The 288,358-nt window shown below is 39.0% G+C and overlaps 7 protein-coding genes and 2 long non-coding RNA genes across 15 annotated transcripts; 4 read left to right on the top strand and 5 right to left on the bottom strand.

The window, feature by feature from the left end:
• Window positions 1-11,190: 11,190 nt before the first annotated feature.
• Window positions 11,191-17,546, top strand: LOC116721393 (proenkephalin-A). Its single transcript, XM_032565091.1, has 3 exons — window positions 11,191-11,438; window positions 11,797-11,943; window positions 16,843-17,546. Exons 2-3 carry the CDS (start codon window positions 11,800-11,802, stop codon window positions 17,461-17,463), a joined length of 765 nt encoding a protein of 254 aa, XP_032420982.1. The 5' UTR covers window positions 11,191-11,438; window positions 11,797-11,799; the 3' UTR covers window positions 17,464-17,546.
• A 10,641-nt stretch (window positions 17,547-28,187) lies between these two features.
• LOC116721391 (epidermal retinol dehydrogenase 2) lies at window positions 28,188-63,152 on the top strand. 2 transcript variants are annotated; one of them, XM_032565085.1, is made up of 7 exons: window positions 28,188-28,319; window positions 36,587-36,914; window positions 37,528-37,659; window positions 40,921-41,020; window positions 43,635-43,779; window positions 52,612-52,737; window positions 62,191-63,152. In XM_032565085.1, exons 2-7 carry the CDS (start codon window positions 36,594-36,596, stop codon window positions 62,285-62,287), a joined length of 921 nt encoding a protein of 306 aa, XP_032420976.1. In that variant the 5' UTR covers window positions 28,188-28,319; window positions 36,587-36,593; the 3' UTR covers window positions 62,288-63,152. The 2 variants fall into 2 exon arrangements, with proteins under 2 accessions (XP_032420976.1, XP_032420975.1); XM_032565084.1 differs by lacking the exon at window positions 28,188-28,319 and adding an exon at window positions 28,355-28,482.
• A 16,552-nt stretch (window positions 63,153-79,704) lies between these two features.
• LOC116721255 (potassium voltage-gated channel subfamily B member 2-like) lies at window positions 79,705-98,659 on the bottom strand. Its single transcript, XM_032564872.1, has 3 exons — window positions 98,482-98,659; window positions 95,962-96,713; window positions 79,705-82,583 (listed from the first exon to the last, which is right to left on the bottom strand). The coding sequence occupies exons 2-3, from the start codon at window positions 96,544-96,546 to the stop codon at window positions 80,637-80,639; spliced, it is 2,532 nt and encodes an 843-aa protein (XP_032420763.1). The 5' UTR covers window positions 96,547-96,713; window positions 98,482-98,659; the 3' UTR covers window positions 79,705-80,636.
• A 5,289-nt stretch (window positions 98,660-103,948) lies between these two features.
• Window positions 103,949-129,690, bottom strand: exoc3 (exocyst complex component 3). 3 transcript variants are annotated; one of them, XM_032565852.1, is made up of 16 exons: window positions 129,552-129,688; window positions 128,968-129,126; window positions 123,142-123,361; window positions 122,884-123,056; window positions 120,671-120,883; window positions 119,905-120,083; window positions 119,608-119,724; window positions 115,288-115,405; window positions 113,092-113,217; window positions 109,116-109,216; window positions 108,913-109,023; window positions 108,090-108,231; window positions 107,724-107,846; window positions 107,412-107,573; window positions 105,284-105,405; window positions 103,949-104,361 (listed from the first exon to the last, which is right to left on the bottom strand). In XM_032565852.1, exons 2-16 carry the CDS (start codon window positions 129,109-129,111, stop codon window positions 104,160-104,162), a joined length of 2,253 nt encoding a protein of 750 aa, XP_032421743.1. In that variant the 5' UTR covers window positions 129,112-129,126; window positions 129,552-129,688; the 3' UTR covers window positions 103,949-104,159. The 3 variants fall into 3 exon arrangements, with proteins under 3 accessions (XP_032421743.1, XP_032421744.1, XP_032421745.1); XM_032565853.1 differs by having other exon boundaries at window positions 129,621-129,684; XM_032565854.1 differs by lacking the exon at window positions 103,949-104,361 and adding an exon at window positions 106,174-106,267 and having other exon boundaries at window positions 105,296-105,405; window positions 129,552-129,690.
• Window positions 129,691-134,019: 4,329 nt separating this feature from the next.
• On the bottom strand, window positions 134,020-137,848 carry LOC116721260 (uncharacterized). The gene is made up of 7 exons (XM_032564883.1): window positions 137,770-137,848; window positions 137,277-137,308; window positions 136,916-137,181; window positions 134,881-136,746; window positions 134,720-134,794; window positions 134,278-134,337; window positions 134,020-134,176 (listed from the first exon to the last, which is right to left on the bottom strand). Exons 3-7 carry the CDS (start codon window positions 137,172-137,174, stop codon window positions 134,154-134,156), a joined length of 2,283 nt encoding a protein of 760 aa, XP_032420774.1. The 5' UTR covers window positions 137,175-137,181; window positions 137,277-137,308; window positions 137,770-137,848; the 3' UTR covers window positions 134,020-134,153.
• Window positions 137,849-145,762: 7,914 nt separating this feature from the next.
• On the bottom strand, window positions 145,763-157,195 carry cahz (carbonic anhydrase). Of its 3 annotated transcripts, XM_032565844.1 has the most exons (8): window positions 157,067-157,167; window positions 156,488-156,602; window positions 155,806-156,003; window positions 154,474-154,592; window positions 152,221-152,313; window positions 152,043-152,105; window positions 151,772-151,927; window positions 145,763-148,087 (listed from the first exon to the last, which is right to left on the bottom strand). In XM_032565844.1, the coding sequence occupies exons 2-8, from the start codon at window positions 156,525-156,527 to the stop codon at window positions 147,968-147,970; spliced, it is 789 nt and encodes a 262-aa protein (XP_032421735.1). In that variant the 5' UTR covers window positions 156,528-156,602; window positions 157,067-157,167; the 3' UTR covers window positions 145,763-147,967. The 3 variants fall into 3 exon arrangements, with proteins under 3 accessions (XP_032421735.1, XP_032421736.1, XP_032421737.1); XM_032565845.1 differs by lacking the exon at window positions 156,488-156,602 and having other exon boundaries at window positions 157,067-157,195; XM_032565846.1 differs by lacking the exons at window positions 156,488-156,602; window positions 157,067-157,167 and adding an exon at window positions 154,778-155,531 and having other exon boundaries at window positions 155,806-155,915.
• LOC116721847 (uncharacterized) lies at window positions 148,893-149,855 on the top strand. Its single transcript, XR_004339685.1, has 2 exons — window positions 148,893-149,686; window positions 149,758-149,855. It is a non-coding gene; the product is annotated as an uncharacterized LOC116721847 (long non-coding RNA).
• A 14,169-nt stretch (window positions 157,196-171,364) lies between the features above and the next one.
• On the top strand, window positions 171,365-270,426 carry dlgap1a (discs, large (Drosophila) homolog-associated protein 1a). 2 transcript variants are annotated; one of them, XM_032565345.1, is made up of 16 exons: window positions 171,365-171,652; window positions 190,042-190,130; window positions 213,280-214,795; window positions 223,734-223,948; window positions 226,016-226,211; window positions 227,996-228,278; window positions 230,725-230,849; window positions 231,653-231,778; window positions 235,015-235,173; window positions 235,302-235,384; window positions 240,654-240,699; window positions 241,946-242,227; window positions 242,997-243,129; window positions 247,933-248,024; window positions 249,678-249,830; window positions 261,167-270,426. In XM_032565345.1, the coding sequence occupies exons 3-16, from the start codon at window positions 213,386-213,388 to the stop codon at window positions 261,392-261,394; spliced, it is 3,531 nt and encodes a 1,176-aa protein (XP_032421236.1). In that variant the 5' UTR covers window positions 171,365-171,652; window positions 190,042-190,130; window positions 213,280-213,385; the 3' UTR covers window positions 261,395-270,426. The 2 variants fall into 2 exon arrangements, with proteins under 2 accessions (XP_032421236.1, XP_032421237.1); XM_032565346.1 differs by having other exon boundaries at window positions 171,366-171,652; window positions 213,280-214,648.
• On the bottom strand, window positions 265,696-274,157 carry LOC116721553 (uncharacterized). Its single transcript, XR_004339625.1, has 2 exons — window positions 273,018-274,157; window positions 265,696-272,148 (listed from the first exon to the last, which is right to left on the bottom strand). It is a non-coding gene; the product is annotated as an uncharacterized LOC116721553 (long non-coding RNA).
• Window positions 274,158-288,358: the final 14,201 nt, after the last annotated feature.

The raw sequence follows: 288,358 nt of genomic DNA, 5'->3' as shown, positions 1-288,358 counted from the left end.
AACATAAGTAAAATTGGCAATGAAATGTCATCGCTTGGCCACCGGAGCGCACACAGAAACACAAGTGTGCCTATAATTACATAATAAACAAATAATAATGTATTGCTAAATATATACTGCTCAAAAAAATAAAGGGAACACTTTAAGTGTTAAACACCTGTTTAAGTGTTCCCTTTATTTTTTTGAGCAGTGTATATAACTTAGTATTTTCAAGCAGTCTCAGACAGTTTTAGTGATGGAATTGTTGAGCAATCTGATGGCCAGTGGGAGACAGCTTTTTCTGAGTCTGGCTGTTTAACAGCGGATGCCACTGCCACTGAATCTTCTGCTAGATGCCAACTGGATGAACAGACCATGGAGAGCATGGGTGGAATCAGAGAGGATCTGGTTTGCTCTGGCTAAGCAGCATCTGTGTTCAATGGTATGGATAGATAGAGACCTAATGATCCTCTCTGCTGTCTTCACAACTCTTTGCAGAGACCTTGCAGTCTGAGGCCTTGCAGCTTCCAGACCAGATGGAGATACTGCTGGTGAGCAGGCTCTCAATGGTTATTCTGTAGAAGGTGGTGAGGATGGGAGGTGGGAGGGTAGCCCTTCTCATTTGTCTTAGAATGTGCAGGCACTGCTGTGCCTTTTTCACCAGGGAAGTGATGTGAGTTGTCCAACCTCTGTAATGTTCAACATTACCTCTGTAATGTTGAACATTACAGAGGTTGTCTGCAATGGGAACTCCCAGGAACTTAGTGCTGCTGACGATCTCCACTACTTTGTCGTTAATGAGGAGTGGTGTGTGGTTCGATCGGGACCTTCTGAAGTCGGCAATAATTTGTTTGTCTTGTCGATGTTCAGGAGCAGGTTGTTTATTCTGCACCAGTCCACAAGATGTTGTACATCTTTTCTGTAGTTCACTTCATTGTTGTCCTGAATTAATCCCACAGTTGTTGTCTGGATATTTCATGATGTGGTTGGTGTTAAACCTAGGACGACAGTCGTGGGAGACAAACAGGAGGGGGCTCAAAACACAGCCCTGGGGGGAACCAGTGTTCAAAGAAATGACATTGGAGGTGTTATTACCCACACAGAGAGACTGAGTTCTTTCAGTGAGGAAGTCCAGCAGCCAGTTGCAGAGTGGAGTGTTGAAGCCCAGGGAGACCAGTTTGCATACCAGATCCTGGGGAATGATCGTATTAAATGCTGAACTGAAGTCCAAAAACAGCATCCATACGTGGGTGTTTCTTTTCTCCAGATGTACCAGGCTCAGATGAAGAGCAGTGGAGATGGCATCCTCAGTCAAGCGGTTAGGTTTGTATGCAAACTGGAATGGGTCAAATGATGGAGGCAGTACAGTGAACCCTCGTTTTTCGCAGGGGTTGCGTTCCAGAAAGAACCCGTGATAGGCGAAATCCATGACGTTGTTACCTTTATTATTTACAATTATTATACAACAAAATTAAATACTCTACATTGAAACCAAAGAACACAACCTGTTTTCAGGACCAAGCATTTTTTTAACAAATAGAACGCTTTCTTACAAATAACTACAGTAAAATAATCATTGTAATCATCAATACGAAGTACAGTAGGACAAATTGTGACTCGCGTATTTCACTGTTCCTCTGACTGTGATGCTGCGGCCTGACTCCGCTCTCTAGTGTCTTTTTCTTCTGAAGCCTGTGGTGCAGGTGTGTTTTTTTGAGAGAAGAACATAGTTATTGATAGTTGTTGTTGCTCTTTTTCCTTCTGGGCAAAAATATTTGCCAAAATTTGCCAAGCTGTATTACGTATATTTAAATACCATAACGTTCATTTGATTCAGGTGTACTGGTGCAGGAAAACATCTAAAATGTGAAGCATAGTGGATCCTGAGGACCAGGACTAAAACTACTGTTTTTGAGCCATTGTCATTTGACAAAGTCAAGTTATTGTTTATGTATTTCTCAAGCTTTTCATGCTGCAGTAATGTTTCCCCAAACCATACCACTTCCTGGTCTTTGTCTAAATTCTTTCTGCCAAACCTGTGATCATGACCATTTCAATTGGAATGACCTATAGGGGTGCAATAATTCATTCTTCAATAGAAATTAAATTTTTAATAGGTTTTATCAAACATTTATGAATTTTTAAAATAGTTTGTCATTTTATACTTCTGTTACTTTAACTGTAGCATTTTTTAAAACTGACATTAAATACCCCAATGTCAAATTGTATTAGACAAATATACAAACTATCATAAAGTTGATTTTTTTTTTTGCATTAGTGTATAACTCAAGTCTCCAGATCAGTGATATATTAGTTGTATGTGTGTCAAATAAGCCTGGCTATCTGCAATGGTTCATAGTCCATCTCAGGAGTGATTGCATCAGCTAAAATGACAATTCTCTCTTTTGGCTGTAAATTGAAAATTGTATCAATTAGTATTTTATATATGTACAAATTTCTTTTATTTTTGTTAAAGCATTTTATTTTACCTGTACACTGTTTCAGCTGTGTCTATATATTTGTATGAGTCTCTGTGTACACACAAAGAAACATTATGACCACCAATTTCTCCAGAATAAGAAATATTACAACTAATCAGTCTTATGTTTTGACGCATTTTCATAAATGACTTCCTTGTCCTATTTCTTGACTGTAACATTATTCCTTACATAACTAATTTGTTTTTGATATCTGCTATCATTCTAAGGTCTCGCCACCTCATCTATGTCCTTTATTGTCTTTACCTTATCTCATCTCCAAAACCTCTAATAGAGGAAAATAGCACGTAATTTTCTAATTTCCACTATTTCCACTGCCCTTTGGCACTGCCACCCACCTGAATGTTCTCATCTCCCCAGTCACGCTGTCCAGCACATCTCTCTAATCATTATCTATTTTTTTGCTTTTTTTTGCTTTGCTTTTTGGTCCAAAATGTTTTATCAAACAACCTGTTTCAAACAAAAATGTTTAATCATTCTTTTTGGTATTCTGTAATATATATATATATATATATATATATATATATATATATATATATATATATATATATATATATAGGAATAAAAACCCACTTTATGCATTATATGAATTGAAATACTCTTAGGAATTCAAACATGATAGGCAGTCTCTTGACTTTCTCAACTTGAGGACTCAAAGGTTTTACCACCATTTTCAAAGATGCTCTGCTTCTACATGTTTCCAAATATGCACATAAAAAATGTTCTGCAATCTGTGAAGGCACATGCGCCTGGGATGCATGCGCCTTCTCCATTCTAGCGTTACTGTTCGCTGAAGAAGCATATACACACAGACAAATATACACCCCTCCACTCACACACACAAAGAATGTCTTTCTATCTTTACAAGCACTATGAATTAAATTGCATTCAATTCACACCTTAGTTCTAAACCTAAACCTTGGGCCTCAGAAGGACCAGCTGATCTCCACAATGTAGTATGTGTTAGGAAAGTGACAATGTTTCAAATGCAAGCACACAGACACACACGTCTACACGCCATGCAAACACACAAACTAGAGAGATGACAGACTTCATAAGGCAAATCTTTATTGAGGCCAGTGATAATAAAAGCTGAAATAAGCCAAACACCTTAGTGATGTTAGCAGAACACCTTTTCCTAATTAAAAAACATGTTTGTTATACTTGTGCTGATAATGACTTCAGTTGGACAATGAAGCTAAGGTAAAGAGTTGTATAATGTTTCAGCTGTGTCAAGCAGTCAGAAATCTGGCAGTATCTTGTAATTCCAGAGGTTTAAGTTTTAATAATAAAATGTTTAATCATTTAAATTTTGTATTCTGTAATAAACTTTTAAAATAAGTAATACTATAAAAATGTGATATTATGAATCACTTGATTGTATTTAGGTATTGGTGAACTTATCATTTATATACACCGTGTTCCAAATTATTATACAAATTGGATTTAAGTGTCATAAAGATTAAGTTTTTTGTTGTGCTATTAAATGTATAGATGGTATTGTGTGTCAGGGCTCTTTGAATCACAATAATTAATTTCAGAGAGCTGGTTGATAAGTTTGTCTGGTGAGCTCAATTAAAGGAAATCTACTTAAGTAGGATGTTCCACATTATTAAGCAGGCCACAGGTTTCAAGCAATATGGGAAAGAGAAAGGATCTCTATGCTGATGAAAATCATCAGATAGTGTAGTGCCGTATGACAAGGTATGAAAACATTAGATATTTAACGAAAACTGAAGCGTTATCGTACTGTGAAGAGATTTGTGGCTGATTCAGAACAAAGATGAGTTTGTACAGATAAAGGCACAATGAGGAAGATTTCTGTTAGACAAATTCATCAGATTAAGAGAGCAGCTGTTAAAATGCCTTTACAAAGCAGCAAACAGTTATTTGTGTCAGGATTCAGGTTGGAGTGAGGGTTCTTTTCAGAGACGAGCTACGCGGAGGAGTTTGACAGCCTGACGCACCTGCAGCGGATTCCGGTAACCGGCGGCAGGCTTCTTAAGAAGCGGTGGAACCACCAGTCATCGCTCGATGGTTACCACTTGTTGGTCAGACTCAGCCTTAAGATTTGTCATAGTCAATGTCAAGTATTGTCCAGTCATTTTGTCATTTTCTCTCTGTTACCTCACAGACCTTGATCACGTTTCCCGGAGCCAAGCCTGGAACTTCGCTGTTCGGGCGCGTCTCGCTGGTTGGTCCTACCAAGCCGTTCCGATCCGCTGCTGTCCCGGACCACCCGAACCTACCTGGACTCTCGTTCCCCTTCTGACGTCCTCTCTTCTCGATTCCTGAACAATCGTTAAACTGGTTAAAGACAAACCCTCTTAACAGTAAAGTCTGTTCTTCTGTGCGCACCTGCATGTGGGCAAGGAAACTAAAATCCAACATGACAATTTGAAGCTGCTGGTGCCTCTGGAACCTCAAGGTGAAGGATCCTCCAGAGGCTTGCGGTGCAAGAACCTACTATAAACGATGTTGTGTTTCTGTGCTGTTTTAGATTTTTAGTCTGGCCATGGTTGTAGTTTTGCAATGACAGCAGAGGAAGTGAATGAAGCAATTCGGTCCATGTTGGCCACGCTTCCAACTAATTAAAGCTGAAGAGGAATGCTAAAGTCATTTTAGTGCTGAAAAAAAATGTCTCGGCACTTGTCCCTTTGTAGTGGGGTAATGTTGCTTACAGCACAAGCAATTTCCGGTAAGCTTCATAGCATAGCTTCCTTCATTCTCAGGGTGGCGAATTACATACATCACAGCTAAACATTTGCAATTGGGTAAATCCAATCAGATCCAATCATTTCAAACCATTGCTTGCTAAAGTCCAGGCCTTTAGCAAGCAATGGTTTCTCAACAGCCGAGGGTCCAGACCCTTTGAGCAAAACAAAGCGTAGCACAAGGGACTGGTTTTACCAGGTTATGAAAAGTAACCCAGCATGAGCCTTTTACTATCATGTTTGTTAAGGGCTGAAACCCTAATGCAGTCATCCATAACAGACACCAAGAGATAATTAGAAACATTTATCAACCTGCTGATGCATTTTTGTTGTTGTTGTTGCTGTATTCGTGTTCTGTGAGCATGGGTTTTTTCTGTAGCAGACGGAATTATCTCAAAACAGATAAACCACCTAAATCCAAGCACAGTTAAAGTTTTTATTTTTAAGCAATAAATAATGAATGTAATTTTGTCTCTACTGACATAGCTTGTTTAGAGAAACAAACCAAACACAACTCTCTCCCCCATTTGTTTCCAGTTTTCTTTTTGATTCAGACATTGTTTTATATAAACAGATAAAAACTATAATCAGAATTTAGGTATCAGAATCACAAACATTTACTTTTTTATTCATTGTAGGGCTATTATGTCGTTTTCATATTACCCATTTTATATATATGTATAGTCCACTTGACGTTGCAGTAGAGTAAATGAAGCACCACATCGGCACAAGTCAAACAATTGGATGGAATGCCTCAGTGTTTGATGAAGCTTAATTTCGCCATCACAATAAACTGTATATATGTGCCTCATATATACAGTTTAGTAGAACAATTTCACACTGATTTTTAGTTAATGGGGCACATGACATGGAAGCTACTGAAGAAAACATATTATTTAATATTGAAATGATTTAAACTAGTGAATATGACTTAAAATTTTAATAGAGGATAGTGTGTCTCATGTAAAAGCATGACTTACTAATTTTTGTGTATCAGTTAACCCCCCTGTTATGTTGCAGGTCAAATTGACCCGTTTTAAAGTTTAAAAAATTTAAAGAATGAGGAACTGAAACATCAACCCCAGACAAAGAAAAGTTGGCTCGCTTTTGCTGGAGTGGTCCATGATGTAATGTCGACAAGAAAAGAAATACCAGCCTGCAAGCATGCACAAGAAACAGAGAAAAGTATCATCAGCTGACGATGGATGAGGAAGTACAGCGACTACAGCCTCTACTGCAGCCATCGAGAAGACATCCGGCAACAGAGGAACAAACACCAGCAGCTGACATCATCACACAGACCCGAGAGAAGCAGCTTGAGAGCGCAAGAGGGAAACAAGTAGCTCATCACAACTTATGGAAGAAGAAAGCAGAACTGAGGCTCCGCCTGAAACTCGAGGTGCAGCGACAAGGCGCACACCTGAGAAGAAGCCCTATGGAGGGGCAAAGATGACGATCTTTCGTGCCACCAAGAAAGAGAGTCTCTGCCGGGGTTGAGGTGGGACAGAACACCTAAGGACAGGTGGTCCTAGAGAAGTACGGGGAGGGGGTAGTACGGTGCGTGCATAAGGCACTCGGCTATGCAGGCGTGCTACACACCCGTGAAGAACTGAGCAAGCAGGACTGCTGGATGTCCCTTCAGCCCATCCGATGCAGCTGTGTGACTGTGAGGTATGTGGTCAATACGCAGGGCACCCAGGGCAGCGGATGGAAGGTTTGTTCATCAAGAGCACAGCCCCATGGGGTTCAGTCTGCATGGATGTAGCAGAGCCAATGGGGACAACAGGAAAGAGAGGTGAGAAGTACCTCTTGGTGCTGATGGACACAGTGACAACTGCTAGAAGAGCAGGTCTTCCCCTGCAGAGGAACACCGTTCACGTCACAGAAAGCAGGGAGGCGAAGACACTTCTCCTTTTTGCTCAGAGAAGGAAAAGGGAAGTTGCAGCTCAAAGTGTCATTGAAAACAGGGCAGAGAGTTTGGATTAAATCTCAAGATCGGCCTGCAGTTACCGTGATCAAGCTGAGATTCAACGCCCAAGATTTTGTAAAGTGAGTACTGAACTGCAACACAGTACTACTGATGAAGAAAGGGGTCCATGAGGAAGCAGTGCTCAAGCCAGTTCTTAGCTAAAGCGAACCAGAACATTACGAGAAGATGGCCAGAGAATCAAGCACCATGCCATCCTACATTAGACTGGCCACTATTACAGGGTGGTTGCCGTTCAAAGAACAACTTCAAGGCTGTGGACTGGGAGGGCCTTGAAGAAATTGGACTATGCTAAAGAAGAACTCCTGTCACAAACTGATGGATCAAACTGGAAAAGAGGCTGAAGTCGTGAGGAAGAAGCGGCGTCATAGAAAATCACCAAGATCCATCCTGTAACAAAGCATTGAAGTCAGACCCAACACCTGGAGGGTATGGATGGAAATTTGTTTTTTAAAGAAAAGGAGATGCCATTTGTACACTGTGAAACATTTGAAGGTGGTTTAATTTGAAAATGAGAGTCCACCTGCTGCCTTGAAAATGTAGTTCAAGTCCACAAGATTGTTTTGGTTTTATCTCAGAATTTAGTTTATGAAGTTGATTTAATAACAAGAGACAAGTTATCTAGACAAGTTCCTGTTGTTCTTTTTTTTGTCTTGAATTATTCGTTTAACTTAATGCCTTAAATTGAAACAAAATAGTTATCTAGAAACTTCTTTCTAGATAACTATCTACAAGAGACAAGTTATCTAGAAACAAGTTATCTAGAAACTTCTTTTTTTTGTCTTGAATTCTTCGTTTAACTTAATGCCTTAAATTGAAACAAAATAGTTATTTCACAATAGGAGGGAGAAAACTGCCGTCTCCTAGTAAAAGAGCAGACATTTCTCTGTTAGTTTCATTCACAATATTGAGTTAAAGTAAATGCCTATTTTACTTTAGAATAATTTAGATTTTTGTTTCAAATTGCATCAATGAAATTTCTGATCTGATAATGATTTTTTTTTTTACATCACAATGAATTCTGCTCAGGAACATCTAGTATGAACAGGGTTGTTTTTTTAGTGATGACCTAGGAGCTCTAGTTTATTCGACTCTTACAGGGTTGCAAAATCAATAAATACTTAAAACAACTTCTGATTAAAATTATCTTTAATGGACTCACACATTTAGGTTTAAAATCTACAATTTGCTGAATCTGTTTGATTTAATGAATAGAAAATAGTAGAAACAACTGAAGACGGCTCAAATGTTTTACAGTGTATGTGTGTTATCAAACCAAACGCAAGCTGAATTTACCCCTCAATGCATGGCATCAGAAACTTATTTTACAAGCCTACAAGCAACCTGAGGACTTAACTGCGTCCCACACGATGAATTGCATCCAAAGAAAGAGCTGGGGGGTTTTTTCCACCTTCATCACACTTCAACCTGGCTAAGTTTTGATGAAGGGGTCCAAAGACTGCAGTTTTTGGATTGGACAATTCCTCAAGACTAATGAACCTGAAAAAGTTCAAAGTGATGTCTCCGACAACTCCAGTACCCCTTAACGACCCCAGCTATGGAAAAGGATCATGATTACGGATAAAGCGTCATGATGCTTATGCTTTTTGCTTTGCTATGCTGAACAGCCAGAATTTGTTTTTTTTAGGCCTTCTGCCTCAGCCCATCTTCCCTTCCCTAAAGAACCTTCCCACATCCTGAAGGACTGACTGTTCATCCAGCGAAGGTTCCTGTAGAAGAATCAGAGCGATCCAAGTTTTCTTCGACATTCATCACCTCATGGGGGAAATCAAAACTCCAAGGAGGGGGTGTCAAGAGAAGTGGAGTTTTGATGACTACACTGAGCCCTTTGTGACAACTGAGGATGAGGAATCTGCATCTTCACATCCCAGACGAACCTCTTCTCTTTCCAGGGGATGAGGACGGCGAACTGCAGGAGGGTGATGGACTCCCAGCATGTGAAAGGTCTGACCTCGTGGAGGGGGTGTCAAGAAAACCCGAGCTCATCCCACTTCCCCATGCTGGAGATTTAAGTCTAACAGTAATAATAAATAAAGTTATCTTTAAAATGAATCACTCAAGTGACATCTAGGTCCAACAGTAGACTTAAATGTCAATAAAATCCATCTGGTTGTGTGTGTTTTGTTTTTGTCTCCTGCAAACTTTGCTTTAATTCTACTTCTTTTTTCTATCTAATCATAAGAAATCATAGTCAGACAGAGAGAGTCATGAAACAGGAAGAGCAGGTTTCATGAAAAAAGAGGAAGTAAGTTTCCAGCCTGCAGATTTATAAAAATAGTTTAGACTATTCCTTATTTTAAAGCATGAAAGTTTTAAAGAATGAAATCTAAACATTTTGAGTAATTGGATAAGATTCAAAGTAAAATACTTATATTAATATTGGTTTACTTATAATAATACTTAAACTTACACTTGTGGGTACACTTACAAGAAAAACAAGTAACTGTAACTTTGGTATCAAATAATAAGAATCATGGATTATTCTTGGTTTCTTTTCAGAAAACATCTGTAATAACTCACATTAAGATTATAATAAGAGTAATTAATAAGTTATGGTTATAAAATTATAAATGAATGCTAAATCAGAGAAGCTAAAGAAGTTATAAATGTGATTTTGACATTGAACTTCAAATGGTGTAAAAAGGTGTAACTGCAATTAAAGATCACTGATATGTTGAAGGTAGATGGTAGGTGAAAGGTGAAAGGTTAGGGGAAATAGGGGAACTGACAGGAGAGCAGAGATGACCAACGCCTTATTTGGAAGCAGGTTGTTGAACAACATAAACGTTTCAGAGAAAGGGTTGTGCAGGCAATGGACATAGGAGGTTGAGCAACCCTGAGACATTAGCACCAGCCAATGAAACAAGCACAACATCAGGGCTAGCCAATGCAAACGCACCAAAAGGGTGGATAAACCCTATAAAAGGTGGGTGCAAAAGAGGAACCTTTCGTTGGATCCTCCGGGCAGCTTCGAGCCAAGATCGAGATGGACAAAGAACTCTGCAGCTGAAGAAGAGCCGGGGCCACAGAGCCGAAGACTGTCCTGTGCATGGGGACCAACCGATCAGCCCCGCAACCTGTGGCTTCAAATCGCACTTCTCTCACCATCTGGGTTCAGACCCCAACTTTGTCTGAAGATAATTGCCTTTATCTTCAGACAAAGATGAAGATAAAGGCTAAGGCAAAGACAAAGACCAAGACAAAGAAGAAGAACTGGTGCCTTCCTTCCTGGCAGCACCCAAGTCCTGTGTGACCTCACCATCCATGTGGAGAAGAAGCTCATCAGACCTACAGAGATCCCGGCCTTCATCGATCAACTTCCTCCTACTGCTGCAACACCTTCTTCATCATCAGGCCAGATCTGGGGTTCGAAACGCCAAACTCCGTCCGTCTCTCTCAAAGGTTCCCTTTTTAGTTCTCAGTGTCAGCATTAGGGAAAGAGACTAGATGACTGATTTTACTTATTTGATTATTTCTGCTACTGAATTAAGCTGTACTGACCCTTGCAAAACTGCCTTACTAATAAAATATTTAGCATAAAGAAAATCTAAAAGATGTTGTGGACATTCAATTAATGAGTCACCTCAAAGTTTTTTGATGGTCTTAAAATAGCTAATATCAGCCACTAGGGCTGAAGTGGAACCGATTTTTTTTCCCTTTTTTTCCAGTAATGATTTGTGATAATATTGCTTAATTACCGACTGAATTGCGAAGCGACCGCCTGGTTTGCTAGTACCTTGTGTTTTTCATCATGTAAGTAATTGTTACTTCATAAATATAAGTCATTAGTGCATTTTGCTGGTAGCTTAGTAAGATTAACTTATTTTTGTAAGTCATGGTTAAAAGGATTAAAGAGCATGTGTGACAGAAAAGAGGACACTGTCGTGTTGCGGTGAGCTCCGGGGTTTCTGGGGTGGAAGTGAGTGGGCTGCAACGTCACGGACTTATCTCCTCCCTGCAGTTTTATATTCGGTGACGTAAGGCCCAGAACGTAGTTTAAAAAGCTGGCGAACACCCCGCTGCAACACTGCATCAGGTTCAGCTCACTGGCTGCCCGTTGAGGTTGAGTTCGTCGGAGATTAGTTGGACCTCTCTGTTCGTGGATCAGCTCGTGTAGAAACACCTGCGGAGAGACCGTTTCATGCACAAATTTATCAAACACAGACGCAAGTCTCCCGCCTTCTTTTCATCCCTGGTTTCAGAGAAATTGTAGAAAAACTTGTTTTCACTCCATCAGAGGTAAGACGCAAATATATTTCCTTATTTACAGTCACAATTGTTAGCTACAAGAACTTAGTGGGGGTTTTTTTTACATACAATATCAACAAATGAGACACTGTGACTTTTATTCACATCATATAGGCAAATATCACTTTAGTCTAATAAATAATTTAGACTACAAATTATGCAGAGAGCTTGTGATTGCCTTGAAAATAGATAAATAATAATAATAGCATAGGAAGTTGATAGTTGTTAAATCAGTTTGAAGTTAATGTATATCAGGTTCGTGCTTTACTTGAGCTGTTTTATGAAATTCATAGCAGAACACTCAGTCAGAGCAGTAATGAAAATAACTGCTGTGATTTCCCGTCCCTAGCCGATGGCTGTAATCGCTCAGTGCAGCTGCCTGTGGATGTTGCTTGCGGGAACATGCGTGTTGCTGGTGGCTGGAACAGACTGCGGGACGGAGTGCGCACGTTGTGTGTACAGTCTGCAAGGACAAGTATCTGCTTTCTCAACTCAGGTACTGTAGTAATACATTAATTTGATCTTCTAGGGAGATAGAGAGCGAGAGAGACAATTTGATCACTTAATCACTTCAAACATGACATACACAAGAATGTTTTCATACCTAAGTACAAAGCAATTAATGACTACATTTTATACTGGTTATAGATAGATAGATAGATAGATAGATAGATAGATAGATAGATAGATAGATAGATAGATAGATAGATAGATAGATAGATAGATAGATAGATAGATAGATAGATAGATAGATAGATAGATAGATAGATAGATAGATAGATAGATAGATAGATACTATATTACTCAAAGAAAATTCTGTGGCGGTTCATGTTCAAGTTTTATGGTTATGGTTTCAAAAAAGCAGTTCAGTTTGTTGTTTTTTCAACTATCCTTATTTCCTCATTCTTTCATTCCTTTGTGGCTTATTCTTAAAAATAATTTTTCAACTACGTTATTATTATATAATGTCTGTTGTATGTTTGTGGTAGCAATGTACAATATATTAAACTAATGATACCAGTGAGAAAGTTAAGTTTATTTGTATGAACATTTTAGCAATGAGACAGTTCATAGCATTTCACATAATAAAAACATAATACAATAACTAATCATAAACACCAGACATTACATATTTTCAAATGCCATCGTCAAAATCATCAAGGATAATCATTATAAAATATATTAAATAATATCATAAAAAATTAGTATGTTAATTTTTTCTAAGCTACATTTAGAAAAGACAAAAAAAAATTAGGCACACAAAACTCTATGACATTGTTCTGATACGGAGGCAGGTTTTCGTCTTAGTGGTTTCTCTCTTTTATACTTGAACACTCATCTTTTCTTCTTCTCTTTCTCTTTGCACTTTAGTGCATTGTTTTCATTATTCTCTTCGAAGTTAAAATCTCAGTAAAATACTGAGACGATTTAAAATAAATATCTTCATGAATGAAAAGGAACATTGAGTGTTCACCGTGTCTGTGAGAGGGAGTGAATTACAAACACGGAGTAAAGCTCTCTGCACAATACACAGTAGGTGAGGTTAAAAGGGGATGTTTATATGGAAAAGATTTAGCATTTACATTTTACTCAGTGGGTTGATGATTAAAACAATAAATTAGTGTGCATACTCATTAATTCTAAACACTGGTGAGTGATCTTCCCTTCTGGTGCCTGCTTTTATGTTAGGCATTTCTTTATAAAAAAAACCCCCATTATACTCGCATTTTTAAAGTAAATCAAACCTTTACTTAAAACATGTATTTGTGAATATCCCATATGTCATTGTGTAATCCATTCTGATCATTCTTCATTTGGTTTTGCCCTCCAGATACCTTACCACCCAATCATGTAAGCATGTAGTGTTTTATTTGGAGAATAATTATTTTATATATAATCACATGAATAATGTATGACTTCACTGAACATAGTAGAAATGTCATAAAAAAGTCAGAATCTTTTTACCACCTTGTCCAGGCAGGCTCATTTACCACAGGAAACTCCCACCCACAATTTATTTAGTTATCCTGGATTTACTGCTCTTTTAGTATTCCTTGTATTTTCTATGTGTTTGCCAGCAGAGGGCACTAATTCATTCTCCCTGGATCTCAGGTAGTAGTGATGAGAAATCTGAAGCCAGGCTTTGAGGCGTGTACCTAGTAAAAAGGGAGCGTGTCAGATGAAGCCACACTTTGATGCTTGTCTTGCTAAAAACCACGTGACTGGAAATAAACGGCGCCTCACATTGCATGGGTCACTTGACTGCTTTATTTTTCGTGTCGGTTTTCAAAATAAAAGCTTGGAAAACCTTGCTGCTTCATGGGTTATTGTATTTGGCCGCACATCAGAGGAGAGTATTTGTCTTTAGCAGTGGCTGAAATAACATTGACCAACATATTTGATCTGTATTAAGGATTTTGATGATGGCACTCATCAAAATGTAATGTTTGTTACTGGTTTTCTCAATTGTTGATTGTGATGTATTTTATGACTTTATATTTTAGTATTTTTATTATGTTAATCACTTTGAACTGCTTTGTTGCTGAAATGTTCTACACAAATAAACTTGATTGAAATGGAGCCAGCAAGAAGAAAATCTCTGACATCTGGGAATACTTTGATATGATCATTCACAAGATTCTTAAATAAAAATAATGAACCCCTTCACCTCCAAAATGTTCACCTTGTGGAAATTCCCATCATTATTTTGATCAGTAACGACATATCAGTCTTGCACAACAGAAACAGATTAAAGCTGTTGGAAGAGTAAAATCCTGTCCTGGTGAGTAAAAATGTAAGGGATAAGATCAGAGAGAAAAGTAGAAATCCAAGAAAAAGAGAAGTTTTGAAGAATTTCAGTTTTTCAGGAGGCAAATCACAACTCAAAGAAAACAGCCACTGACAGTCAACATATTCCAGGATTAGTTTGGCTACAAATCATTTTAATAACTAAACAAGATTACAGTTAAAGAGGATTTAATTGACTCTCCTGCTACTGAACAAGAGTTTGACAAAAACTGTGACAATATTGCATTTACTATTTTTTTGAAGAATGTAGATCTGAGTGACAAAACTGCCCTGCAATGCATAAGGAGAGCATTGACTGACTTGCTTTGCAAGTGTGCCCACAGTTTCAGCAGCAGATGTTATGAACCATCGAGTAATGAACCTTTAGGCAAAGCAATGGGCTGGAAGCTTCATTGCTTCACGAGGCTTCATTTGGCCGTCATTATCAGGTAGTATTATGTCCTCATTCAGTTCAATTTTCCTGTTCATTAATTTGGTCTTCATATGCCTACAGCTATGAAAGCTCAGTACGAATCCTGTCAGGGCAATCAAAGCAATTTCTCTGTTGACAGTTTTAAGTCAAATCCAGTCGTACTCTGAGATTTGCTGTCTTGACAAAGTGCAGCAGCTGGGATTTAGTGGTTACAGTTAATGCTCTGGTTGTAACATGGCGTGTCATCGTTACTATGTGGTGTTTGGTTGTAACCTCATGCAAACAACGTTTTTCAGGAAAAATGGCATTATTACTGAATAATGTTTTTAAGGAGCTCTTGGCGTGGCAGTTTGAATGGTAATTGTGCTATCCAGCTGTTGTCTTTGTCCTTTGTTAGTCCTTCTTCCATTATCATTAAGAAGACATTGTCCTGAATGGAAAGTGAGATGTAATTGTAATGCCTGGTTTGTGTTCAAACACATTACATCCTAAGTGGTCTGGTTCACAAGCATTGTCCACAAGCTGGGTGCTGAAGTTGAATGGGACATGGATCTCACAATGTCTCTCTTTTATATTGAAAACATTGGGGCATGGCTCAAAGCCTACAGCTCAAAGCCTATGTCCCTTCCTTTTCCAGTGGAAAAGGGGCATAAATCTATGTGGAAACACTGTTATTGGTGCTGATGTTGTGCACCAATTTTATTTAGTGCTGGAGGGCTCCAGCATTAAATAAATTTTCTACTCTTTTCATACAACGTTGGAGCGGCCCTACATGATGAACTAAATGCACTGCATTCTGCATCTCTCTGATGGATGCAGAAACACAAACGTGGAGATTTAATTTATGTGGCTTTAGTAGCTCTTCCATTTCGTGTCTATTGAGGCTTTAATAAGCGCCACAGAGAATGTTTTGGCTTTCCAGATTTACAGGGCAAGTTTTCGCAGCAACTCTGCCTGACTGTAAGTAAACACAGCATTTGATATGCTGCAGTTTGATGCATTGTGTTGCCGCAAAAAACCAAACCAAAACAAAAAATTGGTGTTTAGCATGACATATGAGGCGAGCACAAAATCTCCTCCAAGGGCTAAACCACTGGCACACTAATGCACCGTCCCACCGAGGAATACGGACATAAACCTTTCTCAAACTGCGATGCAGACACAGAGTCACGAGCTGAGCAGCATGTTTGATATGTAATCCTTTGTTCTCAAAGATATATGATTCTCATTGCATGCTCAACACACACCTCTGAAATCCTGACTGTATGTTATATTTGCGGTTTAAACGCTGTTACTTTTAAACTTGATGCCTACCTTGATTAAGAATTCTCCAAAGAAACACGAGTCCTCACTGGGTGTTTAAAGAAATGCCCATATAGGTGAGAATGTGTGCAGTTTTAGTGAAAGTAGGTGCGCAGAGGCACAAGCAGTGTAATTAGGTTACGCTCCTGGCTTCGTGCCCTGTGCAATGCATCAACTATAAATCCATCTTTCAGGAATTATTCTGCTGTGCCAGTGAAATGCTGAGTGCAGAAAAGATGGTTTTCTGTCCAGCTTATTAAAAAAAAAAATATATATATATATATATATATGTATATATATATATATATATATATATATATATACAGTACAGACCAAAAGTTTGGACACACTTTTTAATTCAATGAGTTTCCTTTATTTTCATGACTATTGACATTGTAGATTCACACTGAAGGCATCAAAACTATGAATAACACATGTGGAAATAAGGAACTAAACAAAAAAGTGTAAAACAACTGAAAATACCCCTTATATTCTAGTTTCTTCAAAGTAGCAACCTTTTGCTGTGATTACTGCTTTGCACACACTCTGCATTTTCTTGATGAGCTTCAAGAGGTAGTCACCTGAAATGGTTTTCACTAGGTGTGCCCTGTCAGGTTAATAAGTGGGATTTCTTGCCTTATAAATAGTCATGAAAATAAAGAAAACCCATTGAATTAGAAGGTGTGTCCAAACTTTTGGTCTGTACTGTATATATATATAAGCGACATTTTTTCTTATTTTTAAATCAAAACAAAAACAAGCAACACTTTGCCCGGCGGGTTGGGCAAGTAAAGCCTTGCAGTCCGCCAGGCTTCTAATATGCTGGGAAAAACCCTGGTGAAAGTTCTAACAGTGTGTTTTCTTTTCTTCCAGACATGCTCTCTTGAGTGTGAAGGTGTGATGGACACCCAGAGACTTCGCATGTGCCAGGACTTTTTAACTGAGAGTGATGACAGTGTTTCTGTGGATGCTGACCCCCTTCAACAGCCAAGCCAGGAAGATGTGGCTTGGCCACATCTTCCTGATGACTGGAAGATGACGACTGAGGAGGCTGTCCGTTCACCTAAACATCAAATTGATAAAAAGTATGGTGGTTTCATGAAACGTTATGGAGGTTTCATGTCTCGTCGTTCATCATCTGCCCAGAGGGCACTGAATAACCTGGAGAACCACAATGAGGAAGAGGACACTCGGCTGGGAATCTTAAAGATCATTGGTACTACAAAAGATCATGACATGGAGGAAAGTAGGGATGAAATGGAGGAGGTGAAGAGGTATGGAGGCTTCAACCACCATATTAAAGGGGATGTGATAAAAGGCAATCTTCTTGAGGCACTTTTGGGTCATGCTCTTAAAAAGCGCTACGGAGGGTTCATGAGGCGGGTGGGAAGGCCTGAATGGCTTGTGGACAATAGCAAGAATGGTAGAGCTCAAAAAACATCTGGGGAAAATGGAAGTGGGCGAAAAAAGAGGTATGGGGGCTTCATGGATTAGGAGCTAAAGTGGTAACCTCTCGTTATGGAAATTTCTTCTATCTTAAGATGAAGACACTGAATCAATAAAGTGACAGAAATGCACATCTTGTCTTTGTGTAGTTTATTGTCACCTCTTCCTACACAGCACTGGTATACAAAAACATTTTGCAACTGCCTACTTTCATATCCTCTTGTATTTACACTGCAGGCACAATTCATACATAGTTCAAAAAATAACCCTCAATCTTTTGTTCTTCAGTAAGTGAGTCAACACTCTCAGAGCACAAAGTTCTTAAAGTTTAAAGTGTGACACCACAACCCCTTCCCCCCCCCCCCTTTTGATTCCACAAGAAATCAGCCTAAAAGAATGGAAAACCTTAAATAAAATCAATAGCAAAATTAAGTAAAACAATATATGTAGATCAAATGTAACAAAAACATGTTTGATTTAGAGGTCATCACAGGCAATTTTTTTGCGAGGAGTTTTCCTCTGGTTGTAGCAAACCATATTCAAGCAAAACTTATGTAAAACATAGGTATGGCAATTGAGCATACAAAAATCATTAACCTGAGACAAATAAATCAACAATTAAACATTTCTGCTCATTGGTGTCTTCAACTCATGTACGTTGCATACAGTAGAAAGTCACTCACCCTGGAGAGGTTCAAGAACATACAAAGTGGGGTAGTATGGAATCCTCAAATTGCTGGTGAAAACTATTTAAGACACAAATAAAACAGGTTTCTTAAAAAAACAATGCACACATTTTAGTAGTCAGCAGATCCAACCACTGACAATGCTGCAACACTGGTGCAAAAGTGTTGAGATCTCTACTGAAAAAGCTTTATCAGTCTCCAGGAAGATGTTCAGAAAAAACATAAGTTCATAACTCACTGTGGTGTGGACATAATTTCCCACATCAGGCACTACTGCCTAAGTTGCAATCAGACCAATCCAAGTACTGTGCTCCAAATGCAGAAATCATTTGGAAGCTGAACATTTGGTATGACTGCGATGAAGATAATCTCCCAGTCACTTCTTGAAAACACATTGTCTGATTTGTCAGGACACACAAAATTCCTGATCTGGAAGCATCAAAAGCATCAACCAGGAAAGACTCACAAAGAGAGAGAGTGGTATTAGAAAGTTTAATTGACAAATGAAAGTCTTTGGCGCTCGGACCCAGGAGGAAGACGTTGCGCTGGTAACTGCTGTCAGAGAGAATGATCCGCTGTGTATGAAGATTAGAAACATCTTCCCTCCTTGGGCCCGGACACTGGTGGTGGAGAGGATGCTGCAGACTGAATGGATATTGAAGAAGTCTTGAGTTGAAGGCGGAGAAGGGGTGGAGGAAGGTTGAAGCTCAGCCAACGAGCGGAAGCAGATGAACAGCTGGACCTTATCAAGGGAGCGATGCTTGATGATTGGAGGAGTAGAATATCACCGATAGGTTGGAATCAAGACGTGTGACGACATCTTTTTTTGAGCAGGTGAGATGAATAGTCTTCCAGTTTGAATTTACGCCTAGGCTTCATGTGTCAGATCATGAGGAAATGAAAATCCCTCTTGTGATTCTAAAAGTCTAATATAATTATGATAATTCAATGTCATTTAAGTTTAAGCAGAAACTCTAAATGTTTTTACCTAAGATCAAAGGAAGCAATTCAGTCACTACTGCAAAAACAGGTTATTAAAATAAAATCCTTTGTGATTTTTCTTTTCTTGACATTGTAACCCTGAGTGGGTTACAATGTCCCACTTAGGGTTGGTAATCAAAGGAACCATTAAAGACAGCACAGACTCACTGTCATTCATATGGCAATGGGGCACAGCATTGTAGCAATTATTGTCACCGTGCTCATTAAAAGAGCATCCCCTTTTGTAAACAGTCCTTCCTGCATCTCCAAATGGCTACCATTACAAGAAAGCTACTTTTACAATCTGAGGTGTATATCTGCAATTTTACAGCTTTGCCATGGTCAGCAGTTACTTCCTTTACTGAAATGTTTTATATATAATCAACCGCATCCATTTCTCCCTCTGAGATAAATTTAATTGTAGAATTACCCAATGCTTCTTCCAATACCCTTTAAAAAACCCCAGTTTTTATTGTTCTAAAATCTTTCAATCAGCCCTAAACTTTGAAGGATGGTATGAACAATAACTCTTCACATCTATTTTCAACATTGATCAACAATTTTAATAGTATTGTTCACAAAATGTGTTCACGTATCACTATAAAATCTATAAAGAATAATTTTACAATCATAAGTGTCAGGATTAATTACTGAAAATATTTTATCTATTTTGAAAATGCTTCAACAATCACAGACATAATTTTTTTTTTTTTTTTACCTTAATAGTTATTTAACTCAATAAAATCTACATGTAAACTTTGAAATTGCTTGCAGTTCAGGGAATTGTCCTCTTTTTTTTTGCTTTTTTGTAGCAGAATATATTTGTTTTTTTGTCATTTATCAACATCATCTTTGTGAGTGGATCCTTCAGAGATCCAGAAATCTTCTTCTGCATGGGGAGCAAAGGTCTACGTCTTTCAGGGTTATTCCTTGATGACTAATACAAATATCTACTTTACTTTGTATTACTTCATTTGGTGTGCAGAACAGATCCCTAAGCATTTTGGAAAATATATTGCATCAAGAGGTTTTAGGAGTAAATTTACATTTTGCACTAGTAAACACAGATATCTACAAATATAGATCCCTGCAAACTTTTTTTTTTTGCGCATTAATAAGTTGTATGGCAGTCTTTATCAAATGCAGCGCAGTCAAAACGTGTCCACTGGACTGCATAGGTCACTGTGCACCAGAAATGATAGAATATACACTTTATATCCTATCATTTAATACATTATTATTACACCACAGACATACACAGCCTCAATCCCACACAGTGATGTCAGTAACACTTTTGACACTTTTGGTGTGGTCGGACCACTTTTTCCAGTAACGAGTAATCTAACGCGTTGCTATTTCAAATCCAGTAGTCAGACTACAGTTACTTATCGAAATCACTTTGCGTTACTGTGCGTTACTATTTTCTTTTGCTATTTAATCGTATTTTCTCTACGCATCTTGTCGAGTGACCGACGTCTCTATGCGACAGAAATGTAAACAATGGAGGGAGATGCGCATTTTGTTGGTGGAAAAACTGGAACTATTTTGAGTTTCTGTCGCCAAGTCCGATTAATATAAGCGGCTTTCGGCGTTTTTTGTTTTTTTTAAGTCGCTTGCAAATTTAATGAGTGGCGGGTTGCGCCTTTTTGGGCTCGTTTTTGCTCATTTGGGCTTGGAAATAAGCAGAGACTCATACTAAATCCCAGAATTTGTCCGTCACTAAGGTAGTTTTAGTCAGGCTCTCCCTGTCCATCATTTCCCGGAAGATCCGTCCCGCTGTGTCTTTGTTAATGTCAAGTTAATATATTACCTCTGAATGACGTCGAGCTTCGCGTTGCGCTCCAGAAAACTGCAAACTGCAATTGAGACTAATTTGAACAGCGCAATAAACGTGAAAACAGCCACGAATAAACGTGTCCGTAGTTGCCAATAATTATAATGGCAACTTAACGCCATTATATTCATTAATATTAAGATAAGCGTCACAAATCTGTGCAGCCATGTGAGTCGTGGAGCTGCAGGAGGAGCTCTGCGCTGCGCTTTGACACCAAACGCAGGGCCGTAACGCAGAACCTGGAGGCTGGGGGGATGTATGGGGGCTTTAAAATCCTTCTTTGAGTTTTTCAGACAACCAGGGCCGTGCAGAGAGCTTTGGAGGGGCAGGGGCTCAAAGTTAAAAAGGGCACATTGAACAATATCTTAAAACACTCTACAACAACATAGCAACAACCCATATTAATCAAGAATTGAATTGGATCCTACTATATCATTGCCATCATGTGGGGACAATGCAAAGCAAATATAGTCCATATTTTCCCCAACAGGTATAAAGTTTCTGTTTCTGCTGCTAACAGTCCTGGAGATCTGAGCTGATCTGAGATTGTAGTTGTTAAACAGAGGAGAGAAGGTCTCTGGTTATGAAGTTATGAAACAAACAAATTTGCCGCCATTTTACTAATTAAGCCCTAATAATATCTATTTAACCTCTAGAACAACTTGGCTGCAGACTGCTTTATACTGTAGATCAAAAAAGCTCAAAGGGGTTAACTCTATATAACTGTTTGATGTTAAACCTCTAAGACCTAGAATTATAAGACTTATCATCTTATGAAGGCAAAGAAAACTCAGTAGCTACTGGTAGGGGCCTCCAGACATTCAGGGGCCCCTAGAAATGGTTTAATTGTACCACAGACCATAGATCTAAACCTGTAGCATCATTTATAGAGAATGACAATGTTATTACATTTTATTTAATGCATTCAACTGAGAAAAAAGCAAACTGTACATTTAGAATTTAATTAGGAAGTTTACTTTGTAAAAGTTTAAAGAATCATCTTGATAGTTTGATTGTTGTGTTACCATGGCTACAATATGGTGTAATCTTTGTGTTTGAGTTGGGTTTGTTCACAAATACATCACAGCAAATAACCAATAATCAGTGATTGATTTTAAACTCATGACAAAGGGTTTCAGGGGGGCGGGAGGTTCTGTCTAAGGCCCCATATTACCTTGGGCCGGCTCTGCATGAACAGCCGCTGCGATGAGCATCTCTGGAATCTACCTGGAATTTATCTGGAATCCCTATTAAATTGTGGCATGTTTGCTTTTTGCTGCGGTTCTAATTATTGCTGCAGTATTTTCTGAACTCTAAATGGGCCGAATCTTCCTTTAACACTTGAAGTTCTGTAATAACTTCTATTTACAGCCGTGAACCTCCAGCCCAGATCCTGTTAGCATCGGCTTTAACCCGCCTGGTAGAAACGTTAAATAGAAGCAGAGCGAACAGTCAGCAGGTGGTACCAGGTGGTACCGGGGCTTTGAGGTGCGTCGCGACTCGTGGTGACAGTCGCAGTACCGTGTCTTATATCAGGATGTCTGATATAAAGACAGATATTCTTTCTATCTGTCGGTGGACCGACTCAGACTGCCTGTAGCGAACCGGGCTTTTAGCAGAATGATTAAGTTAAAGTCAGAAGTTTTCTCTGCAGCCGAAACATTTCTGTGTTTAGAGGCGAGGCGGGTTTTGTCCCGCTATTGCGAGGACAATTATGAAAATATAAATAGAAACAGTTTTTCTTATCTCAACATCAGACCTACTTTTTTATTCACAAACCAGTGTATGAAAAATATTCTTGCCCATAATTTGATAGTTAGAGGACACAGATCCCCCTCCTCCTCACCATGGACCCGGAGTCTGAACAACATGGAGGCTCTGAGAGTCATTATTATACTGAGGGCAGCCAGACTAGTTTATTTTTACTAAATTATTATATTTAGCTAAATATTATTGCTGAGAGGCACAAACAGGCCTTCTGACACACAGATTAAAAAATTTAAAATAAAAAATTGAAAAAAAACAAAACTCAAAAGGGCACTAGGGGCATCAAGGATAAAAGAGGCAGGGGCTCAAGCCCCCTTCCCGCCCCCTCCCCCCTCTGAACGTGCCTGCAGACAACAGTGGAAAACACAAATTAATCACGTTTTTTATTTGTACTGTTGTAACCATTAAACAATCTCCTCTTCAGTTCAACCTTATAAATGGAGACACATTGTTGATGTTACCATTATAAAATAGCTTACAATTAAGTATTGGCAAAGATCAATGTAATTTTCACAGGAGGCGGAGCGTTGTTAGCAGCTGCTGAAAGTAACTAAAAAAGTTACTTTCAATGTAACTTAGTTACTTTAAAAATCAAGTAGTCACTTGATTTATTTGATTGTAGTTACTTTTTCAAGGAGTAATCAGTAATCCGATTAAAGTTACTTTTTCAAAGTAACTATGCCATCACTGAGCCCACATAATATTGCTACTAACATACTTTATTTAGCACAGATTAATAAAAAGAGTGTTATTAAACTGAAATATTTTGAAGTATAGGGACTGTGGTTGGGAAATTGTTATAAATTAACATCTGCTGATCATGTTATATTAAATACTTGTGAACTCTCACCAAAAGAACCTGAAAGGCTTTGGGGGAATTTTTCTGCCATAATCCAAGCACACATGTTCAGTCTGAAAGCAGGACTTCATGTCTTTCTTCTCAAAATGTGTAATGATTGCACTCAAAACTTCTCCTCGTGCTCACACTTCTGCTCGGAGCTGTGTGGACTTGTTTCAACCATTTAACAATACAAACTGGATTCATTGGAAAGAATGAAAGAAAATAAAAACATAATTTTTACGAGCAGAATTACTTGACTTTGCAGGCAGAGAAATATTTCCTATTTAGCTAAATTGGCCTGAAGTAACCACTGATTGTTATTTTCTTAGCCTAGTTAACGTTTTCATACTGTGTTTTCTAATGAGAGAGAGAGCTGAGGAGAAACCGCTGTTAGAGGGGAAGTTCATTAAAGACCAGGGGATTTTGTGAGGAAAGGTCAGTCAGGATCAGAGCTGGAGCTGCTGCTCTTCAGTCTCTATTTCTCTGTTTGCCCCGTCCATCCATCCATCTATCCATTTTCTTATATCCTTGTCCCTAGTGGGGTCAGGAGGTGCTGGTGCCTATCTCCAGCTAACGTTCCGGGCGAGAGGCAGGGTACACCATGACAGGTTGCCAGTCTGTCGCAGGGCAACACAGAAACAGACAGGACACACAACCATACACAAACACACTCACACCTAGGGAGAATTTAGAAAGACCAATTAAGACAGTCATGTTTTTTGGACTGTGGGAGGAAGCCGGGCTACCTTGAGATAACCCACCATGCACAGAGAGAACATGCAAACTCCGTGCAGAAAGACCCCGGGCTGGGAATCGAACCCAGGACCTTCTTGCTGCAAGGAAACAGTGCTACCAACTGCCCCACTGTGCAGCCCTAGGTTTTTAGGTTTTAGAATTGCAATTAAAAGCTTATTCAATTCACACTTTTTACGTATTTCTGTAACATTTTCTTTTAGGCCACATCTTGCCCAGCTTGCAGAAGAAGCTTGCATAAGAAGGAGCAACTGTGAACAAAGCAATACATGGTTTGGCCAATAGAACAGAAATATAAAATGATGAAACAGTTTTCTAGAACATTCATCAGAAGTCCCTTTGGGTCAACACTAAGTCATTGAAAAACATCTCATTCAAATTAAGAAGTTTTACTGAGTGTTGCTTCCTGTAACAAGAAATCAGACAGTGAAACATTAGAGGTATGAGTGGCATAAAGAATGTATATTTTCCTTTACTGTAGTACGATGCACTGCACATATGATGATGGTGCACTGGACATGATTTTATAACCTTTAGTTACTGTTAGATTATTGGTGGAATAGATTTCTTGGGTATCTACTAACACTAACCTCACTGCAGGAAGAAAACTACAAAGCAAACTACGGTATGTGTACAGTGTTTTATCAAGTCTAGAGGACCCCAAAGGACTTTATACTACATTCAGTCAGTCACAGATTCACACACTGATGGTTGTGAGCTACATTGCAGGCAGAGCTTCCCTGGGGCAGTCTGATGTCATGCATTGCCGGCCTTCTGACCACTAGCAGCAGGCAAGGCGGGTCACTGTGTCATTGCCCAAGGACACAATGACAAAGACAGTCAAAGACGGGGTTCAAACTGACAACCCACAAGACAAACTCCTACCTGATGAGCAGTGACGTCAGACCACTTTTTTCAGTAATGAGTAATCTAACGCATTTCTATTTCAAATCCAGTAGTCAGACTACAGTTACTTATCGATACCACTTTACGTTACTATTTTCTTTTGTAATTTTTCTATTGTATCAAATTGATATAGGAATAACAGAAAGTTGGCCATTCTAAGGTTTTTACCTTCCAAACAGCTTCCAGTCCGGGGGTGGGTGGGCACAGCTGAATCTGTGGCCGGGCAATGCCCCCCAATGCCCACCCATGCCACCGGGCCTGAGTTAATATATTTGCTGTGAGTGACTTTGAGCTCTGCGTTGTGCTCCAGAAAACCGCAAACATCGAGACTCATATGAACAGCGCAATGAACGTGAAAACAGCCACGAATGAACGTGTCCCTAAAGTTGTGCGACTAAACGCCATTATAATTATTAATATTAAGATAAATGTCACAAATCTGTGCAGCGGGACAAGCTACTTTTTCAAGGAGAAATCAGTAATCCGATTAAAGTTACTTTTTCAAAGTAACTATGCCATCACTGCTCCTGAGCCACTGTTGCCCAATCAATTTTCTCTCACTTTCATACAGCATATACTGACTTGAGTAGATGGTCATAAATGAACATTTATGGGTCTCTGCAGCATTGATGCTGTGTAGTTTTTATTTTTATTTTTTACAGTATTCCTCAATTGTAGTTATGAAGAAGAGGTCAATGTGGTCCTATTTTAGATTTTCCAATCAGTGAGGAAATTGCTAAACATTATGAAAAATGCCTTTGATATAATTACAAATTTAGTTTTTTTAAAAAGTGTTTTTTGTTCTTGCAAAGAATCTGCAATGTTCTATTAATTATGTGGCTGTTCCAAAACTGGGGAAAATGGAAATAATCAGCACTCACATTACACAGATGTGTAATGTGGGCAAAAAAAGGACATGTTTTGGCTTCATGTCTTCGTCAGATTGTTACAGACAAGCAATGTGTCAACAGAGAAATTAAAGGGCATCTAAGGACATGTTTTGGCTGTCCTTGGGTCTGATTGCCCAGCTAATCAGAAAACATTTGTGATAAATGAGCATAACCAGTGACATGCAACATTAATTGAATAAATACATACAATCACAAAAGTCAAAGAAAACAATTCAACATGAATTCTTACTGTCTCTAAATAGTGGATCAAAGGTGCTTCCCTGTGTAGCAAAACTTTATCTCTTAGTCTGATAATTTTATTAATTAAATTAAATTAAATTAAATTAAATTAAATTAAATTTGATTAATTTTATTTGAAATGGAAAACTTTTCACCTGTATGAAAATGTAAGAACACATTGCCTTTAATCATCGCACTACACTGAGCACAACTATAACGAGAAATTACCACCAGGTATTTGAGACAAAAAGTGAGGAGAAGGGGTATAACAGTCTGGTCTAACTACAAAGTCCCCCAGATTCTTGGCCCACTTATTAGCAAAACACATATGGTCGCATACCACACCTCTGAACGGTGGAGAACGGTGCTTTTTTCCAGTTATTTTGGGGACACCAGAGTAGCAAACCTTTTTCTGATTTTCTCAGATTTTCTGTCTCAAACTAAATTCATGACATGGTGAAAGTTTAAACAAACAAAAGACATTTGTTTGTTTTTTTTTGGTTGTTTTTAAAAAAAAACACTAGATATGGTATGGTCACTAGACAAAACGTGCCAAAGATAAACCTTAGAAGGAGGTTTAGGTACTAAAACTACATCTCTGTTCAGACTTTTAACTTCTTCATTACATTTTTTCATATCTGGCCCCCATAACCTCTATCCCTAAATCTGTAGCTCTTTAGCTTGTATGTTAAAAGCTTCCTTTGTATTACAAAACCCTCTGACTCCCAGAAGCTGACTGAAAGGAAGACATTTCTTAAGACTAGATAAATAACTACTGTAATGTAAACATATAGACAACAGTCTTAAGTATATCTGATTTATTAAGAAGTGCATCTAGAAAGGAAACTGATTCTGTGCTGCAATGTAATAAAAATTTAAGGGTAGGCTCTGAAGATGGAATTTTTGTATCAAAAACAGTTCTTGTTCAACACTAATTTGGTCAAATTTAACAGGAAACCTGTGGAGGGTATAGAGGTTTCTTTCTTGTTCAGATAATATACCAGCGCTTCTTAACCCTCTTTTTGGGGGATGTTTGTGTATAAGTTGACAATATCCATAATGCAGAGTGAATCAGTTTCAGAAAGTTTGCCGATAGATGAAATTTGTGTGAAATATGAACTGTATCTTTAACATAAAAAGGAAGCTGCTGTACAATATGGGAGTTGACATATAGTAAGAAGTTTTGTTAGAGACTGATTACCTGCAACTATAGGACAACCAGGAACAGGTTCTACCTTAGATTTGTGCATTTTAGGCAATGTGTCAAAAACAGGCCTCACAGGGTGTTGTTGCTAAAGAAAATCATATTATCTTTTTGTGACATGGCTATCCTCAGTAGCTTTATCTAGGAAACTCCCTATTTCTTGTCCAAAAGCCAATGTAGGGTTATAACTCAATGGTCTATAGCTATCTCAAAATCTCCACTCCATGAGCATCTTTGTTTTGAATTACAGTGGCACCAACTTTGTCAGCTCTATTGTCATAAAGGTAGTTCTCATTTTGCATGGTAGCACACTACTTTCATCCTCTTGTACAAAAGCTGGACCCTGTTTAGCAAGTGTTCCAAAACAATCAGCAAACCTTGTTTTCTGATCACAGTTTACCATATTTTGTTTTACTATTTTTGTACCTACTTAATATTGTGAAAGACCATGTCAGTCACTTAAAAAAATTATATGTCATAATTACAAGACTCAGTCATATGAGAGTAAAAGTACCTTGAGTCTTATTTTACAGAAAATCTCAGCAATCATATTTCACAATTGTGATTTAGAACGAAAGAACGAAAGAAAGACAGAACGAAAGAGAGGAAAAACGAAAGAAAGAAAGAGGGACTCTTTATGAACTCAATGTACCACCATGCTTTGCGTGCATCCGGCCCCTCCTCTCTGGTTTAGCTGAAGTGGTGACAGTTACTGTTTTTACGCCCCAGGCTGCAGAAAACGCCTGGTTTGTACCGTGACAGAACCCAGAACTGAACCAAGTGGACCTGCTGCTGCACCGCGGTATGTAAGAGCCTGCTTATTTCATCAGCCAGGTTTTTATGAGATCAGAGTCCGTTTAATAATCTTAGAACATGTCGAGAGTAAAGGTCGAGTTTCTAGCTGATTTATTATTTGCATTTGAAGAACTGACAGCAGGATTTGTTGAACTTTCTCTGTTCCGAAGGTAAGTTCCGTCATTGATTTATTCCAGCTGCAGGATCAAGTTGAACTCTTGCCAGAAATCCATTTATTTAAATCAACTAATTATTCATAGCAACTGAAAAACTCTCAACGCGACGTTGTGCGGTTCTGTTTACTGTATTTGTTCCTTTGTTCGGAAGTTATAGAAGCAACCAGAAACCAAGAGTACTGATGTTCAGACAGCGCTACTTAGAAAACAACCGCACAACCCAATAGAGGAAATCAGACAAAATGGTTTTTTTTTGTTTTTTTTTTACCACTTTTCTAAGCGCGTTTAATATTAAATCTATATTAAAATCCACAATTCTTTAGTAGTATTCCACCTGTATTTGAACCAATCTAAATCATGTGTATGAACTTGTATGTAATGAGTATTTAAATGTGTCCTTCTAAAGTCATTACAACTACTAATGTAGAAATTCTAGCTGGAAGCCCATCAACTCCCTGTGTCTGTATGACCTGATCAAAGTCTGAGAGCTGCTGACTCAGTCTGCTGAGTTGGAGCTGGGCCTGTGCTATATTTCACTCTCCATGATAACACTGTCAGAATTATCATGTCTGTATTTCACTGTGATAACATCACAACACACTTACATCATCCAAAGCGGCCATTTTTCCTCCAGTTGGTTCAGTAATGGATCTTTCATCTGCTTTTAAAACTTACCAGCAGGATAAGAGACTCATGCATGTTGACCCACATGGTAGCACACTTAGTGAACAGCTGAGTTTATCATTTCAAGCACCACAGATCTCCTGCTTGATTTCAGCAACATGTCTGGCTCCAGTGAAGGAAGGCTCTGAAAGTGGACATGTTGTCGGACATTCTCATTATTCAGAATGGAGCGGCATGTGTTTTCGGACTCCGTCAGAAAACACACAGATGGGTTCCAGCCTTGTAAACTGAGGATGTGTTTGCCTTTAGAGTCTTAGATGTGTTTAGTTTTCAATTTTAAAGCATTTCATGACAGAGCTTTAAAATTTACTGTGGCCCAAAGTTATGTAAAACCAGGGCCGTGCAGAGATCTTTGGAGGGGCAGGGGCTCAAAGTTAAAAAAAGGCACATTGAACAAGATCTTAAAACTCCGTACAACAACATAGCAACAACCCATATTAATTAATAATCTACTTGGATCCTACTATATCATTGCCATCATGTGGGGACAATGCGAAGCAAATGTAGTCTATTTTCCCCAACAGGTAAAGTTGCTGTTTCTGCTGCTAACAGTCCTGGAGGGCTGAGCTAATCTGAGATTGTAGCTGTTAAACAGAGGAGAGAAGGTCTCTGGTTATGAAGTTATGAAACAAGCAAATTTGCTGCCATTTTACTAATTAAGCCCTAATAATATCTATTTAACCTCTACAACAACTTGGCTACAGGCTGATTTATAGATCAAAAAAGCTCAAAGGGGTTAACTCTATATAATAGTTTGATGTTAACACCTCTGAGATCTAGAATTATAAGCCTGGGATATCAAGGCAAAGAAAACTCAGTAGCTGCTGGCAGGGGCCTCCAGACATTCAGGGGCCCTAGAAATGGTTTAATTGTAACACAGACCATAGATCTAAACCTGTAGAATTCATCGTTTATAGAGAATGACAATGTTATTACATTTTATTTAATGCATTCAGCTGAGAAAAAAAAAGTACATTTAGGATTTAATTAGAAAGTTTACTTTGTAAAAGTTTAAAGAATCATCTTGATAGTTTGATTGTTGTGTTACCATGGCTACAGTATGGTGTAATCTTTGTGTTTGAGTTGGGTTTGTTCACAAATACATCACAGCAAATAACCAATAATCAGTGATTGATTTTAAACTTGGCCAATAAATCTGGTCTCCCTCTCACAGATTCACCTTATCTATATTTAAACATGTTAGTGATGCTGAGGTTCTTAGTAGGACGGGTTTCGGGGGGGTTCTGCCTAAGGCCCCATATTACCTTGGCACGGCCCTGCATGAAGAGCCACTGCGATGCGCATCTCTGGAATCTACCTGGAATCTACCTGGAATCCCCCGGTGGCCCCTATGCCAGTCCGCTGATGCTTTGGGGACATTTTGATTCATTTCATTTTGGCATGTTTGGCTTTATGCTGCGGTTCTAATTATTGCTACAGTATTTTCGCTGATATTTATTTTGTGAACTCCAATTGCTATGGGCCAAATCTTCCTTTAACACTTTAGGTTCTGCAATAACTTCTATTTACAGCTGCTCACCTCCAGCCCAGATCCCGTCAGCAGCGGCTTTAACCAGCCTGATAGAAACGTAAAGGAGAAGCAGAGCGAATAGTCCGCAGGTGGTACCAGGTGGTACCGGGGCTTTGAGGTGCGTCGCGACTCGTGGTGACAGTCGCAGTACCGTGTCTTATATCAGGATGTCTGATATAAAGACAGATATTCTTTCTATCTGTCGGTGGACCGACTCAGACTGCCTGTAGCGAACCGGGCTTTTAGCAGAATGATTAAGTTAAAGTCAGAAGTTTTCTCTGCAGCCGAAACATTTCTGTGTTTAGAGGCGAGGCGGGTTTTGTCCCGCTATTGCGAGGACAATTATGAAAATATAAATAGAAACAGTTTTTCTTATCTCAACATCAGACCTACTTTTTTATTCACAAACCAGTGTATGAAAAATATTCTTGCCCATAATTTGATAGTTAGAGGACACAGATCCGCCTCCTCCTCACCATGGACCCGGAGTCTGAACAACATGGAGTCATTTTTAGACTGAGGGCAGCCAGACTAGTATATTTTGCTAAATTTTTATATTTAGCAAAATATTATTGCTTAGGGGCACAAGCAGGCCTTCTGACATACAGATGAAAAAAAATAAAAAATTGGGCACTATTGGCATCAAAGAAAAATGGGGCAGGGGCTCAAGCCCCCATTGCACCACTCCCCTCTGCACGTGCCTGTGTAAAACTATAGCTTCACTTAGCTAAAGCTATTTGAGTTACTTATATTTATTGGTAACTGGAGTAATAGTTATTGTAAAATGTTGGAGATGATCATACCTTATGAGTACAAATACTGATCAACAGGCCGAGGTCTGGGACGTGTCTGCAAGATGCATATTATGAGCCCTTCTGTTGTAAAGCAGGGCTAAATTGTAAAGTTAACACTGATTAAACAAAAATGATTAAAGTAAACAAAGGAAAACATGTTGCAATGGAAATATCAGCAACTACTGTACATTTCCAATGCAAATGAGCACAATATTTTTACTTTTTTTTTTTTTTTTCTAATGTCAAAAACACTACTTCACAATTGCGGTGTTTCCATTAAATAATAAATACAATTAAAATCCCACGTAAATAAGTTTGTTTACATGATAAGTCATTAAAAATCATTGTGGTGACTGAAGTAAACGCTTCCAGGAGATTTATTCATATTACAGCCATGGCTCTAGAACTTCTCATCACCCATCAGAGGAGAGGTCAGCATCTTATTAAGGCTTTGTGCATTGTAGGCCAGGGCTTACAAGCTCTTTGCTGCTATATACAAACTGGAATCATCCACTCAAATTATGACATACCATGTTTTTGCAAAATGCACCAATTCTGACACTGCTAAAAAAACCCACCTCTTTCTAGCATAAAAATTTTTTGTCCAAAATGTGAGTTGTTTTCAAGATTGATGTTTCCATTAAATACATTTATTTTCACAATGTATATAGTGTTGTTGTGATCTTGGGGAAGACACTTCACCCACACTGCCTGCTGGTGCTCAGTGAAATTTTTTCAATTGGTTATAATTTGACGCTGATGTGTTAAAAGATTAAATGCCAAAGTATAACTTTACAAGATGGCCAGCCTTCTTTATTTTATTTTATTTTTATCACAATTTCCTTGGAGGAATCATCATAAAATGTTGACTTTTTTTTCCTCCTAACATGTGTTTTTCTTGTGTCATTAGGTCTGTATTCTGGTAATATATCCAGGGGTGGAAATTAAAATTTTTCTCCGCCATCCACAGTGGCTGGTAGAGAATTTTTTTATCAGCCACTCAGACATTTCACCAGCCACTGTTTGTTTTTTTCTGATACAAACCCCACCAGTACAAGCACATTTTTAAATGGTATCAGTAGCTGTTTTCTAACTCTTCTATTTGTTTTCCCTTACTTATTACATTTTCTATTGAAATTCACAGTTATTCTTATTACTAAAACATCTCATGTTCATTATTAATTCATCGGGCCATCATCATTCCTGTGTTATCCCAGTGTTTTTCTGACTGACCGCTAGCTTAGTGTTGGATTCCCCCTCCTGGACTCAGACACACACTTGGCCTCCTCCCTGCATGAAATATTCTTCCTTCATGAACATTTCCACTCCTTCTTACAGGGCAGCAGCAGCTAACCTGAACTCTTCCTCAAGCTGTCCCTGGTCACGTCTCTCATCATAATCCTCTGACGATAATGAATCCTGCAGTCATTAATTCCCCCTCCATCTCTGCTACTGAATCTGCTCCAGTGGTCAAAATTTGGGTGGTAAACATATAGGTTAGATTGACACATTTTTCTGAATGGGCTTATGTGCTTTTTAGCTTTTGTTGTAGTTTTTCTGACCAGTCTCGTCTCGTATCCGCTCACTTTTCTCAGTGAATGCAGCTTTTTTTTGTTGTTGTTCAAATTGTCAACCCGCCACAGTGGCGTGTGCGCTGCTCCAATTTACATGACACTTCATACTTTTACCCATTTTTGGCCAGTGGCGGGAGCTAATTTCCACCCCTGAATATATCACTTAATTCTCACATTATTCTGACTTCTTTCTCTTACTATTCTAACTTGATGGATGTACAAATTTTTCTCTTAATATTTTGACTTTTTTCTCAAAATGGAAAAAAACAAAAAATAAAACAGTTCTTTGATTAACCCAGCCCTAATACTCATGCTAATACTAATACTCATGCCTGAAGCCTGTAGCCCCTGGTAGGGGCCAGTCTCTGGGAGATGGATTGGCCAAGCAGCAGTGGACCTCCCTACCTACTGCTACTCCCCTTCGCCCCACCCCTCCCCTGTTACCTGACCCTGGATAGGTGGAAGAAAATCAATGGATATTTGTTGAAACTGTCACCATGTCATTTTTTCACAGATAATCTGTGGGGAAAAAAATCTGTGAAACAAGGCTTCTGCCTTGTTTCAGTGCTCCCAGTGCTAACTAGACACAAACAGTCAGAGCCAGGAGGAGGGTTTTAGTGCTGTCAATCACACTCTGTAACTCTGCTAATTACCTCTGCCCCTTGCTCTCTGCTAGGGTGCAGCTAGCAGATCCTGTTGTGAGTGCATAGCCGGTTAGCATAGCCACCGATGGCGGCAGATAAATGATTTTCCTGTAACGATAAGTTATTTCTCTGCCTTTTGCACATTGAGCAGCATTGATTGACAGCATTAAGTGCCTCCTTCTGGCTCTAATTGGTTGTTTTTGGTTGGGAGCGGTGCATTTCTTCAGAAGGCAATAGTAGCATAGGGAGAAGGTGGAGGAAATCGATCTTTTCGCAGATTATCTTTCTCATAACATGGTGACAGTTTTAACAAATAAGTAAAAAAATCATTCTTTATAAAAGTTACATAGTGCAGCTTTAAACATGTGGTCCCCAACCAGCACTAGAAGTATGTTTTGTGAGCATGAATCTATGTTTTCCGACAAAACTCAAGAAAAAATGCCTTTTTTTGTTGTTTTTACATTAAATCTTTAAAAACCTCAGGCAATCCGTGTATTCATGCAAAAAGTATTAGAATTTCTTTGCCTGTGCACTCACTGCATGTCACCTGATTCAACAGAGGCGCAGACTGAGAGCCGCTAGCAGCAATCACACTTTTAACAGGAGGCAATGTGACAGGAGCCAGAAGACGAATTCTGTTTAGAAAAACAACTTTGAAAAGAAAAGTGTTTTGAACTGCAGATTTTCCAGGAGTGTGGCAAGTTACGGAATCACAGGGCTTGAAGATACCCAGAGTGGTTTTCATGGCTGTTCTACTAGAGCAACTAGCGTGCTGTTAATGGAAATAATAATGGACGCCACCATCTATGGATTGATTTTAAAGTTCACTCAGTAATAGGAGCCGACAGTATCCTCACACGATCATAAAAGAACAAAGGGAGAACAGAGTTGAAAAACAATTGTATTTTATATTTGCCAAGCACCGTTCCTTTAATTTCACACCAATGGAAAGCAGCATTGGGAAACATCTTTATGTTTTCTTCTCAAAATTGAGTCAATATGTTCACACAAACAGACTATTAAAACACAGATGATTCTTCTAATGATATTCCACATATTTTTATTGTTACTGTCACCAGTTGATCTGGGTTTGTTTCCTGAAGCACCAACAGCTGTCTTTGGCTGAGGGGGAACTACAGCTAGGGAGAGCAGACTGCAGATGTCGACGGTGGTCCAATATGTGTTGTGGAGCAAGTAAATCGTGACATGCATGCAGGCCTTGGACTGAAGCCTGGTTTCAGCTCATTCTGAAGAAAAAAAATAAAAATATATATATATATATATATAAACACACATGATTCCCAGATATTCAAAAGAGGTCAAATTACCTTAAAAGAGTTCATTAGATAAATCTTAAATATGGAGGCCACACCCCCTCCTTCCTCTTTAATGTTTTCTATTCTGATTCAGTCAGTACAGGCGATTCAGTATTGTCATCCAGCCATGTTTCTGTCAGAAACATAACATCAATAATATGCTCAGTGATGAAGTCATTTACTAATTGACCTTTTGCTGATAATGATATTTTATTTAGCAGAGCCAGTATAAGCTTTAGACAGAAGATGAGTGTGAGGTTTGATTTCAGACTGTTGGATTGTGTATTTCGCTTATTTGTAAATTTTCTTTTAATGATCCAGACAGGTTCTGGCCTGTTTTGTAGTGTTGGGGGGCCAGACACATTCTGGGGGAAGACGGGTGTAAAGCTACTTTCTGGAACCCAGTCTCAGATCTCTGAAATGCAGAGTGGTGGATTCTCTGGGGAGGCAGAGCCAAGATGGCTTAGATGAAGTAAAGTCTGCTTTGTGAGCACTAAGAAGAGAAGTACAGAGGACAACTTGTTCATTCCATCTGTAAATTTAACTCTGTCACACTGTTGCATATCAGTATTTTGTTTTATGGTTGTTGGAAAACATGGTCCTGTAGGAAAATCACACTCTCATGTTACCTTTCTACTACAGCATTGTAATATAACAGCTGGCCAAATATTGCTCAGGGTAGCTTGATGATCTGAGCAATCCTCTTCTACAAAAAGCAAGCTATGTTACGAGTTAGCATAGCGACTAAGCAAATCTCATTGCCTTTCACTTTTATTCTGGGGAAGAGTTCAGTGAATCGAGGACAGACCCATTCAATAAACTAGATTATTATATTAATTTCAGGAACACACAGATGGTTGTTAGAAAACCTTTACTCTGCTAATGATTTTTGACATATAGTTAATAAAAACATGACATTTAAAATTAGAATATTAGATCAGATCAATAAACTATTTTTAAAAACAGAAATGTGGGCTTAATGAAAAGCATGTTTACTACCTGCTTAAAGGTTATTTTCAAAAGGTTCTTTTAATCTGAAAAATTTGGTACTGTAGTTGTCTTGCAATCCAAACATTGTGGGGTTGATTCTAGCCTCCTCCTGCCACTGGTCCATGTCCCCCTAAGGCCAGGCACTTGACCCCAAGTTGCCCACTGATCTGTGTATTGGTGTAAGAATGCATACACTTTCATGAGTGCAGCTTGGTGAATATAGCTCTTTAAAGTACTTTGAGTAGGCAGTGTGACAAGAGAAGTAAAATTCAAAATCAGTCTATTCTGGGTTTTACATCCAGATTCACCAAAATTGATTTATATAGTGCTTAACAACAACCCAACTAAGGTCACCAAAACATTTTAATGGATTGCTTTGTGAGATCATCTGAAAAACAGTGAACAGGTAAGGCCAGGTAATGAACATCTACAGTATGTAACAAATAAGAAGCACTTAGATAAAACTGAATATAATTGTAACAAAATATCAGACATAAGAAATCAAATCAATACCTTATTATGCTTATTTTTAATATGTTTTTTTTTCTTCTTTTTTTTCCTACAGACTCATCATGAATTTCTTTCTGGAATCAATCCAGGTCCTTTTTCTCTCTTTATGGTACAACATAGAATCTCTCATTCACCTCTTGGTTCCGAGGAAGAAAAAGAACATAGCTGGGGAGGTTGTTCTGATCACAGGCGCCGGCAGTGGAATCGGTCGCCTGATGGCTCAGGAGTTTGCGGCTCATGGTACCGTGCTGGTTCTGTGGGACATTAACCAGGAGGGCATAAAAGAAACCGCAAGATTGGCCAAAAATGGTGGAGCCAGCAGAGTCCACTGCTTCGTCTGTGATTGCAGCAACAAGAATGAAGTTTACAGAGTGGCTGATCAGGTAAGTCTTAGTTTTTACACGTTTAACTGAGTAGTGTTTACATATGGACTGACCTTGGGGTAAAATGGCCTCAATTGCTTCACGAAAAAGCTGCTTTCTTAGATGTTTGTAATTAGGGAAAATTCTTTCTCACAGTAAAGTAGAATGGTGGAGCTTAGACTGTTTGGAGGCAGTAACAGTTACTGATCATCGCTGATTTCTTTCCATGATGGCATTGTGTTAAAACGCTTGCATGCCAACTGGCAAAACTCCTGTTTTATTGAAATGTTCACACCTCCTGATAATCAACCAATCAATTCCTTGATAGTAAACCCTAAACACTACTTGAATCTGCAATGCTGTTAATTCTTTATTTGATAAAAACTTTTAATTTTGTAGAATATGTTGTGGGATTGTGTATACTTGGAATTGAATTAAATAAGTTTTAATTTTGAAAAGATCAGGAGGTAAAACCCTACAATAGAAATGGAGTGTATCTGCTGTATGCCTGTAAGTGGCTTGGATGTGTGCTAAATTCCAGTCCGCTTGGCCCAGTCATTCTTTAGGTTCTGGGGCCACTAAGTTTGTACAAGTAAGTGTATTTTTTCTTGAAATACTTCTTTTCTCCTTGCAGGTTAAGAGAGAAGTGGGTGATGTCAGCATCTTGGTGAACAATGCCGGAATTGTGACAGGGAAGAAATTCATGGATGCTCCAGACTCTCTGATTGAGAAGACCATGGAGGTCAACGCTATGGCTCACTTCTGGGTTAGTCAAAACACTGATTTGCAGCATTATTAAAGGGATCCATGATTAGTTGAAACAATAAACTTTATTTGAGAAATATTTATTTCACATGTAAAACAATGCAGAGAAAGTGTAGGCTGTTTTATAAATTTAAATAAAATGTCACTCTGCAATGCATTCTGGGTAAAATACGTTTGCTAGGTCCAACTACGCAAGCTCTGTCCAGCCACAAAGGCATTGAATAACGGCGTTAGGCCTTTTCAGTTTGAACTGGACTGCGTTGAAATTGATGGGAATGTAGAAATCACAAGAGATAATGAAGATGAGGAGGACCAAATGGAGGAAGAGAAAGAGTTGGCAGAAGAAGCTGGTGTTTGCTGCTGCTGCCACCTTCAGCTTCATAAACGAAACAATGAAAGACATGTACCGCTGGTTGGATGGTGTGATCCGGTAAATAGCTGACATTTATTGGGTAATAAAAAGTGGCAAACTGATGGAGTGAAAAATAAAATCATACGTTACACGAATCTTCTGTACTCCGATCAGTGCAGCTGGGGGGAAATTTATTTAGTCTGCATACACATTACTAATTCAACAGCTGCAACAGACCTCCGAAGAGCTCACAAAATATCCCAAATCTCCCCAAATCACCCACTTTCAATGGTTGCTGAACCTCTTAAAGGATTTCTTATCTATTGGTGTGTATTTGGACGTGTCGATCAACGGATATCTTTCCTTCGACATAGGCAGTTTACTTGGCTCATTTCTTAGTCTATGGATTAAGAACTGTGGATTCTTCCAGTCCACAGTTGAACTGTTTCAAACAGCCCATGTGACTACTTACAGCACTTTGAGTTATTTCCTTATCTATCCAGACACAAACTCCCTTCTGATATTTGGATCCAAATGACCTTTATTGAATCATGCAGACATCCTTTTCAGGTCAAAGTGACCTAGAACTCTACCGTAACACATTTCCTGACTAAAACTGCACAAACTAGAGATGTGCCCATCGATTGGCCACCAATCATAATCGGCCGATATCCGTGAAAAAGTATGTGATCGGGCGTGCTGTGGTGGCCTAGGGGATAGCGCGACCCACGTTTGGAGGCCTTGAGTTCTCGACGCAGCCGCCGCGGGTTCGATTCACGGACCCGGCGATATTTGCCGCATATCTTCCCCCTTTGCCTTCCCCCTTTCCTGTCAGCCTACTTTCATATAAGGGACACTAGAGCCCACAAAAGACCCCATGGAGGGGAGAAAAAAAAAAGTATATGATCGCCAATCACTGGCTCTTGTTGCCAATCACCAAAAACGATCACATGTATCTCACTTTGTGTGCAGCTGATCTCCTCTTTCCTTCACACATGACGCAACAAATCCTAAGCAAATAGTGTGGACATTCAACTCTGAGCGTGAATGGGGACGTTTACATATTGCAATGGAAAAATACCTCTGGGGTGAAGCACTTCAAAATGCATGAACAGAATGAATCTAATGGCACTTAAAAAACAAGCACTTGAGGGAATATGGTTATATCAGAAAAAATAAAAACACATCCGGAGCAGCCAGACAGCAGGTAGAGCAGTGCACAAGTACTAACATTCACTCGTATTAGCATCACGGTCAGAAAGCTAAGCAAATAACCTGAAAAATAATTTCAGTCTTCGAGGTGGATGACCAGTGGTGTAAGATCTTGGATTCTATTCCCACTGTTGGACCATCGCTACTCGAGATTGGTAGTAATATTTCACAGATGTAGCGCCGCTCAACCTCCACCTGGCAGTGAACTCTCACACCGAACATCTGCTTAAGCTGCAGTATGTAACTAAAGCAAACAAAAACAGATTTTACATGTGTATTAAAACTTTCGCTATGTCCAAACATAAGACAGATAATCTCTGGGGAAAATAATCTCCTCTGCCTCCTCCCTATGTTCTGCAGAATTACTCAGCTCAGTCAGAAACAGAAATATTTGATGCAACCTGCATTTGACTTTGAATGAATGTTTCCTCTTTTTCTTGACACTATTTGTTATAGGCAGTGTTATTTGACTCATGAATAATTTAGGATACTGAGAATCTTACTGTTAAATATTATTCTACTGATTGCAGGTTTTTCAGTTGACTTTTGACTAAATAGCTGCTCTATTGTGCCTGCAAGTATTTTGCATGTTTTATGTCTAAATTAAGTGAATTTATTGCCAGATCATTTTTCCATTTTGGTAGATCACATAGTATCATTTATACCTAAAGCGAAAAATTAACGTCCAATCCAGGTGATTGGCAGTGATCGGCCCTCATGGGTGACTGGAATCGGAATCAGCAGTGAAAAACCTGATCGGGCATCCCTAGCACAAACAACATAATTATTCACCTACACATGCTCTGTGTCTGTTCCAGTCTTCGGTCCGGTAACTCCTGTTTTGGGTCTGGTCTCGGGTCCGTGGTTTCACATTTAGTACCGGCACCAGTAGCAATATCTTCATCATCATTTAAAAAAGCTTCCAGCGCTGCCTGTCTCTGATGTTTCTCCCAGCATCTTTTGATCTCTAGTTGGCGGCAGGGCTTAGGTGCGTTATGGATGAAAACTGTCATCACGGCATTTGGTTATTGCCTGCAGGGTAACGACCTGTTAGATCCTTCATCAGTTTTGCTTGTGCAAATGACTCAAATGAAGTTATGTTCTTCCAAAAGGTTTTTCCCATTGCTCTCTTCTTTATTTTCTTCATTTGGGAGATGATGAAGACTCACCTCACTGTTTCTGTTTTTATTTTTTGTTTTTTATTTGAAATTACAGCCAACAGTGATGCCATTATCTAAATTTACACTAGTCAAATGCAATAAGATAAAAACAACTCTTGTAAAGTTAGCCTCCCTGTGTTTACTTACGGACCAAAGACCAGACGCTAAACAGGTGTTGCCGGACCATACCGCATTATTAACCCAGCATGCATTGCACAAGTATCAAAATAGCAACATCCAAGAGTGAAAAATATAATGAAAGATATGAAATTTTGAAATAATTGAGTTATTAAATATCACAAACAGAAATTTTAAGTTGATAGGAAAATTACATTTCTGTCTGTCTGTCTGAATGTTATAAAAGATAATTGTTATTCTTAGGATTAGTCTGATCATCTAACACTAAATCTTTTGTGAAATGTGGTAGATAATTTTTTACTTTGTAGTTTGTACATTCCCATTTTTCATGTATTTTTTTTTACTAATAACAGTTGTGCATTTTATTTTTATTTTTTCTTATTTGTTTTCCTTCTCTCAGACCTACAAGGCCTTTCTACCTGCCATGATCGCCAATAACCATGGCCATCTGGTCAGCATTGCCAGCTCTGCTGGACTCATTGGCGTAAATGGATTAGCAGGTGTGTCCTCTTTCGGTCATACAATTGACGTGATAAAGCGGGGCTGGTCCTAGGATCCCTAGGATCCGACATGTGCTTGCGCACCATGAAGCATGCAAGACTTGCTCTTTGTCACAACTGTAGGCCTGCCATGTCAGAAAGGCCCAACTTGCTCAAATATCATCCGTTCCAACACTGATTCTAGCATATCCACCCTCCATATTCCCTGGTGTGCATTCCCTTGTTAATGAGATAGCACAGCAGGGATCTGACTTCTTATTTCCTCAAACTTGAGTTTGACTTGAAGAGAATAAATCAAAGGTGAAATATTGTAAACTGAGAATCTGAATTAAGGTTCTGTCCAAAGTATTAAAAGACAACATTGTGTTGATGCTGTAGGTGTTGATTGTGGTGGTGGGGTAGAGGTAGAGGAGCACTTGACCAGCAAGTACAAAGTACCTTTGTTCCTCCAAGGACAGTAGTTGTCATTGGCCAACGCCTTCTCTGAAATACTTGGGCTAAAATTGTCCATAGAGTTCTTTTTTGATAAAATGTATGACCAAAAATCTATGAATTGGGTGAATCTTGATTTAATAAAACACTACATTCACATATATACCCACTTTGCTTATTTGAAAAAGATGATAGTCAGACAAATCAATAAAAAAGCCTATTAAATAAAAATCAGTGAAAGTCAAAGATTATAGTGAGCAATAATGAAATAATTAATGATTATGAGTGATTCACCTCATACTTAACCTCTTATCTGAGTAAAGTACAATCTTGTTTTAGAATAATTCATGCCAGATTAGTAGAGCGGCTACAACTTGCCAACGAACACAATGACTGGCCTAAACAAAAATTGTGTAATATTTTGTGGACTAAAGTCCTGAAAAGACTGAATTCAAGCCACAGTACACTGTGAAGATGGTGAAGCATGGTGGTTCAAGCATCATGATATGGGAATGATCCTTATACTACAGTGTCCTATTTTTCACATATCAGGGATCATGGATAGGTTTGAGAACACAAGAATACTGGAGGAAGTCATTTTGCCCTGGAAGGACATGCCCTTCAAATGGGTGTTTCAACAAGACAATGACCCCAAACACACCAGCAAGCGAACAAAATCAAGGTTCCAGAAAAACAAAATTCAAGTAATGTGGTCAGCACAATCCTTGGATCTTAATCCCATACAAAACGCTGACATAAAAATGCTATTCATGAGCAAAACCAAAAAATGCTGAATAATTGTGGAATATATTATAATTGTCCTGGGCTGCAATACCTGTTGACCGGTGCCAGAAGTTGGTTGACTACATGTACTGATGTGAAGCAGTTATCAGAATCTGTGATTATGCAACAACAAAACATTAGCTTATGATTCTCAGGAAAGTTGAATCTTTAAGTATTTCTTAGTTTATACATTTTTGAGTTTGTGAAGAAAGATGTCAATAATTCTGTTTTTTTAACATATTTCTTGACTTTCTGTGAAATGTTATCCTATCCAATTACATTTTCCGATTTTCTTGCTTTGAAATAGAATGTGCAGTGTCGCCAATGCATTTGTGTTCACTAAAATACAATTTATTTGAGGTTTACTTACCTTTTTAAACACACTATTACTGTGAACATAACTGTAACTACAAAACTACAAAACACTTTTATCGGTTATTATAAACAATGATTCAGTGGTGATGTTTATGGGTCTCCTCAGGGTCTGATTCTGCACCAGCTGCAGCGCTACAGATATTCCAAGGAGCATATCAAAATAAACCCACCAATTGATTCAAGTCACGGACTTTACAGCAATCCCTCATACCAAGCTTTCATGTAGCAACAGTGGAGAGAAAAACTCCCCTTTAACACGAAGAAACTTCCAGCAGAGCCAGAAGCTGACTGGGGGCAGACAGAATATACAGTCTACTTCTATTTTATTTACCTGGGCATCCAACTGAATGTAAACCTAATCTCTTTGCTAACCTAATCTAAAACTAACTAGATTAAACCCCTAAAATCAAAATTTGTTGAACTGGTATCCATTGGTATCCACAATACATTTCAAACCAGTATGCTTTATAAAGACTTTTTATTTTTCTAACTATATGGCATATTATGTGTTTAATAATTTTCTGATTTTGGTAAATTAGAATGAAGAGAAATCTAAATGCTAGAACAATGTGTGATAGTGTTTGCTAAACTTTCTCATTAACTTCTTCAAATTAAGAAGTTTAAATACCCTAAAGTAACTGTCTTCAAATAATTTGAGAATATCCAGCCAACATACCATTCACTAATCAGATCCCTTCTGTGCCCCATAGATAAATGTAGTAGTTTTGTTGTAAAATGTTGATGTCAATCCCAAAACAAATGCAAAAACCCTTGTGAAAACAATACCTGAACAAGCTAATAAAAGGCTATTGAAAGGTGTTGATCTGTATCTTTTCACATAACTGCATTCAGACTGTGATCTGAATACAGTGATAAAAGAAATCGTTCATTTATATGTATCATAAACTTTACCACTATCTGTTTTTGAGTCATTGATACAATGAATAGCACGTCCTTAAATATTTGATGAAACTAGACTGTACTTTTGTTGACTTTTTGTGTGTGTTGATTCTTCTCTCTACAGACTATTGTGCCAGTAAGTTTGCAGCTGTAGGTTTTGCTGAGTCGGTAGGCCTGGAGCTTCTAGCAACAGGGAAAGATGGGATCAAAACCACCATTGTGTGCCCCTACTTTATCAACACTGGGATGTTTGATGGATGTCACACCAAGTAGGTCCTTCTGCTTTAAAATCAGTTTGAATTAAAATCTTTGCAGGTGTTTTATATGTGAACAGTTTGGGGCTTGGGACAAAATCCTCTGAGCACACACACTTAAAAGTTCAATTTTCCAGATATTAAATCTTTCAAGGACCTGCTCATGGAGTTTAACAGAAATAATTCATAATAACACATATTTCTATATGAAATGTGCTGTCTTGCAGAAAACTGCAAAACAACTAAAATGCAGAGTACCTTTAAATCTAGACTGAAAACCCACCTGCTTAGAGATGCTTTTGAAACCAGTGACGTGCGGTCAGGGGAGGCAAGTGAGGCAGAGCCTCACCTGTCATAATGGAAAAATATAATGATAAAATAATTTATATCGCTATTTTCACCCTGTGGTTTGTACTGTAAAGTATTTATTTTTTATTTAGCTTAACCAATTTTGATTATTTTTTTCTTCAAAATCGCTGTATTTTTGAATTTTCCCATTCAAATCCTTGGAAGCGCAGCTGGTGAGGCAGCAGCGAGGTGAGGCAGCAGCGAGGTGAGGCAGCAGCGAGGTGAGCCTCACTTGGGATTGCGCAACCTCTCGCTAACTGCCATTCTATGAGAGCATGTTCCTCCTGTCTGTATAATAAAATGGTTAAACATTTAATATATGAACTGATTTTCCATAATTTAGCTTATGTATATAATGTACAGTGTTATTTTTTTTGTCACCAACTGTGTGTGTCACGTGTTTTGTGTCCTGAGGAGCGATCATAAACGGCAGAGAACAGATTCGAGGTGAGGCAGGCAGTTCTCTTGCCTCATGGCAGGGGGCGCTCATAATCATAGACATTGTGACTCCACATCTGCAGAGTAAAATACAGTAACAGCGAACTAGCCATACAGTAAAAGTGCAGCGATATATTTATAGTTTTCTCCTTGTACCACAGCAATCACTTATTAAAAATTGCAAAATAAACATTAAACCTAAAACCATACTACTGCAACAGACTAAATGTTCTGCTCTTTGTGTGGAAACTATTTCAGTGTTGTTTTTTTTAGGGGCGTTGTTGTCAGTTGCTATAGCAACGAGTCTGTGTGTAGCCTGGCCAATGCAGAGAGCGAGAAAAACATGGTTTTGAGTTGCACTTTTCGTGCTTTGCTGTGGAGCATAGCACGAAATTAATAGTGCCTAATTTTCCATGTTTCATTGAGTTAACGGAATTATTCTACCGTGGCAGCGTGGCTATGGATGGTATGTAAAAGAATTGTCTTTTTGCCCTCCAGCGTTGTCCACATTTGTGAAATTTCCCCATGTAAACAACAACATGCAGGTGGTCTATATTTGTATATCTGATTATGATTAAGTCAGTGCCTCACCAGCTTTGCACCTCACTGCACGTCACTGTTTGAAACATAATCAACAATCTGATGTTTAACAATGGCACTTGACAAAATGTAATGTTTCAATTGTTGCCTATGTGTTCTATGACTTTGTATTTTTATGACTTACAGCACCTTGAAATAGGGCTGTTGTAAAAGAATACTGTAGTAATCGAGTACTAGTACTTATTATTGTTAAGATTAATCGAGTAATCAGAAAAACCCTGCAGTGTTCTATTTATCCACTCACCTGGATAAATACACCAGAAGCGCTATTCCCAGCATTTGCTTTGAAACGGTTACCACGCAGTTCCGGGAGGAGAAAGGCTGTTTGCTAGTCAATTCAAGAATGCTTATTTGTCCACAAAAAATGATAAAAACACAATGTTATGTTATGTTCCAGGTTTTAGATTTATGTGGGTTATCCAACTCTTCTCTGGACAAAAACAGCTTGTTTTCTGTTATAAAAGACGTATTAAACCAAAAGTAGAACGGAACATCTTCATATCCTTTAGGAAGACACCCACTTGATTCAAACATAATCTTATCCTGTTATCACTTAATATCACTTAATATCACTTTATTCATGGATGACCAAAAGATTTGTGGTGTTTTTCAGGAGCAGACTTTGGGTATTTCATGCAAAAAAGAGCCAAACATTTTCCCTCAAGGGAAGCTAATGGTTGCTGTGTGTGTGTATGCCCCTCACCTTGCTCTAAATTTGATTATAAGGCCTTTAATATGATAATTTAAAATATTGAATTAAATTGTAAATTTTAGGTCAACACTCATGCCTAAGTATCAAAAATGAATAGATTAAACCAAGTTTCTTTGAACTGTGATTTTGTTGCTGATTGGTGATATTAGGCAGAGATGTGCTAAGGAAGCCTTTTACATTTTCTATGTTAAGTAGACAAAATTGGACATGTCTTTAATTTACATGGTTCATGATTTTGTCAGCTAATGCTGACAAAAGAATCAGGATTTTATTTTAGAGGAAAATTTGTTTTAACTGCCTTATGACCAAAATGTAAACATCAGCCAAAAGGGTTTATTTTGTTTCTATGACTGTAGAAAGCTTGAAAAATGTGCAGTGAATGAGGCAGCTATTCATCCATACTGTTTGTTTTTTTATGTGCTGTAGCAGGTTAAAAGGCAAAACAAACAGCAAACAACTTACAGGACAGTATTAAGAATTTATTAAAAAGTGAATGCAGTTACAAACATAATCTAAATGGACCAAAGCTTTCAGACATATTTTCCAAGCAAATGACAAACATTACAATACAAATCTTGTAAATGAAATCCTTGAACTCAATGACACAACCTGTCTCATTAAATGTGAATTAGAAAAAAAAGAATGAGTGCAGCTTTTTAAAAACAGTTTATGTGAGCAAGAGACAGCAGAAGAAAAAGAAATTAGGGTAGGTTAAAAATACTGGGTGACATAATCAATATGCTCATTGACAAAAGACGTCAGGACCTTCATGAAATTGTTGTGTTTTCTTAATTTCTAGTTGTAGAGCAATGTGTTTTTCAATTTATATCATAGATCAGTATTGCAAAGTATATACTATAAATTTTTACCCATGTTCGTTGAAAGATACAAAGCATTGGTGTCATAATCCAGTCTTCAAGGAGTGCTTTAAATGCCCCCTGTTTCATCTCAGCTGTTGATTAATTATGTTGCCTCTGCAGAACTTGATGACATACTGAGGAAGAAATTAAATCTTTTGATCCAACTGTGTTGGATGAAGGATATGTTTAAACATTCAGGACACCCTAAAGACTTTATCTTCTTGAAAAGACCCAGATAGCAAAATATGAGTGAAGCAACATTGAAACAACATTAGGCAGAAACATTGAATCCATGTTGAAGCTTGACATTGAAATAATATTGAAAGTGGTCGGTGAATCAACGTTAGGATTTTCCAGGGGTCTCAAACTCCAGTCCTCGAGGGCCGCAGTCCTACAGTTTTTAGATGTGCCACAGCTACAAAACACTGGAATGAAATGGCTTCATTACCTCCTCCTTGTGTAGCTCAGTTCTCCAGAGCCTTAATGACCTAATTATTCTATTCAGGTGTGGTGCAGCAGAGGCACATCTAAAAGTTGCAGGACTGCGGCCCTCGAGGACTGGAGTTTGAGACCCTTGATTTTAACCATAACTGACAATATATCAAAAATGATTCAACCAATTCAACCAACTGCAACCAATGTGGAACTATATGTATGTTTATGTTGATTTTACATTGAATCAAAGTTAAGGAATCAATATTGATTCATGTATATTTTTTGGTCTGATAGTTCTACATCATAACATACCATTAAAAGTTTCTTCAGTGGTGTTAAACACACAGTTTTGTTGGCAGTTGATGGGTATTATGTTGTTTAAAATTGTCTTACTTGCATATTTGGAAAAACAAACTTAATAATGTCAGCAAGCATTAATAATAGATTTTATCTAGGAAAACAGATATAGATCTGTGAACATTTTTGACTCCTTTTTGACTGTCAGAACAACAGTCTATTGTCCATGGAAGAACAGAGTCCATGAGGTTAAGCCTTGTACTGTAGGAACCAGGGAAACGGTATGTGTTGGGGTAACCCACGTTTGACTCTGGTTGGTGTGTCTTTGGTTCCTTGATGCCTTCCTCCCCCTCTGAAGCGTAATTAAGCCACTTCTTGACAGCTTCACTGCAGTTCTTGTCAGTCAGCTTTGAGTCAAACTGCTGAGCAGCAGCTGAAAAACACCAAAACAAAAGTGAGGAAGGCGCCAGTTAGAAAGATGATAAACAACATTTGAAATTAAATAATTAAATAGGGTGCTGGTTATAGATGTGAGAACAAACAGAAACTGTATGGCTCCACTTGTACACTCCCAGCTAAATTAATAAGGACACGCTAATGAATATTCATGAATAATTTATCCTAATATTAGTTGGCATACACAATCACATTTACCTATCAAGCTGCAGCATAGGCACAAAACAATGCAGTTATTTTTCAATAAACACAGTTAAGATAAAAGTAATATCACCAAACACAATCTTGCAGTGATTCTAATATTTGTGTAGATTCTTAGGCGTATGTATGTAGGGGTGTATGTGCTTGCGTCCATGTATGTATGTATGTAAATTATTATTTTTACCTATATAATAACCTTAATTAAGTAGCTTTCAAGACCAAATTAGTTAAACATTTAATATATCAATTGGGGGAAATTACTATAATCTACAGCATTCAATGCTTGACATTCATCACATATTAGAGCTAATTTTATTGACTTGTGAACCTGTTGCTTTATTTTGTTCTTGGTAAAGGGAAATGTCTTTGAGGTAGGAGCAGGCAGAGGTGGGGGGAGAGGGGCAATGGGGGCTTGAGCCCCTGCCCTTTTTATCCTTGATGCCCCTAGTGCCCTTTTTGAGATTTTTTTTTCTTTTTCAAAAGATTTTTTTATCTGTATGTCAGATGGCCTGTTTGTGCCCCTCAGCAATATTATTTAGCTGACTATAATAATTTAGCAAAATAAACTAGTCTGGCATACAGCAATAATGACTCCATGTTGTTCAGACACCGGGTCCATGGTGAGTAGGAGGGGGCAGATCTGTGTCTAACTATCAAATTATTTCCTATATTTATGTGACTGAAGGCTTTGATAAGAAGTTTAAAGATATCTTAAAAGCTTAGCTAGTCATGGGACTGCAAACAAACACTATGAATAACAGGTCATGATTAAAGAGTTTAAAAGATAGTGCAGATTTTACTGCAGTGGTGTTTCAAACCAAGTGATGCATCGTGTTAGAGCCACATGCTTCTACGTCTGCTCTCTGTTTTCCCAGAAGACCAGAGCTAGCTGTTAATGCCCTAAAGCCACTTTAGTAGTATCATGTTGACTAGCAGTCTGCTAATGCAACCAGTAAGATTGGAAAATGACTGCATTTCTCAATAATTTTCTATGATTGAGAAATGGTCATGGACTTAGGGACTCTTATGAAATATATTAATTAATTTCTTACAGTGTCTTGAAAGAGGATGGTTACATTTCACTAAGGTTACAGAGATGATGTTTAAGCAAAGGTTTGGCAGCCCATTTTAACATAGGAATGACTGGCATTTTTGTCAAGTTTATTTGTATAGCACATTTCAGCAGCAAGGCATTTCAAGTTCTTTACATCATAAAAACACAAAACGTGAAAGTCATAGAACACACAGTCAACAATGGAAATATTACATTTTGTCAAGTACTATTTTTACTCATCAGAATGTCTAATGTTTCATTTATAATGTTTCAAAAGCAACTCTAAACAGGTGGGTTTTTAGTCTAGATTTAAAGGAACTCGGTGTTCTAGCTGTTTCACAGTTTTCTAGAAGTTTGTTCTAGATTTGTGGTGGAGAGAAGCTGAATGCTGCTTCTCCACGTTTGGTTCTGGGGATGCAGAGCAGACTTCTGAGACCTGAGAGCTCTGGAAGGTTGATACAACAACAGCAGATCTTAAATGTATTGTGGTGCTAATCGGCCCAGTGATTATTAACTAAAATTCAGCTCGATTTAAAGCAGATTTCACAATTTCATCAAGGGGGTTCTTTCTCAGGTATCAGGTAAATATGTTACACAAATTTATTTAATAAGAACATATATATTCAACCACTTGATATGGAATTTGTTGATTTTTAACAATGGTGTTTTTTCAAAAAAACATAGTACTAAGAAATAATAGTTATTCTGATAAATAGCAGATCAGTAACCAAAATCCCTCAAAAATAATATAAGGTTATATTTAAATCACTCAGACGATGTCAGCTCAAAAAAATAAATAAATGTCCCAAAATTTCAGTTGGTGTTAATCAGAATAATGTCCACAATAGAGTCCCATATATTAAAAAAAAATAAAGTCATGAAAATTTTACCCAATTTCAATCCAAAGTCCCAGTCCAAAATTAAAAATCCTAAACGACAAAATCCCCCCCCAAAAAAGATGAGAAAAAATAATGGTACTACCAAAGGTCCGTACAAAAAAAAATAAATTCCAGATCTCACCTGGAGTGTCTTTTTTCCCCCTCGGTGGCGTTCTCTTGCACCGAATATATGCACCGGGCGACGTTTCCCGTCGCCCGGTGCATATATTCGTCCCAGCAGAGTTCGCTGGGACGAACTCTGCTGTTTGTCTTTTCTTTCATTTTTTACTTGTTTTAAATATCCATAACAATCCTCGCGCTGTACAGACGTGATGGTACAGTCCCTCTCTGACTGCGCCGCTGCACGCCCACACACCTTTTTATTTGGTTATCACAGCCACACCTACAACCAGGATGATGCTGTCCAAAAATCTGTTTTAAATAGTGGAAACTTAGGAAAATTCAACAGTCGAATGACTAAAACAGTCTTAAAAACAGTATGATAGACTTACTTTTTAATAAAAAAAAAAAAAATGGTGGTTATGTTACAAAAAGTATCTTAAAGTCTATTCTCTGAGCTACAGGGAGCCAGTGGAAGGACTTTAGAATTGGGGTGATGTGCTCTATCTTCCTGGTTTTAGTCAGAACGCCAGCAGCAACGTGAGAGAGCCAACAAATTCAATTTGTTCTGGAACTAGACAATCTCTAACATGTGGCAGATTTAAAATGACAGAGCAACAACATTTTTTTTTTTTTATCCCTCCAGGGGGTCTTTTGTGGGCTCTAGTGTCCGGGAGTCGAACCCGCGACGGTCGCGTCGAGGACTCAAGGCCTCCAAATATGGGTCACGCTAACCACTACGCCACCACGGCACGCCCCACAGAGCAACAACATAAGAATAACAGCATATAATAAACAAAATATTAAGCAAGCATGCAACAGAAAGGGAATTTATAATTAGTTTAAAACACCTAATTCAACCCAGATAATGGAACGATCTCTCTTTGAGTCGATTGTCAGTTGGGTCAAAGCAATGTCCAAAAATCCAAAAATTGATGGAAAATGGAGAAAAAAAACTTGTTCTTTTAAGGCAGGCGTGAGGAAGCTGGTGTCCCAGCTGGAGATTCTCAGAAGAACCTCTGGAAGACTGAGGGAAGTATTTTTCTCATTGAGGTGTTGAGAGACAGGTCAAGAGACTTGTCACATCTCTATGGGAACGCAGAAATGCGGGGTTCACAGACCACTTTCTAGAAGTTCCCTTTTGAACAATTCAGAGGTTTTGTAATAAATGTTTTTCCTGGCCAGCAGGTTAGAAGGAAACGGTTCAGTGTCTAAGTTGGTGTTTGACTCTAACGATGAGACTTGGAGCAAAGGGCTTTCCTTGATCATTCATAGTCATTCATTCATTCATATTTAGAAATGTGAGCTATGGATGTTAATGTTGAGGACGTTTGTGCTGCTTCAGCATGTTTAGCATTGTGAGGTTGTTTTAGGTTTGAATGTCTTCAGTGATAGGTCAAGTAATTTGAGCACAACTTGAAGAGAACAATATAGTCTTTTCCAGCATCCTATCAGATTTTTAAAGCAAAATTGAACCCCCAGTGGGTTAAGAGAAGTGGCTTTGTCATCCATGGCTGTTGTCTTTGGAGGTCGCTTGTGTGGCAGATTTACAGGTGTACTAGAAATGAACAAACATGTAAAAAGTAAATTATAAATTAAATTTAAAATGTGATTAATTGCATTAGTTTAATTATTCATTTTTTAACGCAGTAACACATTTGATTAATCAAATTTAATGCATTAAAGTCCCAGCCCTAATGGTAGTAGAATTCTCCAAAAGGTTTTGCAATAAATTCATTGATATCACCATGCTAAGTAATTCTCTGCAGTGACTTTTTCCAGCCAATCCAAAATAGTCAAATTTAATGTTTTCCTAGTCTTTTTTTAAGTTGTAGTTAATGGCTGTTAGATGGTTGTAGTGCAAATTTTGTGTGAATCTGGCATCTTTTCTATAGCCTGTTAAGAAGTGGAGAAGCTTCCAGCATACTAGGCATCACCCTTTCTTTGAAATACACACAACTGGGACATTTGAATCTTGAACACAAAAGGAATCAGAGATAGAAACCTGTATGTCCCAGCTTGGATTGGCTGAGGATGATTCTGAGGCTGTCTTGGAAGCTGTGTTGCAGTAATGGTGCTGATGGTGAATGGAGAGAGGTGTCATTGAGTAGAAGAACATGATGTGCATTTTGGCTTCGGCAGTCAGCTAAATTTCTCACTTGAGTAGTACTTGTTCTAACTGAATAAGTACTACTTGTTCAAAATATTGAATAAGTAGTTCAAAACATTGTTTGTTGTTTTAAACTACTTGTTTAATACATTGCAAAAAATTTATGCAACATTTTGTAATGTTTCATAACAAAACTAAAGTTCAGTCTTCAGGAAAGACTACCACTGCTTTAATTTGAGAAAGTGTTACATAAAATGTTACATAGTAGCAATATTTTTTGCTTGAATTAGACTGTGGTTGTCATCTCATTTTTCTCTTACTTTTTTTGTTGTCAACAGGTGGCCAAGACTCCTGCCAATCCTAAATGCAGAGAAGGTAGCCAAGAAGATTATTCATGCTGTCCTCACAGACCAAGTCTACCTTCTACTGCCTAAAAGCATGTATTTCATCACTGCTCTGAAGAAGTGAGTTTACGCTGTTTCCTCTTACACTAGAAGCAAACATTCTGCTCTAATTAGTCCTACAAAGTCTAAGAAAAAACAGATCTAGAAAAATAAAGCTACAAGCAGCATTTCCTTGCAGCTTAGTGCCACTCCGGCCTAGCAGAGATCGCAGGAGCTACCGCACCTCTACCCTGTAAGCATCGTTGACACTCTCGCGCCATTGCGGCACCTGTCCATTAGATGGTACACAACAATGTGTTCAGCAGTACTCCCTGGTGATGCACAAAAAATCTCATGCAGATCGGATGATGTACAGTATTAGGGAGATATAGCTTCTGGAATAATCTAGGCGGCACAGTGAAGTCAGTTTCTTATTTAATCCTATATATCTCTCTGGCAAAGAGCAGCCATGTCAAATTTGATGCAAATCAGATGATGCATGTGTTAGAACCAACCATATGCAAACGGCGAGGGATTGAAATTTGCCATTTAGCCACGCCCACATTGTTCAGCCAGCAGCGAACCAAGTGAGAGAAGGATTTACCATCATTTTGTTCTGTCATTAAACACAGGTTTAAATTGTTCTGAATTGTAGACCAAAAGCAAGAGAGCCAGCAGTAGACCAACAATTGGTCTACAATTGTTCTGAATTGTAGACCAAACGCAAGAGAACCAGCAGGAAAACAGATGACTTCTTGTTGAAAGGGGCCGGGGCTAATGTGATGTCACCAGTTGACCATGTCAATGTGATCAGTGCTGGTTGGTTATGACAGACATAAAGTCTCAGGCAGCTGGGAGCTGATGTGTGGAAGTTATTTCAACTTGACATTTTATGGCAAATGCTCAGATTTGAGGTTTGGCCATGCCCACATGCTTTAATGTAGGAAAACAATTTTTATAAGTATTGACCTTCAATGCCTCAGCACTGTGCTTAGTGATTTTGGAGTCAGTATGTCAAAAGCTGTGGGAGAAGTTCACTCGGGTACAAAGCAGTTAAAGACAAAATGGCAACTTTGATCCAAAATGGCCGACTTCTTGTTGGTTTTGGAGTATAGATCCGAGAGACTTTTTTTAAAAGTCCTGTCAAGATACATATGTGTAATGAATTTTAAGATTGCTGGACAAAGTATTGCTTTGGGGCTGTTTAATTTTTTCTTTAAAAATTTCTAGGGGGCGCTGTGGAGGAATTAGACCATGCCCCCCAAATATTGGAATACATTCCTGTTGGGGTTTGGACTAGGATCAATCATAGTGATTTTGGTGCGGCTCGAGTGAAATATGTGGAATTTAAAGCCAAATGTATGTCAACGGCATTATCTCTGACTTTGACATGGCCACGCCCCCCAGCAAAAACTCTTTGCACTTCAAAAGAAGTCAGACCAGTGGTCGTCTTAGAGGTGTGTTTGGGGTCGTTATCATGCTGGAACACTGTCCTGTGATCCAGTTTCCAGAGGGAGGGGATTATGCTCTGCTTCAGTAGTTCACAGTACATATTGGAGTTCATGAAATGTTACTCCCCAACACTTGCTGCACTTCTGCAGCCCCAGACCATGGCATTCCCACCACCATGCTTGACTGTAGGCATCACACACTTATCTTTGTACTCCTCACCTGATGGCCGTCACACATGCTTGAGACCATTTGAACCAAACTAATTAATCTTGGTCTCATCAGGCCACAGGACATGATTCCAGTAATCCATGTCCTTTGTTGACATGTCTTCAGCAAACTGTTTGCGGGCTTTCTTGTGTGCAAACTTCAGAAGAGGCTTCCTTCTGGGGTGACAGTCATGCAGACCTGTCTGATGTAATGTGCAGCATATGGTCTGAGCACTGACATGCTGACCTTCCATCTCTTCAATCTCTACAGCAATGCTAACAGAACCCCTGCACCTGTCTTTCAAAGACAGCATTTGGATGTGATGCTGAACACATGCAGTCAGCTTCTTTGGATGACCAACGGAGGTTTGTTCTGAGTGGATCCAATTAAAAATGCTGGATAATCTTGGCCACAGTGCTGCGGCTCAGTTCTAGGGTCACCAGTCCATCGTTGGGCAATGCAGAGACAAACAGGACAAACAACGAGTCTAGTATGACATTTAAAAAACAAACACTTGACAGAGAATGGCTATATCGAGGTTCACAGCAGGGAAAAAAAATGCATCTGGAGCAGCCAGACAGCAGATGGAACAACGCACAGCTACCAAAGCTTAGCTTTCTAACCGTCAGAAAGCTAAGTAAATAAACTGAAAAATAATTAAAGTCTTTGGGCTAGTGGTGGGAAAAATGCTGGTTCTACTCTCGCTGTTGGACCGCTGCTACGCGCGACCGGTAGTAATATTTCACAGACGTAGCGCCGCTCGACCTCCACCCATCAGTGAGCTCTCACACCAAACTTCTGCTTAATTAAAGCTGCAGCATGTAACTAAAACAAACAAAAAAGAGTTTACATATGTATTAAAACTTTTGCTGTCCTAACATAAGACAATAAGACAGATAATCTCTGAAAAATAATCGATCTTCTCTGCCTCCTCCTGGCATTCTGTAGAATTAATCAGCTCAGTCAGAACAACCAATCAGAGCCAGCACAAAACAGCCATGCTGTCATGAAGTTTTGATTCAGTAACTCATGATTGTTTATTTTGATGCAACCGGCATTTGACTTTGAATGAATGTTTGCTTTTTTACTTAACATTATTTGATATAGGCAGTGTTATTAGATTTATTTGACTAATATATAATTTAGACTGTCAAGAGCTTTACTGTTAAATATTATTTAACTGATTGCAGGTTTTTCAGTTGTCCTTTTGACTGAGTAGCTGCTGTATTGTGCCTGCAAGTATTTTGCATGTTTTATGTCTAAATTAGGTGAATATATTGCCAGATCATTTTTCCATTTTGCCAGATAACACGGTAGGATTTATACCTAAAGCAAAAATTTAACAGTCAATCCAGGTGATCTCAGTGATCGGCCCTCATGGGTGATTGAAATCGGATTCATCAGCAAAAAACCTGATTGGAGCATCCCTAATTGAAGTAAAAGTAATTGTAATTACTTCAATTAGTAATTGAAGATATCCACAGTTAATATTGTTGATTTTACTAGCTTATATAAGTACCAAGAAATCTGTTTGTGAGCTATTTCTGTCCCTAAGAGGTACCTTGTGTGCATATAGCTCCCTCTCAAGCTGGATTCATGGCTGACACATTAAACTGCACAGGAACCGTTACACTGCTTGCCCGGTTTTCGCAAAGAATGCCGATGACAAAATCTGGATGAGAACACGGTTCCACTCTCGGTTACCAACACACGTTGAGTCAGATACACTGGCATGTGGGTAAACACACTCCTTCCAGCAGACAGAGCACACAGACAAATGGCTGCAAAACCCTACAAACCAGGCAAAGGTATCTGTGTATTTTAAACATGCCGACTTTTATTTTTATGGCAGTACTTGCTCCCCTGCTAGTAGAAGTAGTAGAAGTAACAATGGTGTCCAGCCACTGAAGTTTGGGTCATTTTTCTCATTATTTATCCACTCACATGTAAAACGTTTGGGTCGTTAAGACTTACGCAATTCACTAATGTCAATTTTCTAACAACGTCGCTGGCTTTGCAGATTAGTCTGTTCAGTCTGTTGGCATCCCCAACAGGGATGAGACAAAAGGGGTGACTTTGGCCCTCCCTATGTACAGCATTGGTGTTTTTGACCAAGTCCAGTTTATTGTCAATGTGGAGTCCCAGTTATTTATAGTTCTCCACAATGACCACACTGACCCCCTGGATGGTAACAGGGGTCACCAGCATCCTGGTCCTCCTCCTCAGAGCCACCACCTGTTCTTTGGGCTGTCACATTGAGCTGCAGGTGGTTCAGCCCACACCATGTGACAAAGTTGCCTGTACGCAACCTCATCACCCTCACTGATGCAACCAACAACAGCTGAGTCATCTGAGAATTTCTGGAGATGACAGGTCTCAGTGCAATAGCTGAAGTCAGTTGTATAGAGGGTGAAGAGGAAGGGAGAGAAGACAGTCCCTTGTGGAGCTCCTGTGCTGCTGACAACACTGTCTGATACATAGTGTCACAGGTGCACAAACTATTTTCTGCCAGTTAGATAGTCCACAATCCAGGACACAAGGGGAGATCCAACTGCATTGCCATCAGTTTCTCACCTAGTAGAGACGGATGGATGGTGCTGAATGCACTCGAGAAGTCAAAGAACATAAATCTCACAGTGCTTGCTGACTGGTGCAGATGACTGTATACATGGTTAAGCAGGAAGATGATGGTGTCCTCAAGTCCAAGTCTGGGCTGTTAGGCAAACTGTAAGGGATCCAAGTGTGGTTGGACCAGAGGCCACAGATGCTAAAGGACGAGTCTCTCCAGGGTCTTCATCAAAACAAATCAAATTTTATTTGTATAGCACATTTCAGCAGCAAGGCATTTCAAAGTGCTTTACATCATATCAAACACAGAAACACAATGCAACATAAATCATAACATGACATTAAGTAAAGTTCCATCATTAAATTTGTAATTGATTACGTTTCAAATACAATCCTAAACAAGTGGGTTTTTAGTTGAGATTTAAAGGAAGTCAGTGTTTCAGCTGTTTTACAGTTTTCTGGAAGTTTGTTCCAAATTTGTGGTGCATAGATGCTGAAAGCTGCTTCTCCTCGTTTGGTTCTGGTTCTGGGGATGCAGAGCAGACCAGAACCAGAAGACCTGAGAGGTCTGGAAGGTCTTCTGGCAGATCTTTGATGTATTGTGGTGCTAAGCCGTTCAGTGATTTATAAACTAACAACAGTATTTTAAAGTCTGTTCTTTGAGCTACAGGGAGCCAGTGGAGGGACTTTAAAACTGGTATTATGTGCTCTATCTTTCTGGTTTTAGTGAGAACGCGAGCAGCAGCGTTCTGGATCAGCTGCAGCTGTTTAATTGATTTGTTGGACAGACCTGTGAAGACACTGTTGCAATAATCAATATGACTGAAGATGAACGCATGGATGAGTTTCTCTAGATCTTGCTGAGACATTAGTCCCTTAATCCTGGAAATGTTCTTCAGGTGATAGAAGGCCAACTTTGTAACAGTCTTTATGTGGCTCTGGAGGTTCAGGTCAGAGTCCATCACTACTCCTAGGTTTCGGGCCTGATCGCTGGTTTTTAGTTGTAATAACTGAAGTTGTTAGTTTAGTCTTCTCCTTGTATGTATGGGTTTCTACATATTGTCAATCTGTTTCCTCAACTTACATGTCCTTAGGTTGTGGTAGATTCAAAATTATTCATCTGTGTTTGTGTGTAATAATCCTATATCTGTCTTTGGCAGTAGGACTAACAGGCAACCTCTCTAAGTTACCCTTCTTCTGTTTTTTACTAATGGTTAGAAGCACCAACATACTTGTCAAAGTACTTTGTTAAAAGTCAAGTGAAAGTCTAAGATTTTCCCAGCTTCACACAAATAAAATTTCTGGCTAATATTATTAAAGAAAAAGATGGCTGCCAGACTGTCCATGTCCAAACAAACAAAAACAGTGAAGAGGCTCTGCCAAATGCTGGTTATGAAATTTCTCGGTTAGAAAGTTGACTTCCCCACTCATGGTAATGTTACCGGGATAGCACTTCAAAGCCACAGGCAACTTCCCTCTTGTTTCCTCATTTCTATGAAGAGTGACTATTTCTTATTGTAAAGATTTGTGTCTCTTGAAAACACTTTGCCTGTCATATTTTTTCTTTTACATGGAAGCTATTGTATTTAGGCTTCTAACAATGTTTTGTATTCTCTTGCCTTTGTTTTCTCCCTCTTTGAATACAGTCATTGTTGTTGAGGTTTATTAGTCATTCTAAAGCTGCTAACAAGCATTGATTTGGGAAGGAACAAACATAATTCTGACACAACAAATAATTGACGACAAATATTATTTGTAGAACCTTTTTCACATAAAAATAGCTTGTGTAAATCCTGATAAACTACCAATTGGTTTTCGCCCTGTAACATCAGATTGGACATGTGGTGTGTCTGTCTGTGTATGTACAAAAAGATAAGATAAGATTTATTTGTCATTGTCATCAACAGATTACAACGAGATTGAGATTTGCTTGACTCGAGTTAAAATGCAGGTTATGTGTATATACATAATATACAATATACATATACATACATACACAAAAAAGATAAAGAAATAAATAGTACAAAATGAGAAATAAATAGACATCAGAAGATGGTTGCAGCGCCTGGAGGTGTAGCAACAGAATTTACATTTTTTAACAAAGTGGTGTCGAGAGCAGAAGTTCTTATGCCTTTGAATTTAGTGCCATGATTGCCATCAGGTAAAAACTGTTTTTTAGGCGATTTGTCCTGGTTTTTATTGCTCTGTATCTCTTGCCTGATGGCAGCAGCTGGAAGAGACCATGGCCAGGGTGTACACCCTAATCATAACCTAGTACAAACCTAGTACAAACTATGTTTTCACATTAGCCACTAAAAAAACTAGAGTTAAATGGTTCAACTTCGCTGTAGTTTGGGACATTCAAATCTGTTTTCATTTTTACAACATGCCTGTTTTTGAGATCAGAAGGTTTACTGTTTTGTTTTTTTTTTGAATAACTGCTGCTCTCTGATGTGGTTACATACATATTAACCTCAGGTTAATCTGGAGCTACTTGCTGCAATCCTTTTATGGAGGATATATAAATGTGTTTATAAAGATCCTTCTTCTGGTTTATTTAGTAACTTGTTTGTCTACATACACATCTTCTAAAGAATGTCACTTTTGTTTAGTCAATACACAAAATACTTTCCTAAATGGCTTGAGGGTCATTAAGATATTTATTGGTAATTGTGAGACTGGTCTTTGTGTTTTTTTGGAGGTCGGTCACCATTGGTTTTGCAACTTTCCCATACATAATATTTTTGCCAATCTTTTTCCCATTGTCAAAGCAAGAATATCATATCTATGAAGTAGTGAGGCCTGCAGAGTTTTTGATGCTGTCTTGGGTTATGTAGGGTGCATTTACTCTAAATAAAGTGTTTAGTCCACTTTAATCAAACTCCACTTTGTTTTCCTTAGACATCCGGTTCACTTGGGGAGGTGTGAATGTGCATTCAAAATCTGATGTGAGATCTTTATTCTTTAAAGACCATGAGAAATCCTTCTACCGCTAAAATATCATGCCACTTCGCTTTTTTCATGAACAAGGTAGTTGCACTCAATGTTTTCTTCAGTGGTTCTTTGTGTGTGGATGTGCCATAACTTTCTCCTACTGAACTAAACTGAAGTCATCTTTGCACCTAAAGAGGAACAATCTAGACATGACTCACAGCTTTAGATATTCCAGCTGGAAAAAAAGAGATCAGGCCTGTAATCTGGATGTAGTGATGAACTCTGACCTGAACCTTAAGAATCACATATAGACAGTTATAAAGTCGGCCTTCTATCAGTTGAAGAACATTTCCAGGATTAGAGGACTAATGTCCTAGTAGGATCTAGAGAAACTCATCCATGCGTTTATCTTTAGTTGCATTGATCACTGCAACAGTGTCTTCACTGCCAGGTATTCATAACAAATCAATTAGACAGCTGCAGTTGATCCAGAATGCTGCTGCTGGGGTTCTGACTAAAACCAGGAAGATAGAGCATGTCACACCAGTGAGCACATCACACTGGTGATAGAGCACCAGTGTGATAGACTGATGCTCTATCACCAGTCCCTCCACTGGCTCCTTGTAGCTCAAAGAATAGACTTTAAAATACTGTTGTTAGTTTATAAATCACTGAACGGCTTAGCACCACAATACATTAAAGATCTGTGGCTTCATGTTTAAAACTGTGCGCAGCTTTCAGACAAAAAATTGGTGTACGGACAAATTTAGAAAAGTGCGGTGCACAAAACAATTAAATGTACAAAGCCATGTGTACGCACATACCTGTGCACTTTTCCTTTATAAGTCCCAATTTGCAGGAAACGGAGCACAGCTGCTGGTCCGCCCTGTCACCATCCATAACTAGATATGCAAATTAGTATAAATACCCGGAAGGCTGCCACCGTGTCCCAGTAACCATGGAAACAGCTCTTGATTGCAGCATTATTAGTATTTATGATAATAACTACATATTTTATTTAAAAGGTGCTTTCAGGGTACATAAGGTCACCTCACCAAAAATAAAAGTTATACATTTCAAAGACAAAATTCCAAACAGACAAAAAAGAAAATAAAGAGATCCAAGTGGAAATGCCTGTTTCTACAGCAGAGCGTTTAAAGAAAGACAGCATCCCAGAGAGTGAGGAGTGTGGACGTTTATTCTAAATAAAGAAATTTCATGCCATGTTCATTTTTATACATTCTGACTTGTGCGTAAAATATGCCGATTACATTTTTTGTGCATATGTACGCTTATACATGAGGCCCCTGCTGTTGTTGTATCAACCTGCATCCCCAGAACCAGAACCAAACGTGGAGAAGCAGCATTCAGTCTCTATAAAGCCTCAAATCTGGAACAAACTTCCAGAAAACTGCAAAACAGGTGTTTTGTTGTGTTTGAATGCCTTTAATCTAGACAAAAAGCCCACCTGTTTAGAGTTGCTTTTGAAACATTATCAATGAAACATTAAACATTCTGATCTGTAACGATGGTACTTGACAAATTGTAATGTCTTAATTGTTATACTTTGTATTTTTGTGTTTTTAGGAAATAAAGCACTTTGGACTGCATTGTCTCTGAAATGTGCTACTCGAACGATTTGGTTTATTTAACGCAGTGGAGCAAGAATGCAAACTGCACAAGCAGAAAATGTAACAAATGTTGCAATTTTGGTCCCCAGTTGAACTGAGTCTACCAGACTATCAGCTGTGAAAACACACTTAGTTATCTCCTGGATGAGTCCTCGATCAGGGACTGGGAGGTCAGTTCACTGGATAGGTTCTCGTACTAATTGCTTTCATTGACTTAATTTCTTAAGTTTTTAACATTTCTGTTGGTGGGATGTTCTGATTTTTAAGATTTTTTTAGGCTTCTTTGATTTGATTTGCAGGTTTTGTTTAACAAATTCCTGGTTCTACAGATTTGCTATTAACTGGAGTTCAGTATGACTTTTGACTTTAAATCAAAAATTTAATTAATCACTAGTATATTCACAATGTAATTAACAGTGGCAGTTATATTTTCACAGAGCACCAAGCTGGTTTGGATAGCTTTTTTCATCTAAAACAAAAAAAAGCAATCATCAACTGAAAACGATCTTTCGATTTACTCAGGATATATTTCTGATATTGAAATTTATTTGGCCATTTGAAGCATTTCAAATGCTTCACATTTCAAATGTTCGCATTTGTAACCAAAAGGTAAAATTTGAAGAAATCTGTAAGGGATAAAGTACTTTTTCTTGACTCTGTGTATTGGGGGGAAATGAATCCAGTGCTTTAACATTCACAATCTTTCAGCACTCTAATCATTTCTTTGTATTTCTTTTAACAGCATCCTGCCCATGAAGCAGGGCATTCTGCTGGGTCAGTACCTGGGAGCCTTCAATCTTATGGACACATTTAGGGGACGCTCCAAAAAGCAAGAGTGAGAGAGCTGTCAATTAGAAGAGGATTTACATGAAGGAGATATTAAAGCATTGAAGATATTAAAACATTGAAACTATGTGAAGTTTCTTCATAATTAATCTGAAAACATTTAATTGTTTAATTGTACATAAAAAATGGATACCAGTTGTGTAAAGGACTGCCTTTTAAATAAATTAATGTTCATTATTTAGCTTAATGTTTTGAGTTCCCTGAACAAAATGTCTGTTGTTACTAAAGTTATATTTCTGATTTGTTTCTGATTAAGCACAATATTTTATATAATAATCTTGTTCTTACTGACAGTATATTATGGTTAATTTAGTTCCTTATTCTACATCTTAATATTTTTATCTTTGTGTGAACCTGCATACCCTGATCTCTTGTCACTTTGCTGCCTTTACACCTGACAAAACCTGTTGCTTCTCTGCAAGTGAAAATGCAGAGAATGGATTTATTTCTTGGAAAAGGTTATTTGTGATGAGTGCAAACAACCTTTTTGCACTCATCAAAAAGGTTGTTTGCACAACCTTCTTGTGCAAACAACCTTTTGAACAACAAAAGGTTGTTTGCACTCATCACAAAACCCAACTACCAAAGTTTTGCTGCTGTGTTGAGAAAAAGAAAGATCAAAAAGATCTGATTTTGCATTTTAATGAGAGAAATATCAATGTATTTCAGTCCTAGTTGATAGGGAAACTGACATATGTGTTGTCATGTGGTCATGGAATGACATGCCAATAGACAAACGTCAAACGACAATAATCTTAATGATCTATTATGATCTAATTTTAGGAGTGCAGAAGATGAAACTGAAGTGTGTAAGTGCCGATTGCAGAACGTTAATGTTAATAAAAGTGAGAAGAGATAGTCCCTCAGGATTATATATGCCATATGAAGACATGCAAATGAAAGAAAATCTTTTAAAACATAAGGAAAAAGAGACACTATATGTTTTGATTTAGGGTGGAAGTAATGTACCTAAACTTTTCCATCATCTTAAAGGTCGCAATGCTAAAGATTCACTCTGACTCAGAAAAGGTGAACATGACTTTTATTCTATTAATGTGAAGAACGAGTTGTTGGGAGTCAGAGAGTTTATGCTGTGGAATAATCTCTGAACATAACCTCCTAGCCAGGGCCGTGCAGAGACGTTTGGAGGGGCAGGGGCTCAAAGTTTAAAAAGGGCACATTGAACAAGATCTTAAAACACTGTACAACAACATAGCACCAGCCCATATTAATCAACAATCTAATTGGATCCTACTGTATCTGAGATTGTAGCTGTTAAACAGAGGAGAGAAGGTCTCTGGTTATGAAGCTATGAAACAAGCAAATTTGCTGCCATTTTGCTAATTAAGCCCTAATAATATCTATTTAACCTCTACAACAACTTGGCTACAGGCTGATTTATAGATCAAAAAAGCTCAAAGGGGTTAACTCTATATAACTGTTTGATGTTAACACCTCTGAGATCTAGAATTATAAGCCTGGGATATCAAGGCAAAGAAAACTCAGTAGCTGCTGGCAGGGGCCTCCCGACATTCAGGGGCCCTAGAAATGGTTTAATTGTAACACAGACCACAGATCCAGACCTGTAGCATTCATCTATAGAAAATGACAATGTTATTACATTTTATTTAATGCATTCAGCTGAGAAAAACATGTACATTTAGGATTTAATTAGGAAGTTTACTTTGTAAAAGTTTAAAGAATCATCTTGATAGTTTGATTGTTGTGTTACCATGGCTACAATATAGTGTAATCTTTGTGTTTGAGTTGGGTTTGTTCACAAATACATCACAGCAAATAACCAATAATCAGTGATTGATTTTAAACTCGGCCAATAAATCTGGTCTCCCTCTCACAGATTCACCTTATCTATATTTAAACATGTTAGTGATGCTGAGGTTCTTAGTAGGACGGGTTCCGGAGGGAGGGGGGTTCTGTCTAAGGCCCCATATTACCTTGGGCCGGCCCTGCATGAAGAGCCACTGCGATGCGCATCTCTGGAATCTACCTGGAATCTACCTGGAATCCCCCGGTGGCCCCTATGCCAGTCCGCTGATGCTTTGGGGACATTTTGATTCATTTCATTTTGGCATGTTTGGCTTTATGCTGCGGTTCTAATTATTGCTACAGTATTTTCGCTGATATTTATTTTGTGAACTCCAATTGCTATGGGCCAAATCTTCCTTTAACACTTTAGGTTCTGCAATAACTTGTATTTACAGCTGCTCACCTCCAGCCCAGATCCCGTCAGCAGCGGCTTTAACCCGCCTGGTAGAAACGTAAAGGAGAAGCAGAGCGAACAGTCAGCAGGTGGTACCGGGGCTTTGAGGTGCGTCGCGACTAGTGGTGACAGTCGGTACCGTGTCTTATATCAGGATGTCTGATATAAAGACAGATATTCTATCTGTCGGTGGACCGACTCAGACTGCCTGTAGTGAACCGGGCTTTTAGCAGAATGATTAAGTTAAAGTCAGAAGTTTTCTCTGCAGCCGAAGCATTTCTGTGTTTAGTGGTGTGATGGAAAAATTACATTAAGGTCACATCTGCTAGTCATGTTATATGAATGATTGTGAACTCTCACCAAAAGAACTATTTGTGTTACATGTAGAAGGTTGGAAGTTGTTTTCTACAGCTGCATCAGAACCAGACTGTCTCGCCCCTTGTTGTTAATTCTTTATCGTTGGTATAAAACTCATGTGTCGTCTCTGCCTGACAGAGCTTTTCATCCAGACCTGCTTCATTACTGATTGTCCTACAAGCTCTCTGTATTGTGCACAATATATGAATAAACCTGATTGAGTGATTTCACCTGAACAGTGCTTGGAAATATATTTTTTTTCCACGACTGGGGCGAGGCGGGTTTTGTCCCGCTATTGCGAGGACAATTATGAAAATGTAAATAGAAACAGTTTTTCTAACGTCAACATCAGACCTACATTTTAAGAAAAAATATTCATGCCCATAATTTTAGTTAGAGGGCACCGATCCGCCCCCCTCCTCCTCACCATGGATCCGGTGTCTGAACAACATGGAGGCAGAAACTGAGAGTTATTATTAGACTGAGGGCAGCAGACTAGTTTATTTTTGCTAAATTATTATATTTAGCTAAATGGATCCTAGGCGAAAATTCAAGCTGGGAGAAAACACACAGCTGATCCACATCATCCAGTCACCACGCCCCCGCTGCAGCCAATCAGGACAGGTGCGCCTCGCCACTCCAACCCTTCAAAAGGACATGCTACTGTGACCCGGCAGGGGGGTTCTTTTTAAAACAAGATGCACCGGAACACAGAATAGTTCACAATATTTTATTTAAACAATTTCATTTAAAACATTTCTTTTTAAAAACAAGGCTTCGGGCCCACTACTCTGTCCCTGGAAATGAAAAGGGATCATGTGAAATAAAAAGTGACAACTTGAAGTATTCCAAAAAAAAATAAATGAACAAACAAAACATGTAATGCCAAAGAAAACAAATTAGTAAATCAAAACAAAAAAGCAAACTCATTAGTAAGTTCAATAATAAGCAAACAAACTGTAAAAGGAAAAACACAAACACTTTAAACGGTGGAACAAATCGTTGTCCAATTTCAGTGCCCTTCAAATGGGCCAGAGGAGTCCTGCCCCGCTCGCTCAGCCTGTCCAATCAGCAACAGGTTGCCTTCAGAGCGGCCCAAACAAACAATAAGACAAGACAGCAGAGCGTCCAAGCGCTGCAACTCCAAACAATCCTAAACCAAAAAAACGCATTAGAAAACCCGTGGATTCAGGTAAAGTAAATTAAAATCTAAACAGGTAGCTTACCCAGCAGTAGTAGCACAGCCGACCCAGGGAGAGAGCGGATCAGCAAGCGAGGGCTAGATGGAAGCCGCACGCCGCAACAACCTCCAGCTGCAGCCGCTAACGCCAGCCGAGCAACGCTGCAGAAACGCACGGCAGGTATAGCACCAAAACCTAACCACAATCCCAGCCAGATGGTACAAAATGGCACTTACAATTCAGATGAGCGGATCAAACACACCAGCCACTTGGGCAGCCGTCATGTAGTAGAGGAAACAAAGACACACACCTCGCAGCGGCCTGCTCAGCTATAAAGCTATTTGCCCCGCCCACCAATCAACTGCACGCTACTTGATACACCTGGTGCACATAGTTGGGAGGGTGGAACACCATCCCACCACATTCTACCCCCTGGTGTTGCATCGTCGCCCCGACGATGAGCCTGTACACTTCAGCACCAAGGACGAAAAATGGCAAACTGTGCGTGGGAGACTGGCTGACTAGACCTTGCGGCCTGACCCACAGGTCGCGGAAGGTGATGGACATTCGAATGCTGGCCAGCCCTTGAACGGACAGTGCGACGCAAGGGTAGGGGAACTGTCTCAGAAGTTCGAGCAGGGTGACTATTTCCTGAAGTGGCCTGTAGGGGTAACCTTGGAGCTGCAGAGGTGGATGGTACTGAAGTATCAGGAACCCATAAGCACAAGTCATCCTCCAGAGAGTCATCCAACCCCCTTGAAGGCAAGGTAGGTTTTAACTGCAGGGGTACTGGTATGGGCTCTGGCCCAACCCGAGCCTTAAGCATGTCACGATGCACATTCCGAGTTCTCTGCAAATCACTTACAGGAGCCACAGTATAAACCGGCCCTCCAGCCGTCGGAGCTCTCACCACCTGATGGATAACTGGGCTGAAGAGGTCCTGGATTTTATGGCGACCCCTAGCACTATGATCGCGCAGATAAACCAACTGTCCCTCCTGCAATGGAGCCTCCCGTATGCCCTGATCATGATGCTCTTTTCTACGCCCTGCAGCTACCAGCAAGTGATCCTGAGCATGATGAAAAGCCATAGTTAACCTGGTCTTATGCTCAGCCACCCAGTCCACCACCTCGCCTGGTGCAGGGTCCCGAACACGACCCAACAAGAAATCTACTGGCAGCTGAGGTTCACGGCCAAACATAAGAAAAAAAGGAGACTCGCCAGTGCTCTGATGAGGGGTAGTGTTGTAACAGAAAAGTACTTGTGGGAGACAGGAAGCCCAATCCTGCTTCCTAGATATTGGTAAAGTGCGCAGCAGATTATGAAGTGTTCTATTAAAGCGCTCACACTGCCCATTTCCAGCAGGGTGGTAAGGGGTAGTGCGTGACTTTTTAACCCCATACAGGTTACAGAGCTGCTGAATTAACACACTCTCAAAACTCCGACCCTGGTCTGAATGAATGCGGCTTGGAACCCCAAATCTAAAGAACCATTCAGTCAGCAAAACCTGGGCGACAGTGACTGCTTTCTGATCCCGAGTTGGAACAGCAATGGTGTATTTACTAAATACATCAGTAATTACAAGAACATTCTCCAGACCATTTCGTGAAGGTTCCAACATGGTAAAATCCATGGCAACGATCTCGTTTGGCCGAGAAGCCAACAGATGACTCATGAAAGTGCCAGAGCTAGATGTTACATTTTTAGCAACCTGGCACCGTTGACACTCTTGTACCCACTGTTTAATGTCATTAGACATCCCAGGCCAGTAACAGCGCTGCCGTACCAACTCGGTGGTGCGCTCCACACCCTGGTGTCCGTGCTCTTGATGTAATTGAGTCAGAACATCCTGCTTAAGAACTGATGGCAAAACAAGTTGTAAAATCTCCTCACCACCATCTGACCGATGGACTTGACGGTACACCACACCATCTCTCTCCACAAGGCGACCCCACTGTCTCAAAAGAACCAAGGATAGTTTGGGAAAGCACCGTCTCTCCTCAAGAGTAGGATAAACCTGCCTCTTCCAAAAACCCAAAATGTCCTTCAGGAGAGGATCGGCTTCCTGCAAAGCACAAAGGTCAGACAGAGAATGAGATGGCAGAACAGTCACCACAGATTGGGTTACAGATACTGGAACAGGACATGAGGTACGCTGAAGAGCCTCTGGGACGGAGGTGCACGACAAGAGTTCTGCCAGGCTGGTACCTGATGTTGGCTGGCGGGAGAGTGCATCAGCATTGTTATTGCTGCGTCCAGAACGATACTTTATATCAAAATCAAAAGCAGCAAGTTGAGCAGCCCACCGGTGCTCCATGGCACCAAGCTTGGCCGACTGAAGATAACTCAAAGGGTTGTTATCTGTATAGACCATACACCGGTGGCCCAAGAGATATTCCCTAAACTTCTCAGTCATGGCCCATTTTAATGCCAGAAACTCCAGCTTCATAGAGCTATAATTAGCCATGTTACGCTCTGAAGGTTTAAGACCTCGACTGGCATATGCAATGGGCCTCACTCCATCCTCTGTTTCCTGTGACAACACTGCCCCAAGTCCACTGTGACTGGCATCTGTCTCAAGAATGAAAGGACGTGAAAAATCAGCATATGCCAACACTGGTGCAGATGTCAATTTGGCTTTTAGAGCCTCAAAGCTCTCCTCACACTCTGATGTCCAAGCAAATTGAAAAGCCTGGCCAGACCCCTTCCTGGACTTTGTGCCCACTTGTTGTGCCACCAGCCTATGGAGAGGGCCCGCTAGTCTAGCAAAACCCTCCACAAAACGCCTGTAATAGCTTGCAAAGCCCAAAAATGAGCGAAGCTCTGAAACATGTGTGGGACGTGGCCATTTAGCCACTGCTTCAGTCTTGGCAGGGTCTGTAGCTACACCTTTATCTGAGATAAGGTGCCCCAAGTATTTAACCTGTTGCTTGAAAAAGGAACATTTTTCAAGTTTTACCTTCAGACCTTCTCTCTGAAGCCGAGCAAGAACTGCTTCCAGACGCTCAATGTGCTGGGAGACTGAACCTGAAAACACAATGATGTCGTCCAAATACAAAAGAAGGGACTGGCACTGCTGGTCCCCAAACATCCTCTGCATAAGACGCTGGAAGGTACTAGGCGCATTACAAAGCCCGAAGGGCATACGGTTCCACTCAAAGAGCCCAAATGGCGTACAAAAAGCAGTTTTTGACTTGTCCTGTTCTGATACCGGAACCTGATTGTAACCACTGGCTAAATCTAGAGTGGAAAACCACTGGGCCCCAGAAAGCTGGTCCAGGCTTTCCTCAATGCGAGGCAATGGGAAAGCATCTTTTCTTGTCTTGCTGTTAAGCTGACGGTAATCCACACACATACGCAGGCTGCCGTCTTTCTTCCTAACAAGAACGATGGGAGAGGCATAAGGGCTACTGCTTTCCCTTATTACCTGGTTCTGTAGGAGCTGGTTAATGTGTGACTTGACAGCCTCGTACTCTGAGGGAGGGATACGCCTGTACCTCTGCCGGACCGGGACCTCATCCAACAGGGGAATGTCATGGGAAACCAGATTAGTGCACCCCAAGTCACCTTCATGAGCTGAAAAGACAGAGCTGTACTTCTGTAAAAGTGACTGAACTTGCCGTTGTTCAGTTTCTGTCAGTGAAGACAAATCAACAGATTCAAGCAAACTCTGTTCCGGACCAGAAGCAACCTGAGAAGAAACTGTAGCACAGGGCCTTATTTCTGTCACATCACGGGGCAGACTAACCACTTCCGTTCGACTCAATACACCCAGGTGAGTTCGGGGATAGAGTAAAACATCCGTAGTTCCGAAATTTAGGACAGGAACATAAGCAGTACCTTGCACAGCCTGAACGAGACATGGAGAGGCTAATAAGCCAGCTGGTAAGCCAGAGTCTGGGGGCTCAAACAATAAAACCTGACCAGCAAGTTGTTCAGGGCAGGTTGCAGCTACAAATTTCATAACCCCACCAGTTATCCTCACTGCTCGAGGGCCCCGGACCCTTACAGCACCAGTTAACAGTGCTGGGGACTTAGTTGCTACTCTATGACACTGCTGTAAGGCCTCCACAACTGGACCAGGAGACTGTGTTACTGAAGGTAAATCAAAGAACGAGCCACCATGTGCCCCAAAAAGTTCTTTGTAGACACGATTAATTATGTTCATTCCCAAAATACCAGGAACAGAAGAACCAACATTAGTGGGATCCTTCACAACCAGAATCCCACAATGTGGAAGCACTTTGTCACAAAGATTGACATCCAATTCTAAATAGCCAATGTATGGGATGGAAAGACCATTGGCTGCCCGAAGCTGTAACCAGTGACATGACTGAAGGCGATCATGCCCCAATGATGCAAAATGTTCGTTAAAACAGCTCTCAGTGATGGTCGACACCATGGAACCTGTATCTACTAAACAAGTAACAGAGACACTACCCATGACGACATCAATGAGTGGGCAGGATGCCAACAATTTTGACGAGGCTGCTGTTTGCGAGCCTGCTATTCCCCCACTTGAGTTGTGGCTCAGCAGCTCAGTGGGTGCTAGTTTTCCGCCTGGTTAACATTAACTGGCCTTGCCACAGAGTTAACCTTGGCACGAACCCGTTCACCATCACACTCTCTGGCAAAGTGACCCGGCTGTTGGCACCTGTGGCAGACCACCGAACCCGGATGAGGAGGTCGCACCTGTGGTACAGAAGTCTGCAGAGAAGCAATACACTGGGTGAGTTGATTAATCTGCTCTTGTTGCTGTTTTAGAAGTTCCCTTAACTCGCTAAACTCCGAGCGGGCAGCAGTAGGTGGAGTTAGCCGAGAGCTGCCATACACCCCGTACTGCAGCCCATATGTAGATGGGAGAGAATGACTACGCTCCCTAGTGCCACCTGGAAACCCCTGCCTCTCCCACTGAATTGCCTCCCCACGCACCTCCAGCAAGGTGGCAGTGGGATGTCCCCGAACATACTGCTTAAGCTCCCGGCGGAGGGCACTATCCAACACATGTTCTACGAACTGATCACGCAGCAGAATATCAGCATTCAACAACCCATCAGGAGCATTCTGTTTCACTGGTTCCATAAGGGCCATCAAAGCTAGAGAAAACTGCAACAGCGTTTCCTCCTCTTGCTGCTTCCTAGAAAAGAATGCATGCTGAAGAGTTATATATGACTCGGTGCAACCATACAACTCCCTCAAAATAGCCAAGATCTTAGCTGGATCATTCCTCTCTGCACTGGTGCGGTACTTTATTTCCTCCCTTGCTTCTCCCTCTAGATGATCAAAAAGGAAGAAAGCCTGGTCTGCCGCTGACAAATGGCGGGCCCGAATACATGATTGGGCCTCCTCAATCCACTCACCGATCCCAATGCCAGTCCCACCACCGAACATGGGACATCGTCGGTCCCTGGGCACAACCACCAACCGCTCAGCAACTACAGCGCCAGCAGGCATGACACCACCAGCCACAGCTGGGGAAGGAGCGGCACCCGGCGAACCTCCAGCTGTCACATTCTGCTGACCCACTCCATCCACCGGCCGCCACGCCACCTCCTCCATACCTGCAAGGGAAGACTACCAAAAGGAAACCCAAACCCCCCCCCCCCAAAAAAAAGTACAAGTAAATCCTGAACCCACAGGTAAGTCTTCCTTGGATAGCTACTGCTGTCTTGTCTTACAACACCATGAACAAAACACACAAAACACAGTTAAGACCCTAAACACACATACAAAAAAAAAGACAAATCTGTGTTCAATGGTGCACCCTGCTCGCAGCGCCAAATGTGACCCGGCAGGGGGGTTCTTTTTAAAACAAGATGCACCGGAACACAGAATAGTTCACAATATTTTATTTAAACAATTTCATTTAAAACATTTCTTTTTAAAAACAAGGCTTCGGGCCCACTACTCTGTCCCTGGAAATGAAAAGGGATCATGTGAAATAAAAAGTGACAACTTGAAGTATTCCAAAAAAAAATAAATGAACAAACAAAACATGTAATGCCAAAGAAAACAAATTAGTAAATCAAAACAAAAAAGCAAACTCATTAGTAAGTTCAATAATAAGCAAACAAACTGTAAAAGGAAAAACACAAACACTTTAAACGGTGGAACAAATCATCGTTGTCCAATTTCAGTGCCCTTCAAATGGGCCAGAGGAGTCCTGCCCCGCTCGCTCAGCCTGTCCAATCAGCAACAGGTTGCCTTCAGAGCGGCCCAAACAAACAATAAGACAAGACAGCAGAGCGTCCAAGCGCTGCAACTCCAAACAATCCTAAACCAAAAAAACGCATTAGAAAACCCGTGGATTCAGGTAAAGTAAATTAAAATCTAAACAGGTAGCTTACCCAGCAGTAGTAGCACAGCCGACCCAGGGAGAGAGCGGATCAGCAAGCGAGGGCTAGATGGAAGCCGCACGCCGCAACAACCTCCAGCTGCAGCCGCTAACGCCAGCCGAGCAACGCTGCAGAAACGCACGGCAGGTATAGCACCAAAACCTAACCACAATCCCAGCCAGATGGTACAAAATGGCACTTACAATTCAGATGAGCGGATCAAGCACACCAGCCACTTGGGCAGCCGTCATGTAGTAGAGGAAACAAAGACACACACCTCGCAGCGGCCTGCTCAGCTATAAAGCTATTTGCCCCGCCCACCAATCAACTGCACGCTACTTGATACACCTGGTGCACATAGTTGGGAGGGTGGAACACCATCCCACCACACTACTTTGGGTCTACCTGCTCATCAGCCGCGCTTCGATCCGCCTCCTCTCCATCTCCACCTTCATCCCCATCCCGACGGACACCTTCCTGGCTCCCTCTGCGCTCCTTCATCTCAAGGCTCCTCTCCACCACCAGTATTCGGACCGGGGGAAGACTACGCTGAGCTTCGCCCGAACCGATCACCTGCCCTTGGTGATCCTCAGCTCACAAGTCTTCTGCCGGGTTCAAGCGCCAAAGAACTTTGTACTATTAAATCTTCTAACTGCTATTTTTCTCTGAGTCTATCCAGATTGAAATATTGTTGCTGAGGGGCACAAGCAGGCCTTCTGACTTACAGATTAAAAAATAAAAAATTGAAAAAAGAAAATCTTTTGAAAAAGAAGAAAAAACTCAAAAAGGGCACTAAAGGCATCAAGGATAGAAGGGGCAGGGGCTCAAGTCCCCATCCCCCCCCCCCCCCCTCTGCACGTGCCTGCTCCTACCTCAAAGACATTGCCCTTTACCAAGAACAAAATAAAGCAACAGGTTCACAAGTACATAAAATTCAACACATTCTCACTCCCGCTCTAATATGCTAATATGTGATGAATGTCAAGCATTGCCTACTGTAGATCATAGTAATTTCCCCCAATTGATATATTAAAATTTTAACTAATTTGGTCTTGAAACCTACTTAATTAAGGTTATTATATAGGTGAAAAGAATAAGTATCAGTCTCTCTCTCTCTCTCTCTCTCTCTCTCTATATATATATATATATATATATATATATATATATATACTGTATATGATAGCCTAAGAATCTATACAAATATTAGAATCAGTGAGAGATTTTGAGAAAGACTTGGATGTCTTTAATTTTTTTAGTGCTGTCAAAATTAACGCGTTAATCATGCATTAATTCACATTCTTTAATCATTTTTAGCGATTAATTGAACAGATTTCCAAACTTTTTCTACATCATCAGTTTGTAATTTCTGTCCCTGTTTCAGCTGTTTCTACAGGGGCCAAGCTCCTTTTTCTTACAAAGTTTATCTCGCTCCTGTTCATCTTCTTTCTTCCTACTCTGTGCTTCTCTGGCGCTGCAGCACAGCAAGCACTCAGACCCCAGGAAGAATCTCAAAATCATTTTACTGTTGTTGACAACACAGCATAGAGAAACATTATTTTACATATGACTTCATGACTGAAGCAACACTCAGCTGCTGTAAACAAATAAAAACATGAGCAGTGATAAACACAAAAGCATCAAAGACATTAAAAACATCACCATGTTTTGCCTCGTACTGTTGAATCCTATTTTAATGACAGCCCAAATAAAAACATTTTAAACTCATTTATTAACTAATTTCATTTTTATTCATGACTAATTCACAGCAATCCTGTGATTAATCAGATGAAAATTTTTAATTGTTGGACAACCTTTTTTTGTTGTTCCTTCATTTCTTTACTATTGTTGTTATTTGTATTGTTTTGTTACAAGCCTTTTTTAAGCCTTGCTTTATGGGCTGTGGCCCAGAGCTCCACCCCAGACAGGATAGGTCACTTTTTAACCTGTAAAGAAAAGAAAAGAAAAGAAATGGGGATGTCAGCACAATAACGCACCTTCCGCTTTGCTCCACAGAGCCTACGGACAACAATTGAGCCCACCAAGTTCTACTGACAAATACACAATGCCCCCTCGTGGCATAAACTGGTTTCAATATATAATAATATATGGTTTATGGTTTGAAAAGTCAGGAAAAGTCAGGAAAAATAATTTCTGATACGCTCTAGGGGCATCATTTATAAAAGAGTGCGCAGTTTTCACACTAAAACTTGGCGTACGGACAAATTTAAATGCTGATGTCTACCCTGAAGCCACCACGTGAAGCAGCAACCATGGCAGCGTCCTTGTTTGTAGCAGTAAGAGTATTTATAATAATAATGATTATTATTATATATTTTATGTAAAATGTGCTTTCAGGGCACATAAGGTCACCTCACAAAAACAAAATAATACATTTTAAAGAAAAAAATCCAAATAAATAAATAAAGTGATCGTGCAGCAAAGCGTTCAGCCAGGATTTAAAGACAGACAGAGAGTCAGAGAGTCCTTTGAGTGGGAATGTGGATGTTTATTCTAAATAATAGAATCATGTGCAGAAGTTGTATATTTACAGAATAGAAATGTTTTCTGTCCATAAAGGTTCATTCACACAGCAGGCGGCTCGACTGAAAGATGACTGAAGTTCCACCGGTACCGGTACCACACGGCCCTTTCCTCAGAGCTCCAGGATGATCAGTTTGGGAAATCTAAAAATCAATAAACCATCATCAACATTTCCCAACAGATCAATATGATCTCTGAACACACGCTCCCTCTGAATCCTTCTATTGGCGTGTTTTGATCACCTTAAAAATAATCAAACCTGTTTGGAGTTAATCTACTGATTAATCTGCTGATTAACTCCAAACAGCTAATCAGCAGATCAGGAGATTTCAGGAGAGAATTAAATTACCCCAATGATGTATTCAGACCAATGCGTTACATTCTTATGAGACAAAATGTACTATTTACATTCAAGTGAAGTTTTTACATCCTTTTATTTTTATTTTCTTTATTTTGTGCGCCTCATTTTCATCGTTTATGTTTAAGCAATAAAATCTTAAAATAATTATTTTAAAAAACATCGGGTTAGATGCTTCTTGGTCTAAATAACTGAACATAGTCAGGCTTCAGTGTATTTAAGTTAGTTTTGACGTTTTGTAGTTTGATATTGTTCACAGAAAAAGTTTGCGTGGCTGCCTCACATTTTCACGTCAGGGCAAAAGTGTGCGTAGCAAACTTTGATGCAAAGTTAATTTATATACATGCCAACTTGTGCGTAAAATATGGCACCGCACATTTTTTGCTCTTACGCCGCTTTATACATGAGGACCTGATCTTTTCATTGTTTTTACTGAAAAAATGTCATATGAAGCACATCATGTAACAAAGCTTTCGCTGAAGTAAGTTTGGGAAAAAATTTGCCTCAAGACTACTATTTTTGTTTGTCTCCTTTGCTTAACCTGCATCCAGAGTTTTTGTCAGAAACTGCAATTGAAGTCCTACTTTCCTACTTTTTCAGAGGATAAAAAGGGGTGTGTTCACCATTTAAAGTTTGTGAGTGAAGAAATGAGTTTGGTTTTTTTCACTTTTTTCAGTGCTGCTGCAATAACAGATGAATTTATTTTAAGGTTAGTTTTGCATTTTTACCAGGGTGATGAGCCCATTGGGTGCTGCATCTCCAGTTCTAGAAGACGGAGGAGGTTGGGGCAGCCTTCAAGGAAGACACTTTGGGCCTCATGCATATAAGAGAGCGCAGTTTTCACACTAAAACTTGGCCTACGGAAAAATTTAGAAAAGTGCGGCACACAAAAACATTCGGATGTATAAAGCCATGCGCACGCACGTGGCTTTCCTTGCTGGTCCATCCTGTCACCACCCATAAATACATGCACACTTTTTCGCCAGCGAAAAAGTGTGCCAGCGAAAAAGTGTGCGTAAATTTACACAAACTTTGACACAAAGTTAAATTTTATACATGCCTAGTTGTGCGTAAAATGTGGCGCCGCACATTTTTTGTGCGCACGCACGCTTTATACGTGAAGACAAAAATTTGTCTAGTCTGTCCACAAACAGACTTTCTTGGAAATTGGTTTGAGTTTGAGATCTACCAATTTCATGTTATTTGGAGATCATTTAAAAATATTATTTTAGATGCTTAATTTAGGATGGCTGATATGTGATTCATTGCCTTATTGCTGATTTAATTTCCCTGTTCTTGAAGCGCAGCAAAAAATAGACATCCTACAAAAACATTGTTTGAATGAACACATTTATTTTTCTGTCATTTTGTAACAGAATCAAAAGTCATTATGAGCAACATTTACTTATTTACATAAACTAACTCACTGGCATCTTGTAGTCGTTTAAAAAGCAGATGGAAAAACAGTGGAATGATAAGAGTACAACAACAGAATTCAAGCAGTGAGGATAGTTCAAGGTTTTCAGTGCCTGGTTTTCTATTTGCCCTCGGGTGTCCTACTGTGCAAAGAATAACTCGTACAAACACAAACTGAGGAACAGAGTTTGTTCCCATGGTGGCTAATGTTCAGGAAAGACAAAAATAAGTTATCTTAGAGATTCTCACAAACCTCTTATGTGTGCTGAAGAAGAGTTTTATTTTCTCCATGTGTTTGATTCTCAAGTCAATAGCTTATAGGTCATCTAACCCTGGAGGACAAATCATTTTAGTTTTAGCAACCTAATTTTTACCATCTCTAAAATTAATCTAGGTACATTTTATGAATCTGGAGTTTATCTTTTGTGTACTACCATGCTACATTAAATTTTTCATCACTAAGAGACAAAAATAATCCAAGCTAAACTTTTTGACAAACTGAGCCCAAGTGAACATGTTCTCCAAAAAAAGAGGCAAACTACAAAATGAAATTGTGAATGACAGTACTTGGACCTCAGCTATGGTGGGCACTTTTTAGTTGACTGAATTATGTTGACAACAGAGCAGTAAAAGAATAAACAATGTTATTTGAGAAATTCTGTGAGAATACAAGTATGAAGTTAGAACTAATAAAAGGCAATCCTAACAAATCCTAAATTATATTTTTCACCTTCTCATAAATTCATTTATGAAAAGGCACCGATTATTCTAAACATACTTCACAGAGTATAATGTTTATTTTATAAAATTCAAACAAATTATTTTGAACAAAAAATGTAACTTACGTATATGAAGTGAATTTACATATTACCTTCTGACTGGTCCATTAAACTTAAACTGAATTACTAGAAGTGAAAAAACAGAATAAATTAGAATAGTTATCGTTTCTGCTTCTGTGGCTCCCACCACTTTGTGTACTGAAGAAAGCCTGTAGAGGGCACTGTTTTAACAAACCTCTAAATAGAAAAGTTTAAGTCGTATTATTCTTCAAATGATTCAGAATATTTTTCTAGGAATTTTCTCTGAAACTGATGGTTATTTATTTCTATTTGATCTTTTTTTGGAATCCAGGTTTTCAAATAACCCTGATCACATGCAACACTTTTGAAGCATAGTGCAGTTGTAACAGATCCTAAAAGTCAAATAAACCTAAAAAACCAGGCACATACAAACTCCCTCATAAGGACAAAAAGAAACAACCCAAAAGGCGTATTTTTGGACCGTGTGTGAAAGCAGGACTACCCACTGGAAACTTGTGCATGCACAGAAGAGACATGCAGAAAGACGCCAGATGGGATTTAAAACCACAATCTTCTTGCTGCAAGAGAAAAGTTCCAACAACAGCATCACCATGCAGCCCATTGCAAGACCAGAAGATTTGAAAACAATTCCATCAAAACCACTTTATATTGAAATACCAGGAAACAATTGATTATTGTACATTACAAGTTTGACAACTGCTGCTACAATATGCAAGAAAGATTCCACTTGAAGGTGAGGAGTGAAGCCAGTCTGCTTCGCCTTATCCCAGTTAGACAGCACAGTAAAAAGGGATGTTCGGTCTCTATGAAATGCTTATAAAAATGGGCATACTGAAAGCATTTGTATGTTTCATTTACACAAGGTCACTCAGCCCTGTATTATAAGGACATGTTTTGCAGCCTCAGAGAGTGAGAGACCATGTCATGCTTCTGTAAGAGTGAAAATTGGAGTAATGAAAATGTAAAATGTTTTGGAAATGTTTTATTTTGAAGGGTGAGGTTTTACTGTGAAAGGTCCCCCGTGATAACAGTTCATTGCTGTTCCATATAATAGTATGATTCTGGTTTATGAAAATGGCTGTTTTCTTGTTGTACTAAATCAGCCCATTTTGTTTGCTATGTTTGAAGCGGGGATGCTTCTTTTGCTGTAAGGGGGGAAATAGTGTAAGAATGAAAATTGAAGTAATGAAAATGTTAAATGTTTTGGAAATGTTTTACTTTGAAGGGTGATGTTTTACTGTGAAAGGTTCCCCCAGATGGGTAAAAAGGGTTGAGAAGAAGTTTTGGGGACAAACCTGTACCTGTTCAATGAAGCTTTAAGGAAATTAAATGTTCAACATTGAGAAAGAGTTCAATTGTGTCTGTGGATTATTCTACAAAGGAGAATCACAGTATCTGGACACCCTCAAGTCTTACACTTCATAATCTTTAGTTACAGGTGAAAAACCTCCAAGTAAGAACTTTTTGGGTATGACAGCGACTCAGAGAAGAGTTTTGTCAAAAAATAAATAATTTAAGTTGTTTTAAAGGAAGTAGAGGATGTCTATAATGAAACCACAGATAAGAACAGCTGAAGGTGGAATGCAGTATTCAAAAAGACACACAGAAGCCTGTATGTAAATGGAGTTATGCTTAACTCCATTTACATACAGGCTTCTGTGAACCTCTTCTGCAGGCAGAGGGAGGAATTTCTTTCATCCTACCTCCTTGTGTGGCAGCAGTAGGAAAAAAACTGGAACAGTAAAGCTTTAGTTCCACTGGTTGGACTGTTTCTTAAGATGCATGTCCAAATCTGAAGTTGGATGTGCATTCTGGGATTTTATTACAGACACGAATGAAATAACTAAAAGACAAGAGCCAAGGTTGATTACACAGTCCATACAACAATGACAGTATAAATCTTTCTCAATACAGTCATATTCAATAAATAAGAATTGTATTTACTTTAGTAACTCAGTTCACCAAGTGAAACACATTACACACTGTTTTCAAGCCTTTATTTATATTAATCAGGATGATTTTCTGCTTTCATGTAATGAAAACATGACATTTAAAATTAGAATATTACATTAGATCAATAAAAAACAATGCAGAATTTGGGCTTAATGAAAATATGTTTAATATCTGCTTAAAGGTTGTTATTTTCAAAAGATTCTTTTAATCTGACAAACGAGCCACATTGTAACACATATTCTGATTTATTGAAAATGACTGTAGATTTGTTGCATTTTTAATTTCCAGGGTTGCTTATTATTGATGTTGCCTGTCAGAAATATGATGCTGGATATTCCGTTTTCAAAAGTGTGCATACAGTGATGAATACAGGAGTGATTACAGCTCCTTTTGCTTATTTTATCATAAAGATTCAGTTCTCTGTCGGTACAGGATTATACAAAAAGAGAACGATAGAAAAAGTTAAAAAAATTTAAATAGTCATAAAACAGAACAAAGTCATCAACCCCACATGTACTGTATTTCTCAGATGCTTACGTCTTTAATTCACTCACCAACAGATGGGAAGACCAACCGTAGAGTATATTACGTGATGAATGATTTTCTACATTTGTTGAATTTATGTGTTAACGTTGCATTGACAAATTCAAAAGTTAAAATGTCATCCTGCTTTTACTGTTACCTGTTACCCATTCTAAGCAAAAACTGCAGAGTAGAAAACAAGAGTGAAATTCCACTCTCTTTTTCCAAACAGACAAAATTGCATTCAAACAAAAAAAATCATGACACTCACAAATATTTTCATTTACTCAAGGCGTTGTTTTGCTTTCCTCTGAGTCTTACAAAATTAGCAGTTCGTCATTGGTTGTTCTCAGTCATGTCATTGTACAGGTTTGTCTTCAAGCAATTAGAACACAAACAAAATTGGTGCTCATTAAAATTGACAGAACAGAAGTTTTTTTTCTTTCTTTAAATAACATCTATGTTTGTGCTTCCACAATTTGTGCGTTCAGTGTCCTTTTGAACATGGAGGAGGTCTCAATCAGGTAACCATCCATCACTCTTAACAAAGTCATGACCATGCATTCCACAAGCTTTTGTTTCTTTTTATTTATGTGTTTCTTCTATCTCTGCTTTCAATCTATCCTTATCATTGAGCTCACATACTTGTTTCACAGGGTGGTGTCAAACTTCCATCCAAAGCAATGTGATTTTCTTGTTTTTCCCCACCCTGTCCTTGTCCTTTACCCTCTGTGTCTCCTCCTCCATCTGCCTCTCTCATAGTCACTAGCTCATTTGTGCAGTTGAGTGGGCTTGCTTTAGCTGAGCTAGAGCCAGTAGCAGCCCTTTCCATGTGATTCTTCCCCTGCTGGCTTAAGCTTGTGTGCTGCCCTTCACCTTCTAAGCTCCTGATTATGGAACTCTCCCCAACAGGGCGGGCAGACTCCTGTGACAGGGATGGAGACTGTGGTATTGTTAGCACAGACACTGTGTCAGGTGTAGCAGAACTGGGAGAAGTAGAGAACATAGAAAACACATCTTCCGAAAGTAGTTGATCAACCTTGGGTGAGCTAGTGGAGTCTTTGGTTGCTAATGGTGTCATAATTGCTGTAAGAACATCACCTTCCGATCCAATGAAGTCCACATTTAAAGTTGTAATTGTTGGAGGACTGCTATAATCATTCACTCTCTGTGGTAACAATGGCTTTTCTTCAGTTGTTGATCTTTGGGGAGTGGACACAAATTCATACAAACCCTCTTTGATTATTGTCATTGGTTGGTCACTGTCCAGGCGTTGACATGCTTCCATTGTGCTGATTTGACTTAAATCTAAGGGAGGGGGGATAGAGTGCCTCAGACTACATTGACCTTCCACTACACTTGGTAACAAAGAGCTTTTTTTCTCTTTTTCACCTGAAGAATCAACCACACCAACAAGTTTCTCCCTATTGCCGACTTTAGGTGAAGCCGGTTGGGTTTGACTAGAGGTCAAAATATCCATGTTTATTGGCTCTTCTATACATTTGTCTTGCTGCTCCTGGGTGATTCCTGTCTTGTTGTAAGAACTTCCTGCAAGTTGCTTTGCAGGAAGGTGTCGAGGAGAAGTTTTATTCAACAGTGGTTTTCCTGCTCCAGGGGAAGCCCACTGCGTGACCTCTTGGTATGGCTGGGACTTTGCTGGGCTACTGACATCTGTATTGGAGTAATGTTTGTGGTAGCTCCAACGACTAGGGGACAGGTGGTTATCTACTGGACATTTGCTTTCCTCTTTTTTTTCTACCAGCACGTCTGTGAGTTCCATACTACGGGCAAACGCATCTTTCAAATTAATCGAAACAATGCTTCCACTTCTTTTGGCTCTTTCAAGGGCTTCTCTTCTCTTAATAGCCTTTTCTTGCCTCTTCTGTTCTCTGTAGAACTCTGAGAAGTTGTTGACAATTATGGGGATGGGAAGAGCAATGACTAGCACACCTGCTATACAGCAAAGCCCTCCTACAATTTTGCCAAGCAGGGTTTGTGGATAAATGTCGCCGTATCCAACAGTTGTCATTGTAATAGTGGCCCACCAAAAGGAGGCAGGGATGCTTGTGAATTTAGTTGCATCCTCATCCTTTTCAGCAAAGAATACTAAGCTAGAGAAGATCATAATGCCCATAGCCAAGAAAAGAATCAGCAAACCCAGCTCATTATAGCTTCTTCGCAATGTGAAACCCAAGGACTGGAGTCCTGTTGAATGCCTAGCAAGTTTAAGGATCCTCAAGATCCTCATAATACGGAAAATCTGGACAACACGGCGCACATTCTGGAACTGCAGGACACTCTTGTTAGACTCAGTTAGGCAGAGGGTCACATAATAAGGCAATATAGCCAGCAAATCTATGATATTCAGTGGTGCTTTGATGAAGTTCCATTTATTAGGTGCTGACAGCAGCCGAAGCAGGTACTCCATAGTGAACCAGGCAATGCACACTGCTTCTACATGGGCTAGATTGGGGTTATCATTGAACTGGCCGAACTCATCAACAACCTGAAGCTCTGGCAGAGTGTTGAGAGATAATGAGATGGTGGAGATGATAATAAACAGGATGGAGACCATGGCCAGGACCTGTAAGAGAAACACAGCAATGAAGAATATTAGATGGCTTTTTAACATACATCATTTTATAGTTACATTTATACAAAGCTGCAGATCTTTTTTATGTTTGAGCAAACCTGGTATTGTAATAATAGATGTGGCATTCCTTTTTGTGAACTAACTGCGATGGATGTCTATTGTCTTTCTTTCCTTAGTTGACTTCTAATGAAATACTATTATGTAATAAAACTTTTCAAGTATTTGAGTTCTGTTTTTTTAGTGTCAGTTTTCCTAGCATTCCAGTGTATGTACCTTATGAAACATCAAATTCATTTCAAGTTATATAATGTCATGGTTTTGGAAATATTTTTGACCCACACCAACAAATCAGTTTAAAATATTTATTACAAAATATGAAATGTTCAGTGTTGAAGTTCTTGGGTGATTGGACGAGGAACCAGGAAACCAGGACAGACAGCGCACTGTGAGGGCAGACAGTCAGAGGTAGTTTGGAGAATCGGAGATGAACCAGATACTGCAGATGAAGAGCATAATATCTGCCAGGAAGAGGTGAGTGGGATCGAGCGAGTGGTTGAAGATTAATCCTAATGTGATCATTGTATCTCTGAGGGCTGGATGATATCTTGACAGATGATTTGCTTGATTTGATGGTCAGGAGCGCAGAGGAAGACAGAACAGGTTTGAACTCGGTTCTGCACGAACAAGGCGATTAGAAATTCAAGGCTGCCAGCTTGATTAGATTTGTCCAGGGAACTGCTGGAGATCTGTGGGTCTGACTCCAGTAAGGTGAGTGATCTGAGATGGAGTCCGAATGTTCATCTGAGAAACCACGTTAGTTAACAGTCTGGCATTGGAGTGCTGGTAGATGTCTCCCCTTATGCCATGTAATAAGAGCAATAATTAGGGCACATTCCTATCCTCATCTATGGTCTGGGCAGTGACAGTACAAGATCACAGATACAAGCAGTCAAAATGAGCTTTCTCCACAGGGTGTCTGGGCTCTCCCTTAGTAATAAGGTGAGAAGCTCGGTCACCCAGTGAGGACTCAGAGTAGAGCCACTGCTGCTCCATGTCGAGAGGAGCCAGTTGAGGTGGCTCAGGCATTTGGTTAGGATGCCTCCCGGACGCCTCCCTGGTGAGGTGATCCAGGCACGTCCCACTGAGAGGAGACTCAGGAGAAGACACAGGACATGTTAGCCTGGCATTTTCCCTCCTACTCAATTTGTTCAGACTGACATTAAAGTATAGCAGACATATGCCAAATGAAATCATAATCTGTATTTCAGACACAGAATAATTCAAATTCAGATATCCTACCAACAGAATTAATATTGATGGGATGCATAAGTTTGACTGATTGTGATCCAAATTGTACCCAATGCATTGTACCAAAATAATGCTTTCTTTAAACTGAAAGTCAAGAACAATAATTTCTCGCCAGAATATTAATTTGTGTCTGTATTCATGCTGTCACTAAGAGATGTTATCTGCACCTTAGAAACAGTAGATGTTTCCTGTATCAAGTTTTTTTTTCTAAACAAGCATCATTGTTGTTTTTCTTTGGTGTTACTCATCATTTTCTATGTTAAATATACATGCCACCATCTAACTAGAAGCATGACTGTCCATGATGATGTGCATTCTGGTCTCCATGAGAACATCAACAAAGACCCTAAGTACACCCTAGTGGTTCTATGACAACTATAATGAAAGTTGTACTACACAGACTTCACAGGCAGTGGACAGTAGATCAGACTTTCAGGTATGAATTAGATCTCAAAGGCAGTTGAATTAATACACAAATAATGATCACAAATCAGATACTATGAATAACGTCAAACAGATTTAGTGTTTTGCTCTTATAAAGTAACTACAATTATTTTGATGACATTTCCATGATTTACTGCAGTCAAGATTCTATTTATTCAGAAATATTTGAGCCAAGACAAACAGATTCAGACTCACTGTCATGATCAATCGTGTTTTATGAGACTCAACTGTTCCAAACAACTAATGGTCAAAGAATGTAATGTAAAATTTTTATATTCACAATTTACAACAGTTGGGCATTTGTTCGACTAAGTATCTCCATAATAACATGAAAATACTTACAATGAAAAATTATTGGATACACATTGATTGAAGCACATGGGTACAGAATGTTTTGCTTACAGGATAAAAATAGCAAGGTGCAGATATTAAACTGAGGTTTCATTAAAGAACAGGTTCATGCATTAAACATTTATGGCAGGGCTGTCCAGATGTTTTGTCACATCGTCAAAATCGTCAAAAAGACTTGAGGGCCAAAAAAATATTGTTTTGCCTACTCAACAATAAACTCAACAAAAAGTGTGGTTATTTAAAGACAAATAACTGGTGTGGTTGCCAATATTTTCTATTGTAAAAAGATTTTTTTTTAAATTCTGTGATAATTTTATCCAAATAAAAATTTAATGTCTTCATCTACATCATCTACATCAATAGAGGGAAGGGAGAGAGGTTCTTGCTAAAATGGTCCAACAAAATGTAGTAATAAAATAAGATTATTTATCAATGCACATTACACCTAACATGTGCACACTGTACTGTACACACTGTACTGTACTGCGTCCTGTCTAGGCTCTAAAAATAGAAGTCTTTAATGATGTAACAGTGATTTGACCATGATTTCTAAATTAAACTGCTTTAAACTGAGGGTTTTCTTAGCAAAGTAAATTACATTTTGTCGCTGGAGGTATTGCAGAAAGCACAAACTGCGGAGAGACTGGCTGAATGGAATCACAGATAGCATTTCATTTTTTTTACCTTTTCCTAGTTGGTAAACACCACTGTTCATGTTCTTAAAAAGTAGCTTAACATAAAATTATTTTTTTTATGGTTCAACTATTAGAATAGTGTTCAAAGACGATCTACAATTATTTTATATACAACCTTTGTCATGTGTTAGTCAAGTGAGCTCCAAGTCTTTCCCCTACAGCCTTTGAGAGGACACTTCAAGATAATTGTAATAGGATTTAGCGGCTAACTATAGAAAAGATAGAGAGAGGTCAGAAGTGGTTTTCGCCCAGGACAGAAAGAATCAAGCTGTAAATGACCACACTAAGAAAAGGTAGGTATCAAATGAAGCTGCAGGTCTATCCCTATCTAGAGTAATGGACACTGCTGCCTTACAGTACCATGAAAAGGCAAAACTGACTTCTAAATGAAACTACATACATATGTAATATAAATAATATCTGATATGTGAATTAGTGTGTTTTAAAGTGTATGACGTATCAGATTTCCTAGAGGCCAGATTATTGGATGGTTATTGGAAGACTAAGAAGAAAAAGTTTTGAGTTGTTACACATTTGAACATAATCCATGTGTGATATCATGCTGGGAAAACAAATGTAGGGAAACATAGCTCTCTACAGGATGCCAGGCTGTGTGACAGAGAGACAGCTGAACATCACCAGCACTGTGTGGGGAAATCACAGGCCTTCAGGTGCCTGTGGAGCTGAATCAACATCTGGCCTGCTCAGTATCCTGCACAACCCACTGCAGCAGGATACCGTTCATTGTAATTTTCAGATTTTTTTTTCCACATTAATTTTGCACATCTAATAACAAATGGAGAAAGGATTCAGTAGGGAAAGGATTCATGTTTTATGACAAACATCTTCACATAGTAATTGCTGGCTCAGGACTCCTGTGAGCCATGCTAACGGACATGTTTGATACTAACTGGGATGTACTAAGATATATAAGTGGCGGCTCCAGGTGCTAAGGGAGGACTAGGCGTTTTATTGAGAGTGTTACGATGGATCATTTGTTCTAACTGTTCTCAACACAAACAGAGGTGCACTGAGAACCCAGACATCTGCAACAGTCACCAATAAAATGGCTAGAGAATATGTGACATTTTGATATTAATTAAAGCATATATTGGGGTCGACAATATGACTGAAATCAAGATATATGCATTTCATATCAATCGATATTGATTATAATTTGCTGGGTTTTTAAAAAAATAAGTTGTGTTTTGCTAGGATAATATCACAACAACCACATATTAAATTAGATGAAAAAGAAAATAATAATCTGATATTTTGTTGGGGAGTTATGACTCCTTCAGGGGGAACTAAACCACCCTCTAGCACTGCCACTGAGATTCATACATTGAACACAGCAATAATGACCAAATGTCTGTAATTTCTGAGTATGAAACCAATGAGGAAATATTTAGTTGTAGTACATTTATTCAGCATTTACTTTACTTAGAGTCATGAAGTCATGTGACTGATTGTATCAGCCAAACCTGTTCAAAGATTGCCTGGGCTTACAGGGTCATTCCAGGAAACACTTTGCTTTACAGTTCATACAGCAGAATGGACCACATTTAGGGGATTTTCAATAACTGTATCAAAGGGAACACATAGTCAAAAACAACTGCCAAGAGAAGGAGAGAAGAAAGATGTAGAAAAGAGAGATAAAGCAAAAACAAGTAAAGAGCAGGCATATCCAAGCTTGGCCACCTTGCAGCATCTTAATGGCTTAATGGCTGCCAAATGCTGTGACCTTGGCACCCAGGGCAGATTCTAAGAATTACTTGGAACATACAAGCTGCTTTAGAAGCTAGTCGGAGGAGGAAGAATTAAGGCGAAAGAACTCAAGCCTTAGATTTGGGATTCAGTATCCCTTCTCTGATGTCACCAAAAATGAAAAGATAGATAGATATTGCTTAACTCTAAAGTTAATCCCATTGGTTGACTTATTAGAAGTCATGTATGATCCAGAATAAGGAAACAAACAGTCGGAAAATGAGGTAAATAAAGTGGCTGGACAGAGAAACCCAAGTCCTAATCAATACCTAGAAGTATTTCTGGAAGAACAAGGATCCATAGGAAAGCTGCTGTTTCTGCAGATCTCGTTTTCTATTTATATACCTCGTTCTGATCCATTGTTACAGGGAGGTAATTCAGACATGAATCAATCCGATGACCTCCAAATGTTCAGCAACTGTTACACTGCGTGTTCACAGTTCTATTTAAACAATGCACAGTACCCCAAGTACCACTGGACACTGTACAATTTCACAATAGTTTTAATAAATGGGGAGGAAGTGGATATGATGGGAAATAAAATTGGAAGATGGGGAAAGGTGCACAGGTCCTGATTTTAAAGAGTCCTGACTGATATGTGGTTAGAGAACTTGAGAGACTTCTCTGTCCCTGTTTCCCCTATAAACAGCTAGGTTCAATATGATTCACAGTGCTGGCAGGCTTGGGCTGAATATAATCTTTTACTTTGACCAAAGTATTTCTTCTGACTGGAAGTATTATGAATGTTTTTCCACTGAGCCGCAGGTGCACTACGCTAGGGCTTGAGCAATTGTCTAGCAAATAGAAAATTGTGGGTTTGATTTCTGTTTCTTCCCCTTGGGTGAACAACTTAACCCCAAGCTTCGTGTTTGTGGCAGGGAGAGTCTGGTTTGAGTGTGAAAGTGGTTAGTATGACTAGAGAAAGATTCATTTTACATAGAAAGTACTCCTGGATCAGTGCTGCTATGTTGTATTGTGCTTTATCTTCTCTCTGTTGGTTGTGACAGATGGCAGCTCACATTGATTCAGGCTTGGCTTCTGCTAGAGATTTCTTCCTGTTAAAGGTGAACATTCCTTTCTGCTGTCACTAGATACATCAGTATGAGGGATTGCTGCAGTCTGCTGTTTTTTAAATCTGACCATTAAGACTCAAAGATCAAGAGGTATTAATATAGAATTAATTATTATTTAAAATAATAATTAATTAATTTATCTTATTTATTTATGTTGTTTTTGAATCGGAATTGAATTTGATGTTTAAGATCAAGAAATTAAGAATTTTATTTTTTAATTGCTGAAATATTACCAGCGATAATTATTTACTGTTTTTATTTTAACTCTCTAACATGGTTTGGGTTCTAAGCATCAAAGATTAGCTAAAATTAAAAATAAATAAATAACGAGTTAAACAGTTAAGCAAAAAAGGTAGCATGCATTCTGGAAACTCCTAAAGGTCTTAGAAGCTGCAGACAGAGCTGCCCTGTTTTCTCCACCTTGTTTATGATACATTTTCATGTTGATTGTTCTATAAACTGCAGAACAATCTCCCTTAGTTACAGAAGCTTGCCACTAGTCAGGGTACTCATCACTATAACACAACAGCCACAACTGAAAATATAGAAATCAAATAATGCGGATTACAATTTGGTGTTAGTTAAGATAAAGTTGAATACCAAAGATAAATAGGTCTTTGTAGACCTTTCACAGAATATTATACGTATGTCTGGGACTTGGATAAAAGTATGTTAAGGTGTTTGTATTTGAATTCCAGGGAAGGCAACATTATTATTCTCAGCTACTTAAAAAATAAGATCACACTTGTCTTTTCCACTGCATGAAAGCTCTTGCTATCATAATCTGGATGCCTTTAGTCCTACAATATTAACTGGGAACTGTGTCAACAAGCTGTCACAACTGTTGTGTTCCATTCATTGCCACTATGACAGATACCTCCAAAGGACGGAAATAAGAATAGAAAATGACAGTGAGCTGCTTTACATCTACAAGGCTCAAAATGACTATAACCAGGAGAGGAAAAGTGCTGTACCTGAATGATTAATACTCAAATTCAAAAATACTTTTGTAACCCCAAATGTTGTTGTAACTCATAAATTCAGATTCTTCAAAGAGTTATTGTAAATCTTGATGGCTGTTGGCAGGAAAGATCTCCTGTAGCAGTCTGTATTACAGCGAATCTGAAGAAACCTCTGACTGAAGATTCTCTGTTTTCTCAAGCCAGTCTCCTGAAGAGGATGGTCAGGGTTGTCCATAATTTTATTGATTTTATGAAGAATCCTTCTTTGAATCATCATCTCCAGAGGTTCCACAGTCATCCCCAGAACAGAACCAGAACTGAACCAGAACAGAACCAGCATTCTTTATCAGGTTGTTGATCCTTTTTAAATCCCTGGTTTCTCATGCTGCTGCCCCAACAGATGATGGCTGAAGAGATGACGCTCTCAACAACAGATAGGTATGAAAGGGCCATCTCTTGTCTACAAAGCAAATGTTTTCAACCCGGAGGGTGTCCCCTGTTCCAGCCTCCATTACACTAACACACTATACCTACAACCACAAACTATTCCAGCTCCTCAAAAAACATAAGAAAGATTTCAGCAAGTTCTAACTAGTTCTAACGTCCATATTAATAGTCAATAGGGAGAAAAGTTTAACACATGCTTTCTCAATTTGTTCAGGATCAACTCAATCTTCTTCTGAAAGCAGTACTGAAATGTGCTGACTGCCCTAAAAAAATGTGAACTTACCTAAAATGAAGCCATATTGAGGAGGTATTGACAAATTGTTGTTCATTAATTTTGTTCTGTGCTTAACACAGTTCAGCATTCGACTGTTCTCCAGTAATAACATGTGTTCCAGTTGCAAAGACTCTGCCAGCTCCTTTGCTGTGTAGCCTGTACACTGTTGACCTTGTTGTCAGAAGGACAAACCATCATCTCAAGTTTTCTGGTGATATATACATATTTATTCTGAGTATAATACATAACCAAACAATAACACAATATTCACGATGTTGACCATAGAATGAAAAATCATGGATTGTTGTTTATAGTATTGATATTTACAGTTGAAGTCCTTGATTTGTGGGAGTTTCTAATGAAAAATCTATTTCTGCATCTCTAACCGGTGAAGTCCTCTCTTGTCTTACCTTAAAACTTCACTTTTGAACAGATCAAACTAACATTTACTCTTCTAAAAAACTGTTCATGCAAATGTTTGAGATGCTCCAGTATGGTTCTTGTAAAACCTTTATCACTCCACACTCTTGCACATACATGTTGTCTTAGGACAGAGCAGAAAAAAAGTACTTAAACATATCTATAAGTTGTCTTGCTTTACCTTCTCCTTGTTTTGGTTTTCCAGCCCTTTAAGTTTTAGCTACTGTTCTTTAGCAATAGCTGAGTCATTAAAGTTTTTTTGTTACTGGCCTACTAGAAGATAACAATAGAATAAGGCAATTTGTGTACATAAAAGAAGTATTTACCTTGAATTGTGTGGGTGTGTGTCTGTGTCTTTGCATGTTTGTTGTAAACATTCAGTGAAGTGATCAGAGGAGGTTAGAGTAGTCAGAAATTATACTTAGGAAAGAGTAGTGCTACTTCAAAACAACATTACTCAAGTAAAAGAAAAACACTTAAATATTCTGTCTGAAGGACCACATAACTGTGTTGTGTTGGACAGCAACATGAACAATACATGTGGGATAGTTTCATCCTAGTCAAACAGCCGTGTTAGTAATGGTGTCAACTGTATTTCCACGGCAATTTCTGTTCCTGCTGACCTTTACTCTTTGGATTGACTTATACCAACTTCTTGTAGGAAGTAGGTACATGTGAGAGACACTGAATTTATTAGTTTATTTATTTATTGTACTGTTCATGTGTATTATAGTTCACAGGTACCCCACCCAATTTGTTTTGTTTATTATAATAAGTTCATTCATTTTTCATTGTAGCTTCATAACTTAGTAACTGATATTTCCTTTATGTCATTGAATGCGACTGTTTTTGATGTGTGTTCCTGGAAGGTTGGGGTGCACAGTGCTCGGTTTCCGTTCTTCTGGGGAGAGTTAGGCACCGAGTATGTCAAGCTGTATTTTTGTATAAAGGTAAATAAAACCTTTTTTTTTAATTCGCAAAGACAACTCCGGATGTCATCTGTGCCTGAGCCGAGCAACATACAGATGATGGACAATCATCTGTGCAAACATAACTTGGATTGGACAGGTTTTGATGCCTCACACACTATTCCATAACAGCCTTTTAGTGTTGCTCTGTAAGACATTTGAACTGCATTTAATTGTGTCTACTATCTTCTACTTTTTAGGTCAAATAAATGTAGCGAGATCTAGATTTTGAACCTAAATGTGCGAGTTTATGAAAGACAAATTTAGAGCAGTAAGTTGTTTTAACTTTTTATTAATTTTGTTAAACATTCAAGAGTTGGATAAACTAGAGTTTTTAGGTTAGCACTTAAAAAAACTGAAAGAAGAAAAAGACAGGAGTGGGAAATATTTCCCAGTGTGCTTAGCAGCGTGTTTTTGTCTCCTGTGTGGCACCGGGAATGAGATGGAAGTGTGTTACATCGATCTAACTCTTGTGTGTCATTAAAGCAAATGTTGGTTTTATTGCTACTAACAGATTGTAAAGCTTGAGAATTCACACTAAATGTTTTGGAGCAGAATTCATTGTGATGTTTAATAAAATGTATTTATCAGATCAGAAATTTTGTTCATGTAACTTGAAGCAAGAATTTATATTATTCTAAAGAAAAGGGCATAGTAATTTTAACTGGATATTGTGAGTAAAACTAATAGAGCACAATAGAGAACTGTGTGCTCTTTAACTACAGGAGGGAATTTTTTTTCTTGCATATTATGAAAAATTTATTTCGTTTAAATTGCAGCATTAAGTTAAAACTCACAAGTCAAATTTAATGAACTTAAAAAAACATGTTTAGACAACTTGTCCCTTGTTGTTAAATCAACTTCATGAATTTTAATTTCTGAGTTAAGACCAAAGCAATTTTCTTGTTGACTTTTTCAAGGCAGCAGGTGGACTTTCATTTTCAAGGTAATCCACCTTCAAATGTTTTATAGTGTGGAAAACACTATCCCTTAATAAAACAATGCTCCCACATCGTCTTACTAACACTGTAGAATGCAAACACTCTATAAATGAATAGCTGACAGATTTTTGGACATGATAAATGGCCTCTGGAGGTTTATCAAGTCTAGAGGACCACAAAGCACTTCACACTACATTCACACATTCACACAGTGGTGGTGGTGAGCAACTGGACAGTAGCCACAGGGGCAATCTGACAGAGGCAAGGCTGCCGTACACCAGCGCCACTGGTGCTGAAAAGTTCTGCTTTACAAAGACTTGAGAATAGCTGGGTCAACACCACTGCAAGTTAAATGTCACATCAGTGAGCCACAAACACTACATTACCTAAAACAGACACCAAGGGGAGATGAACTCTAAAACTGAAAGTGAAACTTTACACATAATTGTTTCCTGTTAGATTAATTTGTCTAATAATTATCAAATCTTCTATGGGGACTGATGGTCAGTCCTTTAATATGAAGAAATTGATAAAATGAGATGCTTATGTCAATGTAGTAACACAACAGCACACTTTGACTTTCACCACATTCATCTCCAGTGTAAACAGAAGTGCAACAGAAATACTTCAAAGGCATCACATGACTTGATTTTCCACCAAATGATCTTCATTTCTTCATGTTCAGAGCCAAAAAACAGGTGCTTTTTAAACACCAGTCTATATGATAAGACAGAAAACTGTGACAGCAGCTTCAAGTAACTCTTAAGTTTAGAATGAGGAACTACATTTGATCAACAATGGCTCCTCGCAAAGGTATTTTACAGAACTGTCATCCATGTATGTGCAGGCTGGTTGCATGGTGAACCCATCATGCCACAACCTGAATCATCCTAAGTCTCTGGAGAGACAAGGTAATGGTGACTTCACAATCTGTTTACAAGTAAAGAAAATGCTGTTCAACGTCACCCGAATTAGGTGTGTTTACTTCATTTTCATCCATAAAAATGGGAACTTCACCAATATTTAACAATTATACTGCACAGCTTATCTGAATGGATTTTAGAGATCACTCAGAGTGGCTAAAAAAATCCCAGCCACAGTTTTACAGCAACTTGAGCTGAACAATGGATTTGGCCTGCCAGTCACAGCATACAGTCTAATATGTTGCTTCTTAACAGGCAGGTGCATCGCTCTGCTGTGGAAGAGAGCAATGCACAGCATATGCATTTCCACTTCTGTGAAAGTATATATATATATATATATATATATATATATATATATATATATATATATATATATATATAGAGGCCCTCATCCTGGCCGCCCAGGAACAGGCCCTAAACACCAGAGCAATAGAGGCCCAGATATACCACACCAGACAAGACCCAAGGTGTAGGTTGTGCAAGGAGGCCCCTGAGACAGTCCAGCACATAACAGCAGGGTGCAAGATACTGGCAGGGAAAGCGTACATGGAACGACATAACCAAGTTGCAGGCATAGTGTACAGAAACATCTGTGCAGAATATGGACTGGAAACCCCGAGATCAAAGTGGGAAACACCCCCAAAGGTGGCGGAGAACGCCAGAGCTAAGATCCTGTGGGACTTCCAGATCCAGACAGACAAAATGGTAATGGCGAACCAACCAGACATTGTCGTAGTGGATAAACAACAGAGGAAAGCCGTTGTGATAGATGTAGCAATACCAAGCGACTGCAACATCAGGAAAAAGGAGCACGAGAAACTAGAGAAATACCAGGGCCTCAGGGAGGAACTGGAGAGGGCCTGGAAGGTGAAGACCACAGTGGTGCCTGTGGTCATCGGGGCCCTCGGGGCAGTCACCCCCAAACTGGACCAATGGCTACAACAGATCCCAGGAACAACATCAGACATCTCAGTCCAGAAATGTGCAGTCCTTGGCACAGCCAAGATACTGCGCAGAACCCTCAAGCTCCCAGGCCTCTGGTAGAGGACCCGAGCTCAGAGGATAAGAACCACCCGCGGTGGGTGAGAAGGGAATTTTTTTATATATATATATATATATATATATATACAGTATATATATAAGGATAAAAGGGTACAATTAAAGTATTTATTCAGTTTACAGTGTGGACATGCAGGTTTTAACAAACCCTTACAGAAGAAAGCACTGACATCTTGTCAAACAATCTAGTTTTATTGAGTAAATTTTCACTTGCTTGTAAGAGTAGAAATGTTAAATAGAACAAGAGCAAACAAAACAAAAGGAAACATCCAATCTGACTAGATAATAAGTAGTATATCCAGTTCATACAATCAACTAGACAATTGTATTAATACAAAACAATACTTCCAAGGAAAATAAATAAACAAGATTGTTTGTTTTCTGTTTCCATCTCCTATCTGTATGAAAATGCAATAGTTTATCACCAGAAACCCTGACACAAATATCTAAACGGCCCGAAATTATTCTTTCCCATTTGGAAAAGCTGTTATAAACTATATTATTTTCATTATCAATTTGACAAAACAACTATGAAAATGGGGCTGCACAGTGGCACTGTTTTCTTGCAGCAGGGAGGTTCTGGGTTTGATTCCTGGCCCGGGGTCTTTCTGCATGGAGTTTGGATGCTCTTCCTGTGCATCCGTAGGTTCTCTCCAGGTACTCTGGCTTCCTCCCACAGTCCAGAAACATGACTGTCAGGTTGATTGTTCTCTAAATTTGTGCATTATTGTCTGTCCTGTCTGTCTCTGTGCTGCCCTGCGATGGACCGGTGAAAAACCAGCCCTTTGTTCTACACTTTGCTTTACACAGAGAGCCTTGGCAGAGGGCTCTTGGCTATTAAAAATTGATTGCTTCCTGGAGTCTTGGAGTCTGTTGAAGTTCTAAATTTTACTGAGTCGCTAACGTTTGGCCGTGAAGTATGTAATGCACCAGGTTGACACTATGAAGTTGACCAGAAATTGCCTGCCTGCCAGAAACAACCGTCCTCCACTGTGAAAAGAGGACCAGATGGCTTTTATTGTTAATTGAAAATTTAGAAGCGTGGCCAACAAGGACTGAATAGCTTCCTTCACTTCCTCCGCTGTCTTTGCTAAAACTACAGGCAGGCTACAATTCTATAACAGCGCAGAAAATCAACATCATCATTCAAACTTCTCCTTCAGTTTGCTGATTGACCCGGTTGAAAATTCTAACAGAGAAAAACAAGTAAATGGGAGAAAGCCCGGACTGCCTGTGAGGAGAGATTTGAATCGGCCGGAAGAGTGTAAAAAGGCAACAGGCAGGCTAGCGTCAGACTAACTGTGCTTGAATATCACGTTGAACTTTACTCTTAGTCTATTGTCAACTGCATGAGTTAAAGAAACGTGTGGTAGGTAACCCTCCAATGGGCCTAAATCTGGGCCTGTGATATGAGATGTAAGATAAAGACTTCGTAAAGACAGTTATGTATTATCAGTCAGAATGGGACCAGTTATAACAAAACTGAGCTGGAGAGAACATGGCCGACTGTTATGAAAATAACTGATCTCAGTAAACTACAGCTGTGAGCTGTAAACACTATCCACATGCCAAAGCATCAGACAAACATCCTGGTGAAGAGATGAAATAATTATAGCTGATCATTTCAGTTTTCTTCACCAGCAGGGGGATTGCGTGTGTGTGCGCATGTGGGGGTGGGAGTGTGGGGTGTGGGGGGTGTGCGGGCGTGTGCAGGCGTGTGTGTGTGTGTACTGTTACCTTTGCAGCAACAGAGGAACTGGGTTTCTCCAGGAGATCCCAAAGCTTTTGTCTTTGGTCGGGACAACAGCCCTGCTCCTCAACGTCTCCATCCTTGTCTCTCAGCGTCTCAGCCTCCCTTCTTAGCTCTTCATTCATCTGCTCCTTCTTCTGGTGATACCGCGCCTGGCAACAGGACTCTAGGTAGATCTCATCAATTCCCCAGTAGTCTAGCTCCTGACCAAAGGACAAAGCGCACATCTCCTCCATCATGTGCAGCTTCCCTGTTCTGTAGAAGTTGAGGATGGAGGAGAAAGCCATTGGATGTCTGTCAAAGAAATATTCATTCTCATGGAGACTGTAGTCATCACAAATCTCCAGCAGTGACTCATGGGTGTTGCAGTCTCTTAATCGACCCAGACGGGTTCGAGGCAGGCGATCCAGTGTTCTCCACAGCACTTCATGACTGAGACCACCTACATTGAGGTGGACTCGCCGAGAGCGAGCTTTGGTGCGAATGATATCAATTGGCTCAGGTGGGAGCACAGGAGGCGCGGCCGGGCGGGGGGTGACTTTGGGAGCGTTGAAACTCACTCTGTCTGTCATGCTGAGACGGCTGGTTCTGTTCCTTCCTGTGAATCTGAGTCAACTCTATTGGAGCTTGTTTTGAGGCCTCACTGTTTCCAAGGGATGAGAGTGTTGGCTGGTTAGATAAGACCAACAGAGCTCACTTCTCCGTGTTCAGGCCGTTCCTCTCCTGATGAGATCCATTTCTGGAGAACAAAACAGCACATGTGACAGAAGCTGGACGAGACATTTTAAACTCATCTCAGTTAATAAAGAGACTGTGCTCTGTTGAATCTAAAGAAAAACATGAAGGTGATCAAACATTGCTTTTGATATCACCCAGTTCAGTATAGAGATACTGTGAACTCCAGCTGGTTGTTATTTTATTGTTTTTATTGTAACATATCTAAAAATATCATGAAATAATATCTACAAGGCAAGATATGTTACTAACTTTCAGCACTGTTCCATGTTTCCTTCATATATAGATATTTGATTCTGGCTTTGGAACCCGATAGATGTCAATGACTTATTTTATCATCTGTTCTTTTTTATCAATCAGGGCATGATATGTTACTTATTATGAAGAGTTAAAAGGGACTAAATTAAATGAATAAACATCATTAAATTATATATTAAATGAACCTTGAAAAAATAAATATCTAATTTAATGTTAAGTAATTTATTTAAAAGAAATAATGTTTTAAATATGTCATTAAATCATTAACATGCAAACTTATTCAAGTCAATGCAGGTAATTCATTAAATGTGCATTTGTTCATATAATGGTTCCTGTTCCTGCAGTGTCACCATGAAATAATTTTATCTGTCAAACTCGCCCATCAAAATGGAGGGGCGGGGCTATGGGCGGGGCTTGTACTGGATCTATTGAACTGCACTAACTTCTGCATTCAAACTGCACGTGGTCTAGATGACCATCCTCTGCTTTTGGACTGTGTGGTCTGTATAATCTTTCCAATTAGCTCACAGGACAGCTCATGAAAATCCTCCATGACATGGGCCGCCACTATTTTCAAAAATGATCCTGTTCAGCTATCGACATGCTCTATTATATTGCTGCCTTAATGCTGCAAGCCTGGCATTGATCAGGTCTGGATGAAGCTTGTAAAACAAAATTACATTTTTTTTTTATAATACAATTACAAATACATATGAATATGGAGTCTGCTTGGTTTGGGTAGGTTTTCCCTTAATATCATGATTTGAAAACTGAAGTTTATATTTATTCATACCATCTTTTTTGGCATTAACCTTTGTTTGACAACCTGAAAAATTTGGTCAAAATTCTAAATCATACGAATTCTAAGGGGTATGGTATGTACGATTTTATAGTGAGCATCAATATAACCCTCCGCAACCCTCTGGGAGAACCTGATTGTGTAACATTCCACTAATCCACGGAGAAACTTAGGCTGCAACTCCCATGGCTCAGGTCTGTCTTTGTTATTTATAGCCAGTCTATCTTCTCCTGGGACACTTTGCTACGTCATAAACTAAACTGCTACGTCACCATAAAAAAATCAGTTCCGACTTCTCCTATTCACAGACAAACTACTCCTGGAAAGAAACCTGATATTTGTCTTCTTTTGTAGTAAACAAAAACGCAAGAAACGGACATTCATTAAAGGTTGATAAAATAAAATGCTGTTCATTTTCCCTTTAAATAAATAAATAAATAAATAAATAAATAAATAAATAAAGAAAGAAAGAAAGAAAGAAAGAAAGAAAGAAAGAAAGAAAGAAAGAAAGAAAGAAAGAAAGAAAGAAAGAAAGAAAGAAAGAAAGAAAGAAAGAAAGAAAGAAAGAAAGAAAGAAAATAAATCAGTGAAAAATGAGAAACCATGAGTTAATAGCTGAAAGCAGCAAGACGGACCAGAGACATCCACGACGTTCTTCTAATCCCTAAAACATTTCACACTTTAAGACCAACCTCGGAGTGTGTGTTCAGCCTACCTCTGCTGAGTCTTCTGACAAGCCGAACTTTTTATTTCCCAGGACAGCCCAGCTTCCAGCCGCTCCGCTCCCCTCCGGCCGCTGACCTGGGATCTTTACGTCGGCCGCTGAAAATCCACATTTCGGTGCAACGAAGAGCAGAAAACAGGGTGAAAATATGCACAGCATACAAAGGAACCGCCTGGCCCGCAACTATCGTTCCTAAGAGGACAGGATGAAGGGACCATGAGGGCGGGGAGGGGAGGGAGCTAATTGGATTTAGCGGTTCAGCACCGAGAACAGCTCCAGATCAACAGCTTGTTTCAGCTGAACTCCAGCTCGCCTACTTACTTTACTTTCCTCTGCAAGCACTAACAGCACGGAAACACAATACAAGAAGTTCGAAGTCATCCTTTAATAAAGCTACTTTTACATAAATAGTTTAGTATATTTCAAATATACTTACATTTGTGTAAGCTACTTTTACACAAAGACTTTTACACAAACCCAAATATAATTCTCAATAAATTAGAAAAAACCATCCATTTAACTTTTAGTCAGTAATTTGGTTCGAAAAGTGAAACAAACATGCCACAGATTGATCTGTATGTTTATAATTTCATCTGTTTTATTTTTATGAATTCTGCTCTGTCTTAAACCTCAGCCGGTCGCTCAGAACAAGCCAGGTTCTAGTTCTGCTTCTTCCTGTTAAAACGGAGTTTTTCCTCTTTATCGTCACGCATGCTCAGTATGAGGGGAAGCTGTAAAGTCCACAACACAACGCAAACGATTGTCTGCTGTCGCTTCTGTGTTCGTCCAGGAGGAGTGAATTCTGCAAATCAATGACTCGATGCAATCTATCTAGATGGAAACATTTTAAAATACTTTTAGTAATAAACTTTGCGCTTAATGTACTGAAAGTGCCTTGAGATGACGTTTGTTGTGAAATAAACGGAATTGAAGTGATTAATTTCTCTCAGTTGCTTTGAAACAAGAAGGTTCTGGGTTTGAACCCCAGTCAGGTCTCTCTTTGCATGGAGACACATGACTTTTGCATGCAGCAGTCACTGGGAGTCATCAGTGTCTATCTGCACTGATGCTGCAGATAGACACCAGCTTCATCAAGTCAGCACATGGGCGTAGGTTTGGGTATGGACGGTCGTGACATGTCACGACCAATATTCAAGGGATATAAAATAGTCCCGACCAATTTTTGCCATATTAATTAAAAAAAAAAAAACATATGTATTTCTTAACAAAAACAAAATAAATAAACGAAAATCTACATTGATTAGTTTAGTAAGTTGTAAGGTCCCACCAAAACTTAGACCAAACCTACGCCCTTGAGTCAGCACAACTGAATGTGGGAAATGCCTGAAAACTCGGACATTTCTTTCCGAGGCTTCCTTCAAGTTTTATGGAAATCCTCCTTTATTCTCCCGTAGGACCTGGTACCGGCCCACACGCCAACTGCTTTAATGAGCATGGTGTCAGTGATGCACTAGTCAGAAAACTGGCCCTCAGAGAGCAGGCCGATGGGCAGAACATGAAAAATGATCAAGTCAAAATCAACAAAGACATGAGAAATGATCCCATGTTCAGCTTATTACATCTGCTCTGCTTCATTAATGATTTGAAGGTTCGCAGTGCTTTCTGTGGTTCTGTCCTTGACGAAACCACTGATGAAAGAAAACTTTTGAACCACTTTGAATAATAAACAAAACGTGACTACATCATCTGTTATCGGAGATCAAATTGAAATTTTTGCTTTTACAGCAAGAAGTTGTAAAAGCCTCTTTGAAGGCATCAAATGCTTTTATGTTTTTTAGGCTGGTATCCCTAATGAAAAAAATACTTTAGTATATTTCAAATATACTTACATTTGTGTAAGTACATTTTAAGTGTACTAAATACAGTATATACAAAGTATACTAAAAGTATGCTTGTACCTGTTTTGGCATTATAACTTTAAACACTCTTAAATATAATTGTACCAAAATACACTTTTAAGAAATATATGAAATAAAAGTAAGCTTTTATTTAATATAAAAGTATATATTTTCAAAATATGCATACACTTGCTCAAGTGTATATTTAAAAGATATTTAAAATATCTTTAAAATATCTGTCAAAGATATTTTGTGCATATTTTAAAATATATGCTCAAAACAGAATTTTTTAAAATTCACTTAACGTTTACTTTAAAATTTGAAAACCGCCATAAAAAGAAGAAAAGCCATGAATTTGCCATTTTTACTCGCATAATATTGCTTTAAAAGTAGAGAGGGCCTTGATAATAGTTAGTAGTTTTGGTAAATTGAAGCTGGTGACGTCCTAGTCCAAGTTAGACAGAAACACAACAGGACAAGAACCAGATGGAAATGAAATGTGGGTCACGAAAGGAACCGAAGAGACGAAGGCTGCTAACATGTTTCTAGCTGGTGGTAAGTTTGATTAAAATGATAAACAGTACAGTACAGATAAAAACAAACTTACGTTGGTTTTAGAAATAGTTATTTTACCAATTTTATTGTGACTTTCATTATTATTACTTTAACAATCATTCAGCTTCATGTTATAACTGCATGGAGGTTCTGTTTGTTGCGACTTAATATAGTTTTCTTCCTAAACTGGTTTTAATTAAGCTCAGTATCCCAAAGAGACTTTGATATTGTGAGGCTGTTGTTATAACTCGTTCATTGTTGTTTTTATCTTCAACATATTTTTGCTGTTTAAGCAAATTAAGATGAAAGAGGAAACCAGGGATCAGGAATTATAAAATCTAAAGACATCGTCTTCATGGTGGAAGGATTTTTATTTTTTTTACACTGAGCAGCTGGTCACATTTCTATCAACAGTAAAAACTGGTGTGTTTCCAACATTAACTGCTTAATAAACATGATTTCATTTAAAAATAATTGGACAGAATTTATTCCCCTTGTTAATCTACCATTTGTCTCTCATACATTTTATTCATTGTTAGCTTTCAAGGCTCTGTGATGGACTAGTGACCTGTCCAGGGTGAACTCCGCCTCTCATCTGATGACTGCTGGAGATGGGTTTTTAAGGTAGCTTTTAAGGTAGCTTTTCTCCCTTAAGTTCACACTTAAACCAACTTCATAGTTAATGCCAGCATCAACTGATTCTATGATATTACTGACTATTTTTTCTACTTCTAACATAAACAGGCAAATAAGTCACTCAGAAATGTTTTTTCACTCCAGGCATCCGGTCCCAATCATCATCAGTTCTGATGATGTCACATACATAGCGAGTCCACAACATCCTGAAATTGTAAGTTTGACTTTTTCCTTTGCCATTTTTCTGTACTCTGATTAATTGCTCTATTGTTTTATCCTTTTTTGTAGGTTTCTGTAAAGTGCAGTGAATGGAATGTTCTGTTATTGATCCTCACTGTTCATAGGAAGGAGAAATGTCAGTTTGTCTGCAGTAATACTGGAATACTGTGACATTGTATTAAAACAATATTCTGTCCTTGGTGAAACATTTTTCACATTTCATCTAAAGTGTATCTGTTGTTTTATTGTACTAATTTTCATAAGCATGTTGTCTGTAAACTTTGAATATATTGACAATTTGTACAATTCTGTGATAGTATATTGGCGAAGTACTCTTGATAAATGTGGGTAACACTTTATTTGACGGGGTGTGCATAGGACTAATATGATACTGTCATAAACATGACATAACACCTGTTAGGAACATACTAACAGGTGTCATGAAGTGTCATTCAGTAAATAATGACACTTTTAATGAGAAGTTGCTTTAAAAGTTGGACTAGAAGTCCATTAAAAGTGCCAATTTCGCATTATTTTGTAAATAATGTAAATAACAGTCATAGACATCCATAAAGACTCCTTCAAGTTTATGACAGTGTCATGTCAGTCTTATGCACACCCCATCAAATAAAGTGTTACCAAAAAGATAATATATTAAAAACACAATGTAATTAGTTTCACCTGGAAAGTGTGTTGTAATTGATCCTTCTGTGTTGTGGTAGCCTGAATGGGAAACAAACACTTTCTAACCAAAACACACCAGAGACAAAGTGAGACTTTTTTTTTTGGTACACAAGCTTTGTTGTTCTGCTTAACTCTTTGGAGATTAAGATGCAGTAAGCACATAAGCATATCATAATGTAGCTGAAAGTACATTATGCCGTTCTAACATACATACACACAAATATATCAGGTGCTTGCTGCAAGTATTGATTTTGTGAATTTTAAGTCAAATTATAATGTTATTTATATATTTTCCTTTCATTTTAGTCTTCAAAGTTCCAGAATTTGCACATAAAATTGTTTCTCCATCAGATGACTTTATCAGTAATGTTTTTAGATGACTATGTTTTACTTGAATAAAAATATATTAAAGTAGTGCTACTCTTACTTGAGAACCATTTCTGGATACTCTACGCACCACTGGTAAGGACAATGTTTAAAGGATGAATTTGCAGTTTTTTCACCACAATGTTTAATGGTCATAAAGCAGTATACAGTGCAGAGTATGTGTCAGATTAATGTGTGATTAACCACTAAAATAATTTATCTTCATAATAAATATCAAATTGCATGTCTTAGCCCTGGAGTGTTTAGTTCCTCTTCTTTTGGCTTTTCAGTCTGGGGTCACCACAGCAGATCACCTTCCTCTGGCTCATCCTGTCCTTTGCTTTTTCAGCTTAAGATCCTGCTTCAACGTTCTGTTTCCAATGTACCGGTACCCACTATTTTTTTTTCAGAACATGTACAAACTATCGCCACACAGCCCTGCCCTCCAGGACTAACAGCATGAGAGACAACAATGTACCCATTAGGTAAAATAAAGGTTCATTTTGCTTTGCATTGTCCGTACCTGATGACAATGTTATAACGTGATCCAATTCTGTATTGAATGAATATGGGTTTTCATTATTCAGCCTATTGTTGCTGTAAGGTGTTTTGAAATCTCCTATGGGGCCCAAAGGTCTCTGCACGGCTCTGCATGGACAACATTTTAATTTCCCGTTGGGATAACATTCTTCTGAACTGAACTAAAAAACAAGAGAGACACTGACTAAAGTGGTCAACAAAAACAATAGTTAATAACTGAATATTAGAAATTGAAACAAATGAAAGAATTAGAAAATACAGACAAAAAAAAAATTAATTTATACAAGGTCAAAAACCAAAGAGGTAGTAGATTCGTTATTCCTGAGTTTAGCTTCGCTATGAGACCAGCAGATTAGTCATATCTAATTTACTGAGGACTAACAATAAAATACAAAGAAAACAAATTACAATTTTGTAAAAACCGTTAACAGAAATGTTAAAGAGCTGCTTTCTTCACCTTCCAACATCTACCTTCTGTTGTATTTTTGAGTCAGTACATCAACAACAGAGAACCAACAGATGCAGAAGTACAAGTCTGTGGTTAAGCCGAATGCTAACATTAACAGTGTAACATGACATAAACTAGCAGGAACAGGGGAGCCTGTTAAAAGAATTTATTAAATAAGGACAGTCCAGTTTAGTAATCAGCGTTTATTGGTTTTTAAAAGGAAGCATGGGATGAGTTTGATAATAAAGCAAAACAGAAAGAGTAACAGGAGAAGCTGACGAAGCTTAAATCACACCGGATTTAGAAAAATAGGTTTCTTTGTGCTGCTGTGATTCAACGTGGTGGTGTCAGGCCGTCTGGCTTTATTTGAGCAGCTTTGCGGTTGCCATGGAAGTCATAGAGGTCATGGTTGTAGTGATGGTGGGCACAGTAATGTCTTTGAATATGGGCTGTGTGGTACCAGAGTAGGACACTTTGTTCTCACTGAGGGTCCCGATGATCATCTGCCTCATTTCTCTGCTGGCGTCCCCACGGACAGCCAGCAGTGCCTGGATGTGATCCTCCCTGCAGACACAAAATGGTTATATTCAGATGGTTCTTACCAGGACCGGTCTAAAGCTGGTCACTAACAGATGTAGACTGAAATGATTCCACTAGAAATGAAGGACTGGTTCCATTTTGTTCCACTCAACTGAAACAGCACTTGTTAATTTAAAATTATATTTTGATTCAGCCTGGCACAGGTAAACGTTCTACTGCTCATGCTGGACCTCACGTCAGCTTTTGACACAGTTGACCATGCTTTGCCCATGCCCAACTCCTCAGCCTATCCTGCTGGTGTTTCACGTTCTACTTTAAAATGGTAGTCCTCTTACTTGTCTGTTGGATCAACCTTCTTATACAGACTCCATTCCTGTCCTATTCATTTTGGCATTCCACAGGCCTGTGTTCTGGAGCCATTGTCATTTCTGCTCTATTTGCTCTCTCTTGGTCCAACACTTTAATCATTTAAGGATATTTTCTATCATTGTTATGCTGATGATATCCAGTTGTAAATGTCTTTTCTTCCAAATGGAGACCATGTGATTCCCTAGTAGGTGTATGGTTCAGTAAATGGAAACCAAGGTTTGAAGCTATCACTGTTTCCCAGCTGCTGAACTGACTAGTTCCATACTTGCTAAAAATAATTTTTTATTTATTTACAGTGTTTTAGATAGAAAAATTCAAAGATCAATAAACTAAACCTTGGATAGATGTGTGGTTGACCTATAACCTCTGTAACGGTGCTAAAATCTATCAAAACATAGATCGATGCCACAGAGATCCTTATTTTACCTGTAGTAGACGGGGCATCAGCTTGGTTTGGTGGCAGCAGTGGCAACTGTAGTTTTCTGTTTTAAACAGCAGTAACTATACGCTATATGTATAGTGCAGCTCTAAACATTGCAGATGGGAAACAGGAAGAATGTGCATGTGCTGTGCCTACCTGATATCAGGGTATTTGGAGACCAGAGTGGTGACTTCCAGGAAGAGCAGAGTGGGGTCAGTCAGCTTGAAGACTTCAGCGATGGCAGTGATGGAGCCACAGAGCCGGTCTGTGTCCTCACCCTGCAGGTAGAGAGCCTGTTTAATGCTTCCTGCAGAGAACCCTCCTCAGCCACGGTTAGTGTGTGAACAGCCTGGTAATCTGCTTTATTCAAAAAGTGTTTCTGGACACACACACACCCAATCAATAATCAAAGGTAATCTTAAAATTGCATCGAGGTTTACAAAAACCCAAGGCTCACTCACTGCACGTGAAACAATAATGGGAGACAGGAAGGTCATTTTCATATCAGGACATGAAAATGGAAAGCTATCATGAAATCCAAGGGGAAACATCGCAAACTTCACAAGTCATCTCGTTGGAGGCAGTTGGAGGTTATATATTTTGGACTAGTCCTTCAATAATAATTCTTATTGAAAAGAGGTGTCCGATGTTTAAGGAGCATTTTTTCAAACCGACGTTCCAATCCGACATTCTGCTGTTCTGGGACAAAGTAACGCACGAGGAACAATACTCGTTTCAGATGCTTCCATCCTTAGAACAGCTGTCAGGAAAGCCATTACCTATTCTATTATAGTAGATATACAGTACTCTATCAATATTCAGTATGGTTTTTTTTATTTATTTTTATTTCTCACTGTTGAATTTTTTTTTAATTTTACTTTATTGTATTTTACATTTCAAATGCTGTAATCTTTCTCAGGGAAAGAACATTTTTAACGGTTGTTTCACTTATGCACAGTACCACTTTGTTTCCGAACAGGTCACCAGCCCGTCACAGGGCAACACAGAGACAGACAGGACAAATATTCATGCACACACACACTCACACAATAAGGACAATTTAGAGAGGCCAATCAATCTGACGGTCATGTTTCTTTGACCGGAGTCTTTCTCCATGCAGAAAGATCCCGGACCTTTTAGCTGCAAGACAACGGTGCACATTAGGTTTAATGTGTCAAAGGAAATACAAAATAGATAAATAGAAATGTAAATTAATTCGGCTTACATTAAGCAGTCTAAAATCAACTACCAAATGGAAAAAAAAAAATACATAAACACAAATTAAACTGTTGTGGTTCAACAGAACATTAATTTTATAAGATGTTAAGATGTGCATTCTTAAACAAAAACATTAGGGGTAAACAAACATTATGTGCAAAACTAAGAATCTTGTTTTAATATAAAAGGAAATCTTCCTTTTAAAAATGCTCAACACCAAAATGTATGTCACATAAAATCCCTGTAAACAATAAAATCTTGTGCACGCTTCCTAATGACTTGGAACTTTGTCCTAAGCTTCCAGTTAACAGGTTCATTCAGTCTGTGTTGAGATGAGAGGTGAGCTGACACAGAGCTGAGCTCCGAGTATGGGAGCTGCAGAGGCCAAAACAACTACGCTTCTGCATGTTCTTACCTTATCACAGATGGATGAGAAATTCAGTTCAGTCCAGACTGTAAACCAGTCTTTTTCTTTGTTTTTATGGCAGTTGGTAAACAACTATAGGAAGCATCATCACATGTCTCCAGTCATGTTTGCCTTCACCTTTACAACTTAAGTATCGCTGCATCCGTGATGATATTTATGTCATGAAATTAGCATATCACCATAAAGTTTATCTTCCCGGGCAAGCTTTTTGTACCAGTATTATTGGGAATGATATGATATGGCCCAGCCTTAAATGTAAACTTGGCTTCTTTGAGAATCAAATAAAATTGAAAAAAAGTCATTATGAGAAAATGGCTTGAGTAAAAAATAACCGCAATAAAGATTGAAATAGTCCATGATATCTTCAAAAGAGCGAGGATCACTTTCTACATCAGAATGCAAAAGTATATATGTTTGGAAAGATTGAAAGGAAGGACTGAGGACAGAAAACACAGGAACAGATTGGGTCTAAAAGAGTTGCACTTTAATTCAAAGTGCTCTTACTGGAGGCACACTCCAGTGTTCATTTGTCTTTTTCTTTCATTTTTGCCCACCCCTTGTTTTTCTCAGTTTTGTATATGTATATAAAAACATTCTTAAAGTAAAGAATTAAAACAGATCCTGGAGCAGTGAACTCACCGCTGCCAGTTTCTTGAAGAGGAACTTAAACTGCTCAGCTTCTTTGATCATCCTCTCTGCTCCCTCTTTCCTCTCATCAGCATTTTTAAAGGTGATTCGTTTCTGCATCACTGCTTTCAGGTACTCCACCACCACCCTGCGCAGGGCCTCATTGGTCATGTCCTGCACACAGCACATCCAGCAGGTCAAAGGTCATAGTACTCACAGAGCTTCTTAACAGGGACCTTACCTGGTTGGGTTATATCTGACCCATCCAATGCAAACATTTAATTTAGTACTACAGAAGACCTTCCGTGTGCAGCCTCGCCGTACCTGATTGAAAGGTTTCTTGACCTTGTTGAAGTCATTGAAGTAGTCCTCCACCGTCACACAGATGGTATCCACAGCATGAGAACCTGCCAGCCACTTCCGGGTCAACAGCTCATTCAGGTGACTCTGGTTAACACAAAACCATAGTCAAAGAAGTCACATAAACTGGAAGCATTGGGATGGGAGCAGAACAAAGAAGTCAGAGAGTGTGCCACAGCAGCAGTTGTGTGAGGGAAAGGGATAGTTGGGTGAGGTGACAAAGAAACTGAATTGTTTCTCTGCATGAAGCTTCATTAGATCCCTCTACCTCTTAATGAATAGCTTAGTTGTACAATCAGACTGGTTCAGTTTGATGCCAGTAAGTCTTACTTCAAGGTCTAAGAAGACTTCATCCAGCAGAAACTGACAGCCTTCCTTCACAACCTCACCGAGGGTCCTCTCGATTGCAGCGTCACTATCAAAGGGATCCAAAGCTTGAGAGTACTTCCTCTTCAGACTGTTGATGGACTCCCTGAGGAACCCAGATGAAAACAATCACTGACCCTGAAAAGCCACAAGTATTCATAACCATTAAGAGTGGAGTGGGACCATAAGATCATCTCTAAACTGTGCCGATAGTATTCATCTTCACTGAATACTATCTGAGGAAGCTGTAACCAGTGTGAAATGTGGAAATGCTCAACATAGGAAATGCAAGACTTATTTTTAAGTCTTGTAAAATCAAGAACTCTTGATTATAGCAAAGTTTCTTTGACTTTCACTTCAAGATGGAAACTGTGACTACTAAACTGTACATGAATACATGAATAACTGTACATGTGATCTTACTGGTGGAGTTTGTTATCAAGGACATATTACACAAAAAATAGGAAAACAGTGTGTTTTCAGCTTGACTGGCCGGTAAAAAAATTTCTCCACCAGCCACAGTAGCTGGTGGAGAAAAAAAGATTTATTTAAACCTCTGATTGTGGAAAAAAAACCAAAAAACAAAACAGCAACAACAACAAAAAAACAAAACGTTTACCTCTGACCATGTCTGGATTTGTCTTTGCTTGGAATCAATCATGGTAATCTACAATAAGACTCAAAACACAGGACTGCCAAACAGGGAGAGGCCTGAACTGCTGGACTAACTTTACATAATGTCAGAGTAACTAAGAGTTTCGTTTTGATGTTTAAACTGAAGTCTTACTTAAATGTCTGACAGTTGTTGACAATGGCGATCATATACTGTATGTAACACTGAGGCAGCTGTCTGTCCCGCAGGTGTTCCTCTTTATAGGCTACCACCTCCTCCCGATACCTGTATGGAACGCACATTAGCGCAATATAAATACTGCAGAAATATTTTCATACGAGGTTCAATTACGGTGTTTGAGTATTTGAAGGGAATACCTCATGAGGAAAGAATTCATCTGTTTCAGACAGAGTTTCAGAACCTGCTCCTTGAAGTCCCCATCTATCTGGGCAGCAACTTGCAGATTCTGCTCAAACATCTGGTGAAGATTTAAAGAAAGACATATAACCACCAAAAATGTGACTACTCTACTTTTTCTAAATGTCCCTTGGGTGTGTGCGTGTGTGTATGCATGGTTGCTTGTCCTGTGTTTAATTCTATGTTGCTCTGTAGAGAACTGGCGACTAGTCCAGATGTACTCTGCCCAATGACTGCTGGAGACAAAAACCTCTAAACAACTGCAGTGCCATGTTGGCCCCAATTATCTAACCCTTATCACGCTGAGGTGCCATGCCAGAAGGCTGGGTCATGTTAGATCATTCACAATAACACCAGCAAAGAAATAGATAAAAACTTGTCTGGGAAAATAAACTTTATTGTGATATCCCAATTTTATGGTGGAACAATGTCACCCCATCATCCATGCAGATAAATTCAAGCTATAAAGGTGAAGGCAGACATGGCTGAACTGACATAAGAAGAAGGGAGAAGGTGGTCAACTGGTTAACAGTCTGGAGTGGACTGAATTTCTCAGAATTATATCAGAATTATACCTGCGATAAGGTAAGACTATGGACCTCTTGCACCGTGATATCACACGTGCAAGATCCCGCCCCCATCGCCCTGCTGGAGGGCAAAAACGTAGACAATAGCCTCTGTAGTGTTTTAGCCACTGCAGCTCCCATACCTGCCGTTATCTTGTAACAAGGAGCCCAGCTCTGCGTTGGCTCACCGCTCCTCTCAACACAGAAAAAAAAAATTAAAATGACCCAATCAGCTACGGTGAAAAACTTTCTGAAACACAGACGTCTTTCCAAAAAATAAATAAATAACTTGAAGCTTAGTGCAAGATTCAGGGCCACCGAGAAGTATGAAACAGGACAAATATTTCCTGACTGTTTTGTCTGGAGGAGCAAAGATATGAGGCTACTCAGAAACATTGAGAACAAGCTAGCCCTCTACAGCTAGTCAGATCTGCTAAAACATTTGAATAACTCAATAGAAGCTGGAGTTGAAGGTGCTCATCGCTCCGTGTCCCAAACTAGCTATTGGTTTAGGAAAAATATGAAACAGCACGCTCATTGCTGTTAAAGCAATGAAAACAGTGCTGCGGCAAGGATGCAAGGAGGGGCCAGTATGAAAGCTAAAAATCAAAGCACTGACAGTCATTACTTCATTGGAGAGGTCAGTGGCAGATGGACAAAATGAAAATGAACAAAGCTCCTGATCATTAGGAAGTGTATGCAAGCTTTTGTTTGCAGGGTTTTTATGTGACATAAAATTGGTAGTTGAGCAGTTTTAAAAGTAAAATAAACATGATTCTTAGTTTTGCACATACTGTTTATGTTCTTTAAAAATACACCGTCAGGGGGAAACACTTTTTAACATCCTGTAAAACTAATGTTCTGTTGAACCACAACTGTGTAATTGGTGTATTTAAATATTTTTATTTCCATTTAGTAGCTGATTTCAGACTGGGTTTTTTTTAGCCAAATTAGTTTAAATTTTTAGTTATCTGTTTTATATTTTTGTTGATGCATTAAAAACATATTGTAATATTTAGTATTTATATACAAACACTTTTTTAAAGTAGTGACTTTAAAAAGGAAAGCAGAAAATGTGGAATATCGTCTGCGATATAATTTTTTTTCAACAAGACCCAACTCTACCATGACAGACGTTGGAAGTGAGGAACGGGAGTACTCAACAGTACTCTGGATTGCCTCCAGAGTATTTTTTGCCAGTACTTGGCTTCTACTTGTTCAAGTCAAGCTAGTTCATCTGTGCAGGTAGCACAGCTGGCCAGGGCTCATAGACAGTTGTGTTTACAAATCTTGGAAGTAGCTGCCTCAGAAGCAGACCATCCGTTATCCCTTCTGACGTTTTTGTTGATTTGATCAAATTACAGAATTTGCTTGAATTCATGTCACATAAATTATACCACTATAGGCCTGTCGCGATAAACAATAAATCGATTAATCGTACGATAAATTAAAACTATCGACATCGTCTCTTCTGGACTTTTTCTCTTTCTGTTAATGACACTGAACGAAAAAAGGCTCAACTCCGGTGCTCTCCACTGACTCCTCCCTTCCTCATTTCCTCAGTGTAAAGCCCAGCGCACACTACACGATCTTAGAGCTGTCCGATTGTCGGCCCATTTTCAAAACCTGACGGACCACACATTAGCCGACAGAAATCCTAGCTATAACGGTTCGATCGGGTTCGGTCCTGCTGTGTGGTGTCCAACAATGGGCACAAAATAATGGCTACAAGTCCAGTGAACTAATTTTAAAACCAGGCATTAATCAATGCTTTACTACAATCTACCTGCAATGCATGTGGCTAGTGTCAGCGTAAAGTCCTGACTGAATGAAAATCATTATAACCTATTTACGTCACGTTAACGAAGAACAGCTGAAAAGTTACCGGGTTTATCAACTGCGGTAGCAATTTCACTCCAACTCCTCCTCTTGTCATTTCTATATTCTTTGCATGTTGAATAAACATTAATGTTGTTTCCACGTATCATCTCCAATGTCCGCTGGACTTCGTGTTGCGCCATTTCAGCTGTTTGGGATTCCCCGACGTAATTTCCCCTCAGAAAGCACAGAGGGGAATCCGCGCTTTCTGATTGGCTACCTGTCACATTCAACAGGCTGCCTTAACGCTCCCAGTCGGGGAAAATCCCTGATTTAGATCGGAGGACGATCTACCGTAACACACCACACAATCTTAGAAAGACCAACGTTTTAAGATTGTTGTAAGGGGAAAAATAGGAGCAAAAAATCATGTAGTGTGAACTATTGCATCAGGTAGTCGATGTGCCCATCTTCTCTATTTAAATCTAATTATTACTGAAGGGCAACATAATTTACAGACTTCATAATCTGCACTCTTTTGGTTGAATGCAGTATTTATTTCCACTTTTACTTTATGTTGTTTAGTTTTTTTTTCAAGTGCGTTTTTTGTTAATGGAGACCATTTTATTTTCGTTTTTGGTTGTTTTGTTTATTTTGTTTATCAGTTCCAGTGTTAAGTGTTCTTTTGAAAATAAAATGTATCTATCTTTGGCAAGAAATCGGATGGATTATTATGTCATTTCCATTAAATCAGTGTAAAAAGGTCTTCAAACAATATTATCGTTTATCGCAATAATTTTTGAGACAATTAATCGCTCAGCAAAATTTGCTATCGTGACAGGCCTATACCACTATATCATTAAGTGCTTCCCGTTGCACAGGAGAAGGCTTGAAAACGTACGAAAGTCTAGATGCTAACCAGTTATTTTGTACACAGTAGGCTACATGATGCAATATTTGATTACATCTTACTAATCTTACTTACTTATGACCGTTAATCTTATCTTGTAAAAAATGTTTGTTGCAAACACGGAGTCCTTACAATTGACTTTCCTCATGAAAAGATTTATGATAAAATTATATTTGGTTTACATCCTTGTCTGTTTGGACAGCTGGCAGCACAGCAACCTATGACCATTTTTGCAGAGAATTCAACTGTCTGTCTTTTGACCAGGTTTACAGGAGACAACACGTGTATACTTTGTTTTGACATTATGGCACAGTGGGTCATGTTTTGAAGAACGGGAGGTCACGTGCATAGAGTCAATACAATAGACTTTTTGAAATAGGTGTTAAAAATATTGACCTTTTTTCATAATTTTTCTTAAATGTACTTCATACAACCTCATCCTATAACATAAGCAACAGGGCAGTCAGTCAAAGAGCAGCTTCTTAGAACTATGTTCTCTAGATGTTTTCCCAAGTTGGAGCAACATTTAGAATCTATACAGAAAAATTTATCTGTTATGGACAACAAAATTAGTTGACTGTAAATGAAATCAGAAACAGTATCAAAAGTTCTCCTCCAATGCCATGACAAACTGTGTGTTACCTGAAAGACGATGGCAGGCAGCGTGGTCTGGTAGTATCCATCTTGGTCTGCCTCAGGCTCTGTTTCTTTCAACCAGTCTTTCTTATCCGTTTCCAGGGCCTTCCGCAGCCAACCTGTTATATTAGACTGGAGAGACACACACAATCAAAGAAATTTGGACACATTTAATAAAATAAAACACAACTAGTGTAACAACCACTGCTCATCTTAGAGATGTGGGCTATAAAGGAGGCAGCAGTCAAAAACGCATATTAAAATCAGTCTACAATGAACTTCAAAAGATTTTACCTTCATTTTTAAGTTTAATTTTTATGCAGCAATGCACACATTGAAATTGATATAATTGTAAAAAAAAAATGGGCTAAAATATGTACACCAAGGTTTCCCCACAGAAAGCTTGCTAAGCCTGGTGGTCGGGGGGCCGAGGCGGTCCAACAGTGGCTCACCATGTTTTTGTATGTTAAGTTGACAGGAAATGTAAAAAACATTGCTGGGTAATTATGTTACTGGAAGATATTGCTGACAATACTTAAACCCACAACTATAGAATCTTAAAAATAAACAAGAAAAATACAATTAAAATAAATATCAATTATTTGCACTGCTTTTAAATCCAAATTAAGTCAACAGTTAGTGAATCTAACAGCACAGTGTAAAGTTGATCACATTCACTACATCTCGTTGCTTGTACTTGTGACAGTGCAATGACAATAAAGTTGAATTCTATTCTATTCTAACCAGCCCATGCCATAAATGAACTAAGCAGCTGCTTAAGGCCTCCCAGTCCTTCAGCCCCCCCCCAAATGCTAACATTTTAAAACAGACTTTAACACAGAATTTTAACATTAATTTATTGAGAATGTCAATGCTGTTAAAATTTAATGGTTTCAGCATAGATAAACGATTTTAAATCGTTTAACATTTAAATTTAAAATTTTAAGGAGATGGCAAGTTTACTTTGTAACAGTTCAAAAAGAAATCTTCAGTTAGTTTTGTTACCATAGCAACAATCTGATGCTATGAGTTTAATCTGAGTTTGAGCTCTGTTTCTTCACAAATACATCTTAGTAAACTACAATGATCACTAATTGCTTTTTAGGTTGGCCAATTAAACTAGGCCCCTCGGGCGTGCTGTGGTGGTGTAGGGGACAGCGCGACCCACGTTTGGAGGCCTTGAGTCCTCGACGCGGCCGTCGCGGGTTCGATTCCTGGACCCGGCGACATTTGCCGCATGTCTTCCCCCCTCTTCTTCCCCCTTTCCTGTCAGCCTACTTTCATATAAGGGACACTAGAGCCCACAAAAGATCCCCTGGAGGGGACAAAAAATGTAAAAAATAATAAACTAGGCCCCTCTCCCAGATTTGACTAAATCCAAGTTGAAATGCTGTTAGAGGTGCCGATGTTCTTGGCAGCAAGAGGGACCTGTTACGGCCCTGGGCCTTATGGGCTGGGTTGCAGGTGTCTTGTTGTCTGTCTTTGTGCTCGTCCCCTTTACAGGTGCTGCTGATTTTATTCATTTGGAGCACAGAGCATTTAAACCTGGCTGTCTCCACCTTCTGGGTCGCCTTTGGCGTCCACTCTGCCTTGATGCTTGCGGTGTTTTGTTGCCAGGCCTCAGCTCCCTTCCTTTTGCACATTTGAGTTTGTCTTTGTTTTTGCACTTCAACAACTCCATATGCACTCATACATCACATCCAAGCATTTGCATTACACCACTAATACTGACATCCTCAATCCATTGTTGTTTGTGTTAATAAATATTCCTTTTTATGCACTTTAACCACTGCATGGTCTCCCGTTTTTGTTATGACCTTGAGCCAGTCGTAACAGACCCCTAAATCAAATTCTGCTCAAGGCCTCATACAACCTTGGACCGCCACTGCAGTCCAGGGTTACCCCATGATGAGCTAAATCCACTGCACTGCGCATCTCTGCTGGATACAGAAGGGCAAATGGAGAGATTTAATTTATGTGGCCGTTAACCTTCCAGCATCGAAGGTGTATTAAGATTCTTTTTAATAATTTCTAGTCCGGACATATAAACCCAAAATAAAGTTGTCTTTAATTTGAGAAGTTATTTTTTTTCCATTTGAAAAGCTCAGCTTTTTGGCTCCAAATGATCAGTTTGCCTGTGAACTGGAATTGCAAACCCAGCAGAATGTCTTTTAGTGTGACAGGTGTGTGTGTGAAGCTTACAGTAAACGTCTTCACATATTTGCTAAGCAGGTCATCCACTACTTCCTGTGGCAGCAGCGGTTCAAGCTGATTGATGTCAAATTCTGAACACAGATCTGGATGCCCCATCATTTCCACGCTGTATAGCAAGAAGATATCCAGAGTGTAAAATGTTAAATACACATAAATAAACATAAAATAATTCATGTACATGTGTAATTGTAAGTTGCTACAACAAAGCAGGGACTAGAAATGATAAGCAGAATATGGATTTGTGTTGCAAGTTTAAATGGGTTTGATTTTTTTTCTGTTATTGTTTTTATTAGGATCAAATGTTACAATCTCTTCTGTGTACAATTCAACTTCCACCTCACAGATTGAGTGTCAGACCAACATTTGCTAATCCAGGTACCCCCACCCCTCTTTTTTTTCTTTTTTTTTTTACAATAAAAGAACAAATGTAACAATGCGATTAGGGGCTTGACCCCATTCTTCTTGTTTTTGGAGGAAACACAATCAAGTGTGTAAGTTTGCCAGGATCAAAACAGGGATACATTATATAACATGACAGTAATTTCATGTGACAAGACATTTAATCCATGGGGATTACTGGTTTTACAGTTTGTCCATTTTGACCAGATCCTGAAAAATTATTCCATTCAACCTTTAACAGAGAACGATAACTTCTCTAGAATGCAAATGTCCAGTACAATTTTGAAGCAGTCAACTGTAGGTGCTTTAGGTTTTAACCATTTCCTAGTGATTGTCTTTTTGCTTGTTGCCAGTAGTAACACTTTTTAATCTTTCAGAGAGCAGTTATCAAATGGAATGTCTCTTAAGTACAGGGCTTCACATTTACAGGGGATTCTCTTAGTAAAGATGTTGTATAAGTGATCTCATAACTACTCCCACTATAGTTTAATCACTGGACAACCCCAGAAAATATGACAATGACTGGCCCCAATTGTCCCACAGAGTCTCCAACAGGTGTCTCCACTGCCCTGATGTTTTTTTCTGAGCTGGGGTTACAAAATATCGAACAGTGTTTTGTAACCCCAAATATTTGGCCATACAGTATAATTTGTCGAACCTTTCCCAGCCTTCAGATGAGATGATTACATTTTATTCTTTCACCCAGCTGTTTCTTATGTAGTCTGTATCACCTTGTTTAGATGCCAGAATATAGTATAGAAACAAATTTCATGCATGAACCTGATTTCAACAAAGACAGAAAAACATTAAAAATAAAAATCTTGGTATGGCTGTTTCCTATTTGTCTTGTGTATTTTGATTAAAATATGTCACCTTTTCCAACACATTAGACACATTTCTCAAAACACTGAAATGTCTCCTTTGGGAAAAATAAAAAGTTAATGTGACAAGACATTTAATCCATGGGGATTAAATGTCTTTGAGAATCCATCCTTTTAATATCCCGTCATTCTTAGTCTTAGTTTAAATGCTACAGGCTTCAGAGATTTCCCCCTGTCTCATAGTATTTCTGTCTAGTAAAGAGAAGTTTCTTTCTTATTTCTTGCATGTTTCTTCAACTTTTTTTTTACCAACTCAATTTTAGTTCTACTTGCCTCTTGGAGGGTTTTGGAATGTCCTTTGGTTTTTTTTAGTTCCTCTTGCAGCAGATTTTTGTTTTGTTTAATTTTCTTTTCGTCTGAGGAAATGACTATTATTTTCCCCCCGATTGCCCCTTCAGAGCATTCCAAAGTATTGCCTGACCAGGCAGGCTATTAGTATTTCAGTTACACAAGAAACATTCAGATCGCACAGTCGAAAAGATTATGAATCCTTTTACAAAGAAAATACTGTCTTCTCATAAAGACACAGCAGAAGCTTTCTCAACCTACTACAATACACTGTAGGACTCAGAGGAGACAGACAACAAAACAGAGAAGATTAAGAATATATTGGTAATTAGATTACCAAAATTAACTGAAAAAGATGTCAAGGCAATGAGAGATTCAAACACCAAAAAGGAAATTGAGGAGGTCATAAAAATTTAAGGAACCAAAAAGTGCCAGGAGTAGATGAGTTTAATGGTGAATTTTCAAAGATCATGGTCAGCACGGGCCAGCACGATTCAACGGTTATGCCACTCTTACAAAGAGTATTTAAATATGCCCTCAAAAATAATGACCCCCTGACGTCTTGGTCAAAAACAATAATATCTATAATTCAAAAAAGGCAAAGACCCCATAAACTGTTCCTCTCACAGACCAATAAGTTTACTCTGCTGCGACGTAAAATGTTTGACTACAATATTGGCAAATCGGATACAAAAATGTATATACACAATAATTAAGCCAGACCAAACAAGGTTTATAACAGGGTGTCTAGGGATATATATCAAAATATACAGTATACCTTCTCAGTGTCTAGTCTGAGGAGCATTGAAGAATCTTTTTTTGTCTCGCCAAAGAGATCATATTTATGGTATTTGATAGGGTGGATTGGCAGTACTTGAAGCACAAGCTGGGGAAAATGCATTTTTATACAGTTTTATTAATTGGATTAGTGTGCTATATTCTGGACCCACATCCAAAGTACGGGTGAAAGGAAACTCTTCAAAGAACTTTGGTTTAAAAAGAGGAACTAGACAGGAATATCTTCTTTTGCCTCTACAACTTGCAAACAGTATTGAGCCCCTGGCAGAAAGAATATGGACAGACTCTAGAATTCATGGAGTAACATCAGGAGGAGTGACCCATAAAATTTCACTATATGCAGATTACATTATTTTGTATATTTTGAGTTGAATCACTAAGATTATGACTGCTTGAAGATATTTTGGACAAATATCAGGCCATTAAGTAAATAACCGAAGTCAGAGGATATGATGTTGGTCGTCAGATGACCAACATATTTAGATAAAGAGGTCACTTTTAATTCGTCCAAGAGAAGATTCAAATATTTGGGTGTGATGATTATACCACAAACCCCAAAGCTATTTAACAAAAATGATAGTAGATTAATCACACAAATAAAATCAGACTTAACTAGATGGACGATTCTTCCTCTGTCCCTCCTGGGCAGAACAGAAACAGTGACAACGAATTTACTCCTATGATTAATGTAATTAATGTAAGGAACTCCCTATTTGGATAACGGCCTCCATTTTAAAACTTTGGATAAAATTATTACTAATTTAATTTGGCAAGAGAGGAAACCAAGAAGTTGAACTTTTTTGCAACATTGCCATTTGAACCTTATCTTTCTTGAGTTTAGATAAAACTCTCCATCTCTTAATTGGTTTATTTATTCCATTTATATAAAGAAAGAAACCACCTTTATTTGCATTCTCTCCGTTTAGGTAATATTCTTTACCATTTCACAAATAATGCCGGAAAGCCTGCCCCCACTCACTAGACCTAATAGAATATGAACAGGTGAAACAAAAACAAACATGCAAACAGGAACAATGAAAAAGACGGTTCTCTTTCAGTACCCTAAAACCACGGTTTACTCTGCGCTGAAGATGGCTAGTGGGTAGTCATGGTGCAGATTTATTTGTTTTTCATGCCAGGCAAATCCCTTATGTTTCCAAGCCTTGCAAAGTAATGACTGTTTATACTGCATTTGAAACTCAAAAACCTCACTACAACTGAACACGGTAGTGTTCCCTCTGAGGGCTGTGGTCCCAGTGTCCGATGAGCTCGTTCAACCTGCATGTCCGTCCCGTTGCCTATCAGAATGAGTCGCTCTTTCAATAAACTCTCCACAAATGTAATCATCGATTCAGAGTCCTTTTCAGCCCCCTCTGACGTTCTCTCTCCTGGATTGGATCTCTGGGTCTACCAGCTTATCCCCCATCTTCATGTGTAATTTTAGTAGCTCTGCACCATTTCCTCCGTGTTTTGGGTCCACTCCTCCATCTTCTCCAGCCGTCACTCTACTTCATTAATTCTTGCATTCACTTTTCTTATTTCCTCTTTGATAGTTGAAAGTTGATCTTTGTTTTCCTGGCAGAACCCTATCAGCTAACATTTCCAGGCTAGTCATTCTGTCCTTAGGTCCTACTACCTTAATAAGATAACTTAAGTTAACTTAACTTAATAAGTTAGATGTAACTTTTCTGTCTGTATCTTTTTGTCCTCTTTTCTCTATTGTTATATTGTTGTTTGGGCTTCATTACAGTCTTACACCATTTAACTGCTTTTTGTAATGCAATATTACTAAGCTGAATGGGAATAATTCTGTAATAATTTATCCAGTTCTCGAGAGCCTTTCTACCAACCTACCATCTTTACAGTGTCCGACCAGAACCTCAAAAGTTTTTGATTTTTTTAAACATGTATCGTAACCAAAGGTGCTGAGTAACAAACTAACCTCTTATAAGTGTTGAGAACCCATGTCAGCAGTGACACAATTTCATTAGCTTCCAGATCCTCCAAGGCCAGCTCTTTCACACGAGTGGACACAGCGTTGTGATAGAGGCTGAAAAATCTAGACCATAAAAACATCCAGAAATTGAACAATATATTACCATTCAGGGTTATTTCATAAGTTGTTTTTGTTTAATTTAGATTTTCTGACTTAGAGCTTTAAAAAAGATCTATTGCTTCTAAATGAAAAGACTATATTGTGCATAGTGTTACAAAGAAGTAAGAATTCCAAATGCGTCACCTGTTGAAGGTGTTGTAGTGTGGGGGGAAGCACTGCACCATGAGATTTTTAACAACAATAAGGTCGTCCAGAACGTATTTCCTGGTTATTTCCAGCAGACGAACAAGCCACATTTTATCAGCCTCTCTGGTCACTGCCTGGGTGCCCTCGATGCGTGTGCTCACAGTACCCTCCAACACCTGATGAGGAGGAGAAGGTCAGATTGAGCAAAAGAGGATGGTGTATGCAAGGAAGAAGAAAAAGGTGGAATAGAAAGACTAAGACTCATTTTGATTTCCACCATTCAAAGTTTCACAAACTCATACACATTTTGACTTTGTATCTGAGTTAAAGTGTTTGTAGTTGTAGAAGTTTAGATTCTACGTCCAAACTACACCAGGTTTCTTGCATGCTCTGGTTCTCAACCCCATTGAGACTGTGCGATCCTCATATTTTTGACTATCAGTTCAGGACTAGGGTCATACATTGACAAAACTGTCATCGGCTTACATATGGTAAGAGATCTCAACAACGGGAATAAAAGAGATGTTAAAGTGGTCCAAGAAAGGACCCCTGTGGATCTCCACAGTTGAGTTTTGTTTGTCCAGATTTATAATTACGGAATGTCCAAAAGTAATCCATGTCTGCCTAAAGCACTGCATTCCAGTAAGGGACTTGGAAGTATTTGGACCTAGAAGTAGTTCTCTGAGCCTACCGTTTCAGTAATATTCTTAACTTGAAGGCTTTGAGAAGCATTCATGAGTAAATCCATTTAAGCTCCTCTGACCTGAAACATCTTGTCCTTCCAGTGTTTGGGTCGCCCAGGTGGAATGAAGCCAGTCTGTTTCTTCCGGTCAACCATCCGCCGGTCAAGCTTCTCCTCTCGCTCAATGATACGGACCACAGACACCAACATGGTAGGGTCGCGACGAACGGTTACCATGGACCTCTGCAGTACCATCCACAACTGCTTAGCAAGCTCATCTGATAGTCTTTGTACCTTGGAGAAAAATTGGAAAACATTTATAGAGTTAAGACTTATAGAATTTTTATATCTGGAAATGTTAAAACCATCAGAACACCCAAACTGGTTTTATCAACAATAATGCAACAATAAAATTTTTTTCTTCACATAGAGACAACATCAAAACCATTTGAACTGCTTAACCCACCTGTTATGTTCGTTTCTACGGTACAGCAAAAATGTTCGTGGGTCAATTTGACCCGGGGAGTGTTTAATCATGCAATAGTGTCAGAAACCAAAAAATTCCTCCAAAACATTTTTGTATCTGATTATTAACTCCAATATTAACCATTTCAATCAATATTTGTGCAATGATGTTTTTTTATTTCTCAGAAATTAAGGATCAATGACGACAACCTACTCATTTACTCATTTGGACATAAAAAATGGAATTTACATTTTTAATGTCCACTGAAAAAAACCTAGACACAAAAAAACTATAAATTTCCTTGAAATTGATCTTTGGTCAATTTTTTTATTTTACACTTTTTTTTTTCAATGGGTGATCTTTATAATTGAATTTGAGACACACATACTGTTCTGGGTCAAATTGACCCGCTGATTAAAATCAAGATAAATGAGTCATGAAGAGAGTATTTATGTTTTCCTCTACTTCTGCTGAGTGTCCACTCAGTGAGGGTGGAGCTTGTCCACGGAAACAGAAAAGATTCCTGTCAAAAGTTGTATGAACACCTGCTTTCTCGCAGTTTCCTAGTGAAGTAAAGAGAGTAGTGAGAAAGTGGGCTTGTGTGTGTCGGGGTGTGCATGTATGTGTGTGGTGTGATGTGTTTGTGTTTGTGTGTGTGTGTGGTGAAGTATGGTTCATAGCTGCAAGGAAACATATAGAAACGGACATTTTTTCATCTTCTTTTTGCACCTTAACCTGACTGCTGGGTCAAATTGACCTGAACAGTATCTATGTAAAAAGTAGACCTAGGGGTTGGTACAAATGTGTAAAATGAATAAATTTTCAATTTATATGTAGAGTACACCTATTAAGACAAATAGAAAAAGTTTCATGCAAAAAAAATACGTCCAACTATTTTTAAACTTTAAAACGGGTCAATTTGACCCAGAACATAACAGGAGGGTTAACCCTCCTGAGATTTAATGGTAATGTGGTCTCTCTGACAGCTGACAACAGCTTCTCTCTGTAGTAGTTCTTCACTAGGTTGGCAAATATTTCTTGGAGTGTATGAGCCTATTCTTCCACGGCAAATCATTCCATCTCATCTAGGTTGCATGGTCTTTAAGCATTGTTGGGTCTCCAGTAATGATGGACTGAACAACAAGGAATGTACTGTAGATACTGGTTTAAAAACAAAAATACACTGCATTAACCTACTGAGTTTTAGGAGGAAGAGGAGTTTTACTGCATGAATGTGTGACATGTTAACTAAAACCCATCTGCTGAAGGGCAGCTTCTTTTCACAATGGCTGTTGTATTGAAGAACACCTGTTTTTTGGACCCATCAAGCAGACTGAACAAATGCCTTCTGTGCTTAATGCAGAAAGTTATTGAGTGCCTCCCTCAACATGCTCTATCTGCATCCAATTGAGTTCAGTTCAGATAGACACTGGATGATCATTCATGGATGATCATCCCTGTACCCACAGACTGTACAGCTGCTGTCTTTTGTTTCTATTCCGTTACACTTCCGAGATATTTCACAGATTTTACTGAGTCTCGAATCCCTTTGTCATCTTTATTTTAATTAACATCTAAAATATTTACATCATCGAATATTAACTGCATAAACTTTGTAGTGAGTGAAACATTGTTAAGATCTCAGTTCTGTTTCTTGATACCAAAGTTGTGAATCATTTCATGTGCATCCTTGACTTCATGACATATCAAGGTGTGTATTGATCCCTCCTTACTATGAAGATTTGTGGAGGTTTGTATTGTTTTGAGAGTGAAGCAGGATGCTTACTAAAGCTAGCAACATCTTATAATTGCACTTAGCTACACTTACGTCTTCAAAGTAGATAGAGATGAGGTTCATGTCACTGGTGTTCTTGCTGTCCATACGATACTGCTCATACATAAGGTCATCGCGAGAGCACTCCAGCTCCATCAGCTTCCTGTGAGCCTGCAGCAGCTCCCCCTGCTCAGTCAGCTGCTGGGTCTCCATCACTATCTCTGGAACTGAACCCAGAACAATAGAACAGCATACAGAACATTAACCAGATCCAAAACACTCATATTTTAGATTTAATATGACAAAACTTACCAGAGAAAATGTTTTTCAGGTTTTCCACGGCAGCAGCTAGCTGACTGTGCTGAACAACAGCATCCTTCACATCTTTTAGGTTCTCAATAGTGTTGATGCTCTGCCTCCAGTCTTTGCTCACATTAGCCAGAGAGCTCTGGATATCTTTGACATCCAGCAGGGCGGTATGCAGTTGAGTCAATCCTGTGCGAACACCATCCAGCTGAGACTGGATTGCTGCCTGAAAACCATCACAGAAAACAGAACTAGTTATTGGAACTGTTTAAGGGTGAGTCAAACCTGCCAAAACACAGCAGATTAAACCAAAAATCCGATTAAAAGAGGTTCCTGTTTTTCTCACAGCTGCCATCTGCTAGTGTTTAAGCTTAAGTAAACCTGTACAGGAGGGGGTATAACTTAACAGAGACTCGGCAAGATTACTACCATTAACATGTATATGAATACTGACAAAAAAATTACTTATCAGGCTCAACAAAATGAGGAATGACACTGTTTTCCTTTTATGTTGAGAAATAAACATCTGCCTCCAAACACAATAGGTTCTCCTAATGCTAATACAGCCCTAATTCTGCAGATCTTTATCTTGCCTCCATTTCAGTCATAATTTTGCTAGAACTTCAGTGGTGTTACTGTTGTTCTGAAGGTTTTAAATGGCATAACTGAAGCTTTGATAATAAAAAAACCCCAAACAAAAAAACAATGCTGACTTTCCCTTTCCGCTAATTTCTCAAAGGCATTTGTTGTTTGTCACAGCCTTTTACATTACAAATACTCCAAGAAAAGGTTGTGGGTGGCATCAAGTGGTTTGTTCTATGACTTTATAGTTTTGTGTTTTTTATGTTGTAAAGTACTTTGAAATGCCTTGTTGCTTAAATGTGCTATAAAAATAAAATTTGATTTGATTTTGATTCCTAGCACATTCCGACTTGATTCATTGCAAACTATACGTTGTTCATTTCTTGCAAAGACATTGACAGAATAATATCTGATAATGTCTTAAAACTTATACATAAGACAAGTTAGCTGAATTAGATCCAACAAATTCAAAAAGTGGTCAAATATATCATTTTAAGATCTTCACATCATCACACTGGACATTTGACAAAAAACATCTCCATCAACCCTACACCAAATTAGTTTGGTGTGTTCCTAATTTCTTAGTAATAAAAGTTTCCAAAGTAGTAACAACATTTCCAAATATAAGAATTAACTACAGATTTAGTTTCCAAACTAGAACAGGTATATTTTAGCTACTTAAGGAAAAAAAAAAATTGATAGAACTTATTATTTACAAGAATTTGATGTACATTTACACCTAACGTTAATCAAATGTTTGTCAGCTGTTGGTTTTTCTCAACAAGCAGTTGAGTCGTTCGGGTGGGTACGCACACCCAAACTCTTAATTAGGGTGTTTGAAAAATGTGCTTTTTTATTGGTTTTAGTTTTTATTCATTTTTTTATTTTTATTTATTTAATATCAAAGTAGGAAACACATGATGTGGTGCATTACATTAATAAAAGGAAAAAGAGAAATAAAAAAGAAAATCACAGAATAAACAAAGAAAAGAAAACAAAGTTTTGTGTTTTAAAGGATGAGTATATATTAACCATATGTGGTTCTAATTTTAAATGTCATGTTATTATGACCTGTAAGCACAGAAGAATCTTAAAGAACAGAAATAAAGGCTTTCAAACATCTATGCGTGTGTAATAATCTATAACAATGTGTTTCACTTGGTATATAAAAATCTGGATATCCCTGTTTCAACAGTGCGTTATTGAAAAGTTCCTGAAATAAATGGACTTTTCAATAATGTCCTAATTTAATTAATGAATCTGTGCACTGAATGAAAAAATCTAAAAAAGAAAAACAGAGTTGTTGTTTCTTGTTTACCTTCAAATAACTAAAATTTTTAAGTAAGGCAAAGTATTACAGTCCTGTTTACCATTATTGACACCCATGATGTTTATGCATTATGGAATATTTACTTAAGGAAATTCATCAAGTATCGCATCATATATCGTCACCTCAGGTTCCCGCACATACTCCTTAACAGTCAGCCTTCTTACTAAGACCCTACCGTTGCCCTTATCTACCCCCAACTGTACCATGCCTGTTATTTTTAGCCTGTAAGATCTCACTTCAGCACGCCTACTTCCTTAGTTAATTATCCTTCTCCTTCCCTTTTTACCGTCTCTCGGCCTTGGAACTCACTTTTCGAGGGAAGACATCTCAAATCAACATTGCAAAATGCTCATCCAAGCTTATCACAATTCACAGCACAGTGCCTTCTGCTGGGGTCTGAGCACCAAAGAACTTTAATTCATTTATGTCAACAAAACTTTTTAATTGCTGTTTTTCTCTGTGTGAATCTCAGGTTGAAATGAAGCCTAGGCATAAATTCAGAGTGGAAGACTCTTTAGCCCCAACTATATCACCCAATCACCATGTCACGTTCATCCGCCGCAGCCTATTGACATTGTTCCATACTTTGTCATAGCCAGTCATCGTTCAGTAATCTGTTTATACGGACCTTCATCAATGGCACCATCTGCTTTCCAGCCGTGCTCTACACATCTCCACCTCTTCACCACCTCTATGCTCCCGGCTCCTTCAGCCTTCCATCTTTTCTCCAAACTCCACCACCAGTGTACGGGGGAAGATGTCTCAAATAATCATCACAAAATGCTCATCCAAGCTTATCGCAATTCACAGCACAATGGCTCCAACTGAAAGAAGCTCCTGGTTTTTCCACTATTCTCTGCATGTCATCACAAGGTTTCTTCATTACAGCATTCATTTGGGCAGAGAAGTACTTTGTATGATGTGCTCAGCAGATGCACAGTTCCATTGGGTGTCTGCTAATGGCGATAGTCTGAAGGAACTGAGTGGAGGAAATCACAGGAGAGGGCTGATCTGTGAGGTGGAAGCTAAGCTGGAGACTGGAGCTCTGAGGAGAAGCTGTGTGGAAAAGGCAGCGCTTGGTGAGAGCAAGTGTTCAGACACCCTGGAATGGTTTCCATGGGAGATTCAAAGATTTCTCAAAAAAGTAAGTAAAGTGTATTTATAAAGTACTTTTCACAGAAATGAAATCACAAAGCGCTGTACAATAAAAATCAACCTTGAAACAATACAAAACATAAAACCAAGATAAGAAACACAATAAAATCAAGAGATAAAAACCTGGGAAAATAGAAATGTTTTAGTTGCTTTTTAAAAACCTCGACAGAGTCAGAAAAACGGAGCTGCAAGGACCAACTGCGGGGCCACCGACTGAATGGTTCGGTCCCCTTTAGTTTTTAACAGTGTTCGTGGAACAACCAGGAGATTCAGACTTAGAGAACGAAGACCACAAGCAGCAGAATATTTAGTTACAAACTGACAAAGATAATCAGGAGTGGCCATGTAATGCTCTATATGTCAGCACAAGTACTTTAAAACAAATTCTAAAATCAACTGGGAGTCAGTGTAGTGAATATACACTGCTCAAAAAAATAAAGGGAACACTTAAACAACACAATATAACTCCAAGTAAATCAAACTTCTGTGAAATCAAACTGTCCACTTAGGAAGCAACACTGATTGGCAATCAATTTCACCTGCTGTTGTGCAAATGGAATAGACAACAGGTGGAAATTATTGGCAATTAGCAAGACACACTCAATAAAGGAGTGGTTCTGCAGTTGGGACCACAGACCACTTCTCAGTACCTATGCTGTCTGGCTGATGTTTTGGTCAGTTTTGAATGTTGGTGGTGCTTTCACACTCGTGGTAGCATGAGACGGACTCCACAACCCACACAAGTGGCTCAGGTAGTGCAGCTCATCCAGGATGGCACATCAATGCGAGCTGTGGCAAGAAGGTTTGCTGTGTCTGTCAGCGTAGTGTCCAGAGGCTGGAGGCGCTACCAGGAGACAGGCCAGTACACCAGGAGACGTGGAGGAGGCCGTAGGAGGGCAACAGCCCAGCAGCAGGACCGCTACCTCCGCCTTTGTGCAAGAAGGAACAGGAGGAGAACTGCCAGAGCCCTGCAAAATGACCTCCAGCAGGCCACAAATGTGCATGTGTCTGCACAAACGGTTAGAAACCGACTCCATGAGGATGGTATGAGGGCCCAACGTCCACAGATGGGGGTTGTGCTCACAGCCCAACACCGTGCAGGACGCTTGGCATTTGCCAGAGAACACCAGGATTGGCAAATTCGCCACTGGCGCCTTGTGCTCTTCACAGATGAAAGCAGGTTCACACTGAGCACATGTGACAGACGTGACAGAGTCTGGAGACGCCGTGGAGAGCGGTCTGCTGCCTGCAACATCCTTCAGCATGACCGGTTTGGCAGTGGGTCAGTAATGGTGTGGGGTGGCATTTCTTTGGAGGGCCGCACAGCCCTCCATGTGCTCACCAGAGGTAGCCTGACTGCCATTAGGTACCGAGATGAGATCCTCAGACCCCTTGTCAGACCATATGCTGGTGCGGTTGGCCCTGGGTTCCTCCTAATGCAGGACAATGCTAGACCTCATGTGGCTGGAGTGTGTCAGCAGTTCCTGCAAGATGAAGGCATTGAAGTTATGGACTGGCCAGCCCGTTCCCCAGACCTGAATCCGATTGAGCACATCTGGGACATCATGTCTCGCTCCATCCACCAACGTCACGTTGCACCACAGACTGTCCAGGAGTTGGCGGATGCTTTAGTCCAGGTCTGGGAGGAGATCCCTCAGGAGACCATCCGCCACCTCATCAGGAGCATGCCCAGGCGTTGTAGGGAGGTCATACAGGCACGTGGAGGCCACACACAATACTGAGCCTCATTTTGACTTGTTTTAAGGACATTACATTAAAGTTGGATCAGCGTGTAGTGTTATTTCACTTTAATTTTGTGTGTGGCTCCAAATCCAGGCCTCCATTGGTTAATAAATTTGATTTCCATTGATGATTTTTGTGTGATTTTGTTGTCAGCACATTCAACTTTGTACAGAACAAAGTATTCAATGAGAATATTTCTTTCATTCAGATCTAGGATGTGTTATTTGAGTGTTCCCTTTATTTTTTTGAGCAGTGTAGAACAGGACAAATATGACAGAATTAACTGGATTTGGTGAGAAATCTGGCTGCTGCGTTCTGTATTGACTGCAACCATAAAATTGAGGTTTTATCCAGGCGGTTAAAAAGGGCATTACAGTAATCCAGACGAGATGACACGAAAACATGCATGATTTTCTCTAAGTAAACTCTGGAGACCATTTGTCTAATCTTAGAAATATTTCTTAATTGAAAGAAACAAATCAAAGATTTCTCAAACATGCAAGACAGAATCAAAGCAACACTACAGGTATGTTTTTGATAAGGGAATAACATAATAACATTATATAAGCTCAGAAAAGTCTATTTTACATATTACTGCCCTTTTAAACATTTAGCAACCATTATTATTTTAAGGTAGCTTTCTATAGCTTGTTTATGGGAAATTTTGAATTGCAAGTGTGAGGCCAGACACTGCTGTTTCGCGCTCCCCTTTATGTCATCCCTAATATTTTTTTTAATCTGGCTGAGATCAGGATTGCAGGTCAGAAAAGTTTTTTTTGGTAACAAGAGCCTCTCTACAAACTGTCCCTGAGCTAATCTGGAAAAAAACAACAAAAAAAACATGATGTTTGGAGGTTATAAGCTAGAATGCTGTCAGTTTTGGCTTTATGTGCCTCAGCATCCACTGATGATGTTAGAAAGGGATGGATTGAGTGCTTGACTCGATATATTGTATATTAGAATAGACTCTTCACACATTTCCAATTCAGTTACAGTGCTGCTGGTTTGATGTGGTGAAGTACCTTAAGTCTGGCCTCCACCGAAGCCTTCTTCCGGGCTTCTCTCCTTCGGTACTGCTCCACTTTATCCAGCTGGTCGGACCTCTGCAGCATGCCGGCCACACGCTGCACTGCAGTCGCTACAGCCTCCCTGCTGGTCTCCTCCATGACGAATATCTGGACCTACGGAGGGAGGGTTGAAATCCCAATTTGGGAATTTTGTCACTTCCACGGGGATCGTTAATAGTTCAATCTGCTGGTAGAAAAGTTTCTTAATCATTGCAGCTACTTCCACTGAGGACACTCAGCAGACTCGGTCTATCTGGGGACTCTGGATCTGATCAGCTGACCACAGCTTTAATGGCGTCAGCAGGTCATCGCTACCAACACCAGAAGAACATTATACTGGCATGTAAGCCAAGGTGACGTAGATTCCCATAGAAAAAATAACAACAGCACAACTTGACTTTGTCAGAAAAACGATAACTGAGAACTGATAAATCAAGAAAGGTCATCTGAAGCTGCCATAGCATCGCTAAGCTAATTGGAGACACGAAGTTCTTGGTGTTTCTAAGCGCTTCTCTACAGGAACCAGGAAACATTCTTACCTCAGCAAGTTACAGAAGAAAACTGGTCTTTGTCTCTACAAATAAAACAATGTTTCACATAGAAACTGCCTTTGTTGTATTGTTGCCTCCTCTTCCTCTTCTGTTAGCTTCTTCTTCTTCTTTAGATTTTGACGGCAGCTTGCATCCATTATTGTTGCACTACTGCCATCTATTGGATCCTAATATCTATACCTCAAATTCTCATAATGATCCCAGTATTTTTTTTAAAATGAAAAATCTTCTTTTTCCCCTCGATACTATTAAACTGATGAACCACATTCTCAAATTTCAATTTCCTATTAAAACCTAATTCCGTTCTTAATAATCTTCTTTGATTTACATATTTTCTACAACTAATAAAAACATGTTCCATCGTTTCTACAGCATCACAGCAACTACATAAACCAGTAAGATGTTTTCCCATCTTAAAAAGAGTTGCATTTAAAAAACTGTGACCGGTTCTTATTCTATTTATAATTATCTCCTCCCTCCTGTTTATTCCTCTAATTTTTTACTACATCAACTGTATTTTGTATCCTATATAAATGCCTTCCATTTATTTCATTATCCCACCTAATTTTCCATATCTTCTTACTTTCTCTCCAAACTATGCTTTTGCCTTCAGATTTAGATAACTTTATTGGCATATCAATATCTTCTTTTTTAATAGCCTCCTTAGCCAACCTATCTGCTCTTTCATTACCCAAAATACCCACATGAGCAGGAGTCCAAAATAATATTACATTTTTATTTTGTTCACAAATTCTATGATGAACAGCCATAATCTCATATAATATATTTTGATGATTATTTGTACTTCCTTTTCCAATATTTAACAATGCAGATAATGAATCACTACAAACTAGTATTTTATTTATATTAGTATCCTCCACCCATTCTAAAGCTAATAATATAGCACATAATTCTACTGCATATATACTGAGATAATTAGATGTTCTTTTTGAAATATTAATCTTTAATTCAGAAATCACTACTGCTATACCAGTCGCTTCATTTTGGGGGTTTTTCGAACCATCAGTATAAATTTGCAAATAATCATTATATTTATTCTGTATTTGATTATAAAATTCTTGGCCGATATCTGTTATATTTCTTTCCTTAATATTTGATAGTGATCTGTCTATATTAATATATTTCCATGTCCATGTAGGTCTCAAAGGCCACAATACTGTTGGACTAAATTCTTTGTTATATACATTAAATGTTTTTGCTCTGTCATCCTCAACCCACCCAAAACTATTCATTTGTTCCTTTCCTCTTTCCCAACAATTTTCTAATACTTTCTTAAATGGATGATCTTCATTATGTCCTTTTAAATGTATCCAATAATTAACCATTATCTGTTGTCTTCTGATACATATTGGCATTTCTCCTGATTCTACTTGTAGAGCACATACTGGAGTTGATTTAATTGCCCCTAAACAAATTCTCAATGCTCTAGCTTGAAAAACATCTAATTTTTTAATCTAGTTTTAGCCGCTGAACCATACACCACACTCCCATAATCTATCCTTGACCGAATTATTGACACATAAACGTTTTTAAGTGATTGAAAACTTGCACCCCATGTCAACCTGCTAAACACCTCATAATATTAAGAACCTTTTTACTTTTCTCCATAATATGTTCTATATGATTTTCCTAAGTTAGTTTCTTATCAAAAACAGTCAACCCTTTATAATTCTTTCCCATATAAATACAACTTTTACAACTTATATTTTTTAAGTGCCCTATTCAGTTCTGTTATTGTAAACAACATATTCAATGGATCATTTGTATCTCCCATTTGCTGTAATAATTCCTTGTTCTCTAAAATGGTCTTTTCTCTTCCTATTTCCCTTCACTAATATTTTCAGAACTATGAATTTTAACAAAATTATTTACCAACATTTTTGCCTTTTCTCTGTCAGTAGTTGCTGTTATTTCTCCATCATTTAATATTGGATATCCAGTCACTCTTTTAATCTCATTCATCCTTTTAATTGTTGCCCACACCGTAGAAATATCTGTCTCCCTCCCTACTGAATTACAAAAACTCCTCCAACAATCTGTTTTTGCATTTTTAATAATTCTTCTTACATTTGCTTGCAATTTCTTGTATTCATTCAGATTCTGGAAGTTGTGATATCTTTTTTAATAATTTGAAAGCTTTATTTTGTTTCTTGATAACCTCAGTACATTCTGATGTCCGCCAGGGCACCAATCTACTTTCCCTTGCCCCGCCTTTCTTCCTCAATAGCCTGATCCTCTGTCAGCTTATGAACAACTTCTGCTGGAGTGTGTAACTGAAGATTAAGCAAGAAAAGAAAAATAATTTTCTTTTGATCAATACAGTTTGTCTTGGAAATGTAAAGACAGATGGTTAGACACTGGTAATGCTTGTTTATCCTGCAAAGGTGACTAACAAACATAAACTGGTTCATCATTATACTTTGGAAAAAAAGTAAAACGTGTTTTAATGGTTGATTATCAAATATAATCTGTAATTTAGACTTGTATGTCTAGTTCTTAATAGAGCATTTTTCTTTACTTTCCTGGTTATTCTAACTTATCTTTAAAGGTTGTGAAGATAACTTCCAGTAGTCTACTGATATTCCAGATCTGATATCTTGGATATTGAGGTGCTGAATATACATGTTTTGATGAATGAAACATTGTTACAACGCAAATCAGCCAATCACACCACATCAACTAATGCATTTTGACATTTAGTGTGAAAGTATTTTTGGTGCAAAATTATTTGTGCTGTGTGAAGCTGAAGAGAAAATTCTTATACTATAGAATTGCACAAAAATCCGTGAGGGACGACGGAGTCCCTGCTCGAAATTCCGTGAAAGAGGTGAACGGAGCCTCGTGCCGGAAGCCCGTTGAAAGGCTGTTTACATCGTTTAAAACTGCGTGATTGTGAGAGTGAGTGGGAATAAAAATACCAATAGGTATTTTGTTCCATACAACACAGTAGGAGTGTAACCGGTAAACCTTTTATGGATGCAAAAGCAAGAACCCCCCACTTGATGACTTTGTGTTTCTGTGTTTGATATGATGTAAAGCACTTTGAAATGCTGCTGAAATGTGCTATACAAATAAAATTTGATTTGATTTATAGGAGTTTGTAATTGTATTTTTTTAAGTCTTCCAGATAACAATAGTTGCACCTCTTCAAACTGTGTTCGGCAGCGCTCCCTGCTGTACAGATGTACGTACTAACAGTGATAAAGAAAGTGCTCAAACACTGTATACAAGCAAAATTACAAATAAACAGACAAAAATATACTCTAGTAAAAGTAAATGTACCACTCAAGATTTTTACTTGAGTAAAAGTAAGTACTTGCGTCTAAAAATGCTGCAGTATGTAACTTTTATAAAACGTGTATTGGCCCAAAGATCCTCTTCTCATGTCTCCTTGACCCTTTCCTTTGCTGTTGACGTACAAGTCTTTGTTCCTGGCTGGGATCCAAAGACTTGTACCTAAAAACACAAACTGATTTGAAGCTTATGTCCTTACATCCTTCAATGAAATCCAGGCATAATGATTGAAAAATCTTGGTACTGAGAAATAAATTGTCTGTAGGATAATTAATCAATATTAAGTACATTAAGATGCAACAACAATATAGACCTCAAGTAACTGTAATGATGATTTGATATACAGTATGGCAAACTCCAGATATGATCAGTATGCAGTTAAAATGCATCATATAAGACCAACCAAAAAATGGACTTCAAATGTCAGTACAGACAGTTGATGCAGGTGGAAACAAGTTAAAATCCTTTGACAATATGGTAAGAAAGTATTTGGCTTTTAATAACCACACCCTGGTTTTATTTTTGGTTAGATAACTAGGACTTTATTTGAAAACAAAAATTGTACCCAAATATTTATGAACTGTGTTGCTAAAAAGAATTTTCCAAGCCAATAACATAAGCTATCAACCTCTAAATATCCATTTATTGGAGATTTTTACTTTAAGGCAGACATGCAAAACCTTGTGCTTTGATCCACATTAAGTTGCACATCTACAAATCTCTTTACTGCTTTATTCTGTCATTGTAGCTCATACACCATTATACACCTGCCTCAACAAACCCAATGTCCTGTAGACAAAGCAGGCAGCAGAGTTAGATAAAACCCTATTTCCATCATGGGAGAAGTGGAGGTGGTGGAATATAAATATCTCAGTGTTCATCTAGACAACAGACCGGACTGGAAATGCAACAGCGAAGCCATGTATAATAAGGGACAGAGCAGCCTGAACTTGTCGGGGAAGTCAAGATCTTTCAAGGTTTGCAGCAAGATGCTGCAAATCTTCTATAAGTCTGTTGTTAAGAACGTCATCTCATCTGTTATCCGTTTCAGCAGCATCAGAGCCAAGGACCTAAAAAAAGCTCAACAACCTGATAAAGAAGGTTCTGGTGACAACTGTGAAACCCCTGGAGACAATGATGCAAAGAATTCTTCATTTCAACTTTATTTACTTAATATACAGCAAAACACACTCAGTAGAAAGGTACAAAAACATGTTTCATTTCAAGTTTGAACAAATTGTTTTAAAAACTAACTATTGTCTTGAGGCCGGTCAGTTAATACCGTGGTTTTCTTCCACCTGCAAAAGCAAAATATTAAACAAGTCCTCGCTGTCAAATACAGACGTCAAGAAACAACTCCATGTCAAACAATACAGAGGAAAGCAAACAAGATCCTCACCTTTTGTTTTCCCTCCTCTACAGTATCCACTATGAGCTTCCTGATGGTTAAACTGTCGCTCTGTGGGATAAAGAACTGTTCAAAAGAATATCAGGGAGCAAAGCCTTCTGTCCATTTAAAGGGACATAATCCACTTAAAATTTTTTAATGTTGAACAAGTTCATAAAGAAAGCTGGTTGTGCTCCTGCTTTCCTGGAGATTAAGCTTCATAACATGAACATAATGAACCCTGAGCATCCTCTTAATGAGAGTGAACTAAGAGTGCAGTCCTGCTGTACAAACATAGCTCTTCTTCAAAGAATCATCTACAATGACTGAATACACCCAACAGTACGAGTTACAACACGTAAGTATTTTTGATTGAACAACTGTGCTATGACTGATATTTGTAAGATTATGAGGAACATATTACACCTGACGGAACCAAATGAGGTTGCATTACCTTGACCTGTCCCCCTCCATTGTCCATTCTTCTTTCTCTGCTGTCCAGTTCTGCCATCAATTGCCTTTTTTATATCTACAAGATAACACTCAAGTTTCAGTAATCAGTATATTATGGATAAGTCAAAGTAAACTTTCATTACTAAATAAGAAAAGCACTACCTGAAGATTTAAAATGATGTCTTCCGTTTGTTTCAGTATTCTTCAGCTCCCCACATAAACAAAGTTGCTCATGGAATTCATCACATTGGACACCACAGTCCACCAAAGTTCCCTTTGATAGGGACACTTTAGCTACATTTTGAACTATAATCTGAACTTCATCTTCTTTGATGTCCACTGCATTCTGGGAAATCAGCTGGATGGCTGATGAGGAAATTTCCTCTGCTGCAGAATCAAGGGATATTTCTTCAGAGGATGAAAGGCTTTTCTGCTGCAGCTCATTAATCAGGGTGTTCTGGTTTGGGCTTTGACCATCCTCAGGTTCAGAAGACCTATTTTCAGCCTCATCCCTTTCAGTCGGAGTAGATGCGGCTTTTCTTGGAAGAGCTGAGGAAGGAGACGAGACATTCTTTTTTGAGTGAAGCAAGTTTTGACTTTGTTCTGGTTTTATAGATCCATATACATCCCCTTTCATTTCTGTTCCTGTCTCTCTCACAGGACTATGCTCCTCTTCTTGGATACTGGAACAAAGACAGTTTTCTGGTACTTGAACAGAGACACAGGTCAATAAGCTGTGCCCCCTCTTTTCTTCATTCATGAGGTTGTCATTTTGGTTGAAGAGTCCAGCATTTTCAGCTTCCTCTGTCTCTTCATTAACTTTGCCATAACTTTGCTCCAACATGGCATTTTGTAACAGCCACTCTCTAGTAGGGACATAGGCAGGCAGAGACTCCACAGACCAAATGGAGTCATTGGATTTTCTCTTCACCTGACAGCTACTAGCAGACATATGAGGTGCAACATCTGAGATCTTATGTAGATATGTCCCATTGTAATTTTCTTTCACCTCAGTTTCAGAGTTGTTGGAGGAGAAATTTTGCAAATGTTGCACATCTATGAAGGTTAATGAATGTCTTTCTGAAAAGCTTACTTCTACAGGCTCCTCGTGTGTACTAGACTCCAGGAATGCATCCATTGTAGAATAAGGGAGTCGAAGGCTTCTGAAGAGCATTTCACTAACTTTTGGACTTGCCATACCTTCATCAATACCAGTGCCAAGTTCTTTAACAGAACCAATGTTTGTTTCTCTGGAATTGTGGGATAAAGGTTTGTTGAGCTCAACATCATGCTGAGATGTCATCCAAATATCAGACAGCTCCACATCTGTCGTTTTCAGCAGCGCTGTTTGTGGTGTTCCACCGCCCCGGTTCATCAACATGTCAGGAACAGAGATGCGCCTTTCTTTAAGGACAGCATCGTCTTTCTGAGATGAGCTAGACACTGGAAGTAAACCATCTGGAGACCTTATCCTCGTATTGTAATCCCCATCTTTAGAAAGCGAGTCAGGGATAGGCTCTTGGTCAGTATTAATTTGTGTGTCTTGCCTTGTGCTTCCAGATGATTCAACAGCAGTTGATGAAACAGGTTGTTTGTGAAAGTCTGTTATGACAGTGGTACTTGCGAAGGGCTCATTCACTTGCAAGTCTTTTTCTTCTCTGCTGGGCAACTTGCAGACTACCACCTCAGTTAAGGCTTGCTTGGGGGAACGTAAGGCTGGGGAGCATGGAGAATTTGAACGACTTTCCCTCCAAGAATCTGAGCCCATGTCGTACCCATGCATGCCTCTTTGTGCAGGCTCAGTTTGAACTTCAGAATTCACAGTTTCTCTTACAGGGATAAAATGATTTGGGCGAATTCTTCGCATCTGATTAGGGTTCTGATGGGATGCATCTTGAGTGTGTAACTGTGGTTGGTGCAAGAGCCTGTAGTCAACTGGTTGAACATGAGGGTGAGGGAGAATATATCCTGGAGCCTCCATGTACGGGGGTTGGAGTAGTGGGGGAGATGGTGCAATCATACCATAGCCTAGAAGATAAAAAAAGTTTGGGTTTTTTTCACAAAAATATTTTGCTGTAAAATAGAAGGAATAAAGTAGCTTTTTGAAATTTATGGGTTAGGATCATCTATGTAAATCTGAGACTAAATCTAACTTCTAAACCACACACACTTGCTAAAACAAGAACTCATTACTCACCCATGCTTGGGAAGTGAGCGAAGGGGTTATAGGAGAAGGGTATCAGCCACTGGTATTTAAGTAAAGAGGGTGGAGGTGGTGTAGGAATGTAGAAGACAGGATGGGCAAAGATGGGATGTTGGGCATGTGGGGGAAATCCCAGATCCTGAGCAGCACTTTGTGGACCTGGATCCTGCTGTGCAAAGGATGCCACACCACTGCTGGGGTTCCTTCCATCAGGTTCACAATGAGCTGGAAGTGGTCTGTTAATCGCTGCCATATTCAGACTACAGAATTAGGAAAGTGGAGTTAGTTGTGCAACACTGTTCTAGCAAATGAAAAATAAATTCCATCATTCATCATATAGAGCATCATTACATACCCAACAAGGTCTCAAAGCAAAGAAGAATACTCCTGGGAGAGAAAAAAAAACATTTTAAAACAACCAAGCTTGAGTGAGGTTTATACCAGCCCATTTAGCAAACATAAACTGACTTCATATGTTAGAACTTTTAGCTTCACCAAAATATTGTGTTTTTTAATTTGTTAGACATTAAGTTTAACAATTGAAAGTTTACCTGTTTAAAGTTAAATAATTCAACATAAAAGCCTTGAAATCCATCTTCCATACAAGACAAAGATATATATTGTTTGGTTCATTTTGTACAGACAAATGTTGCTGCAAAGATAAACATGAACTTACAATTGTATATGAAAAAATTCCCTAAAATAGTGTTTTTCTGTGAGAATGCGGTATGATTAAAGATGAAAACTTCACACTCTGAAGTAAAACCCTCCTCAGAGGTCTGACACTAATACAAGATATAAACTAAAAAAAAAACAGTAATATGAACAAAGAGAAAGAATTCCTGTACCTTGCTGAAAGCCGGACAAAGTATCCACTTGCAGTGCAGCCAGTAAGTGAAACATCACAGCTGACACAGCTGACAATAAGTACGGTAATCAGCCAACTCTGCAGTTATTAGGATCAGCTGAAAATGTTGAAGCCAATCAGAGGGCCGCATCACAGGGATGCATTCTGCAATTCTAACACTAGATGGCGAGTCTAGCTAAGCTATAAATCAAAGGCTTTTCTGATGAGTAGATATTAGTCAGAATTATGTCAGTGGCGACGTTTTGTTGCAATGTCGAGTCATTTCCCATAGAAAAAAAGCACTTTTGTCTCATGGCCAAAAAAAAAGAAAGAAAGAAAATGTTTATCTTTGCACCTCTAAAACTTCATAAAGAAACCTTAACAGTAAATAGCTGAAGATACTATCTGACTCTATACACACGCTTAAAGGAATACTTTCACTATTTTTAATAGGTATGTCTGATGCCTGTCCTTTAATAGTGCTTACATAAAAAGGTAGACAGTGGCATGAATCACATGACAGATGGTGGAAGAACCACAGTGCTGGTTATGTTGGACCTCAGTGTGGCTTTTGACACTGCTGATCATGACATATTATTGGAACGACTGGAGAGAAGGGTAGGACTCTCCGGTCTGTCACAACTAGTTCAAATCTTAAAGAACAGGGATTTCTTTGTTTGAATAGGATACTTCTCATCGAAGCGGATAGAAGTCATGTGGTGCACCCCAATGTTCAATCCTAGGACCTCTCTTATTCAATATCTATATGCTCAGGTTATAACAGGAAATAATATTAGCTACCATAAGTATGTGGATGATACACAGCTCTATATTACGATGTCACCAGGTGACCTTTGACCCCATCCAATCACTGAACAGATGCTTAGAACAGATAAATGTGTGGATGTGCCAAAACTTTCTCCAGCTGAACAGAAACAAAACCAAAGTTATTATATTTGAACCTAAAGAGGAGCAATCTAGAGTCAATGCACAGCTTCAGTTATTACAGCTAGAAACTAGACATCAGTGATGGACTCTGACCTGAATCTGTAGAACCACATAAAGGCAATTACAAAATGTGCTATACAAATAAAATTTGATTTGATTTGATTTGATGTGATGATGCTTGTCAGAACAGCAATAGTCACAAGTTAGTCCTTAAAAATGTAGAAGTTTTGCCTCAGGTTTTATTATATGTTATCCTGTAAAAGTTACGATAAAATCATATTAATCTACAGTTGGCAAGATCTGTTTTGAAAATGTCAATGTTTTCCCTCAGTAAATATATTTCTAACATTTCTATTGAGATGAAATTTAGATAAAATGTTGGTAGCAAACCTACTAACCTGCACATTAAAATAAATCAAAACAAAGTAATTAATAAATGAAATTATGTGTAATGAAGTGGAATAATTCTGTTGCCATTTGACTTACATGGGCGACATAATAAGAGAAAAACTTTGCCCAAAAACACCGAAGCGCTAACTGCAGGCAAAATATCAGAAGTCACTGACTTACACCAAATATTACACCAACAATATTTATATCAAAAGGTGTGGCTCGATCTAGAGACGGGTGCTATGAATTCTGTCAGTGTTTTGAGTTACTATCGCGATGAAATAGGTGAAAAAAACAACAACAACAAACTCTGCTCAAAAACCCAATTCAAGTCAATGGAGTCTGGTCTTTAAAAATCCTGAAAATCCACTTTTTTGAGGATTTGCTGTGCCATCATTGCTTCATCTAAAAACGGCATTCCGCTTTCAGTTTGTAGAGACATCTGTGCTTTGTTGAGAAGTGAAGACAGTATCCCAGTACTACTTATGTTTTTTCACAACTTGTCTCCAGGCTCAAAAAAGTTTTATTTTTTCCTAAAACTAAGGAAACTGAGGAAGTGGAAGATCTGCCCTGCTAGAGTGGGAGACACACTGGATTTTTGACAGCTTAAGATTTTTAACTTGCTCTCACACCTACAAGCATTGGCCTCTATTGGCCCAATATTTATTTATAACATTGTGCCGATGGTCTGCTTCCATAAAATCTTCTCAAAATGACTCAAGGGCTCATGGTTTTCCATCAAAGTGCTTCAGAGAGTTCTGATGTCGAAGGGAAAACTCAGACTCATGTCATTCATTTTCATTCCATCCTCAAAAATTTGAGAGGGCAGCACACACCCATCTCTCTCCTTCATCCGTGCTTTTACTGTGATTGAGGTACTGATATGAATCTTGGTACTATCAAAGAAGACAAATGGACCTCGCACATGCTTCAAACAGCTTTCCGGTCTGGTCTTATGGTTCCTGAACTAGAATGAGTTGTTCAAACTGCTTTTTTCACTGAAATTCATTGGACAATAGGACTTTGTTCTTTAGAGTATTCAATATTGTAACAATATTGCAGATAGCAAACTAAAGACGTTTATTAATGTGTTTACAAGCCACCTGTCATGTAAACTAATATAGTAATGGAGCAGAAAAGCCAGTTATAAAATACATTAAATTAAGCTTACCATAATCTTTGACAAAATAAAACCAATGAAACAAAACTTCCACAGACTATGTGGAATGTACATAACAAATACATACATTTGTTATGTATCAATAACAAATCTGCTGAGTAAGACACACACACCAATGTTATGTTGGTGTGTGTATACGTATTGCTGCAAAGTAGGATGGATCTTTGGTTGGCACAGACAGTCAGAACACTGGCATCATTAGGATGCTAGGTTCCCACCGACACGCATGCTTTGGAAGGCACCTTTTGAATTTCTTCAGAAATTTTCTAGTTTACATTTTAATTCTGGGCATATTATTTTGCTACCTGAAATTCCAGAATGTGTTTCAGCTCTTCCTTTAATCCTACTGATTATTCACTTTGGAAGATATTCAGCACTGCTATGACCTCTCACATGGCACACCTCCCTCGTTCTTGATGAGGTCCTCCTTGATTGATTCAGCTTGTGCCATTCCTGAGCATGGTTCTGATCTTGTCTCTGTCTGTGAGCCTTCTCTGTGGATAATGACAATCTTTACAAATTGAAATATTCTTCCTCAGCACATTCTGCTGGTGACAGATAATGAGTAACTGTAAGTGAAGGTGGAGCATTCTGATGCATGTTTGTGTATCATGCAAAGTGTTTGTGTTGTGATCTGTGTTGATTTGAGTTCTTCTGTGTATTTATTTTGAGTTCCTGTCTCCGAGTCTCCCTGTTGTCCTGTCTTACCCCTTGATTGCTCCCTGGTGTGTCTCGTTTCCTTGATTACCCTCTGTGTATTTAACCCCACCTGTGTTCCTTGTTCCTTGTCGGGTCCTTGTCAATGCATCCAGTCAGTGTTGTCTGTTGGTTGCCTCCAGCTGCTACCGGTGCTGAGCCCTGGCTTTCTGCTCTGCCATGCTGCCTGGTTGTTGGACTTTTTGTGGACTATTCTCTACAATAAGCCTTCATTTTCATTTGAACCTGGGTCTACAGCGTTTGCCTCACCGCCTTCCACACTGCACTTCTTGACAGTTTGGGCTGCTGATAGGACAGTAATATGGTAAATGGCCTGAACTTGTATAGCTCTGTATGTAGTCCAGAGGATTCTATAGCACTTTATGCTACATTCAGTCATTCACACATATATTCACACACTAATAGTGGTGAGCTACTTTGTAGTCGCCTTGAGGCACACTGACTGAAGAAAAGCTGTGATTCAATTGGATCCACTGGGACCTCTGACCACCACAAGCACACAGTGAAGTGTCCTGCCCTAGGACACAATAATAGGTTGTGGGTTCAAACCAGCAACCTGAAAGTCTAAAAGTCAAAATAATAATGACTGAGACTTGAACTTAACAAAAGCAGATTTGAATCTGAAGATCTAAAATCTGTAGCTGAAAAGAAAAACGGAACTGAGCTAAACTAAATCTTCCTTGAATTACAGTTTTTTGTTTTTCAGATTTCAATTTAAAAACATAAATGTACACTTCCTGAATCGCAGATAAACTGCATTTTCAAAACTGTTTCGCTTACATAACATAAACCACTGACAGAATATTTTAACCTTAGCTTTTCCACAAGCAGCTGACATAAATCTTTAAAAAAATCAGTTTTTCATGATACCCTCAAAATAGTTATTTTGCAGCTTCAAAGTTGACCTATAGCAGATATTAAAAATGCTTTTTACCTTTCTAAAAGCAATTTCAATGGTTCTGCACAACTATCAAACATCTTGCACATTTTAAAAATGTGTAAGCAAAAGAAAGCAAGGTTTGAAATAGGCAGCAATATGAGCTTAACACTAACTTAAATTCAAAGATTTCCAGTTTGCATATTTTCCATTTCTGTGGCATCATTATGACCTTAAAACCTCTAACCTGTTTGTGACCAAGGTGCTGTCCTGATGGGGTATTAAGTCCAGTTCGTAGAATTTTGGAGCCTATTAAGAATTAGATTAATTTATTTTTTGCTAAATTATTAATGTTACAGATCCAAGATTATGTGAATGGTAGATCTATTGTTGTTTATTTATTTGTTTGTTTTGCTTAGCCCCTCCTCCTTGTCAGTCAGCCTCCTGCTGTGGTTGATCTGATTGTTTGGTGAAGGAGTGAGGAGTGAAACAGTTTTTCTACCACAAATTAACTTTTATGTTTAAATGTTTTGCATGAAGTCAACTCAGAGAATGTTTCTGTTATTTTTATAAGTAAAGAGAACACACCTTTTAAAACCAGAAAACTCTCCGCGAGTGCTTTTTATTTTGAGTGAGTCAAAAACCTCCTCCTAAAAACTACTCTGGTATTTTTTGATATTTGGACATTTTTATGTTGCAAGAGTAGCCATAACATAAAGTTATCTAAAAACATGTGAAGATGAGACTTGGTTTGGGCTGAACACAAAAGATGGGGTGTGGGAGTGTGTGTGTGTGGGGGCGGGGGCATGTGCATGTGTGTGATCTACAGCTTTATGTCTTTGCTGATAAAGAGATGTCTGTTTAAACTGTTAACATCTGAATCCGCTTATAGAATACATAGATGTTGGTTTCTTTGTTCCAAAGATTTAAGGCAGTCTCTGCTAAAGCCTCTTCACCTGCATGCTTCAGTCAGAGCCTCCTGCTGCTGATACGTAGGTCAATAAATAGAGTGGAAGAGGAACATCTAAAACTCTGAAGGTAAGACAGAAATATTAAGAAAACTGATCTATTTAAAGCATCTGAAAAATGGCTGCATAACTACATGCAATAAAAAAAACCATCTAGAAGTATGACCTTACACCAACAAAATTCTAGACATTAAAATTAATTTAAACTAACAAAATCAAACTGAATATTATACCTGACACATGGTCAAATTATGTCATTTCAGCAGCCACGCCCCTCTGCATGGTTTCTATGCAGACCTAATTTTCCGCATGGAAAATATTTTCAAAAACATTTGAACCACTTTCCAAAAAGACAGAAAAAAGTATCAGAGTTGTTTATGATTCATAACACTGTCATGACACATAAACTCACCCCCAAAAAGTTGATTGAAAATTGTTGTTTGTAACTATGGAAAGATAAACTCCTTGGCAGAAATTGATGGGAGCTCTCTGAGAGACTACTATGTACTGTCACTATAAATATGCATAAATAAAATAATCTTTTTTATTGTTTTTGTTGAACAGAAAGTTAAACACAAAAATCTGAAAACATTGGCACCTCATTAGGATTTGAAATGTTAGGACATTATGTATGTCTGCTCTTGTGTGTTCATGATCATTTTTTCTGACTGTTTTGCAGAATGTTTGGGAGGCTCGTCTAAGAATATTAGTTTGGGGGTCTGGCCTGTTAACTGATGAGTTTGATCTAACTAATCTAATCACACAAACAAACTAACCAATTAGCTTTTGGATTTTCTGAAATTAAAGACTTTGTTAATATACATAAATTTTGTGGAATAAGTCCAAAATATGAGATGACCGACATTAAAAATAGAATAAGGTGGAGAAAAGAAATCTTAAAGAAAGATGTATTTTTACTAGTAAAGTGTTCCAAATGATCTGAATGTCTCTGAATGTGTTAGAGTGAAAAAGTCTGCTTCTTCGTGTCTGATATCAGCTGCATGCAGGTTCTGAGACTGCAGAATGATAACAGACCGTACCCACCCATCAGTGGGTTGGGTCAGCACAACTGACATGAAGCATGGTGCTCACCTTAACTAAGGGCATTACAGCTACTGATTCACAGTTTTTAGTTTAATCTTTTCCTGTTTTCATTTGATTTATTTGGTGGCTCTTTGAAACAGGTAAATTCATCAAGTTCTGAATTCTTGATTGTTATATTACACATTCCTTAAATTAAAAAAAAACTGTGAAATGTTTTTGCTATGCTATTTTTTCTTATGCTGCCTTTATTGTACAGTCTCATTCTTTTTTAAAGGTTTTATTGGCTCTAGTGGCCTTTATTTGATAGTTAATTGACAGGAAGGTGGGTAATGAGAAGACATGTGGCAAAGGTCGCCAAGCCGGGAATTGAACCTGCGACAGCCGCATCGAGGAGTAAGGCCTCCGTATGTGGGTTGTGTTTAACCCCTGCACCATCACAGCAACCCCAGTCTCAGTCTGTCTTTTGTATTTTTGAATGGGCTCTTTGCACCTGCCGCGCTGACGTCACAACCGCATGCGCAAATGCGGCTCTCTTGTTTCCGCTTTGAGTTACCGTGACAGCTAGAAAAGACAAAGTCGTATTTCAGACGCAAATAAAACAATATTATGAACATTGCTGTCTTCCTAATATAATGGGCTTTTAAGTTTTCATGGATTTCCAAGCGGTCCTGAATTAAGAAGGCGGTGGCTTGTAAATATTCGTCGCTACCAGTTAAAGCTAACGCTGCACAGCAAAGTTTACAGCCTTCACTTCACTCCGGATCAGCTTCTTCAGCCTAAAGAAGGTAAAGGAGCCTCCTGTGTTATTTCCATGGAATCACTTCTGTATTCAGCCTGAAAGAGCGAGTGTATGGGAACGAGAGAGCAGACCAGAGCCAGACAGCCGAGCAACTGATCCGCCTGTACACACTGCTGTAAACACCGTCCTGCTTCACAAGAAGCATGCAAAACTAATAAAGCAAAGTAACACGGAGACCTTAAGGAACACGGCCATATTTTTCTAAAAGCAACAACTCTGAACCTGAACCGTCAGCTGAACTAGAACTCTGACACCAGAGCTGCTCTACTGTTAAGCTAAGGGCTTGTTGTTCCTCAGGCTTCAGAAGCAAAAAGCCTGAACCGTAAAATCCCAGTTACTTGGTCTCTGACACTAACGACAATAAACGCACGTAATATACTTGAACATAAGGTAAAAACATTGTCCGTTAGAATGGATGAAAAATGTTTAGATACTTAAATAGCACGTTTTTACAAGAAAAATGTCTAGCATAAGCTAAAGCTAATGTTAGCCACAAAGTTTAAAGAAAGTAAAACTCACCTTCGTATCTGTGAATGTATAACGAGGCGAACATCTTAAAACCTTTCAGATGACTAAGTGATGGGGACGCAGCGTTCTGAATTTTGCCATATATAACTGATATTAAGCCCTTATCAGTCAGATTCATATCCAAACATTAATCAATCCACGTTATTCGAGGCAGCGTTAATGAGAAATTAGCTTTCACGTAACTACGTACTTGGAGATACCATAATTTACAATTTTTAAAAGGGCAGTCTCTATACTGTGGTTCATCCTAAAACCAGAATGATACTTTTCTAAAGTACCAGTGTCATTTTAAAAAATATGTAATTAGAAAGAAGCAAGCTTTAATAAAATTTTACTTAAATTCTTCATATAGTTACTGGTGTATATTCGGTTACACATATTTGCATTTGGTGATATAATTATTTGTCATTTAGGCACTAAAATAAAGAAGCAACTCCTAATATACAAATGGCATAGAGTCAATTAAATGGTTAATTATAATATAAGTACTCATATATTTGAAGGTTTTTCTTATATAGGAATAAAGTCTCACCAACTCACAAATGAGGTTCTCAATACCGGCTTTTATTTAGCAATTTAATGAGTGGAATATAATCCTAGAAAACACTCGAGCATGGAAAAGAGCATTCTACAAAACACACACAGGATTTTATTACCAAACAAATCTGAAATAACTCCACATACTTCACAAACAGGCAGGATATAATTATAAGTTAAAGATTAACAAAATATTTAGTTATTCATTTGGTCATATTCTTCAGACCTCAGTAAATCTTAGTATAAAGATAGCCAAAGTTTCAAAGATTATATTTTTTTAAATAACAACCACACCCATGAATTTCATGGGTGCGTTTATTTATGCATTAGTTAGATATTCTAATGTTTCAAAGATTACAAATTGTTGTTAGACAAGAATGGCATTTATTCATCCTCAGAGGAAAAGAAGGCAAAACATTCTAGAGATAAAATGAAGCAGAAGGTTTAAGTTTCAAGTAGCTGGAGACAAGCAGTAAATTAAAAAGCTGTCTTTGTGTATTAATAGTTCAAAGAATGAACATGAAATGGAAAGCTATTGTATAAAGACGCTTTGGAATACAGCTGTATTGAACACATCACAATTTGTCATAGTAAATATGACTTTTTAACCAGGTGTTTGTAACAATTTAAGTAATCCATATATAGAAGAAACCAAAACAAACAAGTTCAGACATTAAGTTATGTGCAGTAATAAGAGGGAAAAGTATTGAACACACAGAAAGGGAAGTGGACAAATACATGGAAATTCATCAGTGATCAGAAAGACATCCTGCAAATGAATGAGCTTTTAAGTGCAAATGAATATCAGCTGGTTCAGTCCAAACTGATGGTCTATAGAAGCTAAATTGCTGAAAACAGTTCTTCTTGTTGCAGTTGCATGAAGAAAATTGCATCATTTTGTTCTCTTCCTTATGCTGTTCGCCCCCCTGGTGAACCTTTTGCCCCTTCTCTGAAAGATTGTGTGATTGGTCTGAATTTCATGAGTGTGTATATTCATTCAGGATACTGCCACACAATTTCCATGGGCCGCTGATCTAACTAATATCTGTGCAATTTAGTCGGGTATCACAGATAGTCAGAGCATTGTTTTTTCAGTCAGAGAGAAATTGTTTGATGAGGAGGAGGAAGTACATACTGAAATATTACACTACCCATTCTCTCAGTTGAAGCAGGAGAATGGCTCATCAACGCCTAACTTTTGTCTTTTTATTTTCTTAATGACATGGAAAAAGATTGATTTTCCAGACTGTTAAATATTATTCCCTCCGCCTCTGAACTTTTGAACTCGTAACAGTTGTCTCTCTGTTACTACGATTATAAATTACACACATGGCAACAAAAAAAAAAAAGACATTATGACGTATTCTGCAGTGGGAGGGAAGCTCGCCTCAATTTGTTTTGTGGATTATAAAAGGTCTTTGCAAAAATGAAAATCTGAAAACCACATGACTGTACATTGACAGTCCGACTTTGGTCAAACTACGCTGGGCCCTTCAGAAAGATATAGAGTTGGCAAGTAGAATTGTTTCAGAAAACGATAAGCAATGCACTCTGTAGCCATGGCCTGTATGCACGCTCACCACGCAAAGCTCCATTTCTGGAGTTGAAGCAAGTTTAAGCTTGTTTAATATTTGCTGAACAACATTTGGACAAGCCTGTAAAACACTGGGAGAACACAGACTACGTAGTCAGATAAGAGCAATATTGAACTCTTTGGATGCCATAACAAACACCATATTTAAAGGACAAAATGAACTGCCCCAAAAACACCAGGCAGACAGTGAAGTTGGAGGTGGGAACATCAATATGTGGGTCTGTTTTTCTGCATATGGTACTGGCAGAATTCATGTAATTGATGGAAAGATAAATGGTAAAGTGTACACACATTATAGAGAAAAGTCTGCTGCCAGATGAAAAAAGGGTGGACATTTCAGCAGGACAATGATCCCAAACACAGAAACAAGGAAGCTCTCAACCAGCTGCAGAGACAGAACATAAAACTGCTAGAATAGCCCAATTCGTTTTATATAATTACTCATAATTTAATTTCTGAACTGATTTGTTTTATTTTTTCTATGTATGGATTACATGGGTTGTTACCAACACCTAGTATTGGTAACACCAGGTGTTCCATGTCAATAGCTAAAATATGTTTACTATGAAAAATTGTGATGTGTTCAGTAATTTTCATACCTGCTGTATAACTAAGATTTACTTAAAGGAAGCACGGACTTGACGGCCCTTGAGGAGCTGTGGAGGACGGAAGTTGTCCACCATGCAGCACGCTGCCTCTCCTTCTCCAGTGAACAGGAGGTTTCGAAACTTTGCCATCTAATAGAATACAGGAACACAGAAACAGTTATGAAGTTCCTTCGACACAATATATGTTGCTTTATGTCACATCACAATAATTCCCAACAATAACCATTTTCACCCTCCCAGGATGATTCACCTACTTTGAATAATAGTCTCAAGTACTCATAAATTTTAATAGAAGCATGTCCTTGCATGTATTGGGCTGATGAACCCATAACATATAATTTTAATAAAACATTATTTAACAGGCTGAGTATTTTGTAATGGTAAAAATTGCTTTATCAAGTCCACAGGGACCCCAAAGTGCTTCACAGTACATTCAGTCATTCACTGATTCACCATACATTCACACCCTGATGGTGACAAGCTACTGGATAGCAGCCACAGCTGCCCTGGGCAGTCTGACAAAACCGAAGCTGCCGTGCACTGGGGCCATCGGCCCTGACCTCCACTAGCAGGCAAGGTGGGTGAAGTGTCTTGCCCAAATACACAACAACAGAGTGGGGATCAAACCGGCAACCCATCAATAAAGTTATGAACTTAAAAAAAATAAAAAGATAAAAATAAAAATAAAGTTATGAACTCCTACCACCGTTGATGGCGTGTTAATGTCTTCTTTTGCTACTTAAGCCTTTTTTAAACAACATTAGAAATACATTGTGTTTATTTTATAAGCCCTTAACTGTCACAGCAAAAACATTTACATGCAGGCCTAATTTGCAATAACAGCATTATTATTATAGGGACAATCTATGTGGCACTCTCAAAGCGTCACCTGGATGTCGATAAAAACCAATCATAAGTCCAATAATCCAGAGAACCAGGAAGAAAAGTTCTTGGATGAAAGTTAAAGAAAGTTGTCTGCTTTCCCTATAGTAGCAAAGGATGCTAAAAAAACAATGGCCTTTTCTCTAGTCTGTATACTACAGTTAATGATTGATTACTCAGTTATCGACAGTGATGGTGGAGTTACTTTGAAAAAGTAACTTTAATCAGATTACTGATTACTCCTTGAAAAAGTAACTTAGTTAGATTACTGATTACTTGAAATGGAAAGTAACGAAGTTACATTAAAAGTAACTTTTTCAGTTGCTTTTAGCAGCTGCTAACAACAACGCTGTGCCGCCTGTGAAAATAACATTGAGCTTTGCCAATACTTAATTGCCAGTTATTTTATAATTGCTGGGTTCTGCAGGGGAGTGGTTTCTCTACATTTACAGGGTGGCAGGCTGACGGGATCCAGCTGGTGCTCATCAAGACCAATCAGCGAAGGCCTTAAATAGGAGCGGCTTCCCTGAGGCAGACGCCAGATGATTTGCTTCAATAGTGGTACACTCTGGCTCTCTGTGCTGCTGTTACTGTGTTTAAACTTGTTCTGATTCCTCTCTCATCTATTCCCTCCTCAGAGAACCAGCTCTGATCACCCCCTGGTGCTCAGACTATCTTATTACCCGATCCTCGCTGCTCCGCTAAACCTAGCTCCTGGATACCTCCACGACCACCAGCCTGTCCACCCTCAGTCTCATGCTGGAACTCCTCCACCTGGAAATCCCACACTCCACCGACTGCTGGAAAACCCATGTACCCACCTCTGCTCATCCTAACCCTCAGACAGTAAGCCATCACCAGGTTACACCATCATTCCCTTCATTTGCTTCCCTGTTTAACCACTCACCTTTCCTCAGTTCCTCCTCTGGCCCGGTTCCTCCCTGCTGCTGCAGATCAACGCCTCTCTATTCTCTCCCCATTTGCACTCATTATTCAATAAATCTGTTAAACTGCGCTTGGTGTCCATAGTTGTTGCTTGCCTTCGAGTCCTGGTAACCTCTCACCATGACAATAATAGTAACGTGAACAATATATCTCCACTTGGGTGTGCTGTTGTGGTGCAGGGGTTGAGCACAACGCACATATAGAGGCCTTAGTCCTCGACGCGGCTGTCGCAGGTTTTATTCCCCTGCCTGGCAACCTTTGCCGCATGTCTTCCCCTTCTCTCATTACCCACTTTCCTGACAATTAACTATCAAATAAAGGCCACTAGAGCCATTATATATGTATATATATACAGTATATGTTTGATGGTTACAACAGTACAAAAGAAAACTTTTGTAATTTGTCCGTGTTTTTGTGTGTTCCAGTATTGTCTGGAAAACTATAAATAGAATATTTTACCCCCTCACCCCCAGCATCCAGGTTCTGCATAACGGCCCTGTGTTTGCTGTCAGAGCGCAGCGCTCCGCTCCACAACTTATATGTCCCGCTAAACAAATTTGTGACACTTATCTTAATATTAAGAATTATAATGACATTTAGTTGCATAACTTTACGGACTCGTTCATTCGTGGCTGTTTTCACGTTTATTGTGCTGTTCATATTAGTCTTCCTACGTAATTCACAAGTAATATATTAAGTTGACATTAACAAAGACACAGCGGAACGGATCATCTGGGAAATGATGGACAGGGACAGTCTGATTAAAACTAACTGGATTTCAGAGAAATTCTGGGGTTTATGTCTGCTTATTTCCAAGCCCAAAAATCGCAACCCGCAACTCATTAAATCTGCAAGCGACTTTAGAAAAAAACAAGCCCAAAGCTGCTTATAATTATCGGACTTGGAGAGCAAAACTCACAATAGTTCCTGTTTTTCCAGCAACAAAATGCGCATCTCCCTCTTCCCTCCATTGTTTATGTTTCTGTCACTGCTGATACTGTTGCATAGGTCGCTCCCGAAGACGTGTAGAGGAAATAAAATTAAATTACAAAAGAGAATAGTAACACATAGTGATTTCGATAAGTAACTGTAGTCTGACTACTGAATTTGAAATAGCAACGAGTTAGATTACTTGTTGCTGAAAAAAGTGGTCTGTTGTGACATCACTGGTTATCGATTGATCCAGTTAATTGTTTCAGTCCTAGTTTACAGTTATCTGTTCAATTCCAACATTAATGATCTCAGTAATGTAGTGAACAGTCATTCCTGAATAAGTTTGAAATCCATTCACCCATTATCCCACATGCTTATTCCCAGTGGGGTCATGAGGGAATCTCCAGCAGTCAACGGGCGAGAGGCGGGGTCACTCTGTACAGGTCGCCAGTCCATCGCAGGGTAAAACAGAGACAAACAGGACAATCATACACATACACCCACACACACATGCCCACACACGCCCATGCACACAAACACACCCAAGCAGGTTTTATACAAACTAATTAATCTATCACTCACTTTTCTTGGACTGTGGTAGGAAGCCAGAGTACCCAGAGAGAACCCATGCATGCAGAGGGAGACATGCAAACTCCAGGAAGAAAGACCTTCTTGCTGCCAGGCAACAGTGCTACCAACTGCGCTACAGTGCAGTTTGAAATAAATACCAGCAAATCCAGTGTTGATTTCACTGACTTGTGGACTATACTTATCCAGTAACAACATCAAGCTGAGAATATAACAGAGACAAACTATATGTTGACCATGCTTTTCCCCACCTGTCAGCCCAGTACATACATAATATAGATGTCTAATAAATGTTACATGAACATCACATGAATGAGAACTTTTTTTCCTCTCAAAAGAGAGCTTCAAAGTTTCAGTTTTAGATCTACAATAAGCATAATTTAAAATTGAAAATAAAAATCACTCTTAAGTGATTCTTTTAGCTTTTCTGTCCTTCCAGTGTTTTAAGTGGACCAAGCTACCCACCTGAGCAGGGCTGACACTTATAGGCTCCCTCAGGACAATCCAGGTGACGCTCTCCAAAAGGGGTGGGGTTGTCAAAGATCCATCATAAGTCCAATAATCCAGAGAACCAGGAAGAAGAGTTCTTGCATCAAAGTTAGAGAAAGTTGTCTGCTTTCCCTATATGTTTCACAGAGAAGAGATGGAAATGTAAAGCTGGAAAAACAAAGCTATCAGTATGAGCACATTTGAACAAAGCAAGTTCAGTTCCACCTCAGATGATTTTTGTTTGTACCTTTGTCTTAATAGAGTCCAAAGCATCCAGAACTTTCTGAAGCCGGGGGTTGGCTGCACCAATCTGAATGAAAACATCACCTTTAATGTAGTTTTCTTCAAATACAAAGTTATTGGTAGACATTTTCTCCAACACATCTCTATTGGAGATGCTGGTGGAAAGAGCACTGATTAGTTACTTTGAGGAAGATTCCAACCACAGCCAGTCCATCAGGCTTGTCAGCAGACTCCCCAAAGCTGGGATATTTAGTATTCCAGTGCACCAGGTGAAGCTAACGAGAAAAGACACATGCTGTTATCTGTAGTAGCAGGAACCTTTAAAAGTCAAGTAAACTGTGTCCACTTCATCAAGATATTGGGTTGACATGCAGTACAACTCCACACACACCTATATACAGTATATATATATATATATATATATATATATATATATATATATATATATATATATATATATATATATATATATATATATATTGTATATATACATACACATACATATACACACATGTACAGTACATACATATATATATAAAATAAATAAAAATAATTAAGATTAATAGGGGTGCCCAAACTTTTTCATATGACTGTATATATATATATAAATTATTTTTATTTCTAAATATTTGGGAGTTTGCAACAGCTATTTCAGTTTGATATATAATACATTAATAATAATACATTTTATTTGTAACGCACCTTATATTTCAAAGAAATCTCAAAGTGCTAAATATTTAATAACTGATGGGCACGGTAATATTTCAGTATTGAATTGAGGTTTATCGTACTAACAGAAAATGTATGCATCAAAACAAAATTTGACAGGTGCAAAAATGTGGGTACCCTTATCATTTTATTGATTTGAATACTCCTAACTACTTTTCACTGACTTACTGAAACACAAAATTGGTTTGGTAACCTCATTAAGCCTTGAACTTCATAGACAAGTGTATCCAATCATGAGAAAATGTACTTAAGGTGGATAGTTGCAAGTTGTTCTCCTATTTGAATCTTCTCTGAAGAGTGGCATCATGGGCACCTCAAAACAACTCTCAAATGATCTGAAAACAAAGATTGTTCAACATAATTGTTTAGGGGAAGGATACAAAAAGTTGTCTCAGAGATTTAAACTGTCAGTTTCCACTGTGAGGAACATAGTAAGGAAATGGAAAACCAAAGGGACAGTTCTTGTTAAACCCAGAAGTGGCAGGACAAGAAAAATATCAGAGAGGCAGAGAAGAAGAATGGTGAGAACAGTCAAGGACAACCCACAGACCACCTCCAGAGACCTGCAGCATCATCTTGCTGCAGATGGTGTCACTGTGTATCGTTCAACAATTCAGCACACTTTGCATAAGGAGAAGCTGTTTGGGAGAGTGATGCGACAGAAGCCTTTTCTGCAACCACGCCACAAACAGAGTCGCTTGAGATAAGCAAAAGCATATTTGAAGAAGCCAGCCTCATTTTGGAATAAGGTCCTGTGGACTGATGAAACAAAGATTGAGTTGTTTGGTCATTAAAAAAGGCGTTATGCATGCCAGCAAAAAAACACAGCGTTCCAAGAAAAACACTTGCTACCCACTACAAAATTTGGTGGAGGTTCCATCATGCTTTGAGGCTGCGTGGCCAATTCCGGCACTGAAAATCTTGTTAAAGTTGAGGGTTGCATGGATTCCACTCAATATCAACAGATTCTTGAGAATAATGTTCAAGAATCAGCTACAAAGTTGAAGTTATGCCAGGGATGGATATTTCAGCAAGACAATGATCCAAAACACCGCTCCAAATCTACTCAGGCATTCGTGCAGAGGAACAATTACAATGTTCTGGAATGGCCATCCCAGTCCCCAGACCTGAATATCATTGAACATCTGTGAGATGATTTGAAGCAGGCTGTCCATGCTCGGCGACCATCAAACTTAACTGAACTGGAATTGTTTTGTAAAGAAGAATGGTCAAAAATCCCTTCATCCAGGATCCAGAAACTCATTAAAAGCTACAGGAAGCAACAGGCTGTTATTTTTGCAAAATCAGGATTTACTAAATATTAATGCCACTTTTCTGTTGAGGTGCCCATATTTTTGCACCTGTCAAATTTTGGGTTAATGCGTACTGCACATTTTCTTTTAGTCCAATAAACCTAATTTCAATACTGAAATATTACTGTGTCCATATGTTATCGGTTGTATCAAACTGAAATAGCTATTGCAAACATCCAAATATTTAGAGATAAAAATAATTAAGATTAATAGGGGTGCCCAAACTTTTTCATATGACTGTATATAGCAACACCTGAGCCTTTAAACTATGGGGACAAAGTTGCCTTGTATTTGATGTGAGGAGTTTAAGGTTATAGCAAATCTTCATATTATTAGTTTTCTATGCATGTGTTACAATACAAACATTACTCAGCAAGCTGTTGAATTCATTACCTCACAAGGGAACTTGACGCTGTTTATAGTGTGCTCTGAGCCTCTATCATCACTGCCTCCCCAGTGGAAATGAAATTGCTTCAGTCGGTATGTTCCAGAGATGGGACCTCCAGTCAGGGCTGAGAAATACAAACAATAGACTCATTAAGACAGAGAAAAAAAAAACAACAAATAAATCATTTTCCTATTTTCATCAGCCAATGACAAAGCTCTTTCAATAGATCATGCTAAAATGCTCCTGCTAGCTATGACTTTTGTAAGCTACTGTTGATCAGCTTTAAGAGGAAATAGTTGAACAATATACCATGAAAAACTGGAAATGATACATTTAGACTTCCATCCATCACCCTTGTCCCTAGTGGGGTTGGGAGGGGTGCTGTTGCCTATCTCCAGCAAGACATTTTGGGCAAGAGGCGGGATCACCTGGACAGGTCACCAGTCTGTCGCAGGGCAACACAGAGACAGAAAAGGACAAACAACCATGCAAGCACACGCCCCCCACACACACACACCTAGGAGAATTTAGAGAGACCAATTAACCTGACAGTCATGTTTTTGGACTGTGGGACGAAGCCGGAGTACCAGGAGAGAACCAGGTTAACAGGGAGAACATGTCCATGCAGAAAGACCCCAGGCCAGGAATCGAACCCAGGACCTTCTTGCTGCAACGCAGCAATGCTACCAACTGTGCCACTGTGCAGTCCAGTTAGACTTTATCTGAGCCAGTGTCATCTGTGTCTACCAGTGTCTCCTTTATAAATAAACTGAAATAAATAGAATTGTTAACTACACATTAAGGGTAAATTCTTGGATATTTTTTCATATTTTTCTCATCTGTTTATGTTGATCATTTGATATTTGAAGTTGCCTGCATGTTCAAAACTAAATTTTTTTATGGCTTTTATGACAGATTATAGCTGTTTATCTGTGACAACTACTGGAGCACAGAGTAAAACTGAAGAGTCACGATGATGGGCTGAACATGCATGTTGACCTTCAGATAAAGAACCAGGGCTGTTAGGAGATAACTGAGCACTTACATCATCAGACATGCTTATCTATGTGTACATACAGCATGGGTGGAGGAAACAAACAGGAGAGATAAAATTCAAAGGTAAAATAATAATATATCTTGCAAGTTCTTAAAATAAAAGTCAGAAACCAAGTTTTAGGAGTTTAGGATGTCATGTTTGTTATACCAACAATACGTCTGAGTGATACAGGACTTGAAACAAAACTAAAACCATTTCCAGAATGAGTATAAAATGATGAAGTGTGTGTTTGTAGTCCTTCATAACTTTAGTCTCAAACTTAGAGGTTAGCTTTGCTTACTGGAGCTGTCTGTGTCGTCCACAAAGTCCACCTGGAAGGAGTGTCCATTGTTAAGAATGCCCCTGGCATTGGAGGGGTCATACTGAAGTTTCAGACGCTTCAGAGACGGATCATATTGGGCCTCCTTGGTAACGATGTTGATGGGAGACTGTCTGGGTCCATTAGCAAGCGGGAAGTTTTCTGCCCACTTGTCAGGTCCTGTAAATGTAAAAATGAGGAGCTATTCAAGTCCTTTATATAAAGACAAAGTTTTTACAGTGACCATTATGATGTTCTAGTACATCTTGAAGAAAAGCAGCATTGCTCCCATAGAAACAAACAATGTGATCATTCATAATGAATACTTAGAGTAAGTAGTTGCAGAAAGGTTCATTTAACAAGGCATCACTAATTTATTCCTTATGCAACATCTCTATTAAGTTTTGAAAAATAGAAAGTTATGAGTGAACTAGAAATACAGGTGAAAATGTATTGCCAGCATCAATATGAACAGAACAAAATGTAAAATCTAGTACAAAGTTATGACTTTTATTGTGCTTACTGAGCGCACAATAAGATATTTCAGATATTTCCAACATATTTTTCAGCTGTAAAAGTCAATGCATTCAGAAAACGTAGCTGACAGGAAATAGACTGCGTGAAACGAACAACCATCACTTTAGTTGATCCTCCTCATCATGACCTTCAGTGTCCAGAGTTGGGAACGTCGAGCAGCGCATCATAAAGCTGATGATCTATTTTAACCGCAGTTGTTGCCACAAAGCAGCTGTCCTCAGGCTGTCCTGCTACATTCGTTACTGCAGAAAAGTGTGATAATTGTTTACTTTAAATGGCAACAAAGTGACAAGTAAAACAGTTGAACAGATTTTACACCCTTCAACTTTAAGTGAAAACTACTGATTTAATTATGTTGGTGTGGCGCAATTCCTGGGGCGGAAGTGTACGGCAATTAAAACCAAAAGTTCCCATTGGGTAGAATTTATTTGATTATTCAATATTGTTTACATTAATGTTAAACTATAATTCAATTCTACTTAATGATTTTAAGCTGCTAGTGTTTAGACAGAAGTAAGTAAAATGTAATTTAAATCATTTTATAAAAGTGTAATTAAACGCGCACTCATTTTTATTTTTATTTTTTTAATCAATAGGCTGCTGGTATTTCTTTTGTAAATATTAATGTCACTCAGTCACACTCTTTTCAGTGTAATAAGGAATGAGACTTGCCGGTGGGCAGTGCTGGAGGCTGCAGGATTCTTACCGTCGCTCGGTCCGTATCCCCATCCGTGAGACATGGCTGCTGCTGAAAGCTGCAACGGCAATGATCAGTCCGAGGCAGCGGCTGCTCGGGTGACCAATATTGGGGCGCTTTATGAAGGACCTGGTCATGCTCGCTGTGAGGGGTTTGGCTTGCATGGTTACGTCACTTCTCCCCTCCTATTTGGTTGTTGAGTGTGCAAAGCTGTGAGTGATGAGATGTGTCGGGAAGCAGAGACGAACTGCTGGTCCCGATCCGAACAGGTCAGGATCCAAGCCCTTAGCACTGATTTCAACTTTTGAAGGTACTTCCAATTGCCCTGAAGAGTTGATGGCAACATGTTGGTGTGTGTTGCCCAGGGATGAAAGTAGTTTTAAATTCTTGCCAGTACTATAACGAAAATAGTCAGGCTCATCGTGAAAACCAAAACAAATAAAAACATAAACATTTTACTGTCCTATAGGATACCTGTATAACGCAGAAGAACCACTTCAGAATGTGAAAAAATATGTATTTTGGCTCTGCCATATGAGGTGGAAAGTAATAAGTTACAATTACATTTATTGCTATAATTACAATTTGTCTAAATTGTCTTTTAAGTTCTTTACAAAACCTGACCTTTCATCTTTCCTTGAATTGTTTTGAATAAAGTTACTCAGTTACATTTGAAATATCCATTTCAAATCAAACACCAGCTTAACAGCATTTATCTTTCGACTGGGTTTGTATTAAGATCTCACGGTGTTGCATCAATTGGAAGACAGAGGAGTAAGAAAAAACTATAAAGTTTAGTTCAAGTTAACTTCTGAGAAAAAGAAAATCCCTCACTGAATTTAATGCGTCAAGTTAACTATAAGTATCATACATTGCAAACTTTAATATTTTAACAACAAATGTAAATGTCAGTTTTATCAGGTACTTATATTGACTAAACAGAAAATCAGATGTTTTTGGAGTCATTTATTTAACTATTATATAGGACGGACAAACAGCTGATATAAGATATTGGAAATTATCTTGACATTAAAAATACACATAATAATTGTTTGTTATTGATAAATGCTCATTAAAAACAGTTATAGGCCAATGTGTTCTCATTTCCTTTGTGACGAGCAGAACTTTTGCTCATCAAAAGTAACTAAAGTAAAATTGTAATGAGGCTGTTACTTTTAATATTAGTAACTATTTGTATTTAAGTGCGTTTTTATAAATAACTTCGGCATCACTGCCTTTTCTTTTGAACAAATTAGTAATTGTTTTCTGCACTTTTGTCAAATTCTGATTTTGCTTGAATTAATAATTCACTGTCCCGAGGTGTTTTCTCAATTTTTATTTTAAAGTCTATGAATTATAAGTGATTTATTGTTCGTCCTGTTCCAGTGCGAGAGGCATGTTTTATGTCTGTGGACCACCTGTATAAAATGTTCCAGTCCATAAATCAAACGCACCAATCCGACCGTCTTTTAGAGGAAGACCCGCGTGCCATGCGCTATCGTTTAATACCAGTGAAATCTCCGGTCAGTTATTTTAGAGCAGTGGCTCTAAAGCTCCCCCTGGAGAAGTCATAGCGCCCCCTTAGTGCCCCTAGAAAATATTAGATTTAGTTGTTTTTTTTTCATCTAATTTAACATTTCTTATATTCTTAGCTGTTTGGGCATTTTCATCAAAAGACACAAAATAAAAATAAATTATATACTTAGTTTTAAAAAAATAGGATTTGAACTTTGTCTATGGGTATTATCACTTCTGGGAAACAATTGACATGATGGCGGCTCCGCACCAGTGCAGACGTGGAGCAATTCTCCCCCAATCATTCCAGGGCACATGTCAGCAACTGACCAATCGGTGGTCACAATTTGTCAGGAAGTGCATATATCTTATCTAGATGAACTGACTTCAACAATATTGACAATGTTTATCATAGCAGCTACCAAATGTTAGTCAGTACGAAAGTAACAGGTAGTAAGCAAAACATTTTTTATCATAAAGACACTTATTGATAGTCAAATCAAGCCCTGTAGCAGTTAATTAGGCAATTAAATAAACACAAGTTTATATATATATATATATATATATATATATATATATATATATATATATATATATATATATATAAACACATGAGCAGATAAACACATGAGCACGGCACAGAAAGGTATCGGTGTAAATAGCAGAGGAGCCAAACACCAACTCCTCGTAGACCGCACAGTTGCCCGAGACTGCAAAACCCGACACACCAACCTGTGCATGGCTTGGATTGATTACAAGAAAGCCTATGACTCAATGCCGCATACTTGGATCATTGAATGCTTAGAGATGTATAACATCAACAGGACTCTGAGAGCCTTCATTGCAAACTCGATGAAGCTGTGGAAAACCACCCTTGAAGCCAACTGCAAACCACTTGCACAAGTGTCCATCAAATGTGGCATATACCAAGGAGATGCTCTGTCCCCGCTACTGTTCTGCATAGGCCTGAACCCCCTCAGCCAAATTATCAACAAGACTGGCTACGGATACCGACTCAAAAATGGGGCCAACATCAGCCACCTTCTCTACATGGATGACATCAAGCTGTATGCCAAGAGTGAGCGAGACATCGACTCACTGATCCACACCACCAGGATCTACAGCACGGACATTGGGATGTCATTCGGACTAGAGAAGTGTGGTCGGCTGATCACAAAGAGGGGGAAGGTCATCCGCACAGAAGGGGTCTCACTCCCAGAAGGAACAATAGCAGACATAGAGGACAGTTACAAGTACCTAGGTATACCACAAGCAAATGGCAACCTCGATGAGGTCACAAGGAAAGGAGCCACAGCTAAATACCTCCAACGAATAAGGCAAGTCCTGAGAAGCCAGCTCAATGGCAAGAACAAAATCCGCGCAATAAACAGCTATGCCCTGCCAGTAATCAGATACCCTGCTGGAATAATTAGCTGGCCAAAGGAGGAGATAAAAACCACTGATATTAAGACTAGAAAACTACTAACAATGCATGGAGGATTCCATCCCAAATCCAGCACCCTGAGACTGTACACGAGCCGCAAGGAAGGAGGCAGAGGACTAGTGAGTGTGAGAACCACAGTCCAGGACGAAACAACTAAGATCCATAAATACATCAGGGACAAAGCCTCAACAGACAATGTGCTCAGTGAATATCTCAGACAACAGGGAACGGAGGTTGAGGTGCCAGAGATACCATCATGGCAGGACAAGCCCCTACATGGGATGTACCACCAGCAAATAACCCAAGTGGCTGATATCAGTAAATCCTACCAATGGCTGGAAAAAGCTGGACTCAAGGACAGCACAGAGGCCCTCATCCTGGCCGCCCAGGAACAGGCCCTAAACACCAGAGCAATAGAGGCCCAGATATACCACACCAGACAAGACCCAAGGTGTAGGTTGTGCAAGGAGGCCCCTGAGACAGTCCAGCACATAACAGCAGGGTGCAAGATACTGGCAGGGAAAGCGTACATGGAACGACATAACCAAGTTGCAGGCATAGTGTACAGAAACATCTGTGCAGAATATGGACTGGAAACCCCGAGATCAAAGTGGGAAACACCCCCAAAGGTGGCGGAGAACGCCAGAGCTAAGATCCTGTGGGACTTCCAGATCCAGACAGACAAAATGGTAATGGCGAACCAACCAGACATTGTCGTAGTGGATAAACAACAGAGGAAAGCCGTTGTGGTAGATGTAGCAATACCAAGCGACTGCAACATCAGGAAAAAGGAGCACGAGAAACTAGAGAAATACCAGGGCCTCAGGGAGGAACTGGAGAGGGCCTGGAAGGTGAAGACCACAGTGGTGCCTGTGGTCATCGGGGCCCTCGGGGCAGTCACCCCCAAACTGGACCAATGGCTACAACAGATCCCAGGAACAACATCAGACATCTCAGTCCAGAAATGTGCAGTCCTTGGCACAGCAAAGATACTGCGCAGAACCCTCAAGCTCCCAGGCCTCTGGTAGAGGACCCGAGCTCAGAGGATAAGAACCACCCGAGGTGGGTGAGAAGGGAATTTTTTTTTTTTTTTTATATATATATATATATATATAGCACATAACGTTACTCTCTTCACCACGATGGATGTCAAAACCTATGTGCTCCTACAGTATAAAGCCTGTCAAAACATGTATATGTGGTATCCTAATGTCGCTTTTATTTAGTCGATTTCGCAGTAAAAATGGTCACAAGCATAGGCGCCGGAACAGGGGACCCAGGGGGCCACTTTACAGCCCCGTCTTGCCCGTCCGCTGGTCCCGCCAGACATTTACACGTTACGCTGACAATCCGTGACTGACATCTCTCTGTGTTTGTATGCAGACAGAGGTACAGAGAAAACCTACATCACTGAGATCTGGACCAAATCTAAGGCTCCAGATCATAACAGTCACCCAACGGTTTATGCTCATGCGGCAGCTTCGGGTCGGGTTGGGATTGTGAACCGGTCTGACATCTGAAAAAAGGCTTTGACTGATCCGGTCCAGGTCTGAACCAATTAATTCTGCCTAAAAATTAAATGAGATTTCTGTATTTGTCACCATTTATAGAACTGTGACGATGTTTTCTTTCTAATGGGGTTGGGATGAAAAAAAAAAAAAGACATCGGGCCCATGTCCGTTTACGGGTCCGGACCAAATGCTCACCCACACTTTGCCCAGAACAGATCATTTTGGCTCAGGTCGAAAAATAATTGCGTGATTTTTTTTTAATATCCTCTTTGATCTTCCAAAAACCAGTCAGCCATCAGTAGCCATAAATATCGATAGATACTGATGGTTTTCAAGTCTTTGTTGGCTGTTGAAATTCATTTTTGTCTGCTAAATAGCAAGCGCATTAAAGTTCATTCATGGTGTTTTTCATTTTGTTTTAATGCAAAAATATTGTCAGCAGTCTGGCTGGTTATGTGTCCCACTCAGACATCTCTTTCCCGCACAATTTGTGGAACATGCAGCAAATATAATCTGCGCTGCCTTTTGGTTTTAGACCCACAGCATCCAGATAGCGCTGCTGCTGCTGCGCCGTAACGTTATGATGCGCTGGAACCATTAGGTTGTCCTGCTGCTCTAAATTGGCATTGCTGCAGGATATTTGACATCAATGGAAGTACTTGGTCTCACCTGTGGTTATCCCACGGAGATGGAACTGGGCTTGCACATGCTGGAACCATGGTTCTGGATCGTACTGCCAGAACTCTGGAAGCTTGACAAGGGCAACAAAAACAGAACCGGCGTTTGGAGTAACGGCCGCCTGGCAAGAAACTGGGTCCGAAACCACAGCTGGCGGAGAAGCAGCGGCAGCTGGTGAGCTCTTGTTAAAATACATGTTCAGATGTTCGGGGTCACCAATGTGGAAGACAGCAGAAAAAGACGTAAAAGTAATTTGAGTCTTGATTTATCCTCAATGTCTTCCAACCAAAGCCAAAAATAGAATGAAGTACAACCGTTAATGTCTTCTCCTCTCACCTTCTCCCCTTCACAATGAAGGTATACATTCGGGTGTGAAATATATACATTGTATCCGCTACAATATATTTGAAATTTTAAACTGACATTTGTGACAAAATGACCAGCAAATATTGCAGTAAGCATATTGTGAGGGAACTCAAAACTTATTGGTAACGCAAAAAGTTTGCAAGGTAAAGCAAAAGAAAAAAAAATCCCCATGTCCCTTTGGGGGCTCCATAAGACCTGGCATGTCGCCCACCAAATAGAAATAATTTTGTTAATTCTAACTGACCTAAAGCAATTGAAATTTGGTCTGATTTTACTTCAGACAACAAAAAAATGTGTATGCGTCGTTTTTATACAAAGCTGAAGTTGGTTTCCGATTGCAGCTTTCAATTCGGGAAATGGCTAAAGGGCGATTCCACCTAGTTTTTTACTTAAGCATCTTTAATCTACTCTGGTTAAAAAAACTACAACACATAGACTCTTCAAACCTGGACTGGACTATTATCAACTAATAGCAGAATATTTACAACCAAATTTGTGATCTGTGAAACCTTTATCTGATTTGTAAAACTTCAATAAAGGGTGATTTCAGCCCTTTTTTGTGTCTGGACCACTCTAGAATTGCTCCAATTCCAAAAATGCAACACCTAAACTTTTCAAACCTGGACTAAATTATTCTTCTCTGATAGCAGAATATTTTAAAGCAATTTTGCGATTTGTGAGACCTATATCTGATTTGCGAAACTTGAATAAAGGGCTATTTCAGCTATTTTTTCATTATCTTCAGCATTTTTTATGAGAGAAAACAAAAAGCTACAACGAGATATAACAGCAAAATAATGGAAATTTCAGAAAAGGAGGAGTTCAATACTTATGAAGTCCAGATGCAAAAAGAGACATGAAGTCACCCCTTATTGAGGTCTCACAAATCCCACATTTGGTTTTAAATATTCAGTTCTTAGAGCAGAATAATCCATTCCATGTTTTAAGAGTCTAGGTGTTGTAGTTTTGGAATTAGAGCAATTCTATTATCCAGATGCAAAAAAGAGCTGAAATCGCCCTTTATTGAAGATTCACAAATCAGACAAAGGTTTCACAAATCTCAAACTTAGTTTTAGATATTCTGCTATTAATCCAGTCTAGTTTTGAAGAATCTAGGTGTTGTAGTGTTTTAGTAGAGTAGATTAAAGATGCTGACTGTAGCGAAAAACTAGTTGGAATCGCCCTTTAGCCATTTCCAGAAAAAAGCCGCAATCAGAAACCAACTTCAGCTTTGTTCGTTTATTTCAGTGTATGTGGCTTCAAATGTTTCTATGGTTTCAACTCATCTACAAACACTGGTTGTAATTCAAGGTGAAACATGATTTTTATTTATTTATTTTTTTTTTTTTTTACCGTTAACATTAACATTATACTACTAGCATCAAACAACACATTAACTCATTGTGCCTTTTTAAGAAGAAACCAAATAAAGACACCATTTCTAAGCTTCTTCAGCAGAAAAAAAAAATCTGTTACAAAAGTCATTTGCTGCCACCATGTGGCACAATAAGGAATCTGCCCCAAATTACACTTTCTGCATTTATCCATTAAAACATTAGACTCATACTTTGATCAGACCACTTTTGCATCATAAAACATATTTTAAGCATATAATCTTTATTAATCTAATTTTATCAACTCTGGGGTTTCCCAGTTAAATCTAGAATAGCTCTTGCTTTATCTTTGCTTTCATTAGAAAAGTAGAACGGGTTGCATAACTTTCTGTTTTCAGGTTCCTCTCCTATAACCAGCTCTTAGTTTTCTTGTTGTTAGACTCACACTTGCCAATATTTAAGACAAGATATAAAAATGTAATTTTTTCATCATGATACTCAGTGTAATTTCAGTATTCTTTGTATGACATGAAAAGTAGTTAACAAGCTCAACCACAAGAAATATGATCTCTTTACAATTACCCAAGTAACCAGGAATAAAAAGCTACTTTCTGAACAAACTGAGGTGAGAATGTTCCAGCTTCAGTACTATGTGGAGAGGACAGCAGATTTTTTTTTATTATCCTAGATTGACAAGAAACTAAAAGGATCAGATTGCTTCCCCATCTTAAAAAAAATAACCTGAAAATGTAGCTTCTATCAGAGTTTGATGAACTTATTGAATCTGTTTACTGATTCCGTGGGATTTTTTAGTTTTCCATCCGTCCATCCATCCATCCATTTTCTTCCGCTTATCAGGGGTGGAGTCGCGGGGTCAGCAGCTTAAGAAGGGAGGCCCAGACTTCCCTCTCCCCAGTCACTTGTTCCAGCTCTTCCAGGGGAATCCCAAGGCGTTCCTAGGCCAGCCGAAAAACATCGTCCCTCCAGCTTGTCCTGGGTCTTCCCCGGGGCCTCCTCCTGGTGGGACGTGCCTGGAACGCCTCACCAGGGAGGTGTCCAGGAGGTATCCTAACCCTAAGATGTCTGAGCCACCTCAACTGGCTCCTCTCTATGTGAGAAGCTCCCGGATGACCGAGCTTCTCACCCTATCTCTAAGGGAGAGCCCAGACACCCTACAAAGAAAACCCATTTCGGCCTCTTGTATCCATGACCTTGATCTTTCGGTCATGACCCAAAGCTCATAACTATAGATGAGGGTAGGAATGTAGATCGACCGGTCAATCGAGAGCTTCGCTTTTTGACTCAGCTCTCTCTTCACTACAACTGACCGGTACAGCGCCCGCTTCACTACAGACGCTGTGCCTGTTCGTCTGTCAATCTCCCGCTCCCTTCTTCCCTTATTTGTGAACAAGATTCCGAGATACTTATACTCCTCCACTCAGGGCAGGACACTCCCCCTGACCCAGAAAAGGCACTCTACCCTTTTCAGGCTCAAGACCATAGCCTCAGATTTGGAGGCACTGATCTTCATCCTGGCCGCTGCACACTTTGCTGAAAATCACTCCAGTGAAAGCTGCAGATCACAACCTGATGACGCTAATAAGACCACATCATTCGCAAAAAGCAGAGACGTGATCCTAAGGCCACCAAAACGGATCCCCTCAACACCCTAGCTGCACCTAGAAATTCTGTCCATGAAAGTAATGAACGGAATCAGTGACAAAGGGCAGCCCTTGCGGAGTCCAACTTTCACCGGAAATGAGCCCGACTTACTGCAGGCAATGTGGACCAGGCTCTGACACCAGTCATACAGGGACCTGACAGCCCGATACCCCATACTCCCGGAAAACCCCCCACTGGGTTCCCCAAGGGACACGGTCAAATGCCTTCTCCAAGTCCACAAAACACATGTGGACCGATTGGGCAAACTGCCCTGCACTCTCCAGGACCCTGCTGAGGGTGTAGAGCTGGTCCAGTGTTCCACAACCAGGACAAAAACCACACTGCTCTTCCTGTTTTTAGCAGTAAAAAATAAGTGTTGCCCCTCCCAGACCAAAAAGACCTGAACCCCCCCAGACCTGCATGAAATGGTTCGTTCCTGATTGGAACCCTTGAGGGGGACAGTGTTCAGCAGCAGTCAGTAGAAGATACGAACAACTGTGGCAGTTACTATGCTGCTAAAAAAAAAAATAAAGTTAGGTTTTAAAAAATTAGAGAGACTGAGAGAAAAAGGTAAAAGTGTTCATTTGTAACCCAGTTTTTCTCCGAGAGTTGGGTGAGATTATCAACCATTCAGCATAGTTAGCTTAGCTACAGACTCTTTGCCTCCATTTCACTAACAATTAATGAATGAAGGAAAGAAATTACCAACATAATGATATATTTAACCTGTCCCTTGAACCTTTTACCACTTAACAGGTGAGTCAGTCAGCAGCAGCTCTAACTCACGTCCCTCCTGACCAGCCTCTCCTATGTGAAATTAAAGCTGCAGTATGTAACTTTTTATAAAAATATTTTTTTTACATATTTGTTATAACTCTCATTATGTTGTGACAATATGGTATGAGAGCTAATCTGTTAAAAATCTATTTCCTCTGCTTTCTCAAAGTGCTAGAAACAACCAATCAGTGGCAGGAGAGTTTTAGTGCTGTCAATCACAATCTCATGTGGCTGCTCATCCTTCCTCCCCCTCACTCTGTGCTATGCTGCAGCTAGCATAGCCTGTTGTGAATGCTCAATCTAGTTAGCATAGCCACCAATGACGGCAGATAAATGGTTTCCTGTAATGATATGTTGTTTCTCCACCATTAGCACATTTAGCAGTGAGTGAATGAGGTTGATTGACAGCACTAAGAACCTCCTCCTGGTTCTGATTGGTTGTTTTGGCCGGAATGTTGCAATACTTTAGCCAGTAATAGTGATTCAGGGACGAGGTGGAGGAGATTGATTGTTTTCTCAGATTATCTGTCTCACAACAAACTGTCACGACATGGTGACAGCTTTAACAAATATGGAGAAAACATAATTTTTATTAGTTATATACTGCAGCTTGAATAAAATGCAACTACATAGCATTTGTTGAGAAGTCCGGATTGCTTCATGTACATTTTGCAGTTGCCTATGACTGTTGTTCGTGGGGAGAGACATTTCAGTAAGTGGCCTCACCTTTCCTTTATAAATCCTAATTTTCAGGAAATAGAGCGCAGCTGCTGGTCCGCCCTGTCGTTAGTATAAATACTCGGAAATCTGCCACCACGTGAAACAATAACCAACGTCCTTGTTCGAATCAGTATAATAATTTATAATAATAATAATTATGTATTTTATTTAAAAGGTGCTTTGAGGACACATAATGTCACCTCACAAAAATAAAAATACATTTTAAAGAAAAAAAATCCAAATAAAAAATAAAGAGATCCTGCAAATGCCTGTTTGAACAGTAGAGCGTTCAGCCGGGATTTAAAGACAGACAGCGTGTCAGAGAGTCATTGAGTGGGAATGTGGACATTTATTCTAAATACTAGAATGTTTATGTCCATAAGGCGCATTCACAAAGCTGGCGACTCGAATGAAGGTTGACTGCAGCTGGACCGGTACCAGTACCGCACGGCTCTTTAAGTTTTGCGCAGAGCTCCAGGATGATCAGTCTGATCAATCTAAACGCTCATAAACCGTCATCAACATTTCACAGCCGATCAATATGATCTCTGAAGAATCGCTCCCTCTGAATCCTTCCCTTGGCGATGTTTTCCATCAGAGACAAAGCGCTACACAATTACGCGGCTCACCTTTACGCAGCTACTTATATACGTGTGATTGCATACACACCTTGATCACCTTAAAAATAATCAAACCTGTTGATTATTTTTAATCAGCAGGTTTGAGTTAATCTGCTGATCCAACCCTGTTTTCTTCTTTTAGTGAGCATGAAATTACCCCATAGATGCATTCCATGCGCTTCGGCGCACAGCAATGCGTTATATCTTTATGAGACAAAAACTGAGAAAAAGTATTATTTACAGTTGAGCGAGGTTTCACATATTTTTATTTTTATTTTGTTTATTTTGTGTGCGTGTTAGCTTATTGTCTGAGGATAAATGCGGTTCAGTTTCATCGTTTACGTTTAAACAATAAAATATTCAAACCATGAAAAACATCGGGTTTGATGCTTCTTGGTCTTAATAACACAAAATGTAGTCAGATTTCAGTGTATTTGAGTTATGACGCTTTGTAGTTTGATATTGTTCACAGAAAAAGTTTGCGTGACTGCCGAACATTTTCACGCCAGCAAAAAAGTGTGCCTATATTTAGGCAAACTTTGACGCAAAGTTAATTTTTATACCTGCCGACTTGTGCGTAAAATATGGCGCCTCACATTTTTTTGTGCACGCACGCTTTATGCATGAAGCCCCTGGAAACTAGCAGTCAGGCCCGAATTTTAGGTGTAGTGATGGACTCTGACCTGAACTTTCAGAGCCACATAAAAACAGTTACAAAGTCAGTCTTCTATCACCTGAAGAACATTTCCGGGATTAGAGGACTAGTGTCTAAGAAAGATCTAGAGAAATGCAACCATTTATCTTTAGTTGCTGCAGCAGTGTCCTTACAGGTCTGCCTAACAGATCAATCCTCCAGCTGCAGCTGATACAGAACGTTGCTGCTGGCGTTCTCACCAGGAGGATAGAGCACATCATCAAGTTTTAAAACCCTTCACTGAGAATAGGCTATAAAATATTGTTTTTAATTTCTAAATCCCTGACCAGCTTAGCACCACAATACATTAAAATCATGGGCCTCATACATAAAAGACTGCGCAGATTTCACACTAAAACTTGGCGTACAGACAAATTTAGAAAAGTGCGGGCATGTGGCTGCGCACCCCAATTTGCGGGAAATAGAGCGCAGCTGCTGGTTCGCCCTGTCGCCACCCATAAATACATATGTAAGTTAGTATAAATACCGGAAGTTTGCCACCACGTGAAGCAATAACCATTAAAAAAATCAAGACGTTGTGCAGAGAGTTCAGCCGGAATTTAAAGACTGGCAGAGAGTCAGAGTCCTTTGAATGGGGAATGTGGACGTTTAATTTAAATAGAGAGATCATGTGCATAAGTGATACATTTACAGAATAGAGATGTTTTCTGTCTGTTTAACTTTTGATCAGGGCTACAGTTCGGGAAATCTAAATGATAATAAACCGTCATCAACATTTTCCAGAAGATCAATATGATCTCTGATCGATCGCTCCCTCTGAATCCTTCCACTGGTGATGTTCTAAATCAGAGCCAAAGGGCTCCACAATTACTTGGCTCACCTTTATGCAGCTACTTAAATACGTGTGATTGTATACGCACCTTTATCACCTTGAAAACAATCAAACCTCTTTGGAGTTAATCTGCTGATACAATAATAAGTTTCTGTTTTCTTTTTTTAGTGAAAATGAAATTACCCCATAGATGCATTTCATGCACTTCGGCGCACAAACAGATGCGTTACATCTTTATGGTCCTAATTTAGGACATGTTGATAGGCTTTCTTCTCCGTTTCACAGGAGAGAATGAGGGGCCCCTAGATGCCTGTAAGCGTGGTCCCTGGGAGGAGCTGGCTACAGGGTGCCTAGCTCGAGACTTGGGCAGGGCTTGTTCAAAGTTCCAGGCCAAGTCCACAGTTTCGGAAAAGTTACATACTGCAGCTTTAAGTTCACACTTAAACCAACTTCATAGTTAATGCCAGCATCAACTGATTCTATGATATTACTGACTATTTTTTCTACTTCTAACATAAACAGGCAAATAAGTCACTCAGAAATGTTTTTTCACTCCAGGCATCCGGTCCCAATCATCATCAGTTCTGATGATGTCACATACATAGCGAGTCCACAACATCCTGAAATTGTAAGTTTGACTTTTTCCTTTGCCATTTTTCTGTACTCTGATTAATTGCTCTATTGTTTTATCCTTTTTTGTAGGTTTCTGTAAAGTGCAGTGAATGGAATGTTCTGTTATTGATCCTCACTGTTCATAGGAAGGAGAAATGTCAGTTTGTCTGCAGTAATACTGGAATACTGTGACATTGTATTAAAACAATATTCTGTCCTTGGTGAAACATTTTTCACATTTCCTCTAAAGTGTGTCTGTTGTTTTATTGTACTAATTTTCATAAGCATGTTGTCTGTAAACTTTGAGTATATTTGTCAGTTTGTACAATTCTCTGTTTGGCAATTGACAGTTTGTATCCAATATATTCACATTGATAAATGTGAATATATTGAATGCACAATATAATAAAAGTGTGTTGTAATTGATCATTCTGTGTTCTGGTAGCCTGATGTGTTTGCAGTACTGTAGTGTGTATGAAGCATTAATGTACAAAGTGACAAAGCAGAACAACAAGTAACATTAAGTAATTAACAAGTGTACTTTTTACACTTCATTAACAGGTGTACTTCATTAGCAATTATAATAAACCAGAATTAGCATACTGTGATCACACTTCTAATATATAAAATATATATAATGCTTATTTATTTAAAATACATTCTAAATATATTTTAAATGTAATACTTGCACAAAAATGGTACAATTAAGATATACTAATCAAGCACGTTTATATTACATATAAAGCCATTTACTTAAAGTATACACAGTATAACTTTAGTTATTTAATAAATGCATGTGATAGTACAGTTGGTACATTTTAAATTGTGATTTTCTACAATTTAATTACTATTTAAATACATTAAGCACTGGATTAGTTGTTTCAACATAGCATGCTTCAAGTTAAATAATCCTTAAAAAACCCAAAGTATATTGATGATTAGTCTGGCTTCAAGTGTATTTATTTTTCTCAGGGGCTGCCTCCCTCCAGTCCACAGTCCTATTTTTTTTTTTGCAAACAATTGATTTATCTAACTTTTAATTTATTATTGCTTTTCTACCAGAAAATATTTCATTTGATCATTTCATTGTGTGTCTGTAGTGGTTAAATGTCTGATTTCCTGTTTTGAACCTTCATTGGATGAAAAGTGTTGTATAGTTTTCCGCCAGCTAAGTCATTTTTGGATGCTATCTTGTAAAACTCACATCCTCGCTAAATGAATTAATTTTCATTATCAGATCTTACAAGGAATGTTCTTTCCTCTGAATTTGAGTAAATCTGATGACGTTAGCAAGATACTGCTTCTGTTTTTCTTCCACAATAAAAGTGAAATATTAATTAAAACATCACTTAACGACAGGTTTAATTAGTTCGAGATCTCTGGGGTTTAGGACGTTAGTGCTTTTCAGCAGAGGGTTAGTGTTTGGTGTGGAGTCTTGTAAATAAAGTTCTGTTTTAAAAACAAGCTATGTACAATTTTGACTAATGCATTACTAAAAAAAAAATCCTTAAATATTTTTCTGATGCAAAGCCAAAGGTACCATTTGCTGACTACTGAGTGGCGATATGACGTATGCTTAAATTTTCTTTCTTTCTCTCCTCCTGCCCCTTGTCGGTCTTTTATTTTTGGAGCCCATCCTTCTGTTTTCCGGTGCAGTTCTGGCTGTGTGCGCTTGATATGCTGCCGCAGATGACGGACCGCAGGCTTGCGCCTCCTGTGCCCGCACATCCCCGCTCACTCTGACACACACGCACGCACACGAACCGACAGTGGCTGTTCTCGCTTCCTGGTCTCCGGAATCAGAGAAGCTTTTGGATTTATCAGCCGGTGTTCTCTCGTTCAGGCGGCGGTGTGTGAGGAGCTGCGGAGGTAAGCTGGAATCTCTCTTCTCAGACACATGCGGTGCGGTGCGGTTCTCCAGCCTGTCTCGGCGCCCCCTGACTCGCATTGCCCACACGGAGCTCCGCTGATGGAATGTGACAGCTATCATTAACGGCCTTATGCTTCCGATTCACCTGCGCTGGCGTTCATGAAAGCTCCGGCCGGTGCTCTGCTGTGCGCCTCCACAGCTGTCTGTTTCTGCGCCTCTCTCTCTCATCTGCTCACTAATGCTTCACACTAAAATGACGAGAAAGATCCTCAAGCGAATCCTCGAGAATAATAAAAAAAAATCTATGTTTAGCTGTGCGCCCACGCAGTGCGCCGTTCCTCATGATGGGAGGGAAAGTTTAATGGCTCATCTGCAGACTGATTTTTCGGTGGAGGTGATGGTGATCACAGATGTGGTGAGGGGGCTGGTTAGGATCCGGAGGATTTTTCAAGAATCTCTGCAGATATGACTCCTGGGTTATTGTTTTCATCTTCTTGAAGGATTGAAATGTGTGGGTGACGTGACAGATTTCCACTGGAGGGGTTTCCTCCAGTGGAAATCATGGCACCTTAAACAGAGCGCACCTGCGCAGCTGGATGGAGAGGTGGAACCTGGTCCTGCTCCTGATGCTGCTGCTGCCTCCTCCAGCTGACAGGCTGCTGTGATGTCATCAGAGCTGCCTGCATGTACAGAGGAACAAGCATCTTCTGCTCCACTGACAAGTTGTGAGCTCATAGAGGAGAGCATGGCTCAGAGGGAAGTGTGAGCGTAATCTCTTTCTCATTTCCCACTCTGATATGAGCAGACATGTGCTATGAGTAGTTTCCTGTGAAGATTTTTATTCATATGTTCACTCCTTCCTCCTTATCCTGCTCACTAATTGTTAACTGCTCCCCTCAAACCACCTCTACTCATTGAAGATGGATTGCAACTACAGTAGTTGCATTTACTCAATTACATTTACTTGAGTAACATTTTGGAAAAATAATGAGTGATCATTTAAATAATTCAACTTATTCAGTAATTGATTAATAGTTAACTGGAGTACACAGAGTCAAAAAGGTCATTTGCAGAAAAAAAGTTTTTCTTTGTCTGTAAATATGTACTCCCCAGAATTCCTCAAGTGACAGTTTAAGCTTCACTTGTTTCACATTCTGTAAAAAAAATAAAATAAAAAATCTATAAAGCACCTGCTAATTACTATTCAATTATTAATCAGTTAATTTAAAAAATAATCCCCAGATCAAACCTACACTGTATTGATGTTAGTTCAACAGAAAGGACTGAATTTTTCACATGCTGATGTTAGAAGTAGACTGACGAGAGTGGAGCAGTATTATAAAAATCAACGTTTGAAAAAAATTTAATTTGACAGATATTAAGTATACATAAGCAACTGAGAAGTGTCAATTCTAAGTACAGCACCTTCAAATTAATTATTTGAAGTTTTTATTATTGATTATAAAAATCTTATTAATATTAAAAATAGTAATTTACCACCTCATATTACTTTTTCTGATTGTTACCAGTAAAATCATGATAGTCTAATATTTGCCCCCTTTGTCACACTATATTTACTGTCTGAACTGACAAATAATAATAGGTAGGAAAAGTTAAGACCATTATTTCATATTTAAGTTATTAAAAACTTGCATTTGGTCAGAGTTGTTGCTACACAATTGAATGATTATTTTACAATAACTGCTAAACACTGATTAACAAACTAATTTTATTTTATCACTATCATCAGGTAACATCAGATATCTACAACATAGAAACAGACATGTTTTTTTGTAAAAATGAATTTTTAGAATAACAAAAACTACAGAGCCTGTAAGGGGACAAGGAGGGAAAAAAGCCATCCCAACTTGCTTTCTGGAGATCCCGAGAAACTTTTAGAAAATCTTGCATTCCTTTGGGGGGAAAAGGCTTTTTATACACGTTCTGAAAAGCCAGTAGCAGTGGTGGAGTCTAAACGAGAGACACAAAGGATGATTTGCACCATTTCTTACGGTCCACAGATGTCCCAGATGAGGATGTTATGCTAAGAGACACAAAGCTGAAGTTGGTTTATGATTGCAGCTTCCAATTGGGGAAAACTATTTTCACCAACTTCAGTGTCTTTCATCTACTCTAGTTAAAAAAACTGCAACATCTAGACTTTTCAAACCTGGAATAGATTTAAAACCAAGTTTGTGATTTGTGAGACTTCAAGATAAGGTGATTTAAGTACTGTATTTTCATCTGGACCACATGAGAACTGAACTCCACCTTCTGAGCATTATTTTCCTGTTTTCCACTTTTAGCTTTCTATTTTCTCCCATTTTTTAATATTCAGTGTAGCAAGATTTGTTAGTTATCAAACAGTATAGCTCAGTTAATTATTCAAAGTAGTTTAAATAGTGTATTTCCAAGGAAACCCAGCAGATTGCATTGAGTCATTGACTTGCAGCATTCACTCCTCTTAGACCAGCAGGTAGTGACTGTAGAAAATGGCAACATGCATTCAGGGACGGAAAAAAATATTCAGAAAGGTAGCTTAGATGTAGAGTATATGCACCATATGAGAAGTCTACAGTCAGTCAGTTGTGGATGTAACGCAGGCGTCCATAAATGCACTGGAAAACACTAAAGCCCTAGCCGGGGCCGAGGCAGTGGAACAAACTGAGCATGAGGTAAGAGAATTAAAGTGACTGGAGCAATATGAGAATCCAACAATAATCATGTATAAAAAAACAGAAAAATATTTCAAGTGATTCATAGCTGTCTTTTCTGCAGTAAGAGAGAAGAGCTTCTCATTGAAAAAAAATCAAGTAAAAATAAAACCTAAAATCAAATAAGAGCTGTAAAATAAAAATGTTGAATTTTTATTATATTCAAAAGTTTGCCAACTTTTATAAGTCTTGCCCTTATTGGCTATGGCATTCTGTGAGGTACAAAACAAAACATTGAAAACTGCATATACCATTATATCAAAACTAAATATAAACAACCAACAGTGTTAATCAAAACAGACAAACATCTAAAAAGAAAATGCACAATCTGGAAATTCATTTTAAATAATTTACAGTCAGTTATACCATAATTATTTTTTTTAAAAGAAGATGAGGAAGAGAATGGCAGGACATGAAGTTGAAGAGAATCTCTAGGAGTTTTTGGAAAGCTCTTTTCCTGCTCTGCAGACCTCCCTGAATAAACCAATAAAAAATAATACAACTCACACTCATACATGAAAAGACAATCTTATAGAATTGCATAATTTTTCTATTCAAGGAAAAGTGAAAGTTCTCTGATCATGAAGGGGAGCCGTTTTAAAATATTTTTACTAGTATAAATTTACTTGCTCAGAAATTGCTAAGTAGCGAATAAAAGTAACAAAATATTTAACTAAAAATATCTAAATTTACTGAGAAAAATGTTATATCTTGTTGTCTGGTGCAGTCTGTAGCTGCCTCACCCTGTCAGTGGAGCTTTGCTGCTCCAAAAACTCCAAATCACATTTTAAAGAATGAACATTCTGGATGAACTGAGTGGATACATGAAGCTATGAAGTCTACTTTCTTGCCTAAAGACACTTAAAACTACTTTTTGTGTGACAAATTAATAGTGTAAAAGAGCGCTGCATTTCCTACTTACTCTTACCGCTGCTGGTGGTGCAATGCATTGTGGGATATCTTGCTGGGAAAAGTGCACAGAAAGATGCATTGGTGCTTCATCGCTAAAATGGGCAGAGGAATAACACATGCAGGCTTTGCCTACTTAAACAGTACTTGGGCCACCATTGATGACGTTTCACAAATACACAAGCATGGACATGTACGCATATTGAGAAACGACCAATGCAGTCATATTTAGCAACTTTTCAGACTCCTCTAGCGACTGTTTTCCAAAAATAACTAACAACAAATCTTTCTTCTGCTATTCAGAACTTTGGCGACACCAATGTGAAAGCAGCAATCACTCTGCAGCAACTGTCTGCAGGCAGTGAGTGCTGCCTTGAGCCCTAACCCCATTCCAAAGCACTAGAAAAGGTCTCACAGTCATCGTTTAGTAATCCCCACCTGCAGCCAGAGCAGAGAGGAGACATTGAGAAACATTGATCGATATGGATTTTCAGCTCTGCACATATGTGCAATGTGGATACAGAGAGGAGACACAATCTACTCTGTGTCCACATTGTAAATAAACCATGCATGTGCAGAGCTGAAAATCCATATAAATCAGTGCTCACCATGCAACATAGACATCAACCAACTATAGTAGGAAAATTCAGCTGCAGTAGCAGAGGGCAGCACAAAGACTGTTTTAGGCCAAATATTGTAGAATTAAACAAATTCACATAAAAATGTCACAATTTACACACTAGCAAAAGATAGCACCCTTAAGGTGCAATTTACAGAGCTTACTTGCAAAATAAGATTATTCAGATTTTAGTAAAGAGTAACTAGATGAACTAACAGATCTTTAAGAGCCGGACTTCTTGTCGGATTCTAGGTGATGAAATATTTATTTCTGTCAGGACTCTGGGTTTTTGGGTTGGTTTTGCTTCTCATTTTATTTAGCTTCATGTTTTAGTTCACTTTAGTTTAGCCTTTCATGGTTCTTCTGATATTATTATTTGAGGTATTTAGTGAAATAAGAATTGTCTTATTGCTTTCCTTATTTTCAGTCCTTTATAGTGTTTCTAGGTTTATTTTTTAGTTACCTTAGGTTTTGTCCTTGTTTGTCTGAGTCCATGTCAAGCCTTCTTTAATGACTATAGTTTAACTCTATTTTATCCTTCTAGTTATTTTTTATTTCAGCCTCCCTGCAGTGTTTCTAGTAATGTTTATTTCTTAATTTCATCACCCTAGGTTCAGTTATTCTTCCATGTCCTAGTCTACGTATGTACGTATATCTTCCTTTAGTAATTCTAGCTAGGTTTTGTCTTAAGTCACTCTAGCTTCCCCCGTAGTGTTACTAATTCTTATTTTGTCTCTTTAGGTTTGGTTAGGCTTTCTTTAGTAATTCTAGTTAGGTTATTTCTTTGTTTAGATCTCTTAGTTTCTCTAGCTCTTTGTTCCTTAGTTCTTATTGTTGTTAGATCAGCCTTGTTTCAATTTATGTTTGGTTTTGGTTTCACTCATATCTTTCTCTCCTAGTTCATCAGGTTTTCCTTACTCTTAGTGTCTTTTGTATTAGTAGTATTTTTTAGTTCCCCGTTTTCTTCCATTTGTGTTCCCAGCAGATCTCCTTAGTTTCTCTGCGCCACCTTCTCCCCGCCCCTCAGCCAGCTCCTGTGCCAATTACTCACACCTGCAATCACTTTTCTCCTCTAGCTAGGCTAGGGGTCCCAAAGTCGATCCTTGAGGGCCGGCATCCTGCATGTTTTAGTTCTCTCCCCGGTTTAACGCACCTGGGTCAAATGATGGCTCATTGGAAGACCTAAGAAGAACACTGACATGCTGAAAATGTTGTTAGTACTACCAGTGAGAGAACTATAAAATGCAGGATGCCGGCCCTCAAGGAGCGACTTTGGGCACCCCTGAGTTAGGCCATTGTTCCATTTACTACCTCCCAGTATTTAAGCTCCTCTATCCCAGTCACAACTCGGCAGTCCGTCTTGTCACCCTGATTGTCACTACCCATGCTTCCCTCCCTGGATGACCTGTTATTCCCTCGTGTTTCCAGTTTGTTTTGTTTTTGGATTTTCTTGTACCCTTGAATTGTGGATTTTTTGTTGGTTAATTTTCTTCATTAAAACATCCATTTATTTCTACGTCTACTGCCTGCTGCATTTGGGTCCACCGCCACACCATATCATGACAATTTCATGCAATAAAATGCAAGTCAAGTATTTAAAAATTGTATAATGTGGTTTTCTGGATTATTTTTTACATTGTGTCTCTCACAGTTGAAGTGTACCCACAATAAAAATTGCAAACCTCTCCATTCTTTGTAAGTGGGATAACTTGAAAAATCAGTGATACATCAAATACTTGTTTCCCAATATTTTATAAGTTTGTTTGGTTTAAGTGTTATCTGTGGAGATACTAAAATTATCTTCACTGTTCAATTAGTTGAGTTAAAACAAGTAGTAAAACTGACACAATGAGCTGTTTGAAGTCTGCTCAATTAACACAAACAGGCAAAGTACTAATGCCTGTTCTTTGGGCCCAGATTCTAGTCTAAATGTTTCTTTCAACATTTATTCAGAAGAAATTTCAGCAGAAGGAGGATGTGTGTGCAGAACTTGTACACTTTGTTTTGCCTACTCATGATTAGCCTTTGATTCTCATGCAACGTGCTATGCTTCTGTGTAAAACCAACAAAGCCTAGAGCATCCCTCTGTTTCTCAACATCTGACTTAAAGTCTATTCAGTTTTATCTTTTCCATAGATGACAAAACTGATAAAATCACCCTTGTGGCTTTGCCACCGAGGAGCTCTTTAATCACCTTGGCGACTTCATCACCAGAGATTGGAAAGCTTGACCCAGAGTCCCAAATCTCCACTTCCTCGATGGAAGGCATGTTGGTGGGATTGCGGTATCCCAAAGACGCATGCCGCTTGGACTGCCAGTACCCATTAGCTGCTTCTGAGGTCCCACAGGCCAAAAAGGTCCAATAGGTCTCCATCTTCAGTCTGACAGCATCCCTCACTGGAGGTGTCCACCATCGGGTTCGAGGGTTGCCGCTGTGACAGGCACTGACAACCTACTGGCCACAGCTCCGATAAACCGCCTTGACAATGGAGGGCTGGAACATGGTCCACTCAATGTCCCGCTTAATGTATTCAAAGTTCTCCCAGAGGTGAGAATTAAAGCCCTGTCTCATGGTAGACCCTGCCCTTTCAGCAACAGCAGATCCTCACAATACGTTTGGACCTACCAGGTCTGACCGGCAGACTTCACCACCACCAGAGCCAACTCACCAACAGGTAGTGGTCAGTGGACAGCTGTTCACATCTCTTTGCCCAAGACATGCAGTCCCAAATCCGACGTGACGACAACAAAGTTTATTATCGAACTACAGCCTAGGGTGTCCTGGTACCAAGTGCACATATGGACTCCCTTATGCCTGAACATGGTGTTCGTTATGGACAATCTATGACAAGCACAGAAGTCCATTAATAGAACACCACTAAGGTTCAGATCATGGGGGCCATTACTCCAAACCACGCCCCTCACTGTCATTGCCCATGTGAGCATTGAAGCCCCCCAACATAACAAGGCTGTCCACTGGAGAGAGAAGGGGCACTCTCCAGTACCCCCTCCAAGGACTCTAAAAAGGGTGGGTAATTTAAACTGCTGCTTGGGCGGAAGCACAAGCAACAGTCAGAACCCGTCCCCCCACATATAGGTGGAGGGAGGCTACCCTCTCATTCACCTGGGTGAACGCCAATGTACAGGCACTAAAATCGGGGGCAACAAGTATGCCCACTCCTGCCTAGTGCCGCTCACCAGAGGCAACTCCAGAGTGTAAGAGTGTCCAACCCCTCTGAAGGAGACTGGTTCCAGACCAGAGCCCTGTGTTGCGCTGATACAGACTATTTCTAGCTGAAAATCATAAAGCAATCTCTAAATTAACTCAAATTATTTAGTGAAAAAAAAAAGTTTCACAGATGTAAAACAGCTCAGAACAGTGGACCTCCAGTATCTGCAGGGCAGGGGGCCACAACCATCTGTAAATAGCTATTCAACTTCCTTCTGGAGTTTGGCATGCTGCAGACGTCTGTTTGGTGCTCAGGTGGTGAGTTCTCCAAAAGCACCCGAGGAGAGTAATTAGCCAGGCTTAGGTTGGTTTCTAATCCGTCTTCCGGCCTATAAATTTTGTTAGGTGCCGAGACTGAACACTGTTAAAGGATTCCGAAGGATTGTTTTCTGCCTGACCTCACATATTGTTTCATGATACTTTCTGTGAAAACAAGTAAATGTATTGCTGATTAATGAATTCTCTTTTAAGAAACAGAAGTTTTATTTGCGTAGCAATTTTTCAGCAACAAAGCAGTTCAAACTGCTTTTTTTAATATTAAGAAATAGATCAAGTAGCTCTAAATATTCTGCATTAACTTACATTGATTAAAATACATCTCTTACTATGAAATGCTGTTAAAAACTTAATAAACTGACCAAGTATTCCACTAAAGTCACATTTTTCATGACAGTTAAATTAATATTACTTTTTTCTTCACTGTTTGAACAGCTTTCTTATACTCTGTTGTGAACTCTTAAGTACATCTTAATACAGCAATGTAAAACAACACAAGAACAAATATGTCATTTAACTCCCATTTACACAAAATATCATATCCAGCTTAGTATATACCATGATGCATTGTATTCACAGTAACATGCCATGAAAACAAATAAAGGTGGTTTTGGTGTATTATTTAATAGCAAGGGATAGCAGTATGGAAAAAAACCCTCAATAAGAAGAACAATCAAAATTTAAAAGAATAAACAAGGGGGGGAGTTGTATTGCTATAAAATGTAAAGGTCTATATTCAGCGATGTTTAATTAAAATATGTGCAGTTATGTGTGAGACACAGAACACACTTTCCTGATGAATATGTCCAAATGGATTCAGATAATATCTTTCTAATCTTGGTGAGTCGTATAATAGCTACATGGTGATTCCTATTAAAACAAATTATTTGAGCATTACTATGACCGGTTGCCTCGTGAACAGTTCGCAATATAGGTAATTCTTGTTATACCCTGCCTTGCATAACATTTACATTTCAGTGTATTTGTGAAACAAAAACTTGAAATATCTCACTTCTGGCTTTATGTATTTGTAAAGTAGCCTTTGAAGCTTTCTTACCTTTTAAGGGTGTTTTTTTTAGATAGGGCCATCTGATTCCTAAAATATCAAAGCTCATCTTATAGCTGACTCTGTGGATGCTGTTGCTACTGGGTGCAGAAAATGTTTCGTCTGCAACTCATTTTAGGCATATTTAGGCATCAGAGGGTGTATATATTACTCTCCATCATTTTAGCTGGGCAGTGACAGAAGTTAGCTCTGATACAACAGGTAAAAAAGTTGGATGGTGGTATGCTGTTATCTGGGAACTTCAGACTGCCGGTTCTGGACCTCATGTGTGACAGAATGTAACACATTCTTTCTGTAAAGAAATCAAGGTTTTAAGCACAGGTAGTTTTTGGTCTTTTCTATTTTGAACTAACCATGGACAGAAGTTGGAAACTTACAGAAATCTTGTTTAACACAAGCTGTTGGTTTCAATGTAATGATTCTAAAACTACGTAACCTGAACACCTTGATGCTCCAAAGCAGACTTCGGAAGTGAGGGGAGGGTGAACCGATCAGAGCGACCGCAATTGTTTTCCTGAGGTATTTCTGACAGCACTTGGCTTCTACTTGTTCAAGTCAAGCTAATTTGTATGTGAAAGTAGCACACCTGGTCAGGCCTCATAGTCAGCTGAGTTTGCAAAACTTGAAAATAGCTGGCTCAGAAGCAGACCATCTCTTCTCTCTCCTGATGTATTTGTTGATTTGATCAAATTGCTGACTTCAATTCATGCCACATAATTTATATCACAATGTCATAAACTTTGTTTCCTCTTAGACGGGAACAGACTTAAAGTGTGCAAAAGTCTAAATGCTTACCAGTTTTCTCTGTACATGGAAGGCTACCTGATGATGGATCAATTTCTCCATGCCTACTAATGATTGCATCTTATTAATCTTACTTAAGAAATATGAACATTAACCTTCTTACCTTGTAAAAGGTGTTTGCTGCAAATCCGTGTATAAGCTGAGGGCTGTCAGTCTGTATGATTGATGGCTGCTATTCATCGCCATCCTCTTTATTTTTCAAAAGGTTTATGATAAAATTACAAGTTCTTTTGCACCTTTGTCTGTTTGTGCAGCTGACCACTCAGCAACCTATGATCATTTTTACAATGAAACTAACTAAATAAATACAATATTAGGCTTTAGAAGTGTCATTATTTTTTTTTTTTTTGCAATCTTCACAGGAGTTAACAGGTGCATAGGTTGCACGTCATAGCGATGTGGGCCACTTTATGAAGTGTTTGACATCATGTGCCAACGATCAATATGGCAACAATTTAAGGTTGGCTGCTATAAAGTTAGGATGGAATGGAAATAGTTGACACTGCCTTTCCAGTATTCCTGTACAAGTTATATGCCCAAAGTATTACACAGAACCCATAATTTCTGAAACACTCTAGTCCGGACTAGGGCATTGTACAGGGCCTCTGGGGCCTTTGTAGCCTCCAACATAATTGAGGACCACTGTTCTAATGACGTTTAGAACATAAGATGGCAGAGGCTTGGGGATGTGTTAACTCATGATGCCATGTTCCTCATGATTATCTTCATTTAGGACTCAAATTAAAGGCAGCATATGTGCTGTTATTTTGGTTGTACAATGGTCTGAGAAAGAGAGCAGTTAGAAATGACAGTATACATTAAGGTTCGTTCCTCTGCTTGTCTGTGCTGCAAAGCCTCAGCTGGTCTCACCCCCCATGTGGGAACCAGGTTGTTGCCGGCAGCACAACAGAAGTAGAGTGCAGGTTTTAGAGTTTTATAGCTAGGTGATGAGCTTTCAGTTTCTATTGCTACATTTAAAGTAAGGGAGAGGTATACATTACCAGTCAAGGCTGAACTGAGACAGATGGCATATTTTGCTTTGAAATGTTTGGACACTGATTGCAGTTATAAAATTATGCTGTTTTGAAGGAAAATGTTGTGTCTCTTTTCTGCACAGTGAGAGCAAAGTTCATCCTAAGAGATTTTACATGTCCATCTTTCATTTACTGCCACCTCATGAAAAGACCCGCTATATTAGAGCAATTGTGAGATCAACTGAAGTGTGTCATTTAAAAAAAGTACCAGTCTATTCTCCAAAACTTTCAGTTATTAACATACTCATTTTTCTTTTATTTAATGACTGGTTTCAAATCAAGCTTTTTACAGATATTGTAAGTAAATATTCCAAGCAATTTAAGCATTTTTTAAATACTGATTCCTAACTTTACCAAAACTAGGGTGTTCCCTGATCCACTTTTTTCACTTCATATCCCGATACAGATATCTGCATTGGGATAGCACGTCTTCTTTAGAGTACTTTGTTCCCCCACCATGTGTTGTTAAGTCAGTTAAGTTTCTCAATAAAACGCACAAAGGATAAATTAGACTAATAAAGTATCTTACAATTTGCTGGATTAAAATTGGAGGAAAAAAAAATCTATTTTCCTGCCTTTAAAATATGGGCAAGACTAAGGGCTAATCTTACAGCAACAGAGTTTGAGCTAGCTTTAACTTGAATTGCTGAAAGCTAACTTTGCCTAGAAAGAAAAATATAGGCAATGTTTTTGTCAGGTTCAAACACCTATTGAGACAGATTAAACAAACACAAGAAAGACAAGAGAGTTAGATTCTTTTGTACTCGCGAGGAGAACAGCCAGAGATGTTTTCAGTCACACATCTCTTCCGTTCTGAAAACATATGTGTCCGTTCTCCCTTTTTATTGCTGTTAGGATCCCTGTTACAGAGAGCGTCTCAAAAAGGGCTGGGGAAAACACTTCAATCACATAATTGCAACGCAAATGCTAGTCACTAACAAAACACATGGTATCTACACACTAGATCATTCTGTTCCAGACACAGGATAACACAGAGCAAGTTGTACGTCTTCATGGCAACAGTTTTATAGCTATCTAACAGATCAAGGCTGCAGAGGTTTCTGCTGAACGATAACCTGTTGAAAACAGTTTCTCTGCTCTTCCTCAGAGGCCTTCTGAGAAAGGAATCAAAGTAATTCAACAACACAGAAACTTTCTTTATGCTAAGATGAAACAAATAAAGGCATATAAGACAAGAACATTATAAAGGCACATGAAACAACAAATATTTGATAATAATATATACAATTTACCCAACAGTTTTCTTCTAAAAAAAATCTAAATTCAATAAGAAACATTTCTATTAGGGGACGTACTTCTGCTTCATTTTACACAGGAGGTCTTGTAAATTGTGTTATGAAGGTGCGCAAGATGAAGATTTCTTCTTCATATTTTAATCACGCTGCATTCCAGTTAGTGCACTGCTGCCTCTCACTGGTGGAGATGGCATATTGCGCTACTTAAAACAAAACCTTGAATAATATGTTTCAAATGCAAAGTTCATAAGTGCTTTGTAGACATTTGCTGGAATACTATAGAATCAATTAGATGAAGAAAGTTAAGACTAACTACAAATGGCAGAGTGTTGTGGTGTTGCTATATTGAAATAGTGGAAAATCAGCAGCATCAGACGTAGTTTAGGTTCAGTTCTCCCTTTACTCTCGTGCATTCTCTCCTTCTCCACCACATACAGCGAATTTTGTCACATGCATATTCAGAGCTCCCCTTCTGTCCTTTTCATGCAATAACAGAACATAACACAGAGCAATTTAATAACACATAAAGCCCAGAGTTACGAGTAGAAATGAAAGTTTAATGATACTCAAGAAGGTGAGAAGCGAGGAGACAGACTCAGGTAGATGACGAGGAAACAATCACGACAAGGATCCGATGGGAGCAAGGGACACAGGAGAGTTTTAATACACAAGGGATAATCAGGGGAACAGGACACAGCTGGGCTCAATCAGGGGTGTGCACGACAACACAGGGACTAAATTAACAGAAAAAATACACAAAATCCAAATGCTCACAACGACTCTATTAGCATAAAATTAACTCTGCTTTTGCACAAAGTATATTAACACAGAAACATTTAGCACTTTTGAATTTGCTAATTTGCTGTGTATTGTTCCCAAAAAATACAAAAGCCCAAATAGTGTACATTTAAAAAATCCTTCTAACTCTAATTTATGTCTCATATTTCACAACTGAACCCAGATCCAAAGAGTTCCAACATGTTTTTATATGTTTACTGAGTCATTGAAAGAGAAAGGCCTACAAACTGGGCTAGTCTTGCAAATTTAATCTAAACAACTTTACATTAGCGCAACCAGCTAATGTAGCCTCTCAAAATGCTCACTACTGGGCGTGTTGTGGTAGCGTGACCCACGTTTGGAGGCCTCGAGTTCTCACCGCGGCCGTCGCGGGTTCGATTCACGGACCCGGCGACATTTACCGCATGTCTTCCCCCCTTTCCTGTCAGCCTACTTTCATAAAAGGGACACTAGAGCCCACAAAAAGACCCCCTGGAGGGGAGAAAAAATAAATAAAAAATGCTCACTACTGTCATATGCAATAATGATGAATATTATTAAAAGTCAACGTATTTCAATAACATAATTTACTAACGAAGACACATTTTATATATTAATTACAAAATGTAATTATCAATTCTGCTTACGGTTAATGAAAACATAAACGTTTTATTTTTTCTTACTTTACTTGGACAGTAGAGGTCTGTCATCACAAAAATGCCATTTTAGACTTACATCAAATCCTTCCTGCTGGAACAAATTATCCTGCAGAATGTAAAAAGCAGTTCAGCAAAGAAACAAAATATTTTCTTGTATGTGAAACATACAGAGAAGTTTTATACCAAAGTCAGAAAACTGTACAGACTCAACATCCTGGAGCACATATTATGTTACTTAAAGCATATCTAAGAGAAAATGTTTGATTATCTCTCTGTTATATTTTAAGTCTCTATAGAGAATTGTTGTTCAAGAAGACAATTTATCTGCATAGATGTTATTGTTTGTTTATTATGAGAACAGAAGTTTTTAAATAGCTACTTGAATTTAAGAGTTTAATTTCTACAATAAAACAGGTCCATGAGGCAGCTCTAAAGCTGGCTCATGTGGCATTTCATGAATAATTAGTTTATGTCCTGAAACAATGTGTGTTCATGTTTATGTAGCTCAGCAGTGCTGAAGTGGAGTTCTAGGAACAAACTGCTCTTCTGACTGAATTATGTTCCATTTAAAAGAGCAATGGCAGGTAAATTAATGAGATGACCTATTTGGCCATGCCAATTTTTTTCACGTTCCTCCATACCAAAATTAAACCAAAGCATTTCTATGAAGATGAGAAGTTCTTTTTGATATCGTAAACATTGCATTTCATGACAGTCATATTTTGTCTATGTAACTCTGGGGTGTATAATATAAGTAGTTCAAATCGAGTGTTAAAACAAAGTGTTTCTGTATCAAATCTGGAGGTGCTAAAATGGAATTAATAACTCTTGAATTCTTAACTCTGAACTCTTAAAGCGGCTATAATACTAAAAGAGTTAATTCACTGACTCCGCCCCCAGAATCTCAGGTTCCCACCAAAGCTAAGCAACAGAAGCCAAGTCATTTCAGAACTATTTGCTTTCCGCATGTCTGGGTTGTTCACCATGCTTGGTAAGTATTTTTCTTTTTTTTTGTATATTTTTTTCTGAGATGGTTTATGCTGCTGTTATTTTGAGTTGAGACCAACCTGTTTGATAGACGTCACGTTCGCCACATTGCTCGGTGATAGCATATTTAATTTAGCATGCCGAAATTCATTGTTTGTGGGGTATAACTTTAGTGTTGGAAAAAAACTTGAGCAGGTGAACAATGACTCAAACTCTTGACTAACTTAAACAGATCTGTAATAATTTGGATTATGTTTTTTCAAGATCTTGAATATTTACGTGAACATTGGTCAGATTTATCAACCTTTCTGATCCTGAGTTTTTTCTTTGAAAAACTGCAAAATGCTTTTTCATGTTGAAAGCATATTCTGCACTGATACCACAAATAATTTATGTTATTTGTCATTATTCCAGTTGTTGTACTTTCTCATATGGATTTTGCATTAAGTTTTTATTCTTAATTGCCTTTTTTTCTAGATATTAAGGCCAGTTTGGTTGAGGATGAATCGCCAGTCGTTAGCATCAATTGCTCTCATCCCTTAATCCACTCAATGCTTCTCCCACGATTCATGCTCAGAAAATGGTTATGTACTGTAAGTCTTAACATCTCTGAAATTCAACATCTCTGTAATTGAGGCTTGTTGTTACTTAGAGTTGTGATAAAAATGTATTCCTTTATTAAATTTTTCATTATGTTTTTTTGTTTATGATCCAGAGACCAACACTGACTGTCTTACTTGGAGACTCAAGATTGTCCAACACAGTACCTATGAGGAGCACGTTGATGTCCCCGCCCGACAACCCGAAGACAATCTGTTAGTGAATGGACAGCTCTTTGAAGAAGTGCAGAGAGGCCCTGTCTCTTATTAGATATTCAACAGAAACACAAACTGGGTAAGAAATCATGGTACTGAATACCAGGTTGGCCTGTTCTGTACTGTAATATCCAGTAATCTACTTGTGCTAAAAAAATAAATAAATAAATACAATATCTTATTACATGAACAGCATGCATTACTTTCTCCACCTTGTACTTTGAACAACTTCATGCATATTGTATTTAAGAAAAATGTATTATGCAAACTGTTTTTTGCATTGACCAGCTGACATGTCAAACCTTTTGATGAGCAATATTCGAATGAAAGCAACATGTAAAACATGAAAGGGTACATTATTAAATGTTACATGTTTTCTAATTATGGTGCATGTTTTGAAATAAATGCATTTCAGAAAATTGTTGTCTCTTTATTAAATGTTTATTTTCCAAATAATTTCTAAAAGTTCAAAACAAAAAAATGCTTATCTATTTAGTATTATTTAAAAAAAACTCCTATGAAGTAGAGTTCATATTTAAGCTCCAACACTGAATTAGTGTTGGTGTTAAATGACTTACTCCAGACAGATTTGGTATTTGACACTTAATTAGAATTGAGGTACCAACTTACCATAAAGAGTTAAATTGACACTCTCTGGTGTGGACCCATATAGACACATTAAAAGTGTGAAAGTCAAATCTGACAGAGTTAAGTTGGGCCTGCTGGATTTGCTGTGTATATTTGCAGTATTTTGGTTATCATGCTGTACTCACTTATGACTTTGTTTTGTTTATTTAAATTAAAAATAGATCCAGACTTTATTTCTAATTGTACCCAATAAAAAGTCTAATGATGAAGATGCTACCTTATTGAACAAAACTGGTCTTGTCTAACACTTCCACCTCTTATGAACAGTGGTGGAGCTAGACTTTTTTTCAAGGGGTGGCCAAAGGGTGAGGAAGGCTTTATCAGAGGGGTCCATATACAAATGATGAACGAAAGGAAACAAATATTTTCTCACACACACTCAAATTAAAATGGTTTATTTAACAAAGATTTGCCATGACCAAACAAGACGTTAAAGGGCACTATGGAACAGTGAACATGTAAATGTAAACTCAGAGCCCAGAATATGACCAAAAACAAATTCTCAAAAATAAATAAATAAAACTGGCTCCAAATAGTAAACTGCAAGACAATACCACCAGAGCTGACCAGCATTACCCTGGTGGTATTTATAAAGGTTTGAGAAACACTGCTATGGTCAAATAAGCTGTTGAAAGCCCTTGTTCTTGTTCCATGCTGAGTTCTTGGGAACTTTGACAGACATGGCTGAGCTGGACCTTCCGCTTTAGTTCTTGAGATGTCTGGAATAAATATTAGGTAATTATATTAAGTATTTTAAGAGTATTTTTGGGCAGGCATCTCAATAAGTTAAGTTGTGATTAGTTAAGTTTCTGTAGCATAACATGGGTAGTGTGTGCCTACCAACTGGTCCTTTTGGTGTGCAATAGGTTGTGCTGGGTGGGGGGAGTTCAGTGCCATTTCCTTCTGCTTCACTGTCTTCCTCCCCAGAGTCTGACTCTGAATCTATATCACCCTCATCTCTCTCTGGAACTTAATTGTGAAATGCATAAACAGACACAATAAAAAATGCAAAAAGCATCATGCTAACCTTTAGAATTAGGCTTACTGGATTTTACTACTTAATAACTCTCTGTCACAGCCTCTAACCTGCTGGTGATACACTTGGGCCTGGTGTCTCCTGGCTGGCTTCTCCAGGTTGGTCACTGCTGCAGGGTTCTGTCTGGTCCTGGTCTGGCCGTGGTTTTTGCCTCTTTAAGAAGAACTGGGAGATATTCCCTTTTCTCTTCATTTGGGCTCTCCACAAAATAAGACAGCCTGGTATTTAGACTCCATGACTGTTTGGCAGAGACAACACTATTTTAACTATTATTTAAACTATAGTTTTTAGTTTTCTGTAGCTAGCTAAAACAATACTAAATTAAAAATAGATTAATTAAATTAATTAATATAACTAGTTAGGTTATAATTCAAAGCTTTCATATGACATAGCCTACTTACATTTCAGTCATTATAAAACTTAACAATGGTTTTTCACATATTCTTACCACACACATTTCAAGCAAGAGCTGGGAGATATATCCTGGCCAAATGAATAAAACATTACAGGGCAGCATGTGCACTAAAACATATGTTAAAAGAATCTGTCTAAAACACGATCTATCAGCACTAGCATGGCTAATATAATAAACGAGGCACTACGGAGCGGTGCACAACCATTTTTTTTTCTTTTTAGAAATGTATGACAAGTGCCGCCTCTCATTAGGAAGGTAACACAGCGGTTACCGCTGAGCGGTAAAATGTTGTAAATACCTGCAAAACTCCTCAACGGTGTACTCTAAAGCCGCGGGTGTGTTTTGGATCAAGCAGGAACCACATGTCAGCTTAACCAATGAACAGCGTCAGTGTAGGCTGCTACTGCATCGGGCTGCCTTCAGGGACAGTCGGAAATTACAGTTTTCCTGGCAAATCTTTGCCGATCTCATAAGTATTATATTTTAAAATGACCATTTCCAGTGGGGTGGCAGTAGGGGTGGCAAGGACTCTGTTGGGGGTGGCAAATGCCACCCCTGCCACCCCTCTGGCTCCGCCACTGCTTGTGAAACAGCAATGGAAAGTAAATCATAAGAATTTGATAACTGCCAATGGCATATTAATAAAAGTAATGAATTCATTACTAGATTAAATTTGATCATGATTGATCCAAAATCAAGACCCTATTTCTTTTTCACCGATGTCACAAATGGATTAGTAAGTAATAAACATGAAATATCTTATAGCTACAGTAAGCTACAAGATTTTTTAACTTTTATTCAAAAACCTGTGTTTTTACATATTTGTTAACTGTCACTATGTCGTGAAAGTATGTTATGAGACAGATAACATCTTATACTTCCTCCCTGAACTACTAAAGCAATAGGCAAAAATGCACCACTCACGGTCAAAAATAACCAATCAGACACAAAAGAAGGTCTTAGTGTTGTTAATCATTCTTGTACTCGGTGTACTAATGGTGAAGAAACGGGAAAACTGGCTGGCTTGATAGATGAATGGATGGATGGATGCAGTCAAGAATCTCCCTAGAAAAATAATTTAATGATATGACTTCTAATTCAATCAAATGCCAGTTTCTTTTCTATCTTGTTTGTGTTTTCCTAGATAACTGGTGGTAACATGAGACCTGCTGGAGGGAGATGTCAGTCCCTTCCAACTTGCACCCAATCTATAATGGTGGGGATTTAAACACGGTGAGTGAACATGGACTACATTTACTCATACATTGACATGAAACAACCTCGTCAGGATGTCTTCAGTTGCTTATAGTCAACCGATTTTCAGCGAGCATTAATATTTACTTTAGGCACACATTTTATGATGTTGTGCTTAACTGAAGAATGAAAGTAATAAAGCTTGTTTTCAAGTATGGTAAAATTCTCCCCTAAAAAGGTGCATGTATTTGTTGTGAAATAAATGGCAACAAACATATAAACCGTCTTTTGTGTAGTATGTACACCTCTCTGTGTGCTTCAGTTTTCATGGATTTACAGATTCAGAGACTTTTTATGTGGAACATTACTCCAAAGCATTTGTCGACAGTATAAAAGAAAATTCAGCTTGGGAAGTTGAAATACATAGGTGCAATGCTACTTGACACTATTGGCTGCCGCTTTGAGTCTGCATGGACCTCTGAGGAGCATGCCTGAATATGTTGGAGGCAGAGTTTTCCCTAGACTCTACCCTCTGCCTACATCCCCCAAAATGCTGTGTGGTTCGGGATCAGAGTTCAGTGAAATTATTAAACTAACATAGGATGAATATAGTTTAATAATTTCGATCAAACGTCTATTACGATAGAGTTCATTATTGTTTTTCACCCGGCTCTAATCTGCGGGGCATAAATGGAATCTGTATCTGACTGGATTCCAAACTGTATCAGTAGATCTTTTCCTGTCTGCTACGCGATCTAATAACCCACTGGGATTCTGTTGTTTGATCACCACTAAGAGTTGGTTTGATTTATCATTTCAAACATAATGTACAATGCATGTTGTTCCAATCAATGTCGTTTTACTGACTGATTAATGAACAAACACACCAGATGAGTACACCACTCCTCCATCTTCAGCCTATAGAACAATGAAGGATCTCTTTCATCCATCCATCCATGCATGTATAATTACGTTATCAGTGGTGAAGCCACAGGGCAACATTCCAAGGGGAAACTTCAGACATCCCTCTCCATAACCACACTTCCCAGCTCATTATCAGAGATTATAAAAAAAAAAACTGACAATAATCTTAGCATTCATAAGCAACATTAGCTGGTATTGACATTGCTTTAGCAATCCTGTCTCCTGTGGGGTGTTTTACCAACCTGAGACTGCTGAACACATGACTCACAGCAAGATTGTGCCTATAAAAAGGAGCAGTAATAACTGCCTGTGGTTGAACCACAAACTAGAGAAATGACATTTACAGTGGGCATTTCTGGCCTTTCTCCTGATTAAAATAAAAACCTCTCTGTGCTGTCTCTATGCCTGATGTCTCCTCCTCAATGATTGTACACAAATGTTTTTTTTGTGTTAAGAAAGGCTTGTGAGGTATCAGAGCATTTAGAAAATTAAAAGAAAAAAAATATATAGGCAATAAAAGGGGAAAATAGACCTGCATAACCTGTATTGAAACAATATGAATCATGAATTTATTTGTTATAGGCAGCAACAAGAAAACATTGAAACTCCACCTCTTAATGGCGGAAAGTTGACATCCTGAAGTTGAGATAAGAAAACTATTTATTATAGATTGGCTCTACCAGCAGAAATTGACAGATCAATTATACCACTGCAACATAACACTTATGGCATTATCACCATTATATTAGCCATATCTAAATTCATTTTGTATTGTATTTTTTCTCAATTTTACACAAACTGATACATGCATATCCATTCACTTACAGTAAGCAGCTTTACACCTCGATTCTTTCTCGCCCTTATACACAGAAGTGCATGAGAGAGTGTTTTATTGTCTAAGACATTCAGTCTAAAATAATCAGGCTACACAATTTGTGGGGACCATGACAAGAGGAGATGAGTGAAGAAAATATGATTCATCCTTCTTTCACAGTCAGCTGCTTGTTTCCGTCCCCACCTCCTTCACACATCCCACTACTGAGCTGTTCCTTTCTGTCTGTCTATTGTAGGCTTTACAGGCATGCACAAACCCTGGGTCTTTTTTTCAAGGAAAGGAGAACTGCAGAGCTGATCTCTCCTCAGATACGAAGACAGGGAGGTTAAGCCTACGCTCTGCTCCTCTCGTCTCAGTTTTTCCTCCTCATCTCTTTTCTTACTGGCTCCAAGGGCTGTGTTGAATCATAATAGTCAGTGGGCGAACAGTCAGGAGCAAAAAAATCCTTTCCACATAGTTTGTGACGTACATCTTTGACGGAATTGGGGTCTTATTGGGTGGAGTGATGAGAGAGAAAGAGAGAGGGACTGTGACATCCATCAGTATTTTCCCAGCTCTCCATTTTACTCTGAGATTCTGTTTTGTCTTTTTGCTCGGATGAAATCATCTCCACTGTCTTCAGAGCATGAGTTACATAATGACAAAAATCAGAGCTGTTCATAGTGGATGGTTTAATCTTGACACTAAATCCTAATATTTCCATACATTCCAGGTGGTAAGAGGAAGAAATGTATCCCAAGATATTCTAAAAGAAGTAAAAATTAAAAAGGGGAGATATTGTAGATGGGTACATTTTGTGATTTCCATATGGTTTCTGCAATATGCCAAGAAACTTTGTTTGTTGCATCCTTCATCAAACATAAAGATATTGAGACTGAATTCAATTTAATAAATGTAAAAAGTTTAATAACGAACTAGACAGGCTGAAGTCAATTTATCATTGACCAAGAGTCAATAGATATAATAACAAGCCAAAGGTTCACACCCAGGAAATAAGTCAGGAATGGAAGAGGTATCCAAATCACAAGGCAGAGGCAAAGTCAAAAGCAAAAAAGGCGTCAAAGCGACACTAGAGGCAAAAATACCAAGGAAAAGCAGACAGAAACTAAGGCTGCGGTCACACAGCAGGCAAATGCGTCCTAAATTTGACATTTTCACTGCACTCTCAACTACTCAATTCTGATCTTTTCACCAAAAAAAAGAAAAAGAAATCTGATTTGTGCCACTTCCATATTTGGAACTAGTGATGGGAAGTTCAGCTCTTTTCTGTTTGTGTTCAATGTTCCCTATGGGAAGTTGTTCTTTCGCAAAAGCAGGAATTCTTACTTTTGTGTAATATTTTAATCAAACTTTTAATTTTTATTCAACACAAAAACAGATGAACAAAACACTGCAAGCAAATCTACCAAACAAACCCTTAATGATAATAATAATTTATCACTGCCTTATACAGTAAGTTGTATAATATCTTTAAAAACTGGAGCAAGAAGATTCTTTGCTTACAAGTGTCAGTTATATTTATGTATTTATGAGTTTTTGCGATTCACTGTCCTCCCTACCTTTATATAGTGTGCTCACTGTTTGTGGGGTTTGTGAAGACAGAGCAGAATTCACAAGAAAAAACAGATTCACTGATTTAGGATTATTTTTGATGTTCATGAAAGTGAAAAGTTAATAACAGGAGAAAGAGAATGATTAGTTGATGGCAGCATCATCTCGGTCCTCCAGGAAGGAATCACAGTCAAACTGAATGACAGACCAGTTGTAGCTTCTATGGAAAGACAAATAACTGAGACAAGACAAAAAGTTAACAGTGTAACTGCAAATAATGTAAATTGGAGAGGAGTAGAAGAAGAAAGTGAGGAAAATGGGGTTAGTTTGCCTTCCAGAGTAGCCTAAGCCTATAGCATCGTAACAACAGAAATAACTCAGGATAACCTAATTTCTATCCATCCATCCATCCATCCATCTTCTTCCGCTTATCCGAGGTCGGGTCGCGGGGGTAGCAGCTTCAGAAGGGAGGCCCAGACTTCCCTCTCCCCAGCCACTTCTTCTAGCTCCTCCGGGGGAATCCCGAGGCGTTCCCAGGCCAGCCGAGAGACATAGTCCCTCCAGCGTGTCCTGGGTCTTCCCCGGGGCCTCCTCCCGGTGGGACGTGCCCGGAACACCTCACCAGGGAGGCGTCTAGGAGGCATCCTGACCAGATGCCCGAGCCACCTCAACTGGCTCCTCTCGATGTGAAGGAGCAGCGGCTCTACTCTGAGTCCCTCCCGGATGACTGAGCTTCTCACCCTATCTCTAAGGGAGAGCCCAGCCACCCTACGGAGAAAACCCATTTCGGCCGCTTGTATCCGCGATCTCGTTCTTTCGGTCATGACCCAAAGCTCATGACCATAGATGAGGGTGGGAACGTAGATCGACCGGTAAATCGAGAGCTTCGCTTTTTGGCTCAGCTCTCTCTTCACCACGACGGACCGGTACAGCGCCCGCTTGACAGCAGACGCTGCGCCAATCCGCCTGTCGATCTCCCGCTCCCTTCTTCCCCCATTCGTGAACAAGATCCCGAGATACTTAAACTCCTCCACTTGGGGCAGGACACCCCCCCTGACCCGGAGAAGGCACTCTACCCTTTTCCGGCTCAAGACCATGGCCTCGGATTTGGAGGCACTGATCCTCATCCCGGCCGCGTCACACTCGGCTGCGAACCGCTCCAGCGAGAGCTGCAGATCACGATCTGATGAAGCCAAAAGGACCACATCGTCTGCAAAAAGCAGAGATGAGATCCTAAGGCCACCAAATCGGATCCCCTCAACACCTTGGCTGCGCCTAGAAATTCTGTCCATGAAAGTGATGAACAGAATCGGTGACAAAGGGCAGCCCTGGCGGAGTCCAACTCTCACCGGAAACGAGCCCGACTTACTGCCGGCAATGCGGACCAGACTCTGACACCGGTCATACAGGGACCTGACAGCCCGTATCAAAGGGCCCGGTACCCCATACTCCCGGAGAACCCCCCACAGGGCTCCCCGAGGGACACGGTCGAACGCCTTCTCCAGGTCCACAAAACACATGTAGACTGGTTGGGCGAACTCCCATGCACCCTCCAGGACCCTGCCGAGGGTGTAGAGCTGGTCCAGCGTTCCACGACCAGGACGAAAACCACACTGCTCTTCCTGAATCCGAGGTTCGACTATCCGACGGACCCTCCTCTCCAGGACCCCTGAATAGACCTTGCCAGGGAGGCTTAAGAGTGTGACCCCTCTATAATTGGAGCACACCCTCCGGTCCCCCTTTTTGAACAGGGGGACCACCACCCCAGTCTGCCAATCCAGGGGAACTGCCCCCGATGTCCATGCGACATTGCAGAGTCGCGTCAACCAACACAACCCTACAACATCCAGAGCCTTAAGAAACTCCGGGCGGATCTCATCCACCCCCGGGGCCCTGCCACCGAGGAGCTTTTTAACCACCTCGGCGACCTCGTCCCCAGAGATTGGAGAGCCTAACCCAGAGTCCCCAGGCTCCGCTTCCTCAGTGGAAGGCATGTTGGTGGGATTGAGGAGGTCTTCGAAGTACTCTGCCCACCGGCCCACAACGTCCCGAGTAGAGGTCAGCAGCACACCATCCCCACTATAAACAGTGTTGGTGCTGCACCGCTTCCCCCCCCTGAGACGCCGGATGGTGGACCAGAATCGCCTCGAAGCCGTACGGAAGTCTTTCTCCATGGCCTCTCCAAACTCCTCCCACGCCCGGGTTTTTGCCTCAGCAACCGCCCGAGCCGCATGCCGCTTCGCCCGCCGGTACCCATCAGCTGCTTCCGGAGTCCCACAGGCCAAAAAGGCCCGATAGGACTCCTTCTTCAGCCTGACGGCATCCCTCACCGAAGGTGTCCACCAGCGGGTTCGAGGGTTGCCGCCGCGACAGGCACCGACAACCTTGCGGCCACAGCTCCGATCGGCCGCCTCGACAATGGAGGCACGGAACACGGTCCACTCAGACTCCATGTCCCCCACCTCCCCCGGGACGTGTTCGAAGTTTTGCCGGAGATGGGAGTTAAAGCTCCGTCTCACAGGGGATTCCGCCAGACGTTCCCAGCAGACCCTCACAACACGTTTGGGCCTGCCAGGTCTGACCGGCTTTCGCCCCCACCACCGGAGCCAACTCACCACCAGGTAGTGGTCAGTGGACAGCTCCGCACCTCTCTTCACCCGAGTGTCCAAGACATACGGCCGCAGATCCGATGAAACGATGACAAAGTCGATCATCGAACTGCGGCCTAGGGTGTCCTGGTGCCAAGTGCACATATGGACACCCTTATGCTTGAACATGGTGTTCGTTATGGACAATCCATGGCGAGCACAGAAGTCCAGCAACAGAACACCGCTCGAGTTCAGGTCGGGCGGGCCGTTCCTCCCAACCACGCCCCTCCAGGTCTCACTGTCATTGCCCACGTGAGCGTTGAAGTCCCCCAGCAGAACAAGGGAGTCCCCAGGAGGAGCACTCTCCAGTACCCCCTCTAAGGACTCCAAAAAGGGTGGGTAATCTGAACTGTCGTTCGGCCCGTAAGCACAAACGACAGTCAGAACCCGTCCCCCCACCCGTAGGCGGAGGGATGCTACCCTCTCGTTCACCGGGGTAAACCCCAACGTACAGGCGCCGAGATGGGGAGCAACAAGTATGCCCACTCCTGCCCGACGCCTCTCACCTTGGGCAACTCCAGAGTGGAAGTATGTCCAGCCCCTCTCAAGGAGACTGGTTCCAGAACCAGAGCCGTGCGTCGAGGTGAGACCGACTATTTCTAGCCGGAACCTCTCGACCTCACGCACTAGCTCCGGCTCCTTCCCCACCAGAGAGGTGACATTCCACGTCCCAAGAGCCAGTTTCTGCAACCGAGGATCGGACCGCCAGGGTCCCCTCCCTCTGCTGCCACCCATCCCACACTGCACCCGACCCCTTTGGCCCCTCCCACGGGTGGTGGGCCCATGGGAGGGGGGGCCCATGTTTCCTCTTCGGGCTGAGCCCGGCCGGGCTCCATGGGTAAAAGCCCGGCCACCAGACGCTCGCCATCGTGCCCCCCCTCCAGGCCTGGCTCCAGAGTGGGGCCCCGGTGACCCGCGTCCGGGCGAGGGAACACCAAGTCCAAAGTTTTCCTTCATCATTGGGGTCTTTGGGCTGCTCTTTGTCTGGTCCCTCACCTAGGACCTGTCTGCCTTGGGTGACCCTACCAGGGGCATGAAGCCCCAGACAGCATAGCTCCTAGGATCATTGGGACACTCAAACCCCTCCACCACGATAAGGTGGCAGCCCATGGAGGAGACCATGGGCTGCCACCCATGGTCAGCCCATGTCTAATGTTGACAATATTCCAGAGATGAAAAAAGAAAATCCTACATACTTGTTTAATATGGGATTTAGATGACACACCCTGATCTAAACTAACACAAAGACTATTGACTTTATCATTGGAGACCAATTTAAGTCAAGTGATTGACGGAGCAGTTTCTATTTCAGAGGTTCAGATCCAAAAACAATATCTCAGAATTTAAAATAGCTGAGTATTATCAGCATAACTGGAAGTTTATCATGTGCTGCCTATTGATTTTTCCAATTGGAAGTATAGTAAAAAGAATAGGACTAATCACTGAGCCCTTTGGTACCAGTATCCGAGGAAATATGCATCTTAAAGCTTTCTACTCAATCAGTTTTGTAGGCAATCTCACTTCCACACTTTTTTAGATCTGCATACAACTTCATAGATTTGTAGTGGCAACTCCTAAACATTGACTGTTGTCCTTAAGCCACATTGACTGGATGCTTAGGGTTACACCAATCTGTATCCTCACTATTACTTCCTGGTTGATGGCCTTAGATGTTGCTTCAATATTTCCATATAATGTTCTTTCCTTATGACCTAGGTTATTTTATGAAGTGCACCAGTTCCTCCTGCAGCAAAACCCCACCCCACAGCACTTCCATTCTTCACAGTTAGGATGGCACAAGCATTGCCGTTTTTCCTCCAAATGTAACAATGGTCATTATGCCCAAAAGGTTCTGCTTTAGTTTCATCAGACCACAGGACATGTCTCCATAAAGGAAGATCTGTATCACTGCATTTGCAAACTACAATCTGTCTTTTTATGTTTCTAGTGAAGTAAAGGTTTCTTCTTCACAGAGTGGCCTATGTTGCTACAGGACAGTTTGTGAATAATGACACAATGTCTTACCAGCTTCAGCAGCATCTGGGGTCAATCTGCACATTTTGGACCAAAACACATTCATATTTGGGACACAAAACTCGTCTCCTCCCTGAGTAGTTTGATGACTAGACAGTCTCATCAAGTTTCTACAGTTGTTTCAACAAATGAACGCAGCATCTTGAAGCATCAGTAAATTGTCCCCAAGGATGAACCAGACCTGTTCGGCTGCACAGTTCTCTTCCTCATGTCTTGACTGATTTCTTTTGACTTCCCCATCATGTCAAACCAGAAAACAGTGTGGCCTTAAAATTCGGGCTGTTGCAAACAATTATTTTAGTAAACGAGTATTTTATTGATTATTCTTACAATTGAGTAATTGAATAAAAAAATAAAGTAAAATATTGGCTAATTCTATCATAACTGCAGTATAAATATTGAACATCATCATCGGCCCAATTTTTCATATTTGTGCATCCCAAACAATGAACTTTCTGTAATATAGAAACTTAACCTGTATCAATAACCACTTTATAAGCTTGCCTGGACAAAAATTATACAAAAATATGAAATTATATTCAATTTAATAATAAAGCAGCAGGCTGACAAAGACACTTATAAAAAATGTCTATAGACCAGTTTATAGTTTATGTATTAATCTTCAGTCAATAGATGAACTCTCACTTTGTCCAGCTACTTATAGCTTCTTTGTCCATGTTAGCGACTGGATTTGACTCTTTCTTCATAAAAACACAAAGGGCAAATCAGTGGTTGTAACAAAGCCCTGAACTCGGTCCTATGGAAAATCTGTGGACAAACCTGAAAGGTGCAAGACATACAAACCTGACTCAGAACTCCAGTTCAGTCAGGAGGAACAAGCCAAAATTCTAGCAAGTTAATGTTAAAAATTTATAAAATCAACTCAAACTGTTTGACCCAAGTCAGACAGTTTAAAATGCAATTCTACTCATGGCACTTATGTAAACATTTATTTTAAAGATATGAAGATTTTTTTTTCTTAGCAAATTGAAATAATTCTCATAATACTAACTGACCTAATCTAGAAAGTTTTAGTCTGATTAGCAATCTGGCAATGAAAAATATGGCATGAGACTCCAAGCTGACTGGCATTGATATGCCCCTGAGTCAGCAGCAGTAGTCACATAGCAAAATTAGTGTGTAAGTGAGGCACACTGGTCTTAGGAACAATGCTGTTGTCACTCTGCTGATTAAGCAAAAGAAACTTGCTGTATGCAGACAGTGACATGATGCTGAGTAGGCTTTGTTGTGTCTGAGTGAATTATTAAAAGAGAAAAGGAATGACTGAAAAATGATTTAGAGCTAAACAAAAAAAATTAAAGAAAAGGACAGGAAAGGACAACTTATACAGATCCCCCGTTCAGGTAGGAGAATCTGTTGAAATTGAATGGAAAGGAACACTGAATGTGTGTTTGTTGATGGATCCAAATGCAACAGGCTGAGACATAAAATAGTATAGAATATTTAATGAAAGAAAGATAGGCAAAAAAACATACAAAAATTACTGGGAAATAAGAAAGCCAGAGAAGAACAAAAAATACAAATCAAAGGAAAAAGGACAGGATTTAACAGGAGGAACCAGCTAGGAAGAATGAGAGAGAAGTGAACAAATACTGGTTGTGTGAGTGCTGGAACAATGGACCAGGCTAATTGACTAACAAGTTGCAGGTGTGATGGGAGAGAGCAGACAGCAGGTTGAGAGTCAGAGAGAAGAAAGTGGCACAGCGAGGGAAATGAAGTACAACATAAAAGAATAACTAGACACAAAAAATAGAGGAAATAGAGTCACTAAGAACTGAAATAAAGTTAAACAGAAACAAGTTTGATCTGATCAAAAGAAGCAAGGGAATACAGAATAAAACAAACCTAAAAACAACTAAAGAAAACCCAGGATCCTAGCAGGATCTTTTTTCCTACTACTGTAGTAATTAGGGTTGTCACCTTTCAGAAATGAAAATAAGGGACGCCCACCACGGTAGGGTGCCTGCAGAAATGGTACACATTATTTTATGGCTGTTTTTTGTAAAAACATAAACAGTAGTGCAATTATTTATACACAGATGTGGGTAAGAGTACCAAAAAACTGTACTTCAGTCAAGTAGTATAACTTCAACATGTTAAATAGAAGTAGATTAAGCTTTAAATAAGCAAGTGTAAAATGTATTTGGTAAAATAATCTACTCAGGTATGGAGTAACTGATTGTAACACATTATTCAATATTTTAAATTCTGTGCAAATTCCGGTATTAGACTAATACCAAAATATTTATACAAATGAGTTAGGTTCAGAGGCTGGTTGTAGACCAAATTTAACATGGGGGTGAGGGTAGTCAGTGTTTTTTCATGGGGGCAATTAAGAAAAGATTAAACAAAAAACAGGGCAATATTTCATCATTTAATAAGTGAGCCAAAGGTCCATTTGCATCAGCCTGTGTCTAGAACCACCTACGGGCTGCAGGTCTGTGTCTGAAGCATTGGTCAGCATGTTTTCCCTTAATTCTTAATAAAATTAATAAATAAAATTAATAAAATAATAGTGACATAATATTGACCACTGAACAATGTATTTATAAAAGATATCAACATTATTCCTACTCAAATATCCCCAACAAAATTTTGTAATATAGGACAAATAACAGTTTCTCTTCACAATATTTTCTTATTTAAATAGTCATTTATATTATTTTGGCTGATACTATCATATGAAAAAGCATATCATCCAAACTCAACATCCTAAGCAAATAATGAAACCATAGTAGCCTACTAAAAGCACAATAAGAAAATGAATCAATCATAAAATGTTGTGTACCATATGAGGAATGGAGAGACACTGATTGTTGAAATATGAAGCAGTAATTTGTTCAATGATTAATGGAGAGGCTGTTATGCTGCCATCTGCTGGGTCTTCTGAGTACTGCAGTTGTATTGTACCGTTCTGAGAAAGACAATAAATGAACGCACGTTGAAACGCCTGTTCTCTTCAGGTTATGGGCCCAGAGCGTCGCAAAAAGTTCTGTAAGTGAAGTTTTTTGAGTCAGATAGACGGAATTGTGGGATTCACAATGGATGATAAGATGTTTATCGACAAGCTGAGCGGACCAGAGAACTGGGCAACGTGGAAGTTTCAGATGGAGCATTTGCTAAAAGCTAAAGGACTATGGGGCATGCTAACGGAGACGGATATGCTAACTCCGGACGCTAGCGCACAAGCTCAGGCAGAATTCGAGAGACGGAGAGAAAAAGCATTTTCCATGTTAGTGCTAAATGTGAGTACACCCCAGTTGTATTTAATAACAAGCTGTCAAACTCCAAAAGAGGCTTGGGACATGCTAAAAGGACATTTTGAGAGAGACACTTTAGCAAATAAACTGTTCTTGAAGAAGAAATATTTCAGATGTAAAATGAAAGAAAAGGACAGCTTAAATGACCATTTAAAACGAATGAAGGAACTGACTGATCAGCTAAGAGCAATAGGTGCTGTAATTGAAGAGGAAGATCAGATTGTAACACTCCTGGGTAGCTTACCACCAAGCTATGCTACGATTGTCACTGCTCTAGAAACAAAGATGGACAATTTGACATTGCAGTTTGTTCAGCAAGCATTAATCAATGAAGAGCAAAAAAGAGTCAATGTTAATGATGTCTACAGTGCTGCTACGGCAGGTGGTGCTTCAGCCATGTCAACACAAGTTCACAGAGAAATGCAGGACCATTTAAAAGTAGGGGGAGCTGAAAGACAGAGTTCATGGAGATGTTACAAGTGTGGCAAAGAAGGACACATAAAGCGCAACTGTCCAAGCTGGAAAAAACAAATCAAAAATCATAAAGCCAAGAATGCGGTATGTGAAAATGAAGAAGACCCCTCTGAGAGTGCCTTTGTTGCAGAAAATGCAAATCTAACTGAAGGACCAGTACAAGATGAGTGGTTGATTGATTCTGGAGCATCAAAACACATGACCTGTGACAAAGAAATCCTTCAAAACTACCAGCAGTTTTCAAAAACACAGTCTGTAAAACTGGGTGATGGCAGGGTGGTGGAAGCTCAAGGATTTGGCATTGTTAAATTGAACATGACCTTCAAAATAAGTGATGCTAAACCTGCCACAATGTATGATGTGTTATACGTCCCAAAGTTGTCTGGAAATCTTTTTTCAGTGGGAGCTGCTACAAAAAAAGGAAATACAGTGCAGTTCAAAAAATCTCGGTGCTACATTCGTGGCAAGGATGGAACTCTTCAAGGAATGGGAACACAAAGATCTGATGGACTGTATCAGTTGGATATTAAAGGATCTACGCCGGTCTGTCATAGTGCATCAGTAACAACTAATCTGTGGCATCAGCGCTTACGTCACACCACCAAACTAAAGAAACTAGAAGCTCTGGTGAATGGAGTGAAATTCTCTGCAGACAAAGAACTTTCTTTCTGTGAAGCCTGTGTGGAAGGCAAGCTCACAAGACAGTAAGGCAGTGGGAGAAATCCGGTCCAAACGTAAGCTGCAACTGATCCATAGTGATGTCTATGGACCCATGCAGACTGAATCCATCGGTGGGTCAAAATACTTTGTAACCTTCATTGATGACTTTTCTCGCTGTTGTAAGGTTTACTTCATGAAACAAAAAAGTGAAGTCTTAAGCAAATTCAAGGAATTTGAGAGAACATTCTCCAATGAGTGTGGACACAAAGTTGCAAGACTGAGATCAGATAATGGTGGGGAGTACATTTCAAGTGAGTTTCAAGAATATTTGAAGGCTCAAGGTATCCACCATGAGATGTCTGTACCTCATACACCTCAGCAAAATGGAATTACGGAGAGAAAAAACAGGACATTGGTTGAAGCAGCTAGAAGCATGTTGTCACATGCTAAGCTACCAAAGATGTACTGGACTGAAGCAGTAGCAACAGCAGCCTACATACAAAACAGATTGCCAACATCTGTTCTGAAGCAAGAGACACCCTACCAACTATGGTCTGGTAAAAAACCTGACAGGAACCATGTGAGAGTGTTTGGTTGTGTTGCTTATGCACATGTTCCAGATGCTGAAAGACAAAAACTTGACAAGAAAGCTGTAAAGCTCAGGTTTGTGGGATATGCAAACAACGCAAAAGGACATCGTCTGTTTGATGAAGAAAAAAGAAGAATTCTGATTCGAAAGGATGTCATCTTTAATGAGTCGGACTTTGACTGGAAACAGAAGGAGGAAGTTTCCTGTCCAGAGAAAGAGGTGATTACCATCACAGAAGAAAAGGAAACAACTGATGATGACGTCACTGTCGATGAAACTATTAAAAGAGGAAGCCGAATCAGAAAGGCTCCAAAGAGATATGGATATGACGAGTTTGCAGATATGGTGACTGTTGATCATTGTGCTAATGTGTGTTCTGTCATGGAACCAATCACACTGAAAGAAGCATTAAAGAGTCCAAATGCAAAAGAATGGCAAGAAGCGGCTGATTTGGAATACCAGTCACTGGAAGAAAATGAAACATGGGACCTGGTGGATCTACCAAAGGACAAAGAGGTCATTGGATCAAGATGGGTGTTCAAAGTCAAGCATCAAAGTGATGGAGAAGTGGAGCGATACAAGTGCAGACTTGTTGCCAAAGGCTACTCACAGCTCTATGGTGCTGACTACTATGAAACGTTTTCGCCTGTAGTACGTTTTAGCTCAATTCGTACATTATTGTTCTTTGCCATCCAGAATAACCTACATGTACATCAAATGGATGTTGTCACTGCATTCTTAAATGGACACCTGGAGGAAGAAATACAGTACAGGTTTGGACACACTTTCTCATTGAATTCAATGAGAAAGTGTGTCCAAACTTTTGGTCTGTACTGTATACATGGAACAACCTGAGGGATACATCAAACCAGGTCAGGAGCATCTTGTATGCAAACTAAAAAAATCAATCTACGGATTAAAACAGTCTCCTCGTTGTTGGAACAAAGAGTTCACAAAATTCATGATGGATCTTGGATTTAAGCAGAGCACCTCAGATCCCTTTGTGTTTGTGAGGTCATCACAAGAGCTGGAGATAATTGCAGTTTATGTAGATGATCTGATGCTGATTACAGAGTCAACTGAAAGCATGGATGAGTTAAAACTGACTCTCCAAGAGCGCTACAAAATGAAGGACTTGGGTGAACTGTCCTACATCCTCGGCATCTCAGTTATTCAAGACAAAGCAAAAAACTGCATCTTTCTTCACCAGAAACAGTACATTGAAAACATTCTTCAGAAATATGGGATGGATAAAGCAAATCCTGTTGCAACCCCTGCTGACATCAGTGTAAAGCTGAAAAAGGATGATGCTGTCAGTAATCCTGTCAATCCAAGCACATATCAGTCCATGGTTGGAAGTCTACTGTATGCGGCGATGACAACAAGACCAGACATAGCACAAGCAGTGAGTGCAGTGTCAAAGTTCAATGCAAATCCAAATACTGCACATCTGACTTCTGTGAAGAGGATACTTCGATACCTGAAGGGCACTGTTAACCTTGCTCTAAAGTATGACTGTTCAGGGGACAAAGATTTGACTGGTTTCTCTGATGCTGACTGGGCTGGAGATCAAGACGACCGCCGTTCAACAACAGGTTGCACTTTCAACAGCAGAATCTGAGTATGTTGCTCTTAGTCAAGCAGCTCAAGAAGGTACCTGGCTGAGAAGATTACTGAGTGATCTTGGAATGGTCACAAAGCCTACAGTGATTCTGGAGGACAATCAAGGAGCCATTGCAATAGCAAAGAATCCGGTGGACCATTCAAGAACCAAGCACATAGATATTCGTTACCATTACATTCGTGAATGTGTGCAAAATGGTGAAGTCAAGTTAGAATATTGTCCAACCGATGACATGAAGGCAGATATCTTGACAAAGCCTCTTGCAAGACAGACGTTTGAGTATTTTAGAAAAAAGATTGGACTTTTTCCAATGTAAATCTGTGATAGAATGTCTTGCTTTGTAGTTTTCATTATAAAGTTGACTATTTTTTGGTGAGTATAGCAAGACAAAAAGTAAACTATAAACGGAAAAGGACTAATACATTAGTCTTGCAAGTTGAGTTAAAATTTATTTCAGCACTATCTTGTGTCTTAATACCATTGTAAAAATTAAGTGGGACTGTTGAAATATGAAGCAGTAATTTGTTCAATGATTAATGGAGAGGCTGTTATGCTGCCATCTGCTGTGTCTTCTGAGTACTGCAGTTGTATTGTACCGTTCTGAGAAAGACAATAAATGAACGGAGTGTTGAAATATGAAGCAGTAATTTGTTCAATGATTAATGGAGAGGCTGTTATGCTGCCATCTGCTGTGTCTTCTGAGTACTGCAGTTGTACCGTTCTGAGAAAGACAATAAATGAACGCACGTTGAAACGCCTGTTCTCTTCACTGATGTCTGGTAGTGTCTGTCTCCAGGCAACCGTGACAGCAGTGTCAGTCCGTAGAGTCAAATAAGGGACAATTCTGTATTTCATGGGATGGATGGTGAGCCCAGTAATAACACAAAGACAAAATGAGAAGCATAACACATATTAGTATTCAGAGTGGCCTTAGGTTGAACATCACTGGAAGAATCTCTCCCAATCTCTCCCACACTGATCTCTCCCAAACATCCTGTATGGAAGCTTGTCAAATGTTGATGGATCTGTTGTGAAATCTGAAGGTTCTTGAGATCTAAAGTAACATTGCTAGTCTGAAAATATTTCTACCAAACTATGTGTTAGAGGCTTTCAGTGGCCTCATTACTGTATAATTCGACTAGAAGAAGAACACCCATTTAGACAGTCAAGTCTCCTTCATAAAAGTCAGACCATTTATATGTCAGGTATTTTGGTTCTTCTAGGTTTTTCATCGTGATTCTAACATTTTTAGTGACAATGGCATGAAACAAATCAAAACATGTCTTGATGTCTCACAGTGACCACAGCTCCTTCCCCAGACAGCAAATTGTGAGTGAATCAACATTGAAGCAACATTAGGCAGAAACATTGAATCCACGTTGAAGCTTGACATTGAAATAATATTGAAAGTGGTCAGTGACTTGTATGTTGAATCAACGTTAGGGTTTCAACCATAACTGACAATATATCAATAATGATTCAACCGTCATCTGAATGTGGATGTACATGCACATTTGTGTTGATTTAATTTGGAATCAAAGTTAAGGAATCAATATTGATTCATGTACATTTTTTGGTCTGATAGTTCTACATAACATACCATTATGTTATGTAATGGTGTTTAAAAGTTTTTAAAAGTGTTTAAAAACACTTTTAAAAAGTTTAAACACTGGTGTTAAACACACAATTTTGTTGGCAGATGATGGGTATTATGTTGTTCAAAATGGTCTTACATTACCATATTTCCAAAAATGTGTGTACACAAATTTAAAAATGATAATATGCCATTAGTACTACATTTTATTTAGGAAAACAGACATAGATCTGTAAACATTTTTGACTCCTTTTTGACTGTCAGAACAACAGTCTATTGTCCATGGAAGAGAACAGAGTCAATGAGGTTAAATCAGAATCAGAATGTGTCCCTTGGTGTGTGTGGAGTTGGAAACCTCTGTTTAAACATCGCTCTAAGTCAGTGATTTTCAATTCTGGTCCTCAAGGCACACTGCCCTACATGTTTTAGATGTCTCCCTAGTTTATTCTCCTGATTCAGATGATTGCAGTTCAAACAATCATCCATTGTTTTGATGAATGATTAATGGCCGTTAATCATCCATCAATTGAAATCAGCTGGGATGAGGACCAGGGTTGGGAAACACTAAGTTATGTTTGTCCTTAACTACCTTGAGCAGCTGAGATAAGCCACGCAACTATGGCTTTAAGCCCTCTTGTTTCTGTTTTTGGGACCTGCTAAGACATAGAAAATGATCAGATGTAGAAAATGTAGAAAACACAGAATAGCTTTGCATTTTTACACTGTGGATCATTGTGGATCATGTTCTACATGATCCACATGTAGAACATGATCCACACTTCCATGATGCACACTGAGTATTCTGTCTGCATCTAGTTCTGGTATCCTCGGAGACTGACTCAAAGGCTTTTGTTTGACAGCTTCCATTTAGCCTAAAATAACTTGATCTCAACCCTATTTTCATTTCTCCTTCTGCCTACACACACAGCATCAACTCAGCATGCCTGGCACATATGGCTCTGAAAATGCACAAGGGGGTGGTGGAAAAACACTGGTGGGGGGATTCAGCTGTCAGTCTCCATTCTCTTTTTTACTCCTATATAATCTTGTGCAGCTTGTTTCCATCCACTGCTTGACAGTGGTTTCTCTTTTACTTTTCTTAGAGCATTTTTATGTTATTCAACTTTTTTGAAATTATCTAGTTGTTGCTAAAAAACTATCAGAAATGACATTAGCATCTACTGAACAACTTTCCAAACTGTATCAACCGTGTTTTGTAGGACTCAGTTATGTGCGTGTGTATGTATTTTCAGCACACTGGCTGTTACTTGAGGATGTTAGAAGCATTTCTACCAGTGGTGCTGTCACAATGTGTTATGCAGTTGTATCTTGGCCCAAGTAGGAATATGAAAGGACACACTCATACCACAACATGCAAGGCAAACATTGATAGTCTTGTATGGAGAATACACAATGACACACTTGACGTCTAAAAACGTTCTCCATTAAAAGTTATATATATATAGATATATAGATATATATCTATATATCTATATATCTATATATATATATATATATATATACACACCTTCTCATTGAATTCAATAAGAAAGTGTGTCCAAACATTTGGTCTGTACTGTATATCATTGCAGTTTACCTATCTATCTATCTATCTATCTATCTATCTATCTATCTATCTATCTATCTATCTATCTATCTATCTATCTATCTATCTATCTATCTATCTATCTATCTATCTATCTATCTATCTATCTATCTATCTATATATATATATACATATATATATATATATACACACACACACACATGCAGGGCTGACCCAAGCCTCCATGGGGCCCTAAGGGAAATGTCCATTCATTAGATCATTCACACACTTGCTATAAACTTATTGCATCTCTGGCAGTGCTGTTTACATTATATACATGTATAATAGGATACTTTTATTGGCCAACTGATTTATCGACCAGTTGATTTCTGGGCGCCAATTTCCTTAATTTTGGTGGATCTTGATTGGCTGATACTTACATGTGAAGCCCATCTTATCCACTGATCTTAATTTTGTCAGCAAAGGTTTATAAATCATCTCTGTCCTCTTCTGCTCTGCAGTGAGACGTTTGACTGACAGACCAACCCACCAGGTCAGGTCTGCACATTTACAGTTAACAATATTCACCCCACTGTTGACAACTCAGTAACTTTCTTGCTATATTTAGCGACATTTTAGACAAAAAAATTCATATCAGCCAAATTCAAAATCAGCAGGTCAGGTGTTTTTAAAGATCAGTAACCAGGGATCGGCCAGAAAACTGCAATCAGTGCAGCTCTACACACACATTCATGACATTCATTGATTAAATACATTTCTTTTAAGCGTAACTCCAATAGCTAAAACTTTAATTTATACCAGGTGAGTCTTTCTCCCCTGAGAATGTGGACCGGTATCAGTACTGGGCTGATTCTGAGCCTTCAAATGATTTTAACAGAAGTTTCACATAACTTAGAAGTTAATGTAAAAATAATGTTTGTTTTGGCCACAAAATGATTTTGCTCAGCAGCAAACAACAAATCCCCAACTACAGCATAGAGCAGCTCATTGATGTAGCAGCTATGTAGCCTGACATAAAAACATTTTGCTAGACAATATCAAACATTAAAGAAGCTTTAATTATTGTTATCAAACATGGCGTTTTGAAGCCAAAAATACCTTAGAAATAGAGCCACCATGAGAATCAACTCATTTAAAGTTTAAACATAGCTCACATGAATACAAATGGTATAGCATGAAAGGTTTGGCTGTTGAACTGGACTGTTTCAGGTCGCTATCAAGTTAATTTTCCATTAGCAGCTTTACAAATCTTTTACATTACATTACCAAGACACATTAAAACAAACCTTTATCTTGTTTTTTTCTATTCTTCCTCTTTCTTTTCTCCCTCCCTGAAGAATAAGTCCTTTTTTGAGACATTGTTTTGCTAACTAAACTTCTAACCGGAACTTTGGACCTTTGGATGTGCTCCACTCATTGCACGGCAGCTCATGATACTTAAGAAGCATGCGGTACCAACCGCGGCCACCAGGTGGCCCCAAGAGCAATTTATTTTTTCTTTTTATCAATAAAATAATAATTTCTACACACATTATAAGATATATATTATTGTAGCAACAAATCACTTCATGATGAAATTGTGTGTTTTTAATATTATAATGACAGAAATTATTACTAAAAAAAAACCCATCAGTTCCACTCAGGGGGCCTCTAGTGGCCTTAGGGCCCTAGCGGCTGCTTATTTTGCTTATGCCTTGGGCCGGCCCTGCACACATGCACTAAATTTACATGTGGTATACATCAAGCAAGCACAGCTTCCCATTAGGGATGTGTGATATGGCATAAAATTCATATCATGATATACAGTACATTGTGATGGGTGGCGATACAGTACAGACCAAAAGTTTGGACACACCCAAACTTTTGGTCTGTACTGTATATAGTGATATGATTGGTGTAAATCTTACATAGAAACAAAAAAAATCACATAGTAATTGAGTGGAATATATATAAGACCGTGGGAGGATTAAGAAACTGGGACTCAGTGAGCTTTACCCTGCGAGTCCAGGCCCAAGGTCACACTGGCTAAAGTGCGAGTAGTAAAAGCCGTACACTTTTACTACTCGCTTTCTTGCTGTCTGACCATGACATCTACCTCGCTCTTCCTGAGCATCACACTACGTTGTCAATAAGCATTACCGCGGTTAGCTGGTAGTCTGCAGATCTCTATGGTTGGCCAAATTTCTATTGCTTCTACTGTATGCCGTTTAAGTCTGAACATTTATTAACAAAATAAACCAACTTTACAGCTGAAATCATCTGTATATAATTCCTACCTCTAACTACTAAAATGTGAGCTAACTATGAAGGAAAAACTTAAATAATAGGTAAAGGATCAAATCTAACTAATAAATGAAAATTTGAGGTGTATGTGGAATGTCAAACTGGAAAAGAGAGGGTTTTTGGATGTTACAGATGAAATGAGGTCTCCGTGAGTAATAACACAAGACTTGCAGCCATGCCATGATTAATGCAGAGGTTGTAAACATTATGAATCAACATCTGAAGGCTCTTGGATCGATTAACAGAAACTCATTGTCAAACAGGAGCAGAGCTGATGGAGGGAGCTTCTGAAATTCCAGTTTTCATTGGAACAATCTAGGGGCAATGAATGGAGAGAGGCAAATACATTGTGATGAAGAAACTGAAATGATTTTTCCACCAAAGCTGTATCAGTGCTAAACTTGTGTCAGTGCGTAGAGGTCAGCTCTAATCAAAATGTTATGACCTTCTTGTATAAAACACCACAGTTAGTTTAGTTTTTTCTTCTGCCTTTTAACACTAAATCCTTGGTCTTCAGCTGTATTTTAAAAGTCATTTTAGCAGTGAAGTAACACAAACTCACTCTTTGTTATCCACCTGCTGTCATTTCTCCTGTATAAAACTGAAGTATGTCAATGTGCTGCATAACACTATTGTAGTCAATATTTTGCATCAATCTAGAAATGCTAATTGTTACTCAGTTCTTAAAAAACTAAAAACAATGCTAATTGTGACAGGTTCCTGCTACCTGGCAGACTGAATACTTCCAGGTAGCAGGGCTTCCGTACTGACACCAATCACAGATCAACTGAGGGCGTTTATTTATGCACATGTAGCACTAATCAAGCACAAGGCAATTAGAAGGGCATTACACAAACAAGGAGCCTATTAAAATAACAAATGCTTTATGAAATGAAACAAAAAAAATATTTTTAAAAATTCACAAACTTTCAAACAATCATCAGTGATTGGGCAAACCATGATATTTTCAGTCCAGAAACATTTGTAGGAATGGATGACATGAACTTTAATTTTATCACAATATGCTTGCTATTTATAGAGATGTATAAAATTGATGCTCCTGAATTTTCCTGCTGAGGGACAATAAATTTATATTATCCCATAGAAATATGTATATTTCTAAAAACATTTAAAACTGTGTCAGCCTTATTGGCCTTACATCTGTCCTGGCATGAAGTCAGAGGCTCAAAAGACCAGCACTCCACAAAAATCCAACTCACTCATTGAAATAGAGAAAGTGCACAATGTACTTTGAAGAGACAGTATCATGTATTTTTCAGGCACATAGTGCCATTTTAAAGCACAATCGAGGAACTACGTTACACTCTATTGTAAAAATGCTATTTATATCAAACATGACTTAAAAATGTTACTCCTTAATTTGACACGTTGGCCTCTGTCTCTTTAAAGTTAACTACCCCCCTCCCCTCTGAAAGCTAAACCCCACCCCTGGCAAATTTTTTAAAAAATCCAGGAAATGGATGGAGTGGAGTGAGGAGATGAGCAGAGGAGAGGAGGAGGAGGAGAGGACCATGGAAGTACTGTCAACTTATCCACTTTGTCACTATGTTTATTGATTTTTCAGACTCCTCTAGTGACTTTTTTCAAAACAACAATTAGTGATAAATCTAGCAACTCTTTTTCTGTTTTGTTGGAGACTTTTATTGGGACAACTCTCTGCAGCTCGGCGGCAAACTGTCTGTACTGAGCGAGCAGCAGTGCAGTCAGTCTTCTGTTCAAAACCATACCTTCACCAATAGTCAGAGCAGAACAGACCCATTCACACAAGTCATAATGTTCACAATAAGCTGAATAAACTCTACAGTTTAAGCTAATAAACAAGGTAGAGTCTGTGTAAATGAAAAAAGAGACAACCATCTTGCAGTGAACATGTTCTGCTGGATAGACAAGAGCAGAAATAAATTGTTTGCTTCTATGGATCTTTTGTACTGGGCTTAATTTTGTCATGACATAAATCCTTTATTAAAAAAAGGAACAACAACAGAGGTTAAGGTTGACATTGCAGTTTTGGGAGAGTCACAGTGCAGAAGGAGGAATGAAAATGTGGCTTTTTTTTTGAAGGAATATAATGTTCTTTTAGAGTCCTATCAGAGTATAGCCATTAAGTCTATATCAGGACTTTGGGCCATTTCAAGTCTTTTCCTTTTCAAACATTTCAACATGTCTGCTGATATGATTGGTTGTTCTATTGAATAACCCATTTTAGCTTTATTTGAGCACCAAATAACTTCATATTTGACCCAAGAATCCCTTAGAATACAGAAGAGTTCATGCTTGACTTTTAGGTGGCTGTTCAGAAAAATCCTAAACCTTTGGTTGTGCTTGACAGAAGGCACAAGGGGATTGTGATAATTTATCTTTTAAATTGAAATGTTGCTTGGTGTAGTTTTATACCCACCATGCATTCCTTATTGCATGTTATTCTAATTGCATTATCATAAAGTAATGGATTTGACATGGTAGCCAAAGTCTGACGTGTGATGGAGAGCATTGCTCAGTCTAACCTTTCAAGAAACCTTCTTTCAAATTCTAATCTGTCAGCCTACCAGATTCAAGCCTGTCTTCAGTGTTCTGGATTATTTCAAAGTAATTTTGCTCAGAATGAGGGTGCTCAGTGTGTTTAAAATACCCTAAAACCAGTCTTCTATATGAGCTGTTCTTAGTTTCCTTAGTGCTGATTAAGGAAAGCTTGAGGTCTGAGTTGTAGACTAAATCTTGTGGGTTTGACTGGTTTTGCTTTCATTAAATTCTTAGAAATGTCAGAAAATGCCTGAAAAGTGAAAATAACTTCTGGTATTCTTTAATTATAACAAATATATTGCTCTTCTACAGAATGCCTTGATACAAGAGCATTTCCCTTTGTCAAAATGAAAAGTTCTGATTGCAAAAACTTGTGTCCTACTAAATCTGGTTCTTAGCACGGTAAAAGCTCAAAGTGTCAAGATTTTAAAGATCATATTTACAACACGAATATAAATTTCTTTCAACATAAAGATGAATATTGTTTGTAATTAAATGGCTCTTTAAATAGAAACTAAACAAACATTATGAATGTACAGCCATTAACTGATGCTGTATTTTCCTTCTTCTTCTTGTTTTCTAGAGTCTTCACCTCTCCTCCCAGGGACAGTCCTCTGCAGCCATTCTCTGATCACAGGCCTGGCATCTTTCATCCATTCATCCCTCTCTCCATTCATTTTTTCCCTGTCATGAAAGGCCTGTCCAGTAGTCGGAGTCACCATCATATGGTCTCCTATGAGCCATCATACAATCCATTGGGTCACCATGTTGACCGTAAGCCATATTTGTTCGGCCAGATGGATATGCCGTTGCCTATTCCTATGCCACACCCATCTGAGTTGCCCTATTACAATGCTCAGCGTGTTTCATATCCTTCTGAAAGCAACAGCATTGTCCCATATGGAACCTTCCCACGGAGGTGTCACTCCACCTCCTCAGCTCACCATCCTGAGGTAAAGGATGAGTGTATGGCCATGGTGCCATATGTAGGTGGAGGAGGAAGAGGAGGAGGAGGGGGAGGAGGCTATGGGGGTAAATCTCAGTCTTGGGTACCAGTAAATTTTGCTGACCCGTATGAGCAACAGCCGATATTTTCCAGAGATGGCTACCACACACTGCAGTACAAACGAGGAGTGTTGTCCCACGCTGGGGGCATAGGAGCCAATGACAACAATGACAGTCCTGGGCGAATTCGCCATCTGGTCCACTCAGTCCAGAAACTCTTTACAAAGTCACATTCATTGGAAGGGCCCCAACACACTCAGTCATCAAAAGGGCCAACTAATGGGAGTGTGTATGGTGGTGGTGGAGGAGGTAGCTGTGGTGGTGGTGCAAGGGCCAGCCCAGAAGGTGCAGCTCCTCCTGGGGCAGTGCGCCACCGGAAGCGCAGCAAGAGCCGTGAGCGCTGTCGATCAGCAGAGCCCAAACATCGAAGCTACCACCACCACCACCATCCCCAGCTTCATGGCTCAGCATCTGCTCCGGGATCTGGATACTGGAGCTCAGATGACAACCTGGAACGGGAGCTGTGTCTTTACCACCCTCATCATCACCAACCTCCACCCTCACCCTCCCTCTCTATTTCCCCCTCACCTATTGCTATGACAACAGGCCAGTGCCCTGGCAACAACCCCGATAAGTATCCCCAGACTCCCCTCCCAAATCTCTCCTCCTCGCAGTCCCAACACTACTTCATCATGGACCCCTATGGGACAGTTAACGAGCATGCACACACCCATGCACGCCACGGCCACACTCACCACCACTCTGCACTCAAAGCCTCTCGGAGCAACAGCGATGTGAAATATACAGCTTCATCTGCATGTATGCCAGTTAGTGGTAACAGCAATAAGAGCGATGGCTGTATCGGTGGAGGAAGTGGCCCCTTGCTGCCACTGGGTCTTGTGGACGGGCCTATTGAGAAGAAAGGGGCATGGTCATCAAGCCTAACGGTGAGCAGGGCCCAAGAGGTCTACACCAACACCAGCAGCCACAACCAGCTACGAACCAGCGCAGGATCCGGTAACCTAAACCTAGATAGAGCTCTAGTCAAATCTAAGGGCAGTCAGCAGCAGGACCCTTCTTGCCAATTCTTACAGGTAAATAATTGCTCCCTGATTTCAGCCAAAAATAGTTCAATCACTCCCCTCCCTCCCCTGATGCCACTTTTTCTTCACCACCTACTTCTCTTAGCAATGTTACCTCTAAGTCAGTGCTGTCCAGTCCTGTAAAGCTTTGGTTTTTCTGACTTTTCAAATAAAGTCATCTTTGAAATGACTCATGCAATGTTCTCAGTCTGAGGGGAAAAACATTCAGAAAGTTCCTTAACTGGGCGTAAGCAACTGGCCTATCTAAAATTTGGCCGACTTTTATGCTTTGTTCAGCCAGTGATTGCCTATTTTATGTTACCCTAATGCCAAACCCAACTTTGAGTTAAATGTTGTTTGTATACATGCCAATTAAGTAAATTGAAATATTACTGAAAAGTTTGTTTATTTCAGTAGAAGCAGAAATGTGGGCTTAGTGGAGCATATGTTCAGTAGTTGCTTAAAGATTATTTTAAGAAGGTACTAATCTGGCAAACGAGATTCAGTTGGGCGAATTTTCAAATTTATTGAATATGACTGTTATGTGGTGAAATGGTTCTCCAAGAGTTAAGACATACACTCAATTGCAATTTGTTTTTAGAATGATCATATTGACAATTAGAGAGAATCTTTATCATTTGAAACAGTAACAAATACTTTATAATCGCAGAACTCACAAAACACCCCCACGCACACCCCCACACACACACCAAAACACCTGAACACTTACTCCTTAACTGCATTGAGGTATTATCTTATGGTTAACTCTTTTAATTAAGGGGGGCAGAGGAGACCAGTTGAATCTCAGGTATTTTGACACCTGTCATTTAGACAAAGCAGGCAGCTCTGAGAGGATCATACTCTTTGATTTCTCCAGTGCATTTAACACAATTCAGCCTGATTTGATTCAGAAGACACAGGAGGAGGCCTCAACAATCAGCTGGATCTATGGCTACCTCACAAACAGACCACAAACTGTGGTCTGTTTCCCATAGAATAGCACCTGGGCCATTCTACGGGTGTATTCACACCAAGCCTGTTTAGTCCACTATAATCAAACTCTAGTTAGTTTGCTTAGAAAGTCTGCTTTGTTTGGTGAAGTGTGAATCAAACTTCAAATGAACCTAGAAAGGAAACTCCGGTCTGCCTAAAAACCTTGGTCTTGGTTTAGTTAAAGCGAACTTGTGAGGTTTGAATGCTTATGTGGATGCCGAGCAGACCAAAGCAGGAAGCATACTATAGTGCAGGACATTCTGATTAAATACAAGCAAGACAAACACACGTAATCTTTTGGCTTGTGATCGTTTGCCAAACACAAAAGAGAAATCCTAAAACCTCTAAAATCTCACACCACTTCATTTTTGTTTTCTTTTGTGAAGGAGGAAGTTGCATCAGTGTCTTCTTCAGAGGGTTTTGATGTCATTTCCTTCAGTGTTTCTTGGGACAGCACTACAATATTTTGCTTGACACAGGGCAGTGTGTAAGAGAACCTCTACAGCTGAAAATAGAACAAATATTGCAACGTTGGTCAATCTAACTGAGACTATTGGATTATCAGGTGTGAAAACACCCTAAGCCTCAGATTAGCTCAGTGTCACACCTCAGTGCTGCTGCTGCCATGATTGCTACTCAGGATTTTGCTTCAATTAAGGTTCCTGTATAGGTAAAGCTTGATAACTACTCCTTTGCCAATGCAGGCTCCTATCACAGTCTGCTGATGTCTTCATTCAAGTTCCTTGGGCCTTTAGGTATGACCTGTTTTAAGCTCCAGCTTTGAAGGATTCCTGCTGCATGCAATTTTCACCTGTCTTCAAAGGGTCTCACTGTACATTTCTCTTTATCTCGTCTCATCTTTATCTCTTTATCTCATCAACCAGACCAGAGTCCTCTGTTGTCTGTTGCTAGTGCTGGTCAAACCTCCACCTAAATAGCGTGGCGCTTCCAACACCTGAAGAACCACTTTTCTTAATGTTTCAGATGTTTCCTTGGCTCAAAGCACCTAAATGACATGAATGGCTCATTAGCAGACCTCAACAAAGCTTGATAACATACTGAGGAGGTGATTCAGCCAATATGTGTTTGCCTTTCCACTTTGATATTTCCATATATCTGAATGAGATCTAGGATCTTAATCTTTTTTTTTTTTTTGCCCCTCCAGGGGGTCTTTTTGTGGGCTCTAGTGTCCCTTTTACGAAAGTAGGCTGACAGGAATGGGGAAGGAGAGGAGGGAAGACATGCGGCAAATATCGTCGGGTCCGGGAGTCGAACCCGCGATGGCCGCGTCGAGGACTCAAGGCCTCCAAATATGGGTCGCGCTAACCCCTACGCTACCACGGCACGCCCCGGATCTTAATCTTTTAATCTCATCAAACCAAATACCTTTCATGAACTTATTGGACACATATAAAAGTCCTTCAGTCTGACCACCAGAGCGCTATGGCCTTCCTGGACAGGCAACTCCAGGCTTCAAGGACTGACATCCTGCTACTTTTAGAAGCGTCTCTGCTTCAAAACACCTCAGTCAAATAATAAGGTCCTTCTCAGGATTCTGGAGAACTTGACTGCACTGATTCAGATATTTGATTGAAATATACTGAACCAGGGAGACATCTAAGCGTTGCAAAACACCAACCCTTGAAGACTGGAGTTCCCACCCCTGCTCTAAACTATTAACTTGCTCTTTTTATTTTTTATTTATACTTTTTATTATTATAATTATTATTTACCCTGTCAAAAAGCAATATATTCCTGTGTAAGTAAAAGATGCAATCTTTTAACTTTATTTTATATTGCAAATTTCACAAATAACCTGTCAAAATAGGAAAGTTTGTGTTGCTTCTCCTGCTGTTTATCACCCTGGTTTGATATTAATTTGTTTATTTGCAAAACCACTATAAAATCTGAGGTGTGACCTTTTTGCTGAGATGACATGAAAATGTTGAGGTGTTCTCTGAAATGGTGCTCACATATGTAAATTGCCATTTATTAAATTTGAATGTGACTGAAAGTTTAATGACTGGATATCACTGACTCAGACTGGGGACACACTAAAACTTAAATTAATCAGATCACAAACAATATTCTTCAACCAATTAAAAAATACAGTCATATGTTCAGTTGTTTACATTAGTATCTACAGAACTAAGGATTTTTAGTAAATTAATAATTGATCATGGGTATTGACTGTATCTATCCAAACTTTTCGATGCTGGAAATTATTCTCAGGACCATTTAGCATCTTAGTAGTTTGGGAGTAATATGGTGAAATTTAATACTAACACAGATCAAAATCGTACAGCAAGGCACAAGGGGAACAGGAAGCAGAAGGAAGGCTGACGTGAAAGGAACCAGTGGGGAATAAAAAAAATCAAGAAGCTTAAATTCTGAGAAAAGGCTGGAGAATGACATTGGGACTGGGTCAGCATAATCAGAGATAATACTGAGCAAGGAGGCTGAGGGAAGGTAAAACAATGAAGAGGAAGCTGATCTAGACACTAAAGGATCTACAAACCAGGGAGAAATAGTCTAATGCTGATGTAAGAGAATAAATCCAAATACACAAACAATAAATGACTAAGAAACTAAACATGATGAATAAACTGATATGAAAATACCCTGGAGGCACAAATAGACCAAGAACTTAGTAATGATAATAAACAACAAAGAAAAGATGAGAAAAACTCAAACACATGGATCATAACAGCCAAGACTCTCCAGGGATTGAAAGTATTGCACGTAACACAAAGATTGCAAATAAATATTTACCATGACCTACAATTTTAGGAAAAAAGATCTGCTGTAATTTACTTTTAATGTCAAAGTTAATCATAACTGGCAGCATTAATTTAAACATTTATCCCATTTTTTTGCTTTTCGTTGAGTTGACAAACCAGGACATTATAACCCCATACAAGGCTGTAGGTAGAACTGCACATGGTTGGAATGCTGTTGAACAGCTGAGCCAAAATTAATATCAATAAAGATACATTCTTAAAAATGAGGTCTGATCAGCTTGTATTCACAAGCATAGTGAAGTATGCTTAGACCAGTACTTCTCAAATAGTGGGATGCACCCCCGCTGGGGGGCATGGTGAGGTATCGAGAGAAGCAGGAGGATTTAAATATGTATTGACTTCATTTATGCTTCACTGATAAACAAGAACATTATTTGAGACTTAAAACAATAAATTTGTCATCACAAAGACATGCGGCTGTAGATCGGACAAGATGACAACACAGTCAACCATTGAACTGTGTCATGATTAATAGCCGTCTTATTAATAGATCTGAGCTGTTGGTCTCTGCAGCTCCTCCAGAGCTACCATGGGTCTCTTGGATCTTCTCTAACTCAATGTTTCTCAGTTCTGGTCCTCAGGGACCCCTGCCCTGCATTTTTTAGGTATTTCTATTCTGTCACACACCTGACTTGAATAAGTGAATGATTAACAGGCTTCTGTAGTACTTAATGACATGCAGAGGATGTCATGCAAATATTAGAATCAGGTGTTCTGGAACAGAGACACATCTGAAGCATACAGGACAGTGATCCCATAGGACTGAAATAAACACTGATCCAAATAATACTCTCTCCCCTTTCCTGGTCAGCTTAGGTGAATGTTCATGTTTTGGTCAGTCTGCAGTAGTTTCATCCATGTTCAGATGATGGATAGAACATAAGGGACTGCCTGGAAGCATTGAAGGCTCAGGGAAGATGAACATCCGCCAACACAAATGATTGCAATGAAACTGTTTTGGCAGAACTAAAAAAAAATTCAAACATTTGGTATAAACACATTTTGTAAAAACAAAAAATAAATAAATAAATCTGACTCAATCAGTGTGCAGATAAAAGTGTATTTAAATGCAATCAATTTCTTAGCATTTTGGGATAAAGTTCTAGTGTGTCCACAACACTGTAAGGTACATTGGTCCATTGTTCTCCAGAACTAGTCTTGATCACTCTGCTTTTCCTGCACTTACCCAACTCACCCTCAAACTTTTTATCCACCCAGCATCCTATCACCCACCAACCCAACCCTTTACTTTCCTTTTGGTTTGAAGAGCCATCCTCTTTCTTCTCCTCTTCCTCCTCTTCCCTTTTTTGAGTTGAAAAGAGAAGTAAGTGCAGAGCCAGTAGTAGCCTTACTCTCTAAATACTAGGTAATGACATTACCTCACAAAGAACAGCATTAACTGTTTGTAGAGCTCATTTTCAATTTAGAAGGCCTCTCTTCTTGCCTTTGTGTCAGTTATTTTGTGTTTCTTTCACAGTTTCTATCTTTAACAGCTTTTTCTTGTACAGAATTCTGGAATGCATAATGTTGAATTTAGTGTTTAAAGTCAAATTGAATTTCAGAATTATTTGCTGTCTCAAGTGACTTTAGTTAGGTGAGTTGTGCTTTAATAGCTGAAAACTTTATTCTTTCTATACCTCATAGACATGAGGTAAAGAAAAAATAAGTTATTGTTTATTTCACTCCAGCAGACTTATGTCTTAGAGTAATGGTTCAATTTGTTTGGGTGTGTACACGTGTATAGTGAGGTGAAAAAGTATTTGCCTCCCTAGAGATTTCTTCTGTTTTTGAACTTTTGTCCCACTTCAGTTTTCAATTTATAAAGCTACTTTTAATATTGGATAAGGATCACCTGGGTGAAAATAGAATGATTTCAAATGATTTCATTCCTTAAATAAAAAAGTTATCAAAACCTAGTTGTCAATATCTGAAAAAAAAGCCCTCATGACTGACCACTGAGCAAAACTTGACAGCTTGGAACCTCTCTTCAGGCCATCCTCTTTTCAGCCCCCACACCAGTGTGATAATGTAAAGGAGACCTTGATCTTCTTTAACTCAGAAAAAAATATGGTTGTACATTTGTAATTTTTGCAAGTTTCCGAAAGCTTTAGTGCATGCTCCCTTTCTCTTTCTTCATTTACAGATGCAGTTTTTAGGGAATGGAGTTGGAGGGGAATTGTGTCTCTAAGAGACCTATACATTAATAACCATCTGTGTTCATTTGAACAATTACAGCTAAAATATGCACTACTGAACTCATTTATAGGTACCTGCAGGCTGCAGTTGAGGAATTATATAAGACAAAATACTCTCAAGTTTGAATGTCCTGTTTAAGATCTAAAGGTTTAATTTTGTTACTGGTTGACATTGTTTCATATAAACACTCTCAACAGAGTACCATAATTAAACATATGTGGGAGGAAACTCTTAATATCTTTATTAAAGACAACACTTGGAAGCACAGTGTCCACTATTGTTCTATTACTGCTAGACTACACGTGCTCCAATGTAAAATCATAAATACTGTAGATTACATTATTTGAAGGCTAAACTAAATATTTTTTTGCCAAAAATTTCTCCCTCATGTGCAAGGTCACCTATCACAGGCAACACAAGGAGAACACAGGGTAGACCAGGGAATTACATAGAACAGACAGGAGGAAGCAGCAAGGAGTGACTGAGAATGAGGTACTTAAGTACTGGGAGGTTGAATGTTAAACAAAAGACCTGAGCTAACAGGTTGCAGGGGTGAGGAGAGAGCATAAAGCAGACTGGGGAGAAAGAGAAAGACAGAAAGTGGCACCGAGGGTGAGATTAGCACACAGGGGATTAGAAAATAAACATACTAAGAAATAATTAGACATAAAAAAACTAGAATCACTAAGAAAGGACTGAACTAAAGAAAAACTGGAACAAGACTAATCTAATGAAATAAGAAATCAGCACAAAATAATAATGAAACTAAAATCAAATAAAACTTCAAAACAACTCAACAACCTGGGATCCTAACATTATCATTATTCATTTTAATGTATTTTTTATTTATTGCTTTATGTATTAGTAATTTTTCTTGCTTTCTCTTTTTCTTCATGATGGTCATGTTGTGGTCTCCTAAGTCACTGTCTGTTGTGTTGGTTAAAATTAAAAGTTTTTCAATTAAGTTGGATTAAAAAAAGAACATCTAGAGAACTGCAGATCTGCTGCCCCAGTAAGTATTGAACATTCCAGAAAACAAGACCTGGAGCCCAGTTACACTTTGGTTCAGCTGCAGGACAATGATGCACTGTAGCAAACCCACTCAAAAAATGAAGTTTTTGAGTGGCCTCGCTAAAGTGTGGACTTAATCAATTCAGATATGGCATGACCTTAACCACGTTAATAATAGAAATCATTCAACATGACTGAATTAAAACATTAACCATTAAAACATCTGTCATGATTCAGTAATGACTTAGGAAACTTATCAGTTATTCACTAATTCTCAGTTGTTGGTCAACTGGTGTCACAACCAGCTATATAAATAATTTAGGGGGCAATTACTTTTTCACATACTTAAGTACTCATGTTATACTTATCCGATACTAACATTTGTGTTACGATCTGAAACATTAAATTAGGACAAAACAACAACAACAAAAGAAATTCTTAAGGGGGCAAACACTTTTTCTTACCACTGTCTTCAAGAATCACTGTGTTAGTTTAACTTTTCCATGTGTTCGACTCTCTTGCTTTACTGACCATCATTATAGTAATATAGAATATGTTTTGAGACTTGAATTAAGTGAGGCATAAAGAAACTAAAATGAGAGTTTAGAAGAGTGGCTGAAAGAACAGCGAGAACTTTCTCTTCTGCCCTCACAGAATAGGGCAGAATAGGGATACTGACAGACCATAGTGCAGGACATTTAGCTGTCATTACATTTTAATGCGTATATTCTATTTTAACTGGGTGATCATAGTGCAGGTTGTTTTTCTTGACTTACTTTGAACTCCATTATAGTCAAAATGATTTCAATTTTTTGTACCTGCAGGCTTAACACACTTTACTGCTCTCCCATGTTATTTATTATGTTGTCTACAAATTCTCTTCTGCATCTCAACTGCGGAGCTCCCAGCTTCACCTTCATTTACTTTAAATGCTGCTACTTTAGACCATAAAAACAGGGTTGCCAAGGGAACATCAACATTCTGTGGCTTATATCACACAGCTGATGGTTAGAACAACACACCAACTCAGTGGTAACATCGTGTGTTCAAGTCATTATTTATAGAAATGCAGATAATTGTACATGGAAAAGATAACCAGAATCTCACATGCAGCAGTAGAGAGTTACTAACAGCAGCCCTGTTTCTCAGCAATACAGTAGACTGAGTGTCAAGCTACTGTGGATGTAAAGCCAGTGCGTGGGTGAGAGGCACTGCTGATAATACTGCAGCTGGTCCTTTCTCTTTTTATAGCCAAACTGCTCATTTGTGTCTCTTTGACGTCACACACATGCACAGAGAAAGAGATAGATATTTAACTCAACAGATCTGTTCAGCCTTTCTGTCAATGAATCAAACCCATTTTCTCTAATTCATCAGAATAACAGTTAGTCTTCATTCATATACAACATAAAAGAAAATAGAAACAATTATATCTTGTTGTAAGGAAATACTACAACAATAATAAAGATAAAATGAAAGATTTTCATCTTCTCAACAATATGCAAAGCTATCAGAGATAGAGAAGAATTATAGTAAACTTTTGAGTTCAAATACATACACTACACACTTAGTAGTGCTTATAAGGCTTTCTTAGACAACAAAATTAACTTCAGTGAAGCAGATGTTTGAATTAGCCAGAGAGAAATTTCCAAACGACCTCTGCACATACTGTTCTACGCTAATTAGCCAGCAATTTCACTGAGGTACAGGCAATCTGTCAAGCCATGTCTGTGAGAGAATCAAGAGTGCAGGAGAATGTGATTAGTTCAGGGTTTTTTGGATGCTGGATCATTCTCTTATTTTTTTTTTTTGCCTTTAATACTAAGTGCATGGTTGTGTTTCAGTGTACAACAAGGACAGCTTAGTGTGCCAGTTTGGTGGCTGGAAGTCAGAGAGCAGAGGATAACACCTTCCTGACAACACTTATGTATTTTCTTTCTTGCTATCAGGTACCTCAAGATGAGTGGAGTGGTTTTTCTCCTCTGGGGAAAGAGGATGACATTCCCTGTCGAAGGATGAGGAGTGGCAGCTATGTGAAAGCCATGGCTGAGGATGATAGCGGAGACTCTGATGGAAGTCCCAAACCTTCACCGAAGATGCAGGCACGTCGCGCCAGCTACCTTAAAGCTACACAGCCGTCACTTACTGAGATGACCACACTACAGTAAGATTTCTACATTTCCTTTTTTTCCAAGTAGATCATTTGAAATAAATGAGGCATTAAAGTGTTCCAAATATTAAATTTGAAATATTATCTTATGCTTAAATGGAATTACTTCTTCTCTGCATCCTATATTTTGTTTTTTAGACAGTGCCATCTTTCTGCAGACAGCCTCCTCCGTGGACAATGGTGTTGTAATTTCCATTCAGGAGTTTTTGTCATCTGGCAGTCTTTGTAGTTTATTTGTTTGGTGAACAGTCTTAAAAAATTTACATAATTCCTCATTGCTTTGGGTAAATGCTTCACATTCATGTCGGTTGTAGTGGAAACGGACTAGCTGAAGAAAGATTTCAATATCGCATTTCTACTTAAAAAACGGCCATAAGCTCCTGACCAATCACAAAAACAACTCACAGAGTTCTGTATTGAAAGGTACATTGTACCTAGGCTCAGCAGTAGATTGGCTCCACGCATTTGTGGTGTTCCCCGAAAAGTTCAATCTTCATTTTATGAACATTGATCACAGTGAAGTTCATGTTAAGCTTGGTTTTCTCAAAAATTCAGTAAAAAAAATAAGTCCAAATGTTTGCCTTCAATGAAGAACGGTTGAATCCCTCTCTCTTTCATGTTTGTAGTTTCCTATTTTGTGGAGGTTCTGCTCTGGAACCTCTCCAGATGACTGTAAAGAGAAGAATTCTTCATAAAATGAAGAACATTATCTAAAACCCTGAACATCTTCTTCATCAGACCGCCATACAACAACAAATCTCTTCGGTCAAAACCATAATACTGACTGCTACAGGAGATCCTTCCAGCTCACAGCCATCAGCATCTACAATAACTATTTCAACAAACTTTGATAATATGAGTGCTAACAACATATAACTTCCCTTTTGGATTAAGTATGTATTTTTGAAATTTGACTTTTGTGGGTAGGTTAAAACTGTCTTTCTGAATGTTGGTGAGTGAAATCTGTCCATGTTTAATTTGTCGCTCCTGCAGTTTTATTGAACACCACACACTGTGTGACTAGCATGTTCTTTGATTTGATGGACCTATAGTTAAAGTGTAAAAGAACATCACAAAATACAGAACGTTACATTTCAAACATCTCCATGACATCTTCTGGTGAAGGGAGGTGAAAAAAAACAGAAAACTAGTCTGCTACCTGGTCATCTTCAGTTTCATAAGTGTTTGATGATGAACTTTGTTTGTTAAACTAATATAAAGCTTTTAAGAGAATTCTTCTTTTAGTCTTTTAATCCTGTATTAACACACAGCTTAATGAATTTCAGTTGAAGCCTTTCATTAAGGGACAGAATGTTAAAACAAGGGAGTAATAACAGTACAGAAGAAAGACATTGAATTTTTTGGCCTAGGTAAATGGCTATGTTAAACATATTGGTTATATTAAAGCAATATAATTATGTAAAATATTATCATTTTAATAAAACACACTTGAGCAAAATAGGATGTTTTGATTAAATAACACATAAAGTATGTAAGTAATCATCTTACATCTCAGAGGTGCAGATCAATATTCCCCTCTTCCAGGCACTCAAGTTTCTCAAGTTGCCTCTGATCAATGTTTGAGTATGCTTGGGTAATTGTGGCTCTAGTACACAATATAAATTGAGCTTGTTCATCATTTACTTTATTTTAATGATTAGAAGAAGTTTTGAATAACGACAAAGCAATACATGAAAGCCTTCAGGGTTAATATGAAGGGGTTATTTTAATGTGATAATCACTTTCTCTGTAACCAAAATCAATAGAAAGTTAGCCCAGCTGGTAATGAAGCCAGACATTGAACTCAACCCCATTCGTCATCACATCAAGTGTGGTCTGACTGTCAGGCCCTTCCTTTCTAAATAGTCAAAATATTCATATTATAAACTGAAGTGCTTTTTCCTCCCCTACTTATCTAACATGTTTGTGCACAAAAAATGAATTTTTAGCATACATTTAAGAAGGTAATAAATTACTTGTCTAGTCTGTGAAGCAATTATGTTGGTAGGTGAAGATGAATTGGACAGTTTCTGAGATAATCTGATGTTGTCCCTCTGTCAGAATTTCCACAGAGCACTCCCCCAAACTGCAGATCAGGAGTCACAGTTATTTGCGTGCTGTGAGTGAGGTTTCAATCAACAGAAGCCTGGATACACTGGATCCTAAAACTCTCCTTGACCCCAAATCACTGCTGTCTTCGCCCCAATACCGGTCACGCAATGAAAGCTACATGAGAGCCATGAGCACCATCAGTCAGGTTGGTTTCCAAGCATCTGTTACTTTGACTCTTTTAATCCATTTATGCTACTGTGTACACACAAACTTGAGGGAAGCTAACATTTTTGATTTAATTTTCATAATCTCTGATTTGAAAAATGTTAGTTGTGGATTTCTGACTGATGTTATTTTATCACATCTTTTTAATCTGTCCTGTAAATAAAGATGATGTGAGAATTTTTTTGTTTCCAACAAATTGTTACCTTTATGTTAGGCTAAAACAGCCACTATACTGTTCTGACAATGTGTCACTTAAAATGCGGATAGCTGTGGCATTAGTTTCTAAAGATATATCTTGACTGTACAAACAGCTTCAGTCTTCAATAAGCTAGCTCAGATATGCTAACATTAGTAACTTACCACTTTGCGACCTAACGGAAGTTAACCCATCATACTCCACTGATCATTTAGGTAGATAACTCATATAGATAACTGTGTGTGGACAAAGTTTCTTTAAAAGGGAATTATTCTCCCTCTTCAGGAGGACCAGCAAAGGCAAATGAGGCAGACTAGCAGTGCTTGCTAACAACTGATGGTATCGCCTAGGATGTGTTACTGTGAAATAGTATCTCTGCCACCTGGAAACTGTGCTAATAGCATGTAATTGCAATCATGAGGATGTCATACAGCCATGGTCTTCAGAAGAGGCCTTTTAAGATTTTTTACAGGACTAACTGTAAATGGAGATCCTTTCTGCCTACAGCGACAACCCCCACAACAACTCCTTGGATGATATCACAATGCTTAATTTACCCATGGGATCAATAAAATATTTTTGCATTTAAATTAATTCAACTGAGTGCACAGTGGTTGCACTGTTACCTTGCAGTAAGAAACTCCTGGGTTCAAGTCCCGGCCGGGGGTCTTTCTGCATGGAGTTGGCAGAGAATATGCCAACTCCATGGACTTTCTAGGTCACTTAACATGACTATTAATTTGTCTCTCTAAATTCTAGGTGTGAGTGTGTGTATACATGGTTGTTTTTCCTGTCTGTTGTCCTGCGATGGACTGGCGACCTGTCCCATATGTACTCGTCCATTGACTTCTGGAAAAGAGGCACCAGCCCCCCTCACTATCATAGAAGGATAAAAGTTTAGATAATGGATGAATGATTGAAATGAATGCTTTGTTCTGGGTTCAATAGGATTTGAGCTGCATCAGTCAGAAAGCTATCTGTGTGAGGTCAGTGACCCTGACTCAGCCAAAAAGCCAGATTTGATCAATAAGACAAAAAGGAGGAACTACTGTATATTACAATTTTGTAAGGTCTTAACATTGTTGTTGTAATGAGTTTCTGGGCATGCAAGGTGTGATGTCACACCTTAAAGGAGGTTGTGGCTGATATGATCACAGACAGCAGACCTACAGCAGGTACCAGGATCTGGGGTTAGCATGGACTTCCTATATTAATCTTTTAAAATCAGTGTGACAGATGACTCAGATGACACCTGGGATGCAATCGAGAGATCCCTATCTTTAACGTGTGGACTATTGAAAGTAAAGATATAGCACAGAGTATTGTTATGCAGGAATTCCATTTATTGAGAAGATTTCATTTTAGTATTGTTTATTAAACAGAAAATCTCTGATCTGTTAGTTCCGACATCATTTTATAGAAATGTTTCTGTGTGGGAGTAATTTAAAAAAAAGCCACATGGATATTGCCATGTAAGACATATTGACTGGAGTTTTACCGGTCCACCCAACTCTCCACACTCACCCTACGTGCCCACCCCCCCTGTCCTCTTTCTTTCTTTTCTATAGCTGAGTGAGGTTGAAGTGAATGGGCAGATTGAGCAAGTATGTGAGCAAGTCTATAGCGAGATGCAATCTCAAGCTATGGACGCAGGCATGGATAGCTTGGAAACTATGGACACCCTGCCTATGCCAGGTTGCTTCCGTATGCGTAGCCCCAGTTATGTGAGGGCAATCGACCAAGGATGTGCCTCAGAGGATGAAGGACCAGGAGGAAGACCTCTGCTGCTACTTCCATCCTCACCACCACGCACAACTGCCACAACTGTCAGGACCATCCAAAGCAGCACAGGTGAGTGGCGATATAATAATAGTAAAATAAACCTTAGCTTGAATTTTTGATACCAGTTTCCAAAAGAAAATAATATGGTTCTTGTCCTCATGAACCCATTGACTTACATGAAATCATTTTGAGGGTGACAGTTAAGGGAAGAGACATGAGAAGGAAAAGACACAAGATGTATTGGCTGTCGCAACTGAAACAGAAGATCTGTGATTTTATCCATCACAATGGGAAACGTGAGATCTCTTCCCATCAAAGTGGATGAGCTGGAAGCAACAACATTCCATCAAAGTAGCTACCAGAAGTTCTGCCTCATCTGCTTGACTGAGAAACATGCAACTCTGGACTCACATATAAATATGGACAGCTTTCAGACAGAACCAGGGAGAGCAGTAAGAAGAAAGGAGGGGATATGGTTGTGTTTGGGAATGACAGGTGGTGTAATGCTCTGAAATAAGGACACCGAACTGCTAGCTGTTAGTATGAGGCCGCATTATCTTCCTCTGGAATTTTCACGTTATCATGATAACTGTGTATGTCCCACCCTCTGCTAACTCTGCATCGGCCTGGGATGTCCTGCACACATCCACCAGCAGACTCCAAAAACATCACCCACAGGTCCCCTTTCTGATCACTGGGAACACCAGAAATACCATATCCACTTCAAGTGAACACCGACAGGGCATCCAGTTCATCGCCTCCCTCTCCCCTGGGGAGCTCAGAAGCTCTAACTTATGTAGTCTCCACACAGTAGGAAGAGCAATGAGCTCTTCTATGTGGGAAGAGCTCTGTCCTCCTCTTGGGGAGAACATCAACAGCATCATGGACTGCATCGACTTCTGTGTTGACAACATTGTCCCCATCAGGAAGGTATGGTGTTTCTCCAATTACAAGCCCTGGATCGACAGAGGCTCATGCTCAATCATGTATGCCTCATGGTGAGGTCTTTAGTGGATCCACTGCAACAACATCTAGCCAGGACTTCTGAGGGACAAGCTGGAGATGTCAGGAGTAGACCACTACATGTGCCAGTGGATACCGGACTACCTCACTGGCCTCCCACAGTATGCGAGCACACAGGACTGTGTCCTTGTGTCTGCAGTATGGGGGCCAGACAGGGAACTGTGCTGGCACCACTCCTCTTCATCATCTACACTGCAGACTTCTCCATCAAATCTCCACACTGCCATCTGCAAAACCTCTCTGATGACTGCCATAGTCAACCTCATCACAGGTGAGGATGACTCAGAGTACAGACAATGGACTGGTGCCAGCAGAACCACCTCTTGATCATCATGGATAAAACCAAGGAGCTGGTGGTGGATTTCTGCAGGCGCACCCCCCTTACTGATGCCGGTGAACATCCAGGGAGTGGACACTGAGATAATGAACTCTTGTAATACCTGGGTGTTCACCTGAACAATAACCTAGACTGGACTCATACCACTGAGGCTCTTTACAGGAACCCAACTATGCAAGTTGTGCACTTTGTTATTCATGAGGCCCAAGCTGTCTGAAGAACTTTTTAAATTTCTGTACTATTTTCTGTCATAATCAGTGGGTTGAATTTCATAAGAAGACCCCAAAAAGCAAAACACTGGAATGTTTTTTTTTCTCTGTTAGATTTAATGACTTCTCTGTATGGAACATGGCCTTGTGAAGAGAGCATCTGCCACTTATTGACTACAGACACATTCATCCACATCTTGGCCATAAGCCATGAGCTGCATGTCAGTGTCAGATCAATGTCAGCTTCCCATGCAGCTCTGAGTACACACAAGAAAAATGTATTAAAAGCACAACTCACTTCAACTACAACATATTGTAGCCACTCACAACTCACTTCATATAAATGTTGTATAGTTGAAGTGAGCTGTTTCTAATATGAGATTAGAAATGGACATATTCATTATTCCTGCTATAATAATAATAATTATAATAATAATAATAATAATACCCTTATTATTATTGTTATTATTATTATGATTGTTGTTGTTGATGGATGAGAGGTGAAGTGCAAATAAGTTAAGAGAAGCTAAAATGAACATAAATAAGGTACAAGAGGAAAAACAATACCACAATAGGTCAGATGACCTATTGTGGTATTGTTTGTGCCAGTGTCTCTGGTAAATGGGAAGTGCTCCCATCTTCCCTGGGAAGATGCAGAAACTTTGTGGATTTTGTTCACTGAGTGTGCTTGCTGTATTTACTCCAATATCTTTGCCTTTTGACCACATCTGTTAGCATACAATATTTATTAGTCACACTTTTAGATACAGTGTGACAGAATATCTTTTTTAGTTGGTGAAAAAAAGATAATCTGCTGGTTAAGTGGAAAAAATGGGTTGTTGGGAATTAGAACATTATGGAGAAAATTAATTTTTTGGTCACAACATACAATTTATATAACTAATTTCTTCTCTTTTTGTTCTCTCCCACCTTCTGTTTTTTATAGTATCGTCTTGCATTACTACCTATAAGAAAACCCCTCCACCAGTGCCACCACGAACCTCCACCTGCTCTACAGCGTCCAAGCCATATATCTCTATCACAGCCCAAAGCAGCACAGAGTCCGCACAGGTACTGAGCGCCGCATCAGTAGTGGTGTACAGCACAGAGACTGATTTCAGACAATCACCTTCTTCCATCTTGCTTTGTGTTAGTGTGGGGAGAGATGGGGAGTATTGTTTACCATCAACAGAACGTCACTTTGTATTGTGGTACAAAACATTTTCACAAATGAAAACAAGAACCCAATATCTGCCACATTTATCATATATTTATGTTTTCTCTTTAGATTTTTGCGCTGTTATTCATTACTTTCCTGTTTTTTTTTCTTTTTATCCTTCACTTTTCCCTCCCACTCTGAATAAGTGGGAGATTCAGGAATCCCTGAGATTCCTGAAGTACTGAGGGATCTACACAATTCAAACCTGACCAGTGATTTAGAAATTATTTTGGGCCAAGACCTTTTGGTACTTTACAGAACAATATCAGAATTCCAAAATGTGAAAAAAAATCTGTCATTTAACAAACAGAACCAGAGCAGTGATCTAAGACCTTGTGTAATGTGATTCAAGTCCCTGTTGGTGAAATGAGCTGGAGCTACCTTATTGTTTTTTTAAGAGACCAGTAAAGACACCATTGCAATATGACTTCTTTTAAACCTTCATGATTATGAGAACCTGAATACCGGTACATCATGGTAAAAATCTGCTCCCGCAAATAAAGGCATTCGCTTCTTCTATCAAAATATGTCCAAATCTGCATAGTGTACAGCAGTTCACTTTTGATAAGCCAGTGGTAAAAACAGAATGCTATTCTATATCCAAGGTAATACTTGCCAGTGACAGAAATTGTCTTTTTGTTCTAAAATCAACCAGGATGCCTATATGGAAGATGAAGGGCCCAGAGGAGACATGACAATCCAGTCAGGGCTCAGCAACTCAACGGAGAGTATTGACAGCATGAAGGCCTTGACAGCTGCCATAGAAGCTGCTAACGCTCAGGTTTGTGATTGTATGTTATGACTGTAAAGTAAGATGTGAGAATGATTTCACAGCCAATTTATGAGTTTTGGACATAACTACTTGTATCATAATTTAATGTCTTGAAAATGTGTACTACTTGCAAAAAGAAGAAACAGGGGTTTGGAGAGATTATGAATACTGTGTATTCTTAATCCTGCGACTGGTTGGTTCTGCGACTTATACTCAGGTGTGACTTATATGCACTGTATTGCCAAAAGTATTTGCTCACCCATCTAAATGGTCAGAATTAGGTGTTCTAATCACTTCCATGGCCACAGGTGTATAAAGTGAAGGGCCTCGGCATGCAGACTGGTTTTACAAATACTTTGAAAGAATAGCTCGCCCTCATGAGCTTCGTGTATGCCAGTGTGGAACTGCGATAGGATGCCACCTGTGCAACAAATCCAGTCTTGAAATTTCCTCGCTCCTAAATATTTCACATTCAACTGTCAGCTGTATTATAAGAAAATGAACGTTTTTGGCAACTCAGCCACAAAGTGGTAGGCCACGTAAACTGACGGAACGGGGTCAGCGATTGCTGAAGGTCATAGTGAGAAGAGGTCACCAACTTTCTGCAGAGTCCATCACTACAGACCTCCAAACTTCATGCTGCCTTCAGATTAGTTGAAGAACAATGTGCAGGGAGCTTCATGAAATTGATTTCCATGGTGGAGCAGCTGCATCCAAACCACACATCACCAAGTGCAATACAAAGGATTCTATGCGGTGGTGTAAAGCACGCCGCCACTGGACTCTAGAGCAGTGGAGGTGCATTCTCTGGAGTGACAAATCGTGCTTCTCTATCTGGCGGAGTGAAAGGAACTCTGAATGCTTCAACATACCAAGACATCTTATACAATTCCATGCTCCCAACTTTGTCCCACAAAGATTGGAGCTGGCCCCTTCCTCTTCCAACATGATTATGGACCTTGCTTTGTTCACTAGTGCACAAAGACATGGATGGCAGAGTCTGGTGTGGATGAACTTGACTGGCCTGCACAGAGTCCTGACCTCAACCTGACACCTATGGGACCTATGGGATGAATTAGAGCGGAGACTGTGAGCCAGGCCTTCTTGTCCAATATCAGTATGTGACCTCACAAATGCGCTTCTAGAAGAAGGGTCAAAAATCCCCATAAATATTCTCCTAAACCTTGTGGAGATCCTTACCAGAAGAGTTGAAGCTGTTCTAGCTGCAAAGGGTGAATCAATGTCATATTGAACCCTATGGATTAGGAATAGGATAATATCAATTAGGCTCATATGTGTCGTGTTGGTTTTGAAGATATGTTTAACCCACATGCAAAACACTCGTAGAAGAAGAAAGATATAAGGATGTTTGATAAATTGAGAATTGTGAAGAGGTGCGCTCCAGAAGAACAGTCCCTAGGCGGGAACCGGTACCAACATCCATGTGATTGTATTGTGGGAAAGCAGACAGGGCTTGGGAAAGCAGGTGGATTGGGGAAGGCCAGCTGTTGAGTCTTGAAAAGAATGGGAGAGTGGAAATGTAACCAGGGGACATCCAGATCCAGGGATCAGTTCAGGTAACCTGCACGAGGAAGTAACGCGGGTGAGAAAGGCAAGAAGCTACACTCAGAGACACTTAGAAATCAGAGGGCTTGGAGTTTTACCGCTACTGGTTAGCACTCTGGCACCGACATGCTGGCTTCCAGGTCCTTAAGTAGTCCACCTGATGAAGTGGAAACAAGCAATAGGTGTGCAGAAATGCCTGCAGCGGAACAGAACTGCTGCTACCTGATGTGAACTGGATCACACAAACTGCAGAAAAGGACTAAAGGAATAAGTGAACACACCTCCTGCAACCTGGCAATATGTGAGTTAAGGCAGATGAGCAAAGACTTTTATCAATATAGTGTATTTGTTTTGTCTCTTCATGATGTATTTTTGACTGATACATTAAATGTTAAATCATTTTGATGGGCATGAGCCAAGGACCTTTACCGAGAAAAGCTAAACACCGTCTGACAGCAAGATGACCGGAGCAGGAGCAGGAACAAGTTCACTGTTGGATGCTGAACATGCTGCTGGGAAGGAAAGAGTTGTGTCTCCATGCCCTGGTATTTGCCAATGAAAGTCATTAATAAAAATGACTTTGTAAGTGGGCCTTTCCACTGCAATGTAGTGTAAATATAGTTTTACACTACATACGTTTCCGCTCTGGAAGTGCACAGCACCTGATCGAACCGTAAGTTCTTGACCACCCTGATTCAGAACACTGATATCAATGCGTTAGAAACTTCCAAGGTCAGTTTGTTGAAAAACAGGTAACTGAACACCACGTCACTCTCACATCTAACAATTTCTATTTTTTTCTAAATAAATACATCCTACTTAAGTTATTTTTCCTTCATGATGCATTTTTGACTGATGCAACTTATACTCTTGAGTGACTTGTGCTCCTTTTCCACTGGCTCTAATGGACCCAGCTCCACTCTACTCAGTCTGCTTGGCAAGCATTTTCACCCGCCTTTTTTCAGCCTTGTATCTGCTTTGTCGGTCCCTGCTCTGGAGTAGGGTCTGCCAGGGCCCTACGTACATAGGCAGTGATGTTTAAACTCGCTTTAGTGACTGAGGTGTTTCATAGTCTCAGTTTAAGAAAGACTTGAGTCTTGGTCATTGCAGAAGAATCCAACTAAAATACTTACGTTTGAGATTGACAGTTTGGGTTTTGCTGTGAAACTTTGACACAATTGAGTGTTCCAGTGGGTTTAGTGATCCCAAACACATGGAATATGGGTATGTAATGGATAAAATAGGCTGACTTTAGACTTATTCAAACACCTTTAAAAAATTCCAACCTTAATCCTGTTAATAATTTGTGAACTAGGGTTAAAAGTCAAGAAGTCAAATTATTGAAACAAACTATGCTAATATTCCAAACATTTGTCAGATGTCCATAGCTGTCTCAAACGGCAGGCCTTTTTATTTGTGTCCTTAGTCCTACTCACATTAATTAAATGTCTAAACTGCTAATGAGCTAATATTGGAGCCAGGTGTGCTAAAGCACAGAGATATAGAAAAGACTGAGGAAAGGAGTTTTAGACCTTTGATCTAGAATTATGACAGAAGTTTATTGATGAGTACAAATAGAGAGAGGTCAAGGTTCACTTGCCTCGAAAGTTCAAAGTGATTATGACCTTCTTTCCCATAAACATTACATTTAAACTCTGACTGGAGCTGTCTCTACTTAGGTGCATGGACCAGCCAGTCAACATGTCAGCAACAGCACGATGACAGTCAGCACTGCCAGTTCCCCACATCTCAGCAGGGGGCAAGTTGTAGAAGAACATCGGGATGAATACAGAAAAGAAGCACTCAGGAAGGGGAAATGTCTCTCCATAGGCATCCAGGTACAGGATTTGTAGCTAATTTACTTTACACAACAGAAAAATCAAAGCTACATTTAAAGGGGAAGGTAGAGGAAGGTATGCTAAAGTATGGAAGAATTGTGTAGTTTGGAATTCTTTGTGTCCTATAGGTTGATGGACCAGAAGAGATTCCAGATCCAGAAGACCCCTCCAAGTTCACATCTGTGGGGGTGCAAGTGGAGGATGATCGAGGGTGAGAGTGATCATTGCAGTGAAAAAAAATCAAAATATTTTTCGATTTTGATTTCTATTATATTCTTTCATAGAATAGAATAGAATATACTTTATTGATGGGAAATTGCTTATTAGTTGACAAGCTACTTCATCCAAGGTGTTAAATATTAATAAAACAAATATAGGCATAAGAAAGAAACTTTTTAAAATATATATACACCTTAGAGTGATGTACAGAATTCAATATGATGGAATATAAATAAATAACAAGAATGCACATGCAAATATGTTAATCTATAAATAATCTACATATGAGTACAAAGAAAATTCAGTTTAAGTTACTCAGAGTTGGGCATTGTATTGTCTAATGGCTGCAGGCAGAAATGATTTCCTGTGTCATTCTGTGGTACACTTTGGTAAAATGAGACTCTGGCTGAATGTGCTCCTGTATCCAGTCAGCACATCATGAAGAGGATGAGACTAGCTGTCCAAGATGACCTGTACCTTGGACAGGATCCTTCTCTCTGACACCACTGTCAAAGAATCCAGCTCCGCTCCCACGACATTGCTGGCCTTGTGGATCAGTCTGTTCAATCTGTTGGTGTCCTCCACCTTCAGCCTACTGCCCCAGCACACCACAGCATACAGGATGGCACTGGCAACCACAGAGTCATAAAACATCCTGAACAAAGTCAAAGAGATGTTGAATTTTATTTTTATTTAATTTTAATTTTATTTATTTGGACCTTCCTGTACACAGCATCAGTGTTCTTAGCCCAGTCCAGTTTCTTTATTATTGTGGACACCCAGATATTTATAGTTCTCCACAATGTCCACACTGACCCCCTGGATAGTAACAGGGGTCACCAGCATCCTGGTCCTCCTCCTCAGATCCACCACCTGTTCTTTGGTCTTTGTCACATTGAGCTGCAGGTGGTTCAGCCCACACCATGTGACAAAGTTGTCCACAGCAGCCCAGTACGCAACCTCATCGCCCTCACTGATGCAACCAACAACAGCTGAGCCATCTGAGCATTTCTGGAGATGACAGGTCTTAGTGCAATAGCTGAAGTCAGTTGTATAGAGGGTGAAGAGGAAGGGAGAGAGGACAGTCCCTTGTGGAGCTCCTGTGTTGCTGACAACACTGTCTGATACATAGTGTCACAGGTGCACAAACTATGGTCTGCCATTTAGATAGTCCACAATCCAGGACACAAGGGGAGATCCAACTGCATTGCCATCAGTTTCTAACCCAGTAGAGACAGATGGATGGTGTTGAATGCACTCGAGAAGTCAAAGAACATAAATCTCACAGTGCTCAACAGCTGGTCCAGGTGAGAGTATACATGGTTAAGCAGGAAGATGATGATGTCCTCAAGTCCAAGTCTGGGCAGTTAGGCAAACTGTAAGGGATCCAAGAGTGGTTGGACCAAAAGCCAGAGCTGCTACAGTCCAGTAGCATCCTGGTGACAGGATGAATCTCTCCAGGGTCTTCATAATGTGGGAGGTCAGTGCCACAGTCCTTGTAATCATTTACAATGCATTCTGTTTTCCACATCACAGGGACCCGCTGTAGATTCTGGATTATGTTGAAGATATGCTGAAGGACTCCACAGAGCTGGATAGCACAGGCTTTGAGCACCCTCGGACTCACACCATCAGGGCCTGCAGTCTTGCACGGTGGAGTCTCACCAGCTGTCTTCTAATATCTTCAGCAATAGTGTTTACTATATAGGTGACCAGCTGAGAGGTGGGGGATGGTCACTGAGTACAAGAGGAGGGAAGGAGATGTGAAGGTGAAACTCACATGGGTGGACAGCAGCAGGATGTTGCTGGGAGTGAGAGGTACAGGAGCCGCAGTATCAAACCTGTTAAAAACCAAGTTGAGTTCATTGGCTCTGTCAGCGTTCCCTCAACCGCTCCACAGCCTGCTGATCTGAACCCAGTGATAGTCCTAATCCCTCTCCAGACCTCTCTGATGTTTTTCTGCTGGAGTTTCCTCTCCAGCTTCCTCTTGTAATCCTCTTTAGCTCTTCTGATCTTCACCTTCAAGCACCTCTTAATTACTCTCACATCATCCGTTGCCATCTCTGCTTCTCATTCAGGATGGTTTTGAGCTCCTTTGTTCAAAACGAAGGAGATCAAATAACACTGTTTATTGTTATTTGGGTAACAATAAACAGTCTCAGTAGGGATAATGGAGTCAACACAGAAGTAGTTAGTTATGCACTCATTGAGCTCACTAATGTTCTCCATATTTGAGATCCTGACATATCGAGATCCTCAAAACATCCCTGTAGCGTCTCAGTGACCTTCTGTGACCCCCTCCTCACTGTCCTCGTGGTTGCAGGCTGGCTCTTCACCAAGGACTGAGGCACACCAGGTTATGATCGAACTTTGAATGGAGGGAGGGGAGAGGAACTGTAAGCATCTTTTTTCCAGAGTCCTATCTTCTCTGGTGGGACATCTCACATACTGGGTGAAGTTGGGCAGGGTTTTGTCCATGGTGACATGAATAAAATCACCCAAGATAATCATGAATGCAGTTGAACGTCTTGTCTGCAAGCAACCTACAATGGAGTGGATGATATCACAGACCATGTAGGGTTGCCACTCATCCCATAAAATACAAAATCATCTCTTATTTAGCTGTTAAATGTTGCGTCCTGTATTAAACCAATATGGGGCATGTATTGGTCCATATTTCTATAATTGTCCAATAGACAAGCCTATCACACACATATCAACACTAAGTGTAACAATAATGACCAAAATAAAACACAGGAAATATTAAGGTCTGCTAAATTGTAGTGGCGGGATCTACACGACCCCCCGCCCACCAGAACACTACGGTTTGATGCTGTTATCATGGTTACCTAGAGACAGACAATATGCAGCTGAGGTGAGCTGCTATCAACCTGGGTCTTTTTAAAATGTCCACCCAATACTCCACCATGTCCTTAGAAGCAAAACCTCTTGCAAAAATACAATGGGAAGAAATAAATCTCAGGCTGAACCGTCTTAGTGAGGATGAATACAGACATTTTAAATAATGTGCCCATTGTGGCGCAGTGTGCTATATGATATCAGACAGAATGCATCAGTAGAAGAACACTGCAGATCCGCCAGAACCTAGAAGAACCAGACATCAGTGTCTTTTCCATCCCCAATCATCTCCTGAGGCTGATATGGTACAGAACATTTTGCTATGATTAAGTTTCTTGTTGTGCTTTTAGTAGACTATTATGGTTTGATTATTTGCTTAGGATGTTGAGTTTGGATGACACTTTATTTAATCTATCTAAATAGTATCAGCTAAAATAATAGAATTGATCATTTAAAGAACAAATCATGCTAATAGATTACCAGTACATACATAAATATTTCCTGCTTTAAAACTGTTTGTTAGGACTTTCTGTGTGTTTTCTTTAGAAATATTGATATTTTTTATGAATACGTTGCTCAGTGTTCATTTAATGTATTATTTCACTATTATTTCATTAATGTGGTTTACCAGTTTGGATAACCTGACTTCCCATTAATGGAAAAAAAACATGCTAACCAAAAATGCACCATTGGCTGCAGGTCTGGACCCAGACCTGCAGCCAGGTCTGGACCCATGGGCGGTTCTAGACAATGGTCAACACTGTAAATGTAATTTGTTAATACCCAGTGGTGGATTTTTTTTAACCTTCACAAGTTTACTTTAACAATGAATTCAAAATTATAGTGCTGCACTTTTAGCTGTTGAATTTAGATAGGATCATACTTTCCAGCTGCTAGATCAGGGTTCTGTAACCTGTATCTCTGGATATACAAGTGGCTCTTTGGCTCACTTAATATATCAAATGATGAAATATTGCTGTTCTTTTTGTTGTTGTTTCATTCTTTTTAAGAGTCACCATGAAAAAATACTGACTCCACTGGCCCCCATGGTAAATTTGGACTAGAATCAGCCAGACCTAACTCCTTATTTGTATAAATATTTTGGTAAAACTCTTTAAAATATCAGAATTTGCACCTTTATATTTTTGGCTGTCTGGTGACTTAAATGTTAAATCAGGTATTATGATCAGTTACTCAGTACTTGAGTAGACCTTTCACAAATATTTTTTATACTTGCTTAATTAAAGCTTAAGTAATTTATGGTTCCTTTCTATTTCTATTTAAGTAAAAACCCGTTGAACGGATTGGAGTACAATTTTGGGATACTCCAACCAACCTGTATGTATGAATAATTGCTCTATGAATCTTTTTTGTTGTTGTTTTTACAAAAAACATTGCCGTAAAACAATGTCTATCACTACAGCAGCCATCCCACCCCATGAGAGTAGGGCGACACGGGCCTCCCTTATTTTATTTCTGAAAGGTGGCAATCCTGTCAGAGGGAGGAATGTAAACAGTCACCACAATAACATGGGAATATTCACGGTTCAAGTAAAATGGACGAAGACGTCCAGGCTATAGGTTCGCTCCTTGACCATTATATGAACAGGATTGCATGACCAGTTGTTTATTAGAGCGGCAAGCCACCCTCCTTCAGGTTTACTGCTCTCTGTGAAATTCCGGTCAGGCTGAACAGTCTGGTAACCCTTCATGGAGGCATTGGTGTCAGGAATGCAAATGTCTCCATCAGTTGTGGGTGCAGCCATGTCTCCGTAAAACACATTAAACTACATTCCCGGTATTCCCTCTGGCTCCTGGACAGATATGTTAATTCATCCATCTTGTTAGCCATCGATCTAACGTTGCCCATGGTAATGGTGGGAGAAACAACTTATAACTTATTTTCTCCATAAGCCTTTGTTGTTTCTTCCTTACTGCGCTCCTCCACTGTTTGTTTTCTCTTCGGCAACCCCGATGTGTCCTTCTCCACATCTCTTTGGAGATTTCTGTGGATCTGGACACCATGTCATTCAGCTTCAGCACAATGAGCTGATCCCTGGTGTAAGCAATTTGGCCAAGTTGTTGTGCCTAGCAGAGTAAAAAAAAGTATCTCTACAGCAAAGAAAAAGATTATAACTCTCTTAATAAACAGTACTGAAAATTATGACTAGTAAAGTGCAAAAATAAATTGAAGTTGCAAAATAATCAATCCAAAAAATAAAAAAAGCAAAAAGGTGAGGAGTAAACACAACAGGCTGCATACATGTTGGCACATGCGCACTAAATCACAAATTTACTGATTTGTATTAAGTATATTTAGAAAGACATTGCAAAATGTAAAAGTGTTGACTGAATTGTGTCTTGACAGTAGATATTGATGGTTTGGTTTCTTGGATGTCTAGATATCGAAGGCTTCAGCGCTCCAACAGTGTGACAGCAGCTGTACAGGTAAGCAGCAAGCTTGCATTGACAGGTTGTGATTAACAATTTTTATTGGGACAAGTTCTCTATGCTGTTCCAAGCTATATCTGTCAGGTCTAAATACCTATTAAAGACAATTTAAACAAACACAGAAAAGACAAGAGAGTTAGATTCTTTTATACTCGCGAGGAGAACGGACAGAGATGTGCTTTCAGTTACAAATCTCCTACCGCTCTGAAACACATCTGTCCGCTCCTCTCTTTTTATTACTCTAAAGAAAAAACCCTCGTACATTGGGCGCTTGCAGCTTCTAAAAGGGAGGGGCAAAACAATTTATCACACAGCTGCAGCGCTAATGACTTTTACTATTTAGACATATGTTATCTACAATCTAAATCCTTCTTGCTCCAGTCGGGTACCAGACACGGCCGACGTTGAGTAAAACAAGTTGTATATCACACAGGAGGGCAGAGTTTATTGCTGGGCAATAAACTCTGCTAGAAGAGTTGTCTCCGCTATCTCCCAGGCTTTGCTGATGGCATCTCAAGGAAGTCACAGGAAGGAATCATAATTATTCAACACACAGAGACATTACTTAGAATAGAGGAAAAAGAGAAAAAGCATATAATTAAACATTATCTAAATGTTACTACAAAGCTACATGATACAACGAATATTTGATAATTACTAAAAATACAATTTATCCAACAATATCCAACAGCTCTGTTGGATAAAGTTTACCAACAGAGCTGTTTTCCTTCTTCATAAACAAAGCCCTCTGCTCTACACATCGGAATTAATGAATGACTATACTTTATTAATTAATTATTAATAAACAGAGTCCTGGTGATGACCAGAGTTCTGAGTGGGTCATAGGACAGAGAAATAGCAGCACACATGACTGGTTCTGTTACTGATCTTTCACTGTGAAAGTCTGTATATCTACACACTTGTGTGATATCTTGCTCTTTGGAGATCTGTTTGCAGAAAAGTTATCAAATTTCTACATGTATATGTCAAATTTTAGATTCAGACCACTTTTCCCAGACCATGGAAAATGTGACTCAGGTAGAGGAATAAATCTGACTTCCATTGCAAAGCCTTTTTTGGCTAAAATATAGAATATCAAGTTGATCTTGACAGAAGACATGAGGGAATGAGAAATCATTTGGAAATATGCTGTATTAATGTAGGCTATTTACAAAACTAAATATAAATTTCACACAACTAAATATTAAGTTAATTCTTGGATCCTCTTTATTTCCCAATCCAGGCAGATCTAGACCTGCCAGACCTCCTAGACACTCCCCTAGACTCTCCACACCCTCACAGAGGACGTCTGGCCTCCTGTGGCATGTCTCGGAAGTATTCCCGCGATGCAGCCACCTCCACCGTCAGCATTCAAGGCTCAGGGAACCATTACCATGCCTGCACCTCAGATGATTATGATGATGTTGGTTTTGACCCGTCCATCCTCCCCCCGCCTGACCCCTGGATAGATACTGTTACTGATGACTCACTTGATGCAGACTTCAACAGCTCTGCTATTCTGGAGGTATGTGGACTTGTTTTACTCATTTTGGTTTGTTTTTAATGCATATCAATCATTTCAATCATTTTTTATACATCCTTGATATCAGTGACCAAAGTCCTTCACAAAATATATATAGAAAAGTAAGGACGCACCAATATGAACATTTGGGTTGGAACTGATATCCAATATAATTACTGCTGTTATGACAGATATCTGATATTAGTCATAGACAGTTTTCAAGTCTGTGGGATGAAAGAGCACATCAGCTCAAAGCTCAGTGGGGTTTAACACTGAAAAACAGGGACAAGTGTATCACTATATTTTCTATCTTTTGAAATAACTGAGATTTTTAATCATAATTTTTTATTTTAAAGTATTCTTGCATGTACAGTTTCTAAGAAAATGCATTCCTCATGACACACTTCATTTTAAAAAGTTCTCCATGTGTGTTTTATATATTAAAATACACATTCCCCAATATGTGTTTTAATATTTAGAACACACATAAATATTACATTTAATTTCAAGATTTCATCTTCTTTAGATCGTGTTATTGCTGTGCAAGTGTGGAAAATGTTAGCTTTAGAAGAATGAATGTTCACATTTCCTTCTGATTAACCGTATTTTAAGATATTTATTTATCAGAAGCTGAAAATGTTCACATTGCCCTTTAGTGAAAGATAAACAAGCAGTTACTTTCAGCCTCATTCAGGGGTTTCTTGTAGTTTTAATGAATATTTCATGTACACTATTTTGACAGTATGTGCAAATCTGAATATTATGATGTAAGGTGGTACAACGGTCGGTCTGTCAGAGAGATGGACGCTGGTTCCTGAAGCTTCTTCAAGCCGAGACCGACCGCATGGAGGGATGGTGTCAGCAGATGGAGCTTGACCAGCGGGAGAATGAGTTGCCTGAAGACAGTAGGTTTTATATGTGTTTGTTCATCGTTCAGCTTTTTAGCAAACATTTCAGGATAAATAGTGCAACACACATTTTAAATATTAAATCTGAATAGTATCAAATTCAGTTTTTTATTGCAAAGTCCATACAAAGGGTCTCAACCATAAGAAATTTAGAAAGTCCACAATTATGAAAAATTCCCGTTTTGCATTTTTCTGTCCTTCCACTTGGGTATTTATGGTTTCTACAAATATTCCAAGAGCAAAAGAAACCGAACACCCAGCTATTTTTTGGAATAAGTATACGTACTGCTGGTGTTTGCAAGACAGTTTGTTTCAAAAACTTCTAAATTGTTGCATCACAACTTTTTACAAACCAACCTCAAGTGGACCTCCACCCATTTCATTACAGGTTTGTTCTGCTGGTTTTACACTTGCACAATGACTGCTTGAAAAGGAAAATGTTTTGTTGTCCACTGTAACACAGAGCTTGAGCATGTGTTCATGCATTTTCTCCCAGTCATGGAGAACAGAGCTGCATGGCTTCATAATATTTCTGCTTGCAATGTCCTTGCAATATTGCCAGAGTAAGTTGTAGTTTGTACAGAGAATTTTAAGCAGAAATCCTCTGAAAACTACTAACAGTTCATGACAGAATTGACCAAAATGCTTCAACGGAAGGAAGAATCAGTTTCTACATTCTCACAATTATGCAGATGGCGATGTAAGTACATAATGATGTGTTGCATGTTTTGTGTTGTTTGGCAGAAACATGGTTTGTCATTTAGCACAAGCTAACACTAAACAATAGCCTCTGCTAGTCCTGTGTCTCACTTTATGTTACTCACAATCAGTGTGTCCGAATTCAGGGTCTGCATCTTTCGGAGTCTATGAATGTCTTTGCGTCAAAGGATCTGGTCTACGTAGGACGGGTGCTTCGAAGGCCGCGAATATTCGACGACTGGAAGAGAAAAGCTGTGACTTTGGACAGGTCTAGTCATAGACAAAATAAAGAATAGACGCTATATAACATTGTGGTTAAATAAAGCTATTATGTTTGATTGCTTCACTTTAATCAGTCAAACTGATTTGCTAAGGAATAAATTAAATACTTTGGATAACCAAACATTATGCTCCTAGACATTAGCTGACTGAACAATGTTGCCATTTAACTTCCACTCATTGGAGAAAGCTATTGTTGTTGTTGCCTGCGCACATGGCATATTTCACGGAACTTGCTGGCTGCAGGTCAGGGTTTGAGTACCTGGGTCCAAAGCTGGCATTCTGATTGCTGTCTGGTTTCTGCTTCAATAGCAGCACAGATCTCATGTGATAACTTAAAGCCTCTCTTAAGTGGCAGTGTTGCTTTTAGTTAGTCTCATCTAGAGGGAACCTAAAGTTGTAACCAACAACAGTTAACTGAGGAACATTTAATTATGTCTCTGCTTATTTCAGCAGGGCACTGATAAGAAAGCACAAACCCAAATGGCACAGGACCAAATTTAGAGTCCACCAAAGTAAGGTTTTCAAGTCCATGCAGTAAGTTGAATACCCCTGGTTGCAGGCTTGTGTTTTTCAGTCTCTCCTCGCCATGATGTGAGGATCTGGATGAGGACCTTCCAAATGAGACACATCAATTTTAATATAGATTTTATTATGTCATGTGACCTTTCAAGCTATAACAGTGACACTAATCACATCCCTGTACTTGACTGTAATGCAGAAATCGAGTTTGTAATGCAAAAACACCCTCCCAAACTTTTAATAGTAAAATGGTATTATAAATTGTGTAAGATAATATCAGGAAGCATATACAAAAAGCAATACATACTATTCACTTTTATGTTTATGTTAGACACACATTACCATCTTTGAATATTTAAGGACTCATTCACTCACCTGCACATGCCCTGTGTGCACTTCACACCAGTCCTAACCCTGTTTTTATCTCTTGCCACTGGTTTACATGCTGCCATTTCATTTGTAGTCTCTGGGGCATTTTCCTATAATCACAAATGATTAATTAACAAATAGGTGGATACAAACTCTTAGTCTAAGATCACCAAGTTTAAAAAAAATATTAATTTCTGACCTTTGTTGTTGCCCGGTTCCAGATCTGCAGTGAACTGGTGCATGACAAAGGCAATGGTACTGTGTTATAGCCCATAGTATTGTAGTGAGTAGTTTGAAACAGAAGTCCCACCATGTGATTACACAGGGTTTTCCCAGCTGAGCAAGAACATGACATGCACTTCAGTTCCACCACACCCCCACACCACAGCAGAATCAAGTGAAACCTGCTAATAGAGACATAAAAAATGTTATTCCTAGTTATGTTGACGTCAGCTTTCTACTACCAAGTCTGAGCTACAGCAAAACAAAGTAGAAAAAAACGTAACACTCTAAATATAACATTTGATAAATATTCATCTGAGAGGGTAACCAACTTTCTTCATTTTCTAAATTGACCCGTGACATCTTCCTCTCACTAACACCTCTCCCTCAACTGCAATCGAGACTGTTCCAATACAGTGTTTGGGGAAACATTTCACTAACATTACAGATTTCTATCTTACTCAAAATTTTGTAGTCAACAACAGAAATGTGGTTGCAAAAATAACTTCTATCCTTTACTTGAGTTGCCACCTTTCAGAAATCAAAATAAGGGACACGCACTACAACCCAAGTCATTCGACTCTCATGGTATGAGGTGCCCACAAGCACCTCATACCATACATTTGTCTATGTCTGCATATATATGTATAGTTATGGCCCGGCTCAGATGACCACAACAAAAACTGGGGGGACACAACTCCAGAAACCATTTTAAGCCCTTCAGAGGCATTCATTAAAATGAAGTCTAGGGGTAGTGGGTGGCAGCCTGGAAACTGCTGCACTGGCGTGCGTGCCCTTCGGTCCAGTTCTCCATCAAGCACTTTTCCTCTTCAGACTTGCTGGCCCCCACAGGTTCCAGCATCTGCTCCCATCTGCTCCGGCAATGCCTCCATGTGTGGACCATCCGAACCTCTGAACTGGTTCCCACACTGTGTCAAGAAACCAACGTTCCCCGTCTGGTTCTGGCTCCGACTCCACCTCTGGTTACGGCTATGCCTCCGCCTGGTTCTGGATCTCCATGAATGAACAAGTGCTCCTCACAGTATATAAGTGATCTGGGTAGACACATGACCATAAGGACCTCCCATATCCAAGACCTTAATTGAAGCAGTTAACTAGCCACAATGCAACACATCAGGGGTCACTCTATAATTTATTTTTTCTTTCTTTTTGTCTGAATTGCTTACCTCCTGATATAATTCATGTCAGGAGATATGACTGGCATTCGTTGTGTGCCTTTCGTCCTCACCGGAGCTGTTCTGCCTGGGATGAATGTCTTCCTTCTCACACAGTGCAGGACGCTCAGGCATCATAAGGAAACATTTAAGTGTCATATAACAAATGATTCTGTATTTTACGTGATAGGTGGTAACCCCATTCTATACTATAAGAATCCAATCAAGATTAGAGCCTAACAACGTTCTATTTCCAAAACAGAAAGGTCACATAATGTTAGCTAGCTAACAACAAAAACACGTCCCTTCATAGTCAAACAGGTATCGTTCAGTGAACAATTTGCAGCCTTTGTCCAGTTTAGATTGTGTTGTCAAAGAACATTTGTTTTCAAATCATAATATAGCTTTAAATGGTATTTGTGGCAGTTTTAGAGGCTGCGTAAACTCCAGAAGTAAGGTACACTACTTCGAGGCCAGCAGCAGCTCATTTGTATAATCGTGACATAGAGCTAAAACAGCACATTCCTTAATGAGCTCAAAACCAGCAGAACTGATGGGTGAAATCTCAATATGTGAGAATAATTTTGTGTATTAAATGTAATGACCATGTTTTGCATATTCCACAGACCTATCCTAGCGTTTTCAAGAAACTATAATACTGGACCGTTAGTGGATTAATGGAACATTTAGTAGAACATGACAATCTTGTTGATGAGTGAAAAAATTGCAACAATCCATGTACTGCTTATAGGCAATAGACAAAGTCTACACAGCCCTCCAATAAGTTTTGCAATGTAAACCACTTAGACCATGACAAATAATCTTAAAACTTTTTCCACCTTGACTGTGATACGCATCCTGTACAATTCAACCAGAAAACAAACTAATAAACTCTAAAATAATGCTCTGTTGAAATATCTTTGGATGGAATTGCAAAATTCAGTCTTGCTTGGTGGGAGTCAGACAGCATCCACCAGCTTGACTTGGTAGTGTATGTCCTCTCTATGCATTAGACCCCCTTTCCCCACCTACTGGTGGTTAAATAATCATAGATTCATAGATTTTTCTGTGGAACCTGACTCCAAATTATTTGCTAAAATTTCACTTATTTGTCCATTTTGTTTGTAGAGAATGTCTAAAATAGTCAAAAGAAAATAATTTCAGCTATTTGCAGGAAGTTGCAGTCTCTGTGGGGATCTTTGGGAGTTTGAGAAGACAGAACAGAATAAAGAAACAGATGAACTGATGTAGGATTAACTTTGATGTTTAGAAAAGTGAAAAGTTAACAACAGAAGAGGGAGGACAATTAGTTGATGGCAGCATTATCTCAGCCAATGCCCTCCTGCAGGAAGGTATCACAAAGTATCATTTTTGACTTGGATAATATGTGTTTTACTTTGAAAAACTGGCATTTCAAGCAAGGTGTGTAGACTTTTTATATCCATTTTTGTATCATTTTCAAAGGTGAAAACACATTAGATCCTTTTGTTTATCCTAAAGTTTATTTTATCTTAACTTGTGTTTGTGTTCTCAGTCCTGGAAAAGATGAGAACTGCTGTTGGAAGTGCTCAGCTTTTGATCTCCCAGAAGTTTCAGCAGTTCAGGGAGTTATGTGAAGAGAACCTGGTGAGTGCAAAAACCATTATCAATAATTCTACTGGAAAACATGCATCTTCACGCCTACTGGTCACTTTACAAGTGCTCTGAATTCCAAGCTTTCTTTACAATCTTTTGTTCGATAGCTCAGAAAATGCATTCAGTTGTAGCGTTTGTATACATAGTTATTTAGAAGGTATTGATTATGCAATTGATGTTGTAACTTTTCTCTTCTATTGTTATTATGTAATAAGCTAATAACAGCTAACAAAATTATTAATAGTCTCATGAAAACATTACTTTGCTAGTTTTGTGTGTATAATAGGGTTCAGTTTGGTTCAATTAAGTCTCCTTATTGTAATTCAATGTACTTTCTGAAACAAGATTCTAGTTGAGAGCAGTGACTGACGTCGGACCACTTTTTTCAGTAACGAGTAATCTAACGTGTTGCTTTGTCAAATCCAGGAGTCAGACTACAGTTATTTATCGAAACCACTTTGCGTTACTATTTTCTTTTGGAATTTAATTGTATTTCCTCTACATGTCTTGTCCAGTGATAGCTGTTTCTATGCAACAGTATCAGCAGCGACAGAAACATAAACAATGGAGGGAAGAGGGAGATGCGCATTTTGTTGCTGGAAAAACAGGAACTATTTTGAGTTTCGCTCGCCAAGTCTGATTATTATAAGCAGCTTAGGGCTTGTTTTTCTTTTTTTTGTTTCTTTGTTTATAATCGCTTGCAAATTTAATGAGTGGCGGGTTGCGCCTTTTTGGGTTCGTTTTTGAATGTGAAGTTGCTCTTTTGGGCTTGGAAATAAGCAGAGACTCATAATAAATCCCAGAATTTGTCTGACATCCAGTTAATTTTAGTCTGACTCTCCCTGTCCATCATTTCCCAGATGATCCATCCAGCTGTGTTTTTGTTAATGTTAAGTTAATATATTTGCTGTGAATGACGTCGAGCCCCGCGTTGTGCTTCAGAAAACTGCAAATATTGAGACTAATATGAACAGCGCAATAAAGGTGAAAACAGCCACGAATGAATGAGTCCGTAAAGTTGTGCAACTAAACACCATCATAATCATTAATATTAAGATAAATGTCACAAATCTGTGCAGCGGGACATCTGAGTGGTGGAGCTGCAGGAGGAGTGCTGTGTGCTGCGCTCTGACAGCAAGCAGGACCTAATGCAGAACCTGGAGGTTGGGGGTGAAGGATGGGGGTGTTAAAATCCTTCTTAGAGTTTTCCAGACAGTGGAACACACAAAAACACACACAGGTTACTAAAGTGTTTTTGTACTGTTGTAACCATTAAACAATTTCCCCTTCAGTTCAACCTTATAAGTGGAGACACATTGTTGATGTTACCATTATAAAATAACTTGCATATTAAGTTTTGGCAAAGCTTAGTGTAATTTTCACAGGCAGCAGAGTGTTGTTGAGAGTGGTTGAGAGTTATTCTTAAAATTTTGTTTTTTTTACATTATATATAGCCTTGGACAACCCAATTATCATTTGGGTTGTCCATAATACATAAATATAACAAGTATAACCTATAATGTGATATACTTCTCAGTTCGACCATGCTTGGACTTAGAGCCAATTAAAAATTAATAAGCATTTTCTCTTAGATTAGTTATGTTTATTTTTTCTTATTTTATTTTGCTTTTTGCACCATTACAGAACCTCAGCATTCATCCTCGTCCTGTGGCCTCAGACCTGGCTGGCTTTTGGGATATGCTTCAGCTGTCTATTGAGAACATCAGCCTCAAGTTTGATGAGCTTCACCAGCTGAGGGCCAACAACTGGAGACCGCTGGACCCTCCCGATAGAAAGGTACTCTCATTTCTTAGGTGAAGGAAAAGGGATACCCCTTCCTTTGTTGTTTTGCTCTATCTATTATTTTATAGCCATTTGCATGAACATGATATTTAAAATTGAATATCACAAAGTGTTAAGGTTATTCACCTTTTCACAAATGTAATAACACATTTCCTTTTATTTAAACATTTATTATGGTGAAAACTGGATGCTTTTCCAGTTGAAATAAATATTTGTATTTTCGTTTGTTTTTTTCTATTGATCCTGAATTTTAAGAAATGCCAGGCTTCATTAAGACCCATCGTTATTAACACATCTTTAAATGCAAACATGTCTAACCCTTTCATGCATCATGGTCACTACAGTGGACAGCTATCTAAAAGCCATTTTCTTGTGTTTCTTGTGGATTTTTATGTTATAAATGCATGCAGACCACTAAAATGGATACTAGTGTGTCAGGCAATACACTGCCAACTACTGTCCATCCAGTGCAAGTGCAAGAATTCTTTTGTTAAATCCAATATGGCGGACAGCTTATCAGACTGACTCAGGAACATCCAGTCTCTCCTTCTACTGTAGAAAACTCTTGCAGGTAAAAAAAATTATTGTGACATCAAGAAACCCCTAAAGACTAATACTACTGATGTATTTTCTAAATAACAACTTTATATTTGGAGAAAGTTACAACTGATCACCTGTCCACTAAAGTGGACGTCATGCATCAATGACAATATTTTGACAGGTATTGATATCAATACTCTGTCTATATATCTACAATATGCAACATTTCCAGCAAATATTTTGACTGTAAATAAACTGACATATAACTGACAATCAATAAATCAATCAAATTTTATTTGTATAGCACATTTCAGCAGCAAGGCATTTCAAAGTGCTTTACATCATATTAAACACAGAAACACAATGCAACATAGAATCAACAATCAAAACACGACATTAAGTCAAGTTCCATCAATAAATTTGTAATTGATTACGTTTCAAATACAATTCTAAACAGGTGGGATTTTAGTCAAGTTTGCATCCATAAAGGTTTACCTGTTACACTCCTACTGTGTTATATGGAGCAAAATACCTGTTGCTATTTTTATTCCCACTCACTCTCACAATCACACAGTTTAAAACGATGTAGACAGCATTTTAATGGGCTTCTGGCACAAGACTCCGTACACCTCTTCCACGGAATTTCGAGCAGGGACTCGGCCGTCCCTCACGGATTTTTTTGCAATTCTATGGTATCTGTTAGTGTCTAGAATTTACAGGGTTTGTGTTACGCGCAATGACCCTGAGTCACTCGTCGTTTTTCTTCCGGCACCAGGCTCCCTACACCTCTTTCACCGAATTTCACTCTGGGAATCCGTCGTCCCTCACGGATTTTTGTGCAATTTCAACATAGAATCAACAATCAGACCATGACATTAAGTCAAGTTTCATCATTAAATGTGTAATTGATTAGGTTTCAAATACAATCCTAAACAGGTGGGTTTTTAGTCTAGATTTAAAGGAAGTCAGTGTTTCAGCTGTTTTACAGATTTCTGGAAGTTTGCTCCAAATTTGTGGTGCATAGATGCTGAAAGCTGCTTCTCCTCGTTTGGTTCTGGTTCTGGGGATGCAGACCAGAACCAGAACCGGAAGACCTGAGAGGTCTGGAAGGTTGATACAACAACAGCAGATCTTTAATGTATTGTGGTGCTAAGCCGTTCAGTGATTTGTAAACTAACAACAGTATTTTAAAGTCTATTCTTTGAGCTACAGGGAGCCAGTGGAGGGACTTTAAAACTGGTGTTATGTACTCTATCTTCCTGGTTTTAGTGAGAACGCCAGCAGCAGCATTCTGGATCAGCTGCAGCTGTTTAATTGATTTGTTGGACAGACCTGTGAAGACGCTGTTGCAGTAATCAATAAACGCATGAATGAAGATAAACGCATGAATAAGTTTCTCTAGATCTGGCTGCGAAATTCGTCTTTTAATCCTGAAAATGTTCTTCAGGTGATAGAAGGTCGACTTTGTAACTGTCTTTATGTGGCTCTGGAGGTTCAGGTCAGAGTCCATCACTACTCCTAGGTTTTGGGCCTGATCGCTGGTTTTTAGTTGTAATAACTGAAGCTGTGCATTGACTCTAGATCTATAACTCTAGATCGTTCCTCTTTTGGTCCAAAAAAAATAGCTTCAGTTTTGTTTCTGTTCAGCTGGAGAAGGTTTTGGCACATCCACACATTTATCTGTTCTAAGCATCTGTTCAGTGATTGGATGGGGTCAAAGGTCACCTGGTGACATCGTAATGTAGAGCTGTGTGTCATCTGCATAGTTATGGTAGCTAATATTATTTCCTGTTATAACCTGAGCTAGTGGGAGCATATAAATATTGAATAAGAGGCGTCCTAGGATTGAACCTTGGGGTACCCCACATGTGACCTTTGACCTCTTCGATGAGAAGTTTCCAGTTGAAACAAAGAAATCCCTGTTCTTTATGTAAGATTCAAACCAGTTAAGCACTGGACCGGAGAGTCCGACCCAACTCTCCAGTCGATTCAGTAATATGTCATGGTCAACAGTGTCAAAAGCTGCACTGAGGTCCAACCGAACCAGCACTGTGGTTCTCCCACAGTCCGTATTTATATGGATGTCATTGAACACTTTTACGAGGGCGGTCTCTGTGCTGTGGTGAGACTGGAAACCAGACTGGAAGGAGTCAAAGAGGTTGGTTATTATTAGGAAGCTAATTAACTGTTTAAACAGCTTTTTCAATAACTTTGCTGATGAATGGGAGGTCAGAGGTCAGAGATCGGCCTGTAATTCTGCATTATTTGTCCAGATTGTTCCTTTTTATCAGTGGTTTGATTACTGCTGTTTTCAAAGCCTGGGGCAAAACGCCTGATGAGAGCGATGAGTTACTATTCTAATCAGATCAGTAGCAATAACAGGCAGGACTTTCTTAAAGAAATGTGTGGGTAAAACATCCGGACAGCAGGAACTTGAGCTTAGTTGACTTATAATTTCCTGTAGGGTTTCATAATTAAGTAGTTGAAATTGGGTCATTTTTCCTGTATTTGTTTTGTTTGGGCACAACATTGGTACTGACTTTATAATGGATGTGCAGATTAATCCTCTGATTTTTTAAATTTTCTCTGAAAAGAAGCTGGAAAACTGGTTGCAGGCGCCAATACATTGGAATTCAGGTGGTAACGTCACAGGAGGGTTTGTGATTCTGTCAACTGTTGCAAATAAAGCTCGAGCATTGTTAATGTTTTTGTTTATGACATCTGCAAAGAAAGCCTCTCTTGCATGTTTTAGTGTTAAATGATAGTTACGTAGTCTTTCTTTATAGATGTCATAATGAACGTGAAGGTGAGTTTTACGCCATTTTCTTTCGGCCCTACAGCAGAGTTGTCTTGCAGATCTACTGTAACTGTTTGTGCATTTTTCCATGGAGATTTCTTTTTGCCAGACACAACCTTCATTTTAATTGGGGCAATGGAATCAATAATATCTAAAACTTTAGACTGAAAATCATTTACCAACTTATCAACGTCATTACAGCTTAAGGGTGAGGAAGAAGTGTAGATTTGATTAAATGTTTCTGTTGTGTTTTCTGTGAGAGAACGTTTTGTGATGGTTGCTGTTTGTCCAAGTGGGTTAAAGGATAAAGAATTTTCAAAGATAACAGGAAGTGATGCGACAGGGCAACATCAGTTACAGAGACATTGGAAATATTCACACCCTTACTGATAACCAGGTCCAGGGTGTGTCCTTGAGTGTGTGTTGCTTGTTTGACATGTTGTGTTAGACCAAAATTCTCTAATATATTAAAGAGCTTTTTTGCCCCTCTGTCTTGGGAGTTGTCAACATGAATGTTGAAATCACTGACAATTATTAAACAATCATAATCAATACATATGAGAAATAGAAGCTCATTCAAGTCAGTAAAGAAATTTTCCACGTATGTTGGGGTTTTGTATAAAGTTACTGTCAAAGTTCGTTTGTGGCCTTTTACCTCAATTCCAAGGTACTCAAAAGAGATGAATTGACCCAAGGAAATTTTACTAGTATTTATGGTATTCTTAAATATTGAAGCCACGCCTCCTCCTTTTTTATGTTTTCTATTCTCACTTAAGAAATTGTAGTTAGGAGGCACAGATTCAATTAGTACAATCGGTTCATTATTATCATTCAACCATGTTTCTGTCAGAAACATAACATCAATATTATGCTCAGTGATTAAATCATTAATTAGTAGCGCTTTAGCACAGAGAGATCTGGTATTTAAAAGAGCTAGTTTAAGTGAGTTGGAGGCCAAAAGTTCTACAGTCTGAGGTTCTTTTAGGCAGGGGATCAGTCTGAGGTTTGAATTAGAGCTGCTGTATTATATGTTTCTGTTTTTTGTAAATTTTCTTGTAGTGATCCTGACAGGTAATGTCCTGTTTTGCAGTGCCAGGGGCCAGACACATTCTGGAGTAAGATGGGTGTAAAGATCAAATCTGGACCCCGGTCTCAGACCTCAGAAACGCAGTGATGGATCCACTGGGCAGGTGGCTTAAATGAAGTGAGGTCTGCTACGTGAATGCTAAGGAGAGACGTGCCGAGGAGAACCTGTTGATTCATTCCATCTGTAAATTTAAGAAACTCCGGTCCAGAAGACATTTCTTCATGGGTATCTTGTGAATGAGTGGGTGAGCAGAGAGGGAGGGGTAAGGAGGAAGGGAACCAGTCGCTCTGTCTGCAGTCGATGGTGTATCAGCTTGTTTTGGAACGGTTTGATCCTGATATGCAGAGGGTTCCATCCTAGTCAGAACTCCTTGAGCTTGTTCTTCTGAAGCGATGATCAAATTGTTGTCCTTGTAGATAAAATGAAAAAGGTTTGCAGTGAGTAGCTTTATCCTATGTTTATTAAGATTGCGTCCACCTCTTCCAAAGAGGTGAAAGCGCTGCCAATAGATCCAGAGGTTATCAATGAAGTTCACTGAGTTGGCAGAGCAGGTTTTAATCAGACATTTATTTATCATGTCCAGCCTGGAGTGTTTTTCATCTTCCCATTGAGGTAATGGAATTGGACCACTGAGAAATAACTTCATTTTTAATTTTCCCATTGTTTTCAGAAGAATATTAAAGTTCTTTTTCAGAATCTCAGATTTATACTTTGCCATATCATTGGTTCCAACATGCACAACTAAAGACTCAATATCTGGCTGATCAGTGGTTAGAAAGAGAACTTTGCAAGTTAAATCAGATACAGTGTCACCAGGAAAAGAAATCACTCTCGTTTTCTTGGCATTGCAAACGTGACTGATTCCATTTACTGCCTCATCTCCAACAATAACCACTCTTGGCATACCTTTCGTTTTCCTGGTAGTCGCTTTGTCCTTTGGAGCTTTGGGGGGTGGATGTGTTGGTCTTGCCTCATTGTTGATATTTGAAGGCGAGGTTTCACTCAGAGGCTCAGGGTGGAGTACAGAAAATCTGTTTTTCAGTGGGATTCCCACGGAGTCAGAATGTTTTGAGGCTTGGGCTGGTCGCTTTGTCCTTGTCCTTGGACAAAGCGACCCAAGGACGCTCCCGTCCTTGGGAGCGGGGTCAGTGGAGCCGTTTTGGTTGCAGGTGCTTGTTTGTTTTTCTTTGGTGGAGCAGGTGTTGAAGTTGAAGGTGGGTTTCGGCTCAGAGCTGGCCACGCTGATTTGTCCAGGTGAGGTGTTCTCCCTGTCAGTCGCCTCATCGGATCTGCAGTGTGAGACTTTTGCTTCGGCTTGGCACCCAGAGCGTTCCAGGGTGAGCTGCTTGATGCGAGGCGCACAGCCTCTCCATTGATTTGAGGAAGAGTTGTCTCATTTCCACAGGTAGCATTTATCTCAAAATTCACTTCCAGCAATTTAATCTTCATTTCTATAGATTGAAGTCATTGTATAATACTGCTTATGTCCCTGGGGTCGGCCGGAGGCATTTTTCCCTGGTTCAACTTAGAGATGAAGAAAAGTAAGGTAAAAATAAAAGTAAGAAAAAATTCCCCAGTCCTTAGGTTTGAAGTAATCCAGTTATGATGTCGAAAATGTAACTATAACTATAAAAACTGTCACTTTAAAAATAACTCACAGGCAAAGTTATCAGTAAGGACGAGAGAGAGCAGGATAAGCTGTTCCTCCTTCAGCTGCCACAGCAATCAACCAATCACAGTCAAAACTAGACCATATTAGTTCTTAACTTGAAGTCCATTGTTGCCATTAAGAAGTAAAGTTTTATACGTTACTGGCCAATGGTAGCAGTAGTAACAGTGGAGATGAGGATGATGAAAAACCTTTGATCACTGAGGTAAATGAAGATATTGAGGACATTGTTATGTTCTGTTATTGCATGAAAAAGACAGAAGGGGGAGCTCTGAATATGTATGTGACAAAATATGCTGTATGTGGAGCAGAAGAAGGGAACGCAAGAGAGTAAAGAGAGAACTGAAGCTGAACTATGTCTGATTCTGTTTATTTTCCACCATTTCAATATAGCAACACCACAACAGACATGAAATAATTGGAGATGCAGAACCTACAGAATGCAAACCTGTATGCATTCCAAAAAGGAAAATAAATTCTGGCCTTAACAGATCAGGAAGTGAAGACATTTCCAGTAATAAATATGTAATCAAGTCATACCTCAGATACCCAAGGTCAAGAATGTATTTATCATTATAGCCAGGTCTTCATCTTGACATGATACTAAGTGTTTTTTAAATTCTTGGAAAAGGTGAATCTTTTACATTTCAAGGAACCTGTAGCTTGTGTGCTAATAAATGAGGGTTCCATCCAGACACGCTCAAGAGTGCCAGTGCCATCCCATCACCGTTAAAACACAGACAGGTGTCTAAGACAGTGGTGTCCAAAGTTGGCCCTTGAGGGCCGGCATCCTGCATATTCTAGTTCTCTGCCTGGTGGTAACTTCCTCCTCAGCATTTCTCCTGAGGTCTTCCAATGAGCCACCATTTGATTCAGGTGTGTTGAACCAGGGAGAGAACTAACATATGCAGGATCCAAGTTCTCAACAAAAAAGACTTTGGACACCATTTGTCTAAGACACCCCATGATATCAGGCTGAGATCTGGAGAACACTGGCCCTGCCTCACTGCAACCAAATATCATGCAATGATCCAGCCTGCAGACAAAACTAAATACTTCTGCTTCCAATGTGCTGTTTGCAACCTGGGTGCTTTGTGTGTTTTCATACAAGATAGCCTTTATTTTTTAGAAGTCTGAAACTCAAGAGACAGTACTGTAATGTTACAAAAACAAACAAAAGAATGGCTGAAGTGTCATATTCAATGTTGTTAGTTTTATAAAATTATAAATGTCCATAATAAAATCATACTGCTTGAGAAGGAGCCAAAATAAGACTAAAATGAGACCAAGCAGTTGAATGAGCGTGACTGAATAAAGGGATCAGATAGTAGTGAACATTAGACTAGGATGAGAGTTGAATACAATGTTATATATTTATGCATTCTGTTAACTAATGTCAAAATATATTCACATTATAATATACAGCATTTCATTAGTTGAAAAGATGTAAGCACAAGTTGTCCACCTAAGTGGGCACTTGGACAAATCCTAGAAAAAAAAATACAAAATTTTTCCCACCTTATTTTTATGCCCTGAGAAAATCAACAACACTTTGGAAAAAAATCCTGACTTACAGGATTATAATTCATGTATGAAAGGGCTAAAGAAAGAGAGAAAAACTTTGATTTAACCCTGATGTTTCAACATAGTACTTGTCTGGCTGTATGTCTATGTTAAAATGACATTAATATCAGGTTTAGAAATTTCTACTATTATTTTGACCTAAATTACTGAGAAGTTATGAATGCATTAGATGTAACTTTTGATTGTAGAATTTTAGGTGTGGACCAAATGCTTTAGGTCTCCTTGTGTAATACTGTAGCATAAAGAAGATATCAGGTGCAAAGACAATGCTGAATGTATGTGATGCTAATATTTTGCTGGCCTAATTGACTGGATGCATTGTTATTAGTGCTATTTTTGAGAGATTTGCTTTGCATTCCAGTTTGTTTCAGCTGGATGATATTTGCATTTCACACAGTTTTAGTTCTTTAAATCAGTTTAAGCTAGGGGTGCACCGATTGATCATTGATCTTCCAAAATAAAGGACAGCACCGAAAGATTGGCCGGCTGATAAATTGGTACACTCCGTATATAAAGTTCAAACACACATTAGCAAGTATGTTTGGACATACAGTATGTAGTCCATGCTGCTGAGTAGCATTGATTATAGGACCCAGCATCATTGTGCCAAGGTACCAAAATAAGTTCTCACTGTTGCACTTGCATGACAAAAATAGTGTCATTTTCTTCTCAACATCTTGATGTTTGCCTTTTTTTGTTACAACACCGCTGATGAACTTTTTGAATCCCTGTGCCTATGAAACTGTTGTGTGATGGGTCAGAATTTTGTGAGTGTGTTTAGTCTCTGCCATGATTACTCTTGTAATCCACACATATGACAGCAAACCACGACGTACACTGCAGCACCAGGAGCTTTACAGGAGCTCTGCTTGATGTGTCTTGTTGACCTTGAAGGATGTGTGCGAAAACAAACGTCCCGCAATGACATGACTGCACATCAACTGTTCCACTGTGGCCCACAGTGGAACAGTTGCTTTTTCTGGTCAAACATGCTAATTTACTCTTAAGTTGCTTCTGGTCAAACTGTTTTAGATAGCTTTGAATTTTTGAAATGAGCAAAAAAGAAGCTTCATTCTAGTGAGTTTGCAGAACAAGAAAGAAATTCTTGTTGGAAAAATGGGAATTTCTGGTTTGACTGGGACTCTAACAGAGCACAATGAGGGCTTTTAAAACAACTTAAACTATTTAATGTTGGCAGTAGTGCTTGCAAATCAGCAACAGTGCTGTGCATGTTGCTGAGTTCAACACCTAAGTATTCTGAACTAAAGTCATAGTCTTAAGATGAATTGTTTTTCAAATGAAAAAAATTATAAAAATATGGATTATAACATCAGACTCCAAGTAGCATTTTTTATCATTTTGTTGCATGTGCAAGCTAGTTAATGAACATCTGTTTAATTTTTACCAGTTTGTTTTGCTCACATCAGTTGTACTTGAATGTGGCTAAGCTAAAGTAAATGCTCTCATTCCCTTACTTGTTTCAATTGTCTAAGCTTCTATCTCAGTGTAAAATGAGGTGGGGAATGTTCCTTTTTCAGAAAATTCTGAGGTAAATCAAAGAGAACATTACTTCTGTTATACCTAAACTGCACAAAGGCCAGAAAACAAAGTTAGAAAAGTTAGAAAGTTAGAAGAATCATGTGCTGATTCTTCATTCCTGTTTTTGTCTTTTTCTATTGATTGCAAACCCAACCAGAGACTCCCTGCCTGCTGCAAACTCCTGCATAACCACACGACAACTGTGCTGAAACAATATATCATAAAGATATGTGTTTTCTGTGTCAGCCTGAAGCACTCCTTTGCATAAGGACACACAGCCGCCATTAAGACCTTACCTTTGAAGCAGTCTATGACTGCATTTCTCAGTTTGCATCTTTCTTTAGACCACAAGACAGGGGTGCCCTCTTCAAGCATGGCATATAAAACCCTCATTGTTAAATTTATGCCCTCATAAATATAGTGTTTTCTCAGATGATCTGCCAGGTGTCACTGTTGTTGGTACTGTTGTCTGACAGCCACAGTGTCCTGAGTTAAAGTTCTGGTTTGGGGGTTTGGCTGGATGGAGTTAGCATGTTGTCATAGTGTATAGCTGAATTAGCTTATAACAGAAGCTAATTCACATCAGGGACAGGAGATGAATTAGCGTATGCTACAAACCTTTTAGAGCACGTCAAATGGTGACATTTATGACTGATATGTACACTGAGCCTTTTAAAATGAAGAATATCATTATTATACGTGGGTTCTCTTTAGGTTTCTTCCCACTATCCAAAAACAAGAGTAGAAGGTTAATTGGCCTTAGCAAGAGACTGAATTGTGTTGCTGTGTTCCACTGTGAGAGACAGATGACCTGTTCAGTATGTACTGGGCCCCTTGCTCAGTGACCCCTGAGTTGTTTTATGAGGTTTAAATTCAGTCAATCTGACGTCCAGCCCTTTTTCAGGATGTTGACTTTCCTTCAACCCTACGTAATGAAACTTCTGTCTTCAGCAGCTGTAAATGTCATTTCTGTGACATTTGCATTCTGCAAAACTTGACAAACCTGTTACATATACTGTAAGTTTTCCTTGTTCCATGGATATAATGCCTTTGAGATACCAAGTATATAAATCAGTGTGCATCACTTTGCCAAACAGACTAACAAAATTCACATGGTGGATGTTTTGATATTTTATTACAGGAATATCAGATAATTTGACTCATGCATGGTTTTGTGTCCATGCAATGCACAGATATTCTTTACTTAGTATATCTGCTGTATAAGTTTATCTTTTGTTTTTTCTAAGCACTGTCTTCTCTGACATTATATCATTTGCTCTCATTGTTATCTGCTTCTTTCTTTTTTTTTCCTTCTTTTGTGTGTTAACAGTGAAGGCGCTTGCAAACAGCCACACATCAATCAGCATAACCAACAACACCACAGGGCCTTGACCAATCTGGGCCTCCATGGATCCATCATGTCTGTCTTTTCATCCACCTCTTCATGCTTCCTTCTGCCACCTGCAGCCATCTTACATGTGTGGCTTTATGTTTTGTGTCTTACTTCTGCAAATGGCAAGATAAATGAACAGATGAGTATGTCACTGATAGTGTTATACTTCTAAGATATCTTCAGCGTAAAGTACACTAGTTCAAAACATGTCAAAATAAAAAGCAGAAAATATACTTAAACCATAGCCAACAGTGACATCAGCATTAAAATTGACTAGAACTAAAAATATTTTACAGATTTTTGGTTTTAAAAAAAATTGGATGTTACAGTTAAAGAAAATAAACATTTTAATTGTTCCAAACACTGGATTTTATTATGTTTGGTCAAGTTTTATTATTTTGTAATAACATAAAGGCCTATGTAAAATGCATGAATATCCTTTTGGTTTGTCTGAACTTGGTACCTTCTAGCTCTTGTCTTAGTGAGTTTGAAAGTAAGAATTTAAAAAGTTTATTTGAGATCAAAACAGCAAGGAATTGATGGACAGGGTTAAAGATCAGCAATCACTCAGTTGTAAAAATGAATCGGGAGAGCTGATGTTTATAAGTATTTACAGTCAGACATGCACAAAAAATAAAACTGCATTACAGCTTGATATATGTAATTATCCAGAAATCCCCACTTCCTTACTTTCTTATCCACTTCTGATTTCCTCTACCAGGAGAGGCGACTTCCACCTCCTGTGCCCAAAAAACCACACAAGGTTGTCCCCCACCACCACCCACCACTTGCCAGAGACCGTTCACTGGAGAGCTCAGAGAAGCAGCGGCAGGAGGCGAGAAAGAGGCTGATGGCTGCCAAGAGAGCAGCGTCAGTTCGCCAGAACTCAGCAACAGAGAGCGCTGACAGCATTGAGATTTACATTCCTGAAGCTCAGACAAGGTTATGAAGACATTAACATGGACATATTATGGTTGGCAAAAAGTACCCAGGTACACACACCCGACATAAAACAAAACATGTATGATTGTCCACACCAAGTTACAGTGGGACAAACTAATGTGAATATTTTAGTTATTGATTTTTTTCTGTAATTTTTCCATCTTCAGTTTTGATCTCATCAGTTATGTGTGTTGAAGTAGCAACAGAAGTTCTACAGGTCCGTTTTTTAACGAGCAATTTCTCTGTTGTGTGAATTGTAATAAAAAGGAACTTTTTTATAAGTTTAAGTTTACAGTAGGTGTAAACTTCTATAAGTTCATTTCCATTTCCAAAACTTCTATTTTAAAATCCAATACAGGGATGGGGCTAAATCAAATCACCTGTTATTCTTTACATGCTGGATTACGTTGTTGGAATACTTTCCCGTCTGACCTCACATACCAAACTGCTGACATAATTGGCTGCAACCTGCTGTTAGTAAGAAGTGCACAACCTTCCTTAACCCCACTGAAAATAAATGACCAGCTTCTGCAGCTCATGCTGTGAAACACCTAGTTCAACAGTTTAATATTGTAATTTGGTAATATTTAAATAAGAACAGTTTGACTTGTTTGGAAAAATAATATTTAAGCACCCTTAAGCTGTTATCTTAAAAGTTCTATTCATGTGGCCCTCTAGGATCTAGAGGCAGGCTAGATTTGGCCCCCAGGCCTTGAGTTTGACACATATGATCTAGAATAATTTTTTTAAATGGTATTAAGTGTTTAATTAAACAAATTAGAAGTTTTGCAATCAAGTAATGTTGTAATGTTGCTGAACTTTGACATGACCAGCAGCAACCTCAGATCTTAGGGCTGCCCCACAGAGTGCCTGAGGCATGATGGGAGCATCACTTCTTCTGCTTCTCTTCTTACCCTGATGCGCCCGTCACTCTGGAAAAGGGCAAATCTGGACTCATCAGATCACATGACCTTCTTCCATCGCTCTAGAGTCCAATCTTTATGCTCCCTTTCAGATTAAAGGCATTTTTTCCAGTTTGCCACTGATCACTGATAAGTGGTTTTCTTATGGTTGCTGCTGTTCATTCTCAATCACTGGAGTTCTCTTCACATTGTGTGGAAATGCCATTACTTATCCCAGAGTTTTGCTGTTGTTTTCCTCGATTTCATGTCACCAAGCGTTTTGCTGATCACCAATTCTGATCATTCAGGATTTTCTTTTTGACCACATTTCTTACCCACGTTCCCTACAATTGTTGATAATACCTTGGACAGTTCTCAACGTAATGGTTTCTGCATCACTTAGATGTTTTCTCTGCTTAATACCAAACAAACTAACACCTTTTCCATTAACACAGGATATGTTTTTTCACATGGTTTAAGAAATGAGAGACTAAGCATTACATCAGCTGATAATTACCCAAGCAGTAATTGCCCAGTAGGAGGTTTGTACCTATTTACAGGTTCCCACTTTTTTGGAGCATTGATTGAGTTGCTCAGATTGTGATACCACAGCTGTGAGAATAGTGGCAGGATTGTTCAATATGGCAAACTGTATTGTCTCATAAAAATATTCTAATAAAAATGGTAGAGTAGAGTAACTAACCCACTTGAGCTGTCAACAGTCCACTCTCACAAAAATACAAAATAGTTCACAAGAATTAATATTATGAGTCACTTAATAGACAACTGGTCTAATTTTTAAGATGTAACACACCTCTAGTTAAAGACCTGTAAAATGCACTCTTAAAGTTGAGTAGTAAATAGGCAAGGAAACAACTGGCTGTGGGTGATGATATTGCAGACAGCTGCACAAGGTCTCTGATGTCATCTAATGCTCAGTCAGTAGAATAGCACACTAATCTTGGGTTTATGGCCTAACTCACTTTTTTTCTGAGGCTACCTGACCTAACTAAGCAGGACAAATAAACAAACACCCCCACCTCCCCCGAAAAAGAAGCAAATGCCGTAATCTTTAACCCTTGTCCTTCCCCATCCATTTTCTTCTTACATTTGGGAAGCTGAAACACCTAGGTTCAATGCTACTTGACACTCGTCTGGCATTTGCAAAGCAACCAATTCACGAGCACCATTCATTTTCCTTGTTGCTGATTGACCCAAGGACGGTGATGATGAAGACTTTGACTATTATTTCCTCCAGTAATGCCAAGTCGGCTCCGCTGTGTTTATAAATACATGTTAAGACATAAGGGTTTCTTCTGGTTATTAATACAGTCCAATCCAAAACAACTTTTACTTTTCTGACTGTATGAACCTCATCCTCTGTGAAGAGAGCCCAGTCATGTTGTCTGCTCACTAGCAGACAGACATTGGAAGCATTTGGAAAAAATAGGATGGAATTTAATTGCTTAATCCAATAATTATTATGTTACCAAACCATAAAAGATTATGAATGGACCAGTTCATATAAACTAACTGTTTTGGTTTCTCCATATTTTTATGCTATTTTATTGTTGCAGCATAAATCATACAATTCTTCCTTAGTAAGACATAAACTTTGTCTTTTTTTCCATCAAACAAGTTCAAGTATTTTGTTCCAAAGAAACTAGTCCCAGTTGGGTCTAGAAAACCACTGTCAAGAAGCAGTTTGGTTATATCCAGCTCACAGCTACGTTATCATGTCAGTAACACATGTTTGATGATAATCTGTGAGAAACATGGTACAGACTGACTCCCTGCCCGCCTGTGTAGTGGAGGTGAACTTTCTTTTTAGCAACTTTTAACTCTCCTGTTTCCTAAACATCAAAGTGTTATGTTGATACACTACTTTGCCAAAGTATTCATACCCATTCCACATATTCTCAATTTTAAAGTCTTGCCACAAAGTTTCCGTTGAGTTTACAGGTCTGGACTTTGTGCCATTTCAGCACAAACATATTCTTGGATCTAACGATTCAGTTCTGTTCAGGTTGTATGTGTAAGACTGATTCTACTCGAAAGTGAAACTCTGCCCCATTCTTTCTTTTTTTTGCCAACTTCATCCATCTTTGCATCAACTCTGAGCATTTATCAGGATGAACAAAAGCAACTCAACAAAGTGATGCTGTGACCATGTTTCTTTGTGGGGATTTGGGGATGGACCACATCTTTGTGGTACCGTGTTGGTGAAAGATTTTGGTCTGATCTGACCAGGACACCTTCTTCCAAATGATTACTGTGTTCCCTGCATGGCTTGTGACATATGGATTTTTTAAGCAATAGCTGTCTTCTTGCCACTCTCCTGTAGATGTCACATTAGCAGAATCCACATCAAATTGTTTTTCCCTGTACAGATTCTTTTACCTAAGAAGCTGGAGCTCCTCCAGAATCAGTTACACACATGTCCAGACTCTGGTTACTCATTAGGAAACTTCTGGAGGCAATTTGCACTGAATTTTATTTTTGAGACGTCCATGTAGAGGGAAAATATAAAATTATTAGAGTATGTTCAAATTGGATAGGTCACAATGTAATAAAAAAAATTGTGCTTATAACTAAATCTGAAAATGTTCAGGAGGTCTGAGTGTGCTTGCAAGGTGCTTTATGTCAGCCTAGAGTTATTTTCGCATTTTATCATCATCATAACCATATTTTTATTCTAGACACATGAAAAGGTCCCTAATAAAGACATAACACAAACACATACAACAGATAAAAAAAGATAGTAGGTTCTAAAAGAAGTACACAGCACATAATATTGTTCACTGAGTCACAAATAAATAATGCCAGTGGTTCCACAATCTTGAGGCAAATCTAACTGTACACAGTGAAGGGTTTACTAAAATTCAAATTATATTACGTTCATATATACATTTTTTATACTGTAAGTTGTAATTCCCCTGTGAACCAGTTTACACTATGTAATAATAATATTATTAATAATAATAATAATAATAATGATATATAAGCCTCTTGAATTACTTTTACTTTGTAAGAGTATTTCAAATACTACTAGGAACAATTGTAATAACTTTGAGGTAACTGTGGAATTATAAATGTTTAAACTGCCTCTAAATGTGAATTTCATTTATTTGTCAAGGGACAGTGTAATCCATATTATATAATGTAAATGTGCCAGAGTGAGAAAATGAGAATATTGTGAAAATGTTGAACATAGCTTCCAATGTTGAACTTTTTGACAGTATTTTTCATTTCTGAGACACTTAATATATATGCCGTATTCATCAAAATTGCAAAAAAATATCTTGAAATACTTCACTCTGTGTAATGAATCTATGAAACAGATAGATTTCACTTTCTGAAAGGAGTGGAAAAAGTAACTTATTTCACTATATCCTAGTATTTAAAAAAAAACGTATTTATCCAAAATCTGCAAAATAAAAAGTACTGCAAACCAAGTACCATAAGTCAGAATGTCTTGTTCAAGAGTGGATAAGCACTGGATCAGTTCTAATGTCTATTTTTCAGTCTTCTACTAACATTCTTAAGGAGGTGACAATCTTACAAACATTAGACAAATATATTTGCACACAATCAAAAAGCTAGATCAGATTATAGGGTACATATACATATACATATACATATGATGAGTTCGAGAACTTAGGTTAGCTCTTTCATGTCTTTAGATTTTAGCAATCTAAAGACAGATTCTGGAAAAAGCAACTTTGATCATTTCCTTTGCTGCCCATATGAACAGTTCTTCAGAACTTAATGAATCAACCAACTTCAACCCAGTTTTTAAATTAGTTTCTAGTTACTTGGCAAACTGAGATGTATTTTTATAGTCCTGAGCATTACTCTTCTTTTACAACCCATTTCAGTTTTAAAGCTTCCCATGTCCAACATTGCACAAATAGTTTCATTGAAGTAAAAAAATATTTATAACTTCCTTGTACAGAATAGAAAGCCATCAGTTAAGGAGCAAGGTGCTAATAGAATCCTAATGGTGAATGGGGGAACATAGAAAAGCTGAATTCTCGTATCACCACCAGCTTTAATATTTTTTAGCAGATTTTCTCTTTTGAAACCTGCTGACTTGTGCCGTACAAAATCATTTGGACTAAACACAAACCATTGTTAATCCCATGGTATTGCCAAAATGTTGCACACATCTTTCTGATAATCTCTTTGTTCGCTAGACAGATCAAGATTAAAACAAGTCTTGTGATGGCTGAAATGGGAGAGAGTAATCTACTCTTAAACCTGGCAGATCTTAAACAGATAAGATCTGCCTGGGATTTTGGCAGCAGTACTACCTTTTGTTTCTTCTCACACCAGAAGAACAGTGTGGCAATTTATTATGAATAAACACTAGATGTTAACTACAGAACCTGCAGATAACTCTCACGAAAGACTCAGGTCAGAAGAAGCACTTTGACTTCAACCTTGTGCTGTTAAACTTATCAATATTAACAAGACAACAATACAAAACTAGAGATCAGTTTTATCTTTTGATAATTGCTAAATCCTGTCCTCATAGTTATTATTTTTAGCAGAAGCAGATTCAGTGAAAAATATGCCATTTCAAATAATCATTACTTTTCCATCTACTCTGGTTTTTCAGGGTTACATTTCTTTATTCTATTTGAGGTTCTTTGTCTAAAAAGAGAAGAAAGCAAACTGTTTTATTTTGATTCAGGTTTCTTTCTCTTGAAGGACAAAAGAGTACAGCAGCAGTTCTAGGTAGAGATTCTATATCGAACCATAAAAAAAAACATTTTTATAAGAATGTATTTTTATTATAACTAGTGCTTGTGGGATCTTCCTTATGGAAAAAAATAACATCATATATCAACTTATCCTTTCATTTTCCAAAGTCTTGGAGTTCAGAATGATGCCAGCAGGAATCATGACACCGAGGGAGAGGTGTGTAATGAACTGTGTAGAGTTGGAAAAGAATGTTAATTAAAGCAGATACTAATTATTTAAAGTAAAATACGGAAATATTCTAGACGAGATGATTGGATGAGCATTTAGAATGAAGAGGATTTTTGTCCCTTCTGCAGCTATAGCTTCAAAGCCCCAACAGCCCTTTCACATTGATTTAGAGGAAATATGCAACATACTATTGACCTTGTCATAAGGCTACTCTGACATGTTTGTGGAACTCATCTGCGGATGTTCTCATCAGAGAGCTGAAGTATGATTAACAGACGTTCTAAATCCATCTGAGCTCATCCATGTTGTGGAGGTTTATGAACCGAGCAAAGAACAACCAGTTTCAGCGGAAACAATCACTCCTCTCACCGCCGACTTAACCACTAATGAAAGCTGCTTGGAACTGACCAACAGCTGTTCGACATGCAACAGAACGCCTGTGTGCCGTTTTTCCATTGTATTTTCCGCGGGTGAGGATTAAAGGGTCTAAGGGACGTCAAATAAAACTTCTGAATCCCTAACAGAGATGAAAATAACATGTCGGTGATGGCAGGAATTTACATTTATTTTTTTGTGAAGAATATTCATATCTGTATGTGTGGGAGGGGGTGGGAGGCTTTTGTACAACATCTTATTACCTCTGTGTTTAAACAATGGTAACAGTAACCATGTTTTGAGCCATATTCAATAAGAAATACTCTTCTTATCAAGAAGAAAGGGCCACACCTTGGAAATAACTATGTTAATACATTGTACCCCTTGTAGCAAGACTTCTTTGGAGTTTGTAAAATTTGGAATTTTAAAAACACCAACCTGATTTGCACTGTTTCAGTCTGTGAAAGCTGATCAGATCATATTTAAATGAAATAATGGCCTCCTAATTGGAGGCATTAGATACATTATGAGGCAAGATATCAGACCCTGAAAGTAAAAACTGTTAATTATTAAAAATATGTAAAACAAAATCAGTGCTACAAATTTGAAAGGAAAAAAACTTAGCAGTTTGCATCTAAAATAGAAACACCTCATTGCAACATGTCACACCATTCAGGATGACATCACACTAGAGTTAGAATTTTGTTTTCCAGATATAGTTGTATCTAAAATGGGTTTTAGTACTCAAAAACCATCCATCCATCCATCAATTGATCCATCCATCCATCCATCCATCCATCCATCCATCCAGGAAGAACAAGCTAACTCCAATTGGAAAGGGGCCAACTGGAACTCAAATCCAGGACGTTCTTGCTATGATTCAATCAGAAATGTAGTTAATTTTTAAATTAAAAACTCAATATTCCTAAAGACAGACATATTGGAATAAATCCTATAAATAAAAAATGTTTCCAATCACCCTTCCTTCATGAGAAAATTCTCAGTGGGCTGCTTCTGTCTCCGTGTATGCAGACCGGCTCCACAGACATGGCTACTCCAGAGCAGATCATAAGCTGAGAAAGTGTTGCCATGGTGATACAGCTGAGTTCAGATAGAGCCAAATAAACGAAGGCAAAGGAAAGTAGAAACTGTGTGAAACCTGCACATACAAAGAAAAACACAAGCAAAAAATGAATCAGTCTGAACAGATCAACTGAAATGAACTGAGCAGAGATCAGAACCTCACAGCTGAAAACTGCACAAAAACAAACAGAACCAAAATCCACAACTGTTTGGAAACATGCAAGACTTCTATGTGTTTGCACAGGGGCGTGCTCTCTTTTCTTGTGAATATGGGGGAATTTTACTGCCATAATTTGAGAGCACACATTTTCAGTTTGAAAGCAGGACTTATGTCTTTCTTCTCAAAACTTGTAATGCTTGTAGAGTTGTAGTAATCCAGACCACTTTTTGATTGTCTCGGTCTCGGGCGTTGAGGACTCTGGATTTTATTTCAAGATCGGTCAAGATCACAACTGCAGAAATTTCACTAAAAAGCATATTGTCGGTATGCAAAACATACAGATTAAAATCCAAGCAATAAGTTGACTTACATATTATGTGTTTCTACTACTGCTGTCACACATCGCCTTCTCTTTTCACTCGCATGCGACGCTCCAAGACATGCGCAGTGTTTGTCTCTGAGTGGCAGATGTCTGCCTAATCGTCAGTAATAGAATCCCGGTTTATAAATCATAAGATATGGTGACATGTAAATTCAGCAGCGCTTCACTTTCATAGACGGTGGGGAGTACGTCCAACTTTTGAATTATTGTGTGGAAGTGTTGACTGACGTGTCACTTATATGTGACAACGCTGAGACCAAAGTCTGCAATATAGTGATGTGACATTCACGAATAATCTGATTGTTCTGAACGGCTCTTTACAGAAAGATAGGACTGGAACCTCACTGAGAGCCGTTCTTTGTTCTTGTAGTGTTCTGTGTACACTGCAGTAGCTATTATTATCTTATTTAATTATATACACTGATATTTATTTAATTAGTGAATAAATAAAACACAAGAATGAAAGAGAATGCAGAACATGCTCTTTGATTGTTTTCGTCACCTGTCATGGTGGCAGACATTACAACACTGTGCTGCCTGGCAGCGGGAGGGAGGGTGCACGCCTTCTGCTTGCTTACTTCTTGCTTATCGCTCCTTGGACAGTGTTCATAGTTGAGTTCATACTTTACCGTTAGGGCATTGACTTAATTGCTATGTATAATGGAGCAGACAGTGGTGGTTTCTGACATGGACAATATGGGCAAACAGATTGTGGATTGTGGCACAGAGATGGAAGCAAAGCAGAATGAAGAGTTTGAATTGATAATGATATTGGCAGCTAAATTGTCGTTGCGGGACCTAAATAGGATCCCTCCCACCCCCACGAACTGACGCTGTTGTCACGGTTGCTTAGTGACGGTTGCTACGCAGCCGCAGTGAGCTGCTATCAACCCGCGTCTTTTTAAAATGTCCACCCGATACTACACCATCCTTAGAAATAAAACCTCTGGCAAAAATACAGACGTGAGTAAGAAGATGCAGGCTAAACAATTACAGTGAAGTTTAATAGGGGCATTTAAAAAAATGTGTCGGCGATATTCAGGGCGCACAGTGGGTTGTTTGATATCAGACAGAATGGATCAGGAGAGGAACCGCAGACCCGTCAGAACCTAAAGAACCAGACATCAGCCTCTACATCCCTCAGTCATTTCCTGAGACCAAAAAATAATATAAATGGCGATTAAAAGAACAAATCATACAAATAGATTATAGATAAATAAATATTGTGAAGAGAAAATAACATATTTGTTCAACATTAAAAACGTTTGTTAGGATTCTGTAGGAAAAATGTTGATATTTTTTTATAAATACAGTGTTTTGTGGTCAATATTATTTCACCATTTTATTAATGTGGGTTGCCAGTTTGGATCAAGCTTCCTATCAAGCTATAAGAATGATAGAAAACATGCTAACAAAAAACCTCAGACCTGCAGCCCATAGGCGGTTCTAGACACAGACTAACAGAAGCGGCTCTTTGGCTCACTTATATATTAAATTATGAAATACTGCCCTGTTTATTGTTTCATTCTTTTTTAATTAATTTATTCACATATATGTATATTTATTATTATTGATACTTTAATTAAAGATGAGTTGTACAAGTTTATGTTATTGGGGCAGGGGCGGAGGTGTGGGGGGTGCCGATGACATGTTCGTATACACCTCAGAAAGTATGCAGTTGCGCCCCTGGTCTCGGGTTAGGTGCTCTTGATTACAACATTAAATGCTTGTACTCAAAACTTCTGCTCTCTTTCAAATATTGACTGTGCTTTCTCAAACCTTTCTCCTCACTCTCAAAACTTGTCTCTGCTTGAATCAAATCTCTCTGTTCACTTGCCAATGATTTTCTACTCACGCTTGGAACAAAAAAGTACAGTCGCCTGCAAACTCTCAGTCAATAGAACGAAAGTGTTATACTTGGTGAGTTTGTTTCCTTCCATTGGGTTAGCTTGTGTGGCTACTAAATATCCACCAGTAGTGAGCTACTGTTCAATTGCTAACAGCCTCCTGATGTTAGGCAGGAGTTTTGAGATGAAAAACATGAAATCCTACTTCCAGCATGAAAATGTGTGCTCTCGACTTGTGGCAGTAAACTTCCTCCAAATTTGAACTCCAACCAATGTGTAATTGAGCTCTTTGGCCATGTGTGGCTCTTTTTTCCTCAGGAAGAGATGGGAAATATAGTCTATAAAACCAGGATAAACAAATCCATATATGAAACTGTGTGTATGTGTATGTGAGAAAGAGAGTAAAGAGTTAGAGATTTTGTAACAATTATTATAATACAAATTTGTATATATGACTGTTTGTGTGTGTGTGTGCATTGTGTGTGTGAGGTCTCTATGAAGTGCTTCCTGGGTTTCCTGTTTTCTATGTTGGGCCTTTCTTTAATTTAATCCTGTAGCCAGATACAGTCATTTTGTATATGAACTTGTACCTGCGAGACATTTCTTGTGTTTGTACAGAAAAATGAGGGTGTTTCATGATGCATGCAGACCCCATATTAGTACCTATACAGCTATATCTAATTTGAAAACTTGTATTTGCTTTATTTATGCTCTTATTGATTGATTGATTTTCTAAACAATGAGATTCTGTTAAAGTGATTTGTCCAGATCTTCTTATCTTACAATGTAGTGAAAAGAGATGATTATATGTCCTTAACTATTACTGGCCCTATAATAATAAACTTTAAATTCCTTCTCTATGACTCGTTTCTATGCAAGTGGTAAATGTTGTCATTGCTGTGGGGAAAAAGTGTATTTTTCTGCAGTATTGTAAATGTTCAGATCATTTTTCATACAATTAATCAACCTGCTTTATGAGATCAAACAGGCCTGTTTCTGGGAGAAATACTCAGAGCACATGAGGACCATATCCTACTATTTGGTGAGATTGTTTTTATTAGCTTAGCCTCAGTACCACTGTTGAGGAAAAATGATTATTTTTAGTGCTTAATACAGTTAATCTTACGGCATGTGTAAAAGGTATATTGAACACTCTTATTTTGAACAAATTTCTTAATTTTGAACAGGTTTGTGTTAAGGATTTAAAATTAAACCAGATGGGCAAGCATTCGGACAACAGGAACCAAATGCAGATCTCTCAATGGGCCTCCTGCTGTGTTGTCAGAGGGCAGGAGGCCATAAAATTAGCATCTACTGCAGGGCAATATCACTTGAGCCTGGAGGAGATAACGGGAGAGACTTCGGATTTCACAGGTATCTGTGAAATCTTATCTCATGTTTTTTCTTTGCCCAAATGACCGTAGAATCCAGGAGGCCAGGACGCAGCTGTTGGCTCTTTTGTTCTACTAGAGAGCAAATGGCCTTTGATCTTTGGTGTAAATTAGGGAGAGTTTCTAAGTTTCTCTGAGTGTCCAAGGTAGCTTCCAGTTGGTCAACTGGAGGTACGCCTTAATTGAATATATTAAAAAGGAAAGACACACCTTCAGTATAAGACTTCGTGCACAGGAGTAAAAATTCAGAGAGCTGCCACTATTTTGCTTTTTTGCATCGGCTCTCTCCAAAGACGCGTCTTTGTTTTTGTCTGTGTTTGTCTGTCTTTGTTTGTCTCAGGTAAAGAATGCATATCTCTGTTCCTCTGCAGTTTTGTTGTTAATTCATACGTTGCTTTGTATGGGATTAAACTCTGTAATTCTGTGACGTCAACACGCATTGTTGTTTTTCCTTGTGGCCGCACGTTGCCCGCTGAGAGTACCCGGGAGTTTAAGGAAGAGAGAGCCAAACTTTTTTCCAAAGTTAATTTATAAATTATTCTTCCTTAATACCACCCATCCTCATCCTCATACTATGAAATAAATTAGCTAGAAATGACTGGATGGAATATATTAGGCTTGCAGAAAAAAAACAAAAAACGTTACTTTTTTTATTCTATTCATTTGATTTATAGCAAATACCATATCAAAAGAAAAGCTGATCACATCTGTGATGGTTTCTGATTTATGCGAAATAAGCATGAGATTTTGAAGAGGATTTAGTTATTAAGATCATTATTTTAATTAGATTAATAATCCTTCATTTATTCTTTGTTTAGATTTTGATGTTTAGTTTGACTTGTTTTATCATGATATGGTCTAATGAAGTGTTGCCAATTTGGTATAAAACCAGTAAGATTTAAGATCATCGAGACAGATGTCAGAAAACTAAGATTTTAAACAATAAAATTACCAAAAGGACTTGGAACCAGCTGCTGCTGCTGTTTTCTTTTCACCTGTTTTGACCCTTTGACCACACCACCTCACAGATCCTTGAGTGTAGTAGCTCCAACATTCCCTCCTTGTGAAGCTCATTCAAATTCTGAAAAGATTATTCTTGACAATCCTCTGAAGACTGTGGTTTTTCCTTGCTGCTGTGTCTTTTCATTCCACACTTTTCCCCTGTCACTTTCTATGACTATGCTTGGATGCAACACTGTGAACAACCAGCTTCTTCAGCATTGACCTGCTGTGTCTTCCCCTCCTTGTGGACGGTGCCCATGTCTTCTGGCCGTCTGTCCAGTCATTGTGTAGCCGACTGACCCAGAGTAAGAGAGCGTTCAGACGCAATCTCACACAGATCATGATAAGTGGCTATCATGAACTGTGCACGATCACAACCAAAATCACAAGAAATAAAGGCTTGAAATATTGCACTGTGTGTAATGAATCTGTATAGTATGAGTTTCACTATCTAAAAGGAGGAACAAATGTACTTTTTCACTATATTCTAACGTGTTGAGGTGTACGATCAGGCTGAAAACCAAGGGCGTAAATCCCATCTCATTATTGGGGGGGACCATAAACAGAAAAATTTCTTAAGACCAATTTTGGGAGGTCAGCGAAGTTTCAATGAAATTTAACGTTAAATGTGGTTTCAAAGTTTTCAAACCACATTCAAGCTGCAGGACCAAAAATGACTAGTAATGCACATCAAACATGTTTTATTCTCAGTAAGCAACCTGCAGAGAAGTAAAACTAAAATTCAAATTTTGCTTCTATATGAGTTTTGTTCAGTCTGACTGATCTAATCTCTGCTACACCTTTATAAAAATGTAAGGTTCTAAATAAAAAAAGCTTTAATGAGTAACTGCTCTTAATAAAATTCCTCATAAACACTGATGTATTGTAATGGCTCCCAATAGAAGTTATGGACTGTTTAAATTATAACTTGTTAAGTTGCTTTATCTTTAAGCCTTTTTTAATTTTGTCATGTCCTGGATGACTGACAGCCAACAAGTAGATAGAAATGAATATCTGGGGGGTATTATAACTTAAAAGTAACATTTGAAGCACCAGGGTTTATATAGAAAAGTATTCAGATTTTATTTAGTGGTTTTAGAGGCTCTACATTGAAGACAGTGATGAGTAAAAGCACAGCTTTCTTTTTTTTCTATCTGTTCTCGGCTCCCACACACAGAGCTGGGTCCACTTGCTCAGCCCGTCCTTCCCGCTTCAAACTCTTGTAATTAACTAAAAGTTAAAGAGTTAAATATGAATGAGATGTTTGCTACCTTTGACCAAAAAGCTTAGGTCTATGAAAGCAGTGTAGCAGTTTTGCTAATGAGGCAGCTTATCAAGATTCAGCCAAAGTAAGAAAATAACGAACTGCAGTCTGATCTTTATTGTTAATGTGTTTCTTCTTATTGAGCAGTGAAAGTAAATAAAAGGTGTTACATGTCTTTTGCTTTAAGTATTTACTTACTGGAGGGTTTTATGTTTGTGCTAACAGCTAACAGCTAGCTCTTCACTTCAGCAGCTCTGCTGAGCCTGTACCATTCAGTGCTGCTGTTGTTCCTTCTACACTTTGGACTGAACCATTGTTCTGACAATGGTAGGGGGGACCTAAACATTAATTCTTATTTTTTTCTGAGATAAATGGCAGATTTATTTCGTTCTTTGTTTCTTTTGCCTTTTCCTGTTGATATTATAAATGATATATGAATGCAAATGTTTCTTCAATTATTTTTTGGGGGGGACAATTCTAGACTTTTCCAAGATTGGGGGCGTCCGGACCCCTCTGGCCCTCCTGGGATTTACGCCTATGCTGAAAACTATAGTTATAATTATTACGTTGTTTTTTTTTTGGAGCCAGATCTTGGTCACAGTTAGTCACAGCAAAAACATTTTTTTTAAGGTTTGAAAATTTTCTGTTTTTTAATAGATTTTTGGATAGACAGAAAAGCAGGAAAGGCATAGGCTTCATCCATAACTTCTCTCTGACATGTGGTCGCTTGCTAAAGGCATTCAGAGGACAAAGGGCTGTACATTTTGTTGTCAACCAGTTTTTCTTTATCCTTGTGTTTGCAGATGACAGCTGACTTTTTTTGCTGTTGATGCAGAAGTTTCATATATCTGTGATATCAATTTCACTACACATTTCAGCAGATAGTCTTTAGACTGATCAGATCTGGGAGTTACATTTTCAACTCACTTGTGTCAGAGAAGAAGAAAACATTTTATGTCTGATGGTTAGAAAAAGGCCGATATCTCTCTAATGACCAGGATGCACCTTTGCCTCATTTTGTTATCCTTCTCTATAAACCAAGTTTTTTTAAATGACTGCATCAGATCCTAGCGTTCTTATGACATGACAGAATCACAAACATTATCCAAGAATGACCTTAGTAGTTACGTTCTGTTGAAGAACAGGTGCAAGCTGCAGAATAAGTGCTCAAGAAATAGGATGGCAGCAGCACCATGTGCACTGAACATCCTATCATGATTCCCCAAAGAGGACATGGGCCAATCAGTTTAAAGATGATCTAAAGTCTGAGCATCTAAGCCAGTTCTAGAGGTTTTGAAATGATGAAAAACATGACAGACAGCTTGATGAGTGTTGAACATCCAGCAGCATCCTCCGCAAAATATTGGTTGTGAAGATGACCTCCACTTCCTTTTACCAGCTGGGGACCCAAGAAGAAAGAAAATATGCTACCCAGGTAGCAAAACATGTTAATTCAATGTTGAATTATGATCAAAAAGGTTGAGTTTTGGTTAAGGTATATGACTAATGATGGATCAACCATCAAACAATCCTCCAATCCGCCAATTACCTAATGTTGAAAAGATGTCATTGAATGAATGTAGATGAGTGATTGAGTTCTGTTTTTCAACACTGGTCCCCAAGGTATACTGCCCTGGTGGTTTTAGGCATTCCCTGCTTCAGCACGCATGATTTTTAACTGATGCAATCATCTGAAAGGGGTGTGTTGAGGCAGAGGAGCATCTAAAACCTGCAGGTCAGTGTGCCTTGAGTACCAGACACCAGTTTTTCATCATTGGGAAAAACTGGTAATCAATGCTGAATCAATGTATGCCGTTTGATGCACTCCTCTCCCCTCTCCTAATCCTCTTTGAGCTCTGGGTGGGAGCATTTTATTTTTGAACGGAGGTTAATCACGTTTTAAATTAAGCACTATATGTTGAGGACAGCATGCTTATAAAAGTTACATGCTACAGCTTTAACATTTTAACATTTTTGTAACCTTTTTAAGAGCAGTACTTCCCTTGATATCAGTAACCATGGTAAATAGGTGAATGTCTGAAGGTAATGTGAAGAGCTTTGAGGTCCTACAAGTCACTTCAAGCAGTGGAGCGGTCCGCCTCCCCCTTTTTACACTGGTGGATGTCGCCATGCCTTCAGAATGAGTTTGCTAATTTGTTTGAATCATCTGAGCTGAACATTTCCTAAGGATTTGACTTTAGTACTGACATGAGCTTAATTGAAGATTTTATCCCAAAATGCAAATAGGTTTCTATAAACAATATAATTTTTCACCCTTAAAAAACAACAAAGACAAAACAAAAGTCAAGCTAATTCTCTGGCTGCATTCTTGTGACCATGACGCTGCAGTCAAGTGTTTTAATCATATTAATATGGGTTCTAATATCATTGTGAATCATATCTATGTCATAAGGTGCGGTGTAGAGGTGGTGAGGCAGAACGCCATAGACCCAGGATGCAATAAATAAATGATTTTTAATAATGAATGTCCAGAACAACACAGTCCAGCATGGTCCAAAACAACGGGCAGCACTGCCGAGCGGAAGCCAGGGCTCGACGCCGGTAGCAACCGTTAACAAACGGACGAGACGACGGACTAACAGCCAAATGAGACGAGGACCCGACAAAGACACAGACACACAGGTGACACTAAATACACAGGAGGTAATCAGGGAACGAGAAACACCTGGGAGTAATCGAGGGGAGAACAGAACAACAAAGAGACTGAAGGACACAGAAACTCGAAATAAATACACAGAAAAACACAGATCATGACAATCTAGCATTGTAGTTTTCAGATAATCTTGGGTTTCTACTGTGTGGATTTCACTCTACTTCTGTCTTTCACCCGGGCCAACCAACAACCCTGGATGACTAAGGAGGTACGGGAAATGCTAAAAGCACGGAACTCAGCCTTCAAGTCTGGCGACAAGAAGGCACTGAGGACAGCGAGAGCCAACTTGAACCGTGCTATCAGGTTAGCAAAGCGAACCCACAGTCAGAAAATACAGGAGTTCTTCCACGACACCAGCAACACCAGGAGTATGTGGCAAGGCATACGGGCGATCACAGATTACAATCCATCCTCCCCCCCAGTGGGCGAAGTTGATGCTGACTTTCTCAATGGACTCAATAACTTTTTTGGGAGGTTCGAGGCACCGAACAGTACTCCAGCAAAGAAAACTGTTCCCCACCAGGAAGAGGAGGCACTTTGGCTGAACATAGCCGATGTGTTGAAGACTCTGAAAAGAGTCAACCCACGGAAGGCCCCAGGCCCTGACAACATACCTGGGCGGGTGTTCAGGGAATGCGCAGGTCAGCTGGCTGGTGTCCTAACAGACATTTTTAACATATCACTGGACCAAGCCACAGTGCCAGCCTGTCTCAAAACTGCCTCCATAATTCCGGTGCCAAAGAAACCTCAAGTCACCTCTTTCAACGATTACCGGCCTGTGGCACTGACTCCCATCATGATGAAGTGCTTTGAAAGGCTGATAAAAGAACACATCGTCTCCAGACTCCCCTCCACATTCGACCCGTTCCAGTTTGCCTACCGCCGAAACCACTCCACTGAGGACGCCATCTCCTCCGCCCTACACCTGAGCCTGGCTCACCTGGAGGAGAAGAACACTCATGTGCGGATGTTGTTCCTGGACTTCAGCTCAGCGTTCAACACAATCATCCCACAGCATCTGGCAGGAAAACTGGGACACCTGGGCTTCAGCACCCCCCTGCGCAACTGGCTGCTAGACTTCCTCACCGACAGACCTCAGTCAGTCCGGATCGGACAACACACCTCCGATGTCATCACCCTCAGCACAGGCTCCCCTCAGGGCTGCGTCCTGAGCCCTCTGCTGTTCACTCTGATGACACACGACTATGCCCCCAGGTTTGCCACCAATCACATCGTGAAGTTCGCGGACGACACAACGGTGGTGGGCCTCATCAGAGACGACAACGACCTGGACTACAGAGAGGAGGTGGAGCAGCTGGTGGACTGGTGCAGAGACAACAGCCTGATCCTGAACGTTGACAAGACGAAGGAGATGATCGTCGACTTCAGGAAGAACCGGCCCAGCCACGCTCCACTGCTCATCAACAGCTCGGCTGTGGAGGTGGTCAGCAGCACTAAATTCCTGGGGGTGCACATCACAGACGACCTCACCTGGACTGTGAACACCACGTCTCTGGTCAAGAGGGCACAGAAACGCTTGTATTTCCTGCGGAGGATGAGAAGAGCACACCTGCCCCCGCCCATCCTCAAGACGTTCTACAGAAGCACCTTAGAGAGCATTCTGACCAGCTGCCTCTCTGTGTGGTGTGGAGGCTGCAGCGCCTCCGACTGGAAGAACGTGAGGAGAGTGGTGCGGACAGCAGAGAGGATCATCGGGGCCCCCCTTCCCTCCATTCAGGACATTTCATCCCAGCGCTGCGTGTCCCGAGGCCGAAACATCGTCAGTGACCCCTCACACCCCCACCATGGACTGTTCTCCCTGCTGCCCTCTGGAAAGAGGTTCCGCAGCATCCGGTGCAGGTCCACCAGGTTCTGAAACAGCTTTTTTCCACTTGCCATCAGACTGCTGAAGTCTTAACTGGACTGCACTCAAAAACTGGTCTCCACTTCATACCTTGCACATGTACATAGCTAAATAACTTCTATTTTACTGTCAGTCCTGCACTTTATATTTTATATTTGTATTTATATTTTATATTGCATTTTATTTTATTCTGGAGTAACCTAATAACATTGGAACCTCAAAACATTGTTCTGAGCCGTATGCAACGAAATTTCGTTCTGTATACACCCTGTGCATGCAAAATGATAATAAAGTCAGTCTAAGTCTAAGTCTAAGTCTAAATCCAGCTTTGTGTGTTAATATTGTTATGATGTACTATATGTTTATTGTCTTCCATATCTGTGCTGTAGATTTAATTAGTGTTTTTTCAGTTTAAACTGGAGAGAAACCTGATCCACAGTTTTTATACTACAGCGATGCAACATTGTTCTGTTGGACTGAAGATACAGTTGTACTTTGCAGTTCTGTATGGGTTTGATATGAATTTGCATCAACCTTTTAATAACTCTAAAGCATCTGAAATTAATTACGGTCGGACGTGCTGTGGTGGCGTAGGGGATAGAGCGACCTACGTTTGGAGGCCTTGAGTCCTCGATGCGGCCGTCACGGGTTTGATTCCCGGACCCGCGACATTTGCCGCATGTCTTCCCCCCTTTCCTGTCAGCCTACTTTCATATAAGGGACACTAGAGCCCACAAAAGACCCCTTGTAGGGGAAAAAAAAAGAAGAAATTAATTAAGGTCAATAAAGGTCAAACATTGTGAAGCGAGTTCAAGTTTCTCCTAACAATGAGCTGAGAGGATTTTGTTTTTACTGCACCACCCTACTGCTGAATGAAGGGTCAGAAGAGAAAAGAACTGGGTTTTACGGTTGAGAAGATTGCTGGAAATGTGATTTCAGTTCAAAACAGAGTTTACATATATATACAATATATACATTTGTATCATTTAACAATCCTGGTAATTTCACACTGAGACTGTTTTTGTACACATTTGGTATGGCTCCCAGTCCTTAAACCTGTGGTTAGTTAGTATTTATCAATCATGAAAATATCTGATTAGTTACTAATTTCGAAAAACAAATTTCTCTACCTTTTTAAAGATGTTTTCTGCCTCACCAATTGTGAGAACCAACAAAAAGATGTTTTTCCACTTTGAACCACAAGGTGGCAGCAGTGCGATGCCACAGTGCTCAATGGGTTTTTATCCCTTTGGAACTTTTCTCTAATTCGTGCTTTTGGAAGTGAAATCCTGGTAAAATAATTACAATAATTTCCCATACTTGTCGATATTTTAATAATATTAATTATTACTAATAATTTGCTTGAATTAATATTAATTAATAAAAAATATTTGCGGTACAGGAAATGATTGTATAAATGTGCACCCTCTGTAAAGATTCTGACCTCTTCAGTTCAACTAACGGGTCCCGTTAGTAAAATTAATTTTACCTGTTTCTAGATGACACGTGTTAAGTTATTTTTGTATAAAGTCCATGTGTCTGGGAGGTCCAGTCTGTTGTGTCCTGATACAGACACAACATAAAGCAACTCAAAGAAAGTTGCCTGAAAGTGAGGCTGCTTCCTATTTGTTCTGTAACACCCATCATTGAGAAATGGAAGATGTATGGCACTGGTTGAAATCTGCCAAGAGCTGCCTATACTCCCAACCTGAGAGACCTGCAACAATTATAGGAGTTACAGTTGTTGAAGGAGTCTGTCCGGGTTCTTCTCCAGTAGCAGCATTAAGGAGGAACTCATACATAACCACAACAGGAATTTTTCCAAACACATGCGTGTGACTACACAATATGTGTTGATAAATATCAGACACTACAGGTCAGCAGAGAGGCACCGTGTACTCAAAAAAGTATGGTGGTGGAAGCATCATGCTGTGTGGAAGCCTCACAGCAGCAAGTCTAGGAAAGACAGGATAGAGGGTAACATGATGGCAGAGAGATAGTGCCCTGTCATGGAGGACAAGACTAGCTCTTGGAAAGTCAGAAATGTCAACATTGAGGAGATATAAGGATCTTAATGGTTATTTTGTATATTCTTTATTCCATAATTTGTGTTTTTTATCCCTTTTAATATTATGGTGCCTTAACATCAGCCTGCCAATTTAACTAGAGAGGGAAATTAACAACCTGGCTATGATCTCATGTATTTACATGTACATGTTCATTAAAATGTATTGTCCCATTTTTAAATATGAACTTAATAACCTAATTCAATCTGACAGACATCAATGAGTTGGAAACAGATTCATTTTCCAGCAAGATAAATGGTAAATGGCTTGTATAGCGCTTTATCAAATCCAGAGGACTCCAAAGCTCTTCACACTACATTCAGCCATTCACACTTTCACGCATGTATTCACACACTGATGGTGGCAAGCTACTGGATAATACTGGATAGCCACAGTTGCCCTGGGGCACGGTTGCTATGCACTGACACCACCTGTTAGGCCCTCTGTGGGTGAAGTGTCTTACCCAAGGACACAACAACTAAGACAGGTCTCGAATTGGCAGCCATGATTTCAATTTAACCTCCTGAGACCCTGCATCCTCATATGAGGACATTACATTTTTGTAAACACAGATGTAAATAATAACATTGATTGAATGGTCTTATCGTCACACAGATAGACCCAATGTCTGTGACGATAAGATCTGTGTGATCTTATCGTCACACAGATAGACCCAATGTCCTCGACATTGGGTCTATCTGTGTGACGATAAGATCATCTGAGGACCATCCTCGTCTGAGGACATTGGGTTTTGAGATAACCACTTATTGTAGAAAGCTAAAATTTCATTTTTAGGCTAATTGGGTCCTTATGATCCCAAATGACAAGGAGAAAATGTATATGCAAAAACAGACCCATTGTCCTCATATGAGGGCATTGGTTTTGACATAGTTCAAGAGCACATAGAAAGCTAAAATTTAATTTCAACTAAAATCAGGTCATACTAATCCCAAATAGTAAGGAGACATAAAAAATGCACATCAAACAAAAGCCCTGGTCTCAGGAGGTTAAGTGAAGATCCAAGGGTGTGCATACATTTTATGCATATCCTAAATAACATTTGAATTCATCTGATACATTTTCAATCTTTCTCCTGGGATATTTTATCTATTTCCTTCTTTCTATGTCTTCTACATATGAATAATGCTTCTGGAAACAGAGCAATAATTGGAAGCCCTATAATAAGATGTTTTGCCAAAATTCTCTTTTATCCCACAAGTTCAGTGATGTGGTTTCCATTCCAAAATCTCCTTCCACTAGTCTGGTTGAGACGCCCAGTGACACTGAAAAACTTTCTGTCTTTGTCACTATGTATTGATCTTCATCTCCTTCTTCTCTCTGTCTTGTGGTAAATAATAACACAGCCTATCTTAATCTTCTTTAATTATCTTTTTATACAACAACTGCCCTGAGGCAGAGGATTGAACTCTTCCGGGCCGTCAGATATTAGCCATCGGTCCAGAAGCTGCAGATTAACGCCAAAATCAATTAGAGCCAGAAACTGAGGAGGGAGAAATGCTCCCCTGTCCTGCAAGCTCACCCACGGACTTCTGAGGATTAGAACAGACTTCTGCAGTGTTGATCATCTGTAGGAGAAAGGAAAGGGGGTTGAGGGTAACACTCATTAGAGGGCATGTTTGTTTTTTGACAACAGAATAGTGAATCCAAAACCATCAAGCCCACCCCCACCCCACCTCTAGAAACATGTCGCTGCCATTACTGAGAGTACAATCAGTGAAGTTGATTGCATGCATTGCAAAAACAATCAATTATCTTATCTTCCAACATGAAAAATAACATAATTAACAATATATTTTTTCTCAGTCATCTTAGTGCATTTCTTCAATCATTTTCAAAATTCATGTTTGCATTGTTAGAGCAGTTTTCATAAAAATCTGTTTTTATTTCATGTAAAAAATTATAGACTTGAACTAAAAGCTGAAAAAGTAAACATCTATTGTGCAGTTTTCACAATTCCACAAGTAATTTATAATCAGATCAGACAGGTTTTTATCATATATATTCACCATAATCCTGCTTAAACCAATAACAGGTTTCAAGGATCATGAACATAAAATTGTTTTAAACAGCTAACTGTCACGTCATCCTGAATGTTAAATATCTTAGCTGCATGTAAAAAGTAGTTCACTCCACAAAATGTTTTTGAAGTAATACTGTCTAGCTCAGAAATAACTAAATGATGTAAATTATTTTACATAAATAAATAACAGAATCTTTTGCTGTTTATCTTTCTACCAACATTCATAAAATATAAAAACCATATGCTCAATTTCACCACTGACTTATACCATAAACTACTGGGAAATACAGTAAAATAATAAAATATGCATAGCACACAGATCATTTACAAAAGCCAACTTTGAATATCAAAGTGTATGAGAAAGAGAGTCAGGCTATTGGAAGCTGAGAGTGGGTGGGCTCACCTTCATGAAAGTTGTGCAACAGATAAAACAAACTGTCTCTAAAGAGATGACATCTAATCTGTAATCTGTAGACCATACCCAACATCACCTGAAAAACTTTTCAGTTTGTGCTGCTGCAGTTACTTATTAATCCAGACAAAACATACATCTGATTTTGTATGATTTGTACTTCAAATACTGCTTATCATCAGTTTTGCCCACTTCTAACTTCATTGTCATTAAACAAAAGACTGTAACAAACTGACTAACATAAAAAGACTTTGTTCAGCAGAAATTCATTCAGAAAATGAATTAAATTTTAAAGCAATCTTGGAATGGATAAAATCAGAAATATTTGTTACTCACCAGATAAAACAACTTCCAAGGCAATGCTTAAATAAGAGGGTGGTTGTCAGTGAAGAGGATATTTACAGACTGAGACTTCCGAAACATATTACCGTAGAAAATGCATGGAACAACCATAACTCATGAAACATACATTTTATGTAATTTTTACTGGCAGAAAATGTTGAAAACACTGAAATTTATTGGGAAAATCTTAGAAATTGTAAAATTCGGAGAAAAACACTGAAAGGCTGCAAACAGTTAATTGCCCTAAAATTAACAGCATTAACTGGCCATAAGCAAACATAAGCAAACAAATTTAGCTTATGTTTATATCTACTGTAAAACCGTGAACCAGACTTTAAACATTATTTTTACAGAGCATAAAATGCTGGTATGATATTTTTGTTTAATATAATTTTCCTTTTTTCTAATAATTTTATTTACAATGCCCTTTCTATATCCAATTGAAATCTCAAAGGGCACATTCACACACTGTTGATGACAAGCTACTGGATTGTAGACACAGCTTACTGAGGCAGTCTGACAGAAGTGAGAATCGGCTCTTCTGACCACCAGCAGGCGAGGAGGGTCAAGTGTCCGGCCTACACAGACAGAGTGAGCGGTCAGACCGGGAGCTGAACTGGTAATCCACCCACTGCAGCGTGAACTCCTTCTGCTGATACCACCATCATTTATATTATTTTTTTAAATGATGCATTTTGGGTTATATGCAATTTTATGCCAGTCATACATTTGTCATACATGTTAGGCCCTGCTGGTTGCAATATATTGTAGCAACCAAAGAGGCAGTAGGCTTAAGGCAGGGAAGGATACTAACCCTTACCCTAAATCTACTTAAATATTTTTTAAATTTTACAGTTTTTCTCAGTTGCTTTGGTGCATTTCTCAGAACAGAATTGAAATTCTCAAAACTACTTGTTCAATCTTCAAATCGTTATTTGTGCACATCAAGAAAAGGTTTCCTGCTCCTTTGAACAAGTTGCAGATTTTTTTATGTACAATTTATTGCTTTTTCCTACATTTTTATTTGCTTGTCATGTTGATGGGTCTCTGCTGAATTGTCTCAACCTCCACAATATTTAGGCATATGTTCATCATATAAGTCTTATCATACAAAATCGTTGAACAAGTTTTCATAGTCAGCCATAATTTTATTTATTTTTATCTGACCTTTTTTTCTAAATCTGCCCTGAATTGGTAAATTGTATTATTTGTTGGTTGCAGAGAGGATCACCGCAGTCGACAGAAAACAACAGTTTAAGAACTTCTGAATTTTCAATCAAAAATTATGACACCACTTAGTTAAAGTTCTAGTCTCCTGAGCGCTGCACCCCGTCTGTATGATATCTGTTGGCCCTGTCTTCATCCTGGACCCAGTGACTCAGACAGTTTTGCCAAGGCAAATTAGAGGTAAGCAGCAGTTAATTTCACAGTAGCAAACGTCAGATGTCTTTAACTGTATTTTTTAGAAGCGTGTATATTTTCAGGTTGTAGAAGCCCGCCAGTGTTGTAGCTACTGTGATGACTGATTGAGAGAATGTCTGTGTGCAAGTCTACAAGGGTAAAACTAACACTTAAACAAATGATGAGTTTGTATGATGTTCATTAAGTGCATCATTCTAACTTTTGCTTTGTTTCTGATTTCCAACTGGAGAAAGGATCTTGCCAGCGCAGTGAACACCTGGTTGACAACATATAAGTCTCAATTTTGTCAAAATTGAGACTCAGTTTTAACAAAATTGAGTCAAAGATCATGTCATAAACTTGGGTATTCTCTTCCAAGTAGCTCTTCAACGGGGCAACTTGGAAGAGCATGTTGCACACCCTCCTCAGCATTGTTAGGACTCCGTGATTTGTTACTCTTTATCAACTCAGACCAAGAGTCCTTTTGTCACATGTATCTCCATGTTTCTTCCACCATGGACTATCTCTCATGTGCACACATGATGGGTTTTTCAGATCTCAATAATACTTTGTGAGGATACTGGACAGGAAATTGAATCACTTCTGTTTTTTAACTGAACGTTTAAATAGAAATTGCTTCTGGGATAGCTCGGTTTTCGAGTCCTTCCCATATCGGCTCAACAGGGCCAAAAGGCCGGAGTCCACCCTGACGACTCTGATGGCTCAAATTAGCATCCCTTCTTCAATTGTAAATGTGGTCGTTGACCGTCAGGCCAGAAGGTAGGAGTGTGAATAGTCCATGTTGGGGGTGGGTATCTATGATACCAGCAGGAGATCAGGTCTCCTGTAGGTAATGCTCTTCAGTTTAGTTTTGAAGCATACATGAAGTGTTTTTGGAGAGATGTGACCTTTTGCAGCTGATCCATGATGTTGTGCTGCATTATCCAGGTCATTTTGCCAAATGTACATAGAGTTTGCAAAACATAGAATCTGTTTCAAAAAATATGCAAAGGTTTTTCTAAAAGAAATTAGTAATGTTTCTCTTTGAAATAAAGCTAAGAGGGTTTAAAATGACAGTTTAGAAATAAACTAACCAAATTAATTGTGTTGATCCACCTCAAAACAGCATCCGGTGCAGGCCCACCTGGTTCCGAAACAGCTTTTTCCTACTTGCCATCAGACTGCTGAACTCTTAACTGGACTGCACTCAAAAACTGGTCTCCACTTTATACCTTGCACATGTACAGAGCTAAATAACTTCTATTTTACTGTCAGTCCTGCACTTTATATTTTATATTTAGATTTATATTCATATTTTATACTGTTGAAAATGACAACAAAGTCAGTCGAAGTCGAAGTCGAAGTCTAAGGAACAATTGTGCAACTGTGAGATGCGTTGAGGCCATTACCAGGGTACTTATAAGGTAATGGCCCTATTTACTGAACAAAAGCACCTGCTAGATAAAATCCTTCAGGCCAGTTGGACTATCGAAGCCGAAATAGGTATACGTCAAAGTGGACTAACTCAAGCTATTCTAGTGTTAAGTTGATGAATAATTGACTGTATTTTGTTTACTTTGAACTTATTTTCTTTATAATTTTCCATTTTGAAATGCTGACAAATTACAATCCCTTGTGTCTTTTATTGTATTTTTATGGTAAAATTCTGGCAACTAAAGTTGCTGGTAATTTACTGTAGAGTTGATATTTTTACAATAAAATGTCATAATATATCTCAATTGTGCCGTGTTTTTCACTGATGTAGATTAATTACGTTTACAGTATGTTTTTATAATTTCCATAAACAGTTCACAGCTCTGAACTGATAAAGTGATGATTGCTGAAATATTAAACCATAATGCCTCATACAGTGCGGCTGCATTTACTATGGTAAAATCCTGGCAACCCTGCTGGTAATTTACTGTAAAATGTGTTTACAATAAAATTCTGTAATACAGTAGTTCTCATATTTATATCATACAATTCTTCTTTAGACTGTTTACAGAAAATTATCCAAATTCAGATATTATTTCAGATTTCTGAAACTTCATCCAAAGATCTTTAGTCAAATTTCCAACAAATTACTTTAAAGACTTGATGGATAAAACTGTACAACTACTTATCCAAACTACTGCCAACAAAGTAAAGTCTGTAGTGCCTGAAGATGTTAATTTACTGCTTAGTAAATCCTTTTAATTTGTTCTAGTCATCCAGATGGATAATCCCCTGCAGCAACAGATTACATGGATTACCACTGAATCCCTCTGAGGAAGGATTAACTTCTAATTCCACACATTTGTGTGCAGGAGTTTACTTTTTGGATTTCCTTTTCTAGCATCTGACAGAAAAACCAAAGAATCACACAAGAAGTGACACCAACCAACAGTTTACAGTTACTTTGTTCCAGAAAGATATAAATGATGAAAGCATACATATATATATATATATATATATATATGCATTCATACATATATATATATATATATATATATATATGTGGGGGGGGGGGGGGGGGGTGCATGTGTGTGAACCAGCAAAGTTAGCTTTTACACTAATATACAGCTCTGGAAAGAATGAAGAGATCAGTGAACCTCATCGTTATTCCACCAAATATTGATTTCTGAACACTTCCTGAGTTAAACTTAGAAACAGAGTTAAACTAACTCTGTTTAACTCTGCTTTAGAGTTAAGCAGTGTTTAGAAACAAACACGGTTTCTGTGTCTAAATAATATGAACTTGCTTTCTGTGCATTTCTTGAGTTCTGAAGACACTGCATGTTTTTCGTTATTTTGACCATTTCTCATTTTCTGCAAATAAATACAAAATATT

Source organism: Xiphophorus hellerii, chromosome 6 (genome assembly GCF_003331165.1).
Source record: "Xiphophorus hellerii strain 12219 chromosome 6, Xiphophorus_hellerii-4.1, whole genome shotgun sequence".
Classification (NCBI taxonomy): domain Eukaryota; kingdom Metazoa; phylum Chordata; class Actinopteri; order Cyprinodontiformes; family Poeciliidae; genus Xiphophorus; species Xiphophorus hellerii.
Note: the sequence above shows the minus strand (reverse complement) of the source record. Positions and strands in the feature narration are given on the sequence as shown.

Coding starts and splice junctions, on each gene's coding strand:
- LOC116721393 (XM_032565091.1), top strand. CDS start 11,800: ATGGCTGTAATCGCTCAGTGCAGCTGCCTGTGGATGTTGCTTGCGGGA. Junction 11,944..16,842: donor TATCTGCTTTCTCAACTCAG/GTACTGTAGTAA, acceptor CTTTTCTTCCAG/ACATGCTCTCTTGAGTGTGA.
- LOC116721391 (XM_032565084.1), top strand. CDS start 28,391: ATGTCGAGAGTAAAGGTCGAGTTTCTAGCTGATTTATTATTTGCATTT. Junction 36,915..37,527: donor TTTACAGAGTGGCTGATCAG/GTAAGTCTTAGT, acceptor TTCTCCTTGCAG/GTTAAGAGAGAAGTGGGTGA. Junction 43,780..52,611: donor TTTGATGGATGTCACACCAA/GTAGGTCCTTCT, acceptor TGTTGTCAACAG/GTGGCCAAGACTCCTGCCAA.
- LOC116721255 (XM_032564872.1), bottom strand. CDS start 96,546: ATGACAGACAGAGTGAGTTTCAACGCTCCCAAAGTCACCCCCCGCCCG. Junction 82,584..95,961: donor GTTCCTCTGTTGCTGCAAAG/GTAACAGTACAC, acceptor TTTCTCTTACAG/GTCCTGGCCATGGTCTCCAT.
- exoc3 (XM_032565852.1), bottom strand. CDS start 129,111: ATGGAGGAGACCAGCAGGGAGGCTGTAGCGACTGCAGTGCAGCGTGTG. Junction 119,725..119,904: donor CACTACAACACCTTCAACAG/GTGACGCATTTG, acceptor TTTATGGTCTAG/ATTTTTCAGCCTCTATCACA. Junction 108,232..108,912: donor AACAACTGTCAGACATTTAA/GTAAGACTTCAG, acceptor TGGGTTCCTCAG/GGAGTCCATCAACAGTCTGA.
- LOC116721260 (XM_032564883.1), bottom strand. CDS start 137,174: ATGGCAGCGATTAACAGACCACTTCCAGCTCATTGTGAACCTGATGGA. Junction 134,338..134,719: donor ATGGAGGGGGACAGGTCAAG/GTAATGCAACCT, acceptor TTTATCCCACAG/AGCGACAGTTTAACCATCAG. Junction 134,177..134,277: donor TAGAGGAGGGAAAACAAAAG/GTGAGGATCTTG, acceptor TTGCTTTTGCAG/GTGGAAGAAAACCACGGTAT.
- cahz (XM_032565844.1), bottom strand. CDS start 156,527: ATGATGCGCTGCTCGACGTTCCCAACTCTGGACACTGAAG. Junction 156,004..156,487: donor CCCAACTCTGGACACTGAAG/GTCATGATGAGG, acceptor TTACATTTACAG/GACCTGACAAGTGGGCAGAA. Junction 152,106..152,220: donor TGGTTGGAATCTTCCTCAAA/GTAACTAATCAG, acceptor GTTTTCATTCAG/ATTGGTGCAGCCAACCCCCG.
- dlgap1a (XM_032565345.1), top strand. CDS start 213,386: ATGAAAGGCCTGTCCAGTAGTCGGAGTCACCATCATATGGTCTCCTAT. Junction 235,385..240,653: donor CAAGTGGAGGATGATCGAGG/GTGAGAGTGATC, acceptor TTGGATGTCTAG/ATATCGAAGGCTTCAGCGCT. Junction 249,831..261,166: donor TGGACCCTCCCGATAGAAAG/GTACTCTCATTT, acceptor TTCCTCTACCAG/GAGAGGCGACTTCCACCTCC.